The following is a 288,358-nucleotide window of genomic DNA, read 5'->3' on the forward strand; positions in this document are numbered from 1 at the left end:
GTGCGGATTTAAGATGTCCTACCACCAGTACAAAGTTTTGGCTTCACATACTAATATATAGATAAGTGGCGTATAATATTATTAGTGGCGTATACTTAGTCCACACGTGAATGTTCAAAGGAAAACAGGCGTTAATCAATCGAAACACGAGCACCTTTGAATCATCATCATCATCATCATCAACAGCCCACAGTCGTCCACTGCTGGACATAGGCCTCTCCCAATCTACACCACTGAGCCCGGTCTGCGGCTCTCCTCATACACTTCTTGCCGGCCACCGTGCGGAGGTCATCGCACCATCTAGCCAGGGGGCGTCCCACGTTACGTCTTCCGCTGCGCGGTCTCCACTCGAGAACCCAGCGAGAACGAGATCTGCTCCAGCGATCGTCAGTCCTACGGCATATATGGCCAGCCCACTGCCACTTCAGCCTGCTGACTCTTTGAGCTATGTCGGTGACTTTAGTTCTCTGTCGAATAATCTCATTCCGGATTTTATCCTTCAGAGAAACTCCGAGCATGGCTCTTTCCATGGCTCGCTGAGCGACTTTGAGCTGACGGACCAACCGTACTGTGAGTGTCCACATTTCGGCTCCGTAAGTCATTACCGGCAGGACTCACTGGTTAAAAACTTTCGTTTTCAGGCACTGTGGTATGTGCGATGAAAAGACTCCACGCTGTTTGCCGAACGCCGCCCAGCCCAGTTGGATCCTTCTCTTGACTTCCCTCTCTAAGCTGTGTTTACCCATCTGCAGCGTCTGCCCGAGGTATAAATATTCATCAACAGCTTCAAGCGGGCAGCCCTTCACGACGATCGAACCCGGGCTAATGTAACCATTGAATATCACTTTGGTTTTATCCATGTTCATCCGGAGTCCAATTCGTCGTGAAGAATCTGCTAAGCCGTTCAGCATCTGCTGCAGATCTTGCAACGATTCCGCCATGAGAATGGCTAATAAATTCCACCTTTGAATGGCTAATAATTATTTAGTATTCAAGTTATCACTATTATGATTGTATTTTATACTTCTATAATCACAAATTTCGCCAAGGCTACACTTTAAAAAAATGTTAATACAGACAAACAATATTTAATCTATTCTCAATTTGACCACAGACGTCAAGAACAAAAGTTTGACAATAAATAGTATGAATGGGTGTGTGCGTCAAATACATGGCATGTAGTGTGTGTAATGTTTTCTTTATTGATTTAATGTATCTTTTATGCATTATTTAAAAAAAAAATTAGCATTGTGCACTTCTTCTCTATATTCTGTATAAGTGTGGAAAATTTCATACTCCTCCGTCCGCGTAATTTTCGTAAAAAGGGATACAAAGTTTTTGCTTCACTTATTAATATATAGATAATGACACTCAAACACGCCAGATTAAACCGTAAAAGTACTTTTAAATAAGAATTGCATTGACTTTTGTGTTTTAGATTCGAAATTTATTAATTTACGTTACTTTTCGACTCAAAGATATCTCTATTTCTCTCTCTCTCTCTCTCTCTCTCTCTCTCTCTCTCTCTGTCATCGGCTACGAATAAATAATAAGGTCATTGGTTATAACATGAGCTAGTGAAGAAGCAAAACGCTACCGCATAAATAATTTACAAATTCGCAATGTAAATATCTCAGTAGGTACAATTTCCTCTGTTTCGCGCCACTGTTTTGAATCAAGTGCAATGTTAAACACTAACTTTGTCGTGTTAGCATTGTCGTATTATGCTCCGTCGACTAAATGAAGTTTCGGTATTCATTTGGAATCTCGCTTTTGTTGTCGCAAATACAATGAGAAGTTTTGATTGTCTCGCTTCTGATTCGGTTGCTGTTTATCGTTTAAATGTTTACTCACACTTACATACGTGTAATGAAGTGATTAAACAAAATGTGACGTCATAATTCGTATAAAGCTATGCTTTTTACACATTAGTCAAAGAACGATTAAAATTTAACCCTTTTACTGCCATGTCGTTTTCTGTTACTAAGCGTCTGGATTACCTAAAGGCTTCGTCAAACAGAACGCGTACTTAGCGCTGCGGTTTAACGTCGCGCTCTTTTCATGTCACACAAATTGACTAGATATGCCCAACGCTCCTTGATGCAACGTAACGCCAAATCATAGTGCTTTTCTATAGCAGTCTGAAAATTTAAAAGTATTAAAATGTCGAGTGATGCAGATGTGGCATTGTATAAACATGGGTATTTCCTAACTAATTCTATCAATTTTTCGGGCATTGTCTAGTATTTTAATACACATTCACTTGGACGCTAAAATAAAATTTGTAAAAAGTTACAACTCCTGACGTCAGTGTCCTAACGCCACGACAGAGCGTTGTGTACTTATAGCGCTGGGGCTCTGTTTGACGGTATGTTATCATAGTAGTACAACACATCTCGGCGCCATAGCGCGCCGTCATTTTAGCACTCTGACGCGCGCTAATTACGCGTTCTGTTTGACGAAGCCTTTACTTTGCCGTCTTTTGTTTTTAATGTAAATTTTAGTCTTTAAGGTCTTTTAGCAATAAATTCATTCTTAGTATCTTCGTATTCACCCCAGAGTCTACTAGATATTCCGGCGCCTTAGTAACAGAATTCGACATAATTACTTCATTGCGCCGCGTAGGGCACCGGTGACCTACATGGCAGTCAAAGGGTTTAAGCGGATATGCGGGATATATATTGAGCCTCCAAATCTAGTCATCGGTTTGAGTCAACTGGTGGTAGGACCTCTTCTGAGTCCGCACGGGTACCACCACCCCGCCTATTTCTGCCGTGAAGCAGTAATGCGTTTCGGTCTGAAGGGTGGGGCAGCCGTTGTAACTATACTTGAGATCTTAGAACTTATATCTTATGGTGGGTGGCGCATTTAAGTTCTAGATGTCTGGGCTCCAGTAACCACTTAACACCAGGTGGGCTGTGCGCTCATCCACCCATCTAAGTAATAAAAAAAGGAACACTTTTACACAGACTCTGCAGAGGGGCGTTTAAATTTAAAAATTCATAGTTTGGATCACTGAACGCTAGAAAATAAGATCTACCATGATCCAAGCTTGCAAGAGATAATTGAGTCGTCTATTATCAAAGGTGGCAATCTGTGTATTTGGACAAAAAAATGTTGTTGATATGTCAATACAGATTAATTTGAATATAATCGTCTCCTTCAAAGAATACGGTTCAAAACCTGCATTAAATAAAGGTTAATACTTAACCTGTTATTTATCTAAAATGTCGTTCAGAAGAGTTTTGTGACTGCTGTTCCGGCACATTGCTAGCCGTCCCTCAGTGGAGAGGCGCGGGGAGGGAGGTTTCGGCTCGCGGCTGGGAGCGCGGCCGCCGGTCACTTCTCCAAGGACAAGATAAGCGCACGCGCATAAATTGGCAACACAAAAACAATTTTGGCCACGGGAATTTGTAATAATCATTATAGTCATTATAGTAACTTCATTAAGAGAACCAGTAATTTCATTAAAAGAATCTACATACAAAACATTGGTGACCCCGACGTGATTAACGATATCGAAACGCTAAGCAAAGCGCACGGACCTCGGACCCGCTACGACCGCTGCGTGACCTTTACGCACGGAGCGTATGATCGCCGCTCGACGCAATAGAAGGTTCCAGACATCGCGCTATGCAATTTGGAGTGCAGACGGAAGGATCTCAATAAGGACGGCATATTATCCAGCTTGAAGCCCGCCGGTCAGCGAAGTCTACGCGCCGCAGCCACAGCTTAGCCAGGAAGTGCCCAGTCCCTGCCTGTCTGTATGCTTTAAATCTATTTTAATTATCTTCACGGCTGTTTTATCATCTCGTTTGCCTGAATAGCATTGCCACTTTTATATCCCTGTCTATCGCAATTATTCAGCTATTGCCGTGCAGCCCACTGTGTTTTACCATTATATTTCATAATTAATAGATCTCACATTATTAAACAATATACTTTTTTAATTAATTGAAACTTATTTACAATTAAGAATACTTAGCTTCTCTATTATTAAACTTTTTTTATATACATATTTTTTATATTGTTTTGGTTCAGTTCTGTTATATAAGTAACTAAATATGTTTAGGGGCGGTGAATCTGATACTAAATCCCCTTTAGGGAGTGCGCTTTCATTAAACGCACCACAAATCAATATAAATAGCGATTTAAAAGATTTAAACAATAAACGTAGCTCAGTTAAGGGTCGTGTCACCAAATATAAGAATTTTTTGAATGCATTTACTGAAGAGACGTCAATCTCGCGAAGCGATTATTATTTAATCGAACAAAGGTTTGAACGCTTCCGAGATATGCTCACAATTTTCGATGACATTCAAGCGCAGATTGAGACCTTAAATTCAGAGGACCTAGATGGTGAATTGGATATTAGAGAAAATATTGAGTCTGACTTTTCTTTACTTATTGCAAAAACGAAGTGTATCTTAGAAAAAAATGCGCCATCTGGATCTCATCATTCTGAATGCAGTTCTCATTCCAATAATTGTAATAATAATCACAATTCCATGGGATTTAAACTACCCGTCATAAAGATTTCAAATTTCGACGGCAGCTACTTTAAATGGTTGGAATTTCGAGACTCATTTTGTTCTCTCATTGATCAAAACAACAAAATTGAACCAATACATAAGTTTTATTATTTAAATTCTTATCTTGAAGGGGAGGCCTCTCGCGTTATCAGCAACCTGGAAATTAGCTCGGCCAACTATAAGGTGGCATGGGAGCTTCTTTGCGAGAGGTATAATAACATCAAGCATCTCAAAAGCCATCATTTGCATGCGTTATGTAACATGCAACAGCAACGCGATTCAGCAAAGAGCTTAAGGTACCTGATTGACAATGTTTCAAAAAATTTACGTGCGTTAAAGACTTTGGGTGAAAAAACCGATACATGGGATTCTTTAGTCATACATTTGGTCTCAGCCAAGCTCGACAGTCCCACTAGTGCTAAATGGGAAGAATTTAAAAATACTTTTAGTGAAAGTCCCTCCTTAAATGACTTCTTTCAGTTTTTAAAAGGCCGTTCGGATGTTCTAGAATCCATACGTCATAATAATAAGCCCGAACGACAAGCCAATACTTTTAAAGGAGAAACAAATTCATCTTTTCATAAATTTGAAAGGTCTCATGCAAAATCCTTTGCAATTTCAGCCTCGCCTGCGTCTTCTTCTGTGGCGTGTGTTCTGTGCAACGGCAGCCATCGCCTGTACGACTGTGATTCGTTCCTTGGAAAGCCGGTTGACGAGCGTATCGCCGATGTGGTGCGGTTGAAGCTGTGCTTCAACTGTCTGCGCAAAGGTCACTCTTCTCGTCAATGCAGGTTACGCCCTTGTTCTTCTTGTAAACAGCGACATAATTCTCTGTTGCACAAGGGTGGTTCTCAGGCTGTAAGTACTTCCGACACACACGCGATCATAACTACAGCAGAAAATGAGGTTGAGGGGGATCATGATGACAATGTCATGAGTATGTCAGTCTCAGTGAACAACCATGTATTGCTTTCGACAGCGTTAATAGAAGTTTATAATTCAAGCTCAAATAAGCGTCTAATAATTCGAGCGCTGCTAGACAGCGGGAGTCAAACATCTTTAATAACCAGTAAGGTAAAAAATGAATTAAACTTGACTCCTCAGCCATCCAGGCTCGCTATTGTAGGTGTAGGTAATCAGCCTTTATCTAATACTATGCAACGTTGTTCTTTAAAGTTGAGGTCAAAGCAAACCGATTTTGAAGCAGATATTTCTTGTTTTGTGCTACCTCAAATTTCAAGTAATTTGCCTAACAGTACATTCGATGCATCAATATGTAGCTTGCCTAGTAACATTAAGTTAGCCGATCCTAATTTTAATCACTCTGCACCAGTAGATATGCTCATAGGTGCTGACTTATTTTGGCATTTAATTGAATCTGATAGATTAGATTTTGGTCCAAATCAACCCACCGCACTAAAATCAAAATTGGGTTGGATATTGTCCGGACCTTTTGTACCAAAAAAAACTAGTAATATTAATAGCGTACAATGTAATCATGTGTCATTTAATTCAGACAAGGATACTGTGTCCAATGATTCACTGCACAATGATTTAAAAAAATTTTGGGAATTAGAGAAAATTCCTACAAAGAAAAATATATTAACTGCCGACGAAATTGAGTGTGAAAATCATTTTAAAAAACATACATACCGTGATGAGGATGGACGTTTCCATGTGAAGCTCCCTCTACTGGCAGAACCAGAATGCTTAGGGAATTCATATAATTTTGCTAAAAAACAATTTTTATCCTTAGAGAAAAGGTTAACACGAGACGCTAATCTAACACAAATGTACTCACATTTTATAAAAGAATATAAAGATTTGGGCCATTTATCAGAGTCTAGTAAATTAATTCCTGAGCAATCATTCTTTATTCCTCATCACCCAATTTTTCGCCCTACTAGTGAATCAACGAAGTTACGCGTAGTTTTTAATGGAAGTTCTAAAACCACTTCTGGTTATTCGTTAAATGATTTACAAGTTGCAGGTCCACATATTCAAGATTCTTTATTTAATATCTTAATCAGGTTTCGTCAGTATACTTATGTACTGTCAGGCGACGTAGAAAAAATGTATAGAATGATTAAGGTGCAAGAGAGTGATCGGGACCTGCAAATGATTTTATGGCGCGATAACAATACAGAGCCAATAAAATCATTTAGACTTAACACCGTCACGTACGGCTTAACAAGTTCAAGCTTTTTAAGCACTCGTTGTTTGTGGCAGCTTGGCGAGGAATGCAGCGATAATAAGATTAAAAAAATTATTCAAAACGATTTTGTAGTCGATGACTTGCTGACCGGAAGTGATAGCAAACACGAGTTAATCTATATAAAAAAATCTGTTGAAAGTGCTCTCGCTGCCGGGTGTTTTAATTTAAGGAAATACCGTTCAAATTTATCGTCACTTTTGGAAAATAATGAAAATACTCAGAAAAATCTTATTATTAGCTCATCATCTCACACGCTGGGTGTAGGTTGGGATCCTAGAAGCGATATAATACATTTTCCTACAAATTATCGCAGCAATGCCAAAATTACTAAGCGTTCTATATTATCTGAATCATGTAAAGTTTTTGATCCTCTTGGAATATTAAGTATTTTTACAATCAAACCTAAAATATTAATACAAAAATTATGGATTGAAAAGGTTGACTGGGACGAACCAGCACCCCAAGAAATCAGGCAGTCATGGCTATTGTTCATTGAAAACATGAAGCATCTTCATTTATTACGCATTCCTAGGCATGTTTTATGTAAGGAACCTAGTCATATTGAATTGCATTGTTTTTGTGATGCTTCACAGGCGGCTTATGCTGCTTGCATCTACTTAAAATCTACAAATGCACAAGGTGACGTCACTGTTAGGCTTTTAAGCGCTAAGGCCAGGGTAGCCAGTGTTAAACCCACGACAATCCCGCGTTTGGAACTGTGTGCTTGTTTGTTGGGCGCGCAGCTCGCAGACGCTGTGGTACACGCCCTGCGCTGTGTAATCGCTCGTAAGGTATACTGGACTGACTCATCGATAGCTTTAGCATGGTTAGGTGCAAGGTACGACAAATTAAAAACCTTTGTTGCTAATAGAGTCGCAATGATTTTAGAGCTAACAAACGACTCGGAATGGCGTCATGTTCCCACTCACCTCAACCCTGCTGATCTAGCTTCACGCGGCGTAGATACAATTAAAAATGATACTTTAGATATATGGTGGACGGGCCCTACCTTTTTAAGTCAGAACGAGTCTGGGTGGCCATCCTACGATTCGAGAAATGTTAACATAAATGAATTGCCAGAAACTAAAGTTCATGTTAGCACAACAAATAAAGGCGTCGATGAAAATAACAAACAACCACTAATTATCGATTTTAGCAAATATTCGAAATTGAAATTCTTGCAACGTACATTCGCCTACATGCAGCGATTTGTTTATAATTGTAGAAACCCACGCAATAAGAAAGTAGGTATTTTACAGCCTGAAGAACTAGCCCGTTCCTTTAGAAAACTCGTTTATTTGGCTCAAGCTGATAGTTTCTCAAAGGAAATAAACCTTCTACGCTCCAAAGGAGTTCTTAACTCAAAAAATTCTTTAATATCACTGAATCCATTTCTGGACAGTGAAGGCATTCTAAGAGTAGGTGGACGTTTAACTTTATCCTCTTATAATTTTGAAAAACGTCACCAAATGCTGCTTCACGCCAAACATTGGCTTACTAAATTACTGTTTCAACAAGAGCACTTGCGTCTTCTACATGCTGGGCCACAGCTATTGCTATATACCGTTAGAGAATCCATTTGGCCCATTGCTGGTCGAGATCTAGCTCGCACCACAACGAGACAATGTGTTAAATGTAGGAGAATTAGTGGTAAGACATTTAATCCTATCATGGGTTCATTACCAGAACAGCGAGTCAATCCCGGTTTTCCCTTTGTTAGTGCAGCTGTCGATTTTGCTGGACCATATTTAATTACCGACAGAAAAGGAAGAGGATGTAAAATTACAAAATGTTATCTTTGCTTATTCGTATGCCTTAAGTATAAATGCTTACATTTGGAAGCTGTAAGCGAGCTGTCTAAGGACGCATTCATTTTAGCTTTACGCCGTTTTATCTCTCGCAGAGGAAAGCCCCATGAATTATTTGCGACAATGGTCGTAATTTTGTCGGAGCCGCAAGAGAGATAGGTGACTTTTTGAATACCGGTGCTGACGAAGTAGAGGCTTTTTCTTCCGGAGAAGGAATAAAATTTAACTTTCAGCCGGCTTACTCCCCACATTTCGGTGGTCTTGTTGAAGCATGCGTTAAATCGGCAAAATATCATCTCAAGCGCATGTTGGGACAGACTCATTTAACTTTCGAAGAGCTGGCTACGCTATTTAGTCAAATTGAGGCGATCTTAAACAGTCGGCCCCTCTGTCCTTTATCCTCAAGTCCAAATGACCTACAGCCTCTTACCCCTGGGCACTTTTTGATAGGCAGACCATTAAATTCATATCCTAATGAAAACTTTGCGGACAGAACCTACAGAACCAGGGACAGATTTCTACGCCTAGAGTTCCTGCGTCGACTGTTTTGGAAGCGGTGGATGCTGGAGTACATAACACAATTGCAAGCCCGACAAAAATGGCGAACTCCTGGCACATCGCTGCAATTGGGGGACTTGGTACTCCTAAAAGAAGAAAACGCTCCTCCCATGCACTGGAAGGTGGGACGAATCACTGCTCTGTTCCCGGGAGAGGACGGAGTTGCTCGGGCGGCGGACGTCCGGACTACTACGGGCACGTACCGGCGTGGCACTCGGTATTTATGTCCATTACTGGATCCAGCAGCGTATTCATTGGAAGCGACAGCTTCCAACGCCCCGGAGGATGTTCCGGCACATTGCTAGCCGTCCCTCAGTGGAGAGGCGCGGGGAGGGAGGTTTCGGCTCGCGGCTGGGAGCGCGGCCGCCGGTCACTTCTCCAAGGACAAGATAAGCGCACGCGCATAAATTGGCAACACAAAAACAATTTTGGCCACGGGAATTTGTAATAATCATTATAGTCATTATAGTAACTTCATTAAGAGAACCAGTAATTTCATTAAAAGAATCTACATACAAAACAACTGCCAATAGAATACAAAGTCAATAATTCGTTTTTCTGATTTACCAATAATTGTCCAAAAGTCACATTGCTGGCTTTGATAATAGTCGACTCAATTACCTTATTGAGAGTTCGTTACATTATCTTAACATTTGTACACATTACACAGACCGCAATGTAGAGCGCGCAGTGTACTTTAAATAGTAGAGCGATGTGATTTTGATCACGTACCACTGGCCTTTGAATTTTATAATTTCATATTAATATGTATGCTCGTGGAGATATAATATTCAAAGGGGCACTTTAGTCATTAACGAAGTAATTCAGTTTGAGACCTTCTGAATGTGATTATGCATTGGGAGTCATCTAGAGTTGTCTAAAAGATAGTCCTTTTTAGCCTTTCTCGTGGTCCGAGGGCGTACTGGACGGTATATATGTATGTACATCAAAATGTCAATACCTCCACCTGACTTTTTTATATTGCTTATATGGGTGGACAAGCTCACGGTCCACCTAGTGTTAAGTGGTTACCGGAGCCCACAGACATCTACAACGTAAATGTCCCACCCACCAGGAGATATAAGTTCTAAGGACTCAGTATAGTTACAACGTCTGCCCCACCTTTCAAACCGAAACGCATTACTGCTTCACGGCAGAAATAGGTGGCGTGGGGATTCCTACCCGTGCGGATTTAAGATGTCCTACCACCAGTACAAAGTTTTGGCTTCACATACTAATATATAGATAAGTGGCGTATAATATTATTAGTGGCGTATACTTAGTCCACACGTGAATGTTCAAAGGAAAACAGGCGTTAATCAATCGAAACACGAGCACCTTTGAATCATCATCATCATCATCATCAACAGCCCACAGTCGTCCACTGCTGGACATAGGCCTCTCCCAATCTACACCACTGAGCCCGGTCTGCGGCTCTCCTCATACACTTCTTGCCGGCCACCGTGCGGAGGTCATCGCACCATCTAGCCAGGGGGCGTCCCACGTTACGTCTTCCGCTGCGCGGTCTCCACTCGAGAACCCAGCGAGAACGAGATCTGCTCCAGCGATCGTCAGTCCTACGGCATATATGGCCAGCCCACTGCCACTTCAGCCTGCTGACTCTTTGAGCTATGTCGGTGACTTTAGTTCTCTGTCGAATAATCTCATTCCGGATTTTATCCTTCAGAGAAACTCCGAGCATGGCTCTTTCCATGGCTCGCTGAGCGACTTTGAGCTGACGGACCAACCGTACTGTGAGTGTCCACATTTCGGCTCCGTAAGTCATTACCGGCAGGACTCACTGGTTAAAAACTTTCGTTTTCAGGCACTGTGGTATGTGCGATGAAAAGACTCCACGCTGTTTGCCGAACGCCGCCCAGCCCAGTTGGATCCTTCTCTTGACTTCCCTCTCTAAGCTGTGTTTACCCATCTGCAGCGTCTGCCCGAGGTATAAATATTCATCAACAGCTTCAAGCGGGCAGCCCTTCACGACGATCGAACCCGGGCTAATGTAACCATTGAATATCACTTTGGTTTTATCCATGTTCATCCGGAGTCCAATTCGTCGTGAAGAATCTGCTAAGCCGTTCAGCATCTGCTGCAGATCTTGCAACGATTCCGCCATGAGAATGGCTAATAAATTCCACCTTTGAATGGCTAATAATTATTTAGTATTCAAGTTATCACATCTACGGACTCTTAGAAGCTAAATCCTCAATTTATACTAATATATAAATCTACAGTGGTTTTTACGGATGTTCCATTATAACTACTGAACCGTGCATCCGATTGATTTGAAACTTGGTATCCATATAGAAAATACATGTACTTAATGGATAGGCTAATATTTATATGAGTGTTGGACCTACACTACCTACACCAGTTGCGGGGGCGTTAATGATGAAAATCTTTGTGGGGTAAGAAATAATAGATGTTAATTTTAAATGCCCAGCGGGACGGGTATAGCTAGTCGCATTATAAAAATAAACATTATTCTATCAAATTACAGTCACGTTTGGAAAAAAACAGTTAAAGATTTAATATAAGGATAAACTCGGTATTCACATTACACCTATCAATAATCTGAAGAACAGAAATTCAATCGTCAAAGACGCCAGCCAGTATTCACGAGTAACACAGTACAAGAGTATATTTCCCGTGGGATACGACAAAATTGAATAACTTTTTCTTTGTATCGCGCACGTGGAACAAAGATCGATTCACGTAGTCTCTTGAAGATTGATTGATATGACGTCCGGATTCGTGGTTACGGCGCGGCGTATTTATTTGAATGAATCCTTTCGTCTGCGCGTGTAGTGAGTTCTCGGGTTAGTTTTGATATGTACGATATAAAGCACTTAAGGCAGTTAACTTTTTAATTCATTAGCTTCATGACAATAGTGATTGCGGCTGTCAATTTTGTGTTATATCATAAATGAATAATATAACTGTGCTGGCCAGTTGTAAAAAGGAAAAAATAGATAAATTTAAACTAAAATTCGAATCAAAATATTAAAAAAATCCTCAAAAGAAACAAAAAAGTTTAGAAGTATAAATAAATAATATGTAGTTAAAAAAAACAAAAAAGACACGCTTTTATAGAAAATCCAACTAAAAAATAGAAAATAAATTTATTGTAAAAAAAAGCGTGGATGGAGGAAAGATTCCGTTACATACGTACATACGTATGAGGCTAATAAAAGCGTATAAAAATAACTGTAAAAAACTCCAGAAAATAATAATAATATATGTAATAAAGTCTAAAAAAAACGGCGTTAACCTAAATGTACAACACAATACACAACTTCATATAAATAAATCATTCGCATCATCACCCTACTACCACATCGTAATAGACTAGCACCATGAAGCTAATTTTAAAATTAATAACTACTCGAAAAACTTTCAAAACTTTGAACCCTTATAATTACGGTCACGATTATCTAATAGCTGAAATGAAGGGTCACATCGTCGTCTTCTAACTAATGGTTTCCGCCACACGGTTTCCATTATGGCGGTCCGTATCGTTGGCAATCAGCGTTAATTATGCAATTTGCTGGTCTAAAGATTTAGACTTGGATGTCAGAAGATAGTATGGCTCACTTGACTTGGCTTATGTCTTTCAGTAATGCCAGGGGCACAAACCAGCCGCTACCTATCAATTAGGATTAATACTATTTATAGCACACTGGAAACAAAGCCTATTCATTATAGAGTCTGATGATTTATGGCGAAATTGATCATAATGGGCAGCGGTTCGTGAAAATTTTATGGTCGTTATGGCCCTATTAAAAATCTGATGGGCCATTATCGATTTTGAGATTTGACCGCTATGTTCTTTTGATCTTTACATAGTATAGCATAGCATAGTATTGTGGATATTTGTATCTTTGTGAAAGGATTTTCATTCTTCAATGAATAAATCCGCGATTCCGGTCTTCTGGTAGATTCAGCGAAACTCTTGCTAAGGTTAGTGTTAGCAAGTTCCGCTAGATTGAGCCACGTGAGTTCACCTGCCAATCCTTGCGTAGCTAGAAAAGCTCCATAGCTATTAGGTAGAGAAAAAAAGCAAAGGTTTGATTTCCTGCTCTACTCCGCCACTGAACAGAACTTTGTTCAGTGTTGTGTAATTCTAATCTGCTCCTTCCAGTTATATTAAAATTTTCCTGTGCGTTGTTGTGGTATGTTTGGAGCGGAACAGTTTTTTTGACGATTCTGCTCTATGGTCATACAGACGATAAGGTAATGCAAAAAAATTTTTGATATCGCAAATTTTTTCGCTTATCCACGACTATGTATTTATTGGTGTGTATTTTTACTGGTGGTAGGACCTCTTGTGAGTCCGCACGGGTAGGTACCACCACCCTGCTTATTTCTGCCATGAAGCAGTAATGCGTTTTGGTTTGAAGGGTGGGGCAGCCGTTGTAACTATACTGAGACCTTAGAACTTATATCTCAAGGTGTGTGGCGCATTTACGTTGTAGATGTCTATGGGTTCCAGTAGCCACTTAACACCAGGTGAGCTGTGAGCTCGTCCACAAATCTAGGCAATAAAAAATAAAAGAAAAAAAGTATGATTCTAAATTCCCAATAAAGGTACAACTTCACATATAAATTGAATATGTTTTTATCTCATTCGGTGTCGAGACCTTTGGTTCGTGGGGTCCTAGCGCTATAAGGCTTTTTAAGGAAATAGCAAAAAGGTTAGTCGACATCACAGGAGACCAAAGAGCTGGCAGATGACCTTGGACAAAGAATTGGTCTAGCTATTCAAAGGAGAACACTGCCAGCATCTTCGGAACCTTGCCTAAAGGGACTCCTTTTAATAATATATTTTAGTTATTAAATTATTATTATTATTATTGTTATTTTTTAAGGTTTTTAGTTTTAGGTTCATTGTTAGAGTTGATTGTCTCATATATAGTTATAATATGTGTATTAATAAAGATATATACATATATTATAATCGATATAATAAATAATTTTATTAGCGTTGTAAAAAATTAAGCCAAACGAAAATAATACAAAGTCACCCCAAACCAAATCACCTAATTAAGAATACGCACCTTCTTTATAATTACCAAGAATGAAAAAAAAAAAAAAAAACTTCCAACGGAAATTTTCCTCTATTCTTTTCACGTAAACACAGATTTCTTTACAAAAGGAAAATGCATGGCGTTTGTTTATTTAGGTAATTATACTGTTCCGGGATCCAATTTGGCTTGATACCGAAGAGCCCTTGGCCCTTTTTAAGTCCAAGAATCCGTTCCACGAAATTGTGTTTTTAACGTGAACGGGTGATTCTGAACTTTTCGAGTTATCCACGAGATTACACGAAGCGCTTATGATTAACAAACTGTCAATGTCATATTTAAATTACATTAATGAAATACTATAATAATTATACTTAGTCTGGCCATAAATACTGTTGCAATTAAAAATAAACAAAATATTACATTTGAATTTGGAATCTGTCATTTTTATATGATTGCTCATTGAGTTTTCTCATTTTGGTGCCCAATACATTGTACAATATTTTGCGCTATTAAAATGGAGTGGGGTGATAAAGAGAACCGAATCGCTGTGATTGCATTACACAAAGTAGGTATGGAGCCAAATGCAATTTTTAGAACTCTCCATACGCTTGGTATTAGTAAAATGTTTGTGTACCGGGCATTAATAGGTGCATTGAGACCTCCTCTGTTTGTCACAGAAAAAGATCTGGCCGTCCACGTAGTGTTCGTACGAAAAAGGTGGTCAAAGCAGTAAGGGAATCATGTCGCGTATTTTAAAAGATGACTTAGGACTTGCAGCCTATAAGAGACGTGCTGGTAATTTCTTAACTGATAATTTAAAAGAGAATAGGGTGGTAAAATCGAACCAACTACTGAAGTGGTACGCAAAGGGAGGTCATAGTAATTTTTTGTTTACGGATGAGAAAATTTTTACAATTGAGCAATATTTAACAAACAAAATGACCGTATTTATGCTCAAAGCTCTAAGGAAGCTTTCCAATTAGTCGACAGAGTGCAACGTGGGCACTATCCGACTTCAGTGATGGTTTGGTGGGGTATTAGCTATAAAGGAGTGATTGGGCCATACTTTTGTGAAAAAGGTATCAAAACAACGGCACAAGTGTATCAAGATACCATTCTTGAGAAGGTAGTGAAGCCCCTTAACAACACCATGTTCAATGATCAAGAATGGTCCTTCCAGCAAGACTCGGAGCCAGGTCACAAAGCTCGGTCTACGTAGTCTTGTTTGGAAACGAACGTTTTGGACTTCATCAGAGCTGAAGACTGGCCGTCGTCTAGTCCCGATCTTAATCCGCTGGATTATGATTTATGGTCAGTTTTAGAGAGTACAGCTTGCTCTAAACGCCATGATAATTTGGAGTCCCTAAAACAATCCGTACGATTGACAGTGAAAATTTTTCCCATGGAAAGAGTGCGTGCTTCCATTGATAAGTGGCCTCAACGTTTAAAGGACTGTATTGCAGCCAATGGAGACCACTTCGAATAAGCTTTTTATACTTTAAATTGTTTTATATTTATGTATTAAACTAACACACTATAAAAGTAATAAATGTTATTTGCAATAGTTTTTTTTCCTTTGTCTCAGTATTAATGGCAAGACTAGGCATAATAATAAACTAGGTTTTGCCCGCGACTTCGTTCGCGTTGAATAGTTTTGGGATAACGCTAAATTTTATCCGCGACATCATTTACGTAGACGATGAAAATATTTTTGTATAATAGAATGTTAAGGACATATTTAAGGTACCAAAAAATCGCTTTGTAACCGACTTCAAAAGAGGAGGATATCAATTCACCCACCATTTTTTATCTATGTATTTCACCGGTTTCTCGAGAATGCTTGAACCGATTCTGATAATTCTTTTTTTATTATTTTTGTGCGAAAGGGTAGATAGACTGATCTTCTAATTATCAGGATCAGGATTTGATGATAGGATCCTGGAGAAATCGAGACAAACATTTTCAAAACCTATCTTGAAGAAGGACTTTTTTTAGAACTTTTAAAGGGAAACAATTCTGTCACACATTATTTTTAGCGAAAAATTAACCGTTTCCGCAGCGCACGCAGCTGAAGCTCCGAAAAGGAAAAAAATACATCGATTTTGAAACATTATTTAGTAGTGTTTCGCTCGTATTGGTCTTAGCGTGATGTTATACATCATCAATAACTTAGCCTTCATCAATAAATCAACTGCATACAAATTTGAGTTAACTCTTACGCTATCGAGAACGTTAAAAAACTCGCACTAAACACACTGCATGCAAACACCGGCATAGCCGCGTCCCTCAACGCTAGCCCATTGGACAACAACGATTTCAGAATTCTCGTACCTATTTACATAGTGTTTACAGAAACAAAGACAGACAGATGCACAGACAGCAGCTTCGCTAGATTTATTTCTGTAAATTAGTTCAAAGAACACAGAACAATCAAAAGGATAGTGAATATTAAATTAAACTGTAACTATACTTGAGACCTTAGAACTTATATCTCAAGGTTTTTTTAATTGCCTTTGTAGGCAGACGAGCATACGGCCCACCTGATGGTAAGTGGTCACCGTCGCTCATGGACGTCACCAATGACAGGGACAGAGCCAAGCCGCTGCCTACCATTAAGTGGGTGGCGTATTTACGTTGTATATGTCTATGGGCTTCAGTATCCCCTTATCACCAGGTAAGCTGTGAGCTCGTCCACCCATCTATACAAATAAATAAAAATTTAATGATAAAATGTCATGATGATTTTTTTTAAGCGCGCAAAAATCGACTATACATAACTATTGCTTAGGTCTAGATTTCTTAGAGAGCTCCGACTGGCGAATGAAACTAAGGTTCTATTCTGGCTTCCAGTTTGCCGTCACGGTTGAATCAATGTACGTTGGATTTCGCAATCATACATTCCCCGTATACTTAGGGTGACCTGAAGCCATGTGTAGCATTTAGGACACTAAATACTCGTACTATCCCAAGTTACTTTTTCCGTCGCCCATGGACTTCAGCAATGCCAGGGGCAGAGCCAAGCCGCTGTCTACCTTAATAACTCCTTAATATCTTAATAATCTCCGCAAGCTTCGTTTGAAGAAGGACATGTCATAGCGCTCGGGAAACACTGTGGAGGGGAGACTCCAAAGCCGGATGGTACGTGGCAAAAAATATCTTTGGAAACGCACTGTCAATGAACGTAGCGGTTCCAGATAATATGGATGAAGTCTGCTCCGATGGTGCGAGGTGCGATGATAAAAAGGAGATGAGGGGATCCTCATATTTGCCCATAAAATGCGAACCCGATTATGTATTTATGAATAAATCTCACTCATCGTACTAAATAAATGACTTCTAGAGTCAGTCCGGTTCAGTCTTTTCACCAAGTAGCATGTACAATATAGGGGTGTGCCAGCTGAGTAAAATTAACATGGAAATTTAACATATTCCAATCGGACTTGCTACAAAAATGTGGTTACCCTACGGTGCTCCAATTCAGAACAGTGTAGTGTCATAGAGTTACGATGACGGGCTTAGATGATTTGGACGTTATGAATTCAAATGTAATACTGTGGTTCTTCTACTAACCAGTAATTTGCTAATAACCATGGTAATTTGCTAATCAAAAAGTAACGATCGTTCGTTTGCTATTTCACTAGTATCATACGGCCTTTGTCAAAGTAGAGGAATTATGAAATAGCCTTGATTTAATCTGACCTCGTGGAGATTGCAAGTTTTTGGTCACGATTGACCAATTCGTAGTTTTTTTTATTGTTTAGATGGGTGAACGAGCTCATAGCTCACCTGGTGTTAAGCGGTTACTGGAGCCCATAGACATCTACAACGTAAATGCGCCACCCACTTTGAGATATAAGTTCTAAGGTCTCAGTATACCTATAGTTGCCCCACCGTTCAAACCGAAACGCATTACTGCTTCACGGCAGAAATAGGCAGGGTGGTGGTCGTGGGTATGCCCGTCTTCAGCTCTGAATAAAATACAATTAAGCAATTCTGGCTACGATCGCTTCTTTTGTATAGTTAGCGGGTATTCAAATCAATGCTAGCTGTCTTTCCGTATTTTCGAATTCATAGCTAAGTTTTTAGAGGCCTTAGTCCAATGGTCGTGGACTGTCGAAGACTGAAATAAACTAAATTGTCATCTGAAAAATATATTGGTACTATGTATTATGGACAAAGATAGAATTTGTCTTATCTGGGGCACTATGATCTTTTCTAACAATTATTTCTGGTCTTTTGTTTAATAAAATTAAATATATCGAGGGTTAAATGCGATTTGGTTTAAGCGACATTTCGCTTAATACACAACATTTATCTTTGTAAAATAAAGATGCGTTTTATTTGGTACTAGCGACCCGCCCTCGCTTCGCTTCGGAAACTGTAATTTATTATTAATTTCTCCAGCATTTAATGGATGTTATTATACATATAAACCTTCCTCTTCAATCACTCTATCTATTAAAAAAAACCGCATCAAAATCCGTTGTGTAGTTTTAAAGTTTTAAGCATACATAGGGATACAGGGACAGAGAAAGCGACTTTGTTTTATACTATGTAGTGATTAGCTTCAACAGTTCGTTGTTTATAATTAAACTTCAATTAAGTTTCCTTTATTCAAATAGTTGAATTTTGTTTTTTTGTTATGATAGTTTCCCAATTTTTAAACTTTAAATATAGTAAAGTGTCAAAAATGTCGCTCAAACCAAACTAGACGATGATCGGGCTTCGCTCGGTTTATTTTTTTTTTGATAAATTGTGTTTTTTAGAAATTATATTTAAATTCGAATTACATATTGATAAAATGATGAAATATTCCAAGATCGTTTATACGATTTTTTTTTTACCCCCTGGCTAGATGGTGCGATGACCTCGGCACGGTGGCCGGCAAGAAGTGGATGAGGAGAGCCGCAGACCGGGCTCAGTGGTGTAGATTGGGAGAGGCCTATGTTCAACAGTGGACGACTGTGGGCTGTTGATGATGATGATGATGTTTAGGCATTTTTAAATGAACACGTGAGTTAAAAAAACATAAATAATATAAATAAACAGTTCATTTTCTTGGTCCAACCTTATACCAAACACTCATTGGCTTCGGGTGGCTTAACAACGCCATCTGCTGAAATAGCTATAGTGTTATTGTGTCTTTAAAGTGCTTTAAAGCAGTTAGTTGCTCTCAATTATGAAAAATAGTATTATTATTCGTTAATAGATGTCGGGAAGAATCATAAAGTTGATTATCGATAAAGTTGATTATTGAAAACAGGAATAAAACAACATTTTCTGAAAATAAATCGTAGCTAGATCGATTTATCGCCCCCGAAATCCCCTGTATACTAAGTTTTATAAAAACCGTTGGAGCCGTTTCCGAGATTCAGATTATATATATGAGTCGACTATTATCAAAGCCGGCAATGTGACTTTTGGACAATTATTGGTAAATCAGAAAAACGAATTATTGACTTTGTATTCTATTGACATTCACAAAACTCTTGTGAACGACATCTTAGATAAATAACAGGTTAACTATTAACCTTTATTTAATGCAGGTTTTGAACCGTATTCTTTGAAGGAGACGATTATATTCAAATCAATCTGTATTGACATATCAATAACATTTTTTTGTCCAATTGCACAGATTGCCACCTTTGATAATAGACGACTCATATATATACAAGAATTGCTCGTTTAAAGGTATAAGATATCCTTTCACCCATCGATATGATTTTTGTTCACAACATTTTCATTACTTGATTCCTGGGAGCACATTCGCGCTTTAGGCATGACGAGTCGTTTTGTTTGTAAACCGATTCACGTGATTAAACGCTAAACGTTGGCCCGGGCTTATCTCAATAAATTACCCGCATGGAAATTAGTTTGGCATTCGTGAGACTAGCGAAATTTAAATTCAGTATGATTTCATAAGACGAAGACGACAACAGAATTGTGTTACGTAGAGAGAGCTATGTTACGAAATCGGTGACAGAGTTTGTTCATCGTGTGATTTTTAGATTTCAATCTAAAAAACATGCATTGGGATGAAAAATAAAGCTCAATTTGCGACGAACTGCAGTTTACTAGTGGTAGGACCTCTTGTGAGTCCGCACGGATAGGTACCACCACCCTGCCAATTTCTGCCGTGAAGCAGTTATGCGTTTCGGTTTGAAGGGTGGGGCAGCCGTTGTAACTGTAACTATACTTGAGACCTTAGAACTTATATGTGTAATTTACGTTGTAGATGTTTATGGGCTCCAGTAACCACTTAACACCAGGTGGGCTGTGAGCTCGTCCACCCATCTAAGCAATAATAAAAAAAAAAGAATTCACAACAAACCTTACACAATGAATAACTGAATTTATTCGAATTATCTAGAGAAATAGATTACCATAACAATGAAAATGCTAAAGTCAATTTCACACAAGGCTACTTTGTGGTATGTTGCAGGTTCATAAGCTAAAGAAATTACATCTTTAAATCAAGACTGATAAGAGCCAGTTTCCTTAATAGATTTCGGAGAAAATCACGTTCTAAAAATCATGTTCTAAATTATTTACATTTCTTTGTACATATACACAAAGGTTAGTTTGGCTTGCATTTATTGTTGAATATTTTTGTATGAAAACTGGGTCACACACATGATTATGTTGACTTCAAAAGTTGAACAATCAAGTGCACTATATCTTTGAACCAAATGTGGGTAGTTTTTTGTAACAGGAAAAGATGTGTAATATTAGTTTTTTTTTGTGGTTCAAGTTGAATTCACTTCTCATAATTTCTGTGAATGAGAAGATTTGTGATAATTTATAGGGTAGCAATGTGTGGAGGGCGAAGCAAAAATAGGGATAAATGGAGTAAGCTGGAGAAGGCCTACACCCGGAGAAGGTTCCAATCTATATACTTATATATAAAAATGAATTGCTGTTCGTTAGTCTCGCTAAAACTCGAGAACGGCTGAACCGATTTGGCTAATTTTGGTCTTGAATTATTCGTGGAAGTCCAGAGAAGGTTAAAAAGGTAGATAAGTATAAAAATGCTCGGAATTAAATAAAAATAACAATTTTGTTTTTCCTTTGATGTGTCCCCCGTCGGACGGATTACTTTTGTTTGTTTTAAGTTTATTTTATACAAATGTTTAGGTCTTTTATTTATCGACTGAGGCACTACGAAGTCTGCTGGGTCAGCTAGTAACAGAATAAGTTTAAATTTGTAATTTTAAGCACATCCTGTTTTGTAGGGTTGTTGGAAATAAAAGGCTTGTTAATATTATACTGGGTGGAGAGAATCCGCCCAGAGGCGTGATTACGAAGATTCAATCGAATAAAGGCCATTCCTAACCTACCAGCCGGAAACGGGAAAACTCTTATCCAAAACCAGTGGGTATGTACGACTATGTTATTCATTCATTATGGCAGTTGGGAACACAATTACCGTGAGAGATTGATACTGTTTTTCATAATGATTTTCGCCCGAAAATCACGGTACATATTGAGGTCTATTGAATTTTCCAGTACTACATACACATCTAAAGTAATGATTCGTTCGCATTTTTTAACATTATAGTGTTCGTATTCATTAATTACGCATAAATTTGGCGAGTTTGATTTCTTTACATGAATATTAAAATCCTTCATCAGGAAAGTTTTTCATGAACATCATCATCATCAGCCCACAGTCGCCCACTGCTGGACATAGGCCTCTCCCAATCAACAGCACTGAGCCGGATCTTATCAATCTTTCGTGAACACGTTTTTGCTTAGAGAATTTTCCACGGATTTGAATCGCGGTATCGTATTGTGAGCCGGACTGCTAAGCCGCCGCTGAAAATTATTTCTCGTTAGCGTCGAGATAGTTAAGTACCTCTGTTTTCGCTTTAAGAATGGTCCCCACCTCGTTACATTATCACAAGAATATACAAAGAATCGTCTGCCTTATTCATCTAAAGGTAACACCACATTAGCGTGGAGCTCATCAATCTTGCTTCTCTCCGGATCCATTCACGACCGTCGGCGCTCACCTTTACAATTCACAGTATTCAAGATTCAAACGCAAATGGGTTTTTAATTGTTGAATTTGATTGTTAATCGATTTTGCTCTATGCTTGTAGATTAATATGCTGCATAAGTATAACACTGATATTTCTATTGTAAGGTTTGTTGCAAAATGCCTATCTATACTAATATTATAAAGCTGAAGAGTTTGTTTGTTTGAACGCGCTAATCTCAGGAACTACTGGTCTGATTTGAAAAATTCTTTCAGTGTTAGATAACCCATTTATTGAGGAAGGCTATAGGTTATAATATCACGGTAAGGCCAATACTAGTGGAGCACCAATAAAGAATATTTCAAAATTAGGGTTTAAATAGCTCCTTAACATTCTAAAACTCTAAAATATTTTCACTTTCTACGTAAATGAAGTGAGGGATAAAATTTTGCGTTATGCCAAAGTAACTATTCCACGCGGACGGAGTCGCGGGCAAAAACTAGTAATATATAAAATTTATCATGTTTAAATTAAACAATTTTCGGGTTGCGACATGGCAGCACTGTTGGTGGGAACAATGGCAGAAGTGGGGACCAGAAATAATAAAAAAGGCGATAGTCGGAAAAAATGGAAGAAAAATTGGTGTATCTTGTAGTGAGCACAGACTCAAAGATTGTACAAGTCAAGTTACAAATAAAGCAATACAGAATCAAGTGGACTATCAGGGCCTGAAACTGCGATACTTTCAGACAATATTTTTTTGTTTGGAAACTAACGACATCTTGTAGCGGATGCCCCTAAACTTATATGTTGTTAAAGTTAAGGCATTTAATTATTGTACACCTAAAGACAGAAAATAAAAAAATTATAAATTATACAGGCCTTTATTTGTTATAGACAAACTGATAAAATTTTATGAATTTGTGAGCATCATAAAATTTCCAAAATCCTTCATTAAAAATAAAATATAGGATAGGTAATGTGTTACTCCATCTACAGGAGCAATGAGAAACTAATCGAAGCGAAGCCATCTAGTAGCCGACGCCCGTAAACATTTTTGTTGTGTGCTTGAGTTGCTTATCTATAACTAATTTATATATGTGTATTATCTATGTGGACTATTGCAATCTGTGTATTAATTTCTTGGCTGTTGGAAGCGAAATTTACACTATGGACTTAGTACTTAAAAGCAATCCCTTAGATCACGATTGTCCATTACGAAAATGGGTTGTTTGGATTCTTTTTCCTCTTGCTGATGAAATAGTGTACGATATAACAGATGGTCCTGGGGCTGAATAGTTCGCAGGTGGCGATCGCACATTGGCGGCGAATTTGCTGGATCCGGATAAGCCTAAGACACTCGTGGAGGAGGCTTATGCCAGCAGTGGATTTCTATGTCCTGATGATGATGAGGATGCAGCTATAAAAGATGCAGTGACATTTTTTTTATCGCTTAGATGGGTGGACGAGCTCACAGCCCACCTGGTGTTAAGTGGTTGCTGGAGCCCATAGACATTTACAACGTAAATGCGCTATCCACCTTAAGATGTAAGTTCTAAGGTCTCAGTACAGTAACAACGGCTGCCCCATCCTTCAGACCGAAACGCATTACTGCTGCCCGGTAGAAATAGGCGGGGTGGTGGTACCTACCCGTGCGGACTCACAAGAGGTCCCACCCCCAGTAACTACGCAAATTATAATTTTGCGGGTTTGATTTTTATTACACGATGTTATTCCTTCACCGTGGAAGTCGATCGTGAACATTTGTTAAATACGTATTTCATTAGAAAAATTGGTATCCGTCTTCGGGATTCGAGCACTGATGCATCGCTAGATACGAATGCAGCGGACCTCTTATCCTTTAGGCCACAACGACTTGGACGCTGGTGCCCTTGTGGTGTTTATCTCGACAGTAAAGATATCTCAAGGTGAATGGCAGCGTTCTACCTGTGAAGTCTACAACACCAGGTTATCAGAACTTCAATGAAAACTCATAGCAATGATTAGAATTAAGATAAGAATGGTTTCGTGTAGCTCAATTATGATCTAGAATAAGCCAATTCTGAATGTAGTGTTCCGGATTGATGAGTAGCGCCGCGTCGACTCGTTGGAACAATAGAATTCTGTTCGATGCCTGCAGTTGAAATATCAATTTTAGTATCAAGGATGTGTACATTGTATGATGGCGTATTCGAATTGATCTCGGAAACGAGGACAGTTGGTAGGGTTGTTGATTCGTGACATGATTTATTTAATTTTGAAATAGGGTTTCAATGTTTTTTTTTTTTATTTTTTTTATTGCCCTTGTAGGCAGACGAGCATACGGCCCACCTGATGGTGAGTGGTTACCGTCGCCCATGGACTTCAGCAATGCCAGGGGCAGAGCCAAGCCGCGGCATGTTTTTTAGTTATTTTTTTAATTTCCTTTCTAGAGGCAAACGAGCCTCCGATGGTAAGCGATGGTGAGTAGTTATCGTTGCGTATGGACATCAGCAATGTCAGGAGCATAGCCAAGTCCCTGCCTACTATAAATGGGTCCTGGGTTACTGTTGTTCCATAAGCTTGGTATAGACATTCATTGATATCGACAGCTTGCAAACAATATTGGTTGTCTGTAATATCGGGTTACGGATGATAGTCTTACGTGATAACGTCAGTAGCAGGACTATTCGGACTGTTAGCTCTGACGTCACGCGAGAACAGAGATAAATGTGTCACAAGCCAACGCTTGGGCCGATCGTGCCTCTCTATCGCTTGTTCTGCGCTCTCGCTTGCACCTTTACAACTGCAACGCTACACGAGAACCATTTAAAATTTTAAAATTTCGAAAAAATATCATAACAAAAAAACTTCTTAAGCTGTTTGAATGGAATAAACTCGATAGAAGTTCCAATAAAAACATTGATGTTGATGTTTTGTTGATATTGTTGATGCTAATACCAAATAAAACGCATCTTTAATATAACTAGAGGTCCCGCAGTAGTCGAAATTCGACTACAATTACTTGGAATTGTAAGTTTGTACACTATTATGATTGTATTTTATACTTCTATAATCACAAATTTCGCCAAGAGTACACTATAAAAAATATGAACAAAGACAAACAATATTTAATCTATTCTCAATTTGACAACAGACGTCAAGAACAAAAGTTTGACAATAAATAGTATGCATGCGTGTGTGCGTCAAATACATGGTATGTAGTGTGTGTAATGTTTTCTTTATTGATTTAATGTATCTTTTATGCATTATTTAAAAAATATATTAGCATTGTGCACTTCTTCTCTATATTCTCTATAAGCGTGGAAAATTTCATACTCCTCCGTCCGCGCAATTTTCGTAAAAAGGGATACAAAGTTTTTGCTTCACGTATTAATATATAGATTACAAAGATAAATGCTTGCTTATTGAGACAAATATCGCTTAAGCTCTCGATATAAATTTTCAAAGTTTTTATCCAAAAATATATTTAAAAAAAACCTATTGAAATACATAATTATGCCTCTACGGCACTATGACTTTGCGATCTTAAGCCATTACTCAGACATTCCGCGGATTTCGACAGAGACATACCGAACAGCGCTTAAAGCGGCTTTAAATTAATTTCCAGCTAAGATCTAAGGCATAATTGTGTTTTAGATTAGACTCCAACTTTGTAATAATGAATAGTTGTCGAGCCACCATCGTGCGAAGACAAATAAGATATTTAAATCTAATTCTCAGGTCTATTTATTTGGATCCTGGTATTTAATACGTTCGCGTGAGCAACCTCATTTCTGAATATTGCTACTGTGGTGCACCTTTTTTCTATACAAAGTTTAGCAACGTCTAAAAACGTCCCGCCGTAATACGTACATCTTATGATGATTTTTTTATGGTACGCGGCGGTGCAGGTTATGAAAATTGAATGTGTTGTGTGCTAAATAGATGCACCATAAGAATTTTCCCAGAAAATAAACGTCCAAAGATGTTCGCACAAAATAAATATGATAAACTAGAGGCCGTCATATGACGTTGCGCCATTTCATCTATATATTAATACGTGAAGCAGAAACTTTGTGCAGGAGTGCACAATGCTAATATTTTTTTATATTATGCATAAAAATCATTAAATCAATAAAGAAAACGTTACACACACTGCCATTTATTTGACACAACATAATAATATATACACACACATATACTCTGTGTTTATTGTCAAACTTTTGTTATTGTTGAAATTCTGTGGTCAATTAAAGAATAGACTAATATTGTTTGTCTTTAATATTATTTGTCTATAGTGTAGTCTTTGCGAAATCTGTGATTATAGAAGTATGTATGTTTGTATATTATCTATGACAATATAATCATAATAGTGTACGAACTTATAATTTCAATCAATTATAGTCGAATTTCGACTACCGGGGAATCACTAGTACTTTTAAAATCACGACGTTATAAGACGTTGCTCACGCGAACGTGTTAAAGATATGTCGCTGGACGAGAAAACGAAGCTCAACCACATGGAAGGATGACCTGTCTAAAGAGTCATGAAGATGGAGCAAAGATCGTCATTACTAGCGGGCTTTGAAAGTAACTCAAAAGACTTATTAAGAGTACGTCAATATCTGATTATGAAAAGTAGCGTCTTGCCCTCGCTTCGGTTCGTGAACTATATATAATTTATTATTGATTTTATAGAATTTTCTTTTATAGAAATATGACTCTTTTTTTATTTATTTTTTATTGCTTAGATGGGTGGACGAGCTCACAGTCCACCTGGTATTAAGTGGTTACTGGAGCCCATAGACATCTACAACGTAAATGCGCCACCCACCTTGAGATATAAGTTCTAAGATCTCAGTATAGTTACAACGGCTGCCCCACCCTTCAAACCGAAACGCATTAGTGCTTCACGGCAGAAATAGGCAGGGCGGTGGTACCTACCCGCGCGGACTCACAAGAGGTCCTACCACCTAAAGTCTGTTTGACTATTGATAAGTAAATACGGATTTGCGAGCGACATTGCAATTCTCCTGTTACCAATGCTTATTTCCCATGGCTCTCTTGTTTTGTAATATAACTCTCTTAAGAATTCTTCTCTAATTTTGCCAGTTCTATCACTACCAGTTCCGGATATTGATTCTTGAGAGCGAAGAGAATGATTTTATTCACTTTCTTCACTTTAAATTATGTTAAACCGCGTACGGTCAATTAATTGTCAATCGATTTATGAAATGATTATTTTTCTTCATTCAGTATTATGTTTGGGTCAGGATATAATCTCTTACGAGAGGGTAAGGTGCTGAAGGTACACAGTGCCTATAAGAGGCCTTCTGTCATTGCGGCGGTCGCCGAAAGTGGTTTAAGTGACCAACTCAAAGACTATGAACTCTTTGGCGGAGCTTTGACCCAGGCAGAACGCTGAGAAAGGTAGGGAAAGCAGCAGCCGCAATTGTCTACTGAAATCCATGGACCAGATGAAACCGAGCCACAAAATCCAATTAGAACAACCGATACAACGAAGCAAATACGAAAACATTAAAAATGCTAAACCAATTTTGATAATGGAATCGTTACGCTCTTCCCGAGTCTTGAGTTAATTAGAAGAGTTAAATTAAAGATTTTATTATTCAGTCTATGAACTCGCCTCCCGTGGACTTGACTGCGTTAAAGGTTTTTTTTGCTTCTCGTTAAATTAGCAGAATTGAAGTGGGTGTTAGACCTATTTATACTGACTAGTGGTCCCATGTTAGTCGAAATTCGACTATAACTAATGGAATTTATAAGTTTGTACACTATTATGATTCTCTTGTCAAGGACTATTATACTTCTTTAATCACAAATTTCGTCAAGACTACACTTTAGACAAATATTAATAAAGAGAAAACATTATTTAATCTATTCTCAATTTTTGACATACTATAACTGACAGACTGCAAAGCATAGTTTGACAATAAATAAATAGTATGCATGCGTGTGTGTGTCAAATACATGGTAGTGTATGTAATGTTTTCTTTATTGATTTAATGTATCTTTTATGCATTATTTAAAAAAAATATTAGCATTGTTCTTCTCTATATTCTCTATAAGTGTGGAAAATTTCATACTCCTCCGTCCCCGCAATTTTCGTAAAAAGGGATACAAAGTTTTTGCTTCACGTATTAATTATACTGATATTGATACTGATATTTTTAATCGAACGATAATTAGGTGGCTTAATTTGTTAATTCTTCATTTGTTTTTAATTAGCCTGAGTGTTGGGATGTCTAAGGACTCTTAGCACCACACGCTCAATATGGTGATAAAAGAACAGATTTATTTGAGTTCTCTGTGTCGTGTGTGGAAAAGAATTGCACCGCATGACGTAGAAGTTAAGAAGGTTTATGAGAGAACGCACCGTATGACGTAAAAGTAAGGTGATTCACCAGAGAACGAAACTTAGTGTATTCTTGTGATATTATTATACCGGTCTACATTTATTATAGTTTTAGGTTAGGTTTTGAGACCGCACCAACATATATGGATTATGGTAGTCACTGAATCACTGAAGATGATCACGTCATAAATTATATCTGCTATTGTAATAAGTTCCTACCCCACTATTAATGACCACATCCATAGTTCAGATATCTTTTTGGCTCGTAATCGGCTCTGGAATGAACATCCTTCTAGAACAATTACTCGGTGCAATGAATTGCAAAGATGTTCTTCAAAAGTAATTTTAAAAAGAGTCCCCATTGATGCGCAGTATTTGCGCGGATATGCGTAACCAAACTTGACCATTGGATCACCATTACTTGTACCGTATGGTCATCTATTTTAATAAAAGATTTAAAATAGAGCTTCATTTATACAGCTTCGTTTTAATGTACCTCTGCCTACCCAGGAACCGGCAGTCGTGATTATACACGAACGTTAATTCCTTTGCACGGGTCTTATTAGCTTGGAAATTAAGATAAATACGATGTAATGTTTCATTCTGACAGTTTCCATCAGTTTAGATTTTACTTTGTCCGTTCTATTACGTGCAAATTAAAATTATATTTCACTCAGTCTGTAGTTAATTTTTCTCTCACCGCAGATCTTCGGTTAGCGCTTCTTAATACAGACGTATATTTTTTACTGATAACAGTTTAAGTATTAAAGTTTTACAATTTTAAGTATTATTTATTATAAAACAAATGCAAACTTTATATTAAAAAGTAATGTGGGTAGTCTCATCTCTAAGATTAAGTCATATTTTAGTAGTGGATTTTGGGATTCGCCTTTTCGGCTGGCAGTGGCTTAGTTCTGCCTGTGGCTTTGCTGACGTCCATGGACAACGGCAACCACTTACCATTCGGTGGGCCGTATGCCAGTCTACCTACAAAGGCAATAAAAAAAGCACACACACACACACACACACACACACACACACACTTAATTTTACATTCTGATTCTTGATGCGTTCGAATCGCGATATCCTTAGCCTCTGAGATTTCGGAATCGAATTTATAATATTTTTTACTATTACCAGCTTTGATCGTGGTATAAAGGAACACTCTAGAAGCCGAAACAGCAGTAAATAACAACTCTAGCGTAAAAAAAAGATATTCATTACTAAACTAGGGATGCCTTCTTGTTGTAGTCAATTCACAATTCATGAATGCGCAATGTCCTATAATGCGATGGAATTCGGAGGACGACCACCGCCATCGTTAGAGGTCGTTGACGATTCCGATAGAGGCACCCGTCACGCGCGGACGTGCTCATCGACCACTCGATCGCCCGGCCTTTGTTCGCCCGGCTTTTGTTAGCCCGGCCATTGTTCGCGCGGCCTGTGTTCGTGGTACATCTGCCGACCAAGTGTTTTTCCTGGAAGTTTTTATTTGTTTTGTTTCCTTTTGTTATTTCTGTGTCGTGGTACATCTGCCGACAAACTGTCTTCCTGGAAGTGCTTAATTGTTTTGTTTCTTTTTGTTAATTCCGTTTTGTTGTTTTTTTTTTTTTTTGTCCTGTAGTAATCGTGCCGCATCGGCACCTGTGTTCAATAGAACCGCTCAGGTCCGAGAAGTTGGGGCCTCGCCGCAAGGCGAGTGTTTTCTAAGACCCAGGGTAGCCCCACCTGGGCACGTAGACATCATGGACGCTGTATTTGCGGAATTTCTCCGGCTTCGCTACCCAAAGCTCACTTCCGAGTTTCAGGCCTTCAAGGCCGATCACACAGCGAGCCCTCTCGTGGACTCCGCCGAGCTCGCTGCTCCTGCGTCGCCTGTACCTTCGTGCAAAGCTTCTGCATCGAGCACCGCAGCCTCCGTCGTGCCTGCCGTTCCCGCGTCGCCTATACTGGCGAGTAAAACTGCTGCGTCGTCCGCCGTAGTCACCGTTCCAGCAGCGCGATCATCCGCGGCCTCCGTCGCGCCCTCCAAAACACCTACTCGTAGGTCACCTGCGCCCGCCTCCTCGTCCTCCGACTCTGACTCGGAGATGGAGGTCGACCTCGCCCCCGCCTCATCGACGGATGGATTCACCCTGGTGCAAAAGGGTAAGAAGCGTGCCGCGGAGTCTCGAGCTCCCGCGGCCGCTAAAATTAGCAAAGCTGCGAACGCGTCGCGCCCCCGCCCTCAGACTCCCGTTGCGCCTCCAGCCCGTGCCACTCCGTCGCCGCGTCCGGTGGCACAAAATAAAACTCAGACCCCTCCCCCGGTAATCCTTCAAGAGAAGGCAGCTTGGGAACGAGTTTCCCTGGCCCTTAAGGCCAAAAATATCAATTTCACGAATGCCCGTAACCTCGCGAACGGCATTCAAATTAAGGTTCGAACACCCGACGACCATAGGGCCCTCTCTTCTTACCTCCGTAAGGAGCGTATAAGTTTCCACACATATACGCTCCAGGAGGAGCGCGAACTCCGTGCCGTTATACGTGGCATCCCTAAAGAGTTGGATGCCGAGCTCGTCAAGGCCGACCTTCTCGAACAAGGCCTACCGGTTAACTCCGTACACCGCATGCACACAGGCCGCGGAAGGGAGCCATATAATATGGTTCTCGTCGCCCTCCAGCCTACCCCCGAGGGTAAGCAAATATTCAACATCCGAACGGTCTGTAGCCTTTCCGGAATCGCAGTCGAAACCCCACACAAGAAAGGCACACCTAGCCAGTGCCATAACTGCCAATTATACGGGCATTCTTCCCGTAACTGTCACGCGCGCCCCCGATGTGTCAAGTGTTTAGGCGATCACGCCACGGCCCTATGCACTCGCGATCAAAAAACCGCGACGGAACCGCCTAGCTGCGTCCTGTGTCGAACACAGGGTCACCCCGCAAATTACCGCGGATGCCCCCGAGCCCCTAAAATAAATCGCCGCGTCGCCCGCCAAAACCGCCTCCGAGCTTCCGGCCCAGACATCAAAGCCTCGGCACCCTCTGTGTCGCAGCCAGCGTTCGTTCCGGCGCCGGTGCCCAGTGTCTCGGCCTGGGCGAAACCGCTGCCGTACACGAACACGGCTACAACTCCCTCCTCCGCGATTCGTCCCGCCCCCGCGACTCGTCCCTCTCCCGCGACTTGCCCTCCGACCGCGTCCGACAATCTCGCTTTAGCGATCGACTTCTTTCAGTCGATCAACTTTGAGCGCGTTAACGCTTTGGGCGACGCCATTCGCGCTGCCTCCACTGCACAACACTTTATCGCCGTTGTGCAAGAATACGCCGACGTATACGCGTCATTAAATACGTACGTCCTCCCCTCACTCCGCCGGTAATCAATGGCGTATATAAGTAGAATAAAGCCCCTATCCGTAACGATAGGATTTTTTAACGCTTACGGTCTCGCAAATCAACGTGATCAGGTTTCTGACTTTTTGCGTGACCATCAAATTGATATATTTTTAGTGCAGGAGACCCTACTTAAGCCCGCGCGCCGTGACCCTAAAATCGCGAACTATAACATGGTCAGGAACGACAGGCTCTCTGCTCGTGGTGGTGGCACCGTTATTTACTATAGAAGAGCCCTGCATTGCGTCCCGCTCGATCCTCCCGCGCTCGCTAATATCGAAGCATCAGTGTGCCGAATCTCACTGACGGGACACGCGCCGATCGTTATCGCGTCCGTTTATCTTCCACCGGATAAGATCGTTCTAAGCAGTGATATCGAGGCGCTGCTCGGTATGGGAAGCTCTGTCATTCTGGCGGGCGACCTAAATTGTAAACACATCAGGTGGAACTCACACACCACAACCCCGAATGGCAGGCGGCTTGACGCGTTAGTTGATGATCTCGCCTTCGATATCGTCGCTCCGCTAACCCCGACTCACTACCCGCTAAATATCGCGCATCGCCCGGATATACTCGACATAGCGTTATTAAAAAACGTAACTCTGCGCTTACACTCGATCGAAGTAGTTTCAGAGTTAGATTCAGACCACCGTCCCGTCGTTATGAAGCTCGGCCGCGCTCCCGATTCCGTTCCCGTCACGAGGACTGTGGTGGATTGGCACACGCTGGGCGTCAGCCTGGCTGAATCTGATCCACCATCGCTCCCGTTTAGCCCGGACTCTACCCCGTCTCCTCAGGATACCGCTGAAGCCATAGACATCTTAACGTCACACATCACCTCGACATTAGATAGGTCATCGAAACAAGTTGTAGCGGAGGACTTCCTTCACCGCTTCAAATTGTCCGACGATATTAGGGAACTCCTTAGAGCTAAGAACGCCTCAATACGCGCCTACGACAGGTATCCTACCGCGGAAAATCGTATTCGAATGCGTGCCCTACAACGCGACGTAAAGTCTCGCATCGCCGAAGTCCGAGATGCCAGATGGTCTGATTTCTTAGAAGGACTCGCGCCCTCCCAAAGGTCTTACTACCGCTTAGCTCGTACTCTCAAATCGGATACGGTAGTAACTATGCCCCCCCTCGTAGGCCCCTCAGGCCGACTCGCGGCGTTCGATGATGACGAAAAAGCAGAGCTGCTGGCCGATACATTGCAAACCCAGTGCACGCCCAGCACTCAATCTGTGGACCCTGTTCATGTAGAATCAGTAGACAGTGAGGTAGAACGCAGAGTCTCCTTGCCACCCTCGGATGCGTTACCACCCGTCACCCCGATGGAAGTTAAAGACTTGATCAAAGACCTACGTCCTCGCAAGGCTCCCGGTTCCGACGGTATATCCAACCGCGTTATTAAACTTCTACCCGTCCAACTCATCGTGATGTTGGCATCTATTTTCAATGCCGCTATGGCGAACTGTATCTTTCCCGCGGTGTGGAAAGAAGCGGACGTTATCGGCATACATAAACCCGGTAAACCAAAAAATCATCCGACGAGCTACCGCCCGATTAGCCTCCTCATGTCTCTAGGCAAACTGTATGAGCGTCTGCTCTACAAACGCCTCAGAGACTTTGTCTCATCCAAGGGCATTCTCATCGATGAACAATTCGGATTCCGTACAAATCACTCATGCGTTCAACAGGTGCACCGCTTCACGGAGCACATTCTTGTGGGGCTTAATCGACCAAAACCGTTGTACACGGGAGCTCTCTTCTTCGACGTCGCAAAAGCGTTCGACAAAGTCTGGCACAACGGTTTGATTTTCAAACTATTCAACATGGGTGTGCCGGATAGTCTCGTGCTCATCATACGGGACTTCTTGTCGAACCGCTCTTTTCGATATCGAGTCGAGGGAACCCGCTCCTCCCCACGACCTCTCACAGCTGGAGTCCCGCAAGGCTCTGTTCTCTCACCCCTCCTATTTAGCTTATTCGTTAACGATATTCCCCGGTCGCCGCCGACCCATTTAGCTTTATTCGCTGACGACACGACTGTTTACTATTCCAGTAGAAACAAGTCCCTAATCGCGAAGAAGCTTCAGAGCGCAGCCCTAGCCCTAGGACAGTGGTTCCGAAAATGGCGCATAGACATCAACCCAGCGAAAAGTACTGCGGTGCTATTTCAGAGGGGAAGCTCCACACGGATTTCCTCCCGTATTAGGAGGAGGAATCTCACACCCCCGATTACTCTCTTTAGTCAATCCATACCCTGGGCCAGGAAGGTCAAGTACCTGGGCGTTACCCTGGATGCATCGATGACATTCCGCCCGCATATAAAATCAGTCCGTGACCGTGCCGCGTTTATTCTCGGTAGACTCTACCCCATGATCTGTAAGCGGAGTAAAATGTCCCTTCGGAACAAGGTGACACTTTACAAAACTTGCATAAGGCCCGTCATGACTTACGCGAGTGTGGTGTTCGCTCACGCGGCCCGTACACACATAGACACCCTTCAATCTCTACAATCCCGCTTTTGCAGGTTAGCCGTCGGAGCTCCGTGGTTCGTGAGGAACGTTGACCTACACGACGACCTGGGCCTCGAATCTATACAGAAATACATGAAGTCAGCGTCGGAACGGTACTTCGATAAGGCTATGCGTCATGATAATCGCCTTATCGTAGCCGCCGCTGACTACTCCCCGAATCCTGATCATGCAGGAGCCAGTCACCGTCGACGCCCTAGACACGTCCTTACGGATCCATCAGATCCAATAACCTTTGCACTAGACGCCTTCAGCTCTAGGAGCAGGCTTAGGGACCTCGGTAACCGTACTCGTCGAACTCGACAAAGAGTTCGCCGTGCAACCTAACCCATGAATCAGCTCGCTGAGTTTCTCGCCGGATCTTCTCAGCGGGTCGCGATTCCGATCCGGTAGTAGATTCATTCGCGAAGCAGCTACTCTTGAGTTGTTAGGTCTCCTTCGGAGGCGCTCGGGTAGCTGTTAGCAAATCCCACCCCTCCTGGCTGAGCCTTTGCTCGCCCACCTGTCCTGGTGAAACTGGAAAGGCCTCCGGGCCACCAGTAATCCTTCAATCATAAAAAAAAAAAAAAAAAAAAAAAGGTCGTTGACGTCATTTGACTTTTTAATTGTCTTACAATGCGCGCATTTTGAATCCCTTTTCAAAGTCGTCGTGGCCTAAAGGATAAGACGTCCGGTGCATTCGTGTTGAGCGATGCACCGGTGTTCGAATCCCAGGCGGGTTCTAATTTTTCTAATGAAACATGTACTCAACAAATGTTCGCGATTGACTTCCACGGTGACAGAATAACATCGTGTAATAAAAATCAAAGGACTTCTTGTGAGTCCGCACGGGTAGGTACACCACGAACCTGCCTATTTCTGCGTTTCTGTTTGAAGCGCGAGGCAGCCGTTGTAACTATACTTGAGACTTTAGAGCTTATATTTCAAGGTGGGTGGCGCATTTACGTTGTAGATGTCTATGGGCTCGAGTAACCACTTAACACCAGGTGGGCTGTTGTGAGATCGTCCATCCATCAAAGTAATAAATAAAAAAAAACATTTGTCGTGTTTTAATATGGTTGTATCAGACGTTGCGAATGCTAAAATTTGACTCATTTGTCTCACTTCGTGTTATATGCTGCATTGTATAGATTCATTCTCGGTATCTTCGGATTCGTCTTTCCCAGAGTCTACTAGATATTACGGCGCCTTAGTAAGAAGATCGAAGAGGGAAATCGACATAATTACTTCAATCCGCCATGTAGAACACTGGTGACCTACATTGCAGTCAATGTGTTAAGCCCCACTGACTTGTTTAGCTGGACTATATACTTGGTATATACCGAAATAATTCGTCTCGTTTCTATGAAGTTTTGAACAGGAAAATACTTTCAGCGTCATTAGAACGTAATAAAAATTTATACACAGTCTTCGGTGCTATTTTATCGTTTCCTTGGTAAATTCATTATTCATTGACTTTTATCGATGTCTCCACGGAAAAACTGCGGAGCGTTTTATGCATTAAAAGTGAAGCAGTTTATTGTTAGTAATGGGAGATGGATTTCCAGGTCTTTGGTGATGCCCAGGTCAAAGTAGATTACGAAGAAGGATTCCTTTTCCTTCCTAGGAAGGATGTTTAGTAAGTATCTGAATTACTCTGAAGGTAAAGCAATGCTGGTTTTTAAAATGTTGGTACTGAGCAGTGCGAAGTAGTACTTGAACGTGGACAAAGACTCAACAAAGAACAGGCCTCGTATGAAGCATCTCACCTTTTTTTTATTGCTTAGAAGGGTGGATGAGCTCACAGCCCACCTGGTGTTGAGTGGTTACTGGAGCCCATAGACATCTACAACGTAAATGCACCATCCACCTTGAGATATAAGTTCTAAGGTCTTAAGTATAGTTACAACGGCTGCCCCACCCTTCAAACCGAAACGCATTACTGCTTCACGGCAGGAATAGGCAGGGTGGTGGTACCTTCCCACGCGGATTGACAAGAAGTCCTACCACCAGTAATGTCACCTTTAATGCTTCCAAATATTAGATGCTTACTTCAATTTGACTCTATACAGAAAAAGATCGCTTGGATTGTCGATAGTAACGTTGTTAAGGATGGTTTGGAATCTTTTGGTCTAAGCACGGAATTCGGTTACCTCTGCGTTTTGTATCACTCTTTCCATGGAAGCGCTTAAAGGAATTGTCTGAGAAAATCCCGCCACGCCGTTCGCCATCAGGTCGGATTTCTTCGATACTCGCCGGAAATACGGCACGTCAGTGCTCGTTTTGATTCTTGGATGTATTTTCTGCCACGTAACATCCGGCTTTTGATTTAACTCTCTCATCCACGGTGTTTCCCGAACGCTATGACATGTCTTCCTTCATCCGTGCCTTTTAAAATAAGTCCCCAGCGACGGATTCCCGATGCTGTAGCAATGATGAATGACAAAGTTAATTTTATTATTTATTGATTATATTTATCGTTTTTTTTTCTACCTAAGCTGATGGTCTAGACTCTAGAGAGATCATATCAGCGTAACCTTAACTAGTAGGTGAGCTCACGGGGCTCAAGCCTGACGCTGCTAGCACGAACCCTAGCAAGAGCCGTGCTTCGCAGAATCTACCACCGGATCGGAAACGCGACCCACTGAGAAGATTCGGCGAGAAACTCAAAGGGCTGTGTCTGAGGGTTAATTAATGCGACGAAATGGTTCGGCCTTTGGTTCCAGTATTGTGTAGCTTTCTTGAGGAAATAATCGTAAAAAGACATTGGTCATTATCGTTAAATGGACACATTTTTTTGTTCTAAACGCTACGGCCGTCCAAATCCCCGCGGTCCAAGTTAGTTCGATAGAAAAATATTGACATTGAGTTGTTGATTTTTCTTTTATAAAGGACCTGCCTTGGAGTGTTTGAGGTCCTAATTCGTCACGTTTTGGCTTAAGAAATTTTGTTTTTCAGGGATATCTATGTAATAATAAAGTGGTTCGTGTTTTTTTTTTCATTTGATAGATGATATTTTAACAATTTTTTTTAATAATTGAATTGAGTTTAAGTTTTCATTATCCGGAGTCCCAGCGTTTGGAATACATTAATTATATAAAAAAGATGTAGTGTCTTGGGACACCAGGCAGGAACGAAGTTCCTTCGGCTAATGTAGAATCGACACAATTTGGAAAAAAAAATCTTGATCAATTATAACTAGTCAGGTCATAAGTATTGTCACACAGTAAAAACTTTTCTTTTAGAATGCTGGCCACAAAAAAGTTTATTGAATTCGAATTTCGAATTGTTCATGAAAATAAAAAAGGTATACTTTTAGAATTTTACTCATTTTTAAATATGGAGTGGACGCTTAAAGAAGACCGTGTTGCAGTTATTGCGTTGTATCGTTGCGGTTACGCGCCAATTAAAATTTTTAACATACTGATGTAGGGGAACGATATTTTTATTTTTTTTCAAATATAGAGGGGGTGTAGTGTAGGGGAACGATACCCCGCCCCGCTTAGCTTACTATGCAGTTATTGTGCATATAGTAATGAGCAGCATACGAGTCAGTCAGTGGTCTACGTGCAGCGATCCACCGCGGTCGCTGACGCGAATAAAAATGTAATTATACGTAGTGTTTTAATGACCGCTCCGATGAGGCTTATGGAGGACAACACGCAACAAACAACCAGCGCACATGCCTCCTCCATGTCTTCTCCCTATAAACCTCACACTGATTCGCCCGACGTGATCGTGTATAATATTTTCCTCCTCCGTCTTCTCCATAAAACCTCACACTGAAAAATTTGAATATAACCAAAAGATTCGTTTATCGTGCCATCAAACGATACAATGAAGACTCTAGTGTAGATGACAGGTCAAGAAGTGGTCGCCCTTGGTCTGTTAGGACTCCAGCAGTGGTAAAAGCTGTGAAGGCGCGAATTCAAAGAAATCCCAAACGTAAGCAGAAACTGTTGGCCCTTCAGATGGGGTTAAGCAGAACCACGGTGAAAAGGGTGTTAAATGAAGACTTAGGGCTTCGGGCATATTGAAGAAAAACAGGACATCGTTTGAATGCTCGTCTAATGGACCTGAGACTGAAGAGATACCGCGCTTTGTTGAAGCGGTACGCGGGAAAAAAATATCGGGAAATTCTTTTTTCGGATGAAATTTTTTTTCCGTAGAAGAGAGCTACAACAAACAAAATGATAAGGTGTACGCACACAGTAGTGAAGAAGTGAGCAACCGTATTCCGCGTGTCCAACGAAGTCATTTTCCATCCTCGCTCATGGTATGGTTGGGAGTTTCTTATTGGGGCTTAACAGAGGTACATTTTTGTGAGAAAGGTGTAAAAACGAATGCAGTTGTGTATCAAAATACAGTCCTGACGAACCTTGTGGAACCTGTTTCTCATACCATGTTCAATAACAGGCACTGGGTATTCCAACAAGATTCGGCGCCAACTCATAGAGCGAAGAGCACACAAGACTGGCTGGCGGCGCGTGAAATCGACTTAATCCGGCACGAAGACTGGCCCTCCTCCAGTCCAGGTTTGAATCCGTTAGATTACAAGATATGGCAACACTTGGAGGAAAAGGCGTGCTCAAAGCCTCATCCCAATTTGGAGTCACTCAAGACATTCTTGATTAAGGCAGCCGCCGATATTGACATGGACCTCGTTCGTGCTGCGATAGACGACTGGCCGCGCAGATTGAAGGCCTGTATTCAAAATCACGGAGGTCATTTTGAATAAACTTTAGTGTCATAAGAATCTATGTTTTGTTAAGTTCATTTTGGTATATGAATGGTTACATAATATATAAATTTGTTTCAATTATTTTACATTAAACATGTGACAGAATTTATGACCTGACTAGGTATGTAGGTTTTCTTGATTTTTCTCTTAAATTTTGCTGATTAGTTTTTATTTATTTACAGTAAAGTATTTAGGAAATTCAGTAGTAGGAAATAATAAATTACGTAAAATAAAACAAAAATCGTAATTCAAATTATCAATTAAAATAACAAAATATGTCTCTTTATTTTTGTTTGACAACATAAAATTACATAGAAATAGAAATAATTACAAAATAGAGAGAGAAGGGATGAGAGAACGAAAAGAAAGAAGGAAAAAGAGAAAGGTATTATACACTACTCGCTTGTGTATGCGACTGTCGCGCCTGCGTACGTCTCATTTAACGGTTTTATTCCACGGACTTTTTCTTACGGTTTTTTCAAAATCCCTATCTCCTCCAAGCCTGCCGTAAGGAACTTCGTTCCAAAAATTACGAATACGATAAAACAAAACGGACCGCAAAACGAAGGTGCAATATCTGGTAGATACGGGTTCAGACCTGTGCGTCTTTCCGCGATCCGCTGTTCGGGAGCCACGCATCAAAACTCAATACGAGCTATTTGCAGCCAATGGATCAATCATATCCACCTACGGTGACCTGCCTCTTACACTGGACTTAGGACTACGACGTAGTTTCACTTGGCGTTTCGTCGTAGCAGATGTGACGAAGCCTATCATCGGTGTCGACTTCCTAGGTTACTATAGCCTACTAGTCGATTGCCGCAATCAACGCCTGATCGATGGCATTACAGCACTTACTGTTGCCGCACCAACAAAGAATTCAACAGAGGCAATTTCATCCGTTCGCACCACTACAGACAACTCTGTATACCATCAACTGCTGAGAGAGTATCCAGATGTCACCCGTCCTGCTGGTAGACAGTGCAATATCGTGCAGCATTCGACTGTCCACCACATACGAACTACCGCAGGCCCGCCAGTTTCCAGTCGTCCTCGGCGCTTAGATCCGGAACGTCTGAAAATTGCAAAAAAGGAATTTGATCAAATGCTGCAGGATGGAACAGCACGCAGATCCGACAGCCCGTGGTCCTCGCCTCTTCACTTAGTCCGCAAGAAAGACGATGGTTGGCGTCCATGTGGGGACTATAGGATGTTAAACGCACGCACGATACCTGATCAATATCCCGTAAGGCACTTGCAAGACTTCACGCAGCAACTCACAGGCAGCGCCATCTATTCAACAATTGACCTCGTCAAGGCCTACAACCAAATTCCGGTTTTTGAAGAGGACATACCGAAAACTGCCATAACAACACCATTCGGGTTATACGAATTCCCATTCATGACGTTTGGTCTTCGTAACGCCGCTCAAACGTTCCAGCGTTTTATGGATGAAGTTCTGCGAGGATTGGATTTCTGCTATGCTTATCTTGATGATATTTTAGTCAGTAGCAGCAGCAGCCACCAACATCAAGACCACCTTAAGCAGCTTTTCAAAAGACTGTCAGATTATGGAGTTCTGATAAACACCAACAAGTGTGTATTTGGCCAAGCAGAGGTGCAGTTCCTGGGATACAAAGTTTCTGCAGCAGGCGTTAAGCCACTAGAAAGCAAGGTCCAAGCTATCAAGGATTTTCCTACCCCCAGAACTGTCAAAGAATTGAGACGCTTTTTGGGCATGTTGAATTTTTATCACCGCTTCGTGCCAGCCGCAGCTTCCATTCAAGCGCCTCTCAACAGCTTACTTGCTGGTCCTAAAATCAAAGGATCTCATCCTATAAGCTTGACAGCGGAACATTTAGAAGCTTTCGAAAACTGCAAAAGAAGTTTGTCGGAAGCCACACTATTAGTTCACCCAGATCCGAAGGCTGAGCTATCGATCCATACTGATGCATCAGACACCGCCATCGGAGGTGTATTACAACAGCTGAACGGTCAAGAATGGCAACCTCTGGCTTTCTTTTCTAAAAAGCTAAGCCCTTCGCAGAAAAAGTATAGCCCATACGACCGTGAACTTTTAGCTATCTATGAGGCTATACGTTACTTCAGATTCATGGTGGAAGCACGAGTTTTTTCTGTCGTAACAGATCATAAGCCGCTAACCTTCGCCTTCGCAACCAATCGCGAAAACTGCTCTCCACGGCAATTTCGTTACCTTGATTATATCAACCAACTCACCACGGATATACGGTATATCAAGGGAGAGGAAAATGTGGTAGCAGACACTCTTTCGAGGATTGAAGAGCTTACCCTTCCGTTAGACTATGAGTCACTGGCCAAAGAGCAAGAAACAGACGCCGAACTCCACGACTTACTGAGCAATGGATCCTCTCTGAAGCTGAAGAAACTCAAATTACCAGAGTCCACCACAGAAGTCTACTGCGACGTTACTGCGACACCACGACCTTTCATAACACAGTCATTTCGTAAGCAAGTTTTCTTAGCACTGCATAACCTGAGTCATCCAGGAGCGAAAGCTAGTGTCCAATTAGTAACACAAAGGTTTGTCTGGCCTGGAGTAAGGCGAGATTGTCGAAGCTGGGCTAAGCAGTGTGAAGCTTGTCAAAGAAGTAAAGTGAGCCGCCATACCTCCGCTCCTTTACGTGCTTTCAAACCACCATCAGCACGCTTCCGCCACATTCACCTCGACTTAATTGGACCACTGCCGGCATCCTGCAACTACCAGTACTGTCTCACCGTCATCGACCGCGCTACGCGTTGGCCTGAGGCATACCCGCTGCAAAACATCACCGCAGAAACATGCGCTTCCGCTCTCACCACTGGATGGATATCACGTTTTGGTTGTCCTGAGCACATCACTACAGACCGTGGAAGGCAATTTGACTCCCAAACCTTCAGGGATTTAGCCGCCCTCATAGGTGCTACGCATCACCTCACCACGGCGTACCATCCCGCAGCTAACGGTCTCGTTGAGCGACTTCACCGCCAGCTAAAAGCCGCAATTATGTGCCACGCAGATTCCAGCTGGACGGAGGCACTTCCGTGGGTATTGCTGGGAATACGCAGCGCCTGGAAAGAAGACCTAGGAGCATCCACAGCAGAACTTGTTTACGGTGAACCGCTCCGGTTGCCTGGACAGTTTTTCACGTCAACGTCAGGAGATGTTGCAGACATGGGCAACCTAGTCAGCAGGTTGCGCACGCATATGTCGAAGTTAACGCCGCAACCCACATCATGGCATACAAGCTCGAGCCGACCCTTTTATATCCCTAAAGACCTGAGAACAGCGACCCACGTCTTTCTGCGCCAAGGTCCAGCACGAAGATCGCTGCAAGCTCCATACTTGGGCCCATACAAAGTGCTACGTCGCGACGAAAAGACAGTGGACATCGAGGTTCAGGGAAAGACGCAGAAAGTCACAATTGACCGAGTCAAACCAGCTTATGTGGCACGAGAAGACCTCAACGCTAGTCAATCTAGGATCCAGAGTCCAAATCCGGTGACGCCTAAAGAACCAGTCAGGAAGACTAGGAGTGGGAGGATAGTCCGATTCCCAAGATACTATCGCCCGTAGTCACGGTCTCGCCGGGGGAGTAGTGTGGCGAGTGAGCAAGTCAACTCGCACATCTCAACGAAGCACCAAAATCATACGATTTTACGTCACATCAGGTGATCCGAGTGCCGTGTGCAAAGACTGTTAAACCACGCCCCCTGCAACATGTCGCCGGTGCATCTTATTTGTCGGAGTGGTAAAGACACAAGATGGCCACGCTTTCATCTATTGTTCTTCAGGCGGAGGACATCTTGAAAGGGGCGGCAACTCCTGCGCAAATTATTATCGACTACAAGTTATAGTTATAGTTCTAGTTTTGGTTTTCACTATAAATACGATTGTGCCGTAATTTTAACATTAGTATACATACAGACATCTGGAATACTTCATACGCTACTTAGGGGCTTCAGGTGCCATTGTTATTGTCAATATCTCTGTCAAAGGATTCGCGAAGTGTTCTTGTTTTCGCGTTTCTTGCATCCAAGCGAACAGGCCTGCAGGTTAGTTAAAGTATTAATAATTAATATCATATTCAAGGATCTTTTTTTATAGCTCAGGTGGGTGGACAAGTTCACGGCCCATCTGATGTTAAGTGGTTACCGGAACCCATAGACATTTATAACGTAAATGCCGTCACCTACCTTGAGATACGAGTTCTTAGGTCTCATTTTTTAAAGTACAACGGCGGCCCCACCCTGCAAACCGAAAGGTATTACTACTTGACGGTAGAAATACGGTAGGATCTTGAAACAAAATGCACATCTGAAGCCGCAGAATTGGATCATATTCAAGTCAATTAAACTGTAGTTTAGCAGCTACCTCGGTCGCAGCGCTTATGATCTGAAACCGTAAAATCCGGAAGGCTGGGTGCTCTTAAAGCAGTCTCCAGAAATGAAACTACAGATAATTAACACGATAAGCCTCTTAACATAACTTAACTAACCTAAACATCAGCCCGCTGAGTTTCTCGCCGGATCTTCTCAGCGGGTTGCGATTCCGATGCGGTAATAGATTCATTCGCAAAGCAGCTGCCCTTGAGTTGTTAGGTCTCCTTTGGAGGCGCTCGGGTAGCTGTTAGCAAACCTCTGTTCGCCCACCTGTCCTGCTGAAACTGGAGAGGCCTCCGGACAACCAATGTGCTTAGTGCGAGTTTTTGAACGTTCTCGATAGCGTAAAAGTTAACTCATATTTGTATGGACTGTGATCGTTTGCCTACGTGTGCCGCTAGGGGCGCTGTTCCAACTGCATACAAAATTGGGCTAACTTTTACGCTATCGAGAACGTAAAAGAACTCGCACTAAGCACACAGTAATCCCTCATTAATTAAAAACATGTGTGCAATTCACACGTGGTAGAAGTGAAACCTTCCAAAATTAAAATACAATTATCCTAAACGTCTTAAGTATATGTAAAATTTTGTCATTAGTAAATAATTGTAAGGTAGCGCCCTCTGTGAATTGATATTTTAATTTCACGTATAATCCTAAATTAAAATTCACTACAAGAGCTTTCATACACACGTTAGTATTAAAAAATCTCACAGATGGCGCTGTATTAAATAGTATGTATATTTCTGTCTCATTCATCCTACACATTTTTGTATTTGTGTCTCTTACTTGTCGTTTTTTCCGTTGCATCCGGTTTGAAATCACAACGATTCTAAAGAAGTCTTCACTTCAAAAAAACCTAAGTAACTGTACCGAACAACTCAATATACTTAACGGCTTAAATCAGCCACGTGCTAACAATGAATACAGAGCAATAAACCCACTCTGTACTTAAACTTATTGTAGTTAAAAGTATACTTGACGTACATTATACTAAGGCACATCTATACTTATATAGGTAAAGTCAAAACACTTTAGCGCTATTATCTTGTCTGTTTGTATCGGAACCTATGCGAAAGAAGATTTTTGCTCAGCTACATAATCTTAGCCATCCTGGTACAAGATCCACCATTCGATTGATCTCAGACCGTTTCGTGTGGCCTGGCATTGCCAAAGATTGCCGTTATTGGTGCCAAACCTGCGTTGCTTGCCAGCGAAGTAAGGTGACGCGGCATATAAAATCTCCACTTGGACACATCTCCAGTCCTGCGTCTCGGCTCAAGCATGTCCATATTGACATCATTGGCCCACTTCCATCTTGTTCTGACTTCCAATACTGTCTGACTGCTGTGGATCGCTACACTCGATGGCCCGAAGTTTGGCCCATGCACGGAATAACGATTTTCATTTTTTTCTATTTAATTTAGTAAAGATAAAGGGCTTAGTGTTATATATGTTATAGATGTAATACGTAAAATGAATCTAAGTCCTAAGATGTTAGTGATTTTGAAATTTCCATCATTGGGTGAATACTAATTACACATAAATAAACAGAATTCTCATGTACTAGAACGTCTTGATCATGTCATCGGTCTAGTGGTTAATGAATTTGTTACGAGACCTGAGTTTGTTTCTATGTACTATATATCTTAATCGCTTCGTTGCTCTAGTTAATGTTAAATATTTGTCACGAGATCAGTTTGTGTCTGTTAGATTCACTTGATGAAGATCACGAGACCATACATGTGCCTGGTTTGAGACACATTTGAATTTCTAAATTGTTTCGCATTTTTACTAGGCAGAATGACTGCATCTATTGGCATAGGATGTGTTAACCCACCACTAACACAAGCGATGCTTCTGTGAAACATAAGCAACTGTTTTCGAACCTTTTTTTTATTGCTTAGATGGCTGGGCGAGCTCACAGCCCACCTGGTGTTAAGTGGTTACTGGAGCCCATAGACATCTACATCGTAAATGCGCTACCCACATTGAGATATAAGTTGTAAGGTCTCAGTATAGTTACAACGGCTGCCCAACCCTTCAAACCGAAACGCATTACTGCTTCACGACAGAAATAGGCAGGGCGGTGGTACCTACCCGCGCGGACTCACAACAGGTCCTACCACCAGTAATTACGCAAATTATAATTTTGCGGGTTTCACTTTTATTACACGATGTTATTCCTTCACCGTGGAAGTCAATCGTGAACATTTGTTGAGTACGTATTTCATTAGAAAAATTGGTACCCGCCTGCGGGATTCGAACACCGGTGCATCGCTTCAACACGAATGCACCGGACGTCTTATCTTTTAGGCCACGACGACTTCAAAACTTGAACAAAATTCTAGGAAGGGCATGCTTGAGGGGTACAAAACCGAGCGCCAGATCACCGTTACGATTAGGGTTGCCACCCGTACTTTATAATAAAGTACTGTACGTTATTTCAGGTAATTGTAATTTATACTTTATGTGAACAACAAAGTACACGAAAGTACTTTCTTTGGCTTTTTTGGGATTTTGAAAAGTTTAGTCATATGCATTTTTTCGTTAAGCGAAATACATTAATTTTTCAATCGATGTCGCCACTCGCCAACACCACATTACCTAAACACTCGTTTTTTTTTAACAAATATTTCTGAACGCAACTTAACCTCAAATGTCAACAATGTCACTGTCATTTATTCTTACAATTCTTATTTAATTTGTTTAATTGTAATAAAAAATATATATATATTTAAACATAATAATAACAATTAATTGTGTTTTATTTTAATAATATGTATATATTATTGCCTACCTATAATAACGAATGTACTTTATCTGCAAAAAGAGGTGACAACCCTAGTTACGACGGACCGATCAAATAAAGGCAGCTCTAAACGGTCCCGTTAACGAATGCACAAGAAGAGACGGTACGCGAGGAATGGCAAAGTCTTGTGAATTGCACCACCACCCGAACTGGTGACCACGACCACTCTGCCAACAGTGCAAACACCTAAAAAGAACTCGGATACAGCGTGTACCGCGATAAATGACGCGAAATTTTTCAATTTAGCCTCGACGACGTCATGTAATTCAAATATAACTCGAGTATAAATTCACGCAGCTCGCCTAAGGCTCTGAATAGTTTAATATAATTTTATTGTTCTTAGTCGGAACACCGTAATGGTACAGCCCTACAACGGACCGAGCGCTTTGTCATAACATTAAGATAATACCCACTGTATTAGTTTCTACATGTGTTTCTTGTAATTTAATAATAAAATTTAACAAAAATAAAAACCGACTTCAAATAATCGTCGAAATCGCTTGGCGTGATATTGAGTTATTAAGTTAATCATCTATTTGTCGCGCACGTACTTAATGCAAATTTAAGACTTATATGGTTTTCTCATGGATGCCATTATCAGAACTGAACTAAATTGAAATGGGACAACACGAGAAGCGTCAGCTTTGTAAAAAAAAAAGAATCATCAAAATCGATTCACCCAGTCAAAAGTTATATGGTAACAAACATAAAAAAAATACAGTGGAATTGAAAACCTCCTCCTTTTTTGAAGTCGCTTAAAAAGTAAAAAAATGATTGTTATAGATTTTACTGTGTCTTTAAATTGTTTAACTTGTTTTAGTAATATTGGTAACTAAATAGTTTGTAGCGTTATCTTACTGATATAGATGCAAGAGGTACAAGAGATCACAGTCGTACTGCTATAAATAATGAACATAATAATTTAGTAATAATAAATAGTCTTGTATTCTGACTTTTTTTGGTCACGTATGCCGCCGAGTGGAGGTGACTATTGAGAGACATGTGGTTCAGGGAAGGTTGAGGTTACCAAACCACGAGGAAGATCGCCTTTGAGGCGGACTGACTAGATAAAAGCGGCAGTGAATGACTCTTCATCATTACACAAATTCACGAGGAGAGCGACCGTTAGAGAGGAGTGACGGGGTGATGTGAAGCTTGCCACCAACGCCTGAAATGATGACCACGACCGCTCTGTCAAGAGTGATACAGACTGAGAAGAAGATAAATAATGATTCATATTCGAACAGGAAGACAGGAATGCTAAGAGATAGGAATAAGTAGGAATACGAAATAGGAATATACTGTTACGCCAGTAAGAGTAGCGCTATCTATCGCCGAATAGTCGAACGAATATCGAAGGATCCAGAATGCTCGAGAATTACATCGCCATCTATTGTCAGATAGCGGGAACTACGATTAGAGATGTGTGGAATGTTCTCGATGATTCTAGGGATGAGGTATCAGCTATAAAAGCGTTGTAGGGATGGCGCGCAGTCAGTCAGTAATCGGAACTACTCGAAGCGAAACACCGAACGGATCACCTGAAGCGAAGCGGAACAAGCGAATCGAGAGTTTTAAAGTGTTTGTTGAGTATTTTAAAGTGTTTGTGAACTGTTTAAGTGTTTTAAGTGTTGAATACAGTTTTTAAGTTGTACTGTGGTGAAATTTTATTTATCCCGAACCCCAGCGCGTAACAATACGTTTAAAATTTTATGAATTAAATTTTATCACACAGCGAAGTGCACCGACTATTTTGCTTATTAGCCTAAAACGCTTCGAACGTTAGAAAATAACAAAAACGCCCAAACACCACTTAAAGCATCTCTGAATATCAACAAAAGTAACATGAAATTTAGAATCATTTAGCGGAACCCGGTGCTAACCTCGATTTCACAGAGGCACCCGTCTAAACGAATACATCTATAATTTATAAAATGACCCTCAATTATGTGTAACATTACGCTAATCACATCTGTCTAACGTACGGTACAAGCTCGTTACCTGAATTAAGGAAATCTTATCAATTCAAACAATTGACGCGTGTTAACAGAATAGGAAATGTGGGTGTGGCGGAGGTTGCTGCGAATACCGTGGACTGCCATGCGTACAAACGAGTCCATTCTAAGGCAGCTAGACATCCGAAAAAGGCTCTCTTCCATCTGCCGGGAACGTGTTATGAGCTTCTTCGGACACAACATGCGGTCTCCCAGACATGAATTAGAGAAGCTCATAATTACGGGTCGAATAGAAGGCGCTTTGGACAGTACAGTGTACAGCGCGCTGCATGACGCCGTGGACAGGGGAAAGTGGAAAAAGATCTTAAGATTGAAGCTCATGGGTGATGGTGGTCACGACCCTCAGACATGAGGAACACGACTTGAGGAGGAGGAGGAGAAGGGGCAGAACACCAGCCAGATGGTCAGATCTAGCAAGAGAAGCACTCGGTGGCAGTCTGTACCATGCAGTCGATGCCACCCATGATCGAGCACATTGGAAGTACGTCGTATGTGGTTGCGATCCTCAGTACTGAAGGAACGATATAGAAGAAGAACAGAATAGGGTTATGTCGTTGATGATATTTTATCTAGCTAGCTAGCTAGTATGAAAACTAGTGAATTATACGAAATGGCGCCCATTCAATTATAATAGATTCGAGTAAATTGCAAAATCTTTAAATTTTTTACTAACCATTACTTTACTTAAGTACTCTAAATTTTGACGTTTTTTGAATTGAGTTTTTTTTATTGCTTAGATGGGTGAACGAGCTCACAGCCCACCTGGCGTTAAGTGGTTACTGGAGCCTATAGACATCTACAACGTAAATGCGCGCCACCCACCTTGACATATAGGTAGTTTTCCAATTACAGCACCAGGGAGCATTATGCGGCATAAAGCTCAACGTTGAATGTTCCAACTACAACAACAGCAACAGCAACTTTTGTAAGCATTGCAATGGCTTGATCGAATCACCATCATGAACTTAGCGCACTCTGCTGGTGCATTTGAAACCTAATTCACGTTCCAATTAAGCTTCAGCATAATTCGGCATTGTGTGCCACTGAGTGGCATTATGCTCTGTAATTGGAAAACTTCCATAAGTTCAAAGGTCTCAAGTAAAGTTACAACGGCTGCCCCACCCTTCAAACCGAAACGCATTACTGCTTCACGGTAGAAATAGGCGGGGTGGTGGTACCTAACCGTGCGGACTCATAGGAGGTCCTACCATCAGTTTATTTGTTGAAATTTGTAACTTTGTACAGTGCTTCTTGGATTGGATTGGATTGGATTGGCTTTTTGAAGTCGTCGTGGCCTAAAGGATAAGACGTCCGGTGCATTCGTGTTGAAGCGATGCACCGGTGTTCGAATCCCGCAGGCGGGTACCAATTTTTCTAATGAAATATGTACTCAACAAATGTTCACGATTGACTTCCACGGTGAAGGAATAACATCGTGTAATAAAAATCAAACCCGCAAAATTATAATTTGCGTAATTACTGGTGGTAGGACCTCTTGTGAGTCCGCGCGGATAGGTACCACCGCCCTGCTTATTTCTGCCGTGAAGCAGTAATGCGTTTCGGTTTGAAGGGTGGGGTAGCCGTTGTAACTATACTGAGACTTTAGAACTTGTATCTCAAGGTGGGTGGCGCGTCTACGTTGTAGATGTCTATGGGCTCCAGTAACCACTTAACATCAGGTGGGCTGTGAGCTCGTCCACCCATCTAAGCAATAAAAAAAAAAAAAAATCTTCAGTTATGATTTTTTGCTTAATAGCGAACAAGTCGAGTGTTACTTATAACCCATATATAATTATTTTCAATATTATGTAGATCGTTTATCGTTTAATTAGATTTAGTTTGAGCATTGGGAACAATTCGTACACTCCGATGGGTTCGATCTCTGCTTGTTCATTCTCGTTCCGCCGGAACTCGTATGAGTCAGTGAACATAGAAACACACTCGCGACAGCGAGTTTGACGTATTAATAATATTCTTCAGTGCCATTAAAAAGACAATAACTCAATTAGTTTAACCGTTTTACAGCTATTCATAAAAATGTTCATATATTACAAAAACTCTATATTTATATATATATATATATATATATATATATATATATATATATATATATATATATATATATATATATATATATATATATATATATATATTATATTATATTATATGATTTGAAAACTCAAAATAAAAAAAGGGTTTTTACTGAAAATTTTATAACTTTTGCAAATTTACATCGATTTATTATATAATACATATTTCTTTTAACGTAACGTAACAAAGAGATATAGAGAGAGAGTGAGAGAGAATTAAGGAAAATAACTATTTATGGCAACTAATTATTAAATGTATTAGTGATAAATGAAAAAAAAACCTGAAAATATTGGACCTTCCGTGTCTGAAGAAGATTTATTACTTCACTGGATCTTCCGTATCTGAACAATATTACGATGCAAAAAAACATGCTCACAATTATGTATTTATTTTCTATAATACTAATCCTTGTCAGGATATTAGGCCAATGTAATCAACCAAATTGTTAATCTCTATCTCTATTTCTTGTTATGAATTTACATGAATTGTAGTTACTGAATCTTAATGGAATCTGTTCCGTAGACTGATAGATAAAGTCAAGTTAATAAAAGCATTTCAATGTAAGAATTAATTGCTAAGGATTAGGGGATTGTTTCCGAAGTCGAAACGGGGATAAACCTAAGTGTTATCCAGGTAGAGCATATAGAGACATCTAAGGTGGTAAGCAGGATTCACGTGATGGTGTCCATGTCTACTGTTAACCACTGATGAAGTAGTCGTGGCCTAAAGGATAAGACGTCCGGTGCATTCGTATCTAGCGACGCAACGGTGTTTGAATCCCGAAGGCGGGTACCAATTTTTCTAATGAAATTTGTACTTGACAATTCTTCACGATTGACTTTCACGGTTAAGGAATAACATCGTGTAATAAAAATCAAACCCGCAAAGTTATAATTTGCGTAATTACTGGTGGTAGGACCTCTTGTGAGTCCGCAAGGGTAGGTTCCACCGCCCTGCCTATTTCTGCCATGAAGCAGTAATGCCTTTCGGTTTGAAGGGTGGGGCAGCCGCTGTAACTATACTGAGACCTTAGAACCTATATCTCAAGGTGGGTGGCGCATTTACGTTGGCTCCAGTAACCACATAACACCAGGTGGACTGTGAGCTCGTCCACCCATCTAAGCAATAAAAAAAAATTAACACTAGATGGGCCGTCAGCTCTTTCATGGCTCTATACATAAAAAAATAACTTTAAAAACATTTTTTTTAACATATTTTTTAAAACCGATTTAATTTAATAATTACACCTTGTATATAGCTAGTATTGTATTCAAAGCTCATCGCTCAGAATTCTGAAATAATACTCTTCGAATATTTATTTACCTGCAAACAAATCCCGCTTACATTTTATTTAATCTCAAATGATAAGGGTTCGGTATAGCAAGCAGACCTTCCTTAGACGCGCTGAAAACCTTTATAGGTCAATAAATTTATTCCGTTCGCTGCCTGAGGTTGGCTTAAGTACTAAAATCCCTACAAAAACAATAAAGTCAGGTAGTCTGCAAGCTATATCGTCGGCTTTATGCCTGAAATTAGAATAAAACACTCTGGGTTTCAATTAATATTTAATGTTTGTTGGCTGTAAAATTTGGTGGTTTTAAATGATCGAGGCTAGATTGGTGGTGGCACTCTCGTTGTGACCACTCACCATCATGTGGGCTGTATGCTCGTCTACTTGAAAGGTTAATAATAAAATCAAGGACGATTCCATTGCGATTAATAAGGTTTTTCTGTGTAATATAATTTTTTTTTTTATACTTTCTCGCATTTTTCTCGCATTCTTTACGACCCCATAATTTTTTATAAAGTTCATTGAACTTAGCTCATGCTTAATGTAAATATTCCATTGATGATCCTAATGCATTAATAATAAAGTTGTCTGCAAATTGAGTGACAATTAATTTGATTACAAGCAAAGAGAAAGATCTGGAATTCGGTAGTCATGTTTTCTTGCTTGCCAGCCTTCGCTGTCCTAAATAATTATTTTTCGTCGAAGCAGACTCTGAGGGTCGCAGAGTAAACACAATTTGTCCCCAACATGAAAACTTACACCGGCTAAAGCCCAAGACACACGGTCTGATGGAAAGGGTCAACACGAATTCACGGAGATTCGTATGGTTGAACTTGTATTAGGTAAGTTGCACATGTAACGTATTTTCTTTTTTTTATTGCTTATGTGGGCGAACGAACTCACAACCCACCTGGTGTTAGGTGGTTACCGGAGCCTATATACATCTACAACGTAAATGCGCCACCTACCTTGAGATATAAGTCCCAAGGTCTCAGGTATAGTTACAACGGCTGCCCCGCCCTTCAAACCGAAAGGCATTACTGCTTCACGGCAGAAATAGGCAGGGTAGTGGTAACTACCCGTGCGGACTTACAAGAGGTCCTACCACCAGTAATTACGCAAATTATAATTTTACGGGTTTGATTTTCATTACACGATGTAACTCCTTCACCGTGGAAGTCTCACGATTGACATTTGTCAAGTACGTATTTCATTGGAAAAATTGGTACCTGCCTGCGTGATTCGAACACTGGTGCATCGTTAGATACGAATGCATCGGACGTCTTATCCTTTAGGCCACGACGACTTCAACGACGACGACTGTGATACAAAGATAGTTTTTTCCTACTTATTCGCTGGTAGCTGAGGCTATTTTAGCTACGCTCAGACGGGTAGGTGAGCTCACGGGCTCAGCTTGATTAAATTTTCTAACACTAGCTCTAACAAGAGCAGTGCTTCGCAGAATCTACCACCGGATCGGAATCGCGAACCACTGAGAAGATCCGGCGACAAATTCAGTGGGCTAAGGCATTAATAGAAAGCGATTTTGTTACATACTAATAAGGTCTCTTTTTAAAGTGCCTTTGGAAACTTTATTTAACGCAAGGAAACGGGAAGGAACTTCAAAGATACATGAAATACGACCGGTAGTGTCGGAATGTGGGGACGCAATTTGTATAAAGAATTTGTTGTAAGAAGTGAGCGTGAATTCTTCGATGACAGCCATGATGAGATATCATGGTAATTTACTTACTACCTTTTATCATTTAGGGTAAAAAAGTGATATTTTCGGCTTCACCTATCTCTAAATAACTATGTTTTTGACGAGACATCTGTAAAGCCAGATGTTAGTGTCAAAAACTGTATCTGTGCAACAAATAAAAAGATAAGCAGGTAATTTGGAATATTCACTAAAATATATTATTATATTCGACGAAAGCTAGTCTGCACTGCTCCTAATATTTTCTTCAGATCCGTGACGTGTTCCCTCAGAGGAACATTCCTGAATTGGCGCTAAAACTCTGCGGCTTCGTACCAGATGACTTTGAATGAACCGTATCCTATTTTCGATGCCATGATTACAAGTTATAGCTTATACATACATGTAAGCTTTGGTTTATCGGAATTACATAGGCTTTCAATACATTTCTTCTCTTTCTATGAGTTTTTTTTTTGTTTAGTACGTCAGCGGGTTCTCGAAGCACCTGTTGTTCAATGCAGAGGTGAATAAAGATCAGAACGTTGAACTTCGTTCAGCTTGAGACAAAAATGTGGAAATCTCGATAGTATTGCAAATTGTCGGTCATAGTATTATTGTCTGTATTGTAACTATACAGAGACCTTAGAACTTATATCTCAACGTGGATTACGCATTTACGTTGTAGATGTCTATGGGCTCCAGTAACTACTTAACACCAGGAGGGCCGTGAGCTCGTCCACCCATCTAAGCAATAGAAATAAAAAAGTTGAAATGACATTATTATGCAAACACAGAAACCAACAGACATAAAAAAACGTAATTCTATTAAAAATACTGTCATTATATTATGTCTTACGTTCCGATTGCTTTTAAGTAGTTTGTGTTAAAAAATAATGTTCTAGAATAAGGTCTTACAATAGAACCTCGTCTGCTTCAAATCCAGGAGGTAGGGCAGAGCGCGATAATATTCCAATGTCTTGTGACCTATATAAATATAATAATATTATTTAGATATTAGATAACCGAATTAAATGTACGTGAAACCATGAGACTCTCCTAGTTTGATACTCTTTTTTTAATATCTAAACGTTTGCACCCTTCCATACTTGTTCTATGTACTCTGGCCTTGTTTATGAATGAGGACACATTAACCAGGAAATAGCGTGTTGTTACTTTTGAAAAAAAAAAAGAAACATCATCTTAGCAAAGTAAGCATGGGAGACGAGACAAAATCTCTTGTGGCCTAAGATTAAGTCGCCGTCGGTCCTAATTCTCTCCAACTCCGATAACTCCGACATAGAGTTTTCGTATGGACATGTAATAAAATTTAGTAAATTAGTGACTACTCTTTTTTGTTCTATTTCTTGGAGAAATTTAAAAGAAAGATCAGAAGGGCTGTTCAAATAGGAATGAATTACATGATAATGTAAACGCCTAGGTAACAACTCGAGGCTATGGACTTTGCTTTTGATTTCTCAAAGGCAGAGAAGATCCTAAATAACTTGGTAGTCGAGTGGAGTCCAGCCTGTTTTTTCCTACCTATTCAAAGCGTTACATGTTGGAATAGCCTAATTAGTCTTCAACTCAAATTTATAAATAAGCTTTGAAGTTACACGAAACCGCTCGGAGATGATAAATTAAAGGATTGGTGGATTGACCCCAAATAAAACAGTAATATAAACAATTCAAAGTATAGATTCACTTTAATTTTAAACTTTTTTTTTTATTGCTTGGGTGGACGAGCTCACAGCCCACCTGGGTTAAGTGGTTACTGTTGTTCGATTTCGCTGTTTCAAGATGAGAAAGTATCTTTCTTTACCGATTAACTATTTTACTAGCATACTACTTTCCAGGGTAAATCAGTGTTTTTTTACAAATAAGTTAGTGACGATTTCTTAAAATACCAGTATTTTGTTGTTAATATTTTATTCTCTATAGAATTTTTTCACACTCATTTCGGTTTGAGATTGTGCATACATGTATCCATCTAATATACTATTCATATCATGTGATATAAAATCGCTGTCACTCCACAAAAAACGCTATCGCTTCATTAATATACCAGTACTGTCATCGCCATATTGTCTAGTATAAGCAGGCCGTGGATTTGAACCACGGCTAAACCCCAGCAGATTTAGAGGTACATCTCCGGCTTTATCCGGTCGTATTCTTCTTTATGTTCTTCAAGATTCCTCCTACTGCATATTGGCAACACATTTTTCTTAAACAAATACTGTATGGGCAACGGCTGGAGTGTTAGCATTTTAGAAATGTTTATGTTTTGGATGGAAATAACTTGTTTTCTCAAATGTGTATTCTTTTCAATTTGTTTACTATTAGGCTGTAAAATTTACTCAGTGATATATTAATTGCATGAATTAATTTTAGAATATTATTTTCTGTGGTCGTTCTTTTAATATCGACAGTACACCCTGAACAATAAATACATCCTTCTAGTTCAGTATACTGACCTATTTTATAGATAGTTTGAAAAGTACATATTTTAAAAATGTCAACAAAATCATTTAAATGATAATTTGCTTATGCAGTCTCTTAAGTTAAGCTTGACAAGCCTTAAAAGTCAATATGGTCCACCCCATCTTAAGCGGCCACATATCCAATGGTCACCAGAATACGATGGCCAGCCATCTTGAGAAATTAAGTCAAATTCTTGTCACATGCGAATAAGGGCTATCTCATCAAAACGGAAAACATAACTGCATCGCCGAAGAAATGCTATATACATATTATTATATATAATAATACCGTTTCAAATTCGATGTTGAATTTCGTCACGGCGTCTTTTATTCTATTGTGTTCTAGAATAAATTAATATACCTATCCGTTGTTGTTCAAAGTATCTTGACGTTATTAGGGTGACAATACTGCTCATGGCATCCCCCCCGACTGCGGGGCAGGCCTTGAGGATCGAGTTTGAATTTATGGTAAGTGAATTCTCGCGAACACATATGTCTGTTTTATACTTTAAGTCTCATTGGTGAATGAAAGTAATATTGGATGTAAGTTACGTAAATCCTGGTCCATATATCTTCTGTCTTAGCCACGCCGTTATTTAAATCTAGAGAAATATATGTCGGAGAAGCCAAAATTATTAACACCATCGTCAGGCATCGCAGGGGCGAATAGGGTGATCGAGCTAAGAGAAATGTTGAGTACACCAATCACGTTTGTTGTCTTAGAACAATTTAGAAATCTTCTCTGGACGTTAGCAAACGTAAAGGAATGACAGTTTTTAGAATGGAGGCACGGCTCTTCAAGAAGGCTGGTTGGTAAGTGTGATGACGTCTACGCGCCTCCATCGGCTAGGCTCTGTCGTAGCATGAAGCTAGCTGAGTTCCGACGACACCGCGATCGTGCTGCCATCTCTCGGAAATATTGCTGTGTTTCATTTAGCTACCAAACTAATGACCGTCTCCGACATATATATATATATTTTTTTTTTTTTTTTTTTTTTTTTTTTCCTACCTATGCTGATAGCCTTGAGAGGCTATTTCAGCGTACCCTAGCTTGTGTAGGTGAGCTCGCGGGGCTCAAACCGGAGAATTGCTAACACCGCCCTAGCAAGAGCAGTGCTTCGCAGAATCTACCACCGGATCGGAAGCGCGACCCACTGAGAAGATCCGGCGAGAAACTCAGTGGGCTGTGTCTGTGGGTTAATTCGCTCGTCGAGCCCTTCGTCGCAAGCGACGGGTTCGGCGAGGACGGTGACCGGTGCTTGTATTGCCTAAAAGCACCGTTAGTGGATCAGGAGGATCCGTGATGACGTGCTTTGGGCGACGTCGACGGTTTACCAAACGGTCTACAGGATCGGGTATGTAGTTTCCGGCGGCCACGACAAGAGGGTTCTCATGTCGTGCCGCCTTCTCAAAGTGGCGCAGCGATGCCGACTGTAGATACTTACTGACGGGGTCGAGCTCCAGGTCATCGTGGAGGTCCACGTTCCTCTGGAACCATGGTGCTCCGACGGCTATCCTGCAGAATCGGGATTGTATTACCTGAAGGGGTTTCAAGTTGGTGCGGGCCGCGTGAGCGAACACTACGCTTGCATACGTCATGACGGGGCGTATGCAAGTTTTGTAGAGGGTTACCTTGTTACGGAGGGACAGTTTGCTTCGTCTACAAAGCATTGGGTAGAGTCGTCCTAGTATAAACGCGGCGCGATCGCGTACCGTTTTTACGTGGGGACGGAATGTCATCCCTCTGTCGAGGGTGACGCCTAGGTATTTGACCTTCGGGGCCCACGGTATGGGCTGGTCAAAGAGAGTGATGGGGCTAACGGCGGAGGTGTTTACGCGCCTACTGGGGAGTGGGGTGCTCGAAGTGGTATTCGGAGGGCGACCCCTTTTGAATAGCACCGCTGTGCTTTTCGTGGGGTTAATGTCTATTCGCCACTTCCGGAACCACTGTCCCATGGTGGTTACTGCGGTCTGGAGTCGCCGATGAAGCAACGACATCTTCCTACACGAGTAGTAGATAGCCGTGTCATCGGCGAAGAGCGCTAGATGGGTCTCCGGAGACCGGGGTATATCGTTGATATACAAACTAAATAGTAACGGGGAGAGTGCGGAGCCTTGCGGGACTCCGGCAGTCAGATGACGGGGACGAGAACGAGTTCCCTCTACTCGATATCGAAGCGAACGGTTCGACAAGAAGTCTCGTATGATGAGCACGAGTCTGTCTGGCACTCCCATGTTGTACAGTTTGTAGATCAAACCGTTGTGCCAGACTTTGTCGAACGCCTTCGCTACATCGAAGAAGAGGGCGCCGGTCGGGATTTGTTTACGCCTATTTAGCCCTATTAAGATGTGCTCCGTGAGGCGGTGCACTTGTTGTACGCACGAGTGTTTGGCGCGGAATCCAAACTGCTCGTCTATTAGAATTTTATTCGCGGTAACGAAGTCCCAGAGGCGTTTCCGAAGGAGCCGTTCGTAAATTTTGCCTATCGCTGGGAGGAGACTAATCGGTCGGTAACTAGCGGTTTCATTATTCGGTTTGCCCGGCTTGTGTATACCGATAACGTCTGCTTCTTTCCATACCGCCGGAAAGATGCAGTGCGTCATAGCAGCATTTAAGATGGTAGCCAACATTGTTATCAGTTGGACTGGTAAGAGTTTTAACGCGCGGTTGCGGATGCCGTCGGAGCCGGGTGCCTTCTTAGGTTGAAGGTTGTCTATTACTTCTCTAACTTCGTCAGAGGTAATGGGGGGTAACGCGTCCGAGGGTGGCAGGGAAGCTCTGCGCTCGACCTCCCTGTCGACTGCCTCGGTGTGTTCGGGGTCCGCGTATTGAGTGCTGGTGGTGCACTGCTCTTGCAGTGCATCGGCCAGCAACTCTGCCTTGTCATCGTCATCGAAAGCCGGTGGTTGGCCTGAAGGGCGTACGAGAGGAGGCATAGTAGCGGTAGTTTCGGACTTGAGAGTCCTTGCTAGTCGCCAGTATGCTTGATGAGAGGGCGCGAGTCCTTCTAAGTAACTATCCCAATTCTCATTTCGGGCGTCGCTTAGGCGAGATTTTACATCCCGCTGTAGACGACGCATCCGAATCCGGTTTGAGTGCGTGGGAAGTTGATCGTAGGCCCGGATTGCCGCGTTTCTAACTCTTAGGAGGTTCCTAAGTTCGGGGGACAGTCTGATGCGGTGGAAGCTATCCTCCACATCGACTTCTTTTGAGGATCTTATGATCGCGGAAGAGATGTGATCCGTGATGATGTTTATGGATTCGACTGTGTCCTCGGGGGAGGGAGTTGAATCCGGGCCGCAGGGGAGGATTGGTGGAGCGGCATCGGCTAAGCATTTGCCCAGCTTCTTCCAGTCCACCATGGTCCTCGTAGCTGTGACTGGGTTGTGGGGGCGACCGAGCTGCATAACGACAGGTCGGTGGTCTGAGTCGAGCTCTGACATTGCTTCGATGGAACGCAAGCGCAGAGTTACGTTCCTCAGCAGTGCCAGGTCTATAGTGCTCGGACGGAGCGCGATGTTATACGGATAACATGTTGGAGTTGGGGGACCGACTACTTCAAAGGTAAGGTCGTCTATAAACGCGTCGAGACGCCTACCATTTATGTTTGAACTGTGGCAGTTCCACCTAGTGTGGTGGCAATTTAAATCGCCTGCCAGGATGACGGAGTCTCCCATGCCGAACAGTGACTCGATGTCACTGCTCAGAAGGGGCTTGTCCGGGGGGAGATAGACGGATGCGATGACGATCGGCTGGTGTCCCGTCAGCGAGATACGGCACACTGACGCCTCGATATGTGAGAGCGAGGGGGTATCGAGAGGGACAACGTGCAGGGCCCGCCTATAGTAAATGGCAGTCCCGCCTTTGGAGGCGGTGAGTCTGTCATTCCTAACCATGACGTAATTCGCGACTTTCGGGTCACGACGCGAGGGCTTCAGGCAGGTCTCCTGCACTAGCAGAATATCTACAAGATTGTCGCGGAGGAATTCGTAAATTTGATCGCGTTGTCGCGCGAGTCCGTTAGCATTGTAGAATGCTAACGTAAGGGAATATGGTTTCTCTCTAGCGTTTTGCGCCATTGATTACCGGTGATTTTAGAAAGTACGGGCCACGGACTCGTAAACGTCCATGTAATCGAACGCGGCCGCGAGCCGTTGTTCGGGGTTTACCGCCCTTCGCAACGCGTCTGCGAACGATCGCAGACGGTCGAAGTTGACCGCCGTGACGAAGTCGCGCACGAGCGTGAAGTCGTTGACGGCTGAGGGTTGCGGGGGACGGTACGCGGGCGCGGGGGGAGGTGCGAGCAGGGGCTGCGGCGCGGGACGTGTCGCGAGCGGGGGCTGGGGTGCGGTTTGTGTTCCCGACCTCGTATACGGCAGCGGTTTATTCCACGCCGAGACGGTGGGAACCGCAGCCGGTACGAAGGCGGGTTTCGGTGCTGAAGGCACCGAAGTCTTTGGGCCGACGGTACGGGGGGCTGGGTGGGTCGGACGTTTTCGCGGAGCCCTAGGACATCCACGGTAATTCGCGGGGTGCCCTTGCTTAAGGCATAGGACACAGCTTGGAGGTTCGGTCGCGGTTTCCCTAACTCGCGAGCAATCTACCGTGGCGTGATCGCCGAGACACTTCACGCAGCGGGGGCGCGCGTGGCAATTCCGAGCCGAGTGGCCATATAGTTGGCATCTGTGGCACTGTCCGGGAGTGCCACGTCTATGGGGGGCTTCAATGGTAACCCCGGATAGGCCACATACTGTCGCGAGACATGCGATCTTTTTCTTGGCCTCCGGGGTTGGTTCTAGAGCGACTAAAACCATGTTATATGGTTTTTTGTCGCGGCCGTTGTGCATCCGGTGCACACTTACTATCGGGAGGGACTGAGCGGTCAGATCCTCCCTTACGTACTCTATGTCGAGTTCCTTCGGAACTCCGCGTATTACTACGCGGAGCTCGCGGTCCTCCTGAAGAGCATAGGTGTGGAAACCTATGTTCTCCTTTCGGAGGTATGCTGAGAGGGCCCTATGGTCGCCCGGCGTTGCGACCTTTATCTGAATCCCATGCGCGACGTTACGCGCATGGGTATAATTTATTTTGTTTGCCTGAAGGGCCTGGGAGACGCGGTTCCACGCTGACTTCTCCTGGAGAATCAGCGGGGGCGGGGCGACGGTTTTTTGCGCGGATGCGGGCTTGGGACGCGGCGGTGGGGTTGCGCGGCGGCCGGAGTCCGACTCCGGTGTCACGACTACCTGCGGACGGGAGGCAGTCGCTGACTTGGTTTGTTTTGTCGTGGAGCTCCGGGACTCCACGGCGCGAGTACGTTTTTTCCCGCGTTTTACCGTTTGGAACCCATCCGAGGTTCCGGGCTGCGGGCTCGTCGCGGACTCGAAGTCCATCTCCGATCCGGTATCGGAGTCTGAACCTGAGTTAATTATTACGGACGACGCGACGGATGATATTGGCGAGAATGACGTCGCGGGTGCGTTAGGCGCTTCGTTGGCGCTAGGCGCTTCGTGAGTCGCTACGTGCGTACGTGCGCTCAAATTGGGTTTGGGGGCGGGGCATGACTGCGCGGCTCGAAATGACGCGGCGAGGGACGCGGGCGGGGCGGGACTCGCGCGGGCGGCCCTGTAGGCCGCGAATTCGGCCGTGAGGTTGGATAACACCGGGTACTTTTCGGCAAGTAACCCGAGAAACCCTAAAAGTTCTTCTTCCATCTTACGTTTTTGCCCGGGGGGGGCGTCCCCGGGACTTAAGGCACACTCGCCGAAAGGCGAGTCCCCTGAGTAGGAGTTCACCCCCTGAGCTTTACCAGCTCCAAGGGGGGGGAGTGCCTTTGCCGTGAAAACGGCAGTCGGCTAGGATTGGGGTGGAGTTTGGGAAGGTGGGGCCCCACTGGGTTGTGAGAATGCCACAACAAGCGGTGATCTCAGCGGGGGGTTAGTCTCGAAAGAGACTGTTTTGCTCGCCGAATAAATAAATAAATTTAATAAATGATATGAGTGGGTGATAATGTGAAGTCGTTACGAATGCACAATCGACAAGTTCGAGTTGCCTTTACGACCCAAGGTCGCGACGCCAGCGATAGTGCGTCAAGAATTCGCAACAATGCCGCGATCGATGCGACAACGACAATGCAGCGAAACTCAAGACACAAGATCGCGACGGCAGCGACAGTTTCTCGTAAAAACACGTCCGGACTGTAAGGTGATGCAATCGGAACTGAAATGATTTTGTCCGACATATATATTTTTCATTTGTAATTTTATAATTATACAAGTATTTGTATTATACATACATAGCGTTGTATATCGACGCTTGAAAGGCAAACGTGGCTAAGCGACAATGCGTGAACTTTACAGTAGACTAATTTAAAGTTGAAATACCTGAAAAAAAAATTATTTTAACGAATCTAGCTGTAGGATTGGAATGATTTTAATAGACCTAGAAATATGTATTTTTTGCGCATCGAATATGGTTATTGCCTATCATTTATATACAAAGCAGTTATTGTCGCTTAGTCACGTTTGCCTTTCAGCGTCGATATCTATTTTTGTGTGGTTATCGGAGATTTCATAAATTGCTATGGAGAAAGAAAGAAAGAAACCGTATAGAGATATGATGCATGAGGCGATCAGCGCTTCAAGCTAGACACGATCTTCAGCAATGAAGAGACCGACTAATGAGAGAGAGAGAAGAACACTACAGTGTGAGTAGATAGAAGATATCAAAACTGAATTATTATATTCATACTATGCTTTTCAGGATATTATCAAAATAACTCTTCTACGCATATCTGTTCATAAAATATTTATCACTACTGATACCATGCACTCCACGCTTTTTTTACAATAAAACAATTTTTTCTTACTCTATTTTTAATTCAAATTTATTAAAATTTATTTTCTATTTTTTAGTTGGATGTTCTATAAATTTAGATTTTTTTAAACTATTATTTATTTTATTTTATAACGCACATGAAAATATAATATTCAAAGTGTTTTAAAAATACGTGTTCCATCTAAATTTCGTCAATCAACATTGCGTTTAGTTTTGACCACCACTTAATTCCAAAGCATCAACACGAGCACTTCAATCAACAACAATTACACTACCAATTAATCTAATTCAATTGTACTTAAGGGACATCGATCATTGCAATCAACTGAGGCCCGAACCGCCATTGAGTCTGGTTAATTGGACTCCGATCGGCCCAGGCCGTTCTAATTGGATACTCTCTTTATACCGCAAGACTTTGTTCGTCTTATTTCAATTCTCAGATATTTGTTTCGGAGATCAAAGAATGGGGTGATATTGTGTTAGAATACTCGTAATACGTTCTACAAAGGTTGATCAATAGTGGATTTTTGATTTAAAAAAAAATCCGGACTTCTTAAAAAAAAAATTTAATTGCCCTTGTAGGCAGACGAGCATACGGCCCACCTGATGGTGAGTGCTTACCGTCGCCCATGGACTTCAGCAATGCCAGGGGCAGAGCCAAGCCGCTGTCTACCGCTTAATACTCTCCACAAGCCTCGTTTGAAGAAGGACATGTCATAGCGCTTGGGAAACACCCTGGAGGGGAGCTCATTCCATAGCCGAATGGTGCGTGGCAAAAAAGACCTCTGGAAACGCACTGTCCATGAAAGCAGCGGTTCCAGATAATATGGATGAACTCTGCTCCGATTGCGGGAGGTGCGATGATAAAAAGTAGATGAAGGGATCATCTCGAACAATTCCTCAGAGCATTCCCCGTGGAACATGGAACATAATGTATTGCAAATAGATTTTTATAATTGAGTTCAGTTGATAAAGTCAGTTCAGGTGGTAAAGGTCGCTAGCAGTCTTCTGACCCAAGCTCGAAGTCTGAATTGTATTATGCACTGGTTTTTCAATTAGTGACGTCATCATGCCCTATAGTATAAGACGGCGTCGGACTGAAAAATATGTACCTAATTTGCGTAGTTACTGGTGGTAGGACATCTTGTCAGCCCACACTGGAAGGTACCACGACCCTGCTTGTTTCTTACGTGAAGCAGTCATGCGTTTCGGTTTGAAAGTAGGGGCAGCTGTTGTACTAAAAAAGTGAAACTAAGAACGGTAGGTGACGGCATGGTGACTCTGAAGATCAATTAATACCAGACGAGCCTTGAGCTCGTCCATCAATCTTAGCAATAAAGAAAAAGAAAAAAGACGTCTGGCGTAATGGTATCGAGCGATGCGATTATGCCCTTTTTATTTTCCATTTCCTTTTTTCCATGTAATAACTTTTAATGAGTCGTATAACTTATCTTATTGTCCGGGTGAATATGTCACGACGAAATTACCGGAAACCTTCGAGCTTCAGGCGGTCGTCAGTTGGCACTTGTGCGCTAATATCAAAATTCTGTCACACGTCATTATAATAATACTGTTACGCCGGTCTCGAACGCTCGAGAAGTACAACGCCATCTATTGTCAGATAGCGGAAACACATATTGAAGGTACTCGACTTGTGAGGAATGTTCTCGACGATTCTAGGGATGTGGTATCGGCTGTAAAAGCGTTGCAGAGATGGCACGCAGTAACCGGAACTACTCGAAGCGAAACAGCGAACGGCTCTCCTGAAGCGGAGCGGAACAAGTAAATTAAGAATTTTAAAGTGTTCTGTGAGTGATAAATACAGTGTTAACTTGTACTTTGTGGAACTTTTATTTATACTGAAGCCCCAGCGTGTAACAGGACACAAAGGAGATCGTATTTTCTCCGTTAAAATTACTTTAAAATCGATATCGTTAAAAATATATAAATATAAATTGTACTACAGCTGTGTAGTTGACTTAAGGTCGGGTCCAATTAACCCTAGTACCCCAGAGGATTGCGGGCTTCTATTAGAAAGGCCTTTGTTAATTTATTTCGATAGGCCGATTATTTTAAAGGTTTATTTAGGAGCAGTTCTCGGGTAACCCACAAGATTTTTTGTTTCGTAAGGCCACAGAAATATCCTAGCGTATCATAATATGGAATTATTAAATTAAACAAAACATAATTTTAATGAAAACGATGAAGTACACGCTATAATTGTACCTGGCTATCCGTTATCTGCTTTCAACGCATTCTCAAGTACTTTGGTCACAGCGCTCGTAAAAACCCTGATAACTTAGAGAAACTGGTGGTCAGGTTGACTGACGGGAGAAGATCACGCGTACGCCCACCTACCCGCTGGTCAGAACTGGTAAAGATCGGCCTGCCAATAACCGAGGTTATAAAGACCGCTTAGAACAGGAAGACGTGGAGAAGCTTTACTGGTGGTAGGACCTCTTGTGAGTCCGCGCGGGTAGGTACCAATACCCTGCCTATTTCTGCCGTGAAGCAGTCATGTGTTTCGGTTTGAAGGGTGGGGCAGCCGTTGTAACTATACTTGAAACCTTAGAACTTATATCTCAAGGTGGGTGGCACATTTACATCATAGATGTCTATGGGCTCCAGTAACCACTTAGCCCCAGGTGGGCTGTTAGTTCGTCCACCTATCTAAGCAATAAATAATAAAAATAAGAAGCAAAATAGTACATCGAGTGATCAAAACACGACCTTTAGTAATGAAGAAATCGATTAAGGAAGAAAAAGGAAGATAGTTTACGAGTAGGCACCTACATTCGTATTGAGCCATGCGACTACCTAGTGAATGAAATGAGGAAATTCGTTGATAGAATTTACGTACGGCTTCCAGGATTAAATAATTATATTCTGTAATACAAATTACACTCGTGTCTCAACATTCCAAACGATATCGACGCCGTAGCGTTCTAATAGGCTCCTTGTGTAAAACAGTTCGTTCAGCTATTATGAATGAATGTTTATGAATAACAAAAAACGAAGGAAACCAATCGCGACATAACATAAATGATTAAAAACGAATTAAATTTACAAAAAAATCAGAATGATTACAAAAATATGACATGAAATGAAATGACATGAAATGATATGGGATGAAATATAATCTTAGTAAAATGATGGTCATTTACTGAGACTTTCAGTGGACTTTTTGGAGGATCCCGAGAAGTCACGTTCAGCGGCTTTGTTTCATTCTCCCACATATGTGTCAACTGTGCATTTACATTTTTAATCTTTATAAAGAATTAGCAAACAATGTGCGTAATGTAGTACTTAGTATACAATGAGATCGAGATAAGCAAGAGGAACCCTTGCGGGGTTGCAGCGTTGGGTACGTGACATAGACGAGGGCCAGCGGAACTGCGGGTAGATGAACATACAGAATATGCGGGTAGAAGAAAAATAATTTCTTTCTTTAATATAGGAACCATATTTTGGCGGGAACGCGTTGAGTGAAGTCGTGTGATTTGTTTTATTTTGTCTATTTAGTGTTTCTTCAAAATTAAATGTGTATTAACGGTAGTTTATTAGCTATTTAGTTTCTGTGAAAGTGCAGATATGTGGGAAAATGAAACAAAGTCGCTGAACGTAACTTCTCGGGATCCTCCAAAAAGCCCACTGAAAAAGTCTTCGTAAATGACCACCATTTTACTGAGATTATGTTTCATGCCATATCATCTCACCTCATTTCATTTAATTTCATCTCAGTCGATTTAATGTCTCAAATTAATCATCTCCATTTCATTTCACTACTATAATTTTTAAAAAAATAAGAATATAAATTAAAATAAGACTTGGCTTAAAGGTCTTAGTTACCATGTCATAAAATCCCTTTAAAAAAAACTTTAATTTAGTTTTGACGTCACGTTTTTCAATAGAGCTGTGACTAGGAAAACGGTGAAGATATGATTAAGCAGCTCGAACTATTACCAAAAATGTAAATACGATAAATATAGTCGATGTTTCCATTGCATAGAAATGAATGAATCATTTTCATTGAAAAAAAAAAGAAGAAAGTCAACAAATGGTTATTCCGTTGGCGACGACACGTAATATCTGTTTTTTCGATTGCCCGTCTGTCAAATACTCTGTGGTACAAAACATTGGCTCTGAAACCCGCTTAAGTAGCCATCGGTAATGGAATAAGAAAAGAAAAAAAACAGGAAAAGCGCGTGTCGCATTGTGCGGAGAGTTCCGTTGTTGGAATTAAATCTTTGAAATATTTTTTTGTTTATCACCTAATTGCATATTTCAGGAAGAACTTCACAAGATGTGTTCGAAATGTTTTGTTCTAAAAACTTTCTTTCCTCGTTCGGTGATCGGCTAGATTTGATTCTAGACTAATCATTTTTTTATTAATATTTTATAATGTTTCGTAGAATATTTTCTCCTAATTTCATTAAAAAACAGAGATCAATATTATTTTTTTTCTCTGTCTGTAAACTCTGTCTGTTTGAAAACAGACGCGAGGGCTGACCCTCCATCGCTTAAAATTTTAGGATTTCAGTTGTATGTCGCTTAGTTACGGAACCCTAAAAAAAAGGGTTTCAATGAACTTCAATAAACAAATTGGCAATGGTTTTTATTCAACCGTATCTTACCTCACGTTGAAATGACAGGCATTTGTTTTTATTTATTTTCTTTGTTGTTTCTAAGTTGTGTAACTTTGTAAAAGAGGTGCTTACAAGCTTCTTTAGAAACAATAATTCATTAAAATTTGTTATTGAGAATGTATTACTAATTCGATTATTTATCACTGATGAGATGATGAGACTGTTTGTTAGATGAAAAATCATAAGTACAGTACTTTGATAGTTGGCTATTTTTATTATGAGTATTAATTTTTCGTCTTAAGGACAACGTTATTTTTTATCGCCCTCAAGGTTAGACAAATTTATAGACCTCAGATAAGAGGTTGTCTATAAAATTCATTTGGATAAGGACATGTCTCAGCGCTTAACAAAGATCGTGAGACTTCATTCCACAGACGAATGGTAAGAATGAGGCGCTTCCTTGTATTAGGGATGATACACCGGTATTCGATGGTAAAACGTTTCTTTATTCCATAAATGGGTTAATGAACTCACGGCCTACCTTTTGTGAAGTGGTTTCCGGGGACCATAGATATCACAACGTGAATGGTCTATCTACTGAGATACAAGGTTGAGGAATTGGCGTCTACGACGGCTTCTCAGAAATATTGAAGATTGTGGCATCTAATTTTGTTGGCATTAGATATGCCATCACTTAAAAATGTATACAGTTACCTATTTATTATTTACTGCATAGATATCTATAAGGTATATATGTATGCCGAGAACACAGGAAGATGGCGAAACATCATTTAGAGGATGAGAATGGGAGGAGATGTCACGACCCTCAAACATGAATAATGCGACTCACGGATTAGGTATAGAGGAACTCCGTATTTTTAACAGATTGTGATCAATTTTGGTGCATTGATTGAAAGCAAAGTAAGTAAAGTCCATTAGAGAAGTAGCGCTCTAAGTTTACGATCGCGCATAATGCCGCCGCGCCCTAATGCATAAAACGGTTCATGTACCCGTATCAAGCTGTACGATTGTGCCGTAAACAATATCCTGTAGAGCAGTACTATTTAACCACATAGCACCCGGTGTATCGCGAGGTTCTCTTCCCACTTAAAGCTATAAAACATTTACTTGGCCTAAAGGATAAGAAGTTTGATGCATTCGCGTCGAGCGATGCACCGGTGTTCGAATCCCGCAGGCGGGTACCAATTTTTCTAATGAAATACGTACTTGACAAATGTTCACGATTGACTTCCACGGTGATTAAAAATCAAACCCATAAAAGTATAATTTGCATAATTACTGGTGGTAGAACCTCTTATGAGTCCGCGCGGGTAGGTACTACCACCCTGCCTATTTCTGCCGTAAAGCAGTAATGCGTTTCGTTTTGAAAGGTTGGGCAGCCGTTGTAACTATACTGAACCCTTGGAACTCATATCTCAAGTTGGGTGGCGGTATTTAAGTTGTAAATGTCTATGGGGCTCCGGTAACCACTTAACACCAGGTGGGCTGTGAGCTCGTCGTCCCATCTATGCAATAAAAAATGGTCTTCCAAACGACTATACCCACCGATCAAACTGAGATATTAGCTCTAATAATTGCTGTAAGGAAGACTGTGTATATGCCTGCTACGATAATTGGAAAGCTACTCAAATCATCATATCTTCGGTTATTTTTTGCGTCCACCGTAAAAACACACAAGCTTCTAATACCTTTGACAAGGCAATTGAAGGCAGCGATGTTGAAAAACGTACCCGGATAAGCGCTTATGAAATTATGGAGTTTTCCGGGCACTTATCTTTCGATACAGAAAACAAATTGCGGCCATAACTACAGTAAGTAAATAAAGTTTAGGCTTATTGAATGTTTGCCAGGGGATTTTAATAGATATTTTAATGTCGATTTATAGTACCGATTAAACTTTGAATTTAGACAGTTTTTTGAATTAGACACCGTAGTTAATATTATCACTTGCAAATTATATATCATGTCACTTTTATACCATTAATTTCTATTCAGACATAAAATTGAAGATAGTCTTTTCCCTATACAAATAGGAAATTAAAAAAAAAATACAAAAAAATATTCATGCTGTCTATTGATGGCATGCAGTGCTATGCGGATGACAGCACGGGGGATGCGCGATATATCGGATATCAGAGTCTCTCTCGGAGCGTGGTGCAAGAGAGACGATCAAAACTTGTGTCTGAAGTGGAGAACTCTCTGGGGCGAGTCTCCAAATGGGGTGAATTGAACTTGGTTCAATAGGCAGCGGCTTGGCTCTACCCCTGGCATTGCTGAAGTCCATGGGCGACGGTAACCACTCACCATCAGGTGGGCCGTATGCTCGTCTGCCTACAAGGGCAATAAAAAAAAAAAACTAGCCGACTTCACCAGGCAACATACAAATAGGAAATTTAAGAAAAAAAACATTACTAGCCGACACGTAAGCCTTACTGAACACTGACCCAAGATATTTGTCCACTATTGCTGTGTGGAGCACAATATCAAAACTATGCGGTTTCACTATTCACATAGTAACTGACTACATAGCAAGCTGAGTATGGATGTTTTTAATTTTAAATCTATTAAAGCTTAAATCCAATGTGGGGGAGTTTGTTGGACCAAATCTTGGCCAAGGAGCGATTTTATCTTTTTGGTATACGATAAATGGGTTTAGTAATTTTTATTTTTATTCCATTCCAGTTTTTATTCCATTTCAGTTTTTATTCCACTCCAGTTTTTATTCCATATTTGTCCACTAGATTAATTATTCGATCGTATGAAGGAAAAACGTACATTTTCAACTTCGAAACCGCATTGTATTGTTCTGCTACTGAGAAAAAAAGCATCATTGGATACTTCTTTATCTCAGCCAAAATGTAACTTTTTTTTTTGTAAATATGTAAACGTGCCCCGATAAAGTTTCAAGTCTGTCCGGAAAACGTAGAGTCGGTTTAGCGTTTTATCATGATTTTATGCAAAGATGAAATTTCGCGAGAAAATTCGATTACGGGGCAAAAGCACGATTGAGACTTTTCTTTTTTTTTTCGTTGGGTAGTGTTCATACATCTACTGTTGATATTTTCGAGAGCCTACTTAATTATGTAGAGTATTACGTACGTACTTTCGAATATAGATTGCAGTACAACAGTATATTTTTTTTACGCTGTCTACTCTTAATTCTAGACATATAAGCATTGTATTAGCAATTAGAATGTTACACTTATTAACGACTGTTGCATACCAGATCGGATTAAAATATCTATAGAGTAGAGTTAGAGGTAGAGTAGAGTTTTATTTATTTATTACACTTCATGTAAAATTTATATTGGCGGACTTAATACCTAAGGCATTCTCTACCAGTCGACCAAAGTTAGTGCAGAGTAAATAGTGGTAGGTGTAATGAAATTTATATTAAATTCTGTAATTTAATGTAAATTTCATTACGTACAACATAAATTTCAAAAAATAGAGAGATATATATATACAATTACATATACGTACATACATAAATACATACAATACAGATGCATATGATAGTTTATGCATATTACAGTTTTGGTGCTGTCAAATAAAAAAAAAGCTACATATGCAAATACGGGAACTTCTAATATTAGAAGCAGGTATAATATCATCGTACTCATTAAAATCGTCAAAGAAGACATGAAACCTTGCCTGTAGCTGCAAAGTTTCTCACCGGCTCTTCCCAACAGGTCGCGATTCGATCCATAGTAGTTTTATTCCTTCCTATTTCTTCCTTCCTTCCTTCGGAGGCGCTCGGATGCTCTTAGCAAATCCCACCCCTCCTGACTGTGCCCATACTCGCCCATCAGTCCTGACGTATTTGGAATGCCCTTTTGGACCAATACTTCAATTAAAAAAACTAGTAATAGTCTCGTGCTTTATATAAGTTAGTGGCCTCTTTACGGTTAAGTATCAATCTTCTGTCTGCTCATCCTAGATGTTCTGATAGATAGCTGCAAACAGATTTACCTTTTAATCCGGCGCCACTTTCAGCCTTATTTATTACTTCCAATAGCCAACCTTGATTGTTTATTGAGCCTTAAAGGGCTTAAGGACCCTGACCTTATTGGATGCGGTAGGGCTTCATCAATCAAGAGCGAATAAGATGCCTCTATCAAACAGACGTGCCTTAAATAGGCTGTCATAGATATTTTCATCAGAGTGATTTAGGCAAAGTTTAAGGAAAGGAAAAGTTTAAGTTCCCGATACATGTGTATTTTTTTGAAAATTAATGATATTTTATGTAGTTGTGTAAGTTTGTACAGAATTACAGTTCAATTAACTAGCCCGAGGATTGAATGGTAATCTGGTTTCATAATAGCAAGGTAAGTATCAATTGTACACACAATTATAACAATAACACGACATAAAATAATTCCAAATGGCGTCAAAGTTGTCAAATTCAGAGGTAATAATTGAAGCCGCCTGAATTGCGAACTTTCTCTTGAAGTAATATAAACAAAGACTTTTAAATTAAAAATTATTTTTATTTAAAAAACCTTTAATAATAAAATAAATTTAAACTTTCTCTTTAACGCGTTCATTCATGTAATCTATAACAATAAAAGTTCTAGTACCATTTAAGTAAAAGTACCGGAGATATTTCATGAAATGCATCTACGTATGCAAATACCAAATCTTCATAATTGTGTTAATATAATGTATGAATTAAAGTAGATTTGCGGGGGTTTAGCTTGTTGTAGACATAATATGAGCTCATGAGAACCCTTATCTTCTCCATATTCTTGTACGCTTCTGAGACGTGGACCCTCAAGGCCCGTACCCGATCGAGAATTGAAGCATTTGAAATGTGGTGTTGGCGTAAAATGTTGGGCGTATCATGGACGGCGCCCTGAACAAATGTGTCAATTCTCTCGGAGCTAAACGTCAAGACCCGTCTATCTACAATCTGTATGCAGCGTCTCCTCAAGTACTTCGGACACGTGGCCCGACAAAATCCTGAGAACTTGGAAAAATTAATAGTTATAGGTCACGTGGAAGGAAAGAGAAGTCGAGGAAGATTGCCAACCAGGTGGACGGACATTGTCAAAGAGGCCACAAACACCAGCGTCTCGGGCACCATTAAGCAGGCCGAATGCAGGCAACATTGGAAGAAGCTGGTGCAAAAACTGGACCAAGGTGTTCACGACCCTCAGTAATGAGGAAACGACAAAGAAGAAGAAGACATAATATGGCTTTGACCATATTTTTTTCTTTGTTTGAGAACCCATTTCAAAGAGTAAATTAGTTATAAAATTTGTTTTACGATTTTATTTCGTGTATTTTTTTTTTGTCTATACATTATTTTTGAAATTTCGAAATAATACTTTTCATGGTCGAACGAACGACTAAGATGTTTCCAAAAAGGAGGGTTGAAGAAATGCGCTCTTCTAAATGTTAAATGTTCTTACGTTTAAACAGATGAAAATTCATGGCTACTTGTAAATTCAGATCACAATTCGGGAGACGCTTGCAAGAACTTAGAAAACATCCTTTACGCCCTCACGTAGGTTAGAGGACAGATATGACAAATGGGAACAGAAATTATACTGGGGATTTTTGTGATCAACTTTTTTTTTCTTTCTCTAGAAGCGGCACGTGATGGCTTTGCGAGAGAAATCGTAATGTTTACGAAAATAGCGAATGCGATTTTTTTTTCTGTTAGTGGTAGTGCATATTGTGAGCTTGCCGATAACTACATTGCCGATCCTGCGGACCAAATGGTAAATAGTCGACGTCACCCAAAATACGTCATCTCGGATCCTCCCGACCCACTGACGGTGCTTTTAGGTACCCCAAGCACCGGTCATCATTGTCGTCGAAACCGTCGTTTGCGACGAAGGAATCGGCGAGTAAATTAATCCATAGACACAGTCCACTGAGTTTCTCGCCGGATCTTCTTAGTGGGTCGCGTTTCCGATCCGGTGGAGATTCTGCGAAGCACGGCTCTAGCTAGGGTTCGTGTTAGCAACATCGTCAGGTTCGAGCTCCGTGAGCTCACCTACTAGCCCGGTGACGCTGATATGGTCTCTGTAGACCATCAGCCTACGTAGGATAGGAAAAAAACTGAACTAGCAATACTAGGTGCTATGATTCTGCCTTCCTCTAATACGATGCAGTCATGCGTGGCGTCGACAAGGATCAGACAGCTCTTAAAATAAATGCCCCTGCTCTACGGGATAAGACAGCGGCTGTACTGAAATATATACCCGACACTAGGTCACGAACAACTATTAGGGCCGTGGAAGAATTGAAATTGAATTGGACGTGAAATACAATCCTGCAAATTATTACCCAATCGTCAGTCTTACGTTGTAGTCAAAGGTCGGACAGTGGTGTTAAAATATTGGACCTCAACTTGATGTCTCAAAGTATATGGTGACGTTATTTTTAATGCTTAGATGGGTGGATGATGGTGTTAAGTGGTAAGTGGTTATTGGAGCCCATAGACATCTACAGCGTAAATGCCGCCACCCACCTTGAGATATGAGCTCTAAGGCCTCAGTATAGTTACAACGACTGCTTCACGGCAGTAATAGGCGGGGCGGTGGTGCCTACCCGTACGGACTCACAAGAGGTCCTACCACCAGTAACTACGCAAATTATAATTTTGCGGGTTTGATTTTTATTACACGATGCTATTTCTTCATCTTGGAAGTCAATCGTGAACATTTTTTAGTACGTATTACATTAGAAAAATTGGTACCCGCCTGCGGGATCCGAACACCTATCGCTAGATACGAATGCACCTGACGTCTTATCTTTTAGGTGAGGACGACTAAGTCAACGTGTTGTAATTTATAAGCTGATACGCTCGGTCTATCTATCTCATCTATCTAAAGCAAGCAATAGTAGTGAATTATCTTTTTACAAACGACGACTTAATCAAAATTACATTAAGCCAATGAAGGCCCAATCTATTCGGCTTGGGAACTCAATAAGAATTACAGTTTCACGAAAAACGGTAATTAGATCTACAGTAAAATAGATAAAGGAATCTTCAGCGAGGGTCCTTAATGATGAATGAAGCCATACGATGACGGACTTGATAAGCATTCGTAACCAGTGGTCGTTGGAATACTGATGGATCTTCGAAAATATCGAGTTGAACATTTCTTTGGCCGGGAATCTATTTAAACATTTAGGGAGTATAATATTTTTTTTGTTTACGCTTTTAGTTAAGAAAGTAATCTTGTGTTTATCAGGCTGGTATTAGTAGCAGGCACAATAAAAAGTAATTTTAACGGTATAATCTCCCATTTCTTGTTGCCATGATATTTATTATTTTCAAAATTCGAATATTTTAGGGTTTGCGTCGGCACGGACTACAAAAGTAATCTTGACTTAAATTTTTTTCGTGGTTCGTGAGGAACGTTGACCTACACGACGGCCTGGGCGTCGAATAAATCCGGAAATACAGGATATCAGCGTCGGAACGGTACTTCGATAAAGCTATGCGTCATGATAATCGCCTTATCGTTGCCGCCGCTGACTGCTCCCCGAATCCTGATCACGTAGGAGCCAGTCACCGTCGACGCCCTAGACACGTCCTTACGGATCCATCAGATCCAATAACCTTTGCATTATTGAGCTCTAACACTAGGAGCAGGCTTAGAGACCCCGGTAACCGTACTCATCGGGTTCGACGTGCAACCTAGCCCATGCATCAGCTCGCTGAGTTTTTCGCCGGATCTTCTCAGCGGGTCGTGATTCCGATCCGGTAGTAAATACATTCGCGTAGCAGCTGCTCTTGAGTTGTTAAGTCTCCTTCGGAGGCGCTCGGGCAGCTATTAGCAAATCCCACCTTCCTGGTTGAGCCTTTGCTCGCCAACCTGTCCTGGTGAAACTGGAAAGGCGTCCGGGCCATCAGTAAACCTTCAATCATAAAAAAAAGTTCTCTCAACGTTGACTGATTCCGATCCAAGAGGACATGTCCGAGACGTCAATAGTCTAGATATGACTTCATTTTGAAGTTTTCCCACAAAATAAATTTATCAAGTAACTAGAAGCGAATAAACGAACGAATTTAACGAGCCATTATTAAAAGGTTCGTTCGAAACAAAAACAATTCCCCGAGAACGATACAGCTCCGTAAATAGTTCACAAAGAGAACTATCGTCGATACGCAGAAACTTGCCAATTTCAAAGGAACACAAATTCGATCAAAACTAAACGCTAGACTATATTGACGTTTAATTTGTCGAACTTAATTTTGCTTTTTTTGTAAATTTTTCGCTCCGTTGCATCACCAGCTTTAAATTTGTACTTTGTAATGAATCTAGAAAAAAAATATCATCAATCTATATATTAATACGTGAAGCAAAAACTTTGTATCCCTTTTTACGAAAATTGCGCGGACGGAGGAGTATGAAATTTTCCATACTTATAGAGAATATAGAGAAGAAGTGCACAATGATATTTTTTTTTTTAAATAATGCATAAAAGATACATTAAATTAATAAAGAAAACATTACACATACTACATACCATGCATTTGACGCACACACGCATGCATACTATTTATTGTGAAAGTTTTGTTTTTGACGTCTGTGGTCAAATTGAGAATAGATTAAATATTGTTTGTCTGTATTAATATTTTTTTATAGTGTAGCGTTGGCGAAATTTGTGATTATGGAAGTATAAAATACAATCATAATAGTGTACAAACTTACAATTCCAATTAATTATAGAATTTCGACTACTGCAGGACCTCTAGTATATACCTATATATAAAAATGAACTGCTGTTCGTTAGTCTCGCTAAAACTCGAGAACAGCTGGACCGGTTTGGTTAATTTTGGTCTTGAATTATTTGTGGAAGTCCAGGGAAAGTTTAAAAGGTAGATAAATATGAAAATGCTCGGAATTAAATGAAAATAACAATTTTGTTTTTCCTTTGATGTGACCCCCGTCGGACGGATTCCTTTTGTTTGTTTTAAGTTTATTGTATTAAAAATTTAAGGTCTTTTATCTATCGATTGAGGAACTACGAATTCTACCGGGTCAGCTAGTTATGAATAAAAACTGTGCACAGTATTTAAATGTTGCTGATTTAACAGAATTTCTGTAAAGTTTACTTAATAATGTTTATGACATTTCTACGATTGTTTTATCGTCATAAAGTTTGTATATAATTATATTAATGTAAGTGTGTATAATATTAATATTAAGATGGTTATTGACCTATTTTGTAATGTGACTTCGAGTACACATCGAGTTTGGGTCTAATCGATCTTTTTTTCAAACCCTGGGCTTTTAACACACATAGAGCTTAGGGGTTATTAAAGTAAGACGTGAGAAAGTTAATCCTACTGAAGAAAATGGTATCATTAATTTACTATTGTTACGGGCTGGGGTTCAGGATAAATAAATGTTCCTCGAGAATACAACTTAAAACTGTATTTATCACTTAGAGCATACACAGAACACTTTAAAATTTTCAATTCATTTCTTTCGCTTCGCTTCAGGTGATCCGTTCGCTGTTTCGCTTTGAGTAGATCCGATTACTGACTGACTTCGTGCTATCTCTGCAACGCTTTTATAGTTCGATACGACATCCCTAGATTTATCGAGACCATTCTGGGCAAATCGAGTAGCTTCGATGTGTGTTTCCGCTTTCCGACAATAGATGGCGTTGTACTTCTCGAGCGTTCTCAATGTTACTAATTCCTTTGATATTAGTTTCTACTATTCGGCGATAGATGGCGTTACTCTTACCGGCGTAACACTATCATTCTGTTTATTGCTACTCTTAAGAAGTCATACGTTTCAGTTCAAGTCTAGGGCAGTGATTGCGTAATAAAATCGGGACCTCAACCTTCTCAAGGTGAGCTGCTGTACTGCGCCGATAAGCACTTCCCACATGAGGTGGCCGTGAATTTATTCACACAGTCAAAACAAGAAAAATGATCTGAAATTTATCGAAAGTAAAATATGCAAAAACGATAAGAATGTCTAACGCATTATATTACGTCAATGATGGAAAACCATTAATCGCAACCGGAAATATCCATTTTTCCACGATCCGGAAAACAGATCACGTAATGACGATCTATTTTTTTTGTGGCGACGTTGGCATAAATAAGGCCGTCAAAACGATGCTCCGATAAATGTTATTAGCGGAGGAAAATTTACCGTGAGCTGCGATACACGACGGTTTAAATGAATTTGAAGCACATGAGTATATATCCCACGCGTGACTCGTTAAGAAGAGGAAAGGTCAAAACTGAGCACACTGGGTTGATAGAGTTAGGGATTAATATTGCAAAAAAACAGTTCATAATATCGAAAAACGAGCTTAATTCCGACAACCGAAGGTCATAGACATCATATCCCGAATTCCACCACTTACCTTGAGACATGTTTTTTCTTTCTTTTTTATTGCTTAGTTCGGTGGACGAGTTCATAGCACACCTGGTGTTAAGTGGTTACTGGATCCCATAGAAATCTACAATTTAAATGCGCCACCCACCTTGAGATATGAGTTCTAAGGTCTCAAGTATAGTTGCAACGGCTGCCCCACCCTTCAAACCGAAACGCATTACTGCAGGGCGGTGATACCTACCCGTGCGGACTCACAAGAGGTCCTACTACCAGTAAGTGTGTCTTAATCATACTGAAAAAAAGCCTTTCCGTTCCTCTAAGCTACATTGCGTTATAAATAGTATATTGGTATCCATCCGGATTGATTCACAGTACGTACATGGGAAATAATAAATAAAATGCTTTCTATGGTTTATATTTATCTAACCAAACTGATGTAAGCCCTCCAAAGGTTCAACAGATTGAGACCAGGCTGGTTTGGAAGCAAACGAGTATTTGGAATTAGTGGTAAGTACTAACATTACTGATAACAAGGTTGACTTTTTTTTTCGCCCATGGACTTCAGCAATGCCACGAGCAGAGCCAAGCTGCTGCCTACTGCTTAATACTCTCCACAAGCCTCGTTTGAAGAAGGACATGTCATAGCGCTCGGGAAACACCGTGGAGGGGAGCTCATTCCATAGCTGGATGGACGTTAAAGCGAATAAAAATTGTCTGAAATTATGCGTCCATTATAATAAAAACCTTAATCGTGCAATACAAAAGTTATAATACATAGAAATGAATAACATAAAATGATGTGTTTGTCCATTAAAACATTGCCTTCACACCACAACCATAGAGCCGCCATCGGTTTATGAATGAGTCTACATCGACCAGTCAAAAAGGGAAATCGATCGTAAATTTTTACTCGCCAATAAATCGGGACATTTCGGTCGCGTGAAATGGCAACACAATTTCTAGGGTTCTTTTGTTTTCAAATGCCCGGACGGGTTCTATTAAGTTCTTTTTCATCATTCATAATGGATTTTTATTTTTAATTGATCAATCTTTTTTTTTTTTTATTTTTTTTTTTTTTTTTTTATTTTTTTTTTTTTATGATTGAAGGATTACTGGTGGCCCGGAGGCCTTTCCAGTTTCACCAGGACAGGTGGGCGAGCAAAGGCTCAGCCAGGAGGGGTGGGATTTGCTAACAGCTGCCCGAGCGCCTCCGAAGGAGACCTAACAACTCAAGAGTAGCTGCTTCGCGAATGAATCTACTACCGGATCGAAATCGCGACCCGCTGAGAAGATCCGGCGAGAAACTCAGCGAGCTGATTCATGGGTTAGGTTGCACGGCGAACTCTTTGTCGAGTTCGACGAGTACGGTTACCGAGGTCCCTAAGCCTGCTCCTAGAGCTGAAGGCGTCTAGTGCAAAGGTTATTGGATCTGATGGATCCGTAAGGACGTGTCTAGGGCGTCGACGGTGACTGGCTCCTGCATGATCAGGATTCGGGGAGTAGTCAGCGGCGGCTACGATAAGGCGATTATCATGACGCATAGCCTTATCGAAGTATCGTTCCGACGCTGACTTCATGTATTTCCGAATTGATTCGAGGCCCAGGTCGTCGTGTAGGTCAACGTTCCTCACGAACCACGGAGCCCCGACAGCTAACCTGCAAAAGCGGGATTGTAGGGATTGGAGGGTGTCTATGTGTGTGCGGGCCGCGTGAGCGAACACCACACTCGCGTAAGTCATGACGGGCCTTATGCAAGTTTTGTAAAGTGTCACCTTGTTCCGAAGGGACATTTTACTCCGCTTACAGATCATGGGGTAGAGTCTACCGAGAATAAACGCGGCACGGTCACGGACTGATTTTATATGCGGGCGGAATGTCATCGATGCATCCAGGGTAACGCCCAGGTACTTGACCTTCCTGGCCCAGGGTATGGATTGACTAAAGAGAGTAATCGGGGGTGTGAGATTCCTCCTCCTAATACGGGAGGAAATCCGTGTGGAGCTTCCCCTCTGAAATAGCACCGCAGTACTTTTCGCTGGGTTGATGTCTATGCGCCATTTTCGGAACCACTGTCCTAGGGCTAGGGATGCGCTCTGAAGCTTCTTCGCGATTAGGGACTTGTTTCTACTGGAATAGTAAACAGTCGTGTCGTCGGCGAATAAAGCTAAATGGGTCGGCGGCGACCGGGGAATATCGTTAACGAATAAGCTAAATAGGAGGGGTGAAAGGACAGAGCCTTGCGGGACTCCAGCTGTGAGAGGTCGTGGGGAGGAGCGGGTTCCCTCGACTCGATATCGAAAAGAGCGGTTCGACAAGAAGTCCCGTATGATGAGCACGAGACTATCCGGCACACCCATGTTGAATAGTTTGAAAATCAAACCGTTGTGCCAGACTTTGTCGAACGCTTTTGCGACGTCGAAGAAGAGAGCTCCCGTGTATAACGGTTTTGGTCGATTAAGCCCCACAAGAATGTGCTCCGTGAGGCGGTGCACCTGTTGAACGCATGAGTGATTTGTACGGAATCCGAATTGTTCATCGATGAGAATGCCCTTGGATGAGACGAAGTCTCTGAGGCGTTTGTAGAGCAGACGCTCATACAGTTTGCCTAGAGACATGAGGAGGCTAATCGGGCGGTAGCTCGTCGGATGATTTTTTGGTTTACCGGGTTTATGTATGCCGATAACGTCCGCTTCTTTCCACACCGCGGGAAAGATACAGTTCGCCATAGCGGCATTGAAAATAGATGCCAACATCACGATGAGTTGGACGGGTAGAAGTTTAATAACGCGGTTGGATATACCGTCGGAACCGTGATCAATCTTTCTGGTTCATCATGTACATACATAATACGTGTAATCATAATCCTGTATCACTTCGGCTCTCTAAAGAGATTTAGCTGTGTGTAGTCCAACAAGTAATTATACTGGCCCAAAAGTGAGAGTGAGAGCCATTGGTAATTACTGTTATCTACTTTATTTCTGCCTTCAGTTGTGCGCTGACAAATGTCCAATGAAAATGATTGGGCTTTTTAAAAAAAATACACTTCGGTGTTTTTTCTACATTTCTATTCTCATGTTGTGCCTCGAAGCATTTATTTCGCAGGGTTAGGCAGTCTTTATAGGAGACCAGGAGCTTTCAACCTTCTTCTTATCAGCTCACAGACGTCCACTGCTGGATATAGGCCTCCCCCAAGCCTCGCCACAAAGACCGGTCCTGCGCTGCCTGCATCCAGCGGATCCCCGCGAACCTCAATAGATCGTCGGTCCATCTTGTGCGAGGGCGGTAGCTACGTACGCTACGTCTTCCGGTACGCGGTCGCCACTCAAGAACTTTCTGGCCCTAAGGGCCATCCGTTCTACGAGCAATGTGTCCTGTCCCTGCTTTCGACCTAATACTACTTGTCTAATATGCCTAATAACGATTGTCGTTATTTCTTGACATAGTAGGCGTATGGTGGATAATCGGACAAAGCGGTTGCGCAGCACAAACTATGACAGTTCTGATACGTCTTCACTCTTCCTAAGTCAGACAACGAATGTGCTTCGATTCGACCCGAGCGATGACACCTCGACTCTGCCGACGCACGGCACCCGAAGTGAGCCGATGTTTGCCGAGTAGTTGCGGCTCATGTCCACTAGATGGCGCGCTTTCACTTCGTTTGTCCGGATGAACCATGTGTATACATAATATATACACCTCACGGTAATTAGGTTCTGATGTCTCTAGGTTCTAGTAATCACTTCGCACACGTTCAGTTCATTTTTTCACTAGTGGTTTAGCTTGCCTAACCGTTTTGTGTTTTAGGTTTTCATTACAATATCTAACAACCGCGTTATAGATATAGATCTTAGCAACATCTTGAAATAGATTTTTTTGGATAGATGGAAATTTTGTATCTGTCAAAGTTACAGGTAATTTGTAAACCCTGCGTTTAATCAAAGAATCGTACATTTCAGAAGGGAGCACTGCTCCATCCATCAATAAAAATATTTTTAAAATAAATAACTGACGCACGTTAATAACTTGACTTTCCCTGTAAACGCGTATGTCTATAAACAAAGGAACCCGGAGACACCGATCTCATTTATTCTTCACGACTTTATAGTTGCGTTTTCGCTATTTCGACGATATGAAGGGAAATGCGCTTAGAATAAATTTCCTCTTTTATAACACCATAAATCATAGTAAACTATGAGCAGTTACGATCTGTATGGTACATGCCAATGTACCATAAAAAGCTGGATAAAAAGCATTATTGTCTTGATGAAATGAATTACCATTTTTGATTTAGCGGAGTTTTTTAGCCGGTTCATATTATGTTTAAATGGAAGAAAAAGTGGAATGGAGGAAAGCAAATTTGTATGCAGGTTTGAAAATAAAGAAAACAGAGATTCTGGCGCCGGACATCGAACTTGGAATCTTAGAAATTCTTACTATTCTGATGTTTTTCTCAGTTCTGTTTTTAGATTATCGGCAACCTGGGTCAGAATACAGTATTGTTACGCCGGTAAGAGTAACGCTATCTATCGCCGAATATTCGAACGAATATCGAAGGATCTAGTATCATCTAGAACGCCATCTATTGTCAGATAGCGGAAACACAATACTCGACTTGTGTGCTTATTCTCGATAATTCTAGGGATGTAGTATCGACTATAAAGGAATTGCAGAGATGGCACGTAGACAGTCAGTAATCGGAACTACTCGAAGCGAAACAGCGAACGGATCACCTGAAGCGAAGCGGAAGAAGCGAATTGAGAATTTTAAAGTGTTTTAAATGTTCTAAGTGCAAATATAGTTTTAAGTTGTACTTTGGTAGAATTTTTATTTATTCCAAACCCTAGCGCGTACTTTATAAGTAGGTAGGCTACGGGTCCTTTAATCATACCACATTGTGTGTAAATCGTGTGTGAATAAGATACAAATTGTATCCGACGTTGCCGAAGCTGTACGAAGCGATTAATTCTATCAAGATCGGATCGCGTTAAATGGAAGCCTCGTACGCAATTTTGTTTCCGGATAAATTATAATAACAAGTTTTAGCTTCGTTCATTTTCCGTTATCGCATTTTTGTGTTATACCCTAATGCTTAGTCTTCGACTCCAAGCAGCGCACGTGTAAGTTTTGTAACGGTGTTCGGAAAGAACAGCCACATCGCCTATTTCATATTGACGCAAGCTGCAGTCTCCCATTACATGACCAGGTACCAGGTTAATTCTGCCGTGAAGCAGTAATGCGTTTCGGTTTGAAGGGTGGGGCAGTTGTGGTAACTATACTGAGACCTTAGAACTTATATCTCAAGGTGGGTGGCGCATTTACGTTTTAGATGTCCATGAGCTCCAGTAACCACTTAACACCAGGTGGACTGTGAGCTCGTCCACCCATCTAAGCAATAAAAAAAAACAAAAAGCATTATTGTTGTAGTTATATAAAAAAAACACGTGTGACACACGGAGACTGCCGTGGTAAAGCTATTACATAGCAGTTTTTTATCACCTTATGCAATTATAATTAGACACTAATAATTAACAAGCGCAACGTGTGAATGTGTTGAACGTGAGCCACATGTTAGGCGGAGTGGGGTTGTTAGGTTTTGTTTTCGTTACGGAATTTCTTGATTCGGTCGTCGCGCTCAAAGCTCGCAATAATAGCTATGCAATTAAAAATCTAAGCCCTCTCCCGTCGCTTTCGCTAAAGTCTTGAGCCCAGCTGACAGAACAAAGACAGCGGTCTTTTTGTTTTGATATTTATATTAAAATTTACGTTTATTCAGCGTTAATAAAAACGTACGTAAACTCGTTATCTTTATATGTTTACACTCACATCAAAACATAAATTGAGACACTTAAAGTTGACTCGGTGAAACATCGTAATGTCATTTAGTTGAACGCGTTCGTAAGGGTCTAGGGTTGTGTTACATTGTGTAGTGAGAAAAATTTGGGTAGTTTACCCTATTTAATACATAGATTGGATCAGTAAAATCTTATAACTATGAGTTTTCGTGGGCTAAATGATAAAATGTCTTATGGTAGGACCTCTTGTGAGTCCGCACGGGTAGGTACCACCGCCCCGCCTATTTCTGCCGTGAAGCAGTAATGCGTTTCGGTTTGAAGGGTGGGGCAGCCGTTGTGACTATACTGAGACCTTAGAACTATATCTCAAGGTGTGTGGCGCATTTACGTTGTAGATGTCTATGGGCTCCAGTAACCATTTAACACCAGGTGGGCTGTGAGCTCGTCCACACATCTAAGCAATCAAAAAAAAAGTACAAGTATCGAGCGATGCATCCATATTCAGGTTTAAATCTGGCTGGCGGTTTTTGTGAGGAAATGCCTAACTAATACATTATCACAATGAAGGAATGATATTTTGTTAATAAAGGTAACCTATAAAATTTACAGATTTACGTAGCCAGCGCCTCATTTCGCGGAGAATTCTCGCGTCTTAGTTTCAAGGATCCAGCCCTTATAAAATATAGAATCGTGTATCACATTTAAGGGTGAGTCACGCGTGATACAATTTACACTGTGATCTTTGTTGTTCTGTTAACTGCATAACTTTATGTAGGCATTGAGATCGGCTTTTAATATAATTGAACTATAAAAATGTTTGTAAAATAGAATTCCAACAGAATATCGCGATGTGATTGTGTGTAAATGCCGCCACCCACCTTGAGATATGAGTTCTAAGGTCTCAGTATAGTTACAACGGCTGCCTCACCCTTCAAACCGGAACTGCTTCTCGGCAGAAATAGGCAGGGTGGTGGTACCTACCCGTGCGGAATCACAAGACGTACTACCACCAGTATAATATAGTTTGGTCTTTATTCGCTTAACTTCGGAACAATTGATGAATATATCTCTTTTACAAAGACATAGGTTATGGTCTGAAAAGTGTTAGTTATTGATTTTTTTTTATTTATTAAAGTTTGTTAGCTGCGAGATGAAATTGTATATGTAGCTTTAATTAAAGCTACGACACGCGAAAACTGAAAAAAGCATCACGGATTATTCTAAACAGTGTTGAGTCTCTATATCGGGTAAGGATTAATAAGACACGTGTTCAGTTAAGTGACTAAAGTATATTGGGATTACAACCTCACGTGCTATCGATAGTCGACAATCCTGAGACTAAGGTAGCATCACTGCAATATAATTATTGCTAACACATATATATTAATGAATGCTATGATAATAGATGGGAACATTTGTGGTCCCTACAACAGATTCCTTGCATTCTTGCATTCTTAAACACGCCAAAGGAATGTAAACACTAAATAGCGCCAATACTTATACTAAGCGGGAAGTACTGATTTTCCTATAACATAAGAGCAATTCGATAGAGCGCTGGGCTCGCGTGCGGCACGCCAAATGTTTCTTCGTCTACACACACATACGGATGGAAATCACGTTAGAACAAGCTGCGTTTTAGCGACGGCTAATATTTTTCAACTAAAAACAAAAATTGTGCAGTGTGTTTAGTGCGAGATTTTTAACGTTCTCTATAGCATAAAAGTTAGCTCATATTTGTATGGAGTTGGAACGTTTGCCTACGTTTGCCGCTAGGGGCGCTGTTCCAACTGCATACAAAATTAGCTTAACTTTTACGCTATCGAGAACGTTAAAAAAGCACTAAGCACAAGGGTGTATTAATTTTCGAACATAACGGTTTTTCAAATCAATATTTAGTTATGTTTTGAGGGTCAGATTATGTGGTTAGGATAAATACGAGTAATACGATCAAATAGCTACCTCTATTGAACCATCAATCCCAGTCAATTTGTTGGCACACTAGTGTGGTAATAGCTATAACAAGACAACATATTTGACAGATGCCTGAATCTCACACATGATATTTTCAAGATAAGCTTGCATATGTACAAGTTCCGAACAACAACATCCAAACTGTCGGTCTACCTAGCAATTTCACCTCTTCGGTGGAGTCTACCGTGAAATATCACCCGCTCAGTGAACGATCTTTCCTTTGTCGTTTAGCCTCCCAAACTAGCACAACTAATTTGTGAAATACGCTCAACTTTGATGAAAGCTTTAGAAAAGGTGATAAGTGTTTTTGACTGCACGCACGAAAAAACATGATTCATGCGGCGTTACCTCGCTCTGAGGCGTTCCATTTAAGGCTTGAAGTGCAAGCGAGAGCCCGCAATGAGCGACAAAGAGGCACAATCGGCCTCCGCGTTCGGCAGCGTTCGACATCTGTCTCTCTCCTACTTGAGTGAGCGATGCATCCGCGTGGACAGCTGCTATACAATAATACATTTACATGTTTTCGTCAAGTATGAAGTTCAGTGAAAAGTGAATGTGGTGTCAATTGTCCATACAAAATATCTATCAAACAAATAAAATAAAAATTTTCTTTTGAAAAAATTAAACCATTCCATCAATATTTTCTTATGACGTTGTCACGTTCAACTATCGTCAGTAAACCGACTTTACATACAACTGATTTTTAAAAAAAATTGTAATATTCAAAAATACCGTTTACATAGAAATATTATTTTTGGCTCAGCTCACGGCTCTTTAAGTTGAGCCTTTGAAGGGACTCGAACTATTCGTCTCATTAGCATTGTAATTGAGTGCTCTAATAGAACCTGCCTCAGTAATGTCTTGAGAAATGACATTACCACATCTGTTACAGTTTTAAACGAGACGTTAAGCGTATGTTTCCAAAAGCATGCATGTAGAAGGAATTTAACAAAGTAAACTTCAATCGTATGCTTCGGTAAGAGTGCTTTTGTGTGAGCTTTTGCGTGGGCGATGTCACGAAAATCCCGATATTGTTATGAAGCGTATCAAATATTTCCCGAGTTCGGTAACTAGTATTTTCTCTGATAGCTTGTTCTTTTTGTTCAAACAATAATTCGATATAGCTGGCACGAATTATTAGTGGGTTTTGTAATAATGATATCGAGCGACATAAAGTTATATCTAATACCTTCTGTATATTCGTAAAACATTGACAAATATTATACTTTGTGTTAAAAATATCAGATAAATTTTTGAAGAAGAAAGCGCAAGTCGTTCCGAAAATTACTACAATTTTATGATATTTTATAGAGTGTCATGATGTGTGCAAGATTTGACATACATCAGGCCTAACTATGATGTTGTAACGCATACATCATACACACATATCGCACCTTTAGAACTGAAGTGGCTTGATCCAAAATTATTGTTTTATGCTAAACAAAGACTATAATTGAAGAATTGTAATTTTTCAGTTTCAATTTTTTATAAGCGCATACTTTCGTACCACGAAACGTGGAATCAAGAGCGGTGCGGATCTGGTCGGACCAACGTATTGGGCTGCGCCCCCGAGGTCGTTTCCCATCTACTTTACCTTTACTTTACTTAACTACTTTACTTTACTACTTTACTTTTCTTTAATTGGATCTAACTTGATATTTATACAAAAAAAAATAGCTTTAAAATTTTACATATATTTTGGAATTTTAATTATACCAATACCTTTTACTGTGTGAGATGAAACGAAGCACGTAACGTAATAGTGATGGATTGGCACTTAGGTTTTTACGATGTTAATTATAGTACTAATAGAAATGGGTCTTATATGATACTAGCGACCCGCCCTCGCTTCGCTTCGGAAACTGTAATTTATTATTGATTTCTCCACTATTTAATAGATGTAATACATGTAAACCTTCCTCTTCAATCACTCTATCTATTAAAAAAAAACCGCATCAAAATCCGTTCTGTAGTTTTAAAGATTTAAGCATACATAGGGACAGAGAAAGCGACTGTTTTATTACTATGTAGTGATTAGATTACTGTACAAGGTCAATTTTGGAATGTACTTCAACATCGACAAGCTCAGAGCAGCAAGAGAGCAATTGGCGATATCTTATTTATTATGTTGATGCTACTTTATCCTTTACTATACTTTACTTTATTTTCATTTTTATTTAACTTTACACGTTGTCATCCAGGCCAGCGTAGACGTGAACGCCTATCCACTTTGAGATCTTCAATTCTATTGTTTAATGTTCCATTTTTCAAACCTTTGTCGAGGCAAAAATAGGCCTGTAGCATAACCCGCCAGTGGAACCCCCAAAATGCCCTTTTTTTTTTTTTTTTTTTTTATTTTTTTTTATAGCCCTTGTAGGCAGACGAGCATACGGCCCACCTGATGGTGAGTGGTTACCGTCGCCCATGGACTTCAGCAATGCCAGGGGCAGAGCCAAGCCGCTGCCTACCGAAAATTTGTAAATTTTGCGGGTCTAATTAATTTGTCTCATTGTAATATAATTCTTTAGTACATTTCTTTACAAATTTGGTACCTGCCTGTGAGAATTAAACTCCCGCATATTTACATCTCCCAATACGAATATATATTACACGGGGTGCCGTAATTTTAAGCCACAGGGGCTTAGCGGGCGTTAGCTTTCACTTGATTGTGTTGAATTCAATCTCATGAGACCAAAACATCTGATCTACTTTTCTGAATTAGTAGACAAACTAGCTTCCTCGTTTTAAGCTCAAGCGAACTTTCGCTAATTATGCCGAATTACTATACGGGATTCTCAAAGCGAATAAGTAATTACGTTGGATCAAATCAGCGCGTTTGTACCAGACTCGACTAGTAAGACGCAAATTGAATGCATTGCTTTGTGGCAACCTCTAAATAGTAAGAAGGCGAGGTTACCGCTTCGTTCGCGATGTCAAGTGGCACAAGTTACAAACGGAAAGCAAAATCTATTTTCAATTCATTCTTAAAGTAGTCGAAGCTATTGTAGAATATTTTTGGGTCGATTCATATGCTCGGAAATTGTTGCGCTTATGAACCGAATGGAGCGGATGATTGAGGAGATAAGGCTTTCCATAAATAGGTCCAAAATCAAAGTCATGGTGGTATATTGGTCTGGAAAGTTGTAATTTACTGGCGCATTGGGTCTAGTTATAGTGAATAGCTTTATCTAACCGGGTTTCATCAGTAACAATGGGTCGTGCGAGAAGGAAGTGCGCAGGAGTATTCGCATGACCAAGAATACCAGGATTCAGCTCGGAAAAAACTGGAGAGTTCGCAATATTTCTGTAAAGACCATAACCAATGGACAACAACTGGTACGGACCATAGTCTTCTCGATTTTTTCACATGATGCTGACGCTTGATCACTGAAAACTGAGGACCGTAAAAGCATTGACACGTAAACGTGTAGGCCAGTATTACGTCATAAACAATAAGTATTCAAACGCTTTCACTTGAACAATGCACCACATAATTCCATTCCAGTTAGGTTAGTATCCACTAAATTTCAGACTTACCCACAGTACGGCGAGAACATTAAGATTGTGCTTCCAACATATATCACGAGCTTTAAGTTCAAGGCGTTCTTATGAATTACACTGAGTATATGAAAAATAAAGCTCTTCAATTTCTGGTTACGGCGCTCGGAAGAAAGGAAAAGTAAAATATGAAAGCTGAAACATTTCTCAGAGAGTAATATTTATTCGTGAAGGTTTTTTTTATTTATTAGGAAAAACGTGTAGTCCACTTCATCATTATACTGCAAAATGTGTGATAAGGCCACGGAAAGCGCACGTATTGCTCAATTTAGACATGTAGTCGAAGTCATAAACAGATGCGGGTAAATATCTGTTCGTGCCGTGACTATAGCTAGTTTTTTTAGTTGACTACGTTCTTCTGGTAGGTATTCAATTAATAACAAAATAAAATAATCTATTAGACCAAGGATGAGCAACACGCGGCCCACGGGCAGATTGCAGCCCGCCAAGCATTTCTAAAATTGAATTTATTTTATCGATATTTTTCTCGTTTCTGTTCGTTTTACTGTTATTTTCTTGTTTGTTTTTATCTTGCATTAAAATTTGTATATGAAATTTTAAGTTTTTTTTTTTTAGTTTTATATTTTTTGCTTTTATATCTATACTACTATAATAATATTATAAAGAGGAAAGATTTGTTTGTTTGTTTGTATTGAATAGGCTCCGAAACTACTGAACCGATTTAAAAAAATCTTTCAGTGTTGGAAAGCTACGCTATCCCCGGGTGACATAGGCTATATTTATTATATTAAAAAAAAAATTGGGTACCTTACTAAAGCTCCAATAATGTAATCCAATGTGTAAAAAAATTATCTAAAATTATTTCCATCGCGTGCGCTACTTCCCAAGCGAAGCCGGGGCGGGCCATTAGTTTTTTATAAATAAAGTTTCGTAAATTATTAATAGGAGATATACTATGTGCGGCCCGCCAAAAATATAAAAATTAAAATTGGCCCATTGATTAAAAAGGTTGCTCACCCCGTCTTATACTATTACGCCTGGATCGCGCGATACCAAACACAGATGAACCCAATCCTTGATCGAGAAAGATAGTCCTTAAGCGAGCTGCTCTCGGCTACAAATTATGAAACGACTAAGAGACCTAACTACCACGAACTTTAAGTCTACAGTTTCAGCGCTCACTGTAATCTACATAAATTTTCCAGTAATTGTCTCTTTGTCATAAAATGTTTTATGATCTAATATAATTTATAACCAAGTTAAGCCTTCCCTTCTTTGTTTTATTATAACGCTATTCCTAATCTGTAGTTTAAAGTCTGCTTGCGTCGTCTAGATTTTTGGGCTTTGAAATAAAGAAATAAAGTCCTTAAAAAGTTCTGAAAAAGAGAGAGAGAGAGAGAGAGAGTATTCTTTATTGTACACCAAAAAACAAATAAACAGTGCGATACATTAAAAACAAAAAGTACAATTGGCGGTCTTATCGCTAAAAGCGATCTCTTCCAGACAACCATCAGGTGGACAAGAATCATTTGGAAACGAACTACGCGCGGTGTACCATTCCAGTGAAATACATATACATATATGTACACATACATATACACATACATATCTCCGTAAATATACATACAATTAATACAAAAAGCGTTCTTTTAATCAGCCAATGCTGATAGAGAAACACGAGATTTCAATAACACATCTTCCATGCCGCTTACATTGTAAAAATATATCGCAAGCGGTATTTGAAGAATCCGATAACTCGCGATTTTGAAAACAGCGCCAAACTTGATAAGACTTAATGCATTTTGTAGCTACAAGAATGAGGCCTGAGCACCAGTCACCGTCGTCATTGAACTTATCGAGTACGACGAAGAGTTTGATCTGTGAACTAGCCCTTAGACATAACCCTCTGCCGGATCATCTTAGTGGGTCGCGATTCCGATCCGGTCGTAGATTTTGCGAAGCACTGCTCTTACTAGGGCCAGTGTCAATAATTATTTCAATTTAAGCTTACCTACCGGTCTGTGAGAAGTTGGAATAACCCTTTAGACTACCAACGAATGGATAGGAAAAAATACTCCAATTACCAAATATTGCAGCTCGGATTCCCATGATATTAGGCACAGCAATTCTCGCGCTGTGTAATACTGTACTATAATATGTCGTCTAAATGATGGTAAATGTATAAAGCAGTATATTTATTAGTAGATTATTATAGTCCATTAGGTACATTCTTTACTAGTGGTAGGGCCTCTTGTGAGTCCGCACAGGTAGGTACCACCGCCCCTCCTTTTTCTGCCGTGAAGCAGTAATGTGTTTCGGTTTGAAGGGTGGGGCAGCCGTTGTAACTATACTGAGGACTTAGACCTTATATCTCAAGGTGGGTGGCGGCATTTACGTTGTAGATGTAAATGGGCTCCAGTAACCACTTAACATCAGGTGGGCTGTGAGCTCGTCGACCCACCTAAACAATAAAAAAGGGTAAAAAAAAGACATCTGAATACTCGCTTCGAACGAGACGACTGTTGTAACATTAAAATACAATGTAGATACAATTTTTTGTGAACAAATACGTGCTTGTCACATTATGTTCTATATGATTTACAAACAAAAAAAAAACGGTGAAAAAAAGCGTCATTACTGGTAGTAGTAGATGTTTATACCGCTTATACCCTAACCTCTTAACAACTCTTCAGCTCTTTCAGCCATCTATGGAAATACTCATTTGGAAAAAAATAATCACGGATTGTACATACTATTAAGTTACCATTTAAATACTTTTGTCTTTCGATGACATTTTTGTAAAAAAATACACCAATAGACCGCGTTACACAATTTACTAGTAAATTTATCTGGCTTATTAAAATATCAACACCAAACACCAAAATCAGCAAAAACAAGCTGTTCATGACTTCGATAGATAAGTAAAAATCAATTTCCATCTTGTCGAAACCTATTATGAGATAAAATGTAAGAAAATGTATTGCCAGTAGTAAGTAGACTCTCATGTTACAAAAAAAGCAATGAAATCTTTAAGTTCTCTTTATTTGCCCATTTCTAAAATTCGTCTAATAAAAGACGTCCTTTGTAGGGATGCAATGTAGGTTTTAATAAAGACGAAGTTTTCTTGACACGATTTTATTACTTTGCATTTGTTATGTACGTATTTTTGTTTAACGGGATTTTTGCGCGTTATTTCACCGGCTTCAAGACGTCTGAGTGATTGAAAAAATTCACACGCATCGCGAACCGATTGCAATATAATAATTTTATAACTTCGTTCTAATAACCTTTTTTTTTACGGGGGCCTTACCTCCTACGAGGTCCCCGTGCCTTGGGGGCGCGCGGGGTATGTGAGACTCAACGATCTGTATGGTGTTGTGAACAGACCGCGGGCCCAAGGATTTTAGGGTCCACCCACTAAACGACTCCCCTGCACTCTTACACCCGACGTCCGATCCCCTGCGAGGCCAGAACCCGGATGAGGTAGGGGGGTTACCGCGGTCAACACTACAACCAGACGGCGCGGCTCACCCCAAGGACGCCCAGCCGACGGAGCCTTCGAGGCGAATCGAAGGCTCTGAAAGGCTCTTCGTTCTAATACCCTGACCCGTATCATCAGGATAAAGAAAAGCTAAAATTAATTGTCGTTATTCAGTTTGCTATGTAAAGTGGGTCTGTCAGTTTAGGACATCGTTTTTGTTAAGTAGAAAGAAATGTATTTTATTTTATCATAGAATAAGCAGAGCTGGTTCCACTGCGTTCTCCGAGGCCATTCACCTCATGCATCAATGGATTGAGTTTGTGCTACATTGCGTGCAGTGAAAAATATGAGTTTTTTTATGTTTCATCAAATACGTAATATTTACTCTAAGATCTAAGATAAGTAAATACGTATCATATTTTTTTAACGGTAAGCGTCAACTTTGCATAATCACTAGCATTAGGCCGCGCTGTAGGGTCTCCACAAGATGGTGCCAGCTTCTTGTGTTTGCGCAAAGATAATGTGCTTTCATACACAAAAAGCAAGTTACTTTTCACTAGCAAATCAAATTTTTTGCGCTTTCTTCTTCTTCTTCGTTGTTCCCTCACTGCTGAGGATCGCGACCACATGTGTCTTTCCTCCACAGTGTTCGATCATGGGTGGCATGAACCGAATGGTATATAGATTATAGATATATATATATATATATATATATATATGTCAGAGGAAGCAATGAGTCGAGTTGATTCCTGTTTACATGCTTAATGTTTATTATTATTAGTTTTACGTTGTAATTACTTTTATAATTCCTAACTTTATTTTATCTTGTTTGTAACGTTTTTCTATAACTTTAAAACCTTTCATAAAAATAAACTGTAATAAAAAGTCCCATAACTGTAAATCACGTAGGCAGCGACCAATCAGAGCAGAGCGTCTTGTCTCGAGCGTGGTCGAGGCGCCATCTTCACTTTGGAGAAAGCTTGTATTGTGGTGTGACGCATTTTTGTGAGCATTAAAACGTATCGAGTTGGATCGTTGGATAATTTGGATATAGTTAAAGTGAGATTGGTGCACCGAACTCGCTGCTCGGTCTAAACTGTTGTATTCCTACAATATTACCGTGGAATAACTAAATATTGTATAAACTGAATTAAACTACTGATAAAACGGCATCCATTGTGTTTTGTGCTCGCACTTTAACCCCATGACGCCCACTAAGCCCGCAGCCACTAATGGCGATGTCAACGAGGAGAGCCTTTCCCCGACATATATATATGAGGGTGTCAGCGCAAAAGTGGCCTAATCCACAATTTTTCATAATCATGCTTATAATTATGTATATTGCAATTTATTTAAAAATTATAAATTTTTAATCAAAACCGGCCTATCCATATTTTTACCCATATATAACAGATGGCTTTGTAAACATTATTTTTGCGCGTATTGTTTTTTTTCCTACTCAAATTTAAATCCATGAAAACTTAAACCGCATTGCTCCATAATAACTATGGCAAGCTTAGGCCACTTTTTTTTTTTTTTTTTTTTTTTTTTTTTCCTACCTATGCTGATAGCCTTGAGAGGCTATTTCAGCTTCGCCCTAACGTTAGTAGGTGAGCTCGCGGGGCTCAACCGGAGAGTTGCTAACACTGACCCTAGCAAGAGCAGTGCTTTGCAGAATCTACCACCGGATCGGAAATGCGACCCACTGAGAAGATCCGGCGAGAAACTCAGTGGGCTGTGTCTATGGGTTAGTTCGCTCGTCGAGCCCTTCGTCGCAAGCGACGGGTTCGACGAGGACGGTGACCGGTGCTTGTGGTGCCTAAAAGCACCGTTAATGGATCAGGAGGATCCGTAATGACGTGCTTTGGGCGACGTCGACGGTTTACCATTCGGTCTACTGGGTCGGGTATGTAATTTCCAGCGGCTACGATGAGAGGGTTCTCATGTCGTGCCGCCTTCTCAAAGTGGCGCAGCGATGCCGACTGTAGATACTTACTAAGAGAGTCGAGCTCCAGGTCATCGTGGAGATCCACATTCCTAAGGAACCATGGCGCTCCGACGGCTATCCTGCAGAATCGTGATTGAATAACCTGAAGGGATTTCAAGTGGGTGCGGGCTGAGTGAGCGAACACTACGCTTGCATACGTCATGACGGGGCGTATACAAGTTTTGTAGAGAGTTACCTTATTGCGGAGGGACAGTTTGCTTCGACTACAAAGCATTGGATAGAGTCGTCCTAGAATAAACGCGGCGCGGTCGCGTACCGTTTTTATATGGGGACGGAATGTCATCCCTCTGTCGAGGGTGACGCCTAGATATTTGACCTTCGAGACCCACGGTATGGGCTTAGGCCACTTTTGCGCTGACTGCCTCATATATAATACATAGATTACCACCAACCGCTTCCTTAACCAGATCCGACCATCTGGCTGGAGTTCTGCTCACTAGTAGGTTACAATAGCTCACCGCTCATCAGCGTCTAGAGACATTACCTTATGAATGGCCCTATCCATCTTCATACATGAGGTTGCATTCTTAATCATATTGTATATTGGCTATTCCACTTTGGGAATTGGAACGCCTGACTGGGCTAAATAGTCATTTTAAATGTATCTACCTGGGCTTACGTAGCAGTAATTACGTAAATTTATATTATTTTTATCATTTAAATCCTACCAGATGATGACCGAGCTTTGCTCGTTTTTTTTTTTGATAACGCCATCTTGTTGTTTCTTTAAAGAGGTTAGTTGCTCTCAATTAAGAAAAATAGTATTATTATTCGCCAATAGATGTCGAGAAGAGTTGAGTATTGAAAACACGAATAAAAAAACATTTTCTGAAAATAAATCATAGCTGGAAATCGTAGCTATCCCCCCCCAAATCCCCTGTATACTAAATTTTATGAAAATCGTTGAAGCCGTTTCCGAGATTCAGATTATATATATACATATATTAATATACAAGAATTGCTCGTTTAAAGGTATAAGATAAACAATCGCGAATGTCTACGGTTCGCAAAATCTAAATTTACATTGGTTTACAATATAAGAAAATTTTTGTGATTTCCCAAAAAAAAAAGCATACAAAATCGTAAATTATAATAAACACCATAATAATATTTACAGCAGTCGACCGATACACGACCGACATTTCAGAATCGATCATCATAAAAATCCCGCTGACAAAATACCAAACAATAAAACAATACGAAATTTATATTACAATGAAATTTTATTTCCCAGTAACTATTCGTATTATTCAAAACTCGTATTTACAGTATATATTATTATTATTACATAAATCATATAAACATATTTATCACGTAGGTAACAGTACAATAAAATGTTCGTTGAAGTAGTTCTGACCAACAAATGTTTGGGCCAGTTTTGTGAATAGAATCACAGTTAAGAATAACAGAGACTTGTCTGTTGATAGTGCGACGGTTATTGATAATGTCGCGAGGGTCATCGCTGAAGGTTGCTGCGGATGGGCGGCAGCGTGAAGTTCGGCTAGGCTTTCTTCTGAAACAAAGGGTAAAGGGTCAGTGGATTCAAAATCAAATCAAAACAGCCTTTGCTTAAGTACAAACTGTACTGTAAAAACTGAAGCCTTAGAATTTGTGGCGTTTAAGAACGCACTTCTTTTATGATGCGTAAGCTGGAACGCATGATAGGTTGAAAAAAAAGACCGCCAAATAAGACGAAGAAATGAGAAGTGTTAGAGCTGTGCGTGTGAAACCGCTTCATATACAAATAAAGCTCCTATTGTTTCGATTGTGCTGTTAATTACAAGTTGATTCAAAAACGCGACTTTCACGTGAATTAAAGAAGGGTTGCTCACCCTCAATTGGTGACCCCGACGTTATACGAACACTCAACCTTCTGATCTGAATCCAACTAACTGAATATCTTATATTCTGTGATGGCTACCGCTACATACTTATATGGCAAGGTAGATGGCGGCATTTGTATGGGCTCCGGTAACCACTAAACATCAGGTGGGCCATGAGCTCGTTCACCCATCAAAGTAATAAAAAAAGTTGTTTGGAAGTGCCCTGAAAAATTTTCAGACGTAATCTTGTCATCTTTTTATCATTGTATCGATTGGCTACTGCGTCAGGACTTGTACGCGTACAGACTATCTCGTCTAGTTGAATGCTTTCATTCACAGTAAATTTCCAGAGTTACATATTGCCAAATAACGTTAGCTTCTGAATTAACTCTCTTTTATGATAATCCCGTGCATTATATTCTTGTTCATAGCTGGGGTTTGGTCTATGAATGATGGTTACGAACCAGCCGGTTTTAAGTAGGCTCCGCTCATAGCTATAGACGGTTCATCATCATCATCTTAGGCCTTACAGCGCAGGGTGGGCCTTAGCCTGGTTCAGTATCTCTCTCCAGAGTGCTCTGTTTAGGGCTCTCTCCTTCCAGTTCCTGACACCAATAGCTTTGAGGTCGTGCTCTACGCCAAGTAACCATCGGATATAGACGGTTAATGCCCTATTGATGCGTTTCGGTTTTAAGGGTGGGGCAGCCGTTATAACTATGCTTGAGACCTTAGGAATGATATCACCTTGAGGGGTGGTGCATTTACGTTGTGGATTTCTATGGGCTCCAGTAACCACTTTACACCAGGTGGGCTGTGAACTCGTCCATCCATAATACATTTTTCATGTCCGTACATAATATACGTGCGTTCTATGTATTTAAATTATACGGCAAGGTGGTTGATATTTAATTTTATGCCGACTAACAATATACCTTTAGACCAGTTTCGGTTTGTAGGTATAGAAAAAAATTCGTTTCATTGAATAAAATAATATTAATAAATATTTACTAACAATCACGCCACGTCAACTTGTCCCGTGATAAGTTCGTAAAGAACTTGTGTTACAGGTACCAGATAACGGAAATAAATGTAAGATTTTTATTATACACATACATATATTTAATACACATCCATAACCCTGGAAAATACATTTATATTTATCATACAAATATCTTCCTTGGCGGGATTCGAACCCACGACCCCCTTGTGTAGTGACCATGTCACTTACCACTACACCAGACAGCCGTTAGATTGTATTCATTGCATTCAAGATATTCACCTTCATAGTGCTATCGGTTTTAAGAAATTATTTATTTACATGGCGTGAAAGCTTTTAAGCTATCAAAAAGCTAGAAAATTAATTAAATATATTTCACTTTGTAGAGTTCGAAAACTTCGTAACAGTTCTATACTTCATGATAAAGTAAGTTGTTTTAAGATAAATTTAGTTCGAGATAAAATATTCAAAAGGACGTAATTAAGCTTCACGGCAAGTGAAATTTGAATGAAGGGGTATGTTATTACAGTACATATTTTATGAGAAAATGTCCTAGTACCGGGTTTGTATCACTTTAGTTACTTTCTTTAGAATTGTCCGTTGAGTACCCGGTTTATTATTCATTTATTTTCCACTAGCGGCCCGCTCCGGCTCCGCTCGGGTCTTTAACAAAAATTTCAACGATATTCCGTCGTCCTTCTATTGTTTTTAAATAAAAGAACACTTATTGCGGCATAACTATAATAGTTAGACACATACTGCCCCAAAGCTTTTTGTAAATAATAATATTTTTTCTTTCTCTGTCTGTATTGTTGACTAGCGGCCCGCTCCGGCTCCGTTCGGGTCTTTAACAAAAAATTTCAACGATATTCCGTCGTCCTTCTATTGTTTTTAAATAAAAGAACACTTATTGCGGCATAACTATAATAGTTAGTCACATACTGCCGCAACACTTTTTGTTAATAATAATGTGTTCTACAAAGTCGTAGTACATTATTTTATTCTATCATCAATAGTTTTCGCAGGGCACGCGATGTAAAGAATATTTTAAGGTAATTTTTGTACACCTTGGGTTACATTATTGGAGTTTTAGTAAGGATCCCTAATTTAAAAAAAAAAAAGATTATAACCTATATCACTTGGGAATAGTGTAGCTTTCAAACTGTGAAATAATTTTTTAAATCGGTTCAGTAGTTTCGGAGTCTACTCAATACAAACAACTATTTATAATATTAGTATAGAAGTATAAATTTTCTAATAAGCTTTCCATCATCCTCGGTGAAAATCAAAAGTGAGGAAACTAGTTTATGATTAAAGCTACTGAGGTTCGTGGTCGCTGCTTATAAATTTATTAAAATACAAGCTCCTCATATTTATTGTGAAATATCATTGTAATGTGTAATTTTGAAGCAAAAAAGTGTGCTCTTTCTGAAATCCAGTCGAAGCTATTAGTGTTCCTAACATCCAATTTATTACTGTTACGTCGTGAGATTCTAGACATCCATTGTATGAGTTTATTAATCAGTTTTGCTTCGACCAGCATTCTGCACAAAGGACCAAAATTGTCACCTAAAGTTCAGCAGTCAGAAGACATGGCATTTGGTGAATTGCGAATATCCTACAGAGCAGAAAAAGGAAGATTCTTTAATACTAGAAATTGGTAAATTCGTAATTGAACTTGTGAGTAAATTTGGGCACGTCAAGACGTACGCTTGTTCCCAAAAGCTGAACATGGATATCTTTTAATCTGGTTCATAGATTTAGATAAAAGACATGCTAATACTTGAATTTCCCTGCTTGATCACCGTCTGCTTTCTTAGTGTTGTAAAGTAGTAATAATCTATGTAATTCGGTGTATGGATATACACAGTATTGTTCCAGCAAGCGACTCAAAAAAATACATGGATTGTATGATTCTTTACAGAAATACAAGATTTCTACTAAATGTAATGAGCCTAGGTCAAATCTAGTATTTAAATGAAATATTAATTCATTGTTTATCGAAATTATAGATTGACTTATTATTTATTGCCCCGTTAGGCAAACAAGTCCACCTAATGGTGTGTGGTTACCGTCGCTTGTTGAAGTTAGCATTACTAAAAATAAAGCTAAGTCACAGTCCACCACTTTTAGGGTCGCAATCGTATAGACTTAAACTTTTGCTTACTTAATTAGAACACACAAGTAGCAACGTCTTAATAATAGCGGTCTGCACTGAAATTATTTCAGGTTATAGCTTCAATTTTAAAGTCATTAATGCTCTTTCCACTTACAAGTGTCACGACGGTCCCGAAGGTAAAATACAACAAAACCTAATTAACGTGGAATCACGAAAGATCTGCGTACCGTGTTGTAATCAAAAGAGAGGAATAATAAAAAACTTTTTAAGTGAAACCTCAATATTCCAATATTTGGATCCGACCAATTTAACTTACTCCATTAAGGAAATACTGTTTTTTTTAATGGCCCAAATAAGAGGCGGGTAAATGGAGTTATCCGAAATGCCGTTATTCCTATGGGCTTGCGCTATATTCTTCATTTAGTTTGCATAATGCTGAATTCTTCTTAGTCGAATACTTCATTGCTCAAGGTCGTGTCTTTGAAAGCCCTTCGTGGCTCTTTGTACCCTCAGCTTCGATTTGCTTCGGTTTTCGGCTTCTCTCAGGGCGTTCGCAACAGAAAGTCCAGTGAGCGCAGTTATCTGATCCGACCAACGGTTTAGTGGTCGGCCGGCGAGTCTTTTCCTTACTGAATTACAGTAACCTATTTCTACTATATCTATAGATAAAATCCACTGAGTTTCTTGCCGGCTCTTCTGATCCAGTTGTAGACACAGCTAAGGGCTGCTCTTGCTAGAGTTAGTGATATCAAATTCTATCTTCTATTCTTAGATTCAAGCAGCGCGTAGCAGGAATAGCTCCTTAGTCTACCAACGAATGGGAAGGGTTTTTTTTTAATACTGCAACTCGGACTCCCACGTTATTTAGTACAACAATTCTCGTGCTTTACAATATAACTATACTAATATTATAAAGCTGAAGAGTTTGCTTGTTTGAACGCGCTAGTCTCAGGAACTACTGGGCAGATTTGAAAAAAAATCTTTCAGTGTTAGATAGCCCATTTATTGAGGTAAGCTATAGGCTATATAACATCACGCTAAGACTAATACAAGCGGAGCACCAATAAGTAATGTTTCAAAATCGGGTTTTTTTTCTTTTGAGAGTTTCCGTTGCGTGCGCTGCACGCAACTAAAAAAACATTATCTAAAAAAAAATCCGCGACGGCATATGTCTATATGTTAAGATTGGCTCACTATAACGTTTTTGATGCCAACCAAATTTGTTCTAAAATACCACTCGGACGATGTCGCGGGCAAAAGCTATTAATTACTGTAATAAGATGCGTTAATGCTGGCAAATATAACAGCACACCGCCGTATACCATACAAGTCTCGTCTACTGTACTAAAAGTGTCGTCATATTACAAGAGATGAAAAACTATCTTTATGCGTATTTTCATCCAAATCCTTCCCAGTCATATTTGGGTGATTAATAAACGACCAAACAAACATTCAAATGTATTATGTAACATTAAGATTCAATTGCCCTATCCATATTTTGTGCCCTTTTAAATTCGCACCAAGCTCTCGGCTTGACACAACGATCAAAGTTATTAAGAAACTGAAGGCAACTCTTGCACGTCACGTTAAAATCACTTCGAGTTCTTAATTAAGAACTCATTAATTCATTGTCTTTATGCTTGGCAACGTTATCGTGTTACGCGTGAGTTACATTGAAAGTTAACGCAAACAAATTTTTGTTGTTCATTTCGCTTGGTTTATGAAATTTAATTTGTGTATATAAATATTTTATACTGGTTGTAGGACCTCTTGTGAGTCCGCGCGGGTGGGTACCACCGCCCTGCCTGTTTCTGCCGTGAAGAAGTTGAAGGGTGGGGCAGCAGTTGTAACTATACTGAGATCTTAGAACTTATATCTCAAGGTGGGTGGCGCATTTACGTTGTAGATGTCTATAGGCTCCAGTAACCACTTAACACCAGGCGTATAAAGCGTAGGTTCTAGTGCTGTGAGTGATGTAAGTTGCGACTCAAATAGAGCCTTTTCCTAATTTTCTTCATCTTGTTCTTAGATGGGGTGAGCGCAGCATGTGCTCTTATCATGCTGCATATGGATTTGCCATGAGTTTTACGAACGGCTGCCTGTCTGACATCAATACTCCTTACGTGATATATCCATATTCCAACATATTGTGGGGATGGACTTTAGCAGTTTCTTTCTAAGCTATTTTATAGCATTTGAGCGCGGCGACCGAATCATGGAATTCCGTAACGAAAAAAACCTTACACCCCTCACTTCGCCAACCATGTAGCTCGCGTTCAACACATTCACTCGTTGCGCTTGTGTAGTGTTTGTCAATAAGCGCGTGGCGTGACGTCACACTGCATGCGCATCATGAGCAGTCTGCCCATCTCTCTCTCGCGCGGTCTAGCTTATGAGTGTGAAGGGGACAGTTAAGGTTTTGCTTTTATTATTGTTTTAATATTAAATTATCATTGTCTAATTATAATTGCATAAGTTGATAAAAAATGCTATGCAATAGCTTTACCGCGGCAGTCCCCGAGTGCCACACGTTTTTTTTTTTGTGTTTCTTTTACTTCGTCGACTTTATCCGTTTCTTCTTTTATCGTTTCTTTTACTTTATTCATTTTTTGTTCGATTTTGTGACCTAGGATCGTTCCCTCCCCTCTACAGTTTCCCGAGCGCTATGACATGTTCTTCTTCAAACGAGGCTTGTGGCGTACTTAAAGGTAGACAGCAGCTTACCCTCTCTGCCCCTGGAATTGTTGACGTCCAAGGCCGATGGTTACCATTCACCATCAGGTTACTCTATACTGCATACAAGGGAACCAAAAAATCGTTTTGAGCTGATTATTTTGATGTTACGTACCATTAAGCACGTGTACGGAAACAGTATGCGATCTGGCGCCTCGGACGGCGCACGTGTAGTTGCCAGCGTCGCTACTGTTAACACGTGCTAAGCGTAGCAGACTGTCTGCCCCGCCAGGAACCTGCTCCGTCTTGACGCTGTAACAAAATAATTCTTATATCGATTTCCCGCCTGTAGCTTTGTTGGAATATAAAAAAATTAGGTTACACAATAAAAAGCCCTTCTAAAAATATAAATAAGCATTTAAGGGATCGAATCGAACATTCAATTACGAAGACCTTAATTACTTTTTAAGTACAAACGCGAAAAGCAAACAAAACTTCCACTCAAACTTATTACCTATTCATTAAAAGTTTTCGATCAACCCAACATTTGATGAGACGTAGAATATTCGAGGAAGGATTTTTAAGTGATGTGCCATAAATGGTTTTTTTTATTTATTTTTGTTTTTGTAAGAGTTTGGTTAGAATTATCGTAATAAGCGATTGCCATTAAATGCCTGCTTCATAATCAAAGAAATATTCCGTATTAAATGTATACACTAACACTTTAATATTGTTAATTCAAATTTCGTAAACTACTATATTATAACGTGATTTTACGAAATCAACACTTTGGTATTCCACTGACGACATAGTTGCTTGACTATGTCTGGCATCTTGTGATTTATATGAAGAAATATTCTTTAAGTACATATTTCGAAAGCTCAAAGGAAACATAGATGTAGCCGACGGTAAGCCTTCGAATATTTATCGACAGAAAAATATCGCATACATAACCGTCAACATTGTTGACGATTCAATAAATAAAATAAAAGTTAAATGTTGAAGTTGTCGTGGCCTAAAAGATAAGACGTGCATTCGTGTTGAAGCGATGCACCGGTGTTCGAATCCCGCAGGCGGGTACCAATTTTTCTAATGAAATACGTACTCAACAAATGTTCACGATTGACTTCCACGGTGAGGGAATAACATCGTGTAATAAAAATCAAACCCGCAAAATTATAATTTGCGTAAATACTGTTGGTAGGATAACTAATTGTGAGTCCGCACGGGTAGGTACCACCACCCTGCCTATTTCTACCGTGAAGTAGTAATGCGTTTCGGTTTGAAGGGTAGGGCAGCCATTGTAACTATACTGATGTTCGACCAGCCCATGGGCCCCGAAGGTCAAATATTTAGGCGTCACCCTCGACAGAAGGATGACATTCCGCCCCCATATTAAGACGGTACGCGATCGTGCCGCCTTCATTATAGGACGTCTCTACCCGATGATATGCAGGCGAAGTAAAATGTCCCTTAGAAATAAGGTGACACTCTACAAAACTTGCATACGCCCCGTCATGACCTATGCAAGTGTAGTGTTCGCTCACGCGGCCCGCACTCACTTAAAATCCTTCCAAATTATTCAATCCCGTTTTTGCAGGATAGCCGTCGGAGCCCCGTGGTTCGTCAGGAACGTCGACCTCCATGACGATCTGGACTTAGAGTCCATCAGTAAGTATTTACAGTCGGCGTCGATGTGCCACTTCGATAAAGCGGCACGACACGAGAACCCTCTCATCGTGGCCGCCGGTAAATACATTCCCGATCCTGCGGACAGAATGGAAAGCAGTCGACGTCGCCCAAAATACGTCATCTCGGATCCTCCCGATCCAGTAACGGTGCTTCTAGGTACTTCAAGCACCGGTCACCGTTCTCGTCGAACCCGTCGCTTGCGACGAAGGGCTCGACGAGTAAATTAACTCTCAGACACAGCCCACTGAGTTTCTCGCCGGATCTTCTCAGTGGGTCGCGTTTCCGATCCGGTGGTAGATTCTGCGAAGCACGACTCTTGCTAGGGTTCGTGTTAGCATCGTCGTCAGGTTTGAGCCCCGTGAGCTCACCTACTAGTTACGGTTACGCTGGAATAGCCGCTCCAGGCTACCAGCTTAGGTAGGAAAAAAAAAAGTAACTATACTTGAGACCTTAGAACTTATATCTCAAGGTGGGTGGTGCATTTACGTTGTAGATGTCTATGGGCTTTAGTAACCACTTAACAACAGGTGGGCTGTGAGCTCGTCCACCCATCTAGGCAAAAAAAAACTGATTTTAAACATTTGATGTTCATAGTCAAGTTTAGAAAGACGGTCTTGTATTTCGCAAAGGTAATTTGGGATATCGCTATAACACTACGTACGCATCGAAACGTGTTGTGCCCGTTGTCAACGTCTATATTTGGAGTCCCAGATTAAATTTTCACTAAATGTCTAGTCAGGAACACAACCGAAGCATTTACCTTCGGAATTATATATTTACAAGCAATCCGCGCGCTCCCTCTTCTGATGTTCACACGGTACATATAAATGTGAAATATTTCAATAGAGGGACCCAACAATAACCTGTCATTACAGAAACACGGTTATGAATTGTTAAAGAATTGACTACTTTGTAGAATGTTTTCGTTGGTATTATTCCAAAGGTGAAATAATATTGAAGCTGTATTTGGGTTTCAGGCTGTTTGTGATTGATTTTTCGGATTGTTCGTCAGTTAATTTATACGGGGGCTTTGTAGCCGGGTCGCTTTAGCGGGATTATTGGAAATAAACAGGTGAAAATGTTTATGATTGAAATCTTAATTTAAGTTATTGAATTTATAATTGTTTACGGAATTTGCATTATATACACACTCCGAATAAAGCGGATGACTTAAACACATTCATATTTAGAATAGAAACTACAAGCCCTAAACGAAGAAACACCTGTAGATGTGACCATCTATCTATACGCAAGTGAAATAAAAATCTACATGATAAGAAAGAATGCCAATACTGTTAGTATAAAATTAATTTTGCTGCTCATTGCCGCGCAGGAAAAAAGAAAAGTAGATAAAGGAGTCTCCAAGGGCCAACCGGTTTTGGTATTCTAAATTCAAGCAGTTTTTCGTACAAGGAACTCAAAGAGTAAAAAGTTTGGAGATTTTACGATAAAAAACAAAATACAATTTTAATCTCTAGTCTGGTAATTAGTCTTCAACAAGCCAGTCAAGTCTTGCGTGATGTGCCTATAGGCTTCAGTCAGGGTTTTTATAACCAGTTAATTTCTACATATTAATATGCAGATATGAGATCATTTGGATCTCCCTGGTATGCTACTGGTGATGCCTTATGTCACGGAAAGTGTTTTGAGGAGTTGTTAAAAACGATCTCCTTTTTATCACAACACTATAAGCGCTGCAGTAGAGTTATCCATACTTGCTGGAAGCACTGCATCCGTTTGTGCTTCCTGAGATATTTTTATGAGTACAATCAGGATATCGCATGCATCCCTTACTGTTGTTCTCCGAACATTAACAAGTACTTAAACGAGATATGATTTAGAGATGAGGCACAGGCTTGGCAGTGAAGTTTTGTTGTGTCTATGTCTAAGAGTGTTGGTAAGCAATGACTGTCAAGCTCTCCGTATACCCATTGGCTTCTTAGGGTAACTGGAAAAGAAGACTGGTTTTTATTTTTTATTGCTTATATGGGTGGACGAGCTCACAGCCCACCTGGTGTTAAGTGGTTACTGGAGCCCATAAAAAATCTACAATGTAAATGCGCCACCCACCTTGAGATATAACTTCTAAGGTCTCGGTATAGTTATAACGACTGCCCCGCCCTTCAAACCGAAAAGCTTTACTGCTTCACGGCAGAAATAGGCAGGGCGGTGGTACCTACCCGTGCGGACTCACAAGAGGTCCTACCACCAGTAATATAATTCTTACCTTATCCCACCTCTAGTGGTATCAGCATTTAATGCGCGCCCTTCGTGCAGCCAAGTAAGGACTGTGGGTGTCTCGACGTGGCGAGCCCTGCAGACCAGCGCCAGGGTTGATTCTGCTTCGTAGTACTTTTCCAGGAGAGGGGCGCCGGCTTCGTCGACTACCCACACCTGAGGAGCTGTGTTGTCATGGAAAGTTGACATAAGCGACTACGTTCTAATTTGACACGGATTAGTTTTAGATTTTGATTTGTTCGTTATAATAAAGATAACTTCAAAACTATAATATTGGAGTTCTACATATGCGTCTATCTTAGAGGAGTATTTTATTTACTAATACAAACGGGAAGCTACGTCATTGCATTGAGTTATTTCGAGACGTCAAGTTATAATATTAAGAGTAATGGATAATCTGAAATCTGAAAGTTATTTCACAGTACGCTTCCAGAGACCTCTTTTGCCATGTACCATCCAACTATAGAATTAACTGAAGCTGAAATGGAGGAGACCATAATGTTTTCTGAGCGTTATGACGTGTCCTTCTTCAAACAAGGCTTGGGGAAAGTAGTCAGTGGTAGGCAGCGACTTAACTGTGCCTCAGGCGTTTTTGACGTCCATATGATTTTTTTTTATTGCTTAGATGGGTGGACGAGCTCACAGCCCTCCTGGTGTTAAGCGGTTACTGGAGCCCATAGACATCTACAACGTAAATGCGCCACCCACCTTGAGGTATAAGTTCTTAGGTCTCAATATAGTTACAACGGCTGCCCCGCCCTTCAAACCGAAATGCATTACTGTGTCACGGCAGAAATAGGCAGGGTGGTGGTACCTACCCGTGCGAACTCACAAGAGGTCCTGCCACCAGTAAAAAAGCGACAGTAAATACTCATCATCAGGTGGATCGTATAATCGACTGCCTACTAAAGCAATAAAAAACAAATATAAAGAATCCCACAATACAACAAAATGACTAATAAAAAAAAAGGTGTAGGCTTTCTGTAATATATCTTTAAATACTCACTGTTAATATGTAAATAGGTCCTGCTAACTCTAGGTGGGTGTGTTGATATCTGACATTCGTATACTCCTTCGTCGTCCGGTTTTACCTCCCTGATGAGCAACCTCCAGTTTCCAGGGTATCTCCTGGCCACTGTGACCCGATTATCAGCTGCGTACGTGACAGCGCCCACGGTCAGCAATTCTGGGATCTCGTCTTTGCCTCTACGTCGTACCCAAGATACCTAAAATAGCATTTCGTTTGTGACTCTCATAAGTATAATGAATGCACTGGAGCATATGGGGATTCCACGATCATTAATGATGCAACTGGTCTGGAAAGACATGGAATATGATCATCAGTTTTTTTAATTATTTATTTGTAACTAGCTGACCCGGCAGACTTCGTAGTGCCTCAATCGAGAAATAAAAGACCTAAACTTTTGTATAAAATAAACTTTAAACAAACAAAAGGAATCCGTCCGACGGGGGACGCATCAAAGGGCAAACAAAATTGTAATTTTTTTTTAATTCCGATCTCTTCCATATTTATTTACCTTTTAAACCTTCTCTGGAGTTCCACAAATAATTTTAGACCAAAATTAGCCAAATCGCTCCAGCTGTTCTCGAGTTTTAGCGAGACTAACGAACAGTAATTCATTTTTATATATATAGATTAAATGTCAGTCAGACTTTAAGTTTTCATCGTTCTAATTGTGAACTGTGCAATTGGTGACATTAAATAATGTTTTAAATAATTATGTCTAACTTTTTTAAGGGATTTTATGACCTGGTAACTGAGACCTTTAAGTCATGTCTTATTTTAATTTATATTCATATTTTTATGAAAAATGATATTATGGAGTGAAATGAAATGAAGATGATTAATTTGAGACATTAATCAACTGGGATGAAATTAAATGAAATGAAATGGGATGAAATATAATCTCACTAAAATGGTGGTCATTTACTAAGATTTAAGTCAGTGGACTTTTTGGAGGATTCCGAGAAGTTGCGTCCAGCAGCTTTGTTTCATTTTCCCACATTTGTGCACTTTCACAGATATTGAACAGTTAATAAACCACCATTATTACACATTTAAACCCGAAGAAACACTAAATAGACAAAATAAAACAAATCACACAACTTCACTCCTCGCGTTCCCGCCAAAAAAGTCCAATTATGTCTAAGATTCGCGGAAGTCGAAGATTATACGAAAAAGAAACATCTAGAAATCCCATCTGTATAAAGCGTACACCCAAAATTCATTAAACAAGTTAATGGAATTGTACAAATTCTTTGAACGATAATACGATGTACACACAATTATAATGGTTAAAATGCCTCACGCGTTTACGCATGACGCAAAATTTCGCGTAAGCAATCACAAAACGTAATACGTTCCGTAAATTCCTTATTATGAATTAATTCAATCTTTTAACCCTTTCGCGGGAATCGTACCGAAAACTGAAACAATTATGAAGAACTAGCGACCCGCCCTCGCTTCGCTTCGGAAACATTAAAACACACATGAAACCAAAAAAATAAAATAAAATAAATATAAAAAAAAGTTGCCTAAGTTCATCAGAGACAATGTCGGCTTCTAATGGAAAAATAATTTTTCAAATCGGTCCAGTAGTTTCGGAGCCTATTCGAAACAAACAAACAAACAAATCTTTCCTCTTTATAATATTAGTATAGATATAGATTAGGTAATTACGAATCGCACATTATCCAATATTCAATTAACCTAACGCTGAGATTGTTGTTAAATCTCTGTAAAACAGTTTCCTGCGGTTAACAGCCTGTCTTTAGTACTTATCGGGTCGAAATTTCGTTGAAAACTTCAGTAATTCGCGTCTGCTTGCTTCCATAATCGTGTGATTTCCTGTCCTAAATATAATAGCTTCCTCCTTGTTTGATGATACTATGTCCATAAAGATAAAAGATAGGTTTTAAGTCGTATTTAATATAGCACTTAATACATACAAGGGAAGTTTGTTCAATTTGTAAATTTTTGTTTCTTGTTTTAATTGAAGTCATTACATGTTTTTTTATTGCTTAGATGGGTGGACGAGCTCACAGTCCACCTGGTGTAAAGTGGTTACTGGAGCCCATAGACATCTACAACGTAAATGCGCCACCCATTTTGAGATATAAGTTCTAAGGTCTCAAGTAAAGTTACAACAGCTGCCCTACCCTTCAAACCGAAACGCACTACTGATTCACGGCAGAAATAGGCAGGGTAGGGGTACCTACCTACCCGCGCGGACTCACAAGAGGTTCTACCACCAATCACCTGGTGATAAATAGTAACCGGAGTCCATAGATATGTAAATTGCTCATTCAGACATGACTTCCAAGTTTCATTGGTATAAAAGCTGACTGATAATTCAAAACAGAGAAGCAGATAGTAATTAGTTCCTACTTGGAGTAAGCACGACGGTAATATCTAAGAATCTACTCGTGCGGGATCACAAATACCTTACTACCGATATTCATCCAAATTTAATCATTCGTGAATTACAGATGCTTTTTGCCATAGTAATATTAACTGGAGTATTTGTATCTCAGCAATTTACTGGCGCTAAGACGTCTTGTGAATCCGCACGGGTAAGGACCAGCACCCTGCCTATTTCTGCCGTGAAGCAGTAATGCGTTTCGGTTTGAAGGGTGGCGCAGCCGTTGTACTGTTAAAACTGAGACTTAGAACTCATGTCTCGAAGTACGTGGCGGTATTTACGTTGTAGATGTCTATGAGCTCCGGTAACTACATAACATCGGGTGGCTATGAGCTCGTCCACCTATATAAGCAATAAGAATAAAAAAAGTGTACTCTTCCATCGTTTATTACAATATTATTAAAACCTTTTCATGTAAAATCGTAAACAAATGAAAGATCAGCCAATTTTGAAGCGATTGTGAATTTACGAGCTTAATATATTTTTCTAATCAACTCTGTGTCGTCGTTTAATGCGAGGTATACTAAAGTAGAAGAAGAAACGAACCACTACTTAACTCTTTGACCGTTATGTAGGTCACGAGTGCCCTACGTGGCGCCCTGAACTAATTATGTCGATTTCTATTAAAAAGGCGCCGGAATATCTAATAGACCGTGGGAAAGACGAATCCAAAGATACTGAGAATTAATCTATTTATACTATCATTTTTGGACATGTCTCCCGGCGAGGAAATGACTCCATAGAGCGCCTTGTCGTTCAGGGCAAAGTAGAAGGCCAGACCAGATCACGTGGAAGGTTGTCCATGCAATGGACCGACTAAATCAAGTCGGCAGTTGGCGGCTGTTTGCATGAGTGTACCAGGCTCACCACAAACAGAGTAGTGGCGATAGTGAGGCGCATAAGATCTGCCCACAGCAATGATGCTGAATGACGACCAAAAAAGGCAAGGAAAAACTAAAACATACATTGACAAACAAAAGAAAGCAAAGTTCGGCAATCCAGGGGCTTAGTAACAGAAATCGACCTAATTACTTCAGTGTGTCATATGGGGTATCGGTGAGCTACATGGAAGTCACTGTATTGACAATAAATCACGAAAGAACATCTCTACATCCCTGGAGTACTATTTGCTAGATCCAACAATGAACCTTTTAAAGCTATTAACAAATTTCAAGCCATTCTTATCTTGATCGTCCATTATTCGTTTTTTGTGCTAGATAGAGGGAAATAATAGCGATGACTTGTGGCAATGGGGGAGATTAGTTAAACGACTGAATTCTTTTGCGTTTACAGATTATAATAAAGCTGCGATTCGTTATAGTGAAGCGGACCCTTCGAAAAGAATTACGATTTTAGTTGGATTACTTTTGAATGTAGTACAATGGAAATATAAATGAAAGTGAATTTTGTAATGGATTTCTGGTGAAATTATCCAAGAAAATTCAATTTTGTTAGCTTGGTTTTTATTTATTTATTGCATAGATGAGTGGACTAGCTTACAGCCCTACCTGGTGCTAAGTAGTTACCGGAGCTCATAGACATCTACAACGCAAATTCCGCCACTCACCTTGAGATAGGAGTTCTAAGGTCTCAGTATAGCTACAACAGCTGCCCCACCCTTCAAACCGAAACGCATTACTGCTTCACGGCTGAAATAGGCAGGATGATGGTACCTAGCCGTGCGCACTTACAAGAGGTCCTACCACCACGTATGTTGTATGTCTGTTCGTCTTAAAGTCGTTTCCACCGACTTCAAGATGTCAGATTAACTTGAATATTTGCAAATATACGAAGGACCGATGAAAATATAATAATTTTATATCTTTCAAGCAGTAAAAGTCCAATGTGCTGGTTGGGACAGGTCAGCTCTACTTTCAACACCTTAGTCCATAATGCCCAAGCACGCAGCCGAGAATAGATTGAGTTGACGCAAGATAGTCCACGCGATAATTATTCAGAGATACCACGGCCCACAGCATTGAGGTTTACACTCGCAAGGAGGAAGAGAGGCGAAAGCTTATTGGTGTTAGGCTTTAGATTAGTTTAATCAGTTTGATTTCATAAGTGGCACAAGTATTATTATATGAATAATACTGCCGTGAACCACTGTTTTTAGAAAATAGTCGTTATTGAATAGAAATGAGACTTTTAATTCAAGTGACATGGTGAGTTGCGGTATTTGCGTTTTATGTCTATAGGTTGCGACAACTGCGTAATATCATGAGGGCCGGTAGTTGATATACCTAACCAGAGCAATGGGATTGCGTTTTCAGCCCACAGATATCCATTGCTCTATATGGCCACCCCTAAGGTTCGCTACAATAGCCGGTCCTGTGCAGCCTGCATCCAATGGATTTCTACGACTTTTAGAAAGTCATCTGTCCACCTCGTAGAAGGAAGGAGGAGCAATGAGAACAAACACTTAAAATTAAGCTTACTACCAAATTATCACCAAACAAATTCAGCAAATGGTAATAAGCTACAAAGTTGATTGAGAGAGACTTGACACTTCACTAGCTTTACACATTATTTTTGTAAAAAGAATAAAAAAGAATATGTAAACATAATAATCTCTCCCATAATAATAATCCTGTATCTTCTCATGATCGAATAATACGCTGCGTGATTAATGAAAAAAAAAACTCAACAAATTCACAACTTGACGGATTCAGAGTAATATGTTTTTATTCACTAACCGTTTTGTCTTGTAAGAGACTAATTCTGCAGTTAAGATGAGCGTCCTCCCCTAACTGAACTGTGATCTTCGTGATGTTACCCTCAGGAGTGTCTTCGAAAGTTGGACCATATTTCCTGTCATGGTCAAAATATGTATTCTTGGCTGACACAACATGAGGTACCACATCAACTCTTGGGGTATCTTTAATCGTTGTATCGCGTGCAGGTTGGTCTGTTAAGTTTTCCGTCGGATCCCCTGTGGGCTGTGGTACTTTAAAGGATTTTGTGCTATCGATTGTCGAGTTTCCTAGCCGAAGCATAACTGGTGCTGGTACCATGACAGTGTTGAGTGCGTAGAAAGACGTTACGGTCGGTGTTTCGTCTGTAGACGATAGTGATGATGTTTGTTCTGGAAAGGAAATAGACAGAGTAACCGAAAATCAGTCCTAAAGTAGGGCATTATGGTCGCAATCTATTTATTGCTTCACGGAAAAATTGCAGCTATTTCAATAGCATTCAGTGAATTGTCTTACTTCTGCTCAGGGAAGAATTAATGACTCTTATTCTGGTTTATTAACTATCTTTCTATCTTAGCAGTTCTAGCATATTCTTCTATCTTTCTAGCTGAGTACCTGTGGAATACGTCTATTCAAGCTGCTATAGAATCTTTGCTAATAAAAGTGCAATGTCCACTGGTGGCTATACCAGTTTCCAAACGAAGATAAATCAGGGATTTTACTTGTGTGATTGGTACTCTTTGAAATAAAAGTTAGTAATACTTGCCAGTGGTTAATTGGCACAGGACTATCTGTGTAAGGAAGAACACGCCCACACTCCACATAGCGCCTGAACGAGGCCAAACCCCTCCCAAGGCTTCATAATCTGAAACAACATACAAACACAATTCAAGTTCTGCTACTTCCAAACAATTTGTCTTAGTTTAACGCAGGGCCTAAGCGTAACAAAACCAGTGCAGCCCTAGGTCTAACAAAACTGCTGGTATTAAACATGCATTTTACACTACTCAATAATCAGACAGCATTTATTCTAATTTTAAAATTAAATTTGAAGAACTTTAAGCTATGTGCTTAAGCTCGGCAGCTTATTAACAATATCAATGTACTAGTAGTAGCAAGATAATTTTAAAAACATCTCACTATAAATAAACATAACTAATTTCCTGTGATAATCACTCGAAATTCGATATGAGTCCTTCGATGTGCTTTCTCTGAAGAACATCTAATGAAAATCTAAAAATATCACTATCAGAAATCAGAGATTTAATTGCGACTCGATATTTACTTAAAAGACCCGGATAATCCCGCAATGCTTTTGTTACAATCGGGATGGGCATCTAAATAATAATAACTTATAACTTGGAACAAATCACGCACGGTCATCCGGACCCAAATTAAGATACCCGGGTACCCGTAGTACCAGAGACTGACACACATACTAAAATATATGTTTAAATATATATAAATAAACAGAAAATCATCGAGACAAAGAATAAACAAATTGTTCATCAAACGAAAGCTTGCTCGATCTGGGATCCAAATCTACGACTCCCGACGCCAAAATCAGGGGTGCTATCTACAACACCGCCGAGTCAGTCAAATCTAGGCATCTAAAAACTCTATTGTTTTTTCTACCCAGAGCCTAGTTCGTTCAGAATATTCACGCTCACATCGCATTGAATACCAACGGCGCTATCTGTGAGCAACTGTTGGATTACTTTTTGCTCATGTATGTACACACAGTTCGTTTGCGAACAAGTTAATGAACGTCGCCAGTCTGTAGCATGTTTTGAATCCTCTGTATTGTTACGCGCTGGGGTTCGGGATAAATAAAAATTCTACCGAAGTACAATTCAATACTTTATTAACACTTAGAACACTTAAAAACGAGCACTTTAAAATTCTTAATTCACTTCTTCCGCTTCACTTCAGGTGATCCGTTCGCTGTTCCGCTTCGAGTAGATCCGTTTACTGACTTCGTGACATGACATGACATTCGTGTACTGACGCGTGCAGAGATGGCACGACGTATAGTCGATACGACATCACTAGATTTATCGGAAACATTCTGGGCAAGTCGAGTAGCTGCGATGTGTGTTTCTACTATCTGACAAATAGATGGCGCTGTACTTCACGAGCGTTCTCGATGTTACTAGTTCCTTTGATATTCGTTTCTGCTATTCTGCGATAGATGGCGCTACTTTACCGGTTTTTTTAATTGCTTAGATGGTTGGACGAGCTCACAGCCCACCTGGTGTTAAGTGATTACTGGAACCCATAGACATCTACAACGTAAATGCGCTACCCACCTTGAGATATAACTTCTAAGTTCTCAGTATAGTTACAACAGCTGCTCTATCCTTCAAACCGAAACGCATTACTGCTTCACGGTAGAAATAGGCAGGGTGGTGGTACCTACCCACGAGGACTCACAAGAAGTCCTACCACCAGTAAAATTTGTGTTTTCACTATCTAACAATAGATCGCGTTGTACTTCTCGAGTGTTCTCGAGTTGATGATTAATATTCGTTTCTGCTATTCGGCGATAGATGGCGCTACTTTTACCGGCGTAACAGTTTTATTGTGGCATTTTAAAAAGTTGTTGAATAGAAGGATGCTCTTTATCGATTCTATTTCAAGACCAGAAAGAGGCATACTTAACAGAATCGGATTGACTCAGTTTTCATTAAAAAGTCTCGTTTAATCTAATTTGAATTGAAATTGCTCCGAAATTGGTATAGGGCTGCTGTATTGTTACATCATCTGCAAGTTCATCAAAACTTGATAGAAAAATTAATAATTTAACAAAATAATAATAAATCAAATTCCACAACCCTATAATAGGATGATCAAGAAACAATTAAATTTAATTCCCATCCTCTAACCCACATCAAAATGTACACTTTACTGGTTTCGGTAAATTTCTTGTATAATTTAAGGGCGATCTCAACCCCAATTAGGAACGGACTCGATACACAAGGTATACCCCCGAAAGGGATGGCTCTTCTTGATAAATTGAGATAGGCTGGCTAAGCTGTCGATACCATTCGATTAAGTACTTAAGGATATTGTGAACTTAAGTTACCGCGTATAAGACACTTGGCTGTGTCGTCTATAGACTAGCATCACCTTTTTTCGTGTTTGGTAACTGGTCATTCACCGAAAAATGGTCAATAATGTTCTTTGAGTATTATATTATTAGCGTGCTGTGATAGCCAACTAGCCTTTATTTGTCATAGGGCCTATTAAAAATCTGTACGGGCAGTTATCACTATACTACAAATTTTTACCTCGAAACAATCATATGTAAATAATTTTCATCAAAGCAATTCGGAAAAAAACATGCGAGTTTGGGTTTCTTCTACTTAATAGGGTGAGCTGATTAATTAACTAATTAATGTAAATTCATTTTATTGACACCGCTGATCTTTTGATACAATGTCCAGTGAGATCGCCTTCTTGTCTAATTGGCTTCATTTTATTGACGCCGCTGATCTTTTGACATAATGTCTAGTGAGATCGCCTTCTTGTCTAAATGGGCTTCATTTTATTGACGCCGCTGATCTTTTGACATAATGTCTAGTGAGATCGCCTTCTTGTCTAAATCGGCTTCATTTTATTGACGCCGCTGATCTTTTGACATAATGTCTAGTGAGATCGCCTTCTTGTCTAAATTGGCTTCATTTTACTGACGCCGCTGATCTTTTGACACAATTCTACAAAAACACAAACAACTACAAACACATGCTTACGCAAAATCGTTTTCTGTACAAGCAGTTATACTTTGGAATTCCCTCCCTCCAAGCATACGAGCGTGCAAAACCATAGCAGCGTTCAAGAAATCTCTTAAGGAACATTATTTATCCTTACCATCTTAAATAAATTTTATATATTTGTGTAATGTATTATAATATAAAGTAAGTATATGTGTGTATGTTATATATATGTATGTGTGTGTGTGTGTGTGTGTGTGTGTGTGTGTATTTGTATGTATATATATTGTTTTGTATCTTGTAATATGTATATATTACTATATGTAATGTTTACTGTATGCACTAGGTTTGTGTTCCTAATTCTTCTTTCTTTTTGCGGGTCTACTGGAAGAGATTTCAGCATGAAATAAGTAGTGCCCTTGTACTCTGTATCCTTATTGACGTGTCTTTTCTAACAGCTGTGTGTACAAATTATATTTAAAAAAATGCTAGTGAGATCGCCTTCTTGTCTAAATCGGCTTCATTTTATTGACGCCGCTGATCTTTTGACACAATGTCTAGTGAGATCGCCTTCTTGTCTAAATCGGCTTCATTTTATTGACGCCGCTAAACTTTTGACAAAATGTCTAGTGAGATCGTCTTTATGTCTATCGGTTAAGTAATTACTATCAGGCTTAATCACACAAATTTTGCATTTATTATTTTAGCTTTTCAGATTATATGAATTTTGGTTGATTGAGAAGTTGGGTAGGTGGTGTCATTGTTAGACCGTTGAGAAATCTTCAATCAGAAGGTAAATGGTAGTTAATATCTTATTAATGTAGTATGCGGACAACCAAACGAGAGAAAAACAACTATGGATTTTATGATGACAAGAAGTCTTCAAGTTCAACATTGGAATTTCAAATTCATGCCAAAGGATAATGGTGCGTCACAAGCTCCATCAGATTCAACCAAGAATATGACTAGAAAAAAATATAGTAAAGCAGTAGTCAATACAAAAAAGGCTTCTAGTGATTAAGAATAAATTGGACAATAAAAAAAAACAATAATCACAAATGTAGAAAAAAATGCAAGAAATTTCAAAGGGAATTATTTCAAAGTGTATTCGGGTCAATTAATTTTGTTCACGAGAAATCGTGACGGATACGCTGCGGGCCGATCCGGGAACTGCCGCAAATTATCTTCAATCCACAAAGACGAAGATTAAATTTCTAATTGTTACAAGCTCTATTCTCACAGTTCTTTGGTGCCCTTCAACCCGAAGAACTTCGGAGTTAAGAACTAGGCAATGAGCGTTTTTAGGTATAAATCTACAGTGGTTTTTACGGATGTTCCGCTATATCTACCGAACCATGGATCCGATTGACTTGAAACTTGGTATCCTATCTAACTATGGTTTAAATATGCATTACTAATACATTAAATCAATTAAAAACAATACACAAACTACCGTGTATTTGACACACACACACACACATATATTTAAACTCTTTGTTTATTGTCAAACTTTTGTTGTTGCTTAAAGCCGGTGGTCAAATTGAGAATAGATTAATATTGTTTATCTTTAACATTATTTGTCTATAGTGTAGTCTTAGCGAAATCTGTGATTATGGAATTTGACAATAGAATCATAATCTATACTAATATATAAATCTACAGTGGTTTTTACGGATGTTCCGTTATAACTACTGAACCGTGCATCCGATTAACTTGAAACTTGGTACCTATCCATGTAAGAAAATACATGTACTTAATGGATAGGCTAATATTTATATGAGTGTTGGACTCCCTACATCAGTTGCGGGGGCGTTAATGATGAGAATCTTTGACGAGGTGAGAAATAATAATGTCAATTTTAAATGTCCAGCGAAGTGGACGGGTACAGCTAGTTATTACCTAAAAACAATAACTATTGATGGTATGACATTATTGTTCCATACAGTCGTTCATCTCTTATTTAACTGCTTAGGTAAAAATTCAAGTCGATGCTGAAGGCATCACCTGCCAAGATATATTGTGTTTGTAGCCTCAGCAGCTTAAGCTCTGCGCTAACGAATCAGTCAGAATATATGCGACTGCCTATTTCTGCCGTGAAGCAGTAATGTGTTTCGGTTTGAAGGGTGGGGCAGCTCTTGTAACTATACTGAGACCTTAGAACTCATATCCCAGGGTTGGTGGCGGCATTTACGTTGTAGATGTCCATGGGCTCCGGTAGCCACTTAAAATCAGGTGGGTCGTAAGGTCGTCCACCCATCTAAGTAAAAAAAAAGCGAACCAGTTATGCGCTTTAGTTTAAATATTAGTACAGCTGTTATAAAATGTGATTGATACTGCAATGTCAAGGTATTGGCTTAATTTACATTATCATGTCCATGACAACCTAACAGACGACATTCCGTGACCTTGTCCAGGTATCTCGTGTAATTAAAAAATACAAAAGTAAAGATGGCAGACGCAATAAAGAAATTCAACTAACACCCAGCGGTCATGAGCTGTCAATGGCAAGAAAACTATCTTGATCTGATCTCTTCAGACATAGAAAGCTTTTAGGTTCAATTAAAAAGCCATCAAGCGGCGGTCAGATGTGTGGTGTCGAAAAATAATAACATCCCCCCGTCTCCTCCCATGGGTGTCTTGAGAGGCGATTATGGGTTTATCCAGATAAGTTTTTTTATTTTTATTGCTTTGATGGGTGGACGAGCTCACAGCCCACCTGGTGTTAAGTGTGTACTGGAGCCCATAGACATCTACGGCGTAAATGCGCCACCCACCTTGAAATATACCTAAGTTCTAAGGTCTCAGTATAGGTACAACGGCTGCCCCACCCTTCAAACCGAACGACGAACCGACGACCTGTTGAAGGTCGCGAGAATCCATTAAATGCAGACAGCGTAGTGCCATCATTATGGCGAAGCTTGGAGAAGGCCTATATCCAGCATAGGCTATATCCAGTCTGTGAGCTGAAAAATAGACGAACTCGCGGTAAGTCTTCAAATTGAAACGGGAACTAGTAATGGCATCAGCTTTCAATTTCATCCGGTAACCAAGCCTTAGTTCATTGAATGCTTCCAGTTCAAGTTTAAGAGACAATGAATATTAATCAACTGTGATATTGTTTGGTTTAATTAGTGTTCCCCTCCTAACTACACCTGTGTGTCAAAGGTTACGTACAAGGTTAACAGTGTAGGCTGTGTGAAAATCTATTTAGGCATTTACATAGGTTTGTTGCGGCAGTAAAGCTAACTGTTTACCATGATACAGCTCAGATCTGGTGGAACGTATTGTGAGCTCCCACAGCCAAACTCACTTTATTTCTGCCGTTAGACATTAATGGATTCTGGTCTTAAAGAAATGGACACTTTCATAAAAAATAATTGTGACACCAATTTCATGGCTGGTAGGACCTCTTGTGAGTCCGCGCGGGTAGGTACCACCACCTCGCATATTTCTGCTGTGAAGCAGTAATGCGTTTCGGTTTGAAGGGTGTGGCAGCTCTTGTAACTATACTGAGAACTTAGAACTGATATCTCAAGGTGGGTGGCGGCATTTACGTTGTAGATGTCTATGGGCTCCAGTAACCTCTTAACACCAGGTAGGCTGTGAGCTCGTCCACCCATATAAGCAATAAAAAAAAAAATGCCCAAAGGTAGATTTAAAAAAATATATATATATATGTCGCATCCGGGTCAATAGTTCGGAATATCAACGATACACAAACGTCAAAGTGACAGAATGGCCGTGTCGTGGTTGACGACTTTTAGTAATATTAAGACGGTGGTTTTGATTATTATTTTAAATGATGAAATGTTGTTTTGATAAATATCACAAAATGAAGGGTAGACTCCGTAACGTCACAGTTATAAAATGGCGGTACGTGGACAGAGTCGTGGCATTCCGTGTCAGACAGTAATTCTGTCCGTCTTAGTCAGTGAGTCTCTGTCAGTCAGTCAGTCGGTCAGTCGGTCTGTCGGTATGTGCAACGAAACTGTCGGTTTACCCTGTCATTGTGAAAGTTGTGTGTGTTGAGTTTCAATAATTATTACTGAAAAGTTTTATTGACTAAACTGAGTTCAATCGAATACAAGCGATGACGGAACCTACCGCTCAGCCATCCCTGACGTGTGCCGACATCAGAAGTGAGATCAGGACTCTACTCTCACTGGCGTGACGTGTTTGAACATGTTCGAAGTACAGCAAAAAAAAAAAACATGATGCAGATCAGAATACTTGTAGTGGTACGCCACAAGAGCGTGAATGCAGCATACGTAAGTCATGTAATAACGTCTCTGTTACCTCGATGGAAGATCTGAGCCACGAAGAAATCGTCACATCTTACGTTCTGGCTCATGTTGCCCAGTTTGACCGTCGACTTCATCACATGGCATTTACTAGCGGAAATACAACACGTAACAAGCTATTGCAAGAAATTAAGGCAAGTGCAAATTTCAAGTGAAACTTCGATCGCAATAATGGATCTGTCATGACGAGTGGGTAGTTCCGACAAGAATTATTTTAAGCGGCTGACTTCTGCTAGAGTTACATTGCACTAGTGTGGTAAACCAGGACATGAGACTGTGAATTGTCGCTGAAATTTTAGAATCTACTAGATTCAATACCAATAACACTACACGTTCGATGACTTCGGGCTCCAGCAAGCAAGCAAACAAGAAAGCAAGCAAGTTTCCGTGGGGAAGAAAAATTGACACATCTGAAGTCGTCGTGACCTGTAAGATAAGACGTCCGGTGCGTTCGTGTCTGGCGATGCGGCGGCGTTCGGGTTCCGCTGGCGGATGCAGGTTTTTCCGGTGAAGTGCGTGCTTGTGCGTGCTTGACAAGTGTTCGCGGTTGGCTTCCTCAGTGTGGGAGTAACATCGTGTAGGAGAGGTGGAACCCGTAAAATTGTAGTTTGCGTGGTGGCTGGTAAGATTTGTTGCGGTAAGAAGTTTGCATGGTGGTAAAATGTCTTGTGAGTCTGCACAGGTAGCCGGAGGTGAGACTTCCGCGGTCGCGGCCCACCCAGTCTGCGAGAACCGGGCAGATCGCCTCGACGGTACGGAGGCCGGCCGACGGGTCCGCCAAACGACGAGACCACTCCTCCAGCACGGACTGCCGAGATTGGAGCCTCCGCGCTCCGGCTGCACTTGCGCTAGGGCGCGCCGCCTCGTAGGAGACTGTGAGGTATCCTTGAATGACTGACTGCGATGCCGCAGCACGGCGACGTTCTCGTGGGTAAGAGCGTGGCACCAGACGGGTGCTCCGTATAGTGCCGTCGACCGCACGGGTACCATCACCCTGCCTATTTCTGCCGTGAAGCAGTGGTGTATTTCGGTTTGAAGGGTGGGACAGCGGTTATAACTATACTGAGACCTTAGAACTTCTATCTCAAGGTGTGTGGTGCGTTTACGCTGTGGATGTCTATGGGTTCCAGTAACCACTTAACACAAGGTGGGCTGTGAGCTCGTCCACACATTAAAACGAAGAGCGTAATCAAACGAAATTGGATCCGAAGTTTAAAGGGCCGTTTAAAGTAGTTGAAGTATTGGATGGTGACCGTTACACATTGAAAGCTTCAAATTCAAAACGTACTTACAAATACCCACACGATAGGCTAAGAAAAATGCCAGCATGACACATACCAGTCGAGGTTGATGTAAATGAAGAGCAAGCTTAAATTGTGGTGAAATCTCGAGTAAGGATAGTCTATCGGCCGTATTGTGTTCGACCGTACCAGTAGCTATTACGTAGTCGTAGCCCGGTAGAAATCGGTGTCTCTTGAGGCAACTCAAGTAGTCCGTGGGTGCGCGGTGCGCGTTTGGCTCTGGCGGAGGTCGGGGTCTGTAAAGACCATCGTGTGTAGTCAGCGGGTGATGCACACGGGCGATCCACGCTGTGGATGCGCATCATGAGGGCAATTGCGATTGCTGGTCGGCTGGAGAGCCGTGGCGTTAGATATTTTTACTCGGAAGTTTTCTTTGATCTGAGTTCTTGTAAGCTATGCCTGATTTGTACAGAGTAAATTTGAAGTTTGATGAACGACTGTGGTACGTGCTCTGGCTGATGAATAGTGAACTTTGTATACCCTATTGTTTGATTTGGTTAAAATGAAACAGTTTAAAGCTTTGATGACTTTAAATTTTCCGATAAGTCGTAAAGTGTAGTCAGGAGTGATCGAGCGGAACAAGTGTTCTCGTGGATGTTTTTGATTGTAGGTTAACCATCACGCGAGGACGTGTACAATCAGGAAGGCCGTGTCCCAATCGACACGTGATTGCTGCAGCCAGTACGAGATATGGGACGCAAACGCCGTCTGTTGGCGCTCGATGGGTCAACTATTCACCGGCCGAGCGGAGCGACGTGCCGGTAGCTGTATAATATCGAGTATTTTTGGTAAATGAGAACAATCTGGTGAGTCGTATTATTTTTATTTGGATTTTGGTGCCGAATGTTCTCTTGTCGAGAAATCTATATGCGATGGTTCTCATAAAAGGACTGTTGATTAGAGTCACAGGGATGACTGTTGATATGTGAGTCACAGGGATGACTGTTGATATGTGAGTCACAGGGATGACTGTTGATATGTGAGTCACAGGGATGACTGTTGATATGTGAGTCACAGGGATGACTATCATTGAACACTTGTAGTCACAGGGATGACTATCATTGAACACTTGTAGTCACAGGGATGACTATCATTGAACACTTGTAGTCACAGGGATGACTATCATTGAACACTTGTAGTCACAGGGATGACTATCATTGAACACTTGTAGTCACAGGGATGACTATCATTGAACACTTGTAGTCACAGGGATGACTATCATTGAACACTTGTAGTCACAGGGATGACTATCATTGAACACTTGTAGTCACAGGGATGACTATCATTGAACACTTGTAGTCACAGGGATGACTATCATTGAACACTTGTAGTCACAGGGATGACTATCATTGAACACTTGTAGTCACAGGGATGACTTAGTTACTGTGTACATGAATTGTACGGGGAGAACTTGCAGCAGTAGTAAATCACTTATTTTCGTTTGTGTAATCTTTCAATGTCGTTATAGAATTTGTGATGACACAAGACTTTTATGTTAGTAGAGTGGTCAGATATGGCCGAGCGTGAATGATACTGTGCGGTATTGGCTTTTGTTTCAGATTAACACACGAGGACGTGTGTAACACAGGATGGCCGTGTCGCATCCGGGTCAATAGTTCGGAATATCAACGATACACAAACGTCAAAGTGACAGAATGGCCGTGTCGTGGTTGACGACTTTTAGTAATATTAAGACGGTGGTTTTGATTATTATTTTAAATGATGAAATGTTGTTTTGATAAATATCACAAAATGAAGGGTAGACTCCGTAACGTCACAGTTATAAAATGGCGGTACGTGGACAGAGTCGTGGCATTCCGTGTCAGACAGTAATTCTGTCCGTCTTAGTCAGTGAGTCTCTGTCAGTCAGTCAGTCGGTCAGTCGGTCTGTCGGTATGTGCAACGAAACTGTCGGTTTACCCTGTCATTGTGAAAGTTGTGTGTGTTGAGTTTCAATAATTATTACTGAAAAGTTTTATTGACTAAACTGAGTTCAATCGAATACAAGCGATGACGGAACCTACCGCTCAGCCATCCCTGACGTGTGCCGACATATATATATTGCTTAGATGTGTGGACGAGCTCACGGTCCACCTGGTCTCAAGTAATAAACGAAGTTCATAGACATCTACAACGTAAATGCCGTCACGCACCTTGAGATACGAGTTCTAATGTCTCAGTATAGTTACAAGGGTTGCCTCACCCTTCGAACCGAAACGCGTTACTGCTTCACGGTATAAATAGGCAGAGTGGTGGTACCTACCCATGCGGACTCACAAGACGTCCTACCATCAGTAAAAACGACGTGACGATATTTAAGTTGTGATGTAATAATATCCAGTAACTACTAATAGTAATTCGTGAGCTGGTTCACCCATCTAATACAATAGAAATCATTAAGGTACTCTGACCCGATCTAGGTCTTAATGCGATTTATATCTAACGACCCGCCCTCGCTTCGCTTCGGAAACATTAAAACACAAATGAAAAAAAAAAAAAAAAAAAAAAGTAGCCTATGTTCATCAGGGACAATGTCGGCTTCTAATGGAAAAAGAATTTTTCAAATCGGTCCAGTAGTTTCGGAGCCTATTCGAAACAAACAAACAAATCTTTCCTCTTTATAATATTAGTATAGATAAAAGAAGAGTTCATATTACTTATTTAACCTTTACCGATACCTGCTTATAAATGCTAAGCAGGATTCGAAATAAGCTGATATTACCATTATAACGGAAATTTTCAACAAAATTTCAAAAAACAATAAAAAGCACATTTCCAAAATAGCTTAAAACAAACAGTCATAATCTAAAACAAGTTTGACAACATTCTGCTCACTTAGAATGATAAGTTGGAAACTCATCCATGGATAATATTTACATACTCATATTTAACGAGACGATATTTACATACTCATCTATATATTAATACGTGAAGCAAAAACTTTGTATCCCTTTTTACGAAGATTGCGCGGACGGAGGAGTATGAAATTTTCCACACTTATAGAGAATATAGAGAAGAAGTGCACAATGCTAATATTTTTTTAAAGTAATGCATAAAAGATACATTAAATCAATAAAGAAAACATTACACACACTACATACCATGTATTTGACGCACATACGCATGCATACTATTTATTGTCAAACTTTTGTTCTTGACGTCTGTTTGTCTTTGTTAATATTTTTTATAGTGTAGCCTTGGCGAAATTTGGGATTATAGAAGTATAAAATACAATCTTAATAGTGTACAAACTTACAATTCCAATTAATTATAGTTGAATTTCGACTACTGCGGGACCTTTAGTATATATTAATACGTGAAGCAAAAACTTTTAGAAAATTGCGCGGAGGGAGGTATATGAAATTTCCCACACTTATAGAAAATATAGAGAAGGAATGCAGAATGCTAATATATTTTTTTAAATTGTGCATTTATAATACATTAAACCAATAAAAAAATCATAACACACACTACTTTATATTTGACACACACACTTAAATATTTATACTCTTTATTTATTGTCGTAACTTTTGTTATTGTATAAAGTCTGTGGTCAAATAAAGAATAGGTTAATATTGTTTATCTTTAATATTATTTGTCTATAGCATATTAAGTGTATAATCTATGGTCTATAGTGAATATATGTGTAGTGAATATAGTGAATATAATGAAATATTATAGAATTATTATTTATTAGATTTTAATTTAGAACGAAAATATAGATCAAATCTGAACGAATTTTGCAAATCAATTTCTAAACGACAAACATATAAAATTATAGGCGGACTCAGAACGACCTGATTTTCAAGTAATCAAAATCGAAAAAGAGTCATTGTTCCTGCGTCTCATAACTAGTATCGGCCTTTGACGCGGAGTGAGGAGGGTCTCGCCACCAGAGGCGTTCCTCTCTCACATACGAACCAAGAAAACTCGCTCGCTTTTGAAGGTTTCTTAGATTAGCTATATAAACCAAGAATTGGAAATATACCATTAAAATATCGATGTTTTTACATTAAACTCCCCCACCACGAACCTGGACCTTGATTCTGAAATAGGTAGCCAAGTATATAAACGGGATGATGATATAAGCAAAATAGGAAAAGAAGAAGTTGTAAGAGGTCTACGTGTCAATTACCACGCTGATCACTAAAATAGGAAATAACGAACTAGTCATTTAATTGTACAAAAATGATTCAGAACTTGTATCTTTGATATAAAACAGTCAGCAATAAAAGCCTGATTGTTTAAATCTACTTACTGGTAATAAATGGAGCGTCTGGCGAGTCAGCGAGAAAAGGCACAATTATCTTGGATATAATTTCTCTAGTTCTAATTTAGCAGATTTGTAGCATGTGATTCGAATATTATCTAAGTTTTAGTTAAATTATTTATATACTAAAGGTAAAAGGTTTTTTTTTACCGACTCTTTATGCCGTCTATATTGGTGTCCACCTTCCTTAAAAAACGTGTCCTATTTGCCACACAGGCATAAAAAGCGGAATTCAACTAACGCCATCAAATTAAGTAAAAAATTACATAATTTATAAATGAAACCGTATCCTATGTAGCTCTAATTTTAAACGCGGCCTCCCAAATTGTACTCCGTCTAAATAATTCAAACGCACTGTACGGTGGAAATGTCGGAGGTTCTCAAATTTTATTTTGGAGGCCCCTTTCGTGAACATTAATTACAGCTCAAAAATGTGTAAGTGTACCGGCGAATGTTGCTGTTCCCGTTTTACTAAAATTAAATAGTTGAGTTACACCCGAAGTTACCTTTGACGCAATTTTATTTTCTTTTTATCTTAACAAAAAACTTACTTTGCAATTGATTGACATACATGGGCATATAAATTCTCGGTGGGCCTGACGTTTTGTTGCCACTGTTGTTTTTTTAAATTGTTATTATAGATATGAGTGAGTAAGCTTGCAGATGACGAGAGTGCTGCTACCTATCTGAGGAATAAGGTTGCAAGACGGTTCTCCGACAGAAATAGGCATGAAGATGTTTATCTCTCTGCGGCTTTTTTTATTATTTTTTTATTGCTTAGATGGGTGGAAGACCTCACAGCCCACCTGGTGTTAAGTGGTTACTGGAGCCCATAGACATCTACAACGTAAATGCGCCACCCATCTTGAGATATAAGTTCTAAGGTCTCAGTATAGTTACAACGGCTACCCCACCCTCCAAACCGAAACGCATTACTGCTTCACGGCAGAAATAGGCAGGGCGGTGGTACCTACCCGTGCGGACTCACAAGAGGTCCTACCACCAGTGGCTTACAATACGTCTTACCATTTGTGGAAGAGCACAAAATTAACGCACTCTACTTGGTATGAAAATTAAAATATGTAAGAACTGGAGCAAAGAGGGCAGCAAAACTTTGAATAGCTAATGCCTCGTCGTCACATATTTTTTGTTTTATTTAAATACGCAGCAAAATTTTAACTTCTGCAAAACCTACACCGTCTGTTTGACAATTCCTAAAAGCTTGACTAAGTACTTTTAAAGCCTAGAGCATTCATTATTCATTATTTATTTAGTAATGTAATTATTTGCCGCCAGAAAATCTCGAAGAAGACGAAAGAGCCCTTTATTTACAAAAGATTTTTAGGTTCGTTTGTCTCGAAAAAAAAAATTGCTTTATTTTGGATTAGTCTGTCTGGGTATTTGATCGTTCATACCGGCAGTATTTTCATCAATTAATTTACCCACCTAACTTCTGTATTCCTTTCAGTTCTTATTTTATAATGGGCCCATGTGGTGATACAATCACCCTGTTAATTTTTGCACCAAAAATTCAGGCGTTGCTGTTTGAAAAGTGGGGCAGATATTGTACTAATAAAAGTGAGTCGTCAATCTTACGTCTGAAGATAGGCTAAGGTACACGTTTTAGTACATATAGATAACCATAATCCCATAATCTAGTCATAGTCTAGTCATAATCTAATCTAGTCATAGCAGAAATATAACTACAAAATATATGATAATAGGGTATTAATAAATATACTGGAAGCGTTTTTAATAGCGAATTAAGTCTTCATTTTTCATTGTTGATGTTTAGATGAACCTATGGATCATCTATGCCCACTGAAGACCTTAAGAGATGAAGTTGTGTATCTCAATAGTGATGTCAGCTTGTTTCACCCTTCATAATACAGCACATAATTTGGAAGTTGTTTCAGATTACGTTGCCTGTCCTTGACGACGGATTTTCAGTCTGAAAGGGGAAGGACTTTGCTACGATACAGTCTTATTTTGAGCGATATAATTCAATTTTGTCGAGCAAGTCAGGAAATTGTCACTATAGGAGGTAGAAGAGGTCAAAGAAAAAACAAACATTTTACAAATCGTTAAAAATGATTTTAATGAAAACAAGTTTGGAAGACGATTTTTTTGAAGTGAAACTTCCTTATCGGCGTTGGAAAAAAATTTACCGTCACATTTTTCGGTTACGCGTCACATTTTTCCGTTACGCGCCATCTTTTAATTAACGGCTGTATGTTCTGAAGTATGGATGCGCATTTGAGAAACCGACCTCATGTCTCAAGGTGGGTCACGGAATACATTTTGTAATTGCAATAATCCCAGGTAACCCACTTAATATCACGTGGACCGTGCTATTATTGTTATTACGTAAAATAATAGGAAGAAAAGTACCAGGGTATTATGATATCAAAGAGATGTATTATTATAACTTTACTCTGACGTACAGCCTTCTTTATTAATTAACGGCTGTATGTTCTGAAGTATGGATTCCGATTTGAGAAATTGACCTCATGTCTCCAGGTGGATTACGGAAATCATTTTGTAATTCCAATAATCTCAGGGAGCCCACTTAATAATATCACGTGGACCGTGCTATTTATTACTGTTATTACGTAAAATAATAGGAAGAAAAGTACCAGGGTATTATGATAGCAAAGAGATTTATTAATAATTAACGGCGGTATGTTCTGAAGCATGGTTTCGGATTTGAGAAATCGACCTCATGTCTCAAGGTGGGTCAAACTTCACGAACCTCAGGAACCCCATTTAACACCACGTGGACCGTGCTATTATTATTAATTTATAGGAAGAAAAGTACCAGGGTATTATGATATCAAAGAGATGTATTATTAAAATGCTGTAATAATCTTAGTAGCAAAAAGGTAAAGTGAAATAATTGTATTATTTGTATTCATGTCTATGATAATAAAATCCTTTTGTTTAAACTTTATCTAATTTAACTTTATTTAACCAATTTCTAGAAAGTTGCATGTAGATCATTTTTCGAAAAATAAGGCCATAAACAAGTTTCACTTCTTACGTGTGTACACTAGTACACGCACACATTTTTTTTTATAACATTAATATATTTTTTATTGCTTAGATGGGTGGACGAGCTTCTCGGCTCACCTGGTGTTAAGTGGTTACCGAAGCCCATAGACATCTACACCGTAAATTCCACCACCCACCTTGAGATATGACTTCTAAGGTCTCAGTTTTTACAGTACAACGGTTGCCCCATCCTTCAAACCGAAACGCGTTACTGCTTCACGGCAGAAATAGGCGAGGTGGTGGTACCTACCCGTGCGGACTCACAATACGTCCTACCACCAGTAAATTACGGGTATTAGAACCTCAAAACTATCTATACATTTTCTCTAAGCAAAATCCGTCTCTGTATTACATATAAATGGTAATAAAATTTATGTTAACATAAAAACAGTTTGGACGCTAGATACATATATGAAAAAAATCGAATTCCCTTTGGTGGACAGCGTTTCCCATAAGAATCCCATAAACCGTCGTGTATCGTAAAGAAAGTCACTAAATATGAGTTATTATTCCAGCATACATTTACTTTTATGTAGTTTTTGTATTATCATAAGGAAATGAGCTGATCCGTCCCGGGAGTTGTTTATTTTTTGCAATAACTGTTCGCGATGTTATGGGTACAATTTGATAATGGACAAAGATTCAATATATTGTATAAAGTTGGTATGTTTATGAAAGTTTCCGAGTTGTCATTTTTTTTTTGTTATGTGCGTGTGTGGATATTCGTTTTTTAGCCGGTTAATAGCCTATTTGGGAACAAAGGAGTTTTGTAAGTTATTATGGTCCAAATTTCAAGCTCAAATCCTGGAGCCACTGCGTTCATCCACAGTGCGTTTCCAGAGATCTTTTCTGCCACATACCATCTGGCTTTGGAATGAGCTCCCCTCCACGGTGTTTCCCGAGCGCTATGTCCTTCTTAAAACGAGGTTTGTGGAGAGTATTAAATGGTAGGCAGCGGCTTGGCTCTGCCCCGGGGATTGCTGATGTCCATGATCGACGGTAACCACTCATCATTAGGTAGGTCGTATGCTCGTACGACCATACAGCAATAAAAAAATATAAAAAAAATCGTATAAATTTCCGAATCCGAAGTCCGTTTTGCGAAGGAAATAATTTAAAACGAACAACTTAAATTATTAAAAAAATATCATGTAATAAAAATCAGGCCAGTCAATATTTTCCATTAAACTTCTTAATGTGAGCTTAATTCATACAGATGCATATTATCATCCTACCTGAAGTAAGTAAGTAATCACTCTGACCGGCTTCAAGAGTAGAACAACTATAACAAAACATAGTTGCGCCGCCAATTACGTTGTGATGACCACGTCTCCGGAAATTACTCAATAGGTTGGCCATAAGTCCTACTTAAGCAGCGTATAAATGGGTATCGTTACATAAATATGGTAAAACACGAATTAAAAATAACAAACATTTAAGCCAACAAAAAACTGTAACCATTTAAAAAGAAATATATAGCCCATGCTGTTGGATATATCCGTAGCCCTCGTGGGAAACCCAGGCTAGTGCAGTGTATTTTTTACCTAATTGTTTGATTACATACAGACATGCGGTTCACGATAATTGCACTTTTAATTCGTGAATTAGCCATACTATGTACATTCTTGTAAACAAATATCTGGTTTTTCAATCCAACATATATTAGATAAGAGATAAGTAATTTCTAAATTCAATGAATCAGTCCATCCATCATGAAACCAATAAGCTAGCCTAGAATCCGAGATATTTACCTCAAACGAACCAACTGGGGCGCTAATTTGGCTCGAGTTATAGAATCCGCAAGGTGGCGGCAGGACCTACGAAATTGCTCTCAGGTACAAATACTGAAATTGTTTCTACTTGTATAAAATGCTATGAATACGGTCTGAAATTCAATTGTAGCCTTTGTTGACTTCAAATCAAATCTATCTATCTATATAGTAATATATAAAAATGAATTGCTGTTCATTAGTCTCGCTAAAACTCGAGAACGGCTAGACCGATTTGGCTAATTTTGGCTTGAATTATTTGTGGAAGTCCAGAGAAGGCTTAAAAGGTACATAAATATGAAAATGCTCGGAATTAAATGAAAATAGCAATTTTGTTTTCCCTTTGATGTGTCTTATTTATCGATTGAGGCACTACGAAGATTGCCGGGTCAGCTAGTTGTAACTAAATTTGAAGAAATTCTACAAACGAACCTTCGAATCATTTATGGTTTTTGTACAAATCTAATTGGACTAACAGGGCTTACTTAATTTTTACCACAGTAGAGTACATTAGTAACAAAATTTTGGATGTCATCTCTAATATCTTAAAAGCAGCGCTCGTTCGGAGAAATTTTAAAATGTACGTATGTACTATGTATCATGTGTCTTCTTTTTGTGAACGAATTTCTAAAAGAGTTCATAGTGAAGATAATAGTAGAACAGTAGAATGTTTTCAAAAAATTTACTGTCACACATCTCTGAAATGAAAGTTAAACTAGCGTAGTGTTTCTATCTTATCTATTTCTTGAACGGCTTGAGGTTTCCCTATTTCACGCTGGGTAGCGGTTCTTTTATGCCCCTGGGACTTTCGATGTCAACACCCTTGGTATTCAAAGTGTCTTATTTAAGATTATGTTTTTATTCAGGAGTAGATTGTCCTAATATTAAGAACATAGTATTGCCGCTTATGAACATCATAAAATATAAAATATCACAAATATCAAAATATTTGTCAATACAAATATTTTAATGTTTTATTTTTAATTGCGATAAGCATATCGACGCTTGAAAGGCAAACGTGACTAAGCGACAATGCGTGAACTTTACAGTAGACTAATTTAAAGTTGAAATACCTGAAAACAAAATTTTTTTTAACAAACCTAGCTGTAGTAGAATCTAGCTAGTAGCTGTAGGATTGAAATGATTTTAATAGACCTAGAAATATATTTTTTTTGCACATCGAAAATGGTTATTGCCTATCAATTATGTACAAAGCAGTTATTGTCGCTTAGTCACTTTTGCCTTTCAAGCGTCGATATGGAAGGTGTGATTAGCTGAGAAATTGTTGAAACCTACCAGTGTGGGCATCACAATATTTCGTACAGCCACTAATAACGCAAATTAAAAATAGTTATTGGATAGCGTTGATTCAAAATACACTGGCTCATGTTTTACAATCCAAAAACTTTAGAAGCAAAAGCTAATCTGGTGTGTATATTCAAGTGTGTATGCAGTTTACCGTTTTGTAAATAATGTCCAAAACAGATCTGACGTGAAGTAGTGCACGAGAGATAAGCAATGGGGTGGTTTTATGTCTTGTATTGGTCAGGTTTTGGGGCAGCCGTTGTAACTATACTTGAAACCTTAGAACTTATATCTCAAGGTGGGTGGCGCATTTACGTCGTAGATGTCTATGGGCTCCAGTAACCACTTAACACCAGGTGGGCTGTGAGCTCGTCCACCCATCTGAGCAATAAATAAAAAAGAGGTTAATTTTACAAAGCACACTGGATGAATGTAAAGACAACACGCACATATAAACAAAAACTAATTTAGAATAATACTGGTTTTATACGATGTGGAGCTGAGTTTATTTGTATACCTACTCGGTAAAATATCAAAGAATTTATGAGAATACAGTGATGCTTAATAAATATAATGTCATTTAGTTCTCGCGTTGAACGATGAGGCTTAAAAGCAATCCAATCTCCATTAGTGTGAGGGCTGACACTCAAACAGGTTTCTTTTAATGGCATTCCTAATAACAGCGTTTTATTTACATTTTCTCCTTTTGGTCTTTTTTTTTCCTCTTTTAAAAATGTATAAAGCGAATCACAATAAAAGCAAGAAGTCATAACTTTAGATTCTCAACCATATCATTGGGAAAAACCACTGCTCGATTGGAATCGAGCAGTGGTTTTTCTTAACAACCGTCCTTAACTTAACATCCTCCAGGATAGTGCAGTGCAGCATTTGACTGATCAGACATTATTTTTCATAGTCATTATGTTGGTATTTTGGATACTATATACTTAAAAGGTATGTATAATAAATATTACGTTGTCAACCCTCTTCGTAGCAGGCAAAACTGTCAAAAGTAAGCTTCCGGTAACAGACCCATCTGTGCGCGCCTGTACTTTCCATCTTAGTTTTTAACGTTTGGCCATTAAAAACGCGATTAATGTCTTTTTTATGACTACGTTTTTATGAGCGCAGTAGTTTCCCAAATTTTTGTGGAGCCAGCTTTTTCTTTATCAGACCCTAGTTTTTGTTACCTTTCATAACATATGTCTGAGTGCTTACTGTAGGGAGTATTTGAGCTGTTGATCGCGTGAAATCCCTACTGTGCCCGGGTTGTAGCCCCGAGCGAAGATCGCCAGGTGAGAGCCTGAAGAGGGAGTTATTTGGTGGGTAGGACCCTAATATATCCTTGGGCCTGCGGTCTGCTCCCGACGTCTGCAGGTTGTGGGATGTGGGTGTTGCGTTGTAGTAAATGAGGGTGGACTGTATTTATTTGTTTTGATATCTTTATTAGTCCATGAGTGACAAATTAAAGATATATGAATATATGAAATATGAAATCAATGTGTCGCCCTTGGCGGCTGGAATTGAAAAGGGAAAAAGTGTCATAGCGGACGTCGCTCGTTGATACCTTTGACGTTCCGAATTCAAACAGTGGGACTACATATTGCGCACGCCCCCTAAGACACTTCGTACGAGGCTCGCCCCCCTGACCGTAGGGGGCGTATTTGAGCTCAGCACGCAAATGTGGGTTGGTAGTGTTCCTTTTGCAAAGCATTTATATTTTCCGGTATGAGGCGGAAGATTATTTTATTACTTTATTTAATTCCTTTTACTAATTCATGTCTCAAAGAAGCGGTTTTAATGTTCTCTGTGGATAAGTTATCTGTCTGCGTTTGTATGTAGACATAAAAACAAGTGTATTCATTGTTCATTTATAGCCCTCAAGCGATTTAACTTCGCAATCCTGCTAGTCAAATGTTACGTCATGGTTATTGGGATTAACAAGATGCTTTTACTTTTGTAGGTCTACTAGCGATTCTTCTTCTTCCTAACACTTTCCCAATCTAGTGCTAGGGTCCGTTTCTCTACCTAAACTCCTCCTCCACTTTCGGCATCCTTCGGGGTGAGGTTATTCTCCTCCACATGCGCCTTTACTGTTGTTGTAGGGTAACATAATTATATATGTACTTAGCGCCATCTATCATAAGCTATAAGCAATATGTGTGCCTACCTACTCTGCTAAAATATTAATTAAAGTCAGTCTGTAAAAACTACTGTACGTGTTTTAATATTTACCACATCCAACTAAATATCCTTTCTTGGACCTGACTGAGTTGGAATATTTTTATCAGAACAGTATTTAACTTAGATGTTAGTTCAGAAATTTAGTGTTATTTTCGTTTTTTTAACATTAGACTATTTCATGTAATACCCTCTTTAGTAGCATAATCTAACTTGTACATTGAATTGTATACAAAATGAAACATAAAGCTTGTTTTGTACGTGCTATAAGTTCACTTTCAACAACTAATATAAGAATTCGAAATAAAATTATTTTATTTCAGAGAACAAAAATGAAATTTGTACCGTAGTTGAAGTTTTGAATATTCTTTGTCATCGACCGACATTAGTTTCTTTTGTTTGAAAATTTGGTTTATTGTAATATTTCTCATTTCAAAGTTTGATATTATTTGAAAACGAGTGATGTTGTTTTTAACAGCATAACCTTTTATTGACCTAGACTGATCTCTTTGTTTTTGTTTGTAAAACTAAATTGGCAATTGCTCTTTTTAATGAGCTGACTTATATCATGTTTTTTATTCGCGCAAAAAAGACTCGATTCATCCCAAAATGTCGCCGATCAGTTGCATAATAGATCGAAAATGGCATTCGAAACATTACAATTGCTTATAATAAAAGCTTTGTTGTACTTCTGATATCTAGATTAAAAATCTATCTCTATCTTTTCAATTTACTTAGTTTACAAAACTTTTTTTATTTTATTGCTTAGATGGATGGACGAGCTCACAGCCCACCTGGTATTAAGTGGTTACTGGAGCCCATAGACATCTACAACGTAAGTGCGCCACCCACCTCGAGATATAAGTTCTAAGGTCTCAGTATAGTTACAACGGCTACCCCACCCTTCGAACCGAAACGCATTACTGCTTCACGGCGGAAATAGGCGGGGTGGTGGTACCTACCCGTGCGGACTCCCAAGAGGTCCTACCACCAGTGATTACGTAAATTATAATTTTGCCGGTTTGATTTTTATTACACGATGTTATTCCTTCACCGTGGAAGTCAATCGTGAACATTTGTTGAGTACGTATTTCATTAGAAAAATTAGTACCCGCCTGCGGGAATCGAACACCGGTGCATCGCTACACACGAATGCACCGGACGTCTTATCCTTTAGGCCACGACGACGTCTAAAAATTTTAAAATCTAATCTACTTTCGTCACATTTTCAAACAAAAGTCCAGTGTAACACAAGCCTTCACAACGAATCAGATCACGTTTATTAAATTCGAATAAGTCCAGACGGCTTTAAGAATAATGGTACGCGAATTCAATGAACTTTTGAAAAGCTTCACCGACAAATGTAATAAATTATCAACTGGCTTTTAAGTTGTAATTGAATGAGCGTTTTCATTACGCTCTGTGTGAGTAAACTTTAAAAGATTCGGTAAAATTTAAATGAAAGAGAGGGTAACGATTAATGAAATAATCTAAATTATATCGAACGAGGTGAATTTCAGAAATGGGCAAAATACTAAAGAGAACTTAAAGATTTTATTCCTTTTTTTGTAACATGAGAGACTACTACTGGCAATAAATACATTTTCTTAGATTTTAACCTCCTATCTCATCATAGGTTTCGACAAGATGGGAATTGATTTTTATTTATTTATTTATTAAGTTGCACCAACAAAGTGATCGTTAATACAAAACATTGAACAATTGACAAAAGTTCATGGCAGATGTCACCTCAATTATAGGTGCAATCGACAGTGTATTAACATCAAAAACAAAAAAATATATACAGCTAAGATTTGATTACATTTCATTCATTGCTTAAGATTAATTTATATTTTATATTAATTTATATAATTTATATACTTATCCTATCGAAGTCATAAACAGCTTTATTTTTATTGACTGTGATGTATTGTTGCTATTTTAATAAACCAGATAACTAGTAAATTGTGTGACGCAGTCTATTGGTAGTCTAGTTTAAGTTTAATTAGTAACTTAATGATATGTACAATCCATGATTATTTTATTCCGAATGAAATCGTATTTAGTTAGTTTAAAAAACATCTATTTTTAACAATTTATGCTGAACAGCAATTAAGCATTACAAATTTTACGTTATTGTTATATATTGTATACTACGCGTAATGTTGCTCATTTTGCGATCGGGGAGTCTAAATTGTTTTTATTCATCAAATTGAAGCTTATTTCAAATTGTGTTAGTCTGGATTTTATTACTTTTGAGCTATTCAAAATCAGGTGGTGGATTCTTTTTACTGTTTCATAGCCCATGGATGTACACTGCTGGTCAAACACTTTCTCCAAGGTTCGCCATAAATATCGGTTCTGCGCTGCGCATATCCAGAGTATTCCCGTGATTTTTAGCAGGTGATTGGTCCGACTCGTGGGAGATCTACCCACGCTGTGTCTCATGGTGCATTGTCACCACTCTAGAACTTTTTGGCCCCAAAAGTCAATGTTCTGTCACCAACGTGCGTTTATTACTTTTCTGACCAATTAAGTATCACTAGTGAAATTGTATGTTTGGAATAAATTAGGTACGACATCGAACATAGTTAGCGAATATAGTTCGAAGCTACAGTGATATAGAATTCAATATCCAACGGTATTAGTGAAATAATAAGTAAGTTTATATATAATATTCAGTATAAATAAATAAGTACATTTTCGGGACACCATTTTAATTGCGTGTTGATGTCCCGTCAATTTCGTGGCCCACACAAACTGCAGCACAAGAAAGCTGACTTCTTTAAATGTGTATTTTGCTAAGAGCATTTCAAGATGGATATTTATACGTTCGCAAAGCAAATGAATTGTCAACTCTGTGCAGTTTGTCTTTAGGTTCAGTTTGGTTTGTTTGTTTTTTACAATGGGTGAGCTTCGGTGAGCTGATCATTACAGCCCGACAACACCTTGCTTAACTTAAGGAACAGCTTCAGCACCTGAGAATAAATTGAATGCCTTGAAATAAAATTCCCAGAGCAATCGATTAAGCGATACAACTAAACCTGGGTTCAAGATCTCTGCTGACAGAGCACATGCTCGTCCCCCTGACCTGGTGAAACTGGAAAGGGCTCCGGGCCACATTTCTTCCTTAAAAAAAGAGGATTAAAAAAACCTGAGTTCAAATCCCGCACGTAAGTACCAATTACTTCTACAATTCTTCAATCACATGCTAGGGACAACCTACATGATGAAGGATAATAGCATTGTGTAATAAATCTATCCCGTAAGAAGACATTAACAGATGGTAGGACGTAGCATCTTCTTCCCCATTTCTTCCACGAAGCAGCCGTGTGTTCAGGTTTTAAGAGAACCAGAGAGTGGCGATGATGTCCAAAGTCTTCGATAATTGAACAACACTGTCATTAGCTAGTTATAAAAAACAGAACGTGAATGCTGAACTCTTGATCTTGACATGATTAAGGCCCATGGACAACGATAACGACATGTCGACATGTTAAGTCGCCGTGGCCTAAAGGATAAGACGTCCGGTGCATTTGTATAGATCGATGCATCGGTGTTCAAATCCCGCAGGCAGGTACTAATTTTTCTAATAAAATACGCACTTAGCGTTCACGATTGACTTCCTGACGGTGAAGGAATAACATCGGGTAATAAAAATCAAAAACCCGCAAAAATTATAGTTTGCGTAATTACTGGTGGTAGGACCTGTAGATGGGCTGTGAGCTCGTCCACGAACCCATTTAAGCAATAAAAAAAACTAGAGGTCCCGTAGTAGTCGAAATTCGACTATAATTAATTGGAATTGTAAGTTTGTACGCTATTATGATTGTATTTTATACTTCTATAATCACAAATTTCTCCAAAACTACACTATAAAAAATATTAACAAAGACAAACAATATTTAATCTATTCTCAATTTGACAACAGACGTGAAGAACAAAAGTTTGACAATAAATAGTATGCATGCGTGTGTGCGTCAAATACATGGTATGTAGTGTGTGTAATGTTTTCTTTATTGATTTAATGTATCTTTTATGCATTATTTTAAAAAAATATTATCATTGTGCACTTCTTCTCTATATTCTCTATAAGTATGGAACATTTCATACTCCTCCGTCCGCGCAATTTTCGTAAAAAGGGATATAAAGTTTTTGCTTCACGTATTAATAAAAAAAATGTGCGGCATGCATATTATTATCTACAGCTGTAAAAATACGTTGCAAACACATAATATAAAAAAATAAACATATTAAATCAAAAGCTCGTACAATGATTGATTCTGCTTCGTAAAATATTCAAAACATTTACACAATCAATTCAGCTTTTCCCATTGTCAGTCAACAAGCGAGCTTTTTTTCGTTCACCAAAAACTTTTCCAATCAATCTCCTAAATTAATTATGACCGATGTTCCTGTAAATGGAAAGCTCTTTAACATATATACAATTATCATAATCTTTTTTATGCCTCTAAATGTATCCTCCAATGATTCATTGGATGAATTATTCACTGTAGGCTCTTCCTGACCTCAAAATCTATCAGTTATGATTGACTGACATGAATAATAATCATTGAGCCCTTTGCTTCATCTTAACATTCAAAGTGCTTGTAACATCAAAGTAATTGCAACTTTAAATGATTCAAACGCTTTTAAACTTTCGACACGGAAATGAAAACTTTAAGCATTCGTGTTTTAAGTGCTTAAGTTAACAGAATAAGTTTTTTACTGTTATGGGCACTTTAGACAATTAAGTACGTGATATATTCAAGGTTTTATGACAAGTGCTGTCATGAATGAAATTTATGATTCTAAATAAACGTTTTTTTGGTTTTACCTGGTATGTAGTGGTTTTCGGAATCCATAGAATCGCGATTTGAAAAATGCCACTCGGCTTGAGGCTTGAGGCATATTTTCCAGAATTTCTATAAATTAAACGGTTGTCTGGCTTTTAGCGATAAGACCGCCTATTGTACAAATGTATCTGCTTTTTTTATTGTTTTTTGAATGTAAATTGTGTTTTGGTGTGCAATAAAGTGTATTCTCTCTCTCTCTCTCTCTCTCTCAACTATTTACTGGTGGCAGGACCTCTTGTGAGTCCGCACGGGTAGGTACCACCACCCTGCCTACTTCTGCCGTGAAGCAGTAATGCGTTTCGGTTTGAAGGGTGGGGCAGCCTTTGTAACCATACTGAGACCTTAGAACTCATATCTCAAGGTGGGTGGCGGCATTTAGGTTGTGGATGTCTATGGGTTCCAGTAACCACTTAACGCCAGGTGGGCTGTGAGCTCGTCCACCCATCTAAGCAATAAAAATAATAATTGTAAGAACTCTCAAACTATAAAGTCTGTTTGTCTATCTTTGTCATAAAGTACAGTTTTGTTTTGCGAATAATGCTAATGTAATAATAGATGATGTCTTTTTATTGCTCAAAATCAGTCCACTACCCACAGGAATCGGCGTTGAAGGGCTTTCAAAGTCTCAGCCCGGATTGACTTAACCTATCATAATAGTTCCAAAGACTTAATTCACCAATTTGTTAATAACACAGTATCCGACCAGAATATCAGCAATTCCAAGTCCACTCAATTATTATTAATATCACTGTTATTCACAAACGACTGTTTCCTTCCCGTTCTGTCCCACATAATTAAACAGAGAAGGAATGCGCAATCACCTGGATATTAACAGCCCTGAATCGTTTAATACCGGATCTGCTATGAACGCATTCGACCGGAATTTCTTAAAGGCTAAGCACATGTTTCCGTGAAGAAAATTAATGTTGCAGATAATCTAGGCTAAATATACTATTGAAAAATAAAGATGTTGATAGGAGAATAGCAGATCTCAAATGGAGTTCGGCTGGATACTTAGCAAGACGAAATGGTAACAGTTGGAGTAGGTTTGTGAATGGTGATCGATGTTTTTTTTTTATTGCATAGATGGGTGTACGGGCTCACTGGTTGTTAAGTTGTTACTGGAACCCATAAACATCTACAAGGTAAATGCGCCACCCAGCTTGAGATATAAGTTCTAGGGTCTTGAGTATAGTTACAACGGCTGCCCCACACTTCAAACCGAAACGCGGTACTGCTTTACGGTAGAAATAAGCAGGGTGGTGGTACCTACCCGTGCGGACTCACAAGAGGTCTTACCACAAGTAAAAAGGTCGTATAAGTAAGATAGAAGATAAAAGAAGAAGATAAAAGATCGGTAGGCAGCGGCTTGGCTCTGCCCCTGGCATTGCTGAAGTCCATGGGCGACGGTAACCACTCACCATCAGGTGGGCCGTATGCCCGTCTGCCTACAAAGGCAATAAAAAAAAAAAAAAGACCTATAGCACGGTGAAACGATAACATAGTCAGGATGGTGGGGCAGACTTGGTTAAGCATGATGGACGTTTGAACATTATGGCATAAAAACTGTACATTAGGGGAGCCTTATGCCCAGCAATGAATAGCAAGATGACCTGTAGTCTTTGGACTAAAATGTCAACGACCTGATTTAAACTGTAGCTAAGCTTACAGTATTTTATTTCGTCCTTATTATGAAGGATGGTAGATTCCTTATTAGGAAAGAGTGTAGCCGGCCCGCATTGGAGTCGAATGACCAAAAATAGAGAATACTGGCAATCTTTAGAGGAGGCCTTTGTCGAGAGACAAGCTGTTTTGAAAACCACACCGAACGCCGAACGGAGTACTTGATTATAAGTTGCATTTATTATTAAGTAATTTATTAAGTTAGTAATTAGTAAGTAAAACAGCAATAAAGGCTTATTATTATTATTATTATGAAGGACGGTAAACTAGAAACCGTTAGAAGGCATTATTTATTGCAAGGCATAAGCTAAGATTAATTCCGCCACTTAAGGCTTTTTTTATTGCTTAAATGGGTGGACGAGCCCACAACCCACCTGGTGTTAAGTGGGTACTGGAGCCCATAGACATCTACAACGTAAACGCGCCACCCACCTCGAGATATAAGTTCTAAGGTCTCAGTATAGTTACAACGGCTGCCCCACCCTTCAAACCGAAACGCCTGTTTCCACCAAACCATGAGGTCCTACCACCAGTACGTAAGGCTTGCAAAAACATATTTAACAAGTAAATTGAAAAAATAAATCTCGCTTTCATTTTATTCCTTCTACAACACCCGATATTTCCAGTAATTAACTGATTTGTCCAAAGAGATTTGAAGAGATTTGTTCAGACTATCAAGTGTTCGACACTTAACGGTATTAAGCGAATCCCTTTTGCAAGAGGATGTCAGATTTATGACTGAACGATAAGTAAGTTAGGAGGCTGAGAAGATGATGGACGAGGCAGAGGTAGCAGCAGTGGCTTGAAGAGTACGTAATCGCATGCCTCATCTTTTGAATAATATGACGTATTAACATAACATAAGATAATTTCAGAAGGCTGTCGAAGTTCAGAAGTTGGTTAACGGTGGGCATGCGGTAATATTTTTGGTCTTTTTTTGCTCTATCATTTATGCCAAGGACAGTACTTCCCGGAACTAATAGTAAAGTTAAAAATGGACAAAACTTAGTCTTTTATCATCAAACTAGCTGACCCGGCAGATTTCGTAATGCCTCAATCGATAAATAAAAAACCTTAACTTTTGTATAAAATAAACTTAAAACAAACAAAAGTAATCGGTCCGACGGGGGGGGGGGGGGGAGACATCAAAGGGAAACAAAATTGTTATTTTTATTAAATTCCGAGCATTTTGATATTTATCTACCTTTTAAACCTTCTCTGGCCTTCCACAAATAATTCAAGACCAAAATTAGCAAATCGGTCCAGCCGTTCTCGAGTTTTAGCGAGACTAACGAACAGCAATTCATTTTTATATATATAGGTACAGATAATTGGAAACTAAAGCGGACATTTCTGATGTCCATTAGCGGTGGTGACTATTAACCATCATGTGGTCCGTGTGGTCCGTATGCTCATTTGCGTTCTAAGCACAAAAAAAATGTCCTTACCGCCACGTCTAGTTGGCCCTTAAAGGTTTTATTAAAGGGACGATAGTTTTATTGTCGGACTGATTGTTGCACGATATGAAGTTTATTACATAGATACGTGCGGACAATGGGAACGTTATCTCGTAACGCATGTAGAACTTGTAATAAGCCCCTTAGGGCGCAATGATATGATATATATTGATGACAGTGCGTTGTGTAAATAAACTTTTATATCCAATAAACTGCCTATCATTGTTATTATATTAGTATATAATAAATATAATTAAAAAAAAAAGCCCGCTGAGTTTGTTTCGCCGGTTCTTCTCAGGACTGTGGCTTTTTTTGGAACCGGTGGTAGAGTTAACATTTTCTTTTACATTTTGACATTCAACAAGTGTATTTTTGATGACATCCAAGTTGAAATAAATGATTTTGAATTTGAATTTGAATTTGTATGTTACGAAAAGCAATTAAATTTTGGAACATTCTGCTTACATAACGCCCACAAAATTTAGTGAATTTCTCTAAACTATGATAGTAAGGTTATTTAAAAAAATATTTCTGTATGGTAATAAATCTTGTAAAATTTTACAGTAAGCCCCCTATAACACGCTAGATTGGTTCCGTGTTTGAAAAAGCATTGTTTTTTTTTTTTTTTTTATTGCTTAAGTAGCTGGACGAGCTCACAGCCCACCTGATGTTAAGTGGTTACTGGAGCCCATAGACATCTACAACGTAAGTGCGCCACCTACCTCGAGATATAAGTTCTAAGGTCTCAAGTATAGTTACAACGGCTGCCCCACCCTTCAAACCGAAACGCATTACTGCTTCACGGCAGAAATAGGCAGGGTGGTGGTACCCACCCGCGCGGACTCACAAGAGGTCCAACCACCAGTAATTACGCAAATTATAATTTTGCGGGTTTCATTTTTATTACACGATGTTATTCCTTCACCATGGAAATCAATCGTGAACATTTGTTGAGTACGTATTTCATTACAAAAATTGGTACCCGCCTGCGAGATTCGAACACCGGTGCATCGCTCAACACGAATGCACCGGACGTCTTATCCGTTAGGCCACGACGACTTCAAAGAGTCGTAAGAGCATTCTCATATAACGCTCTTGTTTGACCCCATATTACGCGTTATGTACAAAAGTAATATGTATGTCAATATAATACAATATAATCAATGTTTTTACAATTCAAAAACTAGGAACACCAATTCAATAAATTAATTTAATTTCATCCAATATACCATATAACAACACAATTGATACAATATGTAAAGGTGAGCGAATTTCATTAGGAACTGTACAAAACATTATAAATTTCACAGTACAGAAATATGTATAACGTGTGAAATCCCCGCGTCATATGGGAAAACATCCGTGTTATACGAGGAACTGAGATCGCGTAATATGAAAATGTGTTATAAGAGTATCGTGTTATAAAAGAGGTTACTTTATTTTTATTGTCTTAAAATAGTGTCAAACAGACGTTTTGCTAAATTGTTGCACTGAAGTGTTATGTGATTAAGTCTATTTATTATTTTTATTCGTTTAAATATAATAACTTTTGTCAACGTTCAACGGTAGGCAGCGGCTTGGCTCTGTCCCTGGCATTGCTGTAGTCCATGGGCGACGGTAACTACTCACCATCAGGGGGATCGTAAGCTCATCTGCCTACAATGGGCAAAAAAAAAAACGCTCTAGTCAATAAACAAGCAATCCAAATTAAGAAACTCTTATAGCCGTGGTCTTTAAATGAAGTCTATTAGTATTTTAATGTTTACGACTCACAAGTATGTATAAAAAGCAATTTTTTTTTTTGTTTTTTTTTTTTTTTATGATGCACAAAACATATTACAACCATAGAAATTATAAGTTTAAATGTTTAACATAACAATTTTGATTGCAATTCAAAATAGGTGCATACAGAACAACTGAACGAATCAACAACGGAACCGATGCCTAAATACCATGTATACATGCTTACATACGCTCATATTCAAATTCAAATTCAAATTCAAAATCATTTATTTCAACTTGGATGTCATCAAAAACACACTTGTTGAATGTCAAAATGTAAAAGAAAATGTTAACTCTACCACCGGTTCCAAAAAAGCCACAGTCCTGAGAAGAACCGGCGAAACAAACTCAGCGGGCTTTTTTATGTATTTTCTCAACTATTTTCTTCTTTTTTTTTTTTTTTAAACAAGAAAACATATTTACAGTATACAAAAGACAAGTCAAAAAAATACAATTCAAATAAATAATAATAATAATGAAAAATGAAAAGGCCAGGAGCGAACGCCTCATTCCCACGTAGTGCCATCTAGTAAAAAATCCTTAACTTTATAATATGCCTTGTTGCACAAACGTTCCTTGACAGTTTTCTTAAATCTATGAACAGGTAGTAGTTAAACGTTTTGTGGGATCTTGTTGAAAAGTTGTACACCCAGCCCCCTGAAAGAGTTGCTTATTTTCTTAATTCGAGCCGCCGGCAACGCAAGCCTATGTTTGTTCCTAGTGTTCACATTATGCAAATCGCAGACTCTGGGGAATTCTACAATGTTTTTACGCACGTACAATAAATTTTCAAAAATGTATTGGGACGCTAAAGTTAGAATTTTGATTTCCTTAAACTTGTCCCTCAAGGATTCCCTCGGGTGCATATTATAAATAGCACGAATAGCCCTCTTCTGCAGGATGAAAATCGTTTCGACATCGGCAGCATTGCCCCACAGCAAAATGCCATAGGACATAACACTATGAAAATAACTGAAATAAACTAGACGTGCCGTATCTTCATCAGTATACGTTCGTATTTTTTTTACCGCAAACGCTGCAGAACTAAGTCTATTCGCTAACTTGCATATGTGAGGACCCCACTGTAGCCTGGAATCAACTGTTATACCAAGAAAAACTGTCGAATCAACAAGCTCCAGTGTCTCTCCACTTACAATGATATTAGTGTCTACTTGTCTAACATTGGGTGTGGTAAATTTTATACATTTTGTTTTTTTGTTATTTAATAACAGATTATTAACACTAAACCAATGTACCACGCGCGAGATAGCATCATTCACATCGTCATAATCTTCCAATTGTCGTTTAATTTTAAACAATAAGGATGTATCATCAGCGAATAATACGACCTCGTGACGGGTTTCAATAAACTTTGGTAAATCATTGATATACACAAGAAATAAGAAGGGACCCAATATGGAACCCTGAGGAACACCCATATTAAGTAAGACACCGGAAGATCTCTTTCCTTTAACGTCTACCTTTTGGATTCTTCCGGATAAATAAGATTTAATAAGTTCTAATGAAACGCCCCTAATACCATAATGGTGTAATTTCCTCAACAATGTATTATGCTCAACACAATCAAAAGCTTTAGATAAGTCGCAGAATACCCCAAGGGCATTATGCGATTCCTCCCAAGCCTGAAAAATATTTTTAATAAGATCTACACCTGCATCAATAGTCGAACGGCCTCTAGTGAATCCATATTGTTTGTTATGAAGCAGGTTATTGGAATAGAAATGGTTCAAAAGCTGTTCCAAAATAATTTTTTCAAAAATTTTACTCAATGTAGGTAGTACTGAAATGGGTCTAAAGTTAGTGGGGTCAAAAGTACTACCAGATTTAAACAGAGGTATTATTTTACTATATTTCATTAGATCAGGAAACACACCACTATAAATACAGTCATTAAATATTGTAGCAAGGTAAGGTGCGATTATATCAATAATGGATTTTATAACCTTAATTGATATTCCCCATAAATCACCAGTTTTTTTAATATTAATGAGCTTGAAATTATCAATTATGTCCTTTATAGCAATATTTGTGAACTTAAAGTTAACACTGCATTCATCAACATGATCTTGCAGTAATGATTCGGCGACGGTAGGAGATGAAATTAAAGATTTTGTAGTAGAAGCTGGGATATCAGCAAAGTAGCGCTCAAAAGCACTGGCCACTTCTTGATGAGAAGTTATTATTTTATCATTGATTTTCAAAATTGATTCAGCATTGCTGTTTCTGACATTCCCAGTCTCCCTATTAATGATATTCCAAGTCATTTTAATTTTGTCAGGTGCATTTTTTATAAGTTTGCCTAAGTGCAATGACTTGGCCACTGTACAGACTTTTTTAAAAAGCTTGGAATATTTACAGACATACTCATGAAATGACTTATTATGATTATAGGATTTTTCATGATAAAGGTCATATAATCTCTGCCTTCTTTTGTGAATTCCAACAGTCGCCCATTCATTGAATGATCTTTTATTATGTAAGATCAGAGTTTTAGAAGTAAAGATGGCACTAAATTCATCATTAATGCAATTAAATAAATCCATGTAGTGAACATTAGGATCTTCACTATAACAAACATTCGCAATTCTTGCCAAAACTTTACCTCTAAACTTCTCCATACGTCTAATATTAATAGGAACAAACTGTAGGTTTCTTGAACTATTAACATCTGTAACAGATTTAATTTTAAAAGATATGAATTGTCCACTGTGGTCTGAACTTAAATGATTAATAATATATTTATGCAAAGGTTTTACGTTTGTGAAAATATTATCTATACAGGTTGCCGATGTGCTAGTTTTTCTTGTGGGCTCTGAAAATAAATTGCTAAGGTTATATGATTTTAACAATGTTCTGAATCTAATAGTGGCATTTGTATTTTCTAATAAATTTATATTAAAATCACCACAGATAAAAATATGTTTATTAGAAACAGAGAGCTTTAATAAAACATGTTCCAATATATTTTCAAAAGAATCATATAACGAATTCGGGGGCCTGTACACACTTACAACAATGAATCGCTCAAGCTCTACACATGCCATTTCAATAATCCGTTCCACAGAGAGGCTCACAATGTCTCTACGTTCCTTACATTTATAATCTTTATTAACAATGATAAGAGAGCCTCCTCGTATAGCATTCTCTCTGCAGAAGGAACTCATAACCTGGTGATTTTTAAAATTACAATTTAATTCATATTTTTTAAGCCAATGTTCAGTTACACATAGAAAGTTGACTTTGTTGTAATCTAGAAACAAATCAATTTCAAGTTCTTTACCCATCAAACCTTGTAAGTTCTGATGCACCAGGTTGATCACAGTTGTTTTCAAAGAAACAGTATTTGTTGATGGGCTGTGTCCAAATAAATCATATTTACTGCAAGAGGTAAACTCTGTTGTCTTAGTATTTAATTTAAATTACTTGGAACGGATTCCAAATTAATAGATGTCATATTTTTTTCCTGCTCAAAAGAAGCAGTAGGTTGATTAGCCAAATTCATGGCTAGATAAATGTGTAAAAAATAATGTAGCGAGTTTGCTACTTGTCTAAAATTGTAGCTACCTAAATAGTATTTGTTAGGTTTTGTCATACTAATACATTTATTTTTTATCATGCAATTAATGTCAATAGTGTAAAATATATTTTGTGACTTGCATGGTGTCGTGACATAATAATTATTTACATTTGAAATTGTTTGCATAAAATCATTAATACTATGTCTCATTTTGTTTTCCGCTGGCATACTCTGAATAAATGGAAATGCAAACATAATGATCTTTTTCACCTGTAGTGTTAATAATTGATTTATTTGATATTTTATATCTCTTATATCTGCATTTCCCCTTCTCCCAATCATTATAATTATTGTTGTGTTTGGGCAATGAGTCACTTTTAAATTTTTATTAAGGATGTGGGTACATGAAGCCCCTGGCATACAATAATTTATCACAGATTGTCCCGAACACAGATCATTCAGCGCTACACCCATATTTTTCCCTAGTTCATCACTGAATATTTTAATAATGTTTGTTGTAAGCAAAGGTTTAATTATATTGTTTACAACGGGCTTACAGGTAGAAATAGAATATTGATTTTGACTATTGGAATGGTCTGGTAGTGGAGAACCTGATATAGAGCAGTGGCACTTGCAATTAGCATATTGTAATGTCAAAGATTCAAATCGCTCTTTATTATTATTACATAAATCAAGCAGATTATCCATCACCGATATATGTTCACATATGTCCTTTTGGGCATATTCATAATTTTTAGTAACACTGTCCAAATCTGTTTTCAATGAATTTATTTGTGAGGTTAACTTTTCTATTTCTAACTCATGATTGTGATGAACATATTGTAATTTTTCAAGTGAAGTATTTAGTTTTGTACGCAGTGCATTTCGTTCTTTGCATATAGTTTTCATATAATTAATAGATTTTCTAGATTTCAATAGTTGCTGCGTTTTATTTATAAACTTATTTAATTTAGTGAATCTCTTATAATTTTTCTTACTAAGAATTAATCGAGAGGAATGTGTACTATCGGAGTCACCACCAGTCAAATCTATTGTAGGTATGTCACACTCAGAGGTGGTGATCACTGTTCCCGAAGCTGGTTCACTCTCGATCAGTTCCGAGTACAGGCTCTGTGTTTTTTGGGCTTTTAGATTTGTTATCTCTAACTGTAAATTAGAGATACAATCATGTGCCTGAGAAAGTTTGACTTTCAGTTCAGCTGAGAGTTGGAGCGACTCAACATACTCACCGCTGCACTGATCGAAGCCGTCTACAACATTTTGTAATTTCTTGTTAGTCTCAAGAACTTCATTGTATTCAATGGAGAGCTGAGACAACTGTCCTTTCAACATAGTATTTTTCTTAATTACCTGGAGTGTTTCGACTTCGTTGTCTTCTCTCTCTTTTAACAGTTGTTGACACTGTTCCCGTGATGTTTTCAGTTGTTGAAGAGCCATTTGAAGTTGGTCATCAACTTGACGAGCTTTGGTACCTCTGGTCATCATTTTGGAATTGCAGAAATTGATAGTACCCACGTAAAAATAAAAAATAAAAATTTTTACAATTATGCAGTAAAATGCACTAATTAAATGTTTTACGTAACAATAAACTTATATTATCACTTAGGTATATGTTTTATACAATTATAAGTACAATAAAGAACTTATAACTATTTAATTTAAATAATAATTGGGAGAGCACAATAATATTGACAAGTAGCGGTCAGTGTTGCCAGCCGAAAAAAAACACATACACACACACACACACACACACACACACACACACACACACACACACACACACACACACACACACACACACACACACAGACACACACAGACACACACACATATATGTAAGTTACTATCTGATTAAATTAAATCTAATGTATAATATAACCTAATGTAAACTGGACAATATTAATTATTTGAGAATATGTCTAGCTAATTTACAATATTAACTCCATATGACCCTAAACTAATTCTAATTCTAATTCCATTAAGTAGCAGTCACGTTTCCTGCTGCAATTACAATCGAGAGTTTGAAAGTAATGCTGCAATTAGCTGAAAGAGGTTAATTCCTGGTCGCAGGTCACGTTCAGACCTACCTCGTGAAGTTCCAATTAAGTTAAGCGACGCTTTAACTAGAGACCAAGATTCTTCTCAGGTGAACGGGGGCTTAAATGATTTTCAGGAAACATAAAATCAAAATGACAAAATAAATTTGATTGTCATATTTTTAGGTGAATTTCAACATTTTATTATAATCTCTTAACTGACGATAATGGTCCAAAAGATAAGACGAATGACTTCCACGGTGAAGGAATAACAACGTGTAATAAAATTCAAACCCGCAAAATTATAATTTGCGTAATTACTGGTGGTAGAACCTCTTGTGAGTTCGCACGTATAGGTACCACCGCCTTGTCTATTTCTGCCGTGAAGCAGTAATGCGTTTCGGTTTGAAGAGCGGGGCAGCCATTGCAACTATATATACTGATACATTAGAACTTATATCTCAATGTGGGTGCCGCATTTACATCGTAGATGTCTATGGGCTCCAGTAACCACTTAACACCAGATGGGCTGTGAGCTCGTCCACCCATCTAAGCAACAAAAAAAATGTACGCTAGGTTAACCGGAATCATTGATATACAGTCTTCGTTATTAATAAAAATAAACATCGCGTCTTGTTAGGCTTGTACACAAGTTAATGTTTTGGATATATTCACTTTTTATATCCACTGTTGGCTATCTGGTCCCATTATTTATTGCTAACGGCGGAAGCTTGTTTATTTTTTCGTTACGGCTATATTGAATACAACATATTATCGTATGGATTTATTGTACAGTTTGTTATCCAAATTAATGGATAGTGAAATACGGAGATCGCTAAGGGATAATTTATTTTTGTTCCGTGTTCGTTCCGTAGCGCTTTGTGATTAAGTCCAGTGCATTCGTGTTGAGCAATACATTGGTGTTCGAATCCCAGGCGGGTATAAATTTTTCTAATGAAATACAACAACAACAAATGTTCACGATTGACTTCCACGGTGAAGGAATAGCATCGCGTAATAAAAAGCAAATCTGCAAAATTATAATTTGTGTAATTACTGGTGGTAGGACTTTGAGTCTGTACGGGTAGGTGCCACCACCCTGCCTATTTCTGCCGTGAAGCAGTAATGCGTGTCAGCTTGAAGTGCGCGGCAGCCGTTGTAACTATAGAACTCATATCTCAAGGTGGGTGGCCGCATTTATATGTATAGTAACCGGCAAACTTCCTGAGCAAATGACCTTGACTGCGCAGAACCGAATTTTAGATCACTTTGGTGGTGAGGGTGAGGCGCGACGGCAGGGGAAATCGTATCGAGCGCGTTATTGGTAGATCAGTCGAACCCTGCGTCCCGCACCGCGCCTTCATTCCGCTTGCTCCCAAAAGTACGCTTGCGTACAGTGAAAAGTCTATCGTTATTAATCGTTAAGTTATATTTTGTTATAATTGCTTGTTGACTTTGTTGCCAGAGTGTAAAATAAAAAAAATAATTAATTATAGACAAAAAAGAAGATCGAACCGACCGAGTCGTAAACTACACCGATGAGCCCTATGTCGACTTATCACGATGATGGCGACTCGGGTGATGAAAACAGTGATGATGATAATGGTCAAGATTATGATAACGAAAAAAAATTACAAATACCAGCTTCGCTTCAACTGAACGAAGACCTGGCAATAGCTCTAGTTTTGACTTAATAGAAGGAATATCTATTTTACCCCAAGATTAAATTATTATAATTATTAACCTATATTTTTTGTTGATGTTCTAATAAATATATAAATAAATACATATGTTGATTTTAATAATTTAATTGCATTATGACGCAGAGTAAATAATGTTTTTGCATGTGAGTGTACCATGCGCAAACTTACCCCCACTACGTCAACAAATGCTCAAGAAGTTTGCCGGCTATTATACGTAGATGTGTATGAGCTTCAGTAACCATTTAACACTAACCAGGTGGGCTGTAAGCTGGTACATCATATAAGTAATAAATAAAACATAATTAAATGTACAATTGAAACTGTTTTGCTATTGTTAAGTTATACGTAATTATGACGTTTCTCTTAATATCATCAGGTCAGTCGTCGTTTTTCGATAAAGTTTGGAATAAATAAATAGTATATAGTATTATATATATTTAGAGATAGTATACATATAGCATTCCAAAAACTGCCGAAAAGTATATGACGATTCGTAACATCGTAACATTTTTAACATAAATAAACCAAGAATCAAGTAATGTGATGAGTTGAATGTGATAATAAAAAGAAGATGAAGGAATGATCTCGAATATTTATACACTAACTAAAATTATTATATGAATGTGCTATCAAAGCAATTGGTTTACTGCACTGCTATAATATTACGGGAATAATGCAATTTACAAATATTTGACAACTTTTAAAATTTACATAAAATAAGTGTCTAAGTGTTCACTTATTGAATGAGTTGACGAAAAAATTTATAAATTTTTAATACGCTTTTATTAGCTTCAGACGTATGTATGTTTGTAACGGAATCTCTGAACATGATTTTGACCCCCTTCAAAACGTCGGATTAACTCGAAATTTGGTATTTCTAACTTATTAAGGACCGATGACAATTCAATATTTAATAAATAAATAAATAAAAAATTGAAATTGAACTAAAAAATGAAAATTAAATAATAGTTTAAAAGAACTAACAAAATACGCTTTTATTGAAAATCCAACTCAAAACAGAAAATAAATTTGAATTAAAAGTAGTGTAAGAAAAAATGATTTCATGGTAAAAAGGCGTGGGGTGCAGGGTATCGTTAGTTATAAATATTTTATGAGCAGATAATGAGTAGAAGGGTTATTTCGATAATATCCTGAAAAGCACCCCTTTTCCTTTCTGCACCTCTCTATAAAAGCGTATTTTGTAAAAAAAATTAAGCTATTATTTATATTGCTATGTTGTCAAGTGTAAACATTTTTAGATATTCAATATAAAAAACATCGGGTCGAACATCTGTTACGCGCGCCATACAATATTTAAGGAGGCGTTAGGAGTGCATCAGGTGTGAAGAATCGCTTCCCCGAGCTTTTAACTAAAGTGGCTCCGCCTTAAGCTCGCTATACAAATATTCTTGTTGTATTCACGTAATATAAAATGAATAAACAATTTTGTCTCTTAAAATAAATGCAATTCCATAAAAGTACCAAAGCAATTCTCGAGTGCTTTAGTGTTTGGTGAATTGGGAATTGATTGAAAATGTTCACGATTGACTTCCACGGCGAAGGAATAACATCGTGTAATAAAAATGAAACCCACAAAACTATAATTTGCGTAATTACTGATGGTAGGACCTCTTGTGAGTCCGCGCGGGTGGGTACCACCGCCCTGCTTTTTTTCTGCCGTGAATCACTAATGCGTTTCGATTTGAAGGGTGGGGCAGCCGTTGTAACTATACTGAGACCTTAGAACTTATATCTCAAGTTGGGTGGCGCATTTACGTTGTAGACGTCTATGGGCTCCAGCAATCACTTAACACCAGGTGGGTTGTGAACCCGTCCACTCACCTAAGCAATAAAAGAAAATACACTGCTGTTCATCAATAAACACCAAACACCATCAGGTGGGCCGTATGCTCGTCTACAAGGGCAATAAAAAAGTCATAAAAAAACGAGTCAAGTATAGGTAAATAATTAAAGTACCCACAAAAATCTTTTTTACGCACAACGTCAATGGTGACAACACGTCGCGGTCCATTGGCCAGAGCCGGGACTCACATCTATATGTTTTTAATGAAAACGCTTTGACAAGAAATGCGTGGGTCGCAAGAAACACGGATCTCCTCCGATAATCCTTCGCGGGATAGACGTAATGTGTCGTATTATTTTGTTGAAAAAAAGTACCTTGAGAAACGAAAGGTTCTTTTGGCAAATGAAACTTTCTTTTGATGGCTTGACCAACCATTTATACCTTAGCTATTTCGTATTTACAAGCATTATATACTGGTCTAAATTACTCTTTTATGTTTTAAAGAAAATCCAAACATTCTAAGAATTTGCATTTGTTTATCACGCTTTATAAGACCCCTGAAATTAGTAATAAGCTCTGAACGTATTGAAATGATAATATGAACATAAATATTGATATAAATATTGATACTTTTTTCCCTATCTATGCTGATAGCCTTGAAGGCTATTTCAACTTCACCCTAACGTGTAGGTGAGCTCACGGGGCTCAAACCGGAAGTGTTGCTAACACTGACCCTGGCAAGAGCAGTGCTTCGCAGAATCTACCACCGGATCGGAAGTGCGACCCACTGAGAAGATCCGGTGAGAAACTCAGTGGGCTGTGTCTTGTAATACTCTGAGCAATTTAATCTAAGTTATAAAAAAAAAACTAGATGGCTTTTTGATGTTTTTGTGTTTTGTCAATTACAGTGTCATTGTATACACTAATAAACAAATAACAGCTAACATAACAATTTGCAATAAAAATCGGGCCTAGATTAAAGTATTACTACTGCTAATTACTAATTTTAATAACAAATGGCTTTAATTATAAGTTCATACGATAATTTTAGCCAACCATCCATTGCACTTTTGCATTTGACTGTACAAATATTTCCATTTTAGCCGTGGATTTCATAAAAGCGAATTGTCGTTACGGCTAGAATGTATTGCTGTAATCGGCGCGAGTTCGGGGTAATGTTACCGCTTTATCGTGTAGAGTGGTACACGATGACGTCATTACGCTGTAGGGACTGTTGTGGCTGGTACGGCACGAGATAATGCCACGATTTGAGTAGAATACAAATAAGAAAAATCTTAGGGAACTGTGAATTACTGCGGAGATTTGTTGCTTAAATTCTAATTAAGCAATTGTTGGGATCTCTTGTGAGTCCGCACGGGTAGGTAACACCGCCGTGCCTATTTCTGCCGTGAAGCAGTAATGCGTTTCGGTTTGAAGCGTGGGGCAGCCGTTGTAACTATATTGAGACCTTAGAACTTATATCTCAAGGAGGGTGGCGCATTTACGTTGTAGGTGTCTATGGGCTCCGTTAACTTAACACTGCGTGACACTGGGACTGTGAGCTCGTCCACTCATTTATGCAGTAAATAAAAAAATAAAATAAAAAAAAAGTATGATAGTTGACAATGATAATATCAAAATGTTGTTCCATTTTTTTAAATTTGTTACGGTTTAGTCACTTTAGTTAGGATATAACTTAAAAACGGTGTTGATCAGTTAAAGTATGACTTGGGTTATATTCGATATGAATATAATATACAAGCGGCCCGCTCCGGCTTCGCTCGGGTCTTTAACAAAAATTTCAACGATATTTGACGTAGTTTATTTTTTGAAATAAAAGAACACTTATTGCGGCATAACTATAATAGTTAGACACATGCTGTCGCGACACTTTTTGTAAATAATAATGTTTTTTACAAAGTCGAAGTACATTATTTTATTCTATCATCAATAGTTTTCGCAGGGCACGCGATGTAAATAATATTTTAGGTAATTTTTTTACACCTTGGGTTACATTATTGGACTTTTAGTAAGGATCCCTATATTTTTCTTAAAAGATTATATCCTATGTTACTCTGGAATAGTGTAACTTCCAAACAGTGAAAGAATTTTTCAAATCGGTTCAGTACTTTCGGAGCCTATTCAATACAAACAAACAAACAAATCTTTCCTCTTTATAATATTAATAGTATAGATGACAAGAGTATAGCTAACCTCGGAGCTCGCGTACGTAAACAAATATAATTAAGTAAAAAACCTCAATTAATTCATATCACCTCGTCCGATGTTCGTTTGAGTTTTCTAACATTCGTTGAATTGCGGTCGCCATTCAAGGTGTCTCTCAGATGCAGACGCGATCGGAATCTCAAACAAGCCCGCCGAGCGATTTCACGAATCACACCCCTTCATTATTTACCATTTCGTTTGTAAATGTTTTTAGAGTTGCCGCCGAGAGCTGTTTGTTTTTCGAATGAGCCTTTTGATTTTCGGTCACAATTGAAAACCGGAAATTCGAATTATCGGATGTTTTCACAAGACGGATGGTTGTTTTTGTTTTTTTTTGTGTTTTTTCGTCTCGTTTTTTGCTACTGAAAATAAATTTCTGTTCGTTTTCCAAGGAAGGCGCTTCAAAGAGATTTCTGTCCCTTAATAGCCTACGGCCCAGTAAATTAAGCTTTGACGAATAGACTTTTACGTTGTGATATTTTCCCATGTACAATAGGATGGTACTGTCCATGGTCTGAAGCAATTATGAATGTTGGAGAGCAGCCGTCATAGCTAAATCTCATAATCATCAGCCTGGATGTAGGCATCTCTCATAGTCCACCACAATGAGCTGTCCTTCGTCTTCCATATCCAATCTTTTATCGCGTATCGCCGCAGGTCATCGGTCCACCAGGCTAGGGAATGTCCCAACGCTGCCCTTACCGTTACGTGGTCTCCAGCCCAGAACGCGTCTGCTCCATCAGCTATCAATTGTACACGTATGTCCGGCCCATTGTCACTTCAGCTTGCTAATCTTTATAAATATAAATCTTGCTAGATATTCAAAACATATGGTAAGCAACATTTTTTTGACAAAAAACTTATTGACAAACGACTCTTTTAAGCTAAAATGACACCCGAGAAATTTATGAAGACCCGTCATTATTCATCGTAATGTGATCCGTAAGGGTGAGTATAACAATATATAATATCTGATATACTAGTATACAATCAGGACTTAACGGTGATGTCCATGGTCTTCTTTGGTCTTATACACTTAGACTTAGAGAAGATATAACTTTCATCTATATATATATATAAAAATGAATTGCTGTTCGTTAGTCTCGCTAAAACTCGAGAACGGCTGGACCGATTTGGCTAATTTTGGTCTTGAATTGTTTGTTGAAGTCCAGAGAAGGTTTAAAAGGTAGATAAATATGAAAATGCTCGGAATTAAATGAAAATAACAATTTTGTTTTTCCTTTGATGTGTCCCCCGTCGGACGGATTCATTTTGTTTGTTTTAAGTTTTTTTTTTTTTATTGCTTAGATGGGTGGACGAGCTCACAGCCCACCTGGTGTTAAGTGGTTACTGGAGCCCATAGACATCCACAACGTAAATGCGCCACCCACCTTGAGATACAAGTTCTAAGGTCTCAAGTATAGTTACAACGGCTGCCCCACCCTTCAAAACGAAACGCATTACTGCTTCACGGCAGATATAGGCAGGGTGGTGGTACCCACCCGCGGGGACTCACAAGAAGTCCTACCACCAGTAAGTTTATTTAATACAAAAGTTTAGGTTTTTTGTTTATCGATTGAGGCACCACGAAGTCTGCCGGGTCAGCTAGTTTACAATAAAGAAAAAATTTGACCGACTAATATTTCATTGGCGTTCAAAATCAATCTTCCATGTGTCTTCATTCCAAAAGAGACATTTCACACAAAATCAATTTCACGTAACTGACATCATGCACACTACGATCTGAATTTCGAATTCTATTCTCTGCCTCTATAACGGAGCGTGTCATCTTCACTCTAGATCTGATCCGACGGGTCGAGAAAAATTTCGTAGTTTAAAATTCACAAGAAAAACTTTATCACGAGTAGGTAGGTATCCGTTGCGCAAGATAACTTATTACAAGGTAACAAGATAAGTTTTCATATTTTGTAGGGAATACTAATATGAGGATTATTATGAAGAGCTTCTAGTTTTCATCTGGAATTTGAATCAAGTTAGTGGTGACATTAGATACCAGAAGAATGGTGGTACTGTTGACTTTGTGGAATAAAAATCAAACCCGCAAAATTATAATTTGCTTAATTACTCGTGGTAGGACCTCTTGTGAGTCCTTACGGGTAGGTACCACCACTTGGCCTATTTCAGCCGTGAAGCAGTAATACGTTTTGGTTTGAAGGGTGGGGCAGCCGTTGTAACTATACTGAAACCTTAGAACTAGTTTATCAAGGTAGGTGGCGGCATATACGTTGTAGATATCTATGGGCTCCGACAACCACATAACACCAGGTTGGCTGTGAGCTCGTCCATCGATGTATGCAATAAAAATAAAACCATATTGTTGATACTCGCTTCGAGTCCCATTCAAGAAAAACGTTAGTGAAGCTTAATTTGAGGGTTTTGATCATAATTTGTTTAGCTATGCATCAAAAGAAATGGATGTGCGTCCATGGGCATCTAACAACCGTCCTGCCATTTAAGCCGCAAAGCGTTGAAGGGAAAAGGATAGAGCAGCGCAACTTTAGACCTTAAATCTCAGTGTGAGAATCTATTTTAATATTGGCAATAAAATAATTCTCCACAACAGTTGGAGTTCTCCTAACGCTTTCCTCGAATCACTAAGTAGTTACCAATGTTCACGGTGCCATAAAAAATTCATTACAAATAAAAGAATTCGAAGAAGCTGAAACGGATAAAAAACCGGCAAACCGGTCCAAAGGCGAAGATTTGTCTCGACGTATCTCGTACAGATCCGAAATAGAGACGGGATCAAGGAACATTTTTAATAAAAAGCCAAGATGAAATACTCGCTCCGCTTTGCTGGAACGAAGAAAGTTGCCCTGAAAAATGTCCGAGCTATGTCCTGCCTACAAACTGTCGTTATCTACGAGCTTATAAATGGGGGAATCGTGCGGGACACCTCAGCATTATAAAGAACCAGTTTTCCGAGTGCACAGCCGATGTCTGGACCATCTTTCTAATGTCATATTTGAATACATATTCAAAAATTCAACCCATGCTTGTTTTTTGTATTGGTAAGAACCTTAATGTAACATACATATACATATGTATATGTTCAAGAGTCGTTAGTATTTTACGACCTTTTTATATTTTTAACTAGCTGACCCGGCAGACTTCGTAGTGCCTCAATCCATAAATAAAAAATCTAAACTTTTGTATAAAATAAACTTAAAACAAACAAAAGGAATCGGTCCGACGGGGGAACACATGAAATGAAAAACAAAATTGTTATTTTTATTTAGTTCCGAGCATTTTCATAGATTCGTAGATTGGTAAACGAGCTCACGGCCCTAGGAGTGTAAAGGGGGCATCATAGCCCATAAAAATCGCAATATAAACGCACGTTGTCAAATGTAAAAGCTGCTCAAAAGTATAATTTTTATTTGAAAATATATTTCGAATATATAATACTTGACGCCGACATTCATTTCACCCAGTTAATATCGAAAGCTTTCTCAGGAGCTTTTCGATCAGTTTAACACGTCCTGTATAGAATATTGAAATTCTTAACTTTTCATATAAAATTGGCTGAATAAAATTTAGCCCCGATGCTGCAACTTTTAGAGGTAATTTTTAAAGAAAATTCTGATTTTTTCAACTTTTCCCTTTGAGTTTTATCTTTTAAGCTCAATTTGTAAGTTGTTGGGTACAGTAAGATTTTATTACCGATGTTCAGTCGGTTTGAAAGGCACATTCAGTAACTAACTTACCAATATGTAGATGCTCTATCTAGTATCACACACACTCTCTATATTTTGTATCGTATGCTTCGCCGGGAGTATCATGAGGAATTTTCCCGTAATGTAAACTTTACCATCAGATTATCTGCGAATGGAGCACAGCCTAACTTTTCTATTGTTGTTCTATTATTCTTTTGTATCAACTAGTTCTGCAATTATCTCCCCTCCAGGGGAGCTTCCAGCCCAGATTCTTTATTCCCTTTAGTTTTTCTCTTCTTTTTATTGCCCCACATTATGAGGGATCAGCGCAGCTTGTCCTCTTATCAAGCAGCATAAGGATTTTTCAATAGCTTTGATGGTTGGATGACACGGTCCACCTGTTGCTAAGTGATAACCGGAGCCCTTAGACATCTACAACGTAAATGTCACCACCCACCTCGAACCATGAGTTCTAAGGTCTCAGTTTTTACGGTGCAAAGGCTGCCCCACCCTTCAAAACGAAACGCATTACTGCTTCGCGGCAGAAATAGGTGGAGTAGTGGTACCTATCCGTGCGGACTCACAATCACAATTACCTACCAACAATAATTATGCAAATTATAATTTTTCGGGTTTGATTTTTATTACACGATGTTATTCCTTCATCGTGGATGTGAACCGTGAACATTTGTTAAGTACGAATTTCATTAGAAAAATTGGTACCTGCCTGCGGGATTCGAACACCGGTGCATCGCACGACACGAATGCACCGGACGTTTTATCCTTTTAGGCCACGACGATTTGGTAGATTTTTTACAACCGACGGTCTGTCTGACGTCAACTCCCCTGGGGTTATATCTCCATATATTCATAGTTTAGGGATATTTCTAATTCTTCTTTTGGTATACACGCAATATCCACACATGAGAATTGACCTTACTTAGTGTCAATGTTAAAGTGGGATGATGAGGTCATCCTACGCTATTGTCATATTTTTCTCATCATTATGACTTAATGATATAGTCACTCGGATCTTTTGAAATAGTCACTAGGATCCTTATTCCTTTATATATTATGCGTTCTTAATATTCATGTTTATTATTAAGCATTTTATACTGTACTGTTTGCACGACATATTTTATATTGTGCGCTGATGGAACTTTGTATTATATACTACAGCTTATGTCTGATGTGTAAGCTAATTGCATTATGAAGCTTTATCAAAACCAGTTGTGCAGTTTTTGCGTTAAACAGAAACAAAACATACACACAACGACTCTAATAAAAGTTTGCATTTATTATTCTAGAAAAAACTTGCGTCGCTTTTGCAGTTGAACCATACGACCTTTTAGAAAGAATGTCTAAATAATTGCAGTTAAACCCCAGGATGACTGATCAAGGTTTTGTCCTTTGTATTTTACTGTGTGAATGCGCTTATAAATTAGTCTAGTTTTACGAATATGTTGCAAACTTATCTTTAAGCCTATGAATATAGAGGTGAACACTTCACTAGAAATAGTTTTGTAATAGCAATTTTTAATTTTGTAATTAATACAGATAAAAATGTATAAAGTATTGTATTTAGGTAAGAGGTGGATGAAGAGAACCCAAGACCGGGCTTAGTGGTGTGGATTGGGAGAGGACTATGTCCAGCAGTGGACAACTGTGGGCTGTGATGATGATGATGATGATTGTATTTAAAAAAACACAAACGTATGCATAGTAGACGAGCTTAATTCTAGACCAGCTTCCACCCTGATAACGAATAGTCAAGCGAAATAAGATGCAAAACTCAAGCTCCTAACGTACAATATAATTTTCAAAATGAACACCGTGAATATTATAAGTTAAAAATATATTTTCTAAAATATTACTCACGAATGCATACATGACATTTGAATATCGTGAACGAATAAATAAATTAGCAAATCGTGCAGACAGAATGTAATTCTTGCTCCGTGGTGCACGAGAATTTGTACTTACCAAACATACATCTATATATTAATACGTGAAGCAAAAACTTTGTATCCCTTTTTACGAAAATTGCGCGGACGGAGGAATATGAAATTTTCCACGCTTATAGAGAATATAGAGAAGAAGTGCACAATGCTAACATTTTTTTTAAATAATGCATAAAAGATACATTAAATCCATAAAGAAAACATTACACACACTACATACCATGTATTTGACGCACACACGCATGCATACATGCTATTTATTGTCAAACTTTTGTTCTTGACGTCTGTTGTCAAATTGAGAATAGATTAAATATTGTTTGTCTTTGTTAATATTTTTTATAGTGTACTCTTGGCGAAATTTGTGATTATAGAAGTATAAAATACAATCATAATAGTGTACAAACTTACAATTCCAATTAATTATAGTCGAATTTCGACTACTGCGGGACTTCTAGTTTGAATAAATCGTTTGGTTTAAGGCATCCATATTTTAAGCTGTGACTCTGTAGACGAAGTGGACCGTCGTTGGCACAGCACTAGGGTCTGATTGCCAAGTTTTCTTGGGCACGCTTTCTCTGTTCTATTGGTTATCTGCCTTCTAATGACTTGTGCAAAATACTGTTACGCGCTGGGGTTCGGAATAAACAAATGTTTCGCCAGGATATAACTTTGAAACTGTATTTATCACTTAGAACACTTACAGAACACTTTAAAATTCTTAATTAATTTCTTCCGCTTCGCTTCAGATGATCCGTTCGCTGTTTCGCTTCGAGTAGTTCCGGTTACTAACTAACTGCGTGCCATTTCTGCAACGTTTTTATAGTCGAGACGAAATCCCTAGAATCGTCGAGAATATTCCACAAAAATCGAGTATTGTGTTTCCGCTATCTGACAATAGATGGCGTTGTACTTCTCGAGCGTTCTAGATGCTACTAGATCTTTCTATATTTGTTCGACTATTCAACGATAGATGGCATTACTCTTACCGGCGTAACAATACATAACATTCATGTTATAATAATTACATAGTTTAACTTAATACAAAATTATTTATCAATGGTATTGATTAGAAACGTTTGTATATTTGATAGCTTTTAATCGTTAATCTAATTTGATTTTCATCAACGTGAGAATTTTTCAAAAACTACAATTACGTTAACTGTTAAATTAATAGATCTAATATCCAAGCAGCATTTCAGGAAGTCATTCTAGTTGAAATTTCAAACTACCTACTTTTCTGGTATTTAATGAACACAACGGAAACACAAAATAGCTTGCGAAACTAAGAGAGCCCAACAAGATATAATCATCCCGACCCCGCAGCAAGAATCCGGAGAATGTAATTCTCTGTAGGTAGATTTTCAAGAGTTCAGATGACAGCCAACGAAGATAGCTCTGTGCCTGTTACATTAACTTATGTTGATCTTATATCCAAATCGCTAAGCCAATTTCAGATGACATTTATTTTTGCTATATACGTTTATTTATTTATTTTTATTCCTTAGTTGGTTAGACGAGCTCACGGCCCACATGATGTTAAGTGGTTACTGGAGCCCATAGACATCTACAACGTAAATGCCGCCACCTACCTTGAGTGTGTGTTCTTACAGTAGAATGTAAAGTTTTTTTTTATTTTTTATTTATTGCTTATATGCGTGGAAGAGCTCTCAGCCCACCTGGTGTTAAATGGTTACTGGAGCCCATAGACATCTACAACGTAAATGTGTCACCCACCTTGATATATAAGTTCTAAGCTGCCCCGCCCTTCAAACCGAAACGCATTACAGCTTTACGGCAAAAATAGGCAGGGTTGTGGTACCTACCCGTGAGGATCCACAAAAGGTCCTGAGAGAGGTCCTGGAGAAGGAATTTTAATGGCAGCCCTCTTCTAAAACTTTACCTGACTACATAATACAAAACGTAATTAAAGAAACATTCAAAAACAACACATATCAGAAATGAAACACTACTCACACACGGCGTTCGCATCCACAATCAATATACGTGTGAAGCAAAATTCATTGGTTATAAATTTCCCAGTAGAACGCACGGAATTAATCATTTGCGACCAGGGAAATCAAGAATACACTGCGACATGTAAACTAAAATAAAATGTCATGCTTTTACTTCACAAATGCGACATTCGCCTCGAAGACAAACAAAAACAACAACTATTTTTCTTATAGCGTTCTTTCTTTTTAAATTCAGAATTTAAATTTGACATTCTGTGTGGCAATCGCCTTCTTGCGGTTCCATTGTTGGCAGTAAGTATCAATTTTTTGAAAACTTCTACAATCTATATTATATATAAAAGAAAGTCGTGTTAGTTACACTATTTATAACTCAAGAATGGCTGAACTGATTTGGCTGAAAATTGGTGAGGAGGTAGCTTAGAACCAGGAGAAGGACATAGGATACTTTTTATCACGTTCCCGTGGGACGTGACATAAAACGTGGTATAACAAAACGCAACTGATATAGAATAACAAAACGCAACTGGCAGCTAAACGTAATATACTCTATGGTTAATTATAGTAGAATTTTTAAGTTGACGTGTTTAAAACAAACTGTGTGGCGGAACAAAGTTCGCCAGGTCCGCTAGTTATTTATAAATTTTGCTATGTGAAAACTGGAGGGGAGTCAATTGAGATGAAATTAAATGAATTGGAACGAGATCAAATGATACGAGATAAAATTTAATGAGGTCCCAGTGAAATAGTGAGAATTTACAGGGCCCTCGTTGGGATTATACTGGTGGTAGGACCTCTTATGAGTCCGCGCGGGTAGGTACCACCGCCTTGCCTATTTCTGCCGTGAAGCAGTAATGCGTTTCGGTTTGAAGGATAGAGCCGTTGGAACTATACTGTACTATAATCTTAGAACTTATATCTCAAGGTGGGTGGCGCATTTACGTTGTAGATGTCTATGGGCTCCAGTAACCACTTAACTCCAGGTGGGCTGTGAGCTTGTCCACCAGTCTAAGCATTTTTTTTTTTTTTTTCAAATAACTTATGAATACCTGTCCAACGATTTCGCTTCATTTTTCTTCACTCGTGCACTTTCTGCTAAGCTTATACTGCTGGCTTATTAACCAGCTATAAACCCCAAATTAACACAATTAAACAATACAAAAGAATTCGCTTCTCGCGTTACTGCCAAAAGACTTGATACCAATCGTGATGGGGAGTCATCTTTCTTTTTTGTGGTTAGCAGAAGTGCACGATTTTATCACGAAATATGCTCCATATCTGTTGTCAGTTTAATTAATAAAATAATTATTAAATATTCTTATGATTATTTAAAAAGTTGATTCCTGTCCTTGAACAATATGTATCAAAAGTCAATTGCATTTTAGATCCAAGTCGCTTCAAGTAATTTGGAAATCGCGCTATGGAATATCTACATCAATACGTGAAGCAAAAACTTTGTACCCCTTTTTACGAAAATTGCGCGGACGGAGGAGTATGAAATTTTGCACACTTATAGAAAATATAGAGAAGAAATGCAGAATGCTATTTTTTTTTAATTGTGCATAAAACACTCATTAAATCAGTAAAAAAAGCATTACACACACTATCATGTATTTGACATAACACATAAAAATATACTCTTTGTTTACTGTCAATTGGGAAACTTTTGTTATTGTTTAAAGTCTGTGGTCGAATTGAAAATAGATTAATATTGTTTGTCTTTAATATTATTGATCTATAGTGCAGTTTTGGCGAATACTGTGATTATATTATCGAATTATAATAGTGTTTGACAATAGAACCATAATAATGTTTAAACTTATAATTTCAATTAATTATAGTCGAATTGCGACTTTTTTTTTTATGATTGAAGAATTACTGGTGGCCCGGAGGCCTTTCCAGTTTCACCAGGACAGGTGGGCGAGCAAAGGCTCAGCCAGGAGGGGTGGGATTTGCTAACAGCTACCCGAGCGCCTCCGAAGGAGACCTAACAGCTCAAGAGCAGCTGCTTCGCGAATGAATCTACTACCGGATCGGAATCGCGACCCACTGAGAAGATCCGGCGAGAAACTCAGCGAGCTGATTCATGGGTTAGGTTGCACAGCGAACTCTTTGTCGAGTTCGACGAGTACGGTTACCGAGGTCCCTAAGCCTGCTCCTAGTGTTAGAGCTGAAGGCGTCTAATGCAAAGGTTATTGGATCTGATGGATCCGTAAAGACGTGTCTAGGGCGTCGACGGTGACTGGCTCCTGCGTGATCAGGATTCGGGGAGTAGTCAGCGGCGGCAACGATAAGGCGATTATCATGACGCATAGCCTTATCGAAGTACCGTTCCGACGCTGACTTCATGTATTTCTGGATAGATTCGAGGCCTAAGTCGTCGTGTAGGTCAACGTTCCTCACGAACCACGGAGCTCCGACGGCTAACCTGCAAGGAATTGCGACTACTGCGGGGCCACTAGTTCTCATTTAAGAGTTCCAACATACGATACTTCTTATAATAAACATAATAGTTAAGTTTACTAAGATCAGGATAAATGCTAACATAATAATATTCTTTACACAATTCCTTCTCTTGTAAGGATTTCAAGGAAAGCAATCATTCCACGTACAATGTTCAAAACAAACAATTAACGTCTAAAATCAATATTGACTACCTCAAAGCACCATTAAAATGCGTTTTCGATCGTTTTATAAATAAACTCCGTCTAGTCGAAGCCATCAAGCCATATCCAATAAACCCGGGTTTACCTCCGGTTAACGTTCATGAGTTACTGTTATCACCCGGTTAAGCGTTGTCGTAAAACACGGATTTCTATGTAATAACGTCGGTTGACCTTATTAACGATCGCTTGATTGTTTATTGTCATTTGAAGTCGTCTGTGACTGAGTGCTCTATCTATATATTAATACGTGAAGCAAAAACTTTGTATCCCTTTTTACGAAAATTGCGCGGACGGAGGAGTATGAAATTTTCCACACTTATAGAGAATATAGAGAAGAAGTGCACAATGCTAATATTTTTTTAAAATAATGCATAAAAGATACATTAAATCAATAAAGAAAACATTACACACACTACACCATGTATTTGACGCACACACGCATGCATACTATTTATTGTCAAACTTTTGTTCTTTACGTCTGTTGTCAAATTGAGAATAGATTAAATATTGTTTGTCTTTATTAATATTTTTTATAGTGTAGCCTTGGCGAAGTTTGTGATTATAGAAGTATAAAATACAATCATAATAGTGTACAAACTTACAATTCCAATTAATTATAGTCGAATTTCGACTACTGCGGGACCTCTAGTATATTTCAATTTTGGAAAAAATATTGTGATGACTGGAATACGTCATACTGTAGTTCCTTTGCTTTGTCGAGACATAATTAAAGCTATTTTTGCGGTTTAATCTTGTATTTTTCTTGTCGTTAAATTATTTCGTCACACCATTAAAACTACTAGAAGTTATTTTTAAGCTATTGCATAGCTTTTATCGCAGGTATTGAGCGCGGCGACCGAATCAAGAAATTTCGTAACGAAAATAAAACCTAACATCCCGCACTCCGCCTACCATGTAGCTCGCGCTCAACACATTCACACGTTGCGCTTGTGTAGTGTTTGTGAATAAGCGCGCGGCGTGGCGACGCACTGCATGTGCATCATGAAAAGTTTGCCCATCTCTCTCTCGCGCGGTCTAGCTTATGAGTGTGAAGGGGACAGTTAATGTTTTGCTTTTGTTAATGTTTATAAATATAGCGTGGTCTTATTTTATGATTGTTTTAATATTAAATTATTATTGTCTAATTAAAATTTCATAAGTTGATAAAAAATGCTATGCAATAACTTTACCGCGGCATTCCCCGAGTGCCACAAGTGTTTTTATTTATTTATTATTCGTCACACTTTTAAACTCCTTAAAGTGGATATTCCCGTGTATTGTTATGAAAAGCAGATTATAATGTTATGAAAAGCATTATAATCGTAAGTGGATACTTTCGTTCAGTGCGTACCGCTATGAACGCTTTTCAGATATCGTTTGAAGAAAAACATGTTTTAGCGCTCGTGGCGCGGTTTCCATTACATAGTACGTGGTAAAAAAATCTACAGATAAAGGGTGTTTGTAGATAAGACATGTGTGTCATTCTAGGAATTGGGAGTCGTGGTGATCTACGAATGCATCGTGCGTCTCATTCTTTGGGCGATGTGAATGTACTGCCATTTGAATCCCCCGTTTTATAACCCTTTGTAGTGCTAAGACTAATGTAATGTAAGGCTATATGTCCAATACGAGTGAACACTGGACCTCACCGGCTTAGCATGTGTTCACGAGTGACTTTCACAATGAAGGAATAACATCGCGTTATAAGAAGATTGAAACGCGCACAAATTATAATTTGCGTAGGTATTGGTTCGTCTTGTGAACCAGCACGGGTAGGTACAATCACCCCATCTATGTCTGCCGCAATAATGAGCAAGCAATAATGCGTTTCAGTTTGGAGAATGGGGTGAGTGGGTGAGACCGGGAGTGGGGGTATAGGTGTTGTACAATGAGACTTAGAACTCATGTGTCAAGACAGGTTAGAAGCTCATATCTATGGGCTCCGGTTACCACTGAACACAAGGTGGACCTTTACCTCGTCTACTCATGGTGCATGGTCTCTTTCTATCTATCTCTATCTCCCTCATTTCACAATTCATTAATATATAAGCACCTTATATAATCCACGATCTATAATGCTGTGAATGCACGGTGCTGTGGTAGAAGCAGATAAAGAGCAATCATTCTTCAGATTATAATCAAGTATTTATTACAATGGAAACAAGATGTATATGCTATGCTCAATAGGAGACCTAAAACCCATTTCAGTCCAACAACAGATTGTACGGACAATAACCCTGAATTTCCATAAGGGTTACCGATCGATACCGGAAAGAAAAAGAAAAAAAAAAACTAGCAACTTACATCCGGATTATCTGCAAGGTTATAACCGGTTTTTTCGACATCGAAATACGACCGGATCGAGGCTTGATTTACGACCAATCGTAAAACGAAGACGAGTCGGTGCCAGTTGGAGATGCCCTCGGAAATTCGGCTTCAACTGACATGTTCTTTTGTAATGCACGCAGCCTTCGCGGCATATGTACAGATGAATATATGTAAGGTATATATATATACATATAGGCTTGGAATGTGTCGTTACGTAATTCGTATCGGATTCCGGGTTTTGGGTTCAATGTTAAACTGTGGTGCGACTGTAGTGATGTGAATTTGAATAATGTTTTGCAATAATGAAATTTTGATTGCGAAATTTATTGAGAGCTATGACGTTGTAGCCTTCAGCAGTAAGCGGCGGACAATGAAATCTATATAAATAAAAGAAAGTCGTGTTAGTTACACTATTTATAACTCAAGAACGGCTGAACTGATTTGGCTGAAAATTGGTGGGGAGGTAGCTTAGAACCAGAAGAAGGACATAGGATAGAATTTTTATCATGTTCCCGTGGGACGTGACATAAAACGTGGTATAGCCAAACGTAACTGGCAGCTAAACGTAATGTAGTCTATGGTTAATTATAGTAGAATTTTGAAGTTGACCGGTTGATGTGTTTGTTTCGAGTGTCTTTTAGCTTATTGTGTCGAGATAGATAAAGCCATGGCGCGACCAACTCGATCAAATCGTTCCTGACGAAGTCGTAATGCAACTAGGATTCGAAACATTGTGAATGAAAGGATTGAAGAAGAACTAGAAATAAAAATATAATAATAATAATAACAACTAAAATACATGGCCAATAAAGAATCATTAAAATACTTGCTTTTTTTAATTTACATTAATTATCCAAATAACTAGTCTGCTCATTTATTGCCCCTAAGGCGGAACAAAGTTCTCCGGGTCAGCTAGTAAGTAATAAAAATTAGGTATGAATATTGAAAAAGAAGCCGATTCTAAGCTTATACTTTATACAAGAGTTAGGCAGCGCTCCGATGGAACATTGAATTCGTAACGAATCTCCACTCAGTTTTAAATATAGGACTGTCACAAATATTATAATATAAATCACAAATTAAATTATATTGTATTATAGTATAAACATTAAACAATCATTCTTTCATCCGTGCTGAACACTCCAATGATGTAATCTATTTGATAAATACAAAAGGAAAATCATTGCACCAAATAAAAACTAGGGTCCTTGCGTTGCAAAAGGCTGTAAAAGAAAAGGAATATATTTAAAATAAAAGGTTCGCTTTGGTTTTTAACTCCCTAACTGCTGTTAGTGTCTGATCTATCGCACGCAAGAACGAAGGGTTAGAGAGGACTCGACTGATGATATAAGCAGTCGCTAAGCTGCGACTTGACATATGATTTGCGTAATAGCTCTGTACTATACCTATATATTATGTAGTTGCTGACCCGGCAGACTTCGTAGTGTCTTAATCGATAAAAAAAAGACCTAAACTTTTGTACAAAATAAACTTAAAACAAACAAAAGGAATCCGTCCGACGGGGGACACATCAAAGGAAAAACAAAATTGTTATTTTTATTTAATTCCGAGCATTTTCATATTTATCTACCTTTTAAACCTTCTCTGGACTTCCACAAATAATTCAAGACCAAAATTAGCCAAATCGGTCCAGCCGTAAGGAACAGCAATTCATTTATCTATACTAATATTATAAAGAGGAAAGATTTGTTTGTTTGTTTGTTTCGAATAGGCTCCGAAACTACTGGACCGATTTGAAAAATTCTTTTTCCATTAGAAGCCGACATTGTCCCTGATGAACATAGGCTACTTTTTTTTAAATAATTTTTTTTTTTTTTTTGTTTCATGTGTGTTTTAATGTTTCCGAAGCGAAGCGAGGGCGGGTCGTTAGTATATATATATATATAGATTAGTCTAATTTTTATAATTGGTCGCCTACGATGGGCAGGACATATAAGTTCGAATGGAGGAGACCAGAATGCCAAAACAAATAATATAGGGCAAACTAGAGAGCTGCAGAAGTCGTGGCAGGCCCAAACTCCGATGGTTAGATGGCGTAGAGCATGACCTTAAAGTTATCGGTGTCAAGAACTGGAAGGAGAAAGTCCTCAATAGAGCAGTCTGGAGGGATATACTGGACCAGACCTAGTTACCTAGTCGGCTAGTCCCTACTAAGACCCACCTTGGGCTGTAAGGCCTAAGATGATGATATATGTATTGGTGATAACTTAAATGATACGACGACCAGTGTTAATAGTGTACTCGTATCGATGTGTATTCGTATGAACAATGCGATGTGAAGAGTTCAAACCTCGCCACAATATTTTTGAGTACATACTAGACTAATTAGTCTTGATTACCGGTTTAGAAAATGGGACGACAGCCTTTATACGAATCTACTGAGACTACGCCTTATTTCTGAAGGCGGGAGATGGCAATGTTGCTGTTGATGTGTGGGTAGTAAAAAAACGTGTGGCACTCGGGAACTGCCGCGGTAAAGCTATTGCATAGCATATTTTATCAACTTATGCAATTATAATTAGACAATGATAATTTAATATTAAAACAATAATAAAATAAGACCACGCTATAATAAACATTAATAAAAGCAAAACCTTAACTGCCCCCTTCACACTCATAAGCTAGACCGCGCGAGAGAGAGATGGGCAGACTTTTCATGATGCGCATGCAGTATGACGTCACCCCACGCGCTTATTCTCAAACACTACATAAGCGCAACGTGTGAATGTGTTGAACGAGAGCTACATGGTAGGCGAAGTGAAGGGTGTAAGGTTTTTTTCGTTACGGAATTTCTTGATTCGGTCGCCGCGCTCAAGGCCAGCGATAAAATCTATGCAATAGCTTAAAAAACGCAAAATAAAAATAACAAATGCCTTCACTTATGTTTCCCAAAGCTTACCTCCAATACATCCAATCCTCTTAAGGCTCAATATTATAATTTAATATTAAAAATACTATGCACATGTATATATTATAGTATATGTAAAATAACGTTATCAATTAGTTATCTGGAATTGGAGCATTGGAAGAGCCTGGTATGTTATAGCTAATGGGTCTATGTTTAAATAACACAGTACCTAATTCAATTGATATAATGAATAACTGCAATCGTAGTGGTCGGATAACACGATTCACTAATTACCCTAATGCGAAACTTCGGTAATTACCCGCAAATTAGAACCAAACGGAGAATTTGTGTATTTAGCGGAAAATAATTGCGTTAATTATTTTTGTAGGTTTTCGGACAATATTTTATCACTATCAGAGGTAGGCGAATCTACGACACGCAATGCGGTCAGGGGTTACCGTCAGGAGACAAACTGTAACACAGCGTGACGAAAGGGTTTTTTTTCGAAATCTGCGATTATAGAAGTATAATAGTATTTGAAAATGGAATCATAATAGTGTACAAACTTATAATTTCAATTAATTATAGTCGAATTTCGACTACTGCCTAGTGGTCCCCACTAGTTTTGTTTATTACTTCATCCGAAACCCCAGCACTTAATATTACTAGCACCTGCCCATATCTGCCGCGCGATCCAGTCATGCGTACATTTCGTAACATGTCGTAAATTACTCCAATGCCTCTTTCAACAATTCGGTATGTCTCTGGAAAACGTATTGTTAGGAATCACAGATGTGTTCATCAGACGTGCAAAATCCTATTATCGTTAGCATGTATTACACTGATCAAATCCTGTCTGTAATGTTGTAATTTAGCACGTTAGCAATTACTTCCGTAAAAAATCATAATTGATTCAAATCGAATTTCAAATAACATAGCGTAATTTCAAATAAGCAATATCGTATTTAATTTAGTTAGCTTTGACTCATTTAAATGTGATAATAATATAGCTTTTAAAATGAATTATCTGTTAGCCGCGGTTTTACCTCTCGTTAATATAGAAATTCTATTCTTTACCATTAGTACTTTTATTCAAAATGAAAGATATCCTATACCACAGATATGGTGTATGATAATTTCATTGTGATCTATCGAGTTGTTGAAACGTGAAGTCGTAACAAACAAATTAAATTGGCTATTTATCACGTTATTGATTAGATGTTTGGACGAGCTCACAGCCCATCTGATGTTAAGTGGTCACTGGAACCCATAGACATCTACAACGTGCCACCCACCTTGAGATATAAGTAAGTACTTGAGATATAAGGTCTCAGTATATTTACAACAGCTGCCCCACCCTTCAAACCGAAACGTATTACTTCACGGCAGAAATAGGTAGAGCGATGGTACCTACGCGTGCGGACTCACAGGAGGTCCTACCACCAGTAAACCAATAAAATAAAGTAAGATGACCAATAAAAATATTTAATTTAAATAGATTATTAGTTGTGGTATTCTGAGGATACGAACAACCAAAGTTATGAATTCTGGAAAGGATAGGTAGTATCTTAAACCGTAATGGAGTATAATGAACATCATCTGGGTAAGTGCGCGCTCCATTTGGCAAGGGTTTCGGAACGTTTGAGCCACAATGGACATTTTAAAAGGAGCCTTGCTATATATAATGAAAGAATTCTCGTAATCGTCAACACATTCATGTGGCTAATTCGTATCTTATCAGATTTAACATTACCAAAGGATATTATTAAGGATATATGTGGTGTGGTATATGTGGACGCTAATTACACTAATGCTTTTATGGTTTCGATGTTGGCGATCGACGTGCTGCCAGTTGTAATTCGTGTTTATCCTCACTCATGGATACTAGCTGCTATGCCAGGGGTACAACCAAACCGCTGACTTTCAAAAAGTAGCTTCTTTTAGCTTCGTTTTAGCTGCATGTCTGAAATGGTTTTTAGCTCCATGTCTTAAGTTAGGCGCAATGATCTTCATTGCGTTTCAGCCCACTGAGTTTCTCGCCGAATCTTTTCAGTGGGTCGCGTTTCCGATCCGGTGGTAGATTCTGCGAACCACGGCTCTTGCTAGAGTCAGTGTTAGTAACACCCCCGGTTTGAGCCCCGTGAGCTCACCTACTAGCTCGGTGAATCTGGAATAACCCACTATAGGTTACTAGAATAGGTAGGAAAAACAAGCTCCGTAAAGACAAAAAAAGTCCTTAAGTCATTGTTTCACTCACTGTGCTCTTAACTTTACAATAAAGACCGGATAGTACGGTGTTCGGTTAGTCAACCATTGGCCATTTACCGCTATCATAATTTGGGCCAATGATGGGCGGTATAAGGGCTTGATTGAAGGGCCGCATCTGTGGGAATTGCGAACTCGGGCCCTTTGTAAAGCGATATATTTGGGTTATTTGAATTCGTAACTAAGTCGTGTTTTATTGGTTTTGTATAGGAGCGTTGTCTGTTATTTGTATTGCCAAAGATTATTTTTAGTTTCTCATTTACTAATCGTGCCCCACCTAGGTATTATATATAATCTCCGATTTAAACTAGAATATTGTGGGTATAAGACAAAGGGAAGATCTTCCACCGACCGGGTGATTGGTATTCCTCGGTAAACCGACGGCCCGAATGCTGTTGTTCGGAACTTGTATACGTGCAAGCTTATCTTATCTTGAAAATGTCGTAAGCGAGATTCAGGCAACTGTCAAATATCTTTTTTTTTTTTAAATCCAATACAAATATTTGTTCTAACGCTGATTTTGATATCCTTATTCTCGTCTCGCAATCTATTTATATTATTCTATACAAACCAATTCACATAAAGGTTTTGTGTTTAATTCGTGTTTGTTACTTTTTTAAATCTTGAATGAATCTCATTTGAACCAAATAATGCTAACTACTAAGAATTAATATTTTTTTGCTTAATGTAAAATTAGCCAGGCTTTAACTCTTGCTTAGTTTTGGTTTCATCGTATTCGTCAGGTTTATGGATGTGTATATAGATTTTCTAGCCATCAAAGAATTAACAATCTGTCTAGTGTACACGAGAATATATAATAGACTAAGAAGAAGAAGAAATTACCAAAGTTAATCAATCAAGTATTGGTATTGACTTGGGTCAAGACACACAAAGCTCTTCTAAGAAATTGAGTCTCTTGATAATCTCGAAATTCAAAAACGTCAATTTGTGAAACCAGTTAAAAGAAGTTGATGTACAAAATAATATGTGCGTGCGTGCGTGCGTGTATTGTGTTGCTTTTGTTTTTTTGTAATTTAAATTTCTAAATTTCTCTTCTTGTTCACTTTCTACTTATATGTGATTTTGATTGTGGAAACATATTTGGTTATTGTTTTAGCTATTTTTTTTTTAAATATCATATTTTTGTATTGTACTGTTTGTTTCCCAAATAAATAAATAAATAAAATAAACACATACGGTACGTGTAGCTGTATGCGAAACGATATAACTTTGGCAAGAGTAGTGAAATGAGCTTGTGCAACTTCGGCGAAAGCTCGCATGCGAAATGATGCTTATTAGCGTGGCAATAACGGTTTGTTTGAGCGGAGTTGTTTGGTTTTTTTTTTGCAGAAATTACTTTGTATTTTTTTTTATTGCCGTTGTAGGCAGACGAGCATACGGCCAACCTGATGGTAAGTGGTCACCGTCGCTCATGGACGTCAGCAATGCCAGGGGCAGAGCCATTTTTTTTTTTTTCTTCCTACCTATGCTGATAGCCTTGAGAGGCTATTTCAGCTTCGCCGTAACGTTTGTAGGTGAGCTCGCGGGGCTCAACCGGAGAGTTACTAACACTGACCCTAGCAAGAGCAGTGCTTCGCAGAATCTACCACCGGATCGGAAACGCGACCCACTGAGAAGATCCGGCGAGAAACTCAGTGGGCTAAAAGGGGCAGAGCCAAGCCGCTGCCTACCGTTAAGTACTCTCCGTAAGCCTCGTTTGAAGAAGGACATGTCATAGCGCTCGGGGAACACCGTGGAGGGGAGCTCATTCCAAAGCCGGATGGTACGTGGCAGAAAAGATCTTTGGTATATTTCAACATTCTAACTTTCTAATTATATATGAGAGGAAATCCTTGTAGTAGCGTTGGCTTCTGGCCGACAGACTATTGTATGTACATGTTGCAGATTCGAAATAGGTTAGTTATTGAGATAAATAAATAAATAAATATTTACTAACAATCACGCCACATTAACTGGTCCCGTACTAAGTTCGTAAAGAACTTGTATTACAGGTACCAGATAACGGAAATAAATGTAAGATTTTTATTATACACATACATATATTTAATAAACATCCATAACCCTGGAAAAGACATTTATCATACAAATATCTTCCCTTGGCGGGATTCGAACCCGCGACCCCCTTGTGTAGTGACCATGTCACTTACCACTACACCAGACGGCCGTTAAAGATAGAAGATAAATGAATTGTTTTGATAGCTTTTAATTTGAAATTCTTCAGGAATTGCAGAAGCGTTTTAAGAAAGCCAAAGTTTGCACTTTTTAGGGGTTTACGACAAAGGGAAGATCTTCGACTGATCGGTTGAAATTTCTAGGTAGATCGACATTCAGTATGTCATTATTCGGGACTTGTATATACTCAAACCTCTCAAATATCTTGTGTTCTACGATACCAACCAGCTACACATGATAATATCAATCTGACTAGAAGACGGAATCATCTTCTTCTGAATACAGTGACGTAATTATCTAAGCTTAATGTAAACTAATCTATATATATAAAAATGAATTGCTGTTCGTTAGTCTCGCTAAAACTCGAGAACGGCTGGACCGATTTGACTAATTTTGGTCTTGAATTACTTGTGAAGTCCAGAGAAGGTTTAAAAGGTAGATAAAAATTAAGATGCTCGGAATATGAATAAAAATAACAAATTTGTTTTTCTTTGATGTGTCCTCCGTCGGACGGGTTCGTTTTGTTTGTTTTATGTTTATTTTACACAAAAGCTTAGGTCTTTTATTTATCGATTGAGGCACAACGAAGTCTGCCGGGTCAGCTAGTTAATTTTAAGATCCATGCATGTTTTGGTTCATTTACGTAAATCTTTTATACGCCTGGAAATCATTTTTGTTTATTGCGCATGTAGGCATACGAGCATATGACCCACTTGATGGTGAGTGATTACGGTAGCCCATGGACTTCAGCAATTCCAGGGGCAGAGCCAAGCCGCTGCCTACCGTTTTAACGTCATTTAAAAAAATTTCCTTGAATTTCTCTCGAAATTAATTTAAATTAACATTTGCTTAGTCAAACTTTTACATTCGATTAGTTGAATCAAAACAATAAAATATCTTTATATTTTTATTTATTTATTTTTTTATTGCTTAGATGGGTGGACGAGCCCACAGCCTACCTGGCGTTAAGTGGCTACTGAAGCTCATAGACATCTACAACTTAAATGCGCCACCCACCTTGAGATATAAGTTCTAAGGTCTCAGTATAGCTACAACGGCTGCCCCACCCTTCAAACCGGTGAGGTTTGTGGTGGTACCTACCCGTGAGGACTCAGAAGAGGTCCTACCACCAGTAAAAACGTAGTATTTCATATCGTTTAAAGCGACGACAACGTAACACTGCTTCATAAACAATTTCATTTTATGTAAAGAATTCCGTATCATTCATTCGCTGCTTTGACATGAGAATAAGGAAAACGCAATGTCTGCGTAAGTGGCTGTCTATATTAGACGACTCAGCAGTTTCTCCGGGCCCTGTCGGGGTCTCGTGAAAGAAATCACAAGAAGATTTATGTATCGTTGAAAACCGAAATAAAAAGAAAAAATAATTCTGTTTTTCTGAACGAATAATTTTGTAACGTTATAATAACTCCGTTGTTTTGATTAAAAATACAAAGCTTGGATATATTTTAATAAAAGCTTTTTTGTTTGCGGATGAATGAATAAAGATTTCAGTATGTAAATGTAACCGCTTACTTCGAGAGTTGAGATCATAGATCCAGTCATTGCAATCGGAATCATTGTTAGATTTACTGTAATGGATAAGTTGGTACGCACGGCGGGTTAACAGTAAACATCTATTTAAGATAAAAAAAAAATTTAGCTTCAATCATTGGACGAGCTCACGGCCCACCTGGTGTTCGGGAATTACAGAATTGATATAACATAAATTGGAATAAAAATTCAAAGCGTATTTTTTTAACGTTTCACGCAGTGTTGAGTTTGCGCGGTAACCAAAAAAAAACCACAGACTATATATATTCAGGCGCCTGAACACCTGGTATAAAGTGGTTACCGGAGTCCATAGATATCTACAACGTTCATGCTGCCTCCCACCTTGAAACATGAGTTCTAAGTCTCAATTTTTACAGTAGAACGGCTGCCCCGCCCTTCGAACCGAAACGCATTACTGCTTCACGGCAGAAATAGGCAGGTTGGTTGTACCTACCCGTGCGGACTCACAAAACGTGCTACGACCAGATCGCAGTGCAAAAGTATCAGACAACTCTCCTGCCTCTTCCCCGATGAATCTTTTAATCACTTTGCGACGCATTGCAAGAAGGAATAGAATATAACGCTATTTTAGATGTAACACAGCTAAACTTTTGAGAAATATGGGAGTACACTATTTTCATAATTACCTTCAAACTACCTTCGAAGTATGGCATGTAACCAATCCTTTACTTTTTTCCTTCTAACCCGTCGAATGCGATGAAGGGTTCGGGTTGAAAATTAACGCACAGTCCACTGAGTTTCACGTTCGATCTCTTCAGTGTGACGCGATTTCGATCCGGTGGTAGATTCAAGTGAAGCACTGCCCTTGCTAGGGCTAGTCTTAGCAAGTTTACCAGGCTGAGCCCCGTGAGCTTGCCTACACGTTCGATGAATCTAGTATAAGCTCTCAAAGTTACTAAAATAGGTAGATAAAAGTTCTATCTTCCAAAATCGATTTATGAAAATCGCAAAAACCCTGGTGGACCCTGACCTTGTTTACTGGTGGTAGGACCTCTCGTGAGTCCGCAAGGGTAGGTGCCATCACTCTGCCTATTTCTACCGTGAACTAGTAATGCGTTTCGGTCTGAAGGGTGGGGTAGCCGTTGTAACTGTACTGAGAACTTAAAACTTATATTTCAAGGTGGGTGGCGCATTTACGTTGTAGATGTCTATGGGCTCCAGTAACCACTTAACACCAGGTGGGCTGTGAGCTCGTCCATCCATCTAAGCAATAAAAAAAAAGAGACAAAAGTTTTTCCTTCCAGAATCGATTTATGCAAATCACAAAGACCCTTATCACAGTAATGCTATCACTATCGTTTCCGGAAGCATTACCCCGGAACGAAGAGTTCCTGATTGGAGTGATGACTTTGCGTCGATTAACTTTTTTACCTTCGTACGTGATGCGGTTCGTTACTTAACTAAATGCTGCTTAAGCTCCGTGGTTACCGGGAGGAAAAGCTTTAAGTTCATTACGACTGTTTAAGGATTTTTCAAACTATATTTCGATGGTTCGTAGTTAAATTTTTTTTTATTGCCCTTGTAGGCAGACGAGCATACAGCCCACCTGATGGTGAGTAGTTACCGTCGCCCATGGACTTCAGCAATGCCAGGGGCAGAGCCAAGCCGCTGCCTACCGTTTAATACTCTCCACAAGCCTCGTTTGAAGAAGGACATGTCATAGCGCTCGGGAAACACCGTGGAGGGGAGCTCATTCCATAGCCGGATAGTACGTGGCAAAAAAGACCTCTGGAAACGTACTGTGGATGACCGCAGTGGCTCCAGGTAGTATGGATGAACTCTACTCCGGTGGCGGGCGGTGCGATGGTAAAAACGAGATGCCGGTATCATCTCGAACAATTTCTCAGAGCACTCCCCATGGAACATACGGTACAAAATACAGAGGTAACCGAAGTCCCTCCGCAGACCCAGAATTGAATAATATAAGCGGCGAGCTATGCGGGTTGTCTCTTATCAATGACAATGATAACGAAGCTTAAAATGTCAGTTAAAGTTGGGAGTAAAAAAATTGCACATGACAGATTCAAAAATACAATGTAATTAATTTGTAAAGTAATTATATCATAGTTCTATTATTACTAGTAGGCCCCCGGTAGTCGAAATTCGACTATAATTAATTAAAATTATAAGTTTGTTCACTGTTATGATTTTATTGTAAAAGACTTATGTACCTACTATATATGTACTTCTATAATTACAGATTTCGCCAAGATTACACTTTAGATAAATATTGATAAAGACAAACCATAATTAATCTATTCTCAATTTGACGACACACTATATAAGAAATGTTTGACAATAAACAAATAGTATGCATGCGTATGTGTGTCAAATATATGGTAGTGTGTGTAATTTTTATTTTATTGATTTAATGTTGTTTTTTTTTCTTTCTTCGTTTTAGGAAATAATATGGGCTTATTAATGTATTTTTTATAAATAATAAATAAAAAAAAAAACTAAAATTCTGCACTGCTTCTCTATATTTTCTATAAGAGTGGGAAATTTCATACTCCTCCGTTTGCGCAATTTTCGTAAAAATGGGTACAAAGTTTTTACTTCACGTATTATTATATAGATTAATGTATTTAAATATCCTTTTACTCGTAGAAGTGAAGACGTTAGAAATAAATAAATATTTACTAACAATCACGCCACGTTAACTGGTCCCGTGATAAGTTCGTAAAGAACTTGTATTACAGGTACCAGATAACGGAAATAAATGTAAGATTTTTATTATACACATACATATATTTAATAAACATCCATAACCCTGGAAAAGACATTTATCATACAAATATCTTCCCTTGGCGGGATTCGAACCCGCGACCCCCTTGTGTAGTGACCATGTCACTTACCACTACACCAGACGGCCGTTTAATATTTCCTCTGTCACCTACAAGACGTCAGTCGTAGATTTTGGCTGATTACTTATTTCAAATCTCAATATAACTCTAGCTACCGCTTATTTTACTAAATATAAATATTTAACATTTTTGTTTCTCTGCATGCAGAAAGAAAAAAACAGAAACTGTAAATTTTCATGCAGTAAATTCAAATTATTATTTTTTAAACTTATTTTTATTCTTAATCGACAAGAATTGCAAAAAGCACACCTAATTAATTTTGAATAAGAAGTTTTAAATTTATATTTAAACTGTATAAAATCTCATAAGGATATAGAGACCGTACTTAAGAGGAACGTTTTTGCGGGTCCATTAGTCAAATCTTTTGATCCCTTGACAATCAAAGTAAAAGCTTTGATCAAGCGAGAGCTAAGTATTTCTAGGTAGGTACTCTTCTTATGACACGGGATGGCATAGGATTGTTTTTTTTAAATATAAACCTTCCGCCTTTAACATATTTTTTTTCTAATTTAAAATCGATTTAAAATGAATTTTGAAGTCGTCGTAGCCTAAAGGATAAGACGTTAGGTACATTCGTATTTAGCGACACAACGGTTTCGAATCCCGCACGGGTACTATAGGTATTTGTTAGGTTCTTATTTCAGTAGAAAACTAACCTAACCTAACAAATCCCATAATGAGTGCCTATGAGCATGATAATATTGTTACGCGCTGGGGTTCGGGTTAAATAAAAGTTCCACCAAAGTTCAACTTAAAACTGTATTTAACACTTAGAATACTCACAGAACACTTTAAATCTCGCAGTTCACTTCTTCCGCTTCGTTTCAGGTCATCCGTTCGCTGTTTCGCTTCGAGTAGCTCCGATTTAGTAATCGGAGCCCTCGTGACATCTCTACAACGCCTTTATAGTCGACACGACATCCCTAGAATTATCGAGAGCATTCCTCACAAGTCGAGTATTTTCGATATGCGTTTCAGCCATCCGACAATAGATGGAGTTGTACTTCTCGAGCGTTCTCGACTTTACTAGTTCTTTTTATAAAATACCTCATTTCCATACATTATTTCGTTTTAAAAAAACACACACAGCAATGGAGTATGTAATTAGAGCAATGCGCATACATTTGAATTCATAGCTTTGCTTTCACTTGATCGCGACAGTTTTGTGTAAGTCACAAGAGATGACGATTTTCTGAGATTTTCGTTTCTTTGAAATCATAATGTACGTGAAGATACTTTATTACCAGACTGGTACGTTTTAATCAGAGATAAATTACGTTTAGTAAAATTTACAATTGAAAATACTGTTTTAGTTTTAACATTATTTGCTTAATTTAATTTAATTTAATTATAATTTGCGTAATTACTGGTGGTAGGACCTCTTGAGAGTCCGCGCAGTTAGGTACCACCACCCTGCTTATTTCTGCCGTGACGCAGTAATGCGTTTTGGTTTGAAGGGTGGGGCAGCCGTTGTAACTATACCTGAGACCATAGAACTTATGTCTCAAGGTGGGTGGCGCATTTACGTTGTAGATGTCTATGGGCTCCAGTAACCACTTAACACCAGGTGGGCTGTGAGCTCGTCCACCCATCTAAGAAAAAAAAAATACAGTACAACGACTGCCCCACTCTCTAAATCGGAACTCATTACTTTCTTCACGGCAAAAATCGGCAGGTAAGAGCTCACAAGACGCTCTACTATCAGTAATTAATCAAATTGTAATTTTTGCGGCTTTGATTTTTATTACACGATGTTATTATTCCTTCACCGTGGAAGTCATTCATGAACGTTTTTTAAGTTCGTATTTAGTACAGGCCTGCAGGATTCGAACACCGTTGCATCGCTCGACACGAATGGACCGGGCGCCTTATCCTTTAGGCCACGACGACTTCAAATATTCGATGACGGGTAGAAAGGCTTATGACCATCCTGATAATTTCTGAGATTAATCTCAACTCGAATGCCATCGCCCACAAGATTGATGCTGATGCTGATGCATTGCATTGGCTGATGCTTAATTTGTCTTGTGACATAAATATTCAGAACTCGTTATCAAAAACTGAATATCCATTATTTAAGCACAAGAATCTCTAAACATTAATATCGCTCTACGCATGAAGTGCATATCATAAGTTACATAAATTAACTAAAGAATTGTTTTGTTGAATATATTTTTATATAAAACATTGTAATTTATTGAATAATATTATAGAGTTGAGCTTACTGACTACTGTTTATTGTATAGGGCCATTTTAGGAGTCAGTGTATAAAACTGAAAATTCATTATTGAAAAGCAAGTAAGAATTTAGATAATCATTTTTATGCTTTTGATCCTTGTTAGGTTATTATAGATATTATTGTATTATAGATAGTCAGAGTAATATTATAATTATTAAAATTAATATAATCATCGAGTCTTGATGTGTGTGTTAATTTTCAAGTTAATCGGATATCTTGAAGATGTCGGAAAATAGTTTGAAAGTTATCGTTACATACATATCCACATAGATAAAAACTGCAAACTGCGTCCGACCGATCGTGGGATTCAATTTAGCGTATTTATGACAAATTAAAGTTATTTAGACATATCTTTATTTGAAATTAAACTGTTGTTTGTTGTTTAAACTGAATAAATAAATAGAATATATTTAATAAAATAACACTAAAGCACTAACCCGCCAATATCTTGTGTCTTGTACCAAACTGTAATGTTCTCATTTGCTTGTATGCAATGAGTCGACATATTCTTCTGAATGAATTCAGAACATCGCATGTCATCATCGCAATCATTACCTGAGCGACATCATGACTCATGTACGACTTTAATTTGCTGACGGTGTTATTTTCGTTTTTTTGTACAATATCAGCTCGTAATTTAGTTTTGAAAAAAATCTCGAGTTCGATGACCTGTAGCGGTAGCTATTAAAGATAAATAATAGTTTAAAAAAAGTAACAAAATACGCTTTTATAGGAAATCGAACTAAAAAATAGAAAATAAATTTTAAGTTGAAAATGAGTACTTAATTATAAATATTTGCCAAGTATCTTTAAATGCAAATTAAACAATTTTTTTATTTCATTATCATGTCTTCTCCAAGATCAACAAGAAATGTTTTTCGTAGTTTTTAGTTCATATATTAACTCAACGTTCAGCTCAATAAGCATTATCTCACATTTGAGACCAAAAATTGAATTTTGAAATCATTCGAAAAACCAAACCAATAATATCACACGAGTCCTCCTGTTATTGTGTACTGAAATACAGCACACAATAATAAAATAACGCGGCTAAACCTCAGACGAGATTAAGCTACACGTCATTCTAACTTTGTACGAAAAAGACATTAATTACAAAATTCAAGCCCATGTGTTCACGTGTAAGACAGCGACTTATCAAAGTCTGTTGTGCAAGTCCGTTAGATGCGGAGGCGTAAATTCATGTTGTGTCACGCAATAAATTATTTTTACGAAATACTATTTTATAGAGAAAAACCGCGTTAAGCTGTGAAAATCGGAGAGAGCTTTAGCGTAAGAGTTCAGTTGGGTCTTAGAGCGTATTAATATATGTATTTATATATTAATAATCTTAAATTATTTATTAAACTGGTATTTAACTACTGGTGGTAGGACCTCTTGTGAGTCCGCGCGGGTGGGTACCACCACCCTGCCTATTTCTGCCGTGAAGTAGTAATGCGTTTCGGTTTGAAGGGCGGAGCAGCCGTTGTAACTTACTTGAGACCTTAGAACTTTCTCAAGGTGGGTGGCGCATTTACGTTGTGGATGTCTATGGGCTCCAGTAACCACTTAACACCAGGTGGGCTGTGAGCTTGTCCACCCATCTAAGAAAAAGAAAGAAAAAAAAACAAAGTCCCACGTGACGTCTGTCTGTCTTAATGTTACAAAATAAACACTGCAGAATTTTAAACACCGGATTTTAAAACGGTTTCCACAAATGCACCGAACGATCCATTGAGTTCGAGAATAAAATTCATAGTCCACTGAGTTTCTCGCCGGATTTGCTCAGTGGGTCGCGATTCCGATCTGGTGGTAGATTCAGCGAAGCACTGCCCCTGCTAGGGCTAGCGTTAGCAGATTCGGCAGGCTGAGCCTCGTGAGCTCGCATACATGTTAAGTGAAGCTAACATAAGCCCCTGAGGTTACTAGCACAGGTAAACCAATAAAAACTTTATTACATATATACCTAGTCTTGCCATAAATACTGTTACAATTAAAAATAATAATAAATTCTATTGCAAATAACATTTATTACTTTTACAGTGTGTTAGTTTAATACATAAATATAAAACAATTTAAAGTATAAAAAGCTTATTCGAAGTGGTCTCCATTGGCTGCAATATAGTCCTTTAAACGTTGAGGCCAGTTATCAATAGAAGCAGGCACTCTTTCTATGGGAAAATTTTTCACTGCCATTCGTACGGATTGTTTTAGGGACTCCAAATTATCATGGCGTTTAGAGCAAGCCGTACTCTCTAAAACTAACCACAAATCATAATCCAGCTTATTAAGATCGGGACTAGACGACGGCCAGTCTTCAGCTCTGATGAAGTCCGAAACGTTCGTATCCAACCAACACTGCGTAGACCGAGCTTTATGACCTGGCGCTGAGTCTTGCTGGAAGAACCATTCTTGATTATTGAACATAGTGTTGTTAAGGGGCTTCACTACCTTCTCAAGAATAGTATCTTGATACACTTGTGTCGATGTTTTGATACCTTTTTCACAAAAGTATGGCTCAGTCACTCCTTCATAGCTAATACCCCACCAAATCATCACTGAAGTCGGATAGTGCCCACGTTACACTCTGTCGACAGATTGGGAAGCTTCCTTAGAGCTTTTAGCATAAACGCGGTCATTTTGTTTATTAAAATGTTGCTCAATTGTAAAAAAATTCTCATCCGTAAACAAAATTTTTCTATGACCTCCCTTTGCGTACCGTTTCAGTAGTTGTTTCGATTTTACCACCGTATTCTCTTTTAAATTATCAGTTAAGAAATGACCAGTACGTCTCTTATAGGCTGCAAGTCCTAAGTCATCTTTTAAAATACGCGACATGGTTCTAGGTGCTATCTTCATCTCCCGAGATAAAATCTTTTGCTTTCGGACAGGATTTCTTCGAATTCTTTCCCTTACTGCTTTGACCACCTTTTTCGTACGAACCCTACGTGGGCGGCCAGATCTTTTTCTGTCACAAACAGAAGAGGTCTCATTGCACCTATTAATAGCCCGGTACACAAACATTTTACTAACACCAAGCGTATGGAGAGTTTTAAAAATTGCATTTGGCTCCATACCTACTTTGTGTAATGCAATCACAGCGATTCGGTTCTCTTTATCACCCCACTCCATTTTAATATCGCAAAATATTGTACAATGTATTGGCGCCAAAATGAGAAAACACAACGAGCAATCATATAAAATGACAGATTCCAAATTCAAATGTAATATTTTGTTTATTTTTAATTGTAACAGTATTTATGGCCAGACAAAGTATAGTTATAAGTTTGTACACTATTATGATTCTATTGTCAAATTCTATAATCACAGATTTCGCCAAGACTACTTTAGGCAAAAATTAATAAAGGCAAACAATATTTAATCTATTCTCAATTTGACCACAGACTATCCTCCTTCTTGCGTCGTATTCCTCATTGCTGAGGGTCGTGACCACCCTTTTATATCACCTTCTACTATAAGCACTAAGACTATAAGCAATAAGAAAAGTTTGACAATAAACAAATAGTATGCATGACGTGTGTGTCAAATACATGGTAGTGTGTGTAAAGTTTTTTTTTAAATGATTTATTGTTTTTTTAAGGCATAATTTAAAAAAATATTAATATTCTGCACTCCCTCCCTATATTCTCTATAAACGTGGGAAATTTTATACTGCTCCGTCCGCCCAATTTCCGTAAAAAGGGGTACAAAGTTTTTGCTTCACGTATTAATATATAGATATGCTAATGATTGTTGAAGATGTCGAAAAAATATCATATAGACGCTCCCAGCGTTACCGACGTTAGAGTAAGCCATTACAGCGATATGAAAACAATGTACCGCAGAATGATGTATATTTTATAGAAGGCGACAACGTGAATCGATAAATTCGATGTATATTCAGTCAAAAAATATCGGGAATGGATGATTTGTTCGTAGTTCCAAATTCAATATTTGTTTTTTTTTTTTGTGTTTTTGTTAGATTGGCACAACTGTTTTCCATTTTGGGGCGGAGTTTAAGTTGGATCTGCTATTTAGATTAAAAACGGTGCTGTTTTAGTTATATCGTATCTAGTGTGTATGACGAATTTCATAATGAACAAAACACCTAAGAAAAAAAAAACAAAATCGGTTGTTTGTAAAGTCAGTTTACTGACGATAGTTGAACGTGACAACGTCATAAGAAAATACTGATGGAATGGTTTCATTTTTCAATTATCGCAATTATCGTTGCTTTAAACAATTGACACCACATTCACTTTTCACTGAACTTCATACTTGACGAAAACATGTAAATGTATTATTGTATAGCAGCTGTCCACGCGGAGGCATCGCTCACTCAAGTAGGAGAGAGACAGATGTCGAACGCTGCCGAACGCGGAGGCCGATTGTGCCTCTTTGTCGCTCGTTGCGCGCTCTCGCTTGCACTTCAAGCGTTAAATGGAACGCCTCAGAGCGAGGTAACGCCGCATGAGTCATGTTTTTTCGTGCGTGCAGCCGGCTCCATCGAATTATAAGACGTTGTCACGTCAAAAGTCTGTATTCAATTTTGCATCGCCAATGGAATTTCGTGTTTAGGGTCACTGAAAATGAAGTAAGAAAATGAAGAATTATAAAAAGCTTACGGTGAATCGAATCTATTAGTTATGAGTATTAAAAACCGCTCAAAAGTGGTAGAGATGAGATGGAAGATCGCTCCCTCGCTCTAGTAATAAAGTTTAGAGAAGAGAAGAAGGGTCGTCGTACCCCCTTTCGGGGGCACGGAACGGGCCTCGGGGCAAACCCCACTACCCGGGCTGAAACTCCCTGCCACATAGGGCAGGGGTGAAATGATGCAGGGAGGACTTGGGAGAGGTACGCTGTTCGCTGCGTGTTCGGCGGCAATTAACATCTATATATACTTATATATAATACGATGGGCAGTCTGGTGACGGCTCGATGCCCGCGGCGGTGACACCCCGGCGCCGGCTGCTGTCCTCTGCTTCCTAAAGCTTTTTTTTTTTTTTTTTTTTCCTTACTGCCTACCTACAAGCTAACTAAAACTAAATTACACTACTATTTACAACAGCACTAGGACAACAGTCAGCGGATACGAGGGGCCCGCCACCGGCCCCGTGCCGCGGCCCCGCCTCTACAAATCAGAGGGGGAGCCGCGGCACTAGTAAGGCGCTCACCCGCTCCGGGCTCCCCAGAAGGGGAAGTCCGTCACGGGGAGGGGCCGACTTAAAACACTCCTCAAACGGGGGAGTGGTCCACCCTCGGGGGTGGAAAATGGGTCCCCATAGGGGGGCACCCCAACAATGTGGGGGGAAGTGGCGAGTGTGGACAGCTCAGTCCCATGGGGGCACTCATTATGAGCACTCCCATATCACTCCGGTTAAGCCGACTATCTTACCATAGCCGGGGGTTCCAGTAGCTCCCTTGGTAGCGTCCGACCATCAGGTGGTCTGGCGTGCAAGGGAGCTAAATTGTGGAGATGCTCGTGGGGTCCACCGTCAGCCCGCTCGTAAAGATTACGAGCTAGCCTCCGGATGAACTCATCGAGCGACTCCACATCTACATCCCGGGCGATTACGTCATTTCTGACGTAACGCCCTGCTCCGACTATCGTGCGAAGAGCCAGATTTTGCTGGACCTGTAACCTCTCCCGCATACCCTGCGGGATGAGGTGATACCAGGCCGCAGCTGCGTACGTGATATGGGAACGGACATACGTCTTATAAATGCCGAGCTTAGTCCTGACCGGCAACCTGGAGGCCAACACCGGCCGGAGGAGGAATCTCGCATAGCGAGCGGAATGAAGTTTAAAATTGGTATTCGTTCTTTTACTCTTAGTTATAACCCCTTTGAGTACTTTTCTTAAATTTACAGGCACACAGCATTCTAATCTTTTATTGTACGGGTTGACTTTGTAGTTAGTTCTGACAGTTTCTTAAAACTGTGTGAAAGCTCATAAATGGTCACCGTCTTCCAAAATAAAGTTTGATGTAGATATCTTTTTTTTTTCTTAGTAGGCAGATGAGAGTATGGCCTACCTGATGGTGGGTGGTTACCGTCGTCCATGGACTTCAGCAATGCCGCGAAGTACTGTCTATATAAATACTGTCACTACAATTGATAATTTCACCTAATTAAGTTTAATACAAAAGCTGTCGCTCCCAATATTACCACTTGTAAACGTCGTTAAAAACCTTCTGTTTTCAATGAAGGAGGCTCTTGAAGAATTTCAGGGAACTTAATTTAGTTTTCAAACATTGATAATTCCAATAGTAAGACTTATATCAACAATGAAATTGGTAGTTGATTTTATTGAAGAGAACGGTCAACTCCGCACCGCTCTTGCGCAATGCTAGAGAGACGGAGTTGCCGAAAAAACAGTCCCAGTTTACATTCACTCGCTTATCTTACGACGAGTGAAAATAACATAGCTTTCGGAAACAACTGGTAGTAGAACGTGTCGCGAGTCCGCACGGGTAGGTACCACCACCCTGGATATTTCTGCCGTGAAGCAGTAACGCGTTTGGGTTTGAAGGGTCGGGGAAGCCGTTTTAACTATACTGAGGCCTTAGAACTCATATCTCAAGGTAGATGGCGGCATTACTTTTTAGATGTCTATGGGCTCCAGTAACCGCTTAACATCAGGTGGGCCGTGAGCTCGTCCCCCAACTAAGCAATAAAAAAAAACTCGACTGTTTCACTCGACATACCAGTGCGCACCAAATTTGTTTGCCTTTTAGCAGCCATATTGGCATAGTGGGTAAAATTCTGATTTCTGTATTAGGCGGCTTAATTCCGGCGCCTATAACACCAGATCAAATTCTAGTTTGGGGCCAGTGGGTGATATTACCGAAAAAAAATAAACATATTATGCAGAATTGATGGACGCTTTCAAAAGTTCTGCCTCTTTTTCTTTCAGGTTATTTCCAATACATATTTCTATCTCTTTTTAGTGTCGCCTTTTCGTTTCGTCCAGTTCGGAATCAAAGATGTCCTTAATAAGTTGTCATTTCAGAATCTATACTACAATATCAGTAATGGTATACTAAGTAGATGAGTTATGCATAAATATACTAAATAAAAATCGTAAAACCCATTTTTTTAAGGTTAAAGCTACTCACATGCTATCTATACAAATTTTCGCTCACATTCGCCCACGACCTGCCCTTAAATCACCGGGATTTAAAACAAAAGATCGCTTCAGCTTCCCCGGCCTTGTCTCGACAGATTAATACGAATAAAAAGTACCATGAATAGTCAAGTTTCGGTTTTCTTACCCTCTTTGGTAATTCATCACATTGCCCGGAGAAGGAAAAGTTTTTGCCAGGGACTAATCTCATATGAATTGGACGGGAAATAAAGTTTAGTAGGCGGATAGTGATGTAGTTTTGATTTTGTTTTTACGGGATGATTCTATTCCGAAAGAGTCGTTGCTTCTGATTTAAAAGATACATTTCACTGCACAACACTGCAGCTACGATCGCGTTTTGAATTATATCCCCAACAGGGAATTAATTAGGTTTGAATATTAAAAGAATAGCAGTCGATATTCCTTGAAAAGATAATTAAAAAATCCAAAATACAATAATTTGTTTTGTATCTATTTCACGTAGGACACAAAATTCTGTAACACATTCAAAACTACCATTGTTTTATCTGCATGCTAAGAAGAGAAAAAAACAGCTTTTACTGGTGGTAGGACGTCTTGTGAGTCTGCACGGGTAGGTACCACCACCCTGTCTATTTCTGCCGTGAAGCAGTAATGCGTTTCGGTTTGAAGGGTGATGCAGTCGTTGTACTGTAAAAACTGAGATCTAAGAACTCATATCTCAAGGTGTACGTTGTAGTTGTCTATGGGCTCCGGTGACCACTTAACACCAGATGGTCCGTGAGATCGACCAACCATCTAAGCAATAAATAAATAAAACTCACACGTCACTTGATATAAAGTGATTTTTGGAGCTGATAATCGAATTGTTTTTATTTTTTTATTGCCTAGATGTGTGGACGAGCTCACAGCCCACCTGGTGTTAAGTGGTTACTGGAACCCATAGACATCTACAACGTAAATGCGCCACACACCTTGAGATATAAGTTCTAAGGTCTCAGTATAGTTACAACGACTGCCCCACCCTTCACACCGAAACGCATTACTGCTTCACGGCAGAAATAGGCGGGGCGGTGGTACCTACCCGTGCGGACTCACAAGAGGTCCTACCACCAGTAATTACGCAAATTATAATTTTGCGGGTTTCATTTTTATTACACGATGTTATTCCTTCACCGTGGAAGTCAATCGTGAACAATTGTTAAGTACCTACGTATTTCATTAGAAAAATTGGTACCCGCCTGCGGGATTCGAACACCGTTGCATCGCTATATACGAACGCACCGGACGTCTTATCCTTTAGGCCACGACTACTTCAAACTTGTCCGAATCGACAATAAAAATTGTATTACGATGTTCTGACCTAAACCAAAACGCATAGCTACATCCCTATTCGTGTGGCCTTAAATTACGTCCCGCTAAATAATTACACGAACTAATAAATTATTCTAACGTTATTAACCTACATATTATTATGTATATTAAACGAAATTGTTCTTTTATCGTGACAATCATTCATTAAGACGTGCCGATTTGTTTTTTGTTTAGATAGCGAGACTAGCTCACGGGCTACTTGATGTAAATTGGTTACCCAAGATCATCACCACTCTTCTTCTTTCTTCATCATAGAAGATTGCACAAAGTGGGAATGAGTTGCTCGCTCCGGGCATTTCAATATTGTAATAATTGTTATGTTATAATACTCATTATAAAAATGAATATTTAACAAAAAACTTACATAAAAAAAAAAGTCTAATATAAAAAAAAAGACATGCCCGCTGAGTTTCTTGCCAATTCTTCTCAGGACGGAGGCTAGTTCTTGTGAATTGGCGGTAGTTCTTTTGACGTTCAACAAGTATGTACTTTCATTTATGTTGAATAATTTTTTTTGATTTGATTTGATCTTGTTTTACTCGACTTTATGGGATCAATGTCCTCTTTATCTCTTCAGGCCTATAGTATGTCATCTCTGCACTTGCTCTCTTGCACTCTGCCCTTCTCTCGTATATCCTCTTTCAAGTCTATTCAAGTCTTATTAGCATACCCTATCCTCACATTACCATAATCCATACTATACATTCTAACATTATAAATGTGATATTGTGTTTGTTTGCTTGTTTGTGTATTTGTCGAAAGAATGGATGTTAAGATTTTTTATAGTCATCGTTTTAGGTCAGCCAAGTGTCAGCTATCTAGAAAAAAATATCTCATTCTTCTAGGGAACTACACGCTTTTCTTTGACTACCCAACGGCACGGGTTACAGCTAACATCCAATAAGATAATGACAGCGGACGTCTCTAAGGACGCTCCTAACAGCTGTCTTGGCTGTCAGCGTCATGTCTGTATCCTCGTTATTGCGAATGACCACCTGCCGATGATGGCCAGTCTTTGTTGCTTTAATAAATAGGGACTACTCATGTATTTTGATGCTAGGCTCAGGGGAATCGGTACTAAAGATATTTCTTTGCTTAGTTCTATAGCACGTGCAGTTCTTGTATCCAAAGAGAAAATTGGCGGAAATCTTTTTATTGAATAACATAAATTTTATATTATCAAAACCAGCCAGATGTAAGCAGTACAACCAAGGAGGTTTCAGTTTTTATTCATAGAAAACAGACTATTTTTTATTTAATTTTATCTCTGTCTTATTAAATATATTTTTCATAAGTGCTTATACAGCAACTCCAACTTATTACCATGAAAGAAACTACATGATATCTTATTATTGAACTGTTTACATAAACACTCACAGTCGCTAATTTTCGTGGCGATAGAAGTGGGATAAAATTACAACAGAGAAACACACAGATGAAATAGTTCAAAATTAAAAAAAATATACAATGCGGAACCGGTGAAGAAAAACATACAACTTTGAAATAGTAGAGCATTAAAAATATATTTTTCCAAATATTCTATATATTTCATATTTCAGTATATATTTCAAAGCAATTCTCAACTTTTTTTAGGTCAGCTTTGGGGCTCAACCCTGACGACGTTGCTAACACTGACCCTAGCAAGAGCAGTGCTTCGCAGAATCTATCACCGGATCGGAAACGCGACCCACTGAGAAGATCCGACGAGAAACTCAGTGGGCTGTGTCTGTGGACTAATTTACTCGCCGAGCCCTTCGTCGCAAGAACCGCTTTAAAATATTGAAATATATTGATAATATTCTTTTATAACAATTATGGATAAAAGTTTATTTTACTAGTGGTATGTGGCATTCCAGTTTGAGAGTGGGAAAACCATGTGGGTACTACATAATTGGGACTCACACCTTAGTTCTGAACAAGGATGGCGGCATTTACGCAGTGATTTCTGCGGACTCCAGTAACCACCTCAAACCAGGTGGATCGTGAGATCATTCATTTATATATACAACTAGCGGCCCACTCCGGCTCCGCTCGGGTCTTTAACAAAAATTTCAACAATATTTGAAGTTGTTTTATTTTTTAAAATAAAAGAACACTTATTGCGGCATAACTATAATAGTTAGACATGTGCTGTCAGGACACTTTTTGTAAATAAATATAGTGTTCTACAAAGTCATAGTACATTATTTTAATCAATCATCAATAGTTTTCGCAGGGCACGCGATGTAAAGAATATTTATTAGGTAATTTTTTTACACCTTCGTTCAATTATTGGAGTTTTACTAATTTTTTTCAAAAGGATTATAGCCTATGTCACTCGGGAATAGTATAGTTTCCAAACAGTGAAAGAACTTTTAAATCGGTTCAGTAGTTTCGGAGGCTATTCAATACAAACCAACAAATCTTTCTTCTTTACAATATTAGTATAGATAAAAAGATAACCGTGAATTCATTCACCCGTCTACAAGATACAACAAAAAGATAACTTCCGAAAAATCAATTTAACTCGTAAAACGTGCTAATAAAATGCCGATTACTTAACTTCGTCACACACCTGTCGTCGGCACTGCTCAAACTTTCGTCTCAAAGTACTCGCGTATATTCCTCCGTCGATAACCGTTCATTATTGAGTATGCAAACTTTTCAGACGGGTCAATGACATACACAATCAATGAAATATCTCCGCGTTTCTAGATAGATTCGTGGTTCTAGGTTGTAGTATTAATGTACAATGGAGTTTTAATATGTGTGTTACACTTTAAAGCATCTAGCGTTTTCCTATAACTAGATATTGTGTTTCAGTCACAAAATATAGTACTATAGTATACTAATATTGTATATATATAGTATACTACACAAATCATAGTCGCATAATGAAATCCGGTTTTCAAAATAGTCTGGTTCTTCAAGATCTACATAGCGTGAAACGAAACGCAAAATGACGTTTGACGTTTATGAACAATTTTACATTATCTGTGCCTTCATCACGCGCCAACCAATTTGGCGCCTTTTGTAACTTTATATAACTTCCACAAACCGACTGCTTTTAGGCACCTCAAGCACCGATCACCGCTCTCGCCGAACCCGTCACTTGCGACGAAGGGTAAAGGTAAATTAACCCTTCTTCTCAGTGGGATCTTCTCAGTGGGTCGCGTTTCCGATCCGGTGGTAGATTCTGCGAAGCACTCTTGCTAGGACCCCCTTGCTAGCTACTTTTAGATAATAAAATCGATTGCCTATCTAAATCGCAAAGAATACCCAACGAGAAAATTTGGTAACCAAACAAAATAATGCTTCCTCAACTAAATTTCAGATGAGCTATTCTCACCCCGACTTATAGTTAATTGAAAATCAAAGGAGCACAGATCTTTGCCAAACAAACAAAAAAAAAACACACCTTTTACCCCAACTGGGAAAAGGGTTCACTTGTACAGCCTTGACCTTTCCGAAATTATCTAATACAGCCAACATTAAACTCGTATCGTTTCTTTCGCGTACTGCGAAACAGCAGTTACAAATGAATTATTAAAATGAATCCAAGAACGTTATCGATCCAGCTCAAACCGTGTACAGGAATAGCCTGAACACTCCACAAATATAGCCGAGAATCGTGAATTCTCATGTGTAGAGTTTCACGCTCAATCTAATTTCACTAAAACGTACCTACATTCGATCACCAGGATATAATTATCGATTGCCTTTACCTAAGATACGAATTATATGGGCGCAAACGCCACTATTGGCAATGATTAACATAATAATATATAGTTTGGTTCTCCTATTCCTTATTGTACACCAAAAAACAAATAAACAGTGCGATACATTAAATACAAAAAAGTACAATTGGCGGTCTTTATCTGGTTTTCGCAACTCTTAAACATGATTAAATACTATACAGTTTAAATACTATTAAATACTATATACTATACAGTTTTATTTTAGTGTTTTTATTATCATTGTATTAATTTCTAGCGTTACAAAAACTTTGGTTTTCATGGTTCACGGACGCACGTTCATTTTAGTAAATTATTTTTATTATTGCTTTTAGGTTTATCATTTTTTTTTATTGCATAGATGGTTGCACGAGCTCACAGCCCACCTGGTGTTAAGTGGTTACCGGAGCCCATAGACATCTACAATGTAAATGCCGCCACCCACCTTGAGATGTGAGTTCTAAGGTCTCAGTATAGTTACAACGGCTATCAATGTACCTATACGCTAAGACTCGAAATGTTCTTGAATTTTAACCACACACGAGTCTTTCCACCAGGTGGACTGACATTATGACTCACCTGGGAGAGGTCGATGCCCAGTAGTGGACATAATTACGTGAGCCGATGAAAACGATACTCTATTCTTAATTTATTTCCTGTTAGCATATTTGTGTTTCAATGAATGCTGTGTTTTCTTGTAATCGAGTGAATTTACACAACAAACAAAAATTATATTCTCAGAAATATTTTCATTGTATGTACATATTTTATGTATCTTTTATGGAAAACCTAAATAAATAAAGAGTTAAAACTTGTTATATTCGTGACTGACTTCTAACAAATGGATTTTCAATATATAATCCGATTGTTCCACCGGAAGTGCTCTGAGGAATTATTCGAGATGATACCGGCATCTCGTTTTTACCACCGCACCGCCCACCACCGAAGTAGAGTTCATCCATACTACCTGGAGCCACTGCGGTCATCCACAGTGCGCTTCCAGAGATCTTTTTTGCCACGTACCATCCGGCTATGGAATGAGCTCCCCTCCACGGTGTTTCCCGAGCGCTATGACATGTCCTTCTTCAAACGAGGCTTGTAGAGAGTATTAAACGGTAGGCAGCGGCTTGGCTCTGCCCCTGGCATTGCTGAAGTCCATGGGCGACGGTAACCACTCACCATCAGGTGGGCCGTATGCTCGTCAGCCTACAAGGGCAATAAAAAAAAAAAAATTATCAGAAATAATCTTCCGAAAGCATTACGGCAATTTGTTTCTTAACAAATAAAAGACGAGTATTTTTCGTTGTAATATTCCCAGAGATCAAATTAAGTTTAATTAATAACATTATTACTTAATTAATAATGAGAATCGCTTTCGCCGAATCGAGGTGAATTACGAAGGGGAGGGGAACGTTTACCGGTCTCTGCAACGAAATTGTATTAAATCTAAACGCGGAAATACATTTTCGTTATTAAAATTTCCATTGTATGAGTTATTAATGAGGAAGGAAAAATTCCAGGAAAATCGAAAATTCCATTTGGAAAATTCGGAAACGTCACAACAGAAGTTGAAATGACTGGGAATTCGTTAAGGCGCAATTTTCAATACTATATATCTATACTAATATAAAAATATCTACAGTGGTTTTTCGGATGTTCCGTTATAACTACTGAACCATGCATCCGATTGGCTTGAAACTTGGTATCCATGTAGAAAATACGTGTACTTAATGGATAGGCTAATATAAATAAATAAATAAATAAATGTTTACTAACAGTCACGCCACGTTAATTGGTCCCGTGATAAGTTCGTAAAGAACTTGTGTTACAGGTACCAGATAACGGAAATAAATATAAGATTTTTATTATACACATACACATATTTAATATACATCCATAACCCTGGAAAAGACATTTATATTTATCATACAAATATCTTCCCTTGGCGGGATTCGAACCCGCAACCCCCTTGTGTAGTGACCATGTCACTTACCACTACACCAGACGGCCGTTAAATATAATATTTATAATATAATATTTATATGAGTGTTGGACTCCCTAATAATAATGATAATATATAATAATGTTCATTTAAAATGCCTAGCGAAGCGGACGAACACGGCTAGTATGTATATAAATCCAGAGAGCTCAAAATGGTATCCTGAGGGTACTCTCATCAGCGCCTTGGTATACTCGAAATTCGGAAATCCACAAGAACCTGGAAATCCCAACCATCTTGGATGAAGTCAAACGATACTCAGCCAACTATAAGAACCATTTGACAGCTCATCCAAACCCGTTGTCCAGCTTACTCTTGTAGCCAAATCCGATTAGATCAAATCAAATCAAATCAAAAAAGTTTTATTCAACACTAGCGACCCGCCCTCGCTTCGCTTCGGAAACATTAAAACACACATGAAACCAAAAAAATAAAATAAAAAAAGTAGCCTATGTTCATCAGGGACAATGTCGGCTTCTAATGGAAAAATAATTTTTCAAATTGGTCCAGTAGTTTCGGAGCCTATTCGAAACAAACAAACAAACAAATCTTTCCTCTTTATAGTATTAGTATAGATATAGATAAATGAAAGTACATACTTGTTGAACGTCAAAAGAAAGAAGACTCAAGAGAGCCGACGTGCTACCCTACTAAGGCGAGACGGAGCATTCGCTCTGCCTCTCCAAACCATAACCTCTCGCAACTCACCTGATTATAGTCTTGGCGACTGATCGCAAGTGTTAAAGGAGAAGAAAGAAAATATGTAGGAAATGAATATCGTTTACAAAAATACAAAATACTTTATTTTCAAAAGCGAGTTAAAAATAATACAATGATTGGAGTCTTCCATTTAAGCGTACAAGCCTTTACTAGGAGTATATGACATGAGTTCAGAATTCAGAGTCAACTTTGGGACGAAGTTACTTTGCTTGACCAGCTGACGTAAGTAGTCAACATCAGTCATGGACATTAGCTACGCGAGATACACCAACTAAGTCGTTGAATGCTGCTGAAGACCCACCACAATCCTCGTTTGGAGATGGACATGTCCTAAAGCTCAGGAAGCACCACGGTGGGGAGTTTATTCCATAACAGATGGTACGCATGGTAAAAAGAACGCTGCAAGTATATTATGCCGATTTGACTTGGAGCGATTTGTAATTTTATCCTTCGATTGCCTTCCTCAATAAAATTTTTAGAAAATTGTATTTGGAACACAGGATCTGATTAAATAAGTCTCTTTATCTGAAGATTTTTACTAAAACCCCTTGTTTGGAAGATCTTCTGGTCATATATCATTATAATTCGACTACCTGACCCGGCAGAGTTCGTAGTGCCTCAATCGATAAATAAAAGATCTAAACTTTTGTATAAAATAAACTTACAACAAAAAAAGGAATCCGTCCGACAGGGGATACATCAAAGGAAAAACAAAATTGTTATTTTTATTTAATTCCGAACATTTTCATATTTATCTAACCTTTTGAACCTTCTTTGGACCTCCACAAATAATTCAAGACCAAAATTAGCCAAATCGGTCCAGCCGTTCTCGAGTTTTAGCGAGACTAACGAACAGCGATTCATTTTTATATATAGAGATAGATAGATATCAATGTTAATGAAACACAATAAACAAACATTTACATAATACGCATGTACATTGATATACAAGAAAGAAATAAAGATAAATTAGTCACAATAAAGAGACAAACCGGAAATAATAATAAAAAAGGGAATAATGGGTTTTAAGTATATATATATATATATGTATATATATATAGCTACAGCATAATCATCGTCTTCAAAGAGACACATACAATTAATTACATATGTAATTTGGAGCAGCGCACTAGTGGGACGGAATTGCTCGTACTTATTCTAATATACAGATAATGAAATCGTGAATATTTGTCTGTGCGTTTGTATACTTTAGTATTTTTAATTGTTTTCACAGTAATTCTAAAGTAGTGGTTACGCGTTGGGGTTCGGGATAAATACAATTTTTACCGAAATATAAATTATAACTATTTATCACTTAGAACACTTTACAACCCGTAGTTCACTTCTTCCGCTTCGCTTCAGGTGACCGGTTCGCTGTTTCGCTTCGAATAGTTCCGGTTACTAACTGATTTTGTGCCATCTCTGCAACACTTTCATAATCGATACGACATCCCTAGAATCGTCGAGAGCATTCCTCACAAGTCGAGTATTTTCGATGTGTGTGTTTCCGCTATCTGACAATAGATGGCTTTGTACTTCTCGAGATGCTACTAGATCCTTTGATATTCGTTTCGGCTATTCGGCGATAGATGGCGTTACTCTTACCGGCATAACAATAGTTTATGGAGCATAAGTGTTTGATTGCTCCAGTAACCACTTAACACCTGGTGGGCTGTGAGCTCGTAAGCAATAAAAAAAAATACATTTCACATTAACATTTATGAATTACAACATTAACATTTAACAATATAGCAATAACATTTAGAAGATAGAACATTTGTAAGTGATTGTGTATATTAAAGTGAGTTAGTAAAATCCAGACTTATCATTAGTGAACAACTACTGTATCCCAGCTCTGTGCCCCCACAAAAGCGTAATGCGAGCGAAACAGCGATATCTTATTAGTGTATTCAAATAACGTTGTCTCTGACGGCGGCGATGTGTTTGAACGTGTCTCTTTACGAATTCAGGAAGGCCCTGAATGAATCGATGGATGCCGGTTTAATTTCGGAATTATTCGTGGAAGCGCGAGCGTTCCACTGACGGCCATTATCGCGATCACTACAAATAAATGTTTCGTGGGAAAGCCATTACGTTGAGTATCAACCGTGGCTTGATAATGTATTTCTCTTAATCTGTCTTTTTTTTTCATAATAATTGAGTACAAAATTCGACATTAATGCACTAGGTGGTGGTAGGACCTCTGGACCTCTTGTGAGTCCCCACGGGTAGGTACCACCACCCTGCCTATTTCTGCCGTGAAGCGGTAATGCGTTTCAGTTTGAAAGGTAGGGCAGTAACTATACTGCGACCTTAGAACTTATATCTCAAGGTGGGTGGCGCATTTAAGTTGTAGATGTCTATGGGTTCCGGTAACCACTTAACACCAGGTGGGCTGTGAGCTCGTCACCCGTCTAAGCAAAAAAAAAAAACTAGGTTCGTTGCTAGTTATAAACAGCGTTTTATACACCAAATTTATCCTGTTATTTTTCCCTCTTATTTACAGCCGCAATATAGTGAAAATGTGTTAAGTTTAAAAATAAAAACACGCTTAAATAGCAAACCGAACTAATGATAAATTTCAGTTTTTTTTAACCCATTGATACATACTGGTCAGGATAAAAAATTAAATGCTGTCAGACATGATGATCACGACCATCAGCAGAGAGAAATCAGCTAAGAGGAAGGAGCAGGAGAGACTGGTCAAGATACGAGAGCGAAGCTATGAAATTATTGTGTTAATATCGGCCCTTGATGCGTATGTTAATTTCCAAGTTACTTAAGTACGTACTACGTCTACTCTATGTACTACGTCTTGAAACGGATGAATCTGATGTTCAAAGATTCAGTTACATATCTCCATCCAAGCATATATATACATACTACATACATACTGAGCCAATAAAGGCTGATAAAAAGATTTTATCCGTACATGAAAGCCGCTATCTCGGGAATCTTCCTAATGAATTAAAAAAAATAGAAAGCATTCCTTATTTAAACGCTTTATTATTCTGTTAACATTGAGGTCGATATATGGATTCTGGTAGCCACTTGATAAAAATCGAGATTCATATCTGGCGGAGTGGGGGCTAGTTCCATGGTGTTTTTAAAATTATGTTTTTTTTTTTTTTTTATTGCTTAGTTGGGTGGACGAGCTCACAGCCCACCTGGTGTTAAGTGGTTACTGGAGCCCATAGACATCTACAACGTAAATGCGCCACCCACCTTGAGATATAAGTTCTAAGGTCTCAGTATAGTTACAACGGCTATCCCACCCTTCAAACCGAAACGCATTACTGCTTCACGGCAGAAATAGGCAGGGCGGTGGTACCTACCCGTGCGGACTCACAAGAGGTCCTACCACCAGTGATTACGCAAATTATAATTTTGCGGGTTTGATTTTTATTACACGATGTTATTCCTTCACCGTGGAAGTCAATCGTGAACATTTGTTAAGTACGTATTTCATTCGAAAAATTGGTATCCACCTGCGGGATTCGAACACCGATGCATCGCAACAACGAATGCACCGGACGTCTTATCCTTTAGGCCACGACGACTTCAAAACCCATGATGACGCCATTCTTCTTCATCATTATCATTGCCTTCCATATGAATGCCATTTATTGCATCTCGAGTGTACAACGGTAAAAACAGAGAGCTCCGCCTCAGTCGGCTGCTCGAGTCAGAATGTTTTGTGCGTTTTTTGTTATTGTTGTTTTTTTTTTATTAACAATAGTCACTCGCATTTATAGTAGATAGTCGGGGTAGCTTAGTTATGAATTCTCTTGACTACCGTCTTAAATAGTTGTTGATATGCGTAACATTAAGGAAACAGTTCACTATTTTTAGTTTAATAGTTTAAATAGTGATATGGCGCCGACATATCAATGAAAAGGCTTTACGCGAAAATACGTGCTTTGTAAAAGCTAACGATTACTCCGCCATTTGGATCACGACACTAAAACACAGAGACTGCAAATTGATGAATGAGCTGTTGAATTATTTTAATTTTAGACACAGTTGGATAATCTGTGTGACTGAAGATCTTAATTTATTCCATTGAAAGTTGTTTTGCTAAAAAGGTGTCTAGTAATGAGCCTATTCAATTAACGAGACTAGGTTAGCTCCACTTAAAATGAGATGAAAAACGTCTAGAGCTGGAAAGAAACGAATTTACCGCGTAATGTAATTCTGTACTGAAAGCCACGCGATGTAATTAGAGTGAGCGAATAGAAAATGAGAGAACGTGCATCCCTATTCGTTTTTGTTAAAATAACGTGGGTTAATTATTATTAACACTTCTTACGTTTTATCTGAAGAAGATACGAGCGAAACTGGAGTCAACTAACTATTCCAAATTCTTATTAGATGTATATTAAGGGTTGTTGTTTTTTTTTATTTTTAAGCTATTGCATAGCTTCTATCGCGGGCCTTGAGCGCGGCGACTGAATCAAGAAATTCCGTAACGAAAATAACCTGGTGTAGCGTTTGTGAATAAGCGCGTGGCGTGACGTCGCACTGCATGAGCATCATGAAAAGTCTGCCCATCTCTCTCTCACGCGGTCTAGCTTATGAGTGTGAAGGGGACAGTTAATGTTTGCTTTTGTTAATGTTTATAAATATAGCGTGGTCTTATTTTTAATATTGTTTTAATATTATTGTCTAATTGTAATTGCTTAAGTTGATAAAAAATGCTTTGCAATAGATTTACCGCGGCAGTCCAGAGTGCCACACGTCTTTTTTACTTTAAAAAAAAAATGCAGTCAACAACAAAGTCATTACGGACATGAAAATTGTTCGCAATTCGTAGAGTTCGCCGTGAAAATTAATTTTCCACAATACCCCAACAGAATTATAACAAAAAGCCGTTTCGGTTCCAGTAATTACGAATTAGCATGGAGTCGCTTCATGCGACATACGCTTGCATTGTACGTACAAACATTACGACAAATTGTAGTCGGACTAACGAAGTGTGTGTGTGTCACGGAATTAAGCAATTCTAGGAACTTGTTACATACCAGCTTAATATTAAGTCATCTAATTTTCGGGTTCCGTTTCTTAAAAGAAGCCTTACCGGGTCGCTTTGTCTATGTATCTATCTTAACTAGTGGTCGCCCGGTAGTCGAAATTCGACTATAATTAATTGAAATTATAAGTTTGTACACTATTATGATTCTATTTTCAAAGACTATTATACTTCTATAATCACAAACTTCGTCAAGACTACACTATAGAAAAATATTATTAAAGACAAACAATATTTAATCTGTTCTCAATTTGACCACAGACGTCAAGAAGAAAAGGTTGACAATAAATAAATAGTATGCATGCGTGTGTGCGTCAAATAGACGGTAGTGTGTGTAATGTTTTTTTTATTGATTTATTGTATTTTTAGGCATAATTAAAAAAAATATTAGCATTCTGCACTCCTTCTCTATATTCTCTATAAGTGTGGGAAATTTCATACGCATATACGTACGTATTAATATTAATATATTCTGTTATACTGAGACTAAAATCTAATGGCTTAAGGTGGATAACGGCCTTTATGTCACCAGGTACAATGAAAGCAAGGTTTTTTTATTACTTAGATGTGTGGATGAGCTCACGGCCCACCCGGTGTTAAGTGGTTACTGGAGCTCATAGACATCTAAAACGTAAATGCCGCCACCCACCTTGAGATATGAGTTTTAAGGTCTCAGCCACAACCGCTGCCCCCCCTTCAAACCGAAACGCATTACTGCTTCACGGCAGAGATATGCGGGGTGGTGGTACCTATGCCGACTCACAAGAGGCACTACCACCCGTCTACGTCATAAAACAACAAAAATTATTTAGCACTAGCTGACCCGGCAGACTTCGAAGTGCCTCAGTCGATAAATAAAAGACCTAAACTTTTGTATAAAATAAACTTAAAACAAACAAAAGGCATCCGTCCGACGGGGGACACTTCAAAGGAAAAACAAAATTGTTATTTTTATTTAATTCCGAGCATTTTCATATTTATCTACCTTCTTAAATAATTCAAGACCAAAATTAGCCAAATCGGTCCAGCCGTTCTCGAGTTTTAGCGAAACTAACGAGCAGCAATTCATTTTTATATAATACTAGCTGACCCGGCAAACATCGTTTTGCCATATATAAGATTTCTAGGGAATTTCTAGTGTAGAAAACAAAACTAACTTATTGTAAGTGTGTAAGGATGTGGTAAATGAGTGAAAGAGGTATGTAGTGCTGTGAACGATGAGGGAATATATAATAAAAATAACAAAACCTCATTCAACCACATAATACCTCATTATAACAAAAAAAATGTCCAAATAAAAAAAAAAATTTAGGGGTGGACAACCCTAATCACTTAGGGGTATGAAAAATAGATAGTAGCCGATTCTCAGACTTACTGAATATGCATAAAAATTTTCATGAGAATCGGTCAAGCGGTTTCGGAGGAGTATGGGAACGAACATTGTGACACGAGAATTTTATATATTAGATATAGATAACTGTGAAATAAAATCGCACCGCTTCGTGCTAAATACCTAAACGACATAGCTTGTTAATTCACAACGCTTTTTCGTAAATCACAAAAACGAAACCGCTAACAAATATTAAGTTGTAGTAATGAATCAGATCGTTTAAGCGGTGTTTGTCGTGTCGACGGTACCATTAAGTAAATTGTGGCGGGCCCCGGGCGTTTAACGGCTTTCGATGACTGAATAAAATGTTATAGAACTAATAATAGGTAAGAAATGGCAAGGTATTCAGACAGATATCGCAGTCAGTTTTGTAGTTTGCCTCGATTAGTGGGATGTATGGCTTTTTCGTTGGCTATGGGGTATTTTTTTTTTTGAAGTGAAAACTTCTTTAGAATCGTTGTGATTTCAAACCGGATGCAACGGAAAAAACGACAGATAAGAGACACAAATATAAAAATGTGTAGGATGAAGCCAGCAAAGAATGAGACAGAAATATACATACTATTTAATACAGCGTCATCTGTGAGATTTTTTAATACTAACGTGTGTATGAAAGCTCTTGTAGTGAATTTTAACTTAGGATTATACGTGAAATTAAAATATCAATTCACAGAGGGCGCTACCTTACAATTATTTACTAATGACAAAATTTTACATATACTTAAGACGTTTAGGATAATTGTATTTTAATTTTGGAAGGTTTCACTTCTACCACGTGTGAATTGCACACATTTTGTTTTTTCTTGATACTATCGCATGTTTTAATTTTTTTCTATCTATACTAATATAAAAATATCTACAGTGGTTTTTACGGATGTTCCGTTATAATTACTGAACCATGCATCCGATTGACTTGAAACTTGGTATTCATATAGAAAATTCATGTAATGGATAAGCTAATATTTATATGAGTGTTGGACTCCCTAATAATAACGACAATAAATAATAATGTTAATTTTAAATGCGCAGCGAAGCGGGCGAGTACGACTAGTTGCTTATATAGGTGAACGAAGAGGAAGGATAGGATAAAAGAAGTAGGATAGAGGAAGAAGTAGACCTAAGAAGAAATGGATAGATTGCGTAAAAGACGATATGTGTAAGAGGGGAGTGAGCGAAGAAATGGTATATGATAGAGGAGTATGGAAGGAGAAAACATGTTGCGCCGACCCCAGGTGGCTGGGAGAAGAGCAGGAGAATGATGACAGGTGGACGAGCTGATGGCCCGCCTGGTGTTAAGGCTACCGGGGCCCATAAAGATCTACTACATAAATACCGCCACCCACCTTGGGACATGAGTTCTGAGGTCTCACTTTTAAGAATACAATATTTGGTCGATATCCTGTCGATGACGATGTCTTGAACAATTTGTTTTAAATCAGAAATTCCAATACATAAACGCTTTCAAACAAAAGAATAAGGCATATTGATTGTGATTCAAACTAAAAAAAACATGGCTTATTCATCATTTAAATTCGTAGTACCCGTTTGATCATATCGTAAAACAGTCATTGTTATTTTATCTTACCCGCAATTTATCAGAAAAACGTTTGTAACAAAGGCGAACTTAAGTATATTTCTAGTATAATATTTATAAGCTATCTATACTAATATATAAATCTACAGTGGTTTTTACGGATGTTCCGTTATAACTACTGAACCATGCATCCGATTGACTTGAAACTTGGTATGATGAAGGGGATGAACTTAATGGATAGGCTAATATTTATATGAGTGTTGGACTACCTAATAATAATCACAATAAATAATAATGTTAATTATAAATGTCCAGCGAAGCGGTTGAGTACGGCTAGTATACATATAAGTTGATGTGCAGAAATTATAGCATTTATCGGTATACTTTTACTGATAAAAATCTTTAAAAACAAAACACACACGTAAAAAATGTTTATTCTTGTTACCTTCACCTTTATTTTGACAGCTGTCAGCTGCTACAGTGACATCTATGACAGCAAGTGACAAGCAAAATGTGGCCGCTCTTTAAAAAATACAAATCTATTAAAGTATTATAGTTTATTTTCATTTAACATATGAAACATATTTACTCATAACAAAAAGCAATGTAAGCCGGCAACGCGTAGGTATTGCTATCCTGCCCATTCCTGGAGTCAAGTAGCCCGCGATCAGGTTTAAAGGGGGAGGTTTATACCTTGTCACCGTGCTTCAAAGGGTCTGTAAATTGATACTGAACGTCGATAGCCATTTAATACACAGTAGGTCAACAACTCCGAGGGTATCTAACAAAAAATTCATATTATAATGGCATGACTGTTGCCAATCTTGACTCCTTGCTTATTTAATTATTTTCAATCCTACTTCTAAATCGATACAAAACAGCCCAATCTTATCGCTTTCATTCGCACAATTCAGATTAATCAAGTATAATGTGGACATTCGTAATCCCGTGACGTCACGATCCGGGTCTGACATAGATGGATACGTCCTGTGATACACTCTGAATACTTACAAGGCGATGTATTCACTTATTACACAATGTATGCGGTTAGGGTTGTGAAATATTAAAATTTGTTCTCGACATCACAATTTGTAAAACAAATAGATCGTTGTCTCATTGAACCGTGTACCGAAATTGTTCCCAATGACGGAGACAAGTGGAAATACTAATGACGATTAGGATAACATAGAAAAATTATTATTATTTCCCCTATTTTAATCTTTACTTTATTCGAAATCAAAAAGTTATTTGGATATTTATCTGCTGTCTTAAAAACATCTCACCTATTCCGAACAAAGTCAAGCAAATTTAAAAGCACCCAGCGCGTTCCTGTATCTTCCGGGAACGTCTGCAATATTAAATTTTCAATTTTCTCACAACCCTAACGCACAAGTCTTGGGCGAGACTGTAATCGCGACCCTGCTCCCCTTACTCCAGGTACCTCTCTCAACTCTCCATACCGGCACTATTAAACCCTTTCATGAATCTTAGAAATTTCTAAAACGCTAAACATACTTTGGAGTGGAATAAAATTGACTATAATACTGTTACGCGCTGGGGTTCGGGATAAATAAAATTCCACCGAAGTAAAACTTAAAAACTGTATTCAACACTTAGAACACTTAAAACACTTTAAAATTCTCAATTCGCTTTTTCAGCTTCGCTTCAGGTGATCTGTTCGCTGTTTCGCTTCTAGTAGTTCCGATTACTAACTGACTACGTGCCGTCTCTGCAACGCTTTTATAGTCGAGACGAAATCCCAAGAATCATCGAGAATATTCCACACATTTCTATTAATGTGTTTCCGCTATCTGACAATAGATGCCGTTGTACTTCTCGAGCGTTCTAGATGCTACTAGATCCTTCGATATTTGTTCGACTATCTGGCGATAGATGGCGTTATTCTTACCGTACAATACTGTACGCGTACACAGCATTTAACTATCGGCTTACTTTATTTTTATTTCTGTTGCATAGAAGGGAAAACTAGTTCATTCACAACATCAAACCTTCTGTTAACTGGTCAATGAAATCCATAGATATCGCAACTTAAATACCACCTTTAAGGCACGAGGTTCGTCTCATTTGCATTTTCTATATAATAACAGTTCGCCCGCTTCTTTAAACTATTAGGCAAAACTTGAATGTTTGGCTTATTCTGAAATAAATAAACAAATAGTTCTCAATTACTCTTAACAGGTAAAGTTGTCTCAACAGACACAATTTCGGAATGAATAGGACCAATTGGATTGTAGATTGAATTGATATTGAATTGGTCCTTCAATTGCCAAATAACTACCCTCAATATAAATAAAGCAAGGCTCCTTAATGATCCTGGATAAATATCCGTCCTTAATACTGTATTTCCATAGAAATTAGATTTTAAATTTGTTTTTTACACATCTGCTTCGAAGGTCTTCATCAATAGGTCCGTGTGGCGAAAATGCTGCAGGAATCAGTATTGTTTTATTAATGAGACCAAAATCGATGATTAATTATTAAAAGAACATATGCCGATCCGGTCGGGCTCATAGAACCTTTCACAGTACACAAATTCATAAATGTAGCATTCAATCGATAAGTCATTGACAGACATTGATCCGTCAACTTTGGATATTGTCGATAAGTTACATGAATATGGTTGATTCCGCATTAAAGACGGAAAAATAAGATTATATCAATGCGGTAGAACATTATCATCAGTTTATCGCTGATATTATAACGGCTTAGGTGCGTCCCTAGCATTGCTGACGAACAAAAAAAATGCTAATCACTGACCATCAGGTAGACGGTGTGCTGGTTTTCAAAGGCCATAAAAAGACTAATGCGCCATACCTCTGCCAAACAGTTCAACGTTCAAAGAGTCATCTTGTTTCTCGGCACGAGTCAATTTCGGGATGAAAGTTTTCGAAATTGCCGCAGAGTGATCTGGGAATTGCTTCAGAGGCTCAGTTGTTATGTTTGAGAGAAGCTTCAATCGAAACCTTTTGTTTGAGGGTGTGAGGATTATTCATTGCCTTATAACTTTATTATAAATTGCTGTTTATAACTCGATTTGCGGTTGTAGCTATACCATAAAATATAATGTTGATAATTTTAAAACATATTTTAGGGCATTTAGGAACGAAGATTGAGCTTTAAGATAAAAAAGAGAAAAACTGATAAGAGTGTTTTTATTAGGTATTAGGGATATACGCTCTGGGTAACTCCAACTGCTGTAACGAAATTCCTATTACTACTACTCGTACTACTAATCGTGTATCCTAAATTATATCTCCCCTCCCAAATTTCTCCACTGCTTCTTCAATTTGAACGATATGAGAAACTACCATCGCAACTGAGATTTCAATAGGTTTATGTCTTCAATTAAGTAAGGTATTTTTTGTTTTTTTGTCTATGGGTTCAAAAGACCGTGTAACATTAGGTAGGCCATGACCCGTTTGTTGGGCAGAGCCCTTAAAAACATCGTTGGGTCTGAGGTCTACCCCCAACATCAGCAACTCGTCAAATCCCATATACCCCTCGCGCCCCCTAGACGCGGACCTGGAAAGAGGTTCGACACCCTGTCCAAAAAAAATTTGATCTCATCCAGCTCGCTAATCCAATAAGAATATCAGCCCAAACATTTTCCACTAAGCTAAGCCCCGTTAATATAATACTTTAAAACCTCTCGCTTCCTAAGAAACAAAATTATTTAATATAATTTTCGGCTCAAATTCAAACGATCAACGAGAAGGAGAGATACTCATTATTATGGTTTTGCGAATAGTAATTTGTACATTGTGAATATATTTTTAGTGGAATGTTTATTAAAAATAGCATGTGTTCCTAAACAAATATTTAAGTTCAGACACTAAATAAACCTTGAAGTATTTATGGATAGATGCCGATCCTGGACTAGTTTTCGCTCAACTACTGGAGGAAGGAAGTCGTATGAGCGACAGGGATAGCTACCACTACCCTCCCATTTCTGTCGCGAAGCAGTGGTACGTTTTGGTTTGCAAGGTAGAGCAGCCGTTATACTAAAAAAACTGAGACTTAAAATTCATGTCTCAAGGTTTATGGTGACATTTACGTTGCTTTTGTTTATGGGACATTATAATGTTATATAAAAAGGGCGATCCCAATGATATAAACAACTATAGACCCATCAGCCTTCTGCCATCGTTATACAAACTTTTTTCATCTATCATAAAAAATAGAATTACCACTACGCTTTATTCATACCGGCCAATAGAACAAGCAGGCTTTTGGAAAGGTTACTCTACAGTCGATCACATTAATTCTGTGGAGCTACTTATTGAGAAATACCAGGAATTCCAGCGACCGCTCTACATAGCGTTCATAGATTACAAAAAAGCCTTCGACACTATATACTCCATTCGGCAATATGGGAAGCCCTAAACTCTCAGAATCTATAGGCTAAATACATCAAAGTGTTGAAATATATTTATGGAAACAGCACTAGCAGAGTGAAGTTAGAAACAACTGGAACCTTCAACCCAATTAAAGGGGGCGTTAGGCAACGGGACCCTTCTCACTAACAATTTTCATCTCAGTATTAGAGTCTATAATCAATAAATTAATTGGAACACGATGGGCTTCAATATAAATGGAAAGTTTATAAATCATTTAAGATTCGCTGACGATCTCGTGCTATCTGAGAACAACGTAAAGTTAGAACAAATTATAGATACACTACAACAAGCAAGTAAATGATCGGGCTTAGAAATCAACTACAACAAAACAAAAGTGATGACAAACTCGATAGAATTCGTCACCTCATATCTTCTTTCTTCTCGAAAAAGAGTTGTTTGCTAAGATATCTATCTTACGAGCGAAAAGTAACGAACAGCAACGTGAAAGAAGGATAAAAGAGTCAGGGAATAATTTTAAGCTTGAAAGAATTTTTTTAAAGTGAAATTTCAATCAGAATTAAGAAAAATGTCATGAACTCCTATCTCTTACCCTTACCGTCACTCACATATGCTTGCCAAACGTGGAAATTTACACGAAATGTTAAAAACAAAATAAAGTCATGCCAACGGAGCATGGAAAGAAGTATAATGAAACTTAGAAAAAAAATCGCAACTCCACTATAAGAGAAACAACAGGAGTAATAGATGCACTAAGCTATGCAGTGAGACTAAAATGGCGATGGGCAGGCCACGTGGCGAGAATGAGTGACTTTAGATGGACCTCTTGGCTGACCTCATGACCAGGCCCTCGGGGAAATAGAAAATGAGGAAGACCTAGAAGCAGATGGGCTAACGACATCGAAGGGACGGCTGGTAAACTATGGATGGAAAAGGCCTCAAACAGACTATTGGGTATCTTTGGAGAGGAGAGATCTTTACCCTCAAACAGAGGGGCTCACGCTAATCTTTACTTAACACAAATCTACTCAAAGTAATTGAATAAAAATAAATAGAATAGTAATAATTCATAATAAAAAAAACAGATTATGTAAAATGTATTAGTTTTTTTTTTTTGGGTGAAAGAAAAGGCTTTTTATTTTATTTTATTCATTTTTATGGGCTCCGCAAATCACTTTAGACTCCATGAGTCGTGAGCTTGACCATCTATAAAAACAATTAGAATTGGCTATATACAATCTGAAATAGATGAATAAAACGAGATTGAAGTATAAGACAGCATAATAAACACGAAACTAACAAATCCTGCTCCGCTGAGAATATTCTTCCCTCAAATCAAACAAAACGAATAAACACCAATTAATACTCAACCAATTAGCCCCCATCAATAAAACAAACAGAATCTCAACAAACTAAGCCGCAAAGCAGAATAGGAACACACAAGAAAGTTTCCGTAAAAGCTAACTGAACGAGGTCGGTAAGCCAAACTGTTGAGTACGTCAATTGTCATGGAAACTTTCTAGTATTACAGAATTCAGAGCTTTTATGCGAGTTTGATGGGCCTGGACATGGGTCTCACGAAGGTCGAATGTTGTAATAATAAACGAGCTTTTGACCATTCAAATGTAATGGAAACTCAACAGTCTAATGTTACTTTGAGTTTGAATCTTTTTACAAGGGAACGGGTGGAACAAGTTTACCACGAAAATTTCAAGACGCCAAAACAGCTACGCTTAAAAAATAACGGTTGTGTCAAAATGCATAGATACTCTATACCAATCCATACTAAAATATAAATCCACAGTGGTTTTTATATACATGAAATGTTATTATCTATAGATATTTCCGTTTTACGGATGTTCCGTTATAACTACTGAACCATGGATCCGATTGACTTGAAACTTGGTATCCATGTAGTAGTAAGTAGTAAATACATATACTTCATGGATAAGCTAATGTTTATATGAGTGTTGGACTCCCTAATAATAATGACAATAAATAATGATGTTAATTTTAAATGCCCAGCAAAGCGATCGCTACCCAGTTGTACAACAAACACAGTTTCACGATTTGCGCAACTGAACCCTGTATCCGGTTCTTTTTCACTATTACACTTCTATAAAAATACGGCCCCTACCTACTTTATTCTCTACGGAATGAACCATTGCCATGTTTTTGTGTGAGTGGCTATAACGTTCCCTCAAATCAATGACCTCCAATAATTTCCTCCATTATGAAGCTGTCTTTGTATGAATAGGCAATCGAAACCCTATGAATGTATTTCCCCACAACCCTATAAATGTATTGCCTACTTTTCGCTTCTGCGAATTGGTCAGTCTGAATAGTTATGACGTCAGTGTGAGTCCTGCAGCTGACTTATTGACTGACAATTAATAAATCGTCTGACTTCCGCCCTTCACTGGCGATGGAAGGCGGGGCATGTCAGAGTCGAACCGACTTAAACCTCCTGTCGCTCAACAACCAGCATCCAAACCTCGCATGAGACAGAGCTCATGAAAAGACAAAGGGGGGAAAGTGAAGCGCTTAGTGCGGAGTATATCTATCCCATCACCCTCCCCCTCGGAACGCCGGACTGGCTGGCGGTCGTCGGCAAGCTATCCGAAGCCCGCCTAGATGGCGCTGGTTAGAATGGTCTATCCTACGGAATACTCCGCTGGGTCAGAACCAGCGTGGGTTGAGGATAGCCGGCCTTCCATCACCCGGATGCTCATGCATAAAGCGCGTGCAGAGCAATTGACTGACAATAAGGAAATTGTATACAAAAACGCACTTAATGCAGTAAACTTAACTCTCAATCTCAATTTAATTTGTGTAAGAAGGAAAATTATCCTACCTTTTTTCTCTTTCAATCTAAATGTAAGACCGAAGTATCAATTGCATTGGAAACAACGGTCAGATTGGGACGTGTGATTGCTCCTTGGCAACAAGTAGAAGAATCTTAACGCTCACAATATGTCCAATTATCAAGCTAGGTGGAAAATAATGGTTTAGTAGCAAATAAAATGATGACGTTATTAGCTAGAGGATTAAGAGATCCGCTTTTTAGGCGAATAGGAAAATACCCACTGCTTTGTGGAAGACATAGATTGCTTAGAACAGGGTTTACGGAGGCACTTCGGCTCTGTTTGTCTGTAATGTTAAGTGGTTACTGGAGCTCATAGACATCTACAACGTAAATGCGCCACCCACCTTAAGATATAAGTTCTAAGGTCTCAAGTATAGTGACAACGGCTGCCCCACCCTTCAAACCGAAACGCATTACTGTATCACGCCAGAAATAGGCAAGGTGGTGGTACCTCGCGTCCCGACCCAGCAGGCTGGTTCTGGTCCAGCGGGGTATTCCGGGACACCAGCGGCACCGTCTGGGCGGCCTGACGGGCTGCCATACCGAGACGGCCGACGTTTCAGAGTCTTCGATTCGCCTCGAAGGCTCCGTCGGCTCGGCGTCTTTGGGGTGAGCCGCGCCGTCCGGTTGTAGTGTTGACCGCGGTAACCCCCCTACCTCATCCGGGTTCTGATCTCGGAGGGGATCGGACGTCGGGTGTAAGAGTGCAGGGGAGTCGTTTAGTGGGTGGGCCCTAAAATCCTTGGGCCCGCGGTCTGCTCACAACACCATGCAGATCGTTGAGTCTCACATACCCCGCGCGCCCCTTATGCGCGTGGACTTCCTACCTGACAAACGTTGACGAAGAAACGAAATCGAAAACTGCCCACGAAATCTCATAACTACGAGTATTGTACTTGTGTGAACGTGCTTTCGGAGCTTTAATTTAATCCCAAACTCAAACACGAGTAATAAACATTACACAGTGGAAGTTTCAACGCAATTACAAACTATGTCAGTACGTACCTATTCGCGTTTGTTCAATTTACTGTAACATCAAGTTCATAATTCATGCGGTGGGTTTGTTTCGTCTATTTGTTCGCGTATTTAATGTCGTCGTAGCCTAAAGATTACATGTCTGTTGTACTGAATTGTGCCTTACCAAGCATTACGAGTGTGTTTAGGTTAAAATTTGGCAGTACCAGAAAGTAGATGCCATTTTTCTAAGAAATACATACCTACTTGAATTATTTGATTGTATGGATTGGGTATTTTGAATAGGGCGATGGAGGAGGAGGTATTAGATTACCCTCTCGTTCATATCGACCGTAAATCAGTTTCTAGCCGGTGGAATAAATTGGAATAAAACACGACTTCGTGCGTGTGCATCTGTATTTTGTTGTTCTTTGTTTGTTGTAAGTATCTCAAACTAACATTACAGTAATTACGTATATATTCCTTATGTAATTGTATCCTAAACTTTATATGAGACGATTTAATATTGACTTTTATACGCGTGATCTTTATACTTTTGTCTTTTAAATGTGATTATAGTAGACGATATTACACCTTCAAGTGGTAAAATCGGCGATACAGGTGTACTTTTCTTTCTGACTAGAAGCTTCTCCTTCTCTCTTCTTCACGGCACTCTTCTCAGAGTGGTCGTGGCTGCGCTGATGATGAACGCGCAGAATCATTCGTTAAGTCACCAATGATTCGAGGTTTGCCCTTCTGGCGATGCGCTTCCAAATGTGGTGGTTCGAAGTGTTTCCAGCACACTGGACCATGGTGGACTCAGTTGCTTTGTTTATTCGGTCAGTCCCAGGGCTTAATGATAGGCCGCATGATCACTTACCTTCCATCTATGTCTTGAAACACTAGTCTCTCCATCGAGTACTGTTTCCTGGAGGTGGGACGGGTTAACTTGGCTTTGAACCAGAAGCAGGTATAAAATTTCGTATTTCCTACTTTGAAAGTGACGCACTCCCATACCACTTATTATCTGTTATCTTATAAAAGCATCTTACATATACTTTATTTGGGCAACAGAGATTTCCAAGACTAAGATACATATTTTTTTGATAGCTTTGGACGCATGGTTTTAAAAACTACTCTATTTAATGGGTATCCCAATATAGTTTCAGTTCCGTAGTCTGAAATGTAATAATACATTAGAACTCAATTTGGAAAGGCTAAATCTTGATTATAAGACCTTATGTTTCTAACGTCAAGACACACATGATGTATGTTCAGATAATTTTACTTATATACAACTCGACTATAACAAGCTGAGAATCGAATTGTCAATCACAAACATAATTGAATTAATCTTACAAGCACAAGCATCTGTTCTGAATAAACGTCTTAATTACACTACTAGCTTCAGTTTACACTGTGGCTTAAGCGTCAAAGTTTACCGACCTTCAAGTTAATAATAAGTAAAGCCGAGGAATGAAGCGACACGCATGCTTTACGTACACAACGTAACTTTCCTATTAATATTTGTATGTACGTATGAAATTCAAATTTCAAATTACTACAGAACTATTATTGATAAACATGGCTTGATTTTAATGTAAATATTTTGATCTAAACTCCGGAACATCCTTCCGTTACTAGTAGCTGTTTGTGTTTCGAAATGGTATTTAAATAATATAAATACACTTAATATTATTTTTAATTTTTTTTATAAAAATTCACTTGAATAAAATTATTAAGCTTACTATGAAGTCAATGAATATCTAGAAGATTGCACAGTGGGAATGAGTTGCTCGCTCCGGGCATTTCAATATTGTAATAGTTGTTACGTTTATAGCACTCATTGTAAAAATGAATATTTAAAAAAATCTAATATAAAAAAAAGACATGCCCGCTGAGTTTCTTGCCAATTCTTCTCAGGACGGAGGCTAGTTCTTGTGAATTGGCGGTAGTTCTTTTGACGTTCAACAAGTATGTACTTTCATTTATGTTGAATAATTTTTTTTTGATTTTATTTGATTTGATTACGATTAACCGAAATTTACACTCCTACAATTTTTTTATTGCTTCATTGGATGTACTACTTCACGGCCAACCTGATATTAGGTGGTTACCAGAACCTAAACACATAAACAACGTAAATTTTACCACCCACCTTAGAGACATGAGTACCAAGTCTCCGTTTTTACAGTACAGCAGATGCCACGCCCTTTAAACCGAAATGCATTACTGCTTCACGTCAACAGCTGCTGCAAGTGGAGGTACCTACCCGTACAGGCTCATAAGATGCTAATTGACCTGTATTTTATTTTTTTATTGCTTAGATGAGTGGACGAGCTCACAGTCCACCTGGTGTTAAGTGGTTACTGGAGCCCATAGACATTCAGGGCAGAAATAGGCGAGATGGTGGTATCTACCCGTGCGGACTCACAAGAGGTTCTACCACCAGTGATTACACAAATTATAACTTTTCGGGTTTGATTTTTATTATACGGTGTTATTCCGTCGTCAATCGTGAACATTTGTTGAGTACATATTTCATTAGAAAAATTGGTTGCCGCCTGCCGGATTCGAACACTGTTGCATCGCTCGATACGAATGCACCGGACGTCTTATCCTTTAGGCCACGACGACTTAATATATACTTATATATGTATAATTATATTGTGTTTATTTGACACTAAGCTCGGAATGAACTGGGAGACTTACTTAACTACTTCAAAGAGACTTATACAATGTTAATTTCTAATACGAGCAGCCTTAACACAGTCGCCATAATGTAAAAAAACGTGTGAGCTTCCACCCAAAAATGTCGCAGAAATGAGCGTACGTACGTAGGTGAGGAGCTGTCAAGTTAAAAATAATTTTAAATTATTAATAAAGGCAACTCTCGCTGCCGGTAGGTGGCTGTTTAAATATTAAACGCTACGAAGACTTTCAAGTTTGGTTCAAATCAGGGAATGAAGCGGTTTCACATAATATAATTTTTTTAATGAACATCGTACCGATGTATCATTCAATTTTATCAGAAGAACAATACTTATTTGAACAACAAGAGAGCAAGGTTGTTTCTTGTTTCGATTGCTGATTTTGAGTCCCGAGCAAGCGAAGGAGTCTATGAGATGAAAGTTAGAATCCTGGGCGTAGTGAGGAACTCAACAGCACGAGATGCAAAAAAATTTGATCTCGTGTTGCCCACATAACTTTTCACCTCAGCAGTGAGAACACATATTACTTAGGAGACATAGAAATGAACAGGAATAGATTGAAATAACTATTAAAAAAAAACGTAATTACTTTATTGCAAATATCTTTAAACTGGTGGTAGCACCCCCTGAGTCCACGCGGGTAGGTACCACCACTCAGCCTATTTCTGCCATGAAGCAGTAATGCATTTCAGCTTGAAGGGCGGGGCAGCCGTTGTAACTATACTTGAGACCTTAGAACTTATATCTCGAGATGGGTGGCGCATTTACGTCGTAGATGTCTATGGGTTCTAGTAACCACTTAACACCAGGTGGGCTGTGAGCTCGTCCACCCATCTAAGGAATAAATAAAAAAAATTTAGAGTATTATTCATTTCCGAACGTGTTTTCTTTGAGGTCGAATTCCAAAAACGAATTTCGAAGGGGTTTGTTTTTTTTTTCACTCGATTTTTTACATGCATGTGAAAGAGACAGAGCACAGTAAAATTCGAATGTTTCAAATTTATGACCGAACAATGTCAATTCGTGGCGCTGAAGATTGAAAAATTTAAAAAGCTACTTTGACCCACGCTCGAATCAAAATCGCGTTTTGTTCACTGTTGTCTCGCAGCAAAAGTGGCGTGTTTGAGCTGTTGAGGTGAAAAATATTTTAGCATGGTATCACGTTAATTTATTGGTGGTACGATGCAAGTCAAACCCGCAAAATTATAATTTGCGTAATTACTAGTGGTAGGACCTCTTGTGAGTCCGCGCGGATAGGTACCACCCCCCTGCCTATTTCTGCCGTGAAGCAGTAATGCGGTTCGGTTTGAAGGGTGGGGCAAACGTTGTATCTATACTGAGATCTTAGAACTTCTATCTCAAGGTGGGTGGCGCATTTTACATTGTAGAAGTCTATGGGCTCCAGTAACCACTTAAAACCAGGTGGGCTGTGAGCTCGTCCACCCAACTAAGCAATAAAAAAATTCATGTTGTAAAAATGTTGCTATTACCGGTCTGCACAGTAACACTTATGCCTTTCGATTTATGGTAAGAAGTATATCCTTTATGTCAATACAAATGATGCTTCCACCTCATGACGCAATTTGTATAGCACCATCCAGCATTATCGAATACTCATAGGTTTTATAACCCTTAATATTCAAGTCATCGAATCTCGAAAATTAATAATGTAATAACTAAAAGGAGATTATTGTTGACTGAGTTTTGTGAGGTACATTTCAAACATTGATCAACCCTGGAGTCAGAGCAAATACTCTAGAAATCGGATATAATTATGAATCAGTAAAAATGTATTAATTAACAAAAAAAAATTATTTCCCTTGTAGGCAGACGAGCATACGGCCCACCTGATGTTGAGTGGTTACCGTCGCCCATGGACTTCAGCAATGCCAAGGGCAGAGCTAAGCCGCAGCCTACCGCTTAATACTCTCCACAAGCCTCTTTTAAAGAAGGACATGTCATAGCGCTCGGGAAACACCGTGGAGGGGAGCTCATTCCAAAGCCGGATAGTACGTGGCAAAAAAGACCTCTGGAAACGCACTGTCGATGAACGCAGCGGCTCCAGATAATATGGATGAACTCTGCTCCAATGGCGGGAGGTGCAATATAATATAATTAGTATATTAGTTTATATAGTTTTTTTTTGTTATTGCTTAGATGGGTGGACGAGCTCACAGCCCACCTTGTGTTAAGTGGTTACTGGAGACCATAGACATCCACAATGTAAATGCGTCACCCACCTTCAGATATAAGTTCTAAGGTCTCAAATATAGTTACAACGGCTGCCCCACCCTTCAAACCGAAACGCATTACTGCTTCACGGCAGAAATAGGCAGGGTGGTGATACCTGCCCGCGCGGACTCACAAGAGGTCCTACCACCAGTAAAGTATAATTTAATTTAGACCACACGTAAAAGGGAGTATTCCAATTGACGTCTCAAGATGATAAATATTACTTTTTACTTACAACGTTAACAAGACGTTGCTCTGAAAACTTTGAGGGAACTCGATCCGTTATTTTTGTTTGCAAGTTTTAATGGAAGCTTTATTTCGTCGAGTGTTCCGTTAGGAAACTTTTAATTCCTGCGTTGTTATTTCTGAACGTTTGTCGATTCGTCTTTTTGAGCTTCTCTCTGAAGCTCTCCGAGTGTTTCTGTCAACAGGTGTGTATCGTATTAAGGTCTCTAAATTATTTTTCTATTCGGTAAACATTTTAATGAGTTGGTATTTTAATGATCTATATATGTAAAAAGAATTGCTGTTCGTTAGTCTCGCTAAAACTCGAGAACGGCTGGACCCATTTGGCTAATTTTGGTCTTGAATTATTTGTGGAAGTCCAGACAAGGTTTAAAAACTAGATAAATATGAAAATGCCCGGAATTAAATAAAAATAACAATTTTGTTTTTCCTTTGATGTGTCCTCCGTCGGACGGATTCATTTTGTTTGTTTTATGTTTATTTTATACAAAAGTTTAGATCTTTTGTTTATCGATTGGGGCACTAAGAAGCCTGCCGGGTCAGCTAGTAATTAAATAAAAAAGTAAATGGAGGTCGACATCACGAGTGAAACGCATCACCTAACCTTTACCATCCGTTTTAAGCAAACAGAGAATTTTCGTTACATCCATAAGTGACGGAAAAACTTATATATGACTATGTTGTTTTTCCTTATAGTGTATAAGGTATATATCAATATATATCTCAATATCAATACGTATATATATATTATTGATTAGATGGGTGGACGAGCTCACAGCCCACCTGATGTTAAGTGGTTACTTAAGCCCATAGACATCTACAACGTACGCGCCACCCACCTTGAGATATAAATTCTAAGGTCTCAAGTATAGTTACAACGGCTGCCTCACCCTTCAAACCGAAACGCATTACTGCTTCACGGCCTAAATAGGCAGGGTGGTGGTACCTACCCGAGCGGACTCACAAGAGGTCCTACCCCCAGTAAAAATACTATTGTGGCGGGTAGCCATCATACAACGCAAGATAATTGACAGATGCCTGAATCTCGCTTGCGACATTTTCAAGATAAAGCGCATATATACAAGTTCCGAACAACAACATTCGGACCATTCCGATAGAGGCACCCGTCACGTGCGGACGTGCTCATCGTCCACTCGATCGCCCGGTCTTTGTTCGCCCGGCTTTTGTTAGCCCGGCCATTGTTCGCGCGGCCTGTGTTTGTGGTACATCTGCCGACTAAGTGCTCTTTCTGGAAGTTTTTATTTGTTTTGTTTCCTTTTGTTGTTTCTGTGTTCGTGGTACATCTGCCGACAAAGTGGTTTCCTGCAAGTATTTATTTGTTTTGTTTCTTTTCGTAATTTCTGTTTTGTTGTGCTTTTTCTTTGTCCTGTAGTAATCGCGCCGCATTGCCACCTGTGTTCAATAGAACCGCTCAGGTCCGAGAAGTTGGGGCCTCGCCGCAAGGCGAGTGTTTTCAAGACCCGGGGCCGCCCCACCTGGGTACTCAGCGATCATGGACGCTGTATTCGCGGAATTCCTCCGACTTCGCCACCCACAGCTCGCCTCGGAGTTTTTGGCCTTCAAGGCCAATCACACTGCGAGCCCTCTCGAGGACTCCGCCGCGCTCGCTGCTCCTGCGTCGCCTGTACCTGCGTGCAGAGCTTCTGCATTGAGCACCGCAGCCTCTGTCGTGCCTGCCGCTCCCGTGTCGCCTATACTGGCGAGAAAAACTGCTGCGTCGTCCGCCGTGACCATCGTTTCAGCTGAGCGATCATCCGCGGCCTCCGTCGCGCCCTCTAAAACACCTACACTTGCTCGTAGGTCGCCTGCACCCGCCTCCTCGTGCTCCGACTCTGACTCGGACATGGAGGTCGACCTCGCCCCCGCCTCATCGACGGATGGATTCACCCTGGTACAGAAGGGTAAGAAGCGTGCCGCGGAGTCTCGAGCTCCCGCGGCCGCTAAAATTAGCAAAGCCGTGAACGCGTCGCGCCCCCGCCCTCAGACTCCCGTTGCGCCCCCAGCCCGTGCCACTCCGTCGCCGCGTCCGGTGGCACAAAATAAAACCCAGACCCCTCCCCCGGTTATCCTTCAGGAGAAGGCAGCTTGGGATCGAGTTTGCCTGGCCCTTAAGGCCAAAAATATAAATTTCACGAATGCCCGTAACCTCGCGAACGGCATTCAAATTAAGGTTCAAACACCCGACGACCATAGGGCCCTCTCTTCTTACCTCCGTAAGGAGCGTATAAGTTTCCATACGTATACGCTCCAGGAGGAGCGCGAACTCCGCGTTGTAATACGGGGAATCCCTAAAGAGTTAGATGTAGAGCTCGTAAAAGCCGACCTGTTAGAACAAGGCCTACCAGTGAATTCTGTGCACCGTATGCACACCGGTCGCGGTAGGGAGCCATATAATATGGTTCTAGTCGCTCTCCAGCCTACCCCCGAGGGTAAGAAAATCTTTAACACACAGACCGTCTGTAGGCTCTCTGGTATCGCTGTCGAAGCCCCCCATAAAAAAGGCACTCCTAGCCAGTGCCACAACTGTCAATTGTACGGGCACTCTTCCCGTAACTGTCACGCGCGCCCCCGATGTGTTAAGTGTTTGGGCGATCACGCCACGGCCCTCTGCGCTCGCGACCAAAAAACCGCGACGGAACCGCCTAGCTGCGTCCTGTGTCGAACACAGGGTCACCCCGCGAATTACCGTGGTTGCCCCCGAGCCCCTAAAATAAATCGCCGCGTCGCCCGCCAAAACCGCCTCCGAGCTTCCGGCCCAGACATCAAAGCCTCGGCACCCTCTGCGTCGCAGGCTAAGCCAGCGTTCGTTCCGGCGGCGGTGCCCAGTGTCTCGGCCTGGGCAAAACCGCTGCCGTACACGAACACGGCTACAACTCCCTCCTCCGCGATTCGTCCCGCCCCCGCGACTCGTCCCTCTCCCGCGACTTGCCCTCCGACCGCGTCCGACAATCTCGCTTTAGCGATCGACTTCTTTCAGTCGATCAACTTTGAGCGCGTTAACGCTTTGGGCGACGCCATTCGCGCTGCCTCCACTGCACAACACTTTATCGCCGTTGTGCAGGAATACGCCGACGTATACGCGTCATTAAATACGTACGTCCTCCCCTCACTCCGCCGGTAATCAATGGCGTATATAAGTAGAATAAAGCCCCTATCCGTAACGATAGGATTTTTTAACGCTTACGGTCTCGCAAATCAACGTGATCAGGTTTCTGACTTTTTGCGTGACCACCAAATTGATATCTTTTTAGTGCAGGAGACCCTACTTAAGCCCGCGCGCCGTGACCCTAAAATCGCGAACTATAACATGGTCAGGAACGACAGGCTCTCTGCCCGTGGTGGTGGTACCGTCATTTACTATAGAAGAGCCCTGCATTGCGTCCCGCTCGATCCTCCCGCGCTCGCTAATATCGAAGCATCAGTGTGCCGAATCTCACTGACGGGACACGCGCCGATCGTTATCGCGTCCGTTTATCTTCCACCGGATAAGATCGTTCTAAGCAGTGATATCGAGGCGCTGCTCGGTATGGGGAGCTCTGTCATTCTGGCGGGCGACCTAAATTGTAAACACATCAGGTGGAACTCACACACCACAACCCCGAATGGCAGGCGGCTTGACGCGTTAGTCGATGATCTCGCCTTCGATATCGTCGCTCCGCTAACCCCGACTCACTACCCGCTAAATATCGCGCATCGCCCGGATATACTCGACATAGCGTTATTAAAAAACGTAACTCTGCGCTTACACTCGATCGAAGTAGTTTCAGAGTTAGATTCAGACCATCGTCCCGTCGTTATGAAGCTCGGTCGCGCTCCCGATTCCGTTCCCGTCACGAGGACTGTGGTGGATTGGCACACGCTGGGCATCAGCCTGGCTGAATCTGATCCACCATCGCTCCCGTTTAACCCGGACTCTATCCCGTCTCCTCAGGATACCGCTGAAGCCATAGACATCTTAACGTCACACATCACCTCGACATTAGATAGGTCATCGAAACAAGTTGTAGCGGAGGACTTCCTTCACCGCTTCAAATTGTCCGACGATATTAGGGAACTCCTTAGAGCTAAGAACGCCTCGATACGCGCCTACGACAGGTATCCTACCGCGGAAAATCGTATTCGAATGCGTGCCCTACAACGCGACGTAAAGTCTCGCATCGCCGAAGTCCGAGATGCCAGATGGTCTGATTTCTTAGAAGGACTCGCGCCCTCCCAAAGGTCTTACTACCGCTTAGCTCGTACTCTCAAATCGGATACGGTAGTAACTATGCCCCCCCTCGTAGGCCCCTCAGGCCGACTCGCGGCGTTCGATGATGACGAAAAAGCAGAGCTGCTGGCCGATACATTGCAAACCCAGTGCACGCCCAGCACTCAATCCGTGGACCCTGTTCATGTAGAATTAGTAGACAGTGAGGTAGAACGCAGAGCCTCCTTGCCACCCTCTGATGCGTTACCACCCGTCACCCCGATGGAAGTTAAAGACTTGATCAAAGTCCTACGTCCTCGCAAGGCTCCCGGTTCCGACGGTATATCCAACCGCGTTATTAAACTTCTACCCGTCCAACTCATCGTGATGTTGGCATTTTCAATGCCGCTATGGCGAACTGTATCTTTCCCGCGGTGTGGAAAGAAGCGGACGTTATCGGCATACATAAACCCGGTAAACCAAAAAATCATCCGACGAGCTACCGCCCGATTAGCCTCCTCATGTCTCTAGGCAAACTGTATGAGCGTCTGCTCTACAAACGCCTCAGAGACTTCGTCTCATCCAAGGGCATTCTTATCGATGAACAATTCGGATTCCGTACAAATCACTCATGCGTTCAACAGGTGCACCGCCTCACGGAGCACATTCTTGTGGGGCTTAATCGACCAAAACCGTTATACACGGGAGCTCTCTTCTTCGACGTCGCAAAAGCGTTCGACAAAGTCTGGCACAATGGTTTGATTTTCAAACTATTCAACATGGGCGTGCCGGATAGTCTCGTGCTCATCATACGGGACTTCTTGTCGAACCGCTCTTTTCGATATCGAGTCGAGGGAACCCGCTCCTCCCCACGACCTCTCACAGCTGGAGTCCCGCAAGGCTCTGTCCTCTCACCCCTCCTATTTAGCTTATTCGTCAACGATATTCCCCGGTCGCCGCCGACCCATTTAGCTTTATTCGCCGACGACACGACTGTTTACTATTCTAGTAGAAATAAGTCCCTAATCGCGAAGAAGCTTCAGAGCGCAGCCCTAGCCCTAGGACAGTGGTTCCGAAAATGGCGCATAGACATCAACCCAGCGAAAAGTACTGCGGTGCTATTTCAGAGGGGAAGCTCCACACGGATTTCCTCCCGGATTAGGAGGAGGAATCTCACACCCCCGATTACTCTCTTTAGACAACCCATACCCTGGGCCAGGAAGGTCAAGTACCTGGGCGTTACCCTGGATGCATCGATGACATTCCGCCCGCATATAAAATCAGTCCGTGACCGTGCCGCGTTTATTCTCGGTAGACTCTACCCCATGATCTGTAAGCGGAGTAAAATGTCCCTTCGGAACAAGGTGACACTTTACAAAACTTGCATAAGGCCCGTCATGACTTACGCGAGTGTGGTGTTCGCTCACGCGGCCCGCACACACATAGACACCCTCCAATCCCTACAATCCCGCTTTTGCAGGTTAGCTGTCGGGGCTCCGTGGTTCGTGAGGAACGTTGACCTACACGACGACCTGGGCCTCGAATCAATTCGGAAATACATGAAGTCAGCGTCGGAACGATACTTCGATAAGGCTATGCGTCATGATAATCGCCTTATCGTTGCCGCCGCTGACTACTCCCCGAATCCTGATCATGCAAGAGCCAGTCACCGTCGACGCCCTAGACACGTCCTTACGGATCCATCAGATCCAATAACCTTTGCATTAGATGCCTTCAGCTCTAATACTAGGGGCAGGCTTAGGGACCCCGGTAACCGTACTCGTCGAACTCGACAAAGAGGTCGACGTGCAACCTAACCCATGCATCAGCCCGCTGAGTTTCTCGCCGGATCTTCTCAGCGGGTCGCGATTCCGATCCGGTAGTAGATTCATTCGCGAAACAATTGCTCTTGAGTTGTTAGGTCTCCTTCGGAGGCGCTCGGGCAGTTGTTAGCAAATCCCACCCCTCTTGGCTGAGCCTTTGCTCGCCCACCTGTCCTGGTGAAACTGGAAAGGCCTTCGGGCCACCAGTAAACTTTCAATCATAAAAAAAAAAAAAAAAAAAAAAAAAAAAAAAAAAAAAAAAAAAAAAAAAAAAAAAAACATTCGGACCGTCGATCTACCGAGTCAATATCACCCGCTCGGTGGAAGATATTCCCTTTGTCATATATCTCCCCAAACTATAGTCCAGCATTGAACCATGAGTCTGTGATCTCTCCCTATTTAGTACAATAAAAACGAATATCACGACCAAGAATAATTGAAGCACAAACGTAAAACAAATACGCAAATCATTCAGAGCTTAATACAAACAGTTTTCAATACAAAAAAAAAAAAGAGGAATGCCTTCGTGTGGGAATCGTCAGGAACGCATTACCCAAATGTTTCGGTAACGAGGCTCGTGCTTGGCGTCGCTTCGTTACGCGCAGTTTAACAGTACTTTAGGCTTCTATGTATAGAAGTAATAACATGCTCGCGGTTAAGAAACGCTAAAGTCCGAGATATTTCTTCAAGCTTGCCCTTGTAAGAATACAACATTCCTTTATAGGTTTTTTTTTATTGCTTAGATGGGTGGACGAGCTCACAGCCCACCTGGTGTTATGTGGTTACTGGAGCTCATAGACATCTATAACTTAAATGCGCCACCCACCTTGAGATATAAGTTCTAAGGTCTCAAGTATAGTTACAACGACTGCCCCACCCTTCAAACCGAAACGAATTACTGCTTCACGACAGAAATAGGGGGGGTAAAATTATCGGATTATAGCGTAAATTGTTTGTGTAACAAGATTAGAATTAGACATTTGATATTAGTGACTAACCCATAGTTTTATTAAATAATACTCTGAAACCTACCCCTCACTATAGCTTCAAACCAACAAACTAGCAGGGCACAAGATAAAGAGGAATAAATAAATAACTCCCTAAACTTAATACACTTTTTACAAAAACCATAACCCTTTAAAACCTCCGACAAATGCTCTAAAACTACGCCGTCACGACCGGTACAAGAATAACTCGGCATCACAAGGGGCGTTAGTGTAAAGTTTGAGAGCCTGTGACTTAAATTAAATTGTCCTACGCCACTACTAAAGTCACTAACGTAGTTGAAGTTCCTTATCATGCGTTGTTAGTGTTCCGGAAGTGATAGAGACTCGCGCGACGTCGGTAATAGGGTGCGAGTGTGATGCCCAAATGTTACTTATGAACTTGGTGGTTTGATAAATTTATAAAACTGTAAGGCACTTCGAATACTATAAATATAGTGAACTTAAGCTCCTTTCCCGGTCAAGCGTAAACAGTAGTATTAGTTGTACAAAAACTGGTTTAAATACAACTCGTCCACACATCTAGGCAACTACACTCCTCCACACATCTAGGCAATAAAAAAAAAAGAACAAATACACTAGTGGTGATACGATTATACTAGAAGATGATTAATGAAAGTCACAGACCTCAGAACGGGAGGACGCTGCCCACGCTGAAACCTGAAGTCGAATCCTCAAAAGAATATATTATTCATACAACGTTTCGATATCAAACTCACAATACGGCCCTTATTTATATCACCCCACTTATTTATATCATGCGACCTTTAGCTTTCAATGCCCGTTTTTTTATTTTTTTTATATGCTTAAATGGATGGACTAACTCACAGCCCACCCGGTATTAGGTTCTTATCGCAGCCCATAGACACACGTACAGCGTATATGCCACCACTTACCTTGAGATAAGAGTTCTAAGTTCTTAGTTTTAACAGTACATGTCCGGTATGTGTTTTTTTCCAGCACCTAATTGATTTTCATTCCGTTAAATTATCTTGAATTATTCGAAACACGTTCTTGTCTAGTCTTCATCGATCTTCTTGAATGTTATTACCGAAATGTTGGAAGTTAGTGCGTACCGTAAATAATGTTAAGTATTTTTCTGTAATTACCTGTGCGGGCTAACAATAAAACGCTTCATAGGCGAGTGGAAGTAACGAGAAAAGGGCCTTACGTGCTAACTTTAGATACCTTTGTTTTTACGAAATTATTACCTTAAAATATGAGTTTGACCCATTAACTGCTCGACTGAAGTTACAATTGTCTTTGAACGCAACACATTACAAAAGTACAAATAATAAAAAATTATAAAAAATAGAAAAAATCGAAATTCAACTAAAAAATGAAAAATAAATTTTAATAAATTTGAATTAAAAATAGTGTAAAAAAAATATTTTATTGTAAAAACGCGTGGGGTGCTTCTCAGGATATTATCAAAATAACCCTTCTACTCATATCTGTTCATAAAATATTTATAACTACTGATACCATGCACACCACGCTTTTTCAAATTTATAAAAAAATATTTTCAATTTTTCAGTTGGATTTTCTATAAAAGCGTATTTTTTTTTAGTTTTTCTAGACTATTATTTATTTTTAATTTTTTAGTGGAATTTCAATTATATTTTTTTTTTTTTAAATATTGAATTGTCATCGGTCCTTAATAAGTATGTCAAATTTCGAATTAATCCGACGTTTTGAAGGGAGTCAAAATCATGTTCTAAGATTCCGTTACATACTAACATACATACGTCTGAAGCTAATAAAATCCTACTAAAAAGTAATTAACCATCCCTAAGTGTTTTTCGTACAATTCGTGATCAAACTAAAAATTGTAGTGGATTATAATATTATAAAGCTTATTAGGTATATGAAAATTATTAGTTTCGATTTCTCAATATTATCTAATTCTGCACATAGTTTTAGATTCACCACGCTCCTCAAACTGTAAACATGACTTAAACTGCTCGGGGCTCATGCGGCTTATCTACGAAGGTTTATCTCTTATCACGTCGTCTCCCGGTCGAAGGGCCAAGGTACTGTAAACTTGCGTACGGCGCGTCTGAATTTGCATGTCAGAAATTTACGATAAGCCTCCATTGAATTATCGTTAGGGATGTACGTGTCACTGTGTGTCGATTTATCATTTCGAACAAGAATCAATTTTCTTTGAATATTAAATATCTATACTAATATTATAAAGAGGAAAGATTTGTTTGTTTGTTTGTTTCGAATAGGCTCCGAAACTACTGGACCGATTTGAAAAATTCTTTTTCCATTAGAAGCCGACATTGTCCCTGATGAACATAGGCCATTTTTTTTATTTTTTTTTTATTTTATTATTTTGGTTTCATGTGTGTTTTAATGTTTCCGAAGCGAAGCGAGGGCGGGTCGCTAGTAATATTATAAAGAGGAAAGATTTGTTTGTTTGTTTGTTTGTATTGAATAGGCTCCGAAACTACTGAACCGATTTGAATAATTCTTTCACTGTTTGGAAACTACGCTATTCGCGAGTGGCTATAATTTTTTTTTTTTAATTATGGATCTTTACTAAAACTCAAATAATGTAACCCAAGGTGTAAAAAAATTACCTAAGATATTCTTTACATCGCGTGCCCTGCAAAAACTATTGATGATAGAATAAAATAATGTACTACGACTTTGTAGACCACATTATTAATTACAAAAAGTGGTGCGACAGCATGTGTCTAACTATTTTAGTTATGCCGCAATAAGTGTTCTTTTATTTTTTTTAAATAAAACAACGTCAAATATCCTTGAAATTTTTGTTAAAGACCCGAGTGGAGCCGGAGCGGGCCGCTAGTTGTAAATATTATCGGAATAACTTCGCATTATTAAATTTGAAACATTTTTTGAATACATAAAACTTATATTTTAAATTACTATTATCAATTATTGTTATTGCAATTGTAAATGTTTACGCTATTGGTTTTCAAATGATTTTTATCTATCACGTACATACATACTCGAAACTCCAACAACTAACAATCTGTGCCTTTCAAATTTTATTACTCTGTATGGACTTTTTGGCGGGAACGCGAGTAGTGAAGTTGTGTGATTTGTTTTATTTTGTCTATTTAGTGTTTCTTCAGGTTTAAATGTGTAATAATGGTGGTTTATTAACTGTTTAATATCTGTGAAAGTGCACAAATGTGGGAAAATGAAACAAAGCTACTGGACGTAACTTCTCGGGTTCCTCCAAAAAGTCCACTGAAAAAATCTCAGTAAATGACCACCATTTTACTGCGATTATATTTCATCCCATATCATTTCATTTCATTAAATTTCATCCTAGTTGATTAATGTCTCAAATTAATCATCTTCATTTCATTTCACTCCATATTATCATTTTTCATAAAATTAAGAATATAAAGTAAACAAAGACATGACTTAAAGGTCTTAGTTACCAGGTCATAAAATCTCAAAAAAAAATAAAAATACTCTGTATGTTTTTGGCGTATCGCATTAATCTATAACCTCATTAAAACATAAGCTTGTCGAACATAGAAACGAATTTTATCATAATAACTAAAAAATTCAATGAATAAAGAAATGTTTTTTTTGAAATATAAATTTCCACAAATAAATTGAATGGAAATTTTAGCACAATATTCGTAACAAAAAACAGTAGCGTGATAAGTTCATTATCCTTTTTCTCTTTGAAGCCGAAAAACATAAAGATCTTTGTCAATTCTTGATATCGGGCGTTTGGGAGAAAGTATTTTTACTAGAATTCCTTTCGACAAAAGAAAGAGTGCCGTCTTAATTTGAAGAGGGACGTTAACGCGCCCTACTTGTTTGTAGAGAAATTGTGGGTATTTTAAACTAGTTTATATTGGATTTCGTTTTAAACTAAGTCCAACGGCTCTATCACCTTTTTTTTTCCTACCTAAACTGCCAAACTGCGGGGTTGTGCCAGCTTAACCGGACGAGTTGGTGAGCTCCTGGTGACGCTGCTAACACTAGCCCTAGCAAGAGCAGTGCTTCCCAGAATCTACCACCGGATCGGAAACGCGACCCACTGAGAAGATCCGACGAGAAACTCAGTGGGCTATGTCTGTGGGTTAATTTACTCGCCGAACTCTTCGTCGCGAGCGACGGGTTCGACGGGAACGGTGACACGAAGCTGTCCCTATGCATTCTTGCCGAATGTAAGCTTTAGCAAGCACAATTCACGTATCTGATCTCACATTTTGTTGGAAAAGACATAAAAAAGTATCTTAATTATAAGTTCGTCTTAAACCTCTGATACACGATCAAGGTATTTTGTAAACACCTTGGTTATTGCTTTTTCTATCATGTATTTAAACTTATATTATTATTGACTTATACATGGCGCCAGATAAGGAGTTTTTTTTTTTTTATTGCAAATATGGATGGACGAGCTCACAGCCCACCTGGTGTTAAGTGGTTACTGGAGCCCATAGACATCTACAACGTAAATGCGCCACCCACCTCGAGATATAAGTTCTAAGGTCTCAGTATAGTTACAACGGCTACCCCACCCTTCGAACCGAAACGCATTACTGCTTCACGGCGGAAATAGGCGGGGTGGTGGTACCTACCCGTGCGGACTCACAAGAATTCCTACCACCAGTAATTACGCAAATTATAATTTTTGCGGGTTTGATTTTAATTAGACGATGTTATTCCTTCACCATGTAAGTCAATTGTGAACATTTGTTAAGTACGTATTTCATTAGAAAAATTGGTACCCGCCTGAGGGATTCGAACACCGTTGCATCGCTAGATACGAATGCACCGGACGTCTTATCCTTTAGGCCACGACGACTACATGGTAGTGTAGCTACTGGTAGCCTAGGGGCTATGCCAGCTTAACCGGAGAAACAGGTGAGCTCACGGGGTTCTAACCTGGTGATGTTGCTAACACTAGCCCTAGCAAAAGCAGTGCTTCGCAGAATCGACCACCGGATAGGAAACGCGACCCACTGAGAAGATCCGGCGAGAAACTCAGTGGGCTATGTCTGTGGATTAATTTACTCGCCGAACTCTTCGTCGCGAGTGACGGGTTCGACGAGAACGGTGACACGAAGCTGTCACTAATGCATTCTTGCCGAATGTAAGCTTTATCAAGCACAATTCACGTATTTAACGTCATATTTTGTTGGAAAATACATAAAAAGTATCCTTATTATGAGTTCAGTGATCGTCTTAAACCCCTGATACACGATCAAGGTATTTTGTAAACACCTTGGTCATTGCTTTTTCTATCATGTATTTAAACTTATATTATTATTGTCTTATACATGGCGCCAGATAAGGAGATAAGCTCAATGTCCTTCTAGCGTTGTGTGGTTACTGACGACACTTAAGGCCGCGGCTTGGCTCTGCCCTTGGCATTGCTGAAGTTTATGGGTGGGTCACTCACCATCAGTTTGGCCGTATCCTCTTCTGCCTATAAGGGCAATAAAAAAAAACGACGTATGAGTCAGAAGTATTTAATGTTTTGTTTAAATGCTATTCCACTTTCATTACGACTTCTTTGTGGCAGAAGACTAAACTACCAGTATTAACGATGGGTTAACCAATCAAGATAATTCACAGTTGAATATTTATAACAAATTTCTACACTGCACTTCCATTCCAAACAATTGATTTCGCTGCTTGTATTATAATATCCTAAAAGAATGCCGTTGTAGTTTTTTTTAAGCTACTTCAAAAATTAATCAGGTTTTCAATTTGACTATATTTTTTGTTGCATTTGTGTTGGAACCTGTTTTAGATGAAAGCTGATGCTTTTCGTGTGGTTTCATTTAAATGTTATTAACATCTGACCGGTTTTGAATTATCTTTAATCACGCATATTGAATTAACTTCGACTAGTATATTGATGATATTCACTTTGTATTATCAATACATATAAATAAAATTGGAGTATCTGTTTGTTATATTGAAATAACCGCTTTTTACTACATGCATATGAATATACGGTAGGGTAGAAGCCTTTAAAAATAATGAAAAGTGAAATAAAATAATAGTAGGATGAAACCCATTAGGAAAGGAGGACAATATTATAAAAATGGAAGGAAAAATAATTTACGGGCGATCTGAGGTCGGGAAGGGGATGGGGGGGGGGTTAAGGGTAAAAAACGGTTTTTCTCGATTTCCGGCAAAACTAAAAGTCCTATGGAAAAAAGTCAAATGGCAAAGTTGTAGGTAATAAAAAGATCTAAAACTTTTGTATTTACACTTTTTTCACATAACCCCAAAATTTATGTAAAAAATTAAAAAAACCAAGTTTTTGGATTTTTATTTTTATATTTTTCAAAAAAAATTCTTTTTTCACGAAATTTGCTGAAAACTTACCTTTTATGTCCCAAATACGCTGTAATTTATTTGATTACAAATATTTATTTTTTCACGTTATTTTGAATTAATATCGAAAAAGGACCCTAATTCTCAATCGAAAATTCACCCGTCAAAATATCAGCTTTTTTCAAAAAGTTGGTATTTTTTCTGCTCGATGAAATCTCTACATTCCGATGGTGAAAAAAAAAAAATGTTACTATAGTAAATCTTCTCAGAAAATGCAAAAAATCGAAAAAAACTCTAATTCAAATCTATTTTTTTAATTATTATATACAATTTTTTATTTTAAATTATTTTAATTTTAAATTTTAAATTTTTTATTTTAAATTAATTATTTAAAGTAGCATTAGTCATATTATTATATCTATCTCACTTTATACCTTTATACCTTAATCTGTAGTTACATATATATACTTACTTATATATAATAATAATACTTATCGAATCCCAATATTATCAATTTCAAAATAGATTCCATGAAGCTTTCATTTTGTAATACTGGCCATTTGAAACGTAATTTATGTATGGCTGGTAATAAAAATTCTAATGAATTTACTTTTTAAAATATGGTGTTCTATTTTCTATTTCGATTATTTGTTTTGTACTGGTGTTTTATTTTCAAAAATGCGTTTCGGTTTGAAGGGTGGGGCAGCCGTTGTAACTATACTAGAGACCTTAGAACTTATATCTCATAGGTGGGTGGCGCATTTACGTTGTGGATGTCTATGGGGTCCAGTAACCACTCAACACCAGATGGGCTGTGAGCTCGTCCACTCATCTAAGCAATAAAAAAAAATAAAAAAAATAGCTTTCTGTCTTTTTCATCAATATGGACAAATTCAAAATAAGAGTCCCGTAGCATTAGCAATAGCACACGAATTGCTCAACCCGACACTTATGACGCGTACGAAATTAACCCTACAAATGAACGGACGACATGTTTTTTTTTGTTTTGACCGCTTCCGACATGAAAATTTTGATCTAAATAATGAACCCCGTGGTCGCCCGAAAACTAAAATTAACAACGACGAATCAAAGGCGATAGTGGAAGCTGACGATACTCAATCTAACACTGAGTTAGTAGCAGATTTCAAGGTTATTATGATTATTAGTCTATTTGCATCAAATTGGCAAGGTAAAAAACTTGATAAGTTGATGCCGCATGAACTGGACGGTCGCCAGTGTGACGAACGCGTTAAGATATGCTTTGCATTGTGTAACAAATATCGCACCTTTAGAATTAAAGGGGCTTAACTAGAAATTTTAAGAAAGGCGATAGTGGAAGCTGACGATACTCAATATACCACTGAGTTAGTAGCAGATTTCAACGCTATTATTATTGGTCTATTTGCATCAAATTGGCAAGATAAAAAACTTGATAAGTGGATGCCCCATGAACTGGACGATCGCCAGTGTGACAAACGCGTTAAGATATGCCTTGCATTGCTTAACACATATCGCACCTTTAGAATTAAAGGGACTTAACTAGAAATTTTAAGAAAGGCGATAGTGGAAGCTGACGATACTCAATCTACCACTGAGTTCGTAGCAGATTTCAACGCTATTATTATTATTGGTCTATTTGCATCAAATTGGCATGGTAAAAAACTTGATAAGTGGAAGCCGCATGAACTAGACGATCGCCAGTGTGACGAACGCGTTAAGGTATGCTTTGCATTGTGTAACAAATATCGCACCTTTAGAATTAAAAGGGCTTAACTAGAAATGTTAAGAAAATGGCTTACATACATTGAACGACTTACAGACATTTAGGATTAGTAAGAACGGAACGTATGAAAAGAGTGTGGAACGGAGCGTTAAGATGTGAATGAGAGAAAACGGAAAGAAAGAGAGAAGAGAATGACAGACAGAATGACAGAGAATTGGAAGATGGCGAAGACGGTTGAAAAATGAGCAAGACATAATATTTTTACTTTTTTTATTGCCCTTGTAGGCAGACGAGCATACGGCCCACCTGATGGTGAGTGGTTACCGTCGCCCATGGACTTCAGCAATGCCAGGGACAGAGCCAAGCCGCTGCCTACCGTAAATAAAAGTGTTAATTATTAATTATTATTAGAACAGAAGATTTTGGAACAGTGGAAGTTTTATTTTATGCGCTGCGATCCCTATTCTACAGACATGTATTCAAGAAGTTTGTAAAATTAAGTTTTTAAAATTCAAAATTTAATTTAAATTTTAGCCGAGACAAGGGCAATGTGTATACTTTCCGTCTCGTTGAAATTAAGCTTTAAGGTGTACGCTTTAAGGTTTAAAGTATTAAAATTGAAACTGTACAAATTACAATTATTCAGTCACATGTTTGGTGTTTACCAAAAAACAAGAATTTCAGATTAAGTCAATTCAATTTTAAAGGTGCGATATAGAATCAAAGGAATCTTGAACCGCATTGTCGTGTGCGATGAAATATTTATACTATTTGATAATCGTAAAGTCATCATGTTGTTATGTAATACTGGTGGTAGGACCTCTTGTAAGTCCGCGCGGGTAGGTACCACTGCCCTGTTTATTTCTGCCGTGAAGCAGTAATGCGTTTCGGTTTGAAAGGTGGGGCAGCCGTTGTAGCTATACTGAGACCTTAGAACTTATATCTCAAGCTGTGTGGCGCATTTACGCTGTAGATGTCTATGGGCTCCAGTAACCACTTAACACCAGGTGGGCTGTGAGCTCGTCCACACATCTAAGCAATAAAAAAAAAAAGGTGCGATATACAAACAAGGGAATCTTTAACCGCATTGTTATGTGCGATGAAAAATTTATACTATTTGATAATCGTAAAGTCATCATGTTGTTATGCAACGTCTAAGCAACACTGGTTAGGTAATTTCTATACGAAAACTGAAAAATCCATGGTACTTTAGTCCCTAGAATAATCATAATCAATTAAGGTTCCGTACTAATTTTGTCCACTTGACAAATTACACTTAAGAAATTACAAACCTCATATTTTAGTGTCTAATTAGAGATCTTAGCAAATTAAGACACTTGTCTTATCTGTTGTTACTACACACGTGTTAGGGTATTCAACGGGTCCCTTATACTCAATTAACGTCATGTAGGCAGCTGTTAAGCCCAGTAAAGGAGATACAAGACACAAGAAACCCATTTGGGACTTTAGTATTTCTAGATATATTTTAAAGTATGATTACGGAATTTTTCAATCTGCAAATAATAATTTAATAACATTAATAATCGTGACAAACTTAGACTTTTTATGCTTATTTTATTTAAAAGAAATACTCGACTAATTTTTTCCGGAAAAGCCTATTTTTTGTGAGAGCCACCGCAAACAAAAATAAATAAAAATCATTTAATAAAAGACGCGTAAAGCCTCCGAGCTTTTAAATTTCGCTCACAGATTTGTAAGCTCCGGCTGATTGAGCTTTCGAGAGATATTAAGGAAGGTCTATAATACGAATCCATTATTTGAACCCTTCGTCAGATTACAAAGAATCTCTGGTATTTTGTTTTTATTTTTATTTTATGGAAAATAGCGCGTTACAATATTCACTTAAATTACGCTTCGACGAATGAAAATGATTATGACAGACATATCGTTTGCTTATTCTGAGGTTATTTTTTTGTGTTTACAAAAAGAGCAAATATATTTTAAATTAAATATTTACTAACAATCACGCCACGTTAACTGGTCCCGTGCTAAGTTCGCAAAGAACTTGTGTTACAGGTACCAGATAACGGAAATAAATGTAATATTTTTATTATACACATACAGATATTTAATATACATCCATAACCCTGGAAAAGGCGTTTTATATTTATCATACAAATATCTTCGCTTGGCGGGATTCGAACCCGCGACCCGCTTGTGTAGTGACCATGTCAGTTACCACTACACAAGACGACCGTTTACCGAACAAGTAATTTTACTAAGAGAGGTATTCGAAACTTTGTAAATAATATCTTCTTCTTGCTCTTATTCGACACTATGTGGTATCCGTGGAGCATGTCCTTGTACCATGCTGCATAGGAATTAAGCATGAGCTTTACAGTCAGCCACCCCTGCATGATATATCTTCTCTTAGGACCTATATCTCCAATAGTAAATATATCCATTTAAAAGTGCCATAGAGAGTTTTAGGTTCTATGAATTAAATTTTATTATTAAGAAAAATCTTTTTCATTTTATGCGTTTTTTTTTTGTATTCCCTTAGAAATGTTATTTTGTTTGTATTTTATACATTGGAAATTATATAAAGACAATAAAGAACGCGAGATCAAACAACAAAAGTAGTTTATATCTCGATGCTCTCAACCCTAGAGCGGGTAACAAATTTTGTAAAAAAAATACGTGCTTATACTTAGGAGTGATTTTCACAACGCCATCGCATCGTGTAATGAAATTAAAATTTTAAACATTATAGTTAGCGTAATTACAATTGGGGCGTAAATACAATTGGGGTATAGACCTCAAGTCTCAAAGGTAGATGCATCTGCATGACGTCACGGACTTCGGTATCTACTTCACACGGCGATGAAGCGTGAACTCGTTCGTATTATCAAGCAACAATAAAAATATAAATTCAGTCGACTATTTATGTGCGTGTTAAATGAATCCTGAAGTGAACATAGTAATCGCGCATTTGAGCATTCTTAATGGTTGAATGGATCTGATAGAACCACAGCTATTCCTGTGCTTGCGTCATTTAGAAACGTTGTGCGTGTATTCATCATTAAAATATATAGTGAATAAATATAGTGTTTTTTTTGTTTAGAAGGGTGGACGAGCACACAGCCCATCTGATGTTAAATGGTTACTGAAGCCCATAGACATCTGCAACGTAAATGCGCCACCAACCTTGAGATATAAGTTGTAAGATCTCAAGTATAGTGACAACGGCCGCCCCACCCTAGAAAACGAAACGCATTACTGCTTCACGGCAGAAATAGGCAGGGCGGTGGTACCTATCCGTGCGGACTCAGAAGAGGTCCTACCACCAGTAAATATAATCAGTGTTTTATGTATATACTCATACATTTCATTACTGACACTAGTGGACAAGCTCACACCCACATTAACTGATCACTGGAACCTGTAGACATCAACCAAGGTAATACCACCACCCATAGTTTTAATAGAGCTAATATATAATAGAGCTTTAACGGTAGGCAGCGGCTTGGCTCTGCCCCTGGCATTGCTGAAGTCCATGGGCGACGGTAGCCACTCACCATCAGGTGGGCCGTATGCTCGTCTGCCTACAAGGGCAATAAAAAATAAATAAATAAAAATAGTTCTAAGTCTCAGCTTTTAAGTACAACTGTTGCTCTACCCTTCAAACCGAAACATATTACTGCTTCACGGCAGAAATAGGCCTGGTACCTGCCCAATTGCTTACAAGGCGCCCTACCAGAAGTAATGACGCAATATTTTTTTGTGGATTTGATTTTCATTACACGATGTTATACCGTGAAAATAATTTGTGAAGATTTATTAAGTACGTATTTTATTAGTAAAATTGGTATATTTGAATGAACAATGATTTGAACCCTGGAACAGTTGCATCGCTCGATACAAATGCACCGGGTATCTTATCCTTCAGGCCACGACGACTTAAATATTACGCTTTATCGTTTTTTTTTATTGGTAATCATTTGGTCATAAAGTTCTTGTTTCGTCACGATTCAGATAAGCGTCCATTGTATTATAACTAAGAAGCTCAATGCACTTGAACTAATGATGCAACTAATGATCTAGGTACCGTGGAACAAATCTTGAGGCTGATTCACAAACGTGCACTAATATATGTTAGGACGAATTATGAGTCAGCAAGGGTAAGGACTGTCAATTTATTTCTTCCATAAAATAGTCATGTGTACCGGTATGGAGAATCGGGATATCTCTCATGCTCCACAATGAAACTAAGAGCTTATACCTTAAAATGGGCGACATCATATAATTACGATATCATTTCTTTCCTGGACTATTTAAGACCAGGTGGACCGTAGCCTCGTTAAATTATCTATGAATAAACGAAAAAACATTTATGTTATAAGATTTATAACTATTATAAGTCTCCTTAATATTTGGAGCAGCTGAGTTACAGTGCATTTACGAGCTCCATTCTTTCTCCTTAATAACAATTAAATTCTATACACGATTTATTTTCAAAGCTATGACTTATTCTTCTTAAAATCAAATTTAAAAGATTTTTTAAATAAGTTGTTACTGGTGGTAGGACCTCTTGTAGGTACGCGCGGGTAGGTACCACCACCCTACCTATTTCTGCCGTGAAGCAGTAATGCGTTTCGGTTTGAAGGGCGAGGCAGCCGCTGTAACTATATTTGAGACCTTAGAACTTATATCTCAAGGTGGGTAGCGTATTTACGTCGTAGATGTCTATGGCCTTCAGTAACCACTTAACACCGGGCTGTGAGCTCGTCCATCAATCTAAGCAATAAATAAAAATAAAAAAGTTGTAAATTTCTCCTCGAATAGAAATGCCGCTGTAAAATACTATAAATAAGATCAAGCCATACGTTCGTCGCTCCGACTCCCATATCAATGAAAAATAATTCAGAATGGTAGAGCCGCCGGCCTAAATATATGTAGCTTAGTTTAAGCCCGCATACTATTTATGCGGCACAAGGAAAATTTTTCGAACCTTTGAAAATGTATAATGAATACATTAACTACAATGCTTAAAGTAAAACTCTATTTTGAGACGTTAATTGGTTTGTTTAATTCCAAAACTTAAACCCGATATTTGAGTAGGATATTTTATAAGCGATTGCGGTCAACAAAGGTTAAAAACTTTCAATGTTTAGTGTCTTAAGTGTTTTTTTTTTTTGTCTTGTAGTTTCTTTCTAGACGAGCCCTCCTTGGAGTTCCTAGAACTAATCAGACCAGCAGGACAAGATTCAATACGCTAAATACAGGTACGAGACGAATATTTAATAGAATTAATTAACTGTAATAATTATTAAGCTAGCAATAAATTGTTTATGAAAGGATGCTTCTTGGTGGATTTATATTTAGTGCAGTAATAAAGATATGCAAAGTCTTTTTTCCGGCCCGAGTGCGAGCGATCATGTTTTTATTAAATATACAATAATGTTTATCTTAACAGTATAAAGACGATGCAAGCTTTGTTACAAATAATGAAGTCCTCGTTACAATTTATTCAAACGACCTCCCTAAAAACTTAACCGCCACTTAAGTTGAAGCGTCAGAATCTAATTTAACCGGAAAAAGTCTATATTCATTCGGGAAAAAGCCCTTTCGAATCGATAAGCCGTAGGTGTTTTTATTATTAAAAACCCCTTACATTTGCAGGCTCACGAGCGACATTACGGTCACAGGTCGGCGTCCTAAATTAGATTAGCATTGTCAGCTTTTTATGATATGCACAATGAGGTTGGATATTGGTGTTTAAAATATTAAATGTGTGCTTTGAACACAAAAAATAAATTTATCTTCGAGAAAATAATAATAATAATAAATTGTGTCATACAATAAATACTATTTGAAGCTTTTCAGAAGTGTATTACCTACTAAAAAAACTCAAATACTTTTTTTATATACACAAATTGAATACACGTCAAAACCCAGCTTCGTTCCCGTTAAATAAAAAATGTAAAACTTACCTGTAAAATGAAAAGATCATCGCGCTTCGTGTCTGGCGAACTTAGTAATTTTGATCACCATTATCATTCATACACACACTTCCTAATTCACTTGACTACACTAAACTACACTAAACATAATTAGGACCACACTCGTAAGCCGACTAGGAGCATCAAAAGTTTGAGAATGACCGTCTATTTCGTAGCTTGCATCGTAGCGCCGAACGTAGCGTCCGTAGCGGCTGGCGTAGAACAACTGAGGCTACGGCTACGCAGACCGCAGTACGCGCAAGTCAGTCTCGGGTTTACAGAAGTTAATCTTGTAAAAAGCAAAAAGTGTACAGAATTATATTAACGGATTAATAAAAAGTTTACGATTGATGTCGGAAATTATTTTCGTGATGAATTTTCGCTGGGTTTATTAAGGCCTATTTTGTTTGAGCCGCGCGATCCTAAACTAACATTCGGGTCTGTGTTTTTGCTTTTCTCGCATGTTCGGTGTGTAAACTTGTGGTCATATTATTCTCTTCTAGTTTTATGAGGTTATTTTAATAATTATAAAACTTTTGTTTGATTCCGTTTTTGGTTCATAGAAAGATTTTTCGTAGGGTTTACGACATGCTATTTTACAAAATGGTCGAAGTTTTTTTATGGCCGAAGATAAAATTTCTACCGTGCTATTCGAATTGTCGATAATCCACAGTCGTACATGGACAGCTTAGTATATTTGGGTTTCTAAAGGGTGAAATTTACTGTGGATTTTTTTGTCATACGACGCGCTACTGGAACATTCCTTTTCGGTTGGGACAATCATACTGTAAAAGAGAAACTTAGACCACTTTTAATTTGGGTGGCGGCATTTACATGTGTACTTTGTGTGTGTGTGTGTGTGTGTGTGTGTGTGTGTGTGTATGCATGAGTGTGAGTGTGTGTATTTCCAGTTATCGTTTTTATGACGTAGCATCCGGGTCTAGAATTAATTTTGTGGTGTATCTTTAATGCCATGATATTTTCATGGTCGTCTATAAATGAGGTTTTAATTATATTGGACATTTCAATAATATATTTATAAGATACAAGGATATGATCGCAGCCTCTAGGTACTACATATTTTGCTACCATCAATTACGTAGCAGTATCCACATTTTTTTACTACTAAATACTGCTGACTAATAACAGCTTTATTTCTGTTATGATCTCGCTCTAGATCTCAAGCTCTAGCTTCAATGGAAGGTAGCCCGATTAAAGTTAGAACTTCGGTCGAAGGCTAGTAGTAGAATTTACGTCCTGATGTCTATGACTTCGATAGCCACTTAACATCAGAGGAACCATTCATCCATTCATTTGCTAAAAAAATATTTTTTTCTTAATCTACTCTTCACATCAACCTGTATCTTATATCTATGGTACAGTGATCAAGCGTTCCGGTTCAATAAACAGTCCAGATATCAGGTGTCACAGAAATTTTTACCTTATTTCAAAAGTGATTGGGCTATTTAGCGTAAAAAGGTTACATACTCTGGTAATGACGTAAAAAAAGTATTTTCTTATTGTATACCTACATGTGTATTAAATTCTCAGTACAACAATGCACCCTTGAATATCAAGCCAATGAACGCTAAATTGTTTTCGTTTATACAAATACATAAAACGTAAGCAGACACAATGAGGCTTTGTTGAATTAAAAATAACACCAAAAACTTCACACCTTTTTAGCTTGATACAAAAAATCTATTTTTTTTATTTTCTCTGTAAAACCCGAAATTTCTTTAAAGTTTTTCTGTGAACTCGCAAGTTCAAAACGTTCACCTCGAGAATTGAGAAGTCTTTAGAGGCATCCAAATTCGAACGCTTGAGTGTTTTGATGCTAGAAACAAGATGCTAGTTCCAACCTGAATAGCAACACGTGGTAACTTATATAAAGATAGGCGCAGTAAATTATATTTTCCCAATAACTCGAAATCTCAATTGTACATTTGTATATGGAAATTATTACGGTTTTTTTAACAAGAATCGGATGGTTAATGAAGAGCTCCAGCGTTTTATCATCAGAGTTAAAGCAGATTTGCTAATGTTGCGAGTTAATATCTTTTCTTTCGTCTTTCTTTCCTTCACTTTATCAACAAATGCACTTATAGCATTCTTTTTTGTATCACTCTTTAGTTGATAGGTAGAGAAGGCCTTATGCATCAAGTCTCCCAACGTAGATACATGAATGCGCATGAAGCTTAATGAATAAATCGATTGAATAAGCCCGGAACGCAAGATTCTGACCGACAACTAAATCGTAGGAAACTGAGTTCTATTTTGAACTTTTTTTATTGCTTAAGTTTGTGGACGAGCTTACGGCCTACCTGGTGATAAGAGGCTACCGGAACCCATTTTTTTTTTTTTTTTTTTGGTCAGGAGGAAATCGCCGGACTTCCGCCCTCCCCTGGGGATGAAGGGCGGGGCATGTCGGAGTCGAACTGACTAAAACCTCCTGTTGCTCAACAACCCGCGTCCGAACCTCGCATGAGACAGAACCCATGAAAAGGCAAAGGGGGGAAAGTGAAGCGTTTAGTGCGGAGCACATCTCTCCCATCACCCTCCCCCTCGGGACGCCGGACCGGTGGTCGTCGGCGCCACGACCACCAGCCCTCTCGGTCGGCAGGCTATCCGGAGCCCGCCTAGATGGCGCCGGTTAGAATGGGTTATCCTACGGAATACCCCGCTGGATCAAAACCAGCGTGGGTCGAGGATAGCCGGCCTTCCATCACCCGGATGCTCTTGCGTAAAACGCGTGCAGAGCAGCTTGCACGTCGTCTTCTTAGGCCCCCTTTGCCGGTCCCCAGACCGACGTGTAAAGGGGACCCGAAACACTTAGAGGGCCAGGGCTTGGGCGATATCCGCCTCCCTGGCCCCCGCTCGACGGCGGCGGGCTTGCGCGTCTCTCACGCGCCCCGCCGCCTCCTTCTGCGAGATGGTGCACTCGCAGAAGTCGAGCATCGCCTTCCACGACTCGTCGTCGCCGAGCATCGATGCCACAACACTCGGCAACGACAAGTCGTTTCCTATTCTTGCGACGAGGACACGGCGCCACCCCTCCCATGCGGGGCAGGCAACGAGCGTGTGCTCTGCCGTGTCCAAGTCGCAACCACAATGGTGGCACTCTGCCGTCGGCTCGGCTCTGATCCGGTGCAGGAACTCACCGAAGCAACCATGCCCAGTGAGCACCTGCGTGAGCCGGAAAGTGAGGCGTCCTCTGTCACGATTCGCCCAGTCCACAAGGACTGGGCGAATCGCCTCGACGGTCCTACGACCAGCTGAAGGATCGGCCAGCCGCCTGGACCATGATTCCAGCACGGACCGCCGAGATTGGGCCCTCCGCGCTCTGACCACACTGGGGCTGGGGCGCGCCACGCCCCGGGCACGAAAGTCAGCCCGCCACTGATAGTCAGCGGCGAGCGCCTCCGCTTCCAGAACCCAAGGCGGCGTCCCAGCCAGTACACAAGCCGCCTCGAAGGAGATGGTGCGATAGCCGCGGATGACCCTGACCGCGATGGTGCGTTGCGGCCGTTGCAGCAACTTTGCTACCCCCACGGCCAGGGACTGGCCCCACACGGGCGCCCCGTATAGGGCCATTGACCGCACCACCCCTGTATAGAGACGGCGCGTCACCTGGTCAGGCCCCCCGACGTTGGGCAGAAGCCGGCTTAACGCGCCGGCCACCCCCAACAAACGAGGGACCAGATTCTGAAAGTGAGCACGGAAGGTCCAACGACTGTCTAGAATGAGGCCGAGGTACTTCAACTGCACCCCGACCCCAATACGGACGCCTCCAACCACGATTTGAGCATCGATAGGTGGCACTCTCCGGGGCCTGTGGAACCACATGGCCTCGGATTTACTGAGTGCCACGTCGAGGCCCAATCTCCTGATTTTGCCGACGACATGCGCCACCCCAACGGTAGCAAGACGGGCAGACTCAGCAAAACTCCCCCCCCGGGCCACGACCAACGTGTCGTCTGCGTAGCAGATTACACTCAGGCCCGGGAGGAGGGCACCTCTTAGCACCCAGTCATACCCGATATTCCACAGAAGAGGGCCGAGCACCGACCCCTGTGGAACACCGCGCACGACCGGGAATACCGGAACCCATAGATATCTACAACGTAAATGCGTTACCTTGAGATATAAGTTCTAAGGTCTCAACGGCTGCCCCACCCTTCAAACCGAAACGCATTACTACTTTACGGCAGAAGTAGGCAGGATGGTGGTACCTACCCGTACGGATTCACAAGAGGTCCTACCACCAATAAAAAACTGATGTTGTGATTATATATATAGGTACCAAAGCCTCAGGGTTAAGCATAGACCCGGTAACTAAAGAGTTTGCTTACCAAAGAATCCTTTAAATTTGTATTCAACTGTTTCCCTACAAAGAAGCGATTTAAGTCGTTTTTAATCCTATTCAAATGCAAACAACGGATTCCGCGAACAAATTCAGTTAAATTATATTATATGTAAATTAGGTGTGTTTCAGAGCAGGTCGTGAGCCTGAAAAATACAGAGATGTATTTATTATATAAGCTAAAAACATTATTAGGGCCTACGCAGTATGATTTTTGTTTTGTATAACGAATTAATTTTGTAACAGTAAAGAGGTTACCGAAATAATGAACAGTTTTTAGTTAATTAACTAAAAGTTTTTTTTTTCTTTTCCCAATAAAAATTCGTATGATTGTTTTGGAGAGTTAACGACAAAGGGAAGATCTTCCACGGAGAGAGTGATATTGCTTGGTAGACCGACGGTCCGAATGTTGTTGTCCGGAACTTGTATATATGCAAGCCTATCTTGAAAATGTCGTAAGCTAGATTCAGGCAAATTATTACTGCTGGTAGGACCTCTTGTGGGTCCGCACGGGTAGGTACCAAAAACCCTGCCTATTTCTGCCGTGAAGCAGTAATACATTTCGGTTTGAAGGGTGGGGCGGCCGTTGTAACTATACTGAGACCTTAGAACTTATATCTCAAGGTGGGTGGCGCATTTACGTTGTAGATGTCTATGGGCTCCAGTAACCACTTAACACAAGGTGGGCTGTGAGCTCCTCCACACATTTAAGCAATAAAAAAAAAAAAAAAAAAAAGGCATCTGTCAAATATCTTGCGTTCTATGATGGCTACCCGCCACAGTTTTAATGAGTAGATATTGCGATAACCAACGTTTTCAATTGTTTACAATCTCAAACCTGTGGTTACGTATTTGAGAAAAGCACAAATGATACCGACACAAACGAAGCCCAAATCCGAAGTTCCCCTAAGGAAGTGAGCTTCGCGAAGTCTTTTCACTGGAACAAAAGAACTTCGTTAAAATTAGGCAAACATCCAACTTTGGTATGAAATAAGACAAATAAAATAGTTCGTATTGTATTTGACTGGGAGAAACTTACGCATAGCATGTATAGCTTATGTAAGAATGGTTTGATAGAGTATTCAATTCAATTCAAAAATGTTTAAATCAAACGTCAGGGAAAGTTTTACGCATAGATCGCTTATAATCTAGTGGCTAGGTACCTTGATTACTGAAGCAACGAGATCCGAGCTTATTACCCGGTCGTGTCAAATATGTTAGTAAGATATTAAATCCTAGCTTAGCGGTGAGCTTCAAACACTACCAAAAAAAGATTAAAAAGATATTATCATGATGGCAACTTTTTACCAGAAGCTGAAGTGGCAGTGGGCTGGTCACATATGTCGCAGCACCGATAACCGTTGGGGTAGACGTGTTCTGGAGTGGAGACCACGAACCGGCAAACGTAGTATAGGTCGCCCTCCTGCTAGACGGAGCGACAGCCTGCGCAAGGCAGCTGGCAGTAATTGGATGCGTAGAACCGAAGATCGGGTTCAGTGGCAAGCTTTGGGGGAGGCCTATGTCCAGCAGTGGTCTGCCGCAGGCTGATGATGATGATGATGATGATAATGAATTTTACCACTCCATGGGAATATCCGACACACTTCGGTATTATTACTATTAAGTTCCCAAGAAATCAGGATAGATTGAAATAAATATTTATTTATTTACTACAAGGAAAACCAACGGCCAACTAACATAATATAATAATATAACAAATAATAGAAACAAAAAGCCAATTAAAGGTCCTCACCTTTATATAAGTACTAGAGGTCCCGCAGTAGTCGAAATTCGACTATAATTAATTGGAATTGTAAGTTTGTACACTATTATGATTGTATTTTATACTTCTATAATCACAAATTTCGCCAAGACTTCACAATAAAAAATATTAACACAGACAAACAATATTTAATCTCAATTTGACAACAGACGTCAAGAACAAAAGTTTGACAATAAATAGTATGCAGGCGTGTGTGCGTCAAATACATGGTATGTAGTGTGTGTAATGTTTTCTTTATTGATTTAATGTATCTTTTATGCATTATTTAAAAAAAATATTAGGATTGTGCACTTCTTCTCTATATTCTCTATAAGTGTGGAAAATTTCATACTCCTCCGTCCGCGCAAAGTTCATAAAAAGGGATACAAAGTTTTCGCTTCACGTATTAATATATAGATATATAAGATTTAAACAAAATCTTACTAAACAAACGACAAGAACAAAACCCGAAGAACAACGTATTATAACTTCAATAAAACATTACAAAGATTGTTTAAGAGCACGTCTCTACGATTGTCATGAAATTCTAAGGCCTTTAAGTTTTCTCTTCGATAAGAATTTCCTCGCAATGAAAAGGCTCCGCCACCGGCTCCTGAATAAAACATATTAAAACCTTCTCTATACTGTAATCCGACCCGATCAGGGTACACCATTTAAAAGGTAATTTCAATGAAGACTTTCTATCAGTAGTCTAATTTACGGAAGACAGTTCCACGATGGTCTTCATTAAAACTTATCGATTTTTATCGCTTACTTTCTTGCTCATTATATTCAGTTACTATACGACTTTTTCTATAAATATCTATAGTCTCAAACAACAATGCAATCGGTATTTGGAAAATCCAGTGTTACGATTTTAATTTATTAAAAAAAAAAATGTTGATGAGTACAATTTTTTGAGCTTTTTTTATTTTTAAAGACACTTTGAAAAACGATTTTAAGTTAAATAAATAAAATAATATAAAAATAAAAAGCCTTTTATTTCTCGCATTTAAAAAAAAAGTGACATTACAAAACTTATACAAATTGTTAATAAAAAACATTAATAATAATAGATACTAAATAGAATTCTTAATATAATGCGTATATTAGTCGGATCGCTTAGGTTCATAAAATTATAGTAAAAAATATAAAAAAAGGTTATATTAATTCAGCGTGCAGGCATGCAAGAATCCCTCTCATGTGCGGGTGAAGGCCTCCTCCAGACCGATCTTAAGTTACTAAAGAAAAAAATACTATCCCTATTCTTATAATATCACATTCAAACCATTTCGATTGACTTGTGAAAAACTTGTAAGTATGTCACTATTGAAAAATCTGTTCCAAACGAACTATGTCTGTTTGAGTCACAATAGTAATTTAGTAGAAAAACTTTACGGATAAGCATCGTGCTTACACACAGTAATCTCTTCAAACACGACACGCCAGAAATGTTTCGTGCGCCTTCATGACAATAGTTCTCTGTCGATAGTGCTCTGGCCCAAGACATAAGAAGCTGCGGTAATACTGACAATCTAATTTTTTTTTGCTTAATAAGGTAGGTATCTGACGGCCCGCCTGGTGTTAATTGGTTAACGTAGCCCATAGACATCTACAACTTAAATGCCACCACCCACCTTGAGACATGAGCTGTAAGGTCTCACTTTAAACAGTACAACGGCTGCTTTAACAGTAAACAGTACTTTTCATGAGTTCTGTCTCATGCGAGGTTTGGACGCTAGTTGTTGACCGACAGGAGGCTTTAGTCGGTTCGACTCCGACATGCCCCGCCCTCCATCCCCAGTGGAGGACGGAAGTCCGGCAATTTCCTCCCGACAAAAAAAGCATCTAAATATGGCTTAATGTCACACTTAGGCCCTGCCACAAAACCATTTGAAACTTTATTTATATAGTGTCCTTCATGAGATTTACGTGAGATTTACAGGAAATAAAACCTCACTATCACTCATCTTACGTCCAAGCTGCAAGCTACTTCAGTACAAACATTAATGTATCTATTGAGTAACTAAATAAAGTATCTAAAAAACATTTATTTGAGAGCCACATTTCTAAAACTAACTTTATTTTGTGAATTTAATCAAGGGTCTTTTAGAATCAAATATTGCTGGAAAATTCCGGTAAAACTAACTTTATTTTGCGAATTTAATTAAAACTTTTTAGAATCATAATATTGCTCTAAGATTCAGGACCATTGGCCCGTGCCTTGGAGCACCGGTCGCACGGATGTGTTCCGCGGCTTTATGCCCGACACGCCGTAAAAGGGCCCACCCGTTGCAAAAGCCGGGAATTTGCGCGGGCCGTGTTTACGTCACCCCTTTGTTTCGGAGGCTGCTCACTTGATGTATCGACTCCGTGAAAAGAGAGTACAACATTAATATTAATAGCCCTTAAGGTAATGAGACTTTTTAATTTTTTTATTGCTTAGGTGAGCTCTCGGCCCACCGAGTGGTGGTTACCGTAGTCTACAGACATCTACAACGTAAATGCCGCCAACGACCTTGAGATATGAGTTCGAAGTTTGTTTTTATAGTATAACGACTGCCCCGCCCTTCAGACCGAAACGCATTACTGCTTCACGGCAGAAATAGGCAGGGTGGTTGCCACATACCATTCAGCTTCGGAATGAGGGTTTATGTTATTATCTATGAGCTTCAGCCACCTTTGAGCAGATGGGTCGTTAGCTCGTTCACCCTCTCTTTATCCCCACCTTATCCCACTAGGTGGGGTCGGCACAGCGAATTTTTCTATTCCATTCTCTTCTATGTTCTATGTTGACTGCGTCATCTCAACACTCACTCCTCTCTCTCTCATATCGTCATTCACAGACTCCATCCATATCTTCTTCGATCGACCACTTCCCCTTCTACCTTGCACTACCATTTCCATACATCTTTTAGTCACGTGCATCTCCTCTCTACGCATCATATGTCCATACCACGCTAACCTTAAAACTCTTTAATTTGTTAATTACCGGGGCTATTTTCACACTTCGCATAATAATAATATACTCATTCGTTCGTACGTCACCTCGCTCACCCGTCTGAGCAATAATAAAAACAAAACGGTGTACAATTGAATGTACTGAAAAAGCGCCGTCAGTGAAAGGGCGGATCAATATTATCAGCGGAACCCGGATCCTTATCTATTTCCCATTTAACCCCAATAGTCCGATTAATGTCCGGAGTAATTTCCAAAGTTCCGCAGAACTTAAGTTCACTTAAATATGACAATCTTTATGTAACCACTAGCTTTTGCTCGCGACTCCGTCCGTGTGGAATAGTTACTTTGGCATAATGCTAAATTTTATCCCCCACTTCATTTATGTAGAAAGTGAAAATATTTTTTTACTATAGAATGTTAAGGAGCTATTTAAACCCCTATTTTGAAACATTCTTTATTGGTGCTCCACTTGTATTTATCTTACCGTGATGTTATATAGCCTTCCTCAATAAATCGGCTATCTATCACTGAAAGAATTTTTCAAATCGTACCAGTGGTAGTTACTGAGATTAGCGCGTTCAAAAAAAACAAACTCTTCAGCTTTATAATATTGGTATAGAAGTATAGATTGGCCGTGCGTCTTAGATAAAGTTTTGAACATATAAACAAGACGTTTAGCCGATGCCTGTGATTTATTAAAGCAAATTGTGGAAGCCCCGCAATAATAGCCGGAAGAGACGTCACTCACCTCCGGTCGGAAGCCGCGCAGCATCGAGCAGCGAATATTCGGATGTGGCAAATTTGCATAACTCGCTTTAAGGATATGTATTATTAATGAATTCGTTAGATTGATTCGATAAAATAACGTTGAATTTTTTTTTGTCGGTATTTGGAATTGCGAAGGGAAAATACGAATGTAATAATAGTTCGGTTCGCATTTGTGGATTGTTTTCGGAACATTGAGGCACTTTATTATTTCCGTTTTGGGATTATGATTGATATTGTTATTTGTTGTTGATGAGTTTGTTATATCGATTTCGTGGAATCTATAAAGCGTTTTCTCAAGCATTAATTCTCCAAGGAACAATACTGTGTTGTTATTGTCTATGAAGGTGCTGTTCCGAAGTTATATTTCTTGAGGGTTCAAAATCGAATAACTTTAATTTCTTAAAGTCGAATGGACTTATGCAACTAAGTTAACTAAAGAACAAAGAAAAAATGGTGACCACTTAAAATTTGAAGGGCCGTGGAAATCATAAATCCATAAGTAAAATAAAATAACGAATATCAAAACAACTTGGATAAAGAAAAACCTGATTCGACCATAAATTAAGAGCGGGTCAAAGGGTAAAAGATCATAACCTTTTTTCTTTGTGTTATTTGATAATGTTACGACGGTAAGTATATTGCCGTCTGTGGTCAAATAGCCGAAACGAATATCAAAAGAACTAGTGAAATCGAGAACGCTTGAGAAGTGCAACGCCATCTATTATCAAATAGCGGAAACACGCATCGAAACTACTCTGCCTATTGGGAATTTTCTCGATAATTGTAGAGAAGTCGTATCGACTATAAAAGCGTTGCAGAGGTGACACGAAGGCAGTTAGTGATGAGTGAACGGATCACCTGAAGCGAAGCGAAATAAGTGAATTACGAATTGTAACGTGTTCTGTGAGTGTTCTAAGTGATAAATATAGTTTTAATTTGTACATCGGTTTTAAGTTTTATTTATCCCGAACCCCAGCCCGTAACAACAATTTCAAATAATCAACCCTGATTTTAAACTATAATTTTAGTTGTGAAGCTTCGTGACTTAGCAAAACCTCTACTAACGATATGTAATCTGCATTTTAGTTTTAAAATGCAGATTACAAATATCGTACGCATTATTGCTTCACGGCAGAAATAGGCGGGGTGGTGCGGACTCATAAGAGGTCCTACCACTAGTAATTACGCAAATTATAATTTTGCGGGTTTGATTTTTATTACACGATTGTATTCCTTCACCGCGGAAGTCAATCTTGAATAGGTACTTGTTCAGTACGTATTTCATTAGAAAAATTGGTACCCGCCTGGGATTCGAATACCGGTGCATCGCTTCAACACGAATGCACCGGATGTCTTATCCTTTAGGCCACGACGACTTCATTATAGACGAGATTATAGAAGTCGTCCAAAAATATATGTTGGTGTGGACCTAAGAGTGTTGGTACCTAAGTAGGTTTTCATTGGTATCACACTTCACTTGATATGAATATTTTGTTCTTAAAAGCAAGGTCATTGATCGCAAATTGAAAATACCTTCTCCATTGCCGCTATGTTCACGGTGCCTTGTATCGTCGGCTGAACAGGTTAAACCGTCAGAGCACCGCGGCTCGTTTTGAAAGCGTCGTGGTCCGCAAATTTGCACAATAATTACGAAATTTTAGCAGAAAGGGCCCACGAGGAACTGTTAACGCTTCGAGGTTTTTTTCGACCGTCCTATTAAATAACCTTCAGCAATTCGCTTGTCGTGAAAACCGGCTTTAAGGGCTAAAATTTCCCGTTTCATATTTTGAATTGTTAATTACGTATTCGCTCAAAGACTTCTCTGTCTGCCAGTCGTCATTTAATAAAATTTAGACTACTACCTATTGAGGTACGAATTGTCGTAGGGAAACTGGTTGTATGAACGTTGTGGTTGCAATGTAATGAAACTGGTTGTATTATAGTTTGCGGTAAAAACGTAAGCTACACAGGTCATTTACTAATCTAAGGCACTTTAAGTGTATCGTGAGAATATTTTCTGAATCTGTGTAATATTGAAGGCCTCTGTTTTATGTAGAAGACAGAACAGATCACTATGAACGGCTGCGCAATGATTATATGTCTTTAGATTAGAATTCACAACTATTCACAGTGCTTAAGTGCTTTTAAGTATCGCAGGACGTGTTTTAAGTTCCGATAGGCTAGTACAGTTTTTCTGCCTATACTTACCGAACAAATCATGAAGTTAAACCACTGCTAGGTATTTTGGATCCTGTTACGTTTTTATTTTTGTTGCGATGTAGTCGGATATCCTGATTGGAAGGATGTTACTTATTAAACTGAAATTTAAAAAAGGGATACTTAGTAACGCCATTTAGTTAGGTACTTAATATCGCAAAATATTACTAGCCTATATATCCCAAATTGAGACCGCTACATACCTACGTGAGATAAATATACTCATCGTCAAAAGATGGAAGATGTGAAAATTTATAGCCGCATAAGCCGCAGTGTGAAATAAAATAATTAATCCGCTAATAAATTACTCATGTTTGAAAGTGAGTTACAAAACCGCTATTCGCACTGTGGTTTGCAATCACCTCCACGGTTGCCCACATAAACTGAAGCTCACGTGGGTACACGACGAGAGCTCTGGACAAATTATGGACCTTTTATGCACCATCTTTTATGCAAAACCGAACGACAGGGCGTGGAATCGAGTAATCAATAACCGTTTCCATGATAATTCCTTGATTATAGCCCTGAGAATCTCATCAGTAAAAGCAACGATTTCAGCAGGTGGTGGGCCATTTTATATTGGCCTTCCATTTTTTATTTAATATCTATTCAACCGGAAATCTTCGCCTTCCTTGCAATAAGACCACTTAAAGATAGCGTTGTCCAATCTAATGAAACTGTGTACTAACTGCATTGTTATAGCACAGCTGACAATAACAATATCATTGTCAATGTATTGCTATTTCCCTGATCATTACTAAGCAGCTTCCCAGTACGAGTTACGTATGTAAATGCCGTCGTCTTCCACATAATATATGAATGTGTAGTGTTTATTTTATTACCACAATACTACGATGATCGATCTTCAATATACGTTAATGAACAACATTCTATTTTAACACAGCTTTTTTATTTTTATTGCCCTTGTAGGCAGACGAGCACACGGCCCACCTGATGGTGAGTGGTTGCCGTCGCCCATGGACTTCAGCAATGCCAGGGGCAGAGCCAAGCCTATCACACAGCTATAGTTAAGTTGACATTGCCACAAGTCCAGGTTTGGACAATAAGTCAGCACTTGGGTTCTTGTTTGATGGGGGGAAGAGCCAAGAATTATATATGGCAGCATTCGTGTTTACTTAACACCAGATGGGCTGTGAGCTCATATATCTGTCAAGGCAATACAAAAACACCCGATCATCAATCATCAATTTCCACCACGTGGACTACAACATCGTGTATAAATATAAAAAATAGTACCAAGTAAATCTATGGATACACACTAGAAAGACTAATTAATTAATTTATTAAATTAGCTACCGACAAAACTCTTTTGAAAGCTCACAAAAGCTTGTGATTTATCGTCTCATAAGTTTCGGTCCTAGCTTACTTAATTAGATCTATTCATCATATTATACATGCGATATTAGGAATCAAAAAGAGATTATGTAATATGTTCGATGATTGTGGCTTCTAATTCGGTCACAATAAGGTAGATATTAGTGTATCCGCTTAAAACAATTCATATCAAATGCTGGAAAGGTCAAAGCAATTACGAGACAATGTCCAGTATTATATTGGACAGTCAAAGAGTTTAGTTGCTGAAGTTTTTTTTGTGTTTTTTTTAGTCGAAGTTAGTACAGCATTTTAGTTTGTGCTGAAAAATTTTAATAAAAATTTGTAACGTAATAAAGCAGAATACACAATTTTAAGATACTAATCTTCATTTAATATAGAATAAACAAAAAACGAACACACACACACATACACACACGCACATACGCACACACGCACACACACAAACACACACACACCCATGTATGTACTTCAAATTCTCCAGCTTCAACTGAAATATTTTAGCCAAACGGAAATGTATGAGCCAATCAAAATAAAATAAAACATATCATTTCTACTTGTGTATTGTTATATCTTTTTGCTGTAAGTACTATTAATTTGGTGAACAAGCAGTATATTTTATATTATTTCAGCACTCCACTAATTTACTTAGACAATAAGTGTATGGTAATATAAAAATCGGATCGGCTTCATGAGCTCAAGACAGTGCAGTAAATACAGCGCAATAAAGATAGTTCAGTAGTAAAATTCAGTCGTTTCGCATACAGTCAAAATATATTAAGGGAATTGAAACAGAGGTGTTAAATCTACATTTTTTTGAGCGTTTGTTAATAAAATAGTTGTGTAGAAGTGGACTTGGGTATTTTAAAAAAGACCAACGCCAGCCGCTGCCTAATAGAAGACTACCTACTCTTGTTTAACTGTATTCATTCCTATTCGTGTTCAGAACACGATTTATTAATAATAGACGATCTCACGGCCCACCCGGTATTAAGTAGTTACTGAAGCCCATAGACATCAACCACGTCAATCCCGCTACCCATCTTAAGAGATGACTTACTGTTGTAAGTCTCAGTTTTTGCAATATAACGGCTAACTGACCTTTCAAACGAAAACGCATTACTTCTTCACGATAGAAATAAATAGGCGTAGTGGTACCCAGTCCAGCAGACTCATATGACGCCCTACCACCAGTACAACTTGATTAGGCCTACAGTATCACAACTAACTGTTTAACCTCAACCTTCTCTTAAGAGTGGTAAACCTGGAAGTTTGACGTCATAGAAGAATACAACAAAAATTAGCTTTCTATATTTGCTTACTATTAGTAAAGAGTTTTATTTGTTAGCACGGATAAAAAGCACCACCCTGCCTGTTATAGCCGGCAAATAGAAATGGTAGTTAAGAGATGGAGCAGCTCTTAGTACAATTAAAGCTTGGGCATCTCAAAGTGGGTGTCGACTTCACCAAATGGTGTCTATAGTCCCATTAACTTAACAGAAGTCCTTTCCCCATAAGTACAACTCACCCCACCCTTTCCCCAGATCTTCTCAGTGGGTCGCGATTCCAATCCGGTGGTAGATTTTGCGAAACATTGGTCTTGCTAGGGCTAATGTTATCAAATTCTCTCAGGTTGAGCCGTGAACTCACCTATCCGTCCGCGCGTAGCTGAAATAGCCCCTTAGGCTACCAACAAATAGTTAAGAAAAAAAAAAACAAATCTTTTTGGATTAGTGAATTTTAAATCATCCTGGTTTATTTATTACTGGCTTCCTATTCTGATTTCAGTTTCTCTAAGCTAGTCACTCTTGAGTGCGCTAGCTTGTATCTGCTGGTATCTAAAAAAAATGTTGTTAGGCCAATGGGAAAGCAACTAACCAAAATAATTTCACTGTCACGTGTTTGAATCGTGGTGCTGAATTGAATTATACTATATAGCACATAATAAATGATAGATAGTAAAAAATATCTATTACAGCCTTCGAAGGCGGATATCTCCAGTCAGTGCGATAGTACGTGATTACCGTCTTTAATAAAACTTAATGACAACGGTACAAAGAAATCACTTGATACTGCCGACAGAGTCATCATTATAGCGTCATTTGTGACCACTATATAAACACCAGTTTATATACAAAAACCAAAATCATATCTCTATAGTAATGTATAGAGCATAATAAAAATTTGTGTACAAAAGTCGGTGATAGTACTTCATACCGAGGTCATTACATTAATGTTAATATCCCCATAACGTAAACAAAAGCCTCTCTACGTACATAAGTGGTCACTGCGGACAAATACTTCATGCTGTAATTACTGTTTATGTGTAGGCCAAAATGTGCCTTTTGCTGCTGAGATAAAGAAGATTATTCTAGTTAAATTCGTGACTGGTCATAAGCTCTTGTTTTTTTTTTCCTCGGTCGATAGCTTAAAGAGATTATTAACTGCTTTAGAAGCTTATTGCTTTTTTGGAAAGATGTATGGGTAAGATTACGACTCATCTGGAATTAAGTGGTCATCGGAATCTAATGCCCACACATTATAGCCATTGCCCACAGCCACACATGAGGTCGAATCTTCTACTAGATTGCTTCACGGTAGATTTTACCCGTCCCTACTCACAAGAGGTCCTACCACCAGTAATTACGCAAATTATAATTTTGCGGGTTTGATTTTTATTACACGATGTTATTCCTTCACCGTGGAAGTCAATCGTGAACATTTCATAAGTACGTATTTCATTAGAAAAATTGGTACCCGCTTGCGGGATTCGAACACCGGTGCATCGCTAGATACGAATGCACCGGACGTCTTATCCTTTAGGCCACGACGACTTAACTAATTTTAGAAATCGGTAGGATGACAATCTATAAATTTTAACTCGAAGTATGCTCAACATGTTACTGCGTTAATTATAAATTTACCGCGGCAGTCTCCGAGTGCCACACGTCTTTTTTTGTATTGCTTTGTTAAATGGACGAACTCACGGCCGGTGCTAAGCGGTTACTAGAGCCCATAGACATCTACAACGTAAACGCTGCCACCTACTTTGAGATATGAGTTCTAAGGTCTCAGTATAGTTACAACGGCTACCCCACCCTTCACACCGAAACGCATAACTGGTTCACGGCAGAAATAGGCGGGGCGGTGGTACCTACCCGTGCGGACTCACAAGAGGTCCCACTACCAGTAAAAGATTGATAAAACTGTATCATTCATATATCGCAGCCATATGTCGTCGACCAGAATTTATGTGCGTACGTAATGCACTAATGCAACCATCTCTGCCAATAAAAAAAGGTCACTAGTAAAATGATAATACTCTACAACCAAAATAATTACTGACAGAACAATAAAAATATTTTCATGAATAAAAAACTTTACGTAACAAAGAGTATAAATTTAACTAATTCAAATATGAAACTTTGTTGAAGTAGCATTACGAACAAAAAAGTGTGTCCTACAAAAAAATATTAAACAAGACCTTACGTAAAAGCACTATACAGCTAATAGAAGTCTAACCCTCATTTATTGATTAATGAATATGCGATTATTATTTATTTAAGAAAGGTGATAATAAGGTCATGTCGGATATGTCGTAAAACTCGTGACATAGAGTGGAAAGATTCTACGGGGCTTCAAATAAGTAAACCTAAATTAATACCTATAAATGACACCACAATAAGGAAATTTTCTAATCAATACGGAATCCGTATTTTTCTTTTTGACTGATTCCTGGTTGTGGCATGTGTTATGACAAGCTGCTATTTAATAATATGAGAAGAGGTCTCAAACATCAAGGGGGCAGCTTTTCTATAGCTGCGTGAGGTTTAAGAGTTCTGAGTTAAAAAAATAAACGAAGGTCCGAAGAAACGAAGATTTTTTTTCCTACCTAAGCTGATAGCCTTAGGGGCTATTTCAGCGTAACCGTGGCTAGTAGGTGAGCTCACGGGGCTCAAACCTGATGACGTTGCTAACACGAACCCTAGCAAGAGCCGTGCTTCGCAGAATCTACCACCGGATCGGAAACGCGACCCACTGAGAATATCCGGCGAGAAACTCAGTGGGCTGTATCTGAGAGTAAGTGTTTGTGATTTTTCATTCATATCTCACTGCGATTTCAAGCTACCCTAAAGAGGATTCCTGATTAGATTTCCGTTTAATAACACGTCTCTTAATCACCCGACTTACGCTGGTAATTAATGCAAAATTTGCTTCACATTATTATAATGCAACACTCCCGCCACTACATTGTAGACTAAGAACTGTATAAATTAAATGTTTTGTTTCTTTATTCATTGCGGCTCTCGCTCGTTTTAAATATTCTATGAAGCGTGGACTGTGAAATTTTAATAATGTTTTCATACAATGTTGCTTCTGGCTTACGTTGTTGAAGATTTTTTGTTTGTTGCCAAGGCTGTTGACATCCTATAGTATTAGCAGTATCAGCCGTGCGTAGTATAAATTTTTTATTGCTTAGATAGGTGGACGAGCTAACGGCCAGCCTGGTGTTAAATAGTTACCGGAGCCCGTAGACATCTAGAACGCAAATGCTACCACCCGCCTTGAGACATGAGTTCGAAGGTCTCAGTATAGTTACGACGGCTACCCCACCCTTCAAACCGAAACGCATTACTGCTTCACGGCAGAAATAGGCAGAGTGATGGTACATACCCGTACGGACTCACAGAGGTTCTACCATGAGTAATTGCGCAAATTATAATTTTGCGGGCTTGGTTCTTATTGCACGATGTTATTCCTTCACCGTGAAGGTCAATCGTGAACATTTGGTAAGTACGTATTTCATTCAAAAAGTTGGTATCTGAGGCACCGGCGGGATTCGAACTCCGGTGCATCGCTAGATACGAATGCACCTGACGTCTTATCCTTTAGGCCACGACGTGTTACAACAGTTGCCCCACCCTTCGGAATCACATTACTGCTTCACAGCAGAAATAGGCAGGCAGATATAGACGTATTGTTGAATTATTTGAAGTGTATCACATGGTTAGGGCCGTGTGGTGGTCAAAATGCTTCATACTCCAAGTAAATGCGTTCGCAATATACCCCTATAGCAGGGACAGGTTTTACCCAGTGAAATATTGACTGGTGGAAGGGCGTCTTGTGAGCCCACAAGGGTAGCCACCTCCCTGCCTACTTCTGCCCCCAAGCAGAAATACATTCCAATTTAAAAAATAGGGTAGTCGTTGTGCTATAAGTTGACTTAGCACTGATGCCTTAAAATCGGTGGCGGCCATTAGTGTCGTTGATGCCAATTAGCTAAAGTGACCACTTAACACCAGATGGGTCATAAAATCGTTCATCTGTCGAAGCAATGAATAAAAAAACCTTTCATCGCTTCTTTAGACATGCTCTTGAGATGTTATAATATGGTGTAATTCTATGGTATCACATTTTATAAGCTAGGTACTTTACACAACCTAATTTTCATGCAAATCTCTGTTAGACTAGAAGTTACACCCAGATGAATATATTAGTGTTACTTGCTGGCTAATGTATGTAGATCTAGACATAAGCCAGTTAAAATAGTCTGCGCTACCACAGCAACATTTTTAGTAACATTTATTAGGCAACGTCTTGGCTCTACTCCTGGCATTGCCGATGTCCATGAGCAACGGTAACCACTCACCATCAGGTGGACCGTGAGCTCATCTGCCTACGAGGGTAATTAAAAACGAGATATTCTAGTGTAGTGACACGGAAAAACAGTTCTTTCAAATGACACAATGACTGTCTTTTCTGATACAAAAAAAACTGTGATTCTCGGCGACATCGGTGACCCACACGCTGTGTTCCTCATAAGCGTTCTTAAAGAGTATAATGACTTGGAAACCAGGAGCGGTGATACCAATTTAAACAGACACGGATCAAACGAACAATCTAGATGTTCCCGTTTCATTTCTACTTATTGTAGGCAGCGGCTTGGCTCTGCCCCTGGCATTGCTGACGTCCATGAGCGACGGTGACCACTTACCATCAGGTGGGACGTAAGCTCGTCTGCCTACAATGGCATTAAAAAATAAATAAAAAAACATCACTAACAATTTAAACAAACAATAGCTTAAAAATAAAAACGATTTTATAGAAAATCCACCTAAAAAATAGAAAATATTTTTTGGAACGAAGTTCCTTATAGGACGATGCGGAGGGGTACCCTAACCGGAAAAAAAGCGTCTATAACGTAACATTTTTATTAGTAATGCACACAGTGCACGACTTAACTTTGTAATAACGTACAAAAAATAACATATTTTTTTATCATTCTTTGACCAAGATCTCAGAGCGTTCGTTTGCGCAATACATTAATTAACTCTTATGCAAACAACCGTGAATGAAGTGTACCACAATAAGTTCGCAAGTTACCGAATGACCGTGGGTTGTTGCGAAACCTCCAGTTTTATTTCTTTATACCTCGAATAGAACTTAAAATTAATACATTTATAATAAGGAACTTCGTTCCTATCCGGTGACCCACGACACCGCAAATATTTTTTTTGTAAAAAAAGCGTGAGGTCAATATTTTAAATATTTATTAAGAGTTATGAGTAGAAGGGTTATCATTTTGATAATATCTTTAATAGCACTCCACACTTTGATACAATAATTTTGTTTTCTATTTTTAATTGGATTTTCTACAGAAGCGTGTTTTTTTTTGTTTTTTTTTTAAACTATTATTTAGTTTTCATTTTTTAGTTTAAGTAGCAACATTTTTCATTAATGTATAATACATTCAGGCAAATACAACAGTTTTCAATTTGATAAGTGAAAAAACAAGGTGCTTAAATTAATTTGTTGTTTTGACTGCCGAGAGTAAATAGCTGCTTAAAATATTAAATTGTCATCGGTCCTTGATAAGTATGCCAAATTTCGAGTTAATCCGACGTTTTAAAGGGGTCAAAATCATGTTCAAAGATTCCGTTACATACTAACCGACCTACTAATACATAACATATGTATGAAGCTAATAAAAGCGTATTAAAATCAAGCATTTCTCTTCTATCCTTAATCCTTAAAACCTTATCTGTTCAATTATCTTTCTTTATCGTACGTTATCTGAAAAATTCAACTTACGTCAATAAGGTATTGCCACTTCAAATAATAGCCATTAAAGCCAATAAGACCTTTCTGGCCAATGATTATAATTTGAAACCGTAATGCTTATGGTACATAGTTTGCGTGCATATACAATTTTGTGAACATTTATATCTGAGAGACGTAAGGTTAAAACTATAATGTCAATGAACTATGAAAGTAATAAAAAGGGATGTTTTTCGTGTTTTTCTTTCTGAGGATTTCTGTGAGATCGTCGCGTCTCAGAGTTGAGAACATTACTCCAGACGAGATTGGAGCCATGCTATCTTTCTTGCAGGCCACATATTTTTTATAGGTGACATTTTAAGCAGTGGTGTGCGTAATTTTGCTGGAGATTAACTTTACTTTACAAGGTTTGACCTTACTAATTTCCGAACAAGTTACAAATATTGTATTATTTTTTGTTATAATAGAATTTTGAATAATATAGATTTAACAATAACCACTGAGTTTCTTGCCGGATCTTCTCAGCGGGACGCGATTTCTATCCGATTGTAGATTCTGCAAGGCACTGCTTTTGCTAGGGCTAGTGTTAGCAAATCCTCTAAGTTTGAACCCGTGAGCTTGCCTGCCCGCCACCAAATACCCCACCAAATAAGTATGAACCACCAAATAAGTATGAAAAAAAGGAAAAATATATATACTTTAACAAAATGTTAAAGTCTATATATTTGTTTACTGTAAGTAAAAGGGATGTAATATAAAGTAAGTATATGTATGTATGTGTGTGTGTATATTTGTATGAATATATATTGTTTTGTATCTTGTAATATGTATATTATTATATGTAATGTTTACTGTATGCACTAGGTTTGTGTTCCTAATTCTTCTTTCATTTTGCGCGCGTACTGGATGTGATTTCAACATGAAATAAGTAGTGCCTACGAATAAATAATTACTTATTCGTAGAGTAGTGCCCTTGTACTCTGTATCCTTATTGTCGTGTTTCTTCTAACAGCTTTGTGTACAAAATATATTAATTTTTTTTATTTTTTTATTGCTTAGATGTGTGGACGAGCTCACAGCCCACCTGGTGTTAAGTGGTTACTGGAGCCCATAGACATCTACAGCGTAAATGCGCCACACACCTTGAGATATAAGTTCTAAGATCTCAGTATAGTTACAACGGCTGCCCTACCCTTCAAACCGAAACGCATTATTGCTTCACGGCAGAAATAGGCGGGGCGGTGGTACCTACCCGTGCGGACTCACAAGAGGTCCTACCACCAGTACAAATAAATAAATAAATGTTTAAAAATAAAGAGAAGGAGTTAACAACCCTCCTATTTTATTAGTTGCAAGAGATCGCTCTAAGCGATAAGGGCGATAATTACTAGATTCGTTTTGTTTGCAACTTTAAGTTTTATTAGTTTATTTTTGTACTCGAATAGAGATTTATCTATTCTCACACAAATGCAAAAGCTTCCCCGCTATCGAAAGCTAATTTACAGTTAAATGAGCTATTGTGCTGAATCTTGTTTTTGACTGAAAATCGATTCCATTAATCTAAATATCATTGAGCGAGTATTTAAAATTTTATTCATAAAACTATTATCACTAGAGGTCCCGCAGTAGTCGAAATTCGACTATGATTAATTGGAATTGTAAGTTTGTACACTATTATGATTGTATTTTATACTTCTATAATCACAAATTTCGCTAGGACTACACTATAAAAAATATTAACAAAGACAAACAATATTTAATCTTTTCTGAATTTGACAACAGACGTCAACAACAAAAGTTTGACAATGAATAGTATGCATGCGTGTGTGCGTCAAATACATGGTATGTAGTGTGTGTAATGTTTTCTTTATTGATTTAATGTATCTTTTATGCATTATTTTAAAAAAATATTAGCACTGTGCACTTCTTTCCCTATATTCTCTATAAGTGTGGAAAATTTCATACTACTCCGTCCGCGCAATTTTCGTAAAAAGGGATACAAAGTTTTTGCTTCACGTATTAATATATAGATAAAACGTCTCGATTGTTTTGGAGAATACTCCTTATACGAGTATACTAAGAAACAATCAAATGTCATTTATTGTTATGTTAATAAGCATTATTGTAATAGCTAACTTTATGTGTTCTTTTTTTTCCAACCTATTCTCTGGTAGCCTAAGAGGCTATTCATATGCCCGGACAGGTACGTAAGCTCACGGGCTCAACCTGAAAGAATTTGCTAACACTAGCCCTAACAAAAGCAGTGCTACGCAGAACCTACTACCGGATCGGAATCGCGACCCGCTGAGAAGATCCGACGAGAAAAACAATGGGCTCACTCTATGTATGTTCCTACATTACTAACTGAATCTTACCTCGCTATGAGTATTGAAAAATACAAGTGTTGTTAATGATAAGTAAGTTAACGAATCAAATAGTTATTTAAAACAAAGATAGCCGATGGGAAAGTTTTCGTGGTCACGAAGGACTAAGGTATTTTTCTTTGATATTTAAATATTGTGCTATCTATGTATTGTGTCATGTTTCATTACACCAAAAAGTTGTCTTTTCGTTTCCAGTATTGCTTGCGCGATTTAATTATCAAAAACATAGGTATGTAGAAAAAAGTCTCGTTTGACAGTAAATTTTTAAAAAATTATTTTAATAATACGTGAAGCAAAAACTTTATATCCCCTTTTACGAAAATTGCGCGGACGGAGGAGTATGAAATTTTCCACACTTATAGAGAATATAGAGAAGAAGTGCACAATGCTTATTTTTTTTTTAAATAATGCATAAAAGATACATTAAATCAATAAAGAAAACATTACATACACTACATGCCATGTATTTGACGCACACACGCATGCAAACTATTTATTGTCAAATTTTTGTGCTTGATGTCTGTTGTCAAATTGAGAATAGATTAAATATTGTTTGTCTTTATTAACATTTTTCTATAGTGTAGTCTTGGCAAAATTTGTGATTATAGAAGCATAAAATACAATCATAATAGTGTACAAACTCCACTATTATACACTAGTGTACAAATTCCAATTAATTACAGTCGAATTTCGACTACTGCGGGACCTCTAGTTTATTTTAATACTAGCTATACCCGTCCGCTTCGCTGGGCATTAAAAATTAACATTATTATTTATCACCCGCACAAAGATTCTCATCATTAAAGCCCCCGCACCTAGTGTAGAGAGTCCAACATTCATATAAATTTTAGTCTATCCATTAAGTACGTGTATTTTCTTCACAAGTTTCAAGTCAATCGGATACATGCTTCAGTAGTTATAACGGAACATCCGTAAAAACCACTGTAGATTTATATTTTAGTATAGATTACAATCTATACTATAATAATATTATATAGAGGAAAGATTTGTTTGTTTGTTTGTTTCGAATAGGTTCCGAAACTACTGGACCGATTTGAAAAATTCTTTTTCCATTAGAAGCCGACATTGTCCCTGATGAACATAGGCTACTTTTTTAATTTTTTTTTATTTTTTTTTTTGGTTTCATGTGTGTTTTAATGTTTCCGAAGCGAAGCGAGGGCGGGTCGCTAGTAATATAAATAAAATAAATATGATTTCTCCCATACATTATTCGGTCAAATTAGATTTTATTTGTAGCGTCATCACTTACAGTGAAACCCAAATTATCACACGTAGCTATAGGTATTTTCAAAGTAAACTGCATGTAAAACAGGAAAGGTGCGTGATATTTAAATATAACACTTGAACACGAGGTGCATAATACCAGCGCACATCTGTGGGAGCTTCAAAAAAGCGCAAAAGGATTCCGTTTGTGGCACCATCACAGCCTGACTCACACAGTTTCGAAACAAACAGTAAGTACTAATTTAAAACATTTATTACATACATTTACATTTTTACATCAAAGGCCAATAATCTAATAGTAAGCTGCCAACGTGGAACGGAGCGAAGTCTGCTGAATTAAGAAAGATTCATAAAATGAGACACACAAAAATTTGAGAAAAAACAAAATCTATAGATGCTCTTGAATATGCCTGAAACTTGAAGTGGAAGTGGGCTAGTCATGTTGCAAGACTTAAGGACCAGAGATGGTCTGCAAGAATAACTGCATGGGAAGGGCCACAAGGGAAAAGAAAGGGTCGCCCGATATTAAAATGGATGGACGATATAAAAGCTATTGCTGGCCCTCGATGGAGACAGGTAGCCCAAAATAAAACCAAATGGAAGAACTTGGAGGAGGCCTTCAGCATGTTTAGTGGGTGCCAAACATAAGTGAAGAATAAAATTATTAAATACCTATTTACTTTGTATTTTAGCAGGAAATAAAAGGCTTTTTACTTAATTTTTTTTTATTTTTTTTATTTATTACATACGTACAAATGAGTATTAGTAAATGTTATGTCTATTCATGTGATCTATGTTTTTGTGTGTCGTTCATTATTCGATTGAATTGAAGCTTGATGCAGTTTTTTCGAGACTTCAAGTAAGGTTGTGCTAGAGCCAATAAGGTAGATTTTTGTTCACGCCTAATACGCAAATTATGACTCATTTTTCTCTTTATTCGCGTGTTTTCTTTTCTTTACTGCTGCGCATCAATCACCTACGATATATCATATTATTGACAGAACGAAGGTAGATGGAGAGACGACAAATACTAGGCAGTCGACAGTTAATGGATAATGACAACCGCAGACTAAGCTCAGTAGTATTATATAATTTATAAGAGTTCTGTTCCCAATATTGGACAAGCGTGGGCCAATATTGGCAATTTTTCAGTTAACAATTTAAAAAGTTTAAATCACGGTAATCTGACCTCGATTAATCCGAGATTTAAGAGAAGATTTTTAGATCCACACAACTTAACCTACTGATCCTGCTGAACTGTGCGAAAACTTTCTGCAATTACACGAAAAGCTCTTAAAGCTATAAAGCGTTATTAAAACACGTCCCCCGGGCCGAAATTCAACATGAAAATATTGTGACGAGTCTTCAAATAAAATTATTCAAATTATTTAGAAACTGAATTCGGAGTTGACAGTTCTGTTTACCAACAGAAAAAAATGTGTTGACTCATGACGGACACGTCAGATTTCAAAGTTATTGTTATGTAAAGGTTGGTAGTGTGGTATGTATCTTAGTGTGTTGTTGCTAAAACACACATATTTTAGATTTGGAAATAAATTTTAAATAAGGTTGTTGCTTGACAATCAATAACCAATCATTATACCGTTCTGATCAAATTTGGACATTACTAACGCGTTCATTAGCGATAATAACCATTTATTATTAGCTGGGAATATTAGTTTGATAAATAGTAGGTTCGTCAATCTACAAAGGCAATTAAAAATAAAAATAGTAAAGATGATTAATTGTACCTAATACCCACATTGATTTATTTTCTTTTTTATGGCTTAGGTCGATGTATGAGCGATGCATATGACTAGGAGATGCATGGAAATGGTAGTGCAAGGTAGAGGGGTAAGAGGCGACCGAAAAAGACATGGATGGAGTGTGTGAATGACAATATAAGAGAGAGAGGAGTGAGTGTTGAGATAACGGCTGATAGAAGAGAATGGAATAGAAAAGTTCGATGTGTCGACCCCATCTAGTGGGATAAGGTGGAGAAAAGAAGAAGTGGATAGACGAGCTCATGGCCCATCTGATGCTAAATGGTTACCGGATCCCATATACATCTACAACTTAAATGCCGCCACTCCGCTTGTGATAATAGTTCTAAGGTCTCAGTTTTTACAGTACAACGGCCCCACCCCTCAAACGCATTACTGCTTTACGGCAGAAACGGTATATCTACAGTATAACATAGTAACTTTGAAAGTTTAATTTCTAAAAGTAGGTTTAAATAAACCATGACGTCACTTTTGACATAATAATTTTTAAATTTTCCACAACATTCGGCAACATCTTATGCTTAATTAAAGACGACTCTTTTTATAAAGTAAAAAACACTTTTGAACATTCAGCCGAATTGAAAATGAAAAATAATCGATTTTTCTACCCCGGTGATTCTGGTCGGGATATTGGTATAAAGTAAAGATAATAATATTTTATTTTCTATCAGCCCTCGAACTGGATCTAAATTTTCTAATTAAGCGAACAATTCGAAGTCAGTTAAAATTACGTTGAAAGATTCTGTTGCATATATTTATACTAGAGGATGACCGGTTTTTTTTTTATGATGGCATCTTGTTGTGTCTTTAAAGCAGTTAATTGCCCTCAATTAAGAAAAATAGTATTATTATTCGCCAATAGATGTCGGGAAGAGTTGATTATTGAAAACACGAATAAAACAACATTTTCTGAAAATAAATCGTAGCTAGATCGATTTATCGCCCCCGAAATCCCCTGTATACTAAATTTTATGAAAATCGTTGGAGCCGTTTCCGAGATCCAGATTATATAAGTATATATTAATATACAAGAATTGCTCGTTTAAAGGTATAAGATAAGATAGAGTGAAATCAGATGTCAGTAGAACACAGAGGACAAAAACGTTTCGTAGTCGTGTCTTAAGATAGCTTTCCTATATTAAATTCAAGCCCAAACTTGTATCTAATAGAGCTACCAACTATTTTCTCAAGTTAAGCTCCAAAACAAGGCTACAGTATTTATAAAGTCAATATTTGAATACTTGGTGTTCACAGCATAATGTCTGCGAAATTGAGGTTCGAAACTTTTGTAATTTCGCGCCCCGGGTGCTTTCCGGATATCGGCTGATTAAATAAGCAGGAGTGACTTTTAATCGCATTATGTACAAAGCTTTGTGATTATTATGAAGGTTAAGTAATTTTTTGATGCTTTAAGAAGCCCTTAAAGCTTGTCAACACAATTAACGACAAAGGTTTTTTTTATTGCTTAGATAGCTCACAGCCCACCTGGTGTTGAGTCATTACTGGAGCCTATAGACATCTACAACGTAAATGCGTCACCCACCTTGGGATATAAGTTCTAAGGTCTCAAGTATAGTTACAACGGCTTCCCCACCCTCTAAACCGAAACGCATTACTGCTTCACGACAGAAATAGGCAAGGGGGTGGTACCTACCCGCGTGGACTCACAAGAGGTCCTATTTCCCGAGCGCTATGGCATATCGTTCTTCAAACGAGGCTTGTGGAGAGTACTTAACGGTAAGCAGTGGCTTGGGTCTGCCCCTCGCATTGCTGAAGTCCACGGTAACCACTCATCATAAAGTGGGCCGTATGCTCGTCTGCCTACAAGGGCAATAAAAAAAAAACACGTTGGACTGGCACAATTCTGCGTTAACTGAATCGTGTTTCATGCTTTACAAGGCAATAAGCAACCTTTGTTGGTACTGGCAGTCTTCCAAATAGAACGTCATGTATATACAGGTCATGTATAAATTTACAGTTCTGAATGCATCCGCCGGGGTCGATGTCAGACGACGCGTGAAAAAATAATTGGATAAGGGCCTTACACGTCTTTTTTTTTCTCTGTTTTTATACGCAAACATATTGGAACTATTGTTGGGGAAATATTACGATACACGACCCGCTCCAATTTTTGTTTTATTTTGTCTGAAAATGAAAATATATTTGAATTATAGAATGTTTAGAAGCTATTTAAACTCCTATTTTGAAACATTCTTTATTGGTGTTCCACTTATACTGGCGTTACCGTGATGTTATAGCCTATAACCTTCCTCAATAAATGGGTTATCTACAACATAAAGAATTTTTTAAATCGGACCAGTAGTTTCTTAGATTAGCACGTTCAAACAAACAAACTCTTCAGCTTTATAATATTAGTATAGATTGGTAGAAAATTTTCACATGCAATACGGACCAATAATTTTATGATTTCGCTTCAATGACCTAACCAATATGAGCAGGATAAAAAAAAGAAAAAGTAATTGTTAGTTCAGTTTGCTATTTAAAAGTTTTAAGCTACATTTATCATTATTGCTATTTATTTAATACTGTGTTACAATATTAAATGTATTAGGGGTTGTCTGTGCGTCTGGCATTGCAGGCGTCCATGAGTGACGGTACCCACCTACCATTAGGCCGTATGATCGTCTCCCTACCAGGATCTAAATAAATAAAAATGAATTTAACATTATTATAATTTTTTAATGTACTACATACATAATAATACATAATATATAACACATTTTACAGAAGGATAATACATAAAGTCATAATACATAAACATAACAACGTGAAATCTGTCACGCACCTTGAACATGAGGTCGAACTTTGAATTGCATTGTAAATTCATTAAGCCAGAACACATAATTGCTTCGTAGCAAACATAGTCAAGATGGCATATCACTAGGACTTAGAATCACAAATAGTTCAACCCTTTAAAATTTAGAGTTTCCGCCAAAACTCTGCCTGATACTGCAAAGAATTAATCACGGAATCTAGTATGACACTAATTTAACTGAGACTGATCACTTTAGGATTACTCAACATCGGTTACCATTCACTTCTAATGAACCAATGTTCCCTTTAAAGAGCAAAAAAAAACAGTCATCAATGAATCCTAGTGTTTGATGCGATTATATTTATTCGAATCAGAAAAGGCAATTACGAAAAAAAACAAGATGTGTGGTGTCGTGGGACACCGGATAGGAACGAAGTTCCTTATTATAAAAATATTAATTTCAAGTTCTATTCGAGATATAAAGAAAATAAAACTGGAGGTTTCGCAACAACCCACGGTCATTTGATAACGTGCGAACTTATTGTGGTACACTTCATTCACGGTTGTTTGCATAAGAATTAGTGTATTGCGCAAACGAACGCTCTGAGATCGTGGTCAATGAATAATAAAAAAATATGTTATTTTTTTGTACGTTATTACAAAGTTAAGTCGTACACTGTGTGCATTACTAATAAAAATCTTACGTTACGGACGTTTTTTCCCTGTTAGGTTACCCCTCCGCATCGTCCCATAAGGAAATTTGTTCTAAAAAAAAGTCATCAATGAACCCTAGTCTTTGATGCGATTATCTTTATTCGAATCAGAAAAGGCAATAACGAAAAAAAAAAAAAAATTTCCAAATGATACCTAATAATAACATTCGCAAATTTAATTACAAAATCCAATGCATGCGAACAGACAGATGAACATTTTATCTCCTCATATTATCGCGTTACGGCCAAATTGCTTTTGTTATCTCGTTCGGGAACGTAAAATATAAGTGTATATAAAATTGAGGTTTTTAGCAAACGAAAAGCTTATCTTATATGCGTGGAAGTTAAGGGCCATACGTATACGTGTATAAAAACAAGTTTTTATTATCGTCGTGGATGTGAAAATAATGTTATAATTCAGATGATAATGAGCAGTTGTAAGTATAGCGGTAAATACTCAAGTGTAGAACAAATCAGATTAGGGGATTTGACTATTAAACAAGAGCCCAAATAACCAGCACTATAGCAAGTTCTATTTTAAATGCAGTTTTAGTCCATACTAGTAGCTATAATCTGACTGTTACCTTAATATAACCAATATCTAACAGTCATGAGGATGTCGACGGTAAGAGGTATAGACTAACCTGCTTGTAAGAATCCGCTCATCCCATATCTCAGTCCATTTAGCCTTAAACTCAATGGTATAATGTGCGATCAATCTTTAAGATGTAATTTACATGTCAATAGGCTTAGGCGCGGAAAATGTGAAGAAAATTGCGTAGCTGTGTTTCGAAACAATATATAGATGTAAATGAGGTTTCAAGATTGTGCACGTGATCGGGATCTATATCTGACGTTGGACCAAATCACTAAAGAGCAGCGCTATCTATATATTAAATACGTGAAGCAAAAACTTTGTATCCCTTTTTACGAAAATTGCGTGGACGGAGGAGTATGAAATTTTCCACACTTATAGAGAATATCGAGAATAAGTGCACAATGCTAATTTTTTTTTAAATAGAGCCTAAAAGATACATTAAATCAATAAAGAAAACATTACACACACTACATACCATGTATTTGACGCACACACGCATGCATACTATTTATTGTCAAACTTCTGTTCTTGACGTCTGTTGTCAAATTGAGAATAGAATATGGTTTGTCTTTGTTTATATTTTTAATAGTGTAGTCTTCGCGAAATTTGTGATTATAGAAGTATAAAATACAATCATAATAGTGTACAAACTTACAATTCCAATCAATTATAGTCGAATTTCGACTACTGCGGGACCCATAGATTATACACTTCGGGACCTCTAGTTCTAATAAATCCGTTGGAATTCCGGCAAAGCATACTAACATATTTTTTGACGACGATGACAAATTCAAAAAGTATTTTTTATTTTATCACAATTAAAAATAATTTTACAGTTTAGTCTCGTGATCTGTATGGCCATTATACTATTTCCAACGTTTTGAAAACTTTACAATTTTATGGGCGCAGTTTTTTTTTGTGGACTAAACCAGAAAAGTAGTTTGAATTATTGCTCCAGTACTAATGAAATGATTGTTGAATTGGAGTCGATCTTACCATTTTACAATGAATTTCTCTCCATTTAAGGTTAAGCCACTATTTTGGAACGAAGTTCCTTATGGGACGATGCAGAGGGGTACCCTAACCGGGAAAAAACGTCCGTAACGTAAGATTTTTATTATTTATGTATAGTCTTAGTATGATGGCTATACAGTGTCTAATGTATAGTCTACGTGATGACGGTTATTATTATTATTCATATAAATAGCTGTTTCTTTGTATATTATTATTATATAATATTTTTTATAAATCATTGTGAATAAAATAAAGTTGATAACTTTGTGAAGTTTTTTTTTTTTTTTTATAAATGAAAAATAACAAAAAATGTATACCCGAATAATTATTTTCTTTATACCTCGAATAGACCTTAAAATTAATATTTTTATAATAAGGAACTTCGTTCCTATCCGGTGTCCCACGACACCACACATCTTTTTTTTTTCTCCTACTGCAACAATCTGTGTAGTGAAGATAGAATTTAGAATTACTTCAGTGCGCCACGTAGTGCACCGGTGGCCTACATGACAGTCAAAGGGTTAGATATAACTCAAAAATATCGGTCAGATCTTGATAAAATATAAACGAGATTGTCTGAGAAGCAATAAATTCAAATATATAAAGAATCATCAAAGTTCTGAACACAAAAAATACAGCCGAAACTAGAACCTCCCCATTTTTAAAGTCGGTTAAAAATCGTATCTACCATGCAGTTTTCCTGGCCTACCACCATGACACCCAAACATCTGGTCAATCGAGAGACGAATGCTTCTAAATATGAGCATGAACAATACCCCGCCTATTTCTGCCGTGAAGCAGTAATGCGTTTCGGTCTGAAGGGTAGGGCAGCCGTTGTAATTATACTGAGATCTTAGAACTTATATCTCAAGGTGGGTGACACTTTTACGTTGTAGATGTCTATGGGCTCCAGTAACCACTTCACACCAGGTGGGCTGTGAGCTCGTTCGCCCATCTAAGCAATAAAAAAAGTACCAAGTACCAATGAAGTACTTTCGTTGATTTTGTACTCCTCAAAAATACTAAGCATATATGTTCTGCCTCAATCTGTTTCAATCCTAAACGTAAATAACTGTTTTACGCATTCCAATTCCCTAATTCAGCGATATAAAAGTCACTAGAACATAACATTGGAGTACGTAAACCGGTTTTTATTGAGTAATCCGTTATGTTATCAGCTCATTCGTATTCTGGATGCCTACTCCATCGATCGTTGGTCCCGGAGCATGATGTAGTATTAACTTCTGACCCGACTTCCCTTGAACGCCGAGAAGAAAACGTACGAAGGTCGTATCTATCTACCCATATTTTTCTATTCGGTTTATTTTAAGTCATTTCTTATCATTAGACCCATAAAGTTAGACACTTATTATTTGCCATTAATAAATAGAAAACGTCAAGTGAAAATGAAATGAAAATAAATCTATAAAAATAAAAATAAATAGGCACAAAATAATAACGTAGGTACTATTTCTCATTATTATTTCAATGGACCATATTTTTTATTTGCTTTTAGTAGCTAGGATGAACTTAATTGTTATTAATGAATGGAAATATATATGTATATTTTTTTTTTTCAAAATGTAATTGGCAAAACATAAAATGTAATATAGAAATGAGTCCAAATTTCGAAATGTGACTATCGGTCGAATTTCAGTTCTTATAGCAGAAAATTTCTATACTGTATTTGTCCAAAATACATTTAAGTATATACAGAGATAAATCACAACTAAAAAAAAAAAAAACTCCACCATTGAGATCCCGAAAAATACAAAAAAACGCAAATCCCTATGAAAGTATTTTTTGTTGAAAACGGTCTCGACCTTAAGCTGCTTGATCTATGGATCAAGTTTTTTTTTCGTTAATTTCTATATGATTTATCTCACATTCCACGAGCGAGTTAGATTTCCAGTAAAACATCGGACGGTCAACGACCTGATTTAGGAATTATAGCTCTTGGTTTGGAAATTCATTAAGGAATTACGCAGAGGAACAAATGACCAGACCACCCTACTGTATATCATATAAATCATAGCGAATCTTGCCTCCCAACTTGATTTTAAGTCATAGTTTCAATTCTGTTGCGTTGCGGTCTTCAAGCCATATATGACTTTGCAGCCCAAAGATGCTTCGTTAGTGGCTTACAATCATGCCAGCTTACAATGCGTCTTATCAACAATAGGAGCTCATTAGTACAGCTACCAACAAAAATGCTTAAGCAAAAATCGCTTACAGCGTGCTAAAAGTTCAGAACTAATTATCTTCCATGGAATCATTATGTTTATGTACATAGTGTTTATAGAGACCAGCTTCTCCAACTTCCATACGAGTCTGGAATTAGCTCCCTTTTCCCCATTTCTGGGCATTTGAATAGATTCCATAGTTGGTAGCGGTTTGGCCGTGGCTAAAATCCATCAAGGGTGGAGACAACTCATGATCAGGTGTGCCGTACGACCATCTTACAGAGGGAACAAAATTACGATGGGCCTTTTGACGGTACTGTAGCTTCTGAGCTATAAAAATACATTTTCGGGACTTATTACGTTGTATTTTCCCGAAATGCATTAATAAGCTAAAAGGTTTTTAACGTAATCGATAAAATGTTCCCAGGACAGTCGAGTAATGTATCATCGAGATGTTTTCAGTTCAGTTAATTTAAGAGATACGTTTTCGGCTCTACCAAATAAATTCCTTTGTGGAATTTCAAAATAAAATTGACACATAACATAAACAATAGGCTTAATTGAAACATCAGTTTTACTGACTCGGTGGCCAGCTAGCGCCGAGGGTAGTGGGTTCGATAACCATATCAGGCAAACAATGGGATGAACTTGTGTTTATTTCTATTTTTTATTAACTACCTATATAAACATACTTTCATTAAATTTAGATATTTTATTATATTTAAACATATAATATGACAGATTGGCCGGTTACATTGCGTTTTCAAAATGATGACGTCAGTAATTCACTGACGCCATTCTCTTCATTATTATCATTGCCTCCCATAGTGACAGTAATGAAGACTCGGTTTTCCAATTTAATTTATTGCATCTCGAGTGTACAACGATAAACACAGAGAGCTCCGCCTGAGTCGGCTGCTCGAGTCGGAATGCTTTGTGTGTCGTTGGGTTTTCGTGTCCCCTAGCGGCTTTAGGTAAACGAGCATACGGCTCACCTGATGTAAGACCCATGGACGTCACGTCACCCATGGACATCAGCAATTCCAGAGGCACAGCTAAGCCAATGCCTACCTAATATTCTACTGACTACTAGTAATATTTTATCAATACTATTATATAAAATAAAATAAAACATACTGATTAAAGAAAGGAATTCAGCTTTCTAGCTTCTATATGCTAACTTACATCAGAACTACGGAGTTAATAATTAACAATACATTATTTAAGGTATATAATACATAAAAACGTATTACTATGAACTTTCAATTTGTAGTCTCGTTTTCCTCATTATTCGTATATCTTGTTCCGGACTCAAGCGTGTATGGAGGGGAGGAATAAATAAAATAATAAATATATAGGTCAATGAATTCGGATAAAGGGCTCGAAGCTTTTATACTTTCCGAATCGATACTGATTCAGAAGCCCTTGTACATATTCTGTGCATAATTTTCCACCAGAGTCGAAACGATCTAACAGTGGTTTTTGGTAATCATGAATTGTTTCAAAGAAAATTGGAAAAACAGTTTGCTTATGTCATAGTCAGAAAACAACAAAAGATAGTGAGGAAACAGAAAGCACACTCGTGGAATCGGTTACTAGTGTAAAGCATATTGAGATCTTCGACTAGTATTACATACCCGATCCTGTAGACCGAATGGTAAACAGTCGACGTCGCCCAAAACACGTCATTACGGATCCTCCAGATCCACTAACGGTGCTTTTAGGTACCACAAGCATCGGTAACCGTCCGCGGGCTCGACGAGCGAATTAACCCATAGACACAGCCCACTGAGTTTCTCGCCGGATCTTCACAGTAGGTCGCGTTTCCGATCCGGTGGTAGATTCTGCGAACCACTGCTCTGGCTAGGGCTAGTGTTAGCATCACTCCGGTTTGAGCCCCGTGAGCTCACCTACTCGTTAAGGTTATACTGAAATAGCCTCTCAAGGCTATCAGCTTAGGTAGGAAAGAAAATAAACTTCGACTAGTAAGCACCATCATACTAGTTATATAATTGCCGCGTAGTAGCCATTCGTTCATTATAAAACATTCCTTACTTTATAGTACAAATCACACATCAATCCCAAGCGGGCATGCAACCACTCCAGCCAGATGATTCTAGAACACTTCATAAATCTAAAACCAAAGTAACTATACTTCATTTGCGAATTCCAAAAACCAACCAATTAACCTGGACTTATAAACGAGCAAACTTATTCAGTCGGTCAGTCCGGTAATACCGAAGTTTAAAACTAGTAAAGTTCGGGCCGTTGTATTCAAACTTTCAAATGGCCGTGATTAATTGCGGTTCCAAACTCGAATCCGGTGCGACTAAATCCATGGTTTCTTTATCGTTGTTTAATTGCGCTGTCGTCGCGGCTTGCATTTTATTGTTTATCCGTTGTGATTCTTTCGTTTTCCTTTCGTAGTCCTTTGGTGTTTTTACCGGTTTTGTACATTTGACAGGAAAGGTAGATGGCAAACGTCCCAGAGGACGCAGTCCCACGAGATGGTCGGACCAAATACGATCTTCTCTAAACATCAACTTCCACAATGCCCTTCATGAAGCTAAGGTAAGGAAATCGTACGGGAGAAACTGATGCAGCGGGGGAGTCACGACCCTCAGTAATGAGGAAAACGACGCGAGGAGGAGTGGTGTTTTTACCAAGCGACAGCAATACCATTAGTCCACTCCCGGTGATTCGTACGTTTGAAGTGACAAATCCACAATCCAATTTGAAACTTCAATCTTGTATTTCGGAGATCGGTAACTCCTTTAAAGCAGATTGGCTTCCACGATGAAGGAATAACATCGTGTAATAGAAATCAGACCCGCAAAAATTATAATTTGCGCAATTACTGGTGGTCTTATCAGTCCGCACGGGTAGGTGCCACCACCCTGCCTATTGCTGCCGTGAAGCAGTAATGCGTTTTGGTTTGAAGGGTTGTAACCAGCAGCCGTTGTAACCATACTGAGACCTTAGAACTTATATCTCAAGGTGGGTGGCGCATTTACGCTGTAGATTTCTATGCTCCAATAACCACTTAACACCCGGTGGGCTGTGAGCTCGTCCACCCATCTAAGCAATAAAAAAAAAAAATATGGCCACTCTCGTGTATTCAAGTAGCCCGTGATCAGGTCCACACCTTCTCTTAATTTAATAAACATATTATGCATACCAAAGAAAAAAATGAGTGAAGTTATATTTACAACTCGATGTGTGTGTGACCTTGTGATTTTAATACATAAAACACGCTGGTACCAAATATTATAGCGAAGCAACTGCTCTTGAGTTGTTAGATTATTTTTTTTTTATTGCTTAGGTGGACGGAGGAGCTCACAGCCCACCTGTTGTTAAGTGGTTACTGGTGCCCATACACATCTACAACATAAATGCGCCACCCACCTCGAGATATAAGTTCTAAGGTCTCAGTATAGTTACAACGGCTACCCCCACCCACCCTTCGAACCGAAACGCATTACTGCTTCGTGGCGGAAATATCGTGAACATTTGTTGAGTACGTATTTCATTAGAAAAATTGGTACCCGCCTGCGGGATTCGAACACCGGTGCATCGCTACATACGAATGCACCGGACGTCTTATCCTTTAGGCCACGACGACTTCATGTGAAACTGGAAAGGCCTCCGGGCCAACAGTATTCCTTCAATCCTAAAAAAAAAAAAAACAATAATTATACATTTGGCTCCTAAAATCCAATCTGTAAACAGGCTGTAATAATCCTTAAAATTCAAATCGGCGAATAAAAACATCTTAGTATAATTCCAGCTTTGAAACGCATTGACCTACATCGCTTGGAGTTTGGCATTCCATATCTTTTAGTACAATCGAATTTTGAGAGCTCTGGATAAGATCCAAAATCCTATTGGACTATCCAAAGGCCTCTAGTTTCGAGGAATCGAAATAGAACGCTTAACAAGTTTTATAAGAACGAAACGAGACGTATCTAAAACGTATTCGCCTGCTGGAGCGCGACAAAATATTTGTTGTAGCAAAAAAGAAATGCTACAGAAAATTCTAGAGCTCTAATTGTTAAAGAGGACAAGAAATACCTTCTGTGTTTCTCAGGAGTGTGTGTCTAAATGTAAAATTGTCGCCATGTTTTGGTTAACAATTTTGAATAGCTAGACAATTTTGAATATTCTTTATAGTTATTAATTTTTGTCTCCATTATCACTTATATTATATCCCAGATTTTATGGTCTAGAAATTTTCAGGTCTAAACAACGCGACGGTCGTTATCGCAGTAAAACTTTGAACAAACGTCTCGAGGTAGGGGGTAACTTAATATTGCACTGTCTTTAGTAAAAACATACAGTTTCAAAACAAATGATTGTCCCAACGAAACCACAAAACACAACGCTATTTGTCATTACGAAATAAAGCTAAATTTTATTTGTAGGTATTTTATTTTATTTTAGTGTATTTCTTTAAGGAAGTTTCGGAAAAGGCTACTTCCCAGCTAGACAAGACCCGTCAAGTGAGGACGCAAATGGATCTTCCAAACAACTATACCAAAGTTTGAACTTGTTTCGGATAGTTGAGAACTCAGCGGCAAACGGCCCACGCCTACAGATCTGGACGGAATCACATCCGAAATGGAAATTTAAATTGTCGTTTTGCATCTCTGAGTGCTTGTAAGCGCTTGTAGAATTCTGAATTGCAAATGCGCCATATTAAGCTATTTGTCTAGTCTAGTTATATACATTAAATTCATGTGTGTTTAAAAAAAGGGATTGTGAGAAATTTAAATCAGCTAATATTGTGACTGCTATGTTCTGTTGTTATATACTTTAGTGAGAGTTACTCAAAACAAAAATAACAAATAATTTCACAAATCTCTCGTACCCACACCATCCAATTATTAGAAAAAAACGATTTTTTGTTTCCTAAAAAATATCCAAGTACCAATTTAAATAACCGATACACCAAAACTAAATGGAGTTTTGTACGCTAAAATTTCTGTTGCCAAAAATGTGTACAGCCATATTTCATTTTAGATACTCGGGTTTCTAGTTTATGTCTATCGAATCTCGTGTGTCAGACGTCAGGGCAGACAAAAAAAAACGACTGTATAGATAGAGGCATATGTTTGGATACATAACTTTGACTTTTGAAATCATAATCGGTACCAATATGTTCTAGAAAACTAATTAATTAAAAATTAATGTTTTGCATTTTTGAGTGTTCGTTACTCGAGCATGTAAAAATGGCTACATACATATATAATTTAGATTAACATATAGGTCGGAGAAACCGCATTATTAAGACCATCGTCAGACATCACAGGAGCGAATCGCACTGATCGACTTAAGAAACATATTGAGTGCACAAAAAGTTTGCTTCTTAGAACAATTTAGAAATCTTCTCTTGATGTTTGCAAACAAAAACGAATGACAGTTCTTAGGATGGAGGCTCCGCTCTTCAAGAAGGCTGCTTGGTAAGTGTCTGACGTCTATGCGCCTCCATCGGTTAGGCTCTGTCGTAGCATGAAGTTAGCCGAGCTCCGACGATATTACGATTGTGTTGTCACCTCTCGGGAATCGTGCCACGCTTCGTTTTGTTACCAAGCTAATGACCGTCTCCGACATATATATTATTTATGAAGTTAAAAAAATAGCCCGGGCAATGCCGAGTATATCTGCTATGATAAACACGTCAATGCATTCGCTGGTTCGTGATTTTACGTACCAGCGAATTCACAAATCGATTCATAGCATATAGACCAGAGAGTGACACAGACAAATTATTGCACTGGGAAAATGCATCGTGTTTTATTTTATATCAATTGCATATATAACAACGAGTGACTACGATTAAAAAAATAAACGCTTTATACCAAGCGACGCATTTATTTTATTCTTTTTCTTCTTATATAGTTATATTATTTTTGCTGTTTCTTTTACTTGTTGGCGAAACATGTCCTTTTTTTCTATTGAAGCCGTGAACGATACGTCATTTCTGCACTCATACTCTTCTCTCGCATATCCCCTTTCACACACACACACGTCTTTTTAGGTAGTCCCTCAGAATACCATCTATTTCCTTGTCCAAGCACGTTTATTTTCTCGACTGTAATATTATTTTCTAAAAATAAACTTTTCTAAAAATAATATTACAGTCAAGAATCAGAGACAATTTAAAATTACGAAACTACAGAAAGGTTCGCGTTGTGAATTTTGCAGAAACTGGATGCTACTTTATATTTTTTTTCTTTTTATAAATATGAGCTTTATTTCAAACAACACCGAGCTACTGTTGTCGGTGACAGCGGCTATTGTGTCGAAATGTCCAGATCTAATGGCGGTATAGTAATTGAAATGATATAGTTAATTGTGTTGTTGAAACATTAACCAAATGAGGATTTAAGGTAATCATTATCTATTATCGGGGCCGGGGAAACGTAGTTCATACTTCAAGATATAAGTTTGAAGTTTTATTTGCATTGATACAATGCTTGTCCTACACCACTGCATCGCAGCAAAATGATGGTACATAATTATATGTAAATGAAGCTCTCTTGGCCCTTCATTACATTTAAATTTCCCGCGCATTAGCTTCGACTATCATAATAGTATTATCTATGGTGGAAACTATGTTCATTCTATATTTGGAATTGTCTCTCTGGCTTTGGACATTCAAAAAGATAACGTTGTTTCTTAAAAAATTAAAAAACTTGCAGATTTAAAAAAGGTCTAAACATCGAAGCAATAGCTTTCAATGTTGTTTCTTTTTACATGTTCGAAAATAATTATAATTATTGTAAGTGTTGAAATAAGTTAATAAAATAATAATAATAAATAACTCTTTGCAGAGCAACAACTTGGTTTTTTGTTCCATTAACAACACTTTACATATATATCCATGGGAAAACATACCCTAACAGTAGCACTACATACAACTTCAAAGTTACTTTAATTAAAATAAAATAGGATATTTCAAAATCTTTCCCACATTTTTATTTTAGCTGAAAAGCAGTTACGCGATAAGCTAACGCTAAAGTTGAATTTAAATAATTGAAATTTCCTTGGTTGTCTCATGCAAATATATAACGTCAAAATAAATAAATATAGAAGTTTGCACGAAATGGTAAAAGCACTAGAGATTTTTCTAATATTTAGCAATCCACAGACAGCGTACAACATCTATCTCATCATAATATACGAGCACTGTTCATAAACGTTCTAATCGTTCAATCAACTTTTTACTGGTGGTAGGACCTCTTGTGAGTCCGCGCGGGTAGGTACCACCGCCCTGCCTATTTCTGCCGTGAAGCAGTAATGTGTTTCGGTTTGAAGGGCGGGGCAGCTGTTGTAACTATACTGAGACCTTAAAACTTATATCTCAAGGTGGGTGGTGCATTTGTTGTTGATGTCCATGGGCTCCAGTAACCACTTAACACCAGGTGGGCTGTGAGCACGTCCACACATCTAATCAATAAAAATAAAAAATAAAAACAATCTGTTTTGTTTGGACGTATAATCATGAAATACTTAATTTATTTATGGAAATATTTGTGGCCTGGACAATATCTGAAAATTATTACAAAAACGATAACAAAAAACTATCAGTCATATCCTCTACTTTCGACACCTCATCGCCGAAAGTTGATTCCACGTGCGACCTTCATTTTGTGACACAAATCACACAGGATAATTCAAAAAGGTAGATGCCAAAAATTGTCCTTCCCTCAACCCCGAAAGTGCTGGCTAAGGATATCCAAACGGAACTATTTGTTATCAAAATGTTTTGTTGAAGGAAATATATTATTCTGTAGGCTTTTGGTGATATGAGATACGTTATTTCAAAATAAAATAAGCCGTGGGATTTTAGTAGTCATCTCTGTTACGGTTTTTTATTAGTCAAACATGTAATCCTATATTGCGAAAGATACACTCTGGTATCCAAAACCAAAGTGGCCTCCAAGAAGAACAAAATTGAAATAGAACAGGAAATTGATTATTTTTTATCTAAACCATAATTTATGAATTACTAGAAAATATTGTTCAAAATACAATGGGCAGTGTTTTCACTTCCAGCTATTTGGAAGTGCGCAGGAAAAAACTATCGAAATTTTATATATATGTAAATATGATTTCAACAAAAACATTTGGGTTTGTTAATGAGGTTGAATGGCCTATGCGAATCATTGTAAATAGACATGCTTTAACAAAAACCGCCTTCAAATAGAAAAAAAGAGATTCCAAAACCAATTAATATACACTAAAAACAATAATCATCGAAATCGGTTGGCGTGTTATTGAGTTATTCATCTATTTGTCGCGCACGTACTTAATGCAAATTTAAGACTTATATGGTTTTCTCATGGATACCAATATCAGAACTGAACTAAATAGAAACGGGACCATACGGAAAGCGTCAGTTTTCTAATAAAAAAAGAATCATCAAAATCGATTCACCCAGTCAAAAGTTATGAGGTAACAAACATAAAAAAATATACAGTCGAATTGAGAACCTCCACCTTTTTTGAAGTCAGTTAAAAATACTTCCTTGTAGGAAAATATTTAAGCACATGATTTGGGAAATACAACAATATTTTCTAAACACGAATATCTTACAGTCCACTAAGTGATGAAAATAAACTCAAAAACGAAGCTAATTTGCAGAAATTATTTAGTTTGCGTTAAACAAGAGCATAACCAGAAACAGATAAAGAAATTTTCAGGTCAAGTAAAAAATTCAAAATACACAATTTTAACTTTATTAGATAAAAACAGCAATGAATCTTGCTAAGTGGTAATAAAATCTAATTTACCCATTAACGTAACTATCTATTTTGAGCAGCTCCAAAGGCACAACCAAAAGTTTGTCAGCAAACTGTCAAAAATGACAACCGACAAATATATTATAAAGGAAACGACAAACTAGAAAACATAGTACAGGACCTCAATCCCGGAATTTCGTGGCAGCTCTCTGGATGAAAGGACATTTGTATTCATCGCACGTGCGAAGCCGGTCACACTGCAACAGATTGGGTCTATTATACCCTCACAATATCGTAAGGTCCTCGGAATCAATGTCAGCCGTCACAGGGTTGAAAGTTTTTGTGTGAAAAGAACCTAGCTCGTATTTCGACCATGATATGGGTTTTATGGACGTATTTTGATATAAGTATGAGGATATGCGTGGCCTTTGACTTTGCTTAGGAGCAAGGTACATTTGTTTGAAGAATTACCTTTTAGTTAATAACAGTTAAGTGTTAGTAGTAAGTAAGTCGAAGCGTTGCAATTGTTAATTATCATCAAGTTATTTTATCCATCTGCTAGTCTAATTTAATTAGAAATATTTCTCAAATTCGCAAATTATCCAATACGGATTGGTTTTTATGGTGTTGAGACCAAAAAATGCACGATATTCATTTCTTTTTTTATTTAATAGCTTAGATAGGCTTTGATAGTTTTTTTGTCCGATTCCTATATAATGTTTCTGTTCTACACAACGGTATGAGGAGGTTTTAATGATGTATTGTTCCGACCATTTTTACAGTCTGGCCGTATCTGACCCAGTTCTTCTTAGATTTATGTACAGCTGTTTATAATAATAAAAATAATAATCATCATCAATAAATATTAATGGATTCCCACAGCTCACAACTGAATCCATTCCACGTTCCATGAGCGTCGGACCTCGGGTACCGCATACGTGATGTGCCAGACAAACTGGTACTAATGTGACCTTGTCAACTTTTCCCAAGTTTATATAATTCAATAGACTGGATGGAGGTTAAGATTAATTCCGAATCCAATACAAAACATAGCTCTGTTTCTTTAGGTAATGACCCTAGAGTAAATAAATATGTATTTTTCTACTATACGATGTGTAATTACAAAAAACCTAAATCTAAATATAAATATCAACGTCAACATAGATCTATATCATCATCAACATCATTAGATAGGTTGATATTGTCATCAACCTATCTAAATATCAACATAGGTAGATGATCCAGTGTGGTACCATGCACGTCCCAAGTCATTTATGTCAAGAACTTTTAAAAACCAAAAAAAGTGAAACGGCTCAAACAAAAACAATCGAGGATTTGGTCGAATATGGGAAGAAGTTGAACAGTTCACGGTTACCTAATATAGTGTTCTTTGGGTCAAATATTCGGAAACAACTTCCATGGCCTGTGGGTTCTTCGCAAGGTGTATGTAGAGCAATATACACGTCGTCTTCTATGTCTCCTTTACTGATCCCCAAATGGGCTTGGGGTCTACTAACATAGAAGATCCGAAATACCTAGACAGTCTGGATTTGAGTAGTCTCTATCCTGACTCTGATTTAAAGGGACTAATTGTTCGAGGTATGAATATTCCTATCTCTCATCCATCGCCGTTTGTCTCTTCAAGACGATTCATACGCAGAAATCAAGCAATGTCCGCCACGTTGTGCACATTTTTTTTGTTTATTGCATGGAGGGATGGACGAGTTCACAGACCATCTGATGTTAAGTGGTTACCGGAGCCCACAGACATCTATAATGTAAATAATTAACCTTGAGATATGACTTCTAAAGTCTCAGTATAGTTACAACGGCTGCTCCACCCTTCAAACCAAAACGCATTATTGCTTCACAGCTGAAATAGGCGGGATGGTGGTACCTACGGTCTCACAAGAGGTCCTACCACCAGCAAATATAGTAATTAAGTAAGTATAATAAGTAATAAGCTCATGAGGTAACTACTAAATAGTTCTTCTTCTTCATCGTTTTCTCACTGCTGAAGATCGCGACCACATGTGACTTTCCTCCATAGTGCTCGGTCATAAGTGGCATGGACCGCACAGTATAGACTACCACCACCACAACTACCAACCACTTTCTTTACCCGAACTGACCATCTGGTTGGTGTTCTACCCATGACGCGGTATCTGCCCATAGGTAAATAAATATAAAAACTGTACGAGAGTTACATTTTGTACTCCCACAGGAATACCCAACACCAATAAGGTCTCAATATTATTAAAATCAGCATTTTTCTGTAGATTAGAGCCATATAAGATCAAGATATTTTGGTACAATTTTATTTCTGAAACGATAAGAATAACCTCGACCGCTAAATGTAGGGAGCACTGGTCTAGGGATGTGGAGACTTCATATAGGAACAGATATACGAACTATAATTCACGATCCATCTAGTATAGTACCTGCTACTCAGTGTAATATCAACTCAATCAAATTTAGTAATAAATATACGGGAAAGGATGTCTTCGATGTTAAGAACATGGAAATTTTTTATTAATATAAAATTAATTAATAATTTTGCATCGACTCGAGCTCCGGGTTCAACTCATTTGATATCATGTAATAAATTTAAAGCCAAATTAATCCATCGCCGTAGTTAAGTTCATCCATATTAATAGAACAGTTTCTTACAAAATGTACACAAGCTGATTAACGACAAACATAACGCAAAATTTGTATTCAACGTCAATAAAAAACTTAAACAATTTCAAAAACCGAAATGTTAATACTGGTAATATTTCAAAGACGTATTGTAGAGTTGGTATATGAATATTTGTCGAATAACAGATATCTGGAATAGGTATGAAATTCAGACCAGTTACATACCAAATCCCGAAACTAAATATTACGACTTCAGCGTGGCCGTAAATCACCGAATCTACGTTCTTAGATTAAATTCTGTAACGGAATCGTGTGACTGCCGACTATTACGAGAAATACTAGCACGGAATAAAATTGTGTTTACTCGTATATATATTTCTCGTACATAACCTGTGTATGTTTACGTCAATAAATGACTACCCACCCTTCTAGTCTTGGGTTACTATTATGCTGTTTTTTTTGGGTGGACGAGCTTGCGGCCCACCTAGTTTTAAGTGGTTACCGGAGCCCATAGATATCTACAACGTAAATGCCGCAGCTCACCTTGAGATATAAGTTCTAAGGTCTCAGTATAGTTACAACGGCTGCCTCTTCCTTCGAACCGAAACGCGTTACAGATTCACGGTAGAAATACTTAGGGTAGTATCTATCCGTCCGGACTCACAAGAAGTCTTACCATCAGTAATTACGCAAATTATAATTTTGCGGGTTTGATTTTTATTACACGATGTTATTCCTTCACCGTGAAAGTGAACTAGTATTATTCTAGTATATATAAGACACATATTTTTTATGATATTGTCAGACTTTTTAGCGGCTTAAACGCTAACCTTATCTACCCTAAAGAAATGGCAATTTATTGCTAAAAAACTGTCAACCATTTTCTCCCGGAAAATTTATCGTGATTAGGGTTGAAGTCCAATGTAAAGTGAACAACAACAAAAAAGTGAAAAGCTGTTACAAGCGAGTCGCTGTCCCAATTCTCTGTCGCCCAACAACCTATGATTAAGCGTCTGATAATTTCCCATAGACAGCCCACTGAGTTTCTCGCCAGATCTTCTCAGTGGGTCGCGTTTCCGATCCGGTGGTAGAAATTCCGCGAAGCACTGCTCTTACTAGGGCCGGTGTTAGCCCCGGTTTGAGTCCCGTGAGCTCACTTACACGTCAAGGAAAAGCTGAAATAGCCTCAAGCCTATCAGCATAGGTAGGAAAAAAACAATGATAATAAGAACTTAATCATGACTATTAACTGGTAATAGAGAATATTTGTAAGCTTGCGCGTGTATATACTTTTAGATGGTACATACTGGGCAGGGTCTGCCTTCGAAGCCATCAGCATCACAACCACCGGGCTCTCGACCGGCGGCCTATCCGAGACCATAAAGCTTCACTTAAATTACGACGACAATACCAATCTGGGCTGAATATTATCTGATAATTTATTTAATTACTTGCCAAATATTCACAAAAGTAGCTTTTTACTTTCATACTCCTTTTCACCAACGAAATCCTGTAAATTACTCGACGAGAAAAAGGGATACATTAATCCGGATAAGATACTCTAGTATAACAGCCTTCGTCCCGAGTAAAAACTAATGAAACACCCACGTCTTTCATTATTCGTGTCCCTTCACCTTCAGAAGAGACTTCAATGACCCCTTGGGGCTATGAGAAAATTATCTTCACATTTAATTAGACTCGGTGCGATATGAACAAAAATAATAAGAAGTAATAATATTGTTTAACCTAACACCGATGAGCTGTATCTCTAAAAGCTGAGCTATCTCTAAAAACGAGCCGGCTCGTCAGCAATATGTTTTCGATGAAGACGACATTTTAAAATAGATTGCTTATACAAAAATAGAGGTACGTTCCATCAGCATCAATTAAACTGGTTAACAGCTCATGTTGTGGTCAAATTGTCATGTTGTGTCGTTAGCTTTACTGCTTTTCTCTAAATACGATAAGCAATCTATACTAATAGTATAAAGAGAAAAGATTTGTTTGTTTATTTGTATTTAATAAGCCGATATGAAAAATTATTTCACTGTTTGGAATCTACACTATTCCCAAGTGACATACATAGGCTATAATCTTTTTTGAAAAAAAATTAGGGATCCTTACTCAAATTTCAATAATGTAACCCATAGTGTTAAAAATTACCTAAAATACATTATAGAATAAAATAATGTACTACGACTTTGTAGAACACAAAACGTGTCGCGACAGCATATGTCTAACTATTATAGTTATGCCGCAATAAGTGTTCTTTTATTTAAAAAAATAAAACAACGTCAAATATCGTTGAAATTTTTGTTAAAGACCCGAGCGGAACCAGAGCGGGCCGCTAGTTTTGAATAATGGAATGCCTCAATATTTGGTTCCAAAAATACATTACACTACCATCAAAAATTACATCAGTAAAACCATTTCTTTTTTCGGCACCTTCTGACATTGATAGCCAATAAATAAAAAACGTTTTATCCTCATCATTATCAGCCAATTTGATGTAACGGCTCGCAGGCATTTATTCTAACCCTTTTTCTTTCATTGTCAATTTGTATTTGGGCCGAGAAAAGGTGCGTTTCCACTCCGGCCGGCCGTTGTTCCGAATTAGCCAGAATCCGGTGTGATTTCGTTCGACGTATGGAGATGGGATTAGTTGGCGGTACAGAAAAAGTCGAATGAGAGATAGCTGCTGTGGAAAAGAATTCTTTTAATTTGGTACTTTTACATTTATCCGTTTAGTGAGGAGTCTTTGGATTTAGGAACTTCTAAATTAGATATTCTTGTTTTAAAAAAAAACCGTAAGCTATTAGAGACTTTTCAAGGGTGTAATTTTTCTGTGTAATAACCCATTTGGAGTTTTTAGTAAAAACACAATACTAAACGATAAAGTCGTCACGTAAGAAAAAACCTCAATGTCCCCCCTCCATGCAATCAATAATATTATGTATCTATCTCTTTCTATATTTCTATATATTACTCTTTTTAGTAGCGCGTGTGTGTGGGTGCGATATTTAGTTTCAAGAAACGAGTATTGTGCGTAGGTAGCCTCATGGTTTTTTAGAGAATATGTTTCAATAAACTGTGATTCACTATTTAACAGGCGTGTTTTGATTTTAGTAACAGTATTAAATTATTTTTTTTATTGCTTAGATGGACGAGGTCACAGCCCACCTGGTGTCAAGTGGTTACTGGAGCTCATAGACATCTACAACGTAAATGCGCCACCCACCTTGAGATATAAGTTCTAAGGTCTCAGTATAATTACAACGGCTGCCCCGCCCTTCAAACCCTCCAAACGCATTACTGCTTCATGGCAGAAATACGCAGGATGGTGGTCCTACCACTGTTCCTTAGTGCTAAGAGTTGTGACCTTTACGCAGCACTTTTATTTGGATGAGCGATCCACCGACATATACAGTTGATGTAATAACAACAATATCGTCACCGCGTTGGCTATATTGCACGTCACCCAGTCTAATGTAGCACTTGTATAAAGCGCCAATAAGGGAGTCCATAAGCACTTCGACAGCAATAAAAAGATACTTAGAAAATCGATACGGTCTTACACCACACGATACGAATTAATCGGTCGAACGAATTGAGTGACTGCGTCGGCAAGAGTAGTTCAGTTATTCCCCTACACTTACCTTTTAGAGCCTCCTTGGAATACAATAGTGTACACCCAATAAACCTTTACGACTTTAATAAATTATCACGAACTATCTCATGCAGGAAACTCGTTCAAAGCCAATGTAGTAGCTATTAAGCGAACTGTTATTAAAATCATTTACACTGAAACATCTTTGAATACTAGTGTTGTTCTTTGTTTTATTTTTTTTAATCGGTAAATGGGTGGGCATTGTTACCCTATAGACGTCACAAGGTCATATATCGATACCTCGGAGCTCAAAAGATGCTAGAACTAATAGTAGATTTTACAGGAGAGACAAAAAATTATGACATTTTGAATTGTTTCGTTTTTTGCCCTAAATAATTTTAAAACCAACAGTCTTAAAATCCTTTTAATGCAGAGCACTCTAAAACTTTACTTTCAATAAATTTAAAATTAACAAAAAAGAGCTTTCGTAACGCCCCGGGCAATAGGCCTAAAAATTAATAGATGTGATGGTTGTAGCTTTCAAATTACCTGCTAATTAGTATGTACTATTAGTATGTAGACAATTCCTATTTCGGCGTAAGTACCACTATGTTAATAGGCATATTGTTTGTTTTTGTTACTACCCTCAGAATTGTTGATCAATTTGAGTGATTGCTCTTACGATACAATAACTATAACTACAAAAACAAAATGGGGTCGTAAACGCTATTTTTGGGCGGATTGGAAAATTTTAAATACACCGGTCGATAGATGACAATATAATTGGTAGGGCTGCATTAAAAAGTCTATTTCGTTTAACTGACAGTTACGTCTTTTGAGCCCCAAGATGACAGTGACAGTGATATATTTGACAGTGGTCCCTCCGTTCAAAATGAATGGCATCACTGCGTAACGGCATAAATAGGTTGAAAGGTGCTTACACGACTGCCATGCAAGCTTAAAGCCCTACCACTAGAATCACGAAAATTCAATCTTCCTTTCTCAGAGAGGTCGTTCGGATCCTTCATTGGTCCGTCATATGTGAAGATCAAGTGTGACGTATTTGCAAAAAAAATTGATACCCGTTTTGTTTTGGACGCGAGATTCGAATATCGGCATGGCCATATTACTGGATACAAGAACATGGCTGTCTTATTCTTCGGGCCCATCGCGACTGTTTTATAGCGTTGAAAGGTGAAC

The 288,358-nt window shown here is 38.7% G+C and overlaps 3 protein-coding genes across 6 annotated transcripts; 2 read left to right on the top strand and 1 right to left on the bottom strand.

Moving 5' to 3' along the window:
* The first annotated feature begins 4,543 nt into the window (after positions 1-4,543).
* Positions 4,544-9,599, top strand: LOC119630116 (uncharacterized). Of its 3 annotated transcripts, XM_038018551.2 has the most exons (3): positions 4,544-4,828; positions 5,155-5,323; positions 9,049-9,599. In XM_038018551.2, the coding sequence occupies exons 2-3, from the start codon at positions 5,318-5,320 to the stop codon at positions 9,559-9,561; spliced, it is 519 nt and encodes a 172-aa protein (XP_037874479.1). In that variant the 5' UTR covers positions 4,544-4,828; positions 5,155-5,317; the 3' UTR covers positions 9,562-9,599. The 3 variants fall into 3 exon arrangements, with proteins under 3 accessions (XP_037874479.1, XP_037874480.2, XP_062530738.1); XM_038018552.2 differs by lacking the exon at positions 5,155-5,323; XM_062674754.1 differs by lacking the exon at positions 4,544-4,828 and having other exon boundaries at positions 5,028-5,323.
* LOC119630115 (uncharacterized) lies at positions 5,894-9,599 on the top strand. Its single transcript, XM_062674753.1, has one exon. The coding sequence runs from the start codon at positions 6,324-6,326 to the stop codon at positions 8,712-8,714; it is 2,391 nt and encodes a 796-aa protein (XP_062530737.1). The 5' UTR covers positions 5,894-6,323; the 3' UTR covers positions 8,715-9,599.
* An 86,050-nt stretch (positions 9,600-95,649) lies between these two features.
* LOC101740282 (uncharacterized) lies at positions 95,650-239,215 on the bottom strand. Of its 2 annotated transcripts, none has more exons than XM_038018501.2 (7): positions 238,979-239,215; positions 112,890-112,988; positions 112,127-112,515; positions 106,994-107,213; positions 105,977-106,151; positions 102,233-102,369; positions 95,650-95,955 (listed from the first exon to the last, which is right to left on the bottom strand). In XM_038018501.2, exons 2-7 carry the CDS (start codon positions 112,945-112,947, stop codon positions 95,756-95,758), a joined length of 1,179 nt encoding a protein of 392 aa, XP_037874429.1. In that variant the 5' UTR covers positions 112,948-112,988; positions 238,979-239,215; the 3' UTR covers positions 95,650-95,755. The 2 variants fall into 2 exon arrangements, with proteins under 2 accessions (XP_037874429.1, XP_037874428.1); XM_038018500.2 differs by having other exon boundaries at positions 95,650-95,958.
* Positions 239,216-288,358: the final 49,143 nt, after the last annotated feature.

Source organism: Bombyx mori, chromosome 21, assembly GCF_030269925.1.
Source record: "Bombyx mori chromosome 21, ASM3026992v2".
Classification (NCBI taxonomy): Eukaryota; Metazoa; Arthropoda; class Insecta; order Lepidoptera; family Bombycidae; genus Bombyx; species Bombyx mori.

Excerpts from the sequence above, each read along its gene's own strand:
- LOC119630115 (XM_062674753.1), top strand. The coding sequence starts at position 6,324 with ATGTACTCACATTTTATAAAAGAATATAAAGATTTGGGCCATTTATCA.
- LOC101740282 (XM_038018500.2), bottom strand. The coding sequence starts at position 112,947 with ATGTGGAGTGTGGGCGTGTTCTTCCTTACACAGATAGTCCTGTGCCAA. Across the intron at positions 112,516-112,889 it reads CCTGTGCCAATTAACCACTG|AACAAACATCATCACTATCG; the intron begins GCAAGTATTACT and ends TTTCCTTTCCAG. Across the intron at positions 107,214-112,126 it reads GTCTCTTACAAGACAAAACG|GTATCTTGGGTACGACGTAG; the intron begins GTTAGTGAATAA and ends ATGCTATTTTAG.